At 40.1% G+C, this 243,793-nt stretch overlaps 5 protein-coding genes across 6 annotated transcripts; all 5 read left to right on the forward strand.

Moving 5' to 3' along the window:
- Nucleotides 1-73,551: 73,551 nt before the first annotated feature.
- snw1 (SNW domain containing 1) lies at nucleotides 73,552-87,905 on the forward strand. The gene is made up of 14 exons (XM_084431359.1): nucleotides 73,552-73,688; nucleotides 74,347-74,500; nucleotides 74,968-75,129; nucleotides 75,224-75,319; nucleotides 79,047-79,153; nucleotides 82,267-82,371; nucleotides 82,460-82,529; nucleotides 82,694-82,759; nucleotides 82,842-82,958; nucleotides 83,319-83,460; nucleotides 84,228-84,330; nucleotides 84,715-84,832; nucleotides 87,084-87,247; nucleotides 87,509-87,905. Exons 1-14 carry the CDS (start codon nucleotides 73,675-73,677, stop codon nucleotides 87,699-87,701), a joined length of 1,611 nt encoding a protein of 536 aa, XP_084287485.1. The 5' UTR covers nucleotides 73,552-73,674; the 3' UTR covers nucleotides 87,702-87,905.
- Nucleotides 87,906-105,512: 17,607 nt separating this feature from the next.
- On the forward strand, nucleotides 105,513-131,690 carry sptlc2b (serine palmitoyltransferase, long chain base subunit 2b). Its single transcript, XM_084431801.1, has 12 exons — nucleotides 105,513-105,746; nucleotides 111,465-111,659; nucleotides 112,241-112,395; nucleotides 115,136-115,284; nucleotides 116,161-116,285; nucleotides 119,330-119,423; nucleotides 119,751-119,856; nucleotides 120,257-120,476; nucleotides 120,568-120,694; nucleotides 125,442-125,577; nucleotides 126,059-126,188; nucleotides 131,270-131,690. Exons 1-12 carry the CDS (start codon nucleotides 105,600-105,602, stop codon nucleotides 131,384-131,386), a joined length of 1,701 nt encoding a protein of 566 aa, XP_084287927.1. The 5' UTR covers nucleotides 105,513-105,599; the 3' UTR covers nucleotides 131,387-131,690.
- Nucleotides 131,691-136,488: 4,798 nt separating this feature from the next.
- ism2b (isthmin 2b) lies at nucleotides 136,489-145,638 on the forward strand. Its single transcript, XM_084431320.1, has 6 exons — nucleotides 136,489-137,107; nucleotides 140,655-140,897; nucleotides 141,407-141,707; nucleotides 144,314-144,451; nucleotides 144,544-144,612; nucleotides 145,017-145,638. The coding sequence occupies exons 1-6, from the start codon at nucleotides 136,988-136,990 to the stop codon at nucleotides 145,532-145,534; spliced, it is 1,389 nt and encodes a 462-aa protein (XP_084287446.1). The 5' UTR covers nucleotides 136,489-136,987; the 3' UTR covers nucleotides 145,535-145,638.
- Nucleotides 145,639-152,139: 6,501 nt separating this feature from the next.
- On the forward strand, nucleotides 152,140-180,059 carry LOC311304757 (cholesterol 24-hydroxylase-like; the record flags this gene model as incomplete). Its single annotated transcript, XM_084431993.1, is given in 14 exon segments — nucleotides 152,140-152,147; nucleotides 157,255-157,341; nucleotides 157,421-157,559; nucleotides 157,649-157,762; nucleotides 157,854-157,933; nucleotides 157,935-158,002; nucleotides 165,230-165,301; nucleotides 165,376-165,448; nucleotides 165,534-165,618; nucleotides 168,947-169,057; nucleotides 178,568-178,584; nucleotides 178,586-178,654; nucleotides 178,757-178,823; nucleotides 178,908-180,059. Coding segments are annotated over 14 exon segments (1,131 nt in total). The 3' UTR covers nucleotides 179,049-180,059.
- A 1,284-nt stretch (nucleotides 180,060-181,343) lies between these two features.
- Nucleotides 181,344-243,196, forward strand: ccdc85cb (coiled-coil domain containing 85C, b). Of its 2 annotated transcripts, XM_084433092.1 has the most exons (7): nucleotides 181,344-182,621; nucleotides 214,592-214,671; nucleotides 223,837-223,875; nucleotides 233,916-234,017; nucleotides 237,589-237,681; nucleotides 239,192-239,290; nucleotides 241,734-242,863. In XM_084433092.1, exons 1-7 carry the CDS (start codon nucleotides 181,922-181,924, stop codon nucleotides 241,821-241,823), a joined length of 1,203 nt encoding a protein of 400 aa, XP_084289218.1. In that variant the 5' UTR covers nucleotides 181,344-181,921; the 3' UTR covers nucleotides 241,824-242,863. The 2 variants fall into 2 exon arrangements, with proteins under 2 accessions (XP_084289218.1, XP_084289219.1); XM_084433093.1 differs by lacking the exon at nucleotides 223,837-223,875 and having other exon boundaries at nucleotides 241,734-243,196.
- Nucleotides 243,197-243,793: the final 597 nt, after the last annotated feature.

Consider the following 243,793-nt stretch of genomic DNA (forward strand, 5'->3'; position numbering starts at 1 on the left):
TGATTACACAATTTTACAAGAAAAATTTATTTAAAAAAAATATTTAAAGGAACATTTAATGGCAAAATATATAGTAAATTGTTGATTTTGATATTTGGAATGGATGTTGGGTTAGTATGTTTCATTGACTTGACTTTTTATTGTTGTTGATTAAATGTAGTTTTGTATTTTTTACTTGTTGGGACCCCAGGAAGGGTAGCCACTGCCAAGGTAGTGGCTAATGGGGATCCAAATAAACAAATAAACTTAGATTTGTTGGAAAATACCATTTACAGCCAATACAGGCAATTTACTGAGGAAAGTTTTTTTTTGACAGTTATAGCACCACGTCTTGCCTGATCTCCACCACTTTTATTAAGTGTCCTCAAAGTGTGCCCATACATGTCTGTCAAATTCGTTGTAAATATCTCATTTTGTTTTGAAGTTTAGACACTTCTATTTATGAGAGCATAAAAATAATCCATGGGTGACAATGATTTGAATTTTGTATTTATTTATTTTTGTCAGTTCCTATCATAATTTTGACATTTGGGCGTTATTGTTTAGCTATTGACCTATGTTTTCAAATTTCCTGTGGTGTTTTTGTCTCGATCGGACTAATGGTTTCGAAGATAATCTCAAGTTTTTTAAGTGCTAAATGACAATGATACACAAACTACAAGGCGAAACCTGGCATGTTTGGTATCGTTGAACTCGGGAAGGATTCAGAATTTCAAAGGACCAACGGTTGGGTGCGTTTATAGCCATTTTCATGACTTTTTTTCCATGTTGTAGCGCCACCACTTGGCCAATCTTCGAGATTTTTTTCAAGTAACCTCAGAATGAGCTCATGAACATGTGTCTCGAGTTTAGCGAAAATATCTCTTTCCATTCACAAGTTATAATTGTTTTAGTAAAAGTGGCCCTGGTGCCATCAAACATTTTGGTTTCCCTTAGCGTCCGTGAATTTAAATTAATAATTTTTTTATGATTATTGATAATCACTGTCCAGAGAATCTTTCTGCACTGGTTTGGTTCCGGTCGGGCCAAAAACCTAGGACTAGTTCGCGAAAGTAGGTTTTTGGAAAAACCCCAAATACCCGAAAATGTTCCCGGGTGACGAGCAAATCCGAGGCATGCATCTTGTCCACCTCGAGCCAAGGATTCCAGCGATATAAGACACTTGAGCCTACGCCTCACGGTTGATGAGTTATGAGCCGTTTCGTACTTTTGACCGCTGTAGCGCTCCCGTCAGGCCGATCGGGGCGGGCCTTGGTGACGCTGTAGGCAGTGTGAGTACTATCAGCCTCCAAAGTTTCAAGTCTCTACGACTTACGGTTTGGTCTGCCCGATCAGTTTTATGTCTGAATGTTGCATCATGGGAAAATTAACAATAACAATAGGGTTTCAGCACTTCGTGCTTGAACCCCTAATAAAAATCAGTACAATTAAAGCTGCAAGCAGCATTTATCGGGGTTCAAGCAGTTAAGGCCTTTAAGCACAAAAGCATCAAAAGTTATTACGTTTTATTTAGCAAGCTTGTAACCACTGACATAATAGATGAAAAAGACTATTTCTCACAGGGATCACAGTGGTGTAAGGCACTTGAGTCTAGGTCAAACGGCCTAAGAGTAATGAGCGATTTGGTACTTTTGGTTGCTGTAGCGCCACCTATGGGCCAATCGGGGTCATACTCTGATAGGTTGTCCCCAAATTGAGGCCTACCATCTGGCCAGGTTTCACGTCTCTAGGCCTTACGGTTTGGCCTGCACGATGCGTTTTACGAATCCTTACAATTACAATAGGGTTTCAGCATTTCATGCTTGAACCCCTAATAAGAATGGAAGCTTTTTGCCATTTATAGCGCCACCTTTGGTCCGATCTGCATGAAACTCGACATGCTTCTTCACCATGTTATGACACATATGGTCATCAATTTTGGTGAAGTTCTGAGTTTTCATTTGGGATTTATAGGCTTTTGAGTGTATTTTGCCACGCCCCTTTTCTAAATGACCCTGTTACAGCCACCCAAATGCAAAAGTTCAACTTTTTTTCAATAATTATTGATCTAGAGAGTCCAGAGAATTGTCCTAGACTGGTCTGGTTTCGATCGGGCGAAAAACCAGGGACTAGTTCGCAAAAGTAGGTTTTGGACAAAATGCGACATAGCAGAATTTTTTTCCTGCCTAAATCGAATTTGGAGATAGCCATTTTGTCCGCCTTGAGCCAGGGATCACAGTTGTGTAAGGCACTTGAGTCTAGGTCAAACAGCGATTTTGTACTTTTGGTTGCTGTAGCGCCACCTCTAGGCCTTACGGTTTGGCCTGCACGATGCATTTTACGAATCCTTACAATTACAATAGGGTTTCAGCATTTCATGCTTGAACCCCTAATTACAATAGGTGTTCAGCACTTCGTGCTTGAACCCCTAAATAGAGAATCATGTCCAGAATGAGATGATAATATTACATGTGCAAATGAGTAATACAACTGCTTTGTGATATTTTATGTCACATTATGTTTATGAATTCCTAGAAAAAGTGTGTGTGTGTGTGTGTGTGTGTGTGCGTTTGTATTCAGGTATTCCCTACATTATGGGGACAAAATGTCCGTGTTTGTTTTATAAATCGTTTATAGGAACATTTCGGAAACCGTTGTACATTCACATTTAGGTTCATTCAACACACATCTTTATAAATGATGCCGCAAATTTTTTAACTTGTAAACATAAGTTTGTTCGGCTAAAAACCTGTACTGCCTGAAAATTGCCAGACATTCAGATGATTTATTTCTGTTTTGAGATAGCAAAAGCCATTTTTGTGTGCAATATGCATCGGATGGTCTGTGGGCAGTTCGTGACCATGAGGCGGAGATTAGCTTCGAGCACATTAAATGAGGGTCATGCAAGAACCCCCAAGGTCAAGATGCCCTTCTCAGCTCACAGCTCAGTTCTAATACAGAGACATGAACCAAATGAATTTCATTGGCAGCAGCTGTTGTTTATTTGAGTGTGATCTGCCTCCAAGTAATTGAAGGAAAAGCCTGTCGATGTTTGCTGAGAGCATTTTAATTAGCCGTCTCACTGCATCCAAATGAGCACTCGTGGAGTGATGAAGCAATTTTGAGTCAATTAGGAAATGAGTAATTTCTCCCTACAAGGGGTAAGCATTCGTCTCATTGGTAGCAGGTTCTTGGAGGGCTTGTTTTGTGAAGTGCTTGCTTTGTGTAGGAGTTTAGAGATTAGTGAAAAAAGGGAAATGGTCTCAGAGTAAAACACTTACAGCCCCCTGCATTATTTTTATTCCTCGCTGTCTCTACCACTCTGGCGCTCCTCCATCCTGCTGCCTGTAATTCCATTTTTGGCTTTGATAAGATTGGGATTATTGGGCTTCCTTCCTTTAAGAAATTGCTGTGTGATGAGATACCTGCAAAATGCCTCCCAGATGTTTACTGCTGACAGAGAGACAATGGGAGGGAATGGAAGCTGTCATTTGACCCAAGTAGGGCATCAGACTTCAGTCAGTGCTGCCATCTGCTGGTGTGTAAACATTGTCATAAGATTGATGAAAACATTTGCTAGTCTATATGCTAATCATTGTTGCAAATTAATTTCTTCATAGCATAATAGGTGCCTGGCAAATAAAGATATTTATCATGTATTGTAAGCAATTATTCATATGCTGAGCGCTTTAGTAAGTCAGGAATTGCTTCAAGCTTTTTAGTTGTTTTTACATTTTTTCAAGGTCATAGCACGTATGAAACATCTGGTAACACTTTATTTCCATAGTCCACTTTAGACATTCTACAATAACAATAAGTAACTTTAAAACTACATGTCAACTAGCAGTCATTAGAGTATTAGTAGACTGTCTGCTTAATATCTGCTAACTCTTTATCGTGATGCTCCCAACAGACATTTTACTATAAGTAACTTTGCAAGTACATGTCAACTTATTCTAACCCTAACCCTACCAGTCTATAATACTCAACTAACACTCTAATGAGAGTTAGTAGACATGTGCTTGTGCAACCATCTAAATAAAGTAAAACCATTTTACAAAACCTTGTTGGTACAAAGGAGAGAATGTTACTAGCTGTGACTGAAATTATTTTGCATTTGTTTTGAAGGTTAAAATAATTAATTAAATCGCATGATTTTATTTTTGTATTGAACACTTTAACACATTCAGTTTCTTTCTAAGCAAATACATTTAAGATCATATAAGACAATTACAAACAGGACATAAATAATACAGATGCATATATTACAAAAGAAATGCCAGTAAATTTACAAATCCAATCATTAATGTTTAGGGATAAAGATAACCAGCCCTGCTTCACAGTCCTACCAAAAATAGCTGATACAGAAGAACAGTATCTTGCAAACTGTTAGCTCACTTCAAGCCAATGCACTTTGGGCCATTTTAAGGACTGCCTCCATCGCAAAACCCTACCAGTGCACTGAAATGTTCACTCTAAAAAGTCCCACAATGCACCATGAAATGCACCATCATGTTCCCTACACATAGTGACACTCAATATATGTTTTCAAAAATTCAAACCATTATTTAATTATATTTCAGCATAAACATACATCGCTAGACAGGTAATGAACATAATAGCTCTTATTTTTTATGTTATTTTTTACGGCTGAAATGTTGCACGTATATGTAACAAGCAAAGTACTTATCATAATGTACTTTAAATAACATAAAAAAATTATATAATAAAGATATTAGTTCTGTTGTTGTTCATAAATGCATTGAATATGTTGCACAATGAGGATATTTTCATGTCGCCGGAAATAGAGTCATCATTGTCCCAATGTCTGAGCCCGGGTTCTCACTGTCCTTACCAGTGCCCGAATTAGTGTACGTGAAAAAGAGTCTGATTCACATACTGATTCAAATACTGTTTCACAACCTAGGAAGCTAAGGAGTTGATTGAGATGCACCCTTAATCTAGACAACCAAAAATGAAAACGTCTCAGGTTACGACTGTAACCTATGTTCCCTGAGAACAGGGAACGAGACACTACGTCAGAATGACGCTATGGGGGAACGCCTCAGGCGTGACAGGTGTCTGAAATAAATATCAACTCACGTCAATTATGTTGACCGGCGACAGCCCGTGAATCATCAGCTTGATTGATTAACGCGCAACCTGGATGTATAAAGGGAAGCCTTGCATACATGACAACATCCTATCGTCTGAAGGGACTGTTGCAGGCAGGCCCCGAGGCATGGCAGGAAGACGTAGTGTCTCGTTCCCTGTTCTCAGGGAACATAGGTTACAGTCGTAACCTGAGACGTTCCCTTTCGAAAGGGAACTCTACACTACGTCAGAATGACGCTATGGGGAACGATATACCAACGCCACCATGCTGAGGGGAGTGCATGCCCAAAGGCAGTGACAACTGTCCGAACCAGTAATTCAGAAAACACTGGAACCACTCACCCTTAGGTCACATCGGGCTGTCAGTGACAGCACTCCCTACCGGTCATCACCCAAGCTAATGAACCAAGAAACCGCCAGAACATAGTTAATGGGGGGTATATCTGGGCCAGCTCAAAGGCTTAGGACCACAGCTTCCAAAAGAAGGGGTCCCTTCTAGGGAGTGTGGCTAGGGGGCCCAAGGGACTCCCAGCCAGTCACTATTCAGGGGAGCGTGCCACCTGAAATACCACCAGGCAGGCCTGACCTGGTGTCACTACATAAGACACCAGAGTCTGGCCACTTCCTGTCTGTCTGAAGACAGAGCCTCTGGACACTTGCCTTAAGAAGGCATCCAACCCGAGGGACTGCAAAACAGGCAGTGAACCATTCAGCCCGGATCTCAGAGACGGGAAACCCTGGAGAGTATGACTCAGCATAGTGCTTTACAACCCTTGCCAGCGAGGGGAGTCTCTCTACTCGATCCATGGATCTACCCAGTGTTTGTGTTTCAAAACACTGAGGAGGCCTGTGAGGGCCTAAAGGGAGCTACCTCCAGGAAGGCCTGGAGGACCTCTAACCTGGCGACCACAACATGGGGGAGCTTGTATTCAACCACAATATGTGGGAGCTTACCTTCAGGAAGGCCGGTGAGGCCTCTGACCTGGCAACCACAACATGTGGGAGCTCATATTAGGAAGGCCGGTGAGGCCTCTAACCTGGTGACCACAGCATGTGGGAGCTCCTATCAGGAAGGCCGGTGAGGCCTCTAACCTGGCGACCACAACATGTGGGAGCTCATATCAGGAAGGCCGGTGAGGCCTCTAACCTGGTGACCACAGCATGTGGGAGCTCCTATCAGGAAGGCCGGTTAGGCCTCTAACCTGGCGACCACGTCATGTGGGAGCTCATATCAGGAAGGCCGGTGAGGCCTCTAACCTGGCGACCACAGGATGTGGGAGCTCACTTTCAGAAAGGGAATAAAGCGTACAGCGCACAACCCTTACCATAAAAAATGGAAATAGAAAGTACATGAAAGAAAGTGCATGTACTTAGCCATTCTGAACCCAAGAAGGCCTGATGAGGCCTCTAACCTGGCGACCACAGCATGTGGGAGCTCATACTCGGGAAGGCCGGTGAGGCCTGTAACACGGTGACCACAGTGTGTGGGAGCTCATCAGAATGTGGAAGTTAGCTAGAGAAAAACATCTGTCGTAATAAAGTGACGACAGGAAGTATCTAGAATGGGACCCGAAGAGAAAGACCAGGGTCTGAGCCACATAGGAAGGGACAGAAGCGATACGCGCATGACCCTTACCATAGAAAATGGATTTTAGAAAATACACAAGACATAAGTCATGTGACTTACCATAAGCATGGTATAAAAAAGGTACGGAACGTATGTACCAAAAAGGAATGAAGTAAAGGTTTGCTCGTACTTCATCACTCTAAAAACACAGTATGTGTGAGCCCACATTCGGGAAGGCCGGATGAGGCCTGTAACCTGACATGTAAAAGCTCAAAACCAGGAAGGCCTGGTGAGGCCTGTAACCAGGGAACCACCTTACGTGGGAACCTATAATCAGGAAAGCCAGAAGAAGCCTGCAACCTGATAGACACAATACGTGGGAGTTCTCATTCAGTAAGGCCTGGTGAGGCCTGCCACCTGACATGAAAGAACTCATAACCAGGAAGGCCGCAGAGGCCTAAAGCCTGGTGACCACTAATTGTGGAAGGTTAAAACTCAGGAAGGCCGGTGAGGCCTGTGACCTAATGACCACCGCACGTGGGAGCTCAAATTCAAGAAGGCCTGGTGAGGCCTATAACTTGATAATCACAGTAAGTGGAAGCTCACAGCATGTAGGAGCTCACATTCAGGAAGGCCGGCGAGGCCTGTAACCTGACATGTGAAGACTCCTAACCAAGAAGGCCTGGTGAGGCCTATAACCTGGCGACTACAGTATGTGGGAGCTCATATACAACCACAGTATGTGGGAGCTCATACTCAGAAAGGCCTGGTGAGGCCTCTGACCTGATAACCACAGAATGTAGGAGCTCACATTCAGGAAGGCCGGTGAGGCCTGAAACCTGACATGTGGAGGCTCTTAACCAAGAAGGCCTGGTAAGGCCTATAACCTGGCGACTATAGTATGTGGGCAACTACAGTATGTGGGAGCTCATATTCAACCACAGTATGTGGGAGCTCATACTCAGGAAGGCCTAGTGAGGCCTGTGACCTGACAACCACAGCATGTGGGAGCTCATATTCAACCAAAATATGTGGAAGCTCTCATTCAGGAAGGCCTGGTGAGGCCTCTGACCTGATAACCACAGAATGTGGGGGCTCATATTCAAGAAGGCCTGGTGAGGCCTAAAACTTGATAACCACAGAATGTGGGAGCTCATATTCAACCACAGTATGTGAGAGCTATACTCAGGAAGGCCTAGTGAGGCCTATGACCTGATAACCACAGTATGTGGGAGCTCATATTCAAGAAGGCCTGGTGAGGCCTAAAACTTGATAACCACAGAATGTGGGAGCTCATATTAAACCACAGTATGTGGGAGCTCATAATCAAGAAGGCCTGGTAAGGCCTATAACTTGATAACCACAGTAAGTGGAAGCTCACATTCAGGAAGGCCGGTGAGGCCCGAAACCTGACATGTGAAAACTCCTAACCAAGAAGGCCTGGTGAGGCCTATAACCTGGCGACTACAGTATGTGGGAGCTCATGTACAACCACAGTATGAGGGAGCTCACATTCAGGAAGGCCGGCGAGGCCCGAAACCTGACATGTGAAAAACTCCTAACCAAGAAGGCCTGGTGAGGCCTATAACCTGGCGACTACAGTATGTGGGAGCTCGTAACCAGGAAGGCCGGATGAGGCCTGTAACCTGATGACCACAGTATGTGGGAGCTCACATTCAGGAAGGCTGGGTGAGGCCTGCAACCTGACATGTAGAAGCCCATCACCAGGAAGGCCGGTGAGGCCTGTAACCTGGCGCCACAGTATGTGGGAGCTCATAACCAGGAAGGCCTGGCGAGGCCTGTAACGTGGCGACCACCGTGTATGGGAGCTCATATTCAGGAAGGCCTAGAAAGGCCTGTAACCTGATATCCCAGTATGTGGGAGCTCATAACCAGGAAGGCCGGATGAGGCCTGTAACCTGGCGACCACAGTATGTGGGAGCTCATAACCAGGAAGGCCTGATGAGGCCTGTAACCTGATTACCACAGTATGTGGGAGCTCACATTCAGGAAGGCCGGTGAGGCCTGTAACCTGACATGTGGAAGCTCATAACCAGGAAGGCCTGGTGAGGCCTATAACCTGGCAACTACAGTATGTGGGAGCTCATTTTCAAGAAGGCCTGGTGAGGCCTCTGACCTGATAACCACAGTATGTGGGAGCTCATATTCAACCACAGTATGTGGGAGCTCATACTCAGGAAGGCCTGGTGAGGCCTATGACCTGATAACCACAGTATGTGTGAGCTCATATTCAAGAAGGCTTGGTGAAGCCTATAACTTGATAACCACAGAATGTGGGAGCTCATATCACAGTATGTGGGAGCTCATATTCAAGAAGGCCTGGTGAGGCCTATAACTTGATAACCACAGAATGTGGGAGCTCATATTCAACCACAGTATGTGGGAGCTCATTTTCAGGAAGGCCTAGTGAGGCCTATGACCGGATAACCACATTATATGGGAGCTATATTCAAGAAGGCCTGGAGCGGCCTATAACTTGATAACCACAGTATGTGGGAGCTCATATTCAGGAAGGCCTAGTGAGGCCTATGACCTGATAACCATAATATGTGGGAGCTCATTTAACCATAGTATGTGGAAGCTCATATTCAGGAAGGCCTAGTGAGGCCTATAACCTGATAACCACATTACTCCTTGACAGTCAATTCCTGGGAGCTCACTGAAAAGAAACAGAAATATGTTAATTTCACATTTTACAAAAAGACCAGAATTACACCTGCTCTTTTTGTTCACTGCTCATTTTTCAATTAAAATGCAGCCAAAAACACTGGGTAACGCGATCTGGATGATGGGCTGAATTACTAAATATCTAACTTCTTAAAAGTCAGATAATATTCCATCATTTTAATTCATAGAATTAAATGCAGCCATACTCACCAGACAATACTGTTTTAACATTTATACGTTCTCGTAATCTACACACTGCCTCGGCAAGCGCGAGAAAAGAGCCGTTAAAAAATATTTGGCTTTCATCCCTCGAGAAGAAAGTCAACAGTTGCGAGGTTGAAACATCCGACAGCGCACGGATTTTTTCTTTCTCACGCGCGCCGAGATATTTCTTAATGAACACTGCCAGCACCCTCAGGAACTGACTGTGAACGCCTCGTACCCAAACAGTATTGTTTCACAGATCGCACGCACCACAGCTCAGATGCTGAACCCTCCTCCCTCGAGAAAAGGGTCCGCGAAAGCGGAGCATTTTTAAATAAAAAACGCTCACAGTTTGCACAAGAGGCTCTCTCGAGAGCCTCCCGCGCGCTTCAGCGATATTCTCAATTCAGACAAACAGTCCCTGAAGACGAAAAGATGTTGTCATGTATGCAAGGCTTCCCTTTATACATCCAGGTTGCGCGTTAATCAATCAAGCTGATGATTCACGGGCTGTCGCCGGTCAACATAATTGACGTGAGTTGATATTTATTTCAGACACCTGTCACGCCTGAGGCGTTCCCCCATAGCGTCATTCTGACGTAGTGTAGAGTTCCCTTTCGAAAGGGAACTAAAATCCTGACACTTGTAATCAAGACTCTTAATGCAAAATAGACAAACAACAAGGACTGGCAAACACAGCCCTATATCTGTGTGTAACATTTTTGAGACCTATTCCTGCTGTGTTTCTCTGCATGGCTTTAAAGGCCAGCTCTGGCCAGTTTATATACCCTTGTAAGCTTACAAGTCTCTCCTGACCTTGCTTTCCTCTCTTACGAGCCTAGCAGTTATTTGGATAAGGTGGGTGGTCACAGGATTGACTGAATTGACCTCCTTCCTTTCATGGTGGAAAACACACGGGCAGATCTTTAGTTGATTTTTTTTAATTTTTTAGCCTGAAGGTCCCTTCAGAGCCAGGTACACTCTCACTGGCCAGGTTACAGTCTCCTTGTTCACTCCATTTATCAGCATTCTCAGCAGCGGCCATTTGAATAGTTTGAACTGATGCCAGATACAGTCTTAATCACAGAGCACAAATTAATGGTTTTCATTTAATTAGCTGAAATTTTCATTTTAATGTCGAAACAGATTAATTAAGAGGGTTAAATACAAAACAAAATCAATAATATAAATGCCACATTCAAAAATGCATTCAATCATTTGAACTGTTTCTCTGGGATGTAATAAGGAATTCAACGTAGTAATAAGACTTAGCAAATATGCACATTTAAAATGCCTTCATCTAAGAAAACGGTTCTACCAGAAAGACTCGGAGGCTAAATGAAGTATCATAGCATAAATTTATTAACAGCCCAGCAAGTACTGTGTTATAAAGTTCTTTGGTGTAAGCCCCGTCCGTAGCTTGCAATCCAAGGGTGACGGAATCTGCATTTCCTGCCTGAAGACGAAGGCAGGGGCACAGCCGACCCCCGGGGATGTATGGGAAGGGACCATCCTGGTGGTGGGGAGGATGGAGGTGAATGTTGGCATCAGCATCTGCAAACTCAGACGTGTGTACCGATCTTTTATACTACGAGTATTAGAACACGATTGGTTAGATGAGAAGGTAAATAAATGACGTAACAATTGAGTCTTCCTGGCAGAACTTACGCTGAAGCTTTCATACCTAAAACACAGATGAATGATCCTGCACTCAGAGGTACATCCAAATTGCCAAATCCATTGATTGTGCATCCAAAAAAAAACAATAATTCCAATCGAATCAATTCCAATCATAATAAGAGACATTGCAACAGTTTAACTTGATTAAAACGCACAAGCATGATTTTGAGGAACACAACCTAAGCACAACATGCTAACCAAAAAAAAAAAAAAAACATATACCCGACTACTCACCTTCCTATGCCTACCTTTATCGTCCTCTTCCAGAGACTTGTTTCATCTGACCTGTTATCTTCATCGTGCTTGTCTTCAACCCTGCAAGTAGAAAGACTCGTCAGTTAAGTGTGACTGTCATTTGAACTGCTTATGCTATTTACTCACCTGTGTGAAGATCTTCCAGATCACCACCAAACCTTTAATAAAGATGTTTACCTCCGTGTCTTCTCTACTGTTGCATGACAGAAGACCAGACCACAACAAAAAACAACACTATGAGCCTTTTCCTCACTCTTAGCAATCCTGCGAATCAGTTCATATCCATTTTTCAGGATGGTCGTTCAATTGAGGATTACGTAAAATAATTTTTTGACCTCTCTAGCCTTTGGAGCTGATTAGACAACCATTTTTATCACCAGATACCGGCGTCAGCTACCACTTGTTCTCTTGAGAGTTATATTGATCATGTGCTGTGGCTAAGTGGTTCTTCCCTCACTGTTGGTGAGGTCAAAGAAGATGCCAGTTCCACTCAGTCGCTTTCTCTCCAGTCCAGTTCAACCATCCTGGCACCAGAGGTTTTTTCCAATCGCGCCAATACACACCACAGAACTCTCCCAAGTCCTTAGCCATCTTCACTCCTCACGCGAGCACGAGAGTCAAGAGTCCCTTCCTGCAATGAAGTCCGCATCAAAATGTCCTTTCCCAAGTCTAGGAAAGCTGTTTCAAACAGCACGGACCTGGCGACAAAGTTAGCGAACCCCTCCATCATTTCTGTTAGAGCAGCTCTTAGGAAGTTCTCCATTCCTCAGTCCTCACATCCAGAGTCCGCATCAGCCCCTGAGCACAGTCCAGAGTCTGTTCCTGTAAGATTTATCTCCGAGTCCAAACACATACAAGACTTTACAAAGAGTGACTGGCAGGGACTGACAATGTAATGATAAACAGTTGAGAACAATCAGGAATGATGTGACCGGGCAGTGAGTTCTGGGAAGTGTAGTCCATGAAGTGGTGCAAATGGACTTGGTAGGAGTGCCCTCTGGTGGAGATCAAGGGCACTCCAGCTGGTGGGTGTGACATAACCAATGAATGAATGAATAATGAATGTATCTGCACGCAAAACAAATGACCAATACGTTTGAAAGAAAATATTTAGGCTTTCTAGGGCTATTCAACATAAATAGTTATAAAACAATTATTTATTCATAAAATAATTATTTCAGACAATAATTCATAACCGCCAATTTTACAAAAGTGCAAAACTATTGGCAATTCTCACCTAACACTTTTGACTAAAATACATCACATCCGGTCAGGCAGTCGCATACGTTCTAGTCTTAAGGGTTAGTGCTGGTGTTTGTGTGCTGGTGCTTGTGCAAAAATTTCAATGCACCCATATGGTCGGCACTCCATGCAGCTTACATACTATTCTCTATTGGAAATAAAATAGTTCTGGTCTGTCGATTGTCAGAGATAATGAAAAGTGCCTTTAGTAATACCACCTGCAACCAACTAGCAAGTAGTACATGGAAAACAATGATTTGCACCTCTGGCATAATTTTTTTTTTATTATTATTTTTTTTTTATCCCTTTAATATGTCCCACATCAACTTCTTGTTTCAACAGTCAAGCCATTTCATGGTGTCTTATATTTCATAGGCTAATCAGTTTTCTTGGATATTTCTAGTCTTTTTCATCAGCCTGAAGCTAAAACGATAGAGGCTGTTAGCTTTGACCCAGTACCTTCCCCTCCTTCTCCTCCTTTTTCTCTTTTCTTATGGGACTTTACCTTAGCAGACCCACACCAAGCAGACATCTGACAGCTCTGATCCAGAATGAGAGTGAAACACCAAAGCTCCGCCCCTGGCTCAGGGAGAGAGTGTTTCTGCTGTATTACTGTGTGTATAGTTCTCCTCCTCATCTGTCCTTTAGATTTATGAAGTGCAAGGGCTGTGCTGTTAGCTCTCGGCAGACTCCCCGACGTGTGTTTAAACTAGATCATATCGGAGAAGCAGACACCACTAGAATACCAATGGATGTGGATGTAAAAGCAAAGACAAGGCATCAAAGGCACACTTGAATGTAGGCAGAGCTAAACATAAAACAGTACCAAAAAAAGATCACTTTTTAGTTTTGTGGACTATCATTCACTGACATCTAAAAAAAACGTCAGAGTATGTACGAGACTTCTGATTCATTAGCTGCTATGCAGGGCCGTCCCAAGAATGGTTTGCTATAAAGCAGCATAACAACCTGTTTTTGTACAGTTAAAATAACTTGCACATTCAAGTTACAAATGGCTGTGGCCACACTTACGTAAAATAAAAAGATACATCAATATGAATCTAGTTGTTTACATTTGTGAAGAAACCATGAGTAGTAATCGCAGCAATGGTGCTAGTGTGTTGTTGGTGGTTGTGAAGGCATTGCTATATAGGTTCTAAGGTGTTCCTGGGTGGTTGCTTACTTGTTAAAGTTAAAAGACCCCATTTTTTAGTCTTTATGATATTCTGGTCAGACCATATGGATTGGGTCCCTCCTTCAATGTAAGTATATAGGATTTTTAGCCTGTTTTATCCTCTGCCAGTTGAAAATATTATAGTCTAAGTTGAATTACTTGTGCATAATAGCACACCTCTCACCTCAAGCCATATTACTTGATGTACTGTATCACTCATGTCCATAGCCGACGTACCCAAAGCCGAATACCTTATACGGAAAGGCAGGAATGTTGACTTTCAAATAAATAAATAATGAATAAATAAGAAGAAAATGAGAAAAAATATTGGTTAGACCATTAGACAAGCACAAGGATAAAATTATATTTTAGTCAATGATCAAATTTACAGAGCAATGGTGAATCTGTGTGGACAATTTGACCAAACTTCATTAATTGAAGGTGTGATCTCAAGTTCAAATCCCACGTTGTTTCATTTTCTTGTCCGCATCTTAGTTCTGTCAGGACAACTACCGTCAAATATGATTGACAATTAGCCTACAGTTTGGATTGGCGGTATGGTTCAGTTCTGGGCGAGAACTCCCTGCGCATCCATGCAGCCTAGCATGGATAAGAGCAGGGAGAGCAGCAATAATCCCCCTAGGGGGAAACAGAACAGAACCAACATGAAAATTTGCAAATATATTTAATTCAAGATTTTAAGTACAGCATTATTCGATAATTATTCTGATTCAAGGGGAATCAGAATGTCAAATCCTGACTGGGCGAGAGGAGGAGCTGGGGATGGAGGAGGGTAATTAGCTCCTGAGAAACGCGATAGCTGCTGATAATACTGAAGGAGCTTATATATGTATACGGTGATAGGTGTCGTATTCCTATAGGTAGATGTGGATCAGCTGAGGGTCAGCTGATGCGAGCTTGACTAACGTGACCTGCCAGAACTAACGCTATGCTTGATTTCTGTCAGGACCACTACCGTCAAATATGATTGACAATTAGCCTACAGTTTGGATTGGCGGTATGGTTCAGTTCTGGGCGAGAACTCCCTGCGCATCCATGCAGCCTAGCATGGATAAGAGCAGGGAGAGCAGCAATAATCCCCCAAAACAAAACCATATGCCAATATCCCCCAAAACCAACTGACAGCGCAATCTGGATGCTTTTGAAGTTACCTGAGTGAGCCAAGGCAACAAGCATGTTGCCAATACCTGAAAAGCTTGACTAACAGCATGTTACTAACAATACCAGAAAGCCTTAAGCAAGTATGTTGCCCTTACCTAGATGGCCTAAACGAGTATGATGCCAATAGCCACATAAACATAGCAACAAGCATGTTGTCAATACCCGAAATGTTCAGCATTAAACATGCATATTGCAATGAATGACATACCACCTGAAATGAAGAAGTGAAAATTAGATATCAAAATGAATCAGCTGCTTGCTTGTTGTATATCCGCAGTCCAGTTCCAGTTTCTTTGAGTGACGCCTGTAAATGACGTCATAACCTTGTTATACTTGGTTGTAGTTTACTTCTGTAGAAAAGAGAAAAATATAAAAAATTATATATGTACTCACATTTTGTTATTATCATTTTTTTACACACTACCCCCACCATGACTGAGGCTGATAGAATGGTTACATCCTGATTTTAGCATCATATGTTGAGCACTATAGATCCAATCTAATTGGGGAAGCATCACACCAAGCTGGAGCAAGCAAGGACACATGGCAACAAGCATGTTGCTGTAGCCAATTTAACAATTGTATGGGATCTATTGGGGGAAGCTTACACCCCTAGCGGCAGCAAAATCTGATACAAGCATGTATGTTGTATAAACGCGGAAATATTGCTAAAACTAGTGTAGTTTGGCAGGGGAAGCATACACCCTACAGCAATAGCTCCGACTAGCGGCAACAAACTAATACAACAAGCATAGTGTGTAAATCACAGAACTATTGCTAAAACTAGTGTAGTTTAGCAGGGGAAGCATACACCCTAATAGCAATAGCTCCAACTAGCGACAAGAAAACTAATACAACTAGCATGTTTGTATAACCATAGGACTAGTATTAAAACTAGTGTAGTCCGAGAAGTCGGAGAAGCATACACCCCCTCTAGCTCTGAGTCAGATGCAGTGTGCACTGCGCAGCTAAGCAATGGCATACAGTGTGCTTCCTCATTAATGAACATGATTACTGCTCCCGTCCTACGGATTCCTTCGGCTGTGGAGGTGAAGATGACGACTCCCATGATTCCACACTCCTTCACTGGACCATCAAGCTACAATGTTGTTAGTGTTGAATACCAGACCTCTGCGGTGAATGTACTGTGAATTAAGCACAAGTATGTTACTGATATCTAGATAGCTTTAGCACTTTAACACATTATGTTGCAATAATCAGATAGAATAAAGCACAGGCATTTTTCTAATGCAACCAGATAGCATAAACAACGCTTGATTACTATAGCATGTTGCCGAGGACAGTATGCACAAGCTGAAGTAACAAACACATATTCGATAACATTGCTCTAGTAACCACCATACAGTACTGACAGCAATGCTGCTGAAATGACAGCATATTACTGATGCCTGAAAAAATTTTGCACAGCATGTGACAATGACACCAGGTATAAGCCTAAAACAAAGCCATGTTCCAAATAACGACTGGGCTAAATAACCTTAAAAATAAAATAACTGTTTCAATAGCAACTAACATCTTTTAAAGCAAGCAGTTTTTAATAGCCACTATATAGGCCTAGCCTTAGAACAAGCAGTGTTTCAATAATAGTGGGTAATAATAATTTGTACATATACACAGCTTAAATATACCACCATGTTGAATTTCAGCCTATAAAGATGCAAGCCCTTAAAAAAAAAAAACAATGCATTAAAATAGAAGCACTGTAAAATACAATACACTGTAGCTTTAAGAACGACGTGTTTCCAAGAACTAGATAGACCAAGCGTGACCGAAGTGACTCAACTGAAATGTGACTGTTTACTGTCTTTTATAAAGCTGTGCCACAGCAGAATATTTCCGTTTGCACCATGAATTGTTAATTCATATCAAACAGCTGCTTGAATCTGTGCTGCATAGCGTTAAAAGCACAGCGTGTGCAACGCGATCAGTTGCCAATGACAGCACATAGTAACGCACATAGCCATATGATCGCAAGAGCATTTTAATGAAAACGACTAAGTTAGAATAGCCCAAGCCACACGTATAGCATTAGCAACAAGCATGTTGCCAAAACCCTGATAGATTTTAGCAAAGAACATTAAAAAGGAACTTAGCTTAGCTTTGTGAAGACTTTCAGAGATGAATGGAGAATGAATCACGTCGAGTCCTGTGTCAATAATGCAGCGATGCGAGCAGCAATGCAGACTGAGGTCACTTCCAAATCAGGAAACTTATGATCAATGCGGCAAATCTCGTGTTCAAGTTTAAGATGAATCTGAGGTGAAATCCTTGTGGGGAACGAATTCTTCTTGCTAAATTCCCGATTGCACGATTCCTTGTCAGATGATGTTGTTTGCCTGCCGAATTTCGCCATTTAATTAGCTCCTGAGAAACGCGATAGCTGCTGATAATACTGAAGGAGCTTATATATGTATACGGTGATAGGTGTCGTATTCCTATAGGTAGATGTGGATCAGCTAAGGGTCAGCTGATGCGAGCTTGACTAACGTGACCTGCCAGAACTAACGCTATGCTTGATAAATCTTAAGAAGTGTTAGAATAGCATTAAACTAATATACTCAGGGAGGGACCGAGGAGAGCAAGCGGATCAGGAGAATGAGGTGGAGCCAGAAAACTGGGTTGATCCAGGGAACCGGACAGAGTCAGTGGTGGAGGCAGAGTCAGGAAGCCGTGTGGAACTGGCGGAAGAGGCGGATTCAGGGACCTGGGTGGAACCAGTGGAGATGAAGGAGCTTGGAGGCTGGACAGAACCAGTGGAGGAAGAAGGGCAACAGGTGGAAACCAGCGAGTCCAATAATACCGGTGAGAAGTCATGCCGGGATGGGAAAGACATGGTGACAGGCTTGGACTCTGGGATGAATATGGCTGCCGGTTCTAGCTCCAGGATGAACATCTCCACTGCCGGCTCTGGCTCTTAGTCTGTGGTGGGCGAGTGGCAGTCAAAGTCCTTCCACCTCACCCATGGTAAAAGAGGAACCACTCATAACGAGCACAAGCTCGACAAAATTAATAAATCTCCCACGAGGATCATCAGAATCTGACTCATTAAATGTTCATTCAGTCCTGTATTAAAAAAAAGGTAAGACTTTATTTCGATTGTCCACTTTAGACATTCTACTAACTATAAGTACCTTTACATGCCTACTACCAGTCAGAGTTAGTAGACTGTCTTCTTAATATCTCCTTACACTTTATTTTGATTCTCCCCAACAGACATTCTATAAACTAATTCTGTACTTCTGCAACTACATGTCAACAAACTCATTCTACTAGTCAAGTCAAGTCATTTTCATTTATATAGCGCTTTTAACAATGTAGATTGTCTCAAAGCAGCTTTACAGAGATAAATGTATAATTTAACGTAAGATTGTTTTGGCTTTATAGCGGTTCTTTAATAAAGTTATTTTCCAGCTAAAGTTAGTTTTGATTGATTCGCTTCCGTCGCAACGATCATTTGTTTTTAAATTAGGGCCGCCAAGACGACACCATTCTCTCTACACAGACTTTAAACGCGAACCTGTGAGAAACGCTGATGGCGTTCAGATGCGCATTAAGTCAAGTCAAGTCAAGTCAAGTATATTTGTATAGCGCTTTTCACAATACAGATTGTATCAAAGCAGCTTCACAGTATTAAATTAAAATAATACAACAAGGTTTGTTTCTAGTGGAATTTATTGATAAAATCAAATTAGATATCCAGAATTAAGAACGGGTTCTATAGTTATGTGCGTTTGAATATATGTGTGCAGGTTTGGAATTCCCTACAAACCAAACCTAAACAAATTACTGGTGTTTCCTTATAGTTTTGATTCAGAATTTTATTTTATTTTATCAATTCGGGGTAGATACGCAAATTGAGTTTTCCCGACGACGCGTTATCTGTAGAGTGGGAAAGGGATCCTCCATAGGGAGAGACTAGTTGGCACTTCAGCACTGCGTTGACACCGGGTCCAGGCGAAGGTCCTTCATCAGATCTGGAAACGGCCTGGATCCGGCAGGCTGCGGGAAAACCTTGGGATAAACAAAGACACTAAAATTAGCGTAGATGCCATTCTTCTCATGATGTAACAAGTACATCAGGATTTATGGGAAGTGTTCCCGGTTCCAGCTGACCTAATCTATGCAGCCTAATATTGAATTATAGAAGTCTATAATGTATTATGTGAACGCTATGTCAAAGAGATGTGTCTTTAATCTAGATTTGAACTGACAGAGTGTGTCTGCTTCCCGGACAATGGTAGGAAGGCTGTTCCAAAGTTTTGGTGCTAAATAGGAAAAGGATCTACCGCCAGCAGTTGATTTTGATATTCTAGGTATTGTCAACTGGCCGGAATTTTGAGATCGCAATAGACGTGAAGGAGTATAATGCGTTAAGAGCTCGCTCAAGTACTGCGGAGCTAAACCATTTAGTGCTTTGTAAGTAATCAGCAATATTTTAAAATTGATGCGATGTTTAATAGGGAGCCAATGCAGTTTTGACAGAACCGGGCTAATATGCTCATACTTCCTGGTTCTGGTAAGAACTCGAGCTGCTGCGTTTTGAACTAGCTGTAGTTTGTTTATTAAGCGTGCAGGGCAACCACCCAGTAGGGCATTACAATAATCTAGCCTTGAGGTCATGAACGCATGGACTAATTGTTCCGCATTTGTCAATGAGAGCATATGACGTAATTTAGATATATTTTTAAGATGGAAAAATGCGGTTTTACAGATACTAGACACGTGACTTTCAAATGAAAGATTGGTATCAAAGAGCACACCCAGGTTCCTAACCGACGACGAAGACTTAACAGAGCAGCCATCAAGTGTTAGACAGTATTCTAGGTTATTACGTGAGGAAGTTTTTTGTCCAATAATTAGAATCTCTGTTTTTTCAGAATTTAGAAGTAGGAAATTACGAGTCATCCAATTTTTCAATCAGCTATGCATTCTGTTAATTTTGTGAATTGATAAGTTTCGTTAGGTTTTGAAGAAATATAGAGCTGAGTATCGTCGGCATAACAGTGGAAGCTAATTCCATGTTTCCTAATGATATCTCCTAATGGTAGCATGTACAGAGTGAACAGCAGCGGTCCTAGTACTGAGCCCTGTGGTACGCCATACTGAACTTGTGATTGATAAGACATCTCTTCATTTACTGCTACAAACTGATAACGGTCAGATAAGTATGATTTAAACCATGCTAGTGCAATTCCACTAATGCCAACATAGTTTTCTAGTCTATTTAAAAGAATGTTGTGGTCAATGGTGTCAAACGCAGCACTAAGATCGAGTAACACTAATAGAGAGACACAACCACGATCGGATGATAAGAGCAAATCATTTGTTACTCTAACGAGAGCAGTCTCAGTACTATGGTATGGTCTAAATCCAGACTGAAAATCCTCGCAGATATCATTTCTTTCTAGAAAGGAACATAGTTGTGAAGATACTGCCTTTTCTAATATCTTTGACAGAAAAGGTAGATTCGAGATCGGCCTGTAATTGACTAATTCTGAAGGATCAAGTTGCATTTTTTTAACAAGCGGTTTAATCATAGCCAGCTTAAAGTTTTTTGGTACGTATCCTAGAGACAAAGAGGAATTAATGATATTAAGAAGAGGATCTATGACCTCTGGAAGCATCTCTTTCAGTAGCTTAGTCGGTATAGGGTCTAACATACATGTTGTAGATTTAGATGATTTAACGAGTTTAGTAAATTCTTCCTCTCCTATAGCAATGAATGAATCAAATTTTTCCTCAGGGAGACTACAATGCACTGCCTGATGCGATACTGTAGTAGACGGTTGCATAGTTATAATTTTATCCCTGATATTATCAATCTTATAAGTGAAGAAGTTCATAAAGTCATTACTGCTGTGCTGCTTGGAACCTTCTGTGTTTGAAGCTTTCTTTTTCGTTAGTTTAGCCACTGTTTCAAATAAATACCTAGGATTATGTTTATTTTCTTCTAATAGGTTTGAAAAATAAGCAGATCTAGCAGCTTTTAAAGCCTCTCTGTAAGCAATCGAGCTCTCTTTCCATGAAATGCGAAATACCTCTAATTTTGTTTTCTTCCAGTTGCGCTCCATTTTTCTGGCTGCTCTCTTAAGGGCCTGAGTGTGCTCGTTGTACCACGGCGTTGGATTATTTTCTTTAATCTTCTTTAAGCACAAAGGAGCAACTGTGTCTAAAGTGCTGGAAAAGAGAGAGTTAAAAGTTTCTGTTGCAATATCAAGTTTTTCTAAGCTATCCGGGATGCTAAAATGATGAAACTGATCAGGAAGATTATTAATAAAGCAATCTTTAGTAGCAGAAGTGATAGGTCTAACATATTTGAAACACGGAGTCGGCTTTGCAGCCTTGGCTAAATGTAATTTACACGAGACTAGATAATGATCTGAGATGTCATCACTCTGCTGCAGAATTTCAACGGCATCAACATCTATTCCATGTGATAATATTAGATCTAGAGTATGATTACGACGATGAGTAGGTCCTGACACGTGTTGTCTAACTCCAATTGAGTTTACAATGTCTTTAAATGCCAAACCCAATGCATCTTTTTCATTATCGATGTGTATATTAAAATCACCAACAATTAGTACTTTATCTGCAGCCAATACTAACTCTGATAGAAAGTCCGCAAATTCTTTGATAAAGTCTGTATGGTGCCCTGGTGGCCTGTATACAGTAGCCAGCACAAATCTCAAACGTGATTTATCATTTTTACTATATATTTTTACATTAAGCACTAACACTTCAAAAGAATTATATTCGAAACTTGATTTCTTAGTGGTTTTGAAAATATTACTATAAATTACAGCAACACCACCCCCTTTGCGTTTAAGACGAGGTTCATGTTTATAACAGTAATCTTGCGGGGTGGACTCATTTAAAGTAATGTAATCGCTTGGTTTTAGCCAGGTTTCTGTCAAACACAGCACATCTAGGTTATTATCTGAAATCATATCATTAACAATGAGTGCTTTTGAAGTAAGCGATCGAATATTCAGCAACCCAAGCTTTAGCATTTGCTCATCTGTATTATAGCTGTTTTTTATTTGTTGAACATCAATTAAATTTTTAACTTTTTAAATTTTTAGATAGGTTTAAACATTTTTTGGATTTCCAAAATCGGGGAACAGACACAGTCTCTATATGATGATAGCTAGGTGAAAGAGGCTCTATGTGATGGGATTTATCTGACCTGGGTGACGCGAGGCCGCTAGCAGACGGTTGGTTTAGCCAGTCTGTCTGCTTCCTGACCTGGTGCCCAATTTGTCATGTTTGAGCTCTAAGACTATGAGCCATATTACTAGAGAGAAGAGCAGCACCATCCCAGGAGGGATGAATACCATCTCTTTTCAACAGGTCAGGTTTGCCCCAAAAACTTTTCCAATTGTCTATGAATTCTATATTATTACACGGACACCACTCAGACAGCCAGCGATTCAGTGAACACAATCTACTAACTATCTCATCACTCCTGCGAACAGGAAGGGGGCCAGAGCAAATTACAGTGCCTGACATCGTACTTGCAAGTTCACACACCTCTTTAATATTAATTTTGGTGATCTCCGACTGGCGGAGTCGAACATCATTAGTGCCGACATGAATAATGATCTTAGAGAATTTACGATTAGCATTCGCCAGCACTTTTAAATTTGCTTTGATGTCAGGCGCTCTGGCTCCCGGCAAACATGTGACTATGGTCGCTGGTGTCTCTATTTTCACGTTCCGTGTGATCGAATCACCAATTACTAGGGCACAATCAACAGAATTCTCAGTGGGTGTTTCACTGAGCGGGGCAAATCGATTTGTTGTGGTAATCGGAACGGAAGAGTGTTTTTTTGATCCGCGACTAGAGCGATCCCTCACTGTCACCCATTTGCCCGGCTGCACAGGCTCTACTTCAGCTGGAACCGAATCATGTAAAGAGTTCACTATGCTAGGCGCATCCAAAATAGTATCTAAAGCTCTAGCACTCTTACTATCCTCAATTAAAGTTTGGATGCGTGTCTCTAATTCTGAAATCTTCTCTGTCAGCCTAACTGTCTCCTTACATTTATCACATATAAATCCTACATTGCCAACAGAGAAGTCTATGCTAAACATGTGACATGAAGTGCAGGTGACAATAACAGGACAAGACATTACTCACCATGTTTGTTGACTGATTATTACTTACCTGAGCTTTTATGAACTCAAAGGCGCGAGCGCGCGAGAGAAAAATAAATAAATGACGAGGATTTGCAGAACCTCCTCGAGTGCAGGGCAGAAGCAGCCTGTCCAGCGGCGGCGAAAGCGTGGCCGACGAGAGCTGATGTGGCCCGGCAGGCTTTAGACGGGAGGGCAGCCTTTGAACGCCATCCCGCAGAGGGCGGACAAAGGTGCGCTGTTACCGCCTCTTCCACTGGGGGGATAGACTTATATCCTTTCTCGGCGGCGCCGTCCACTTGGGAGAGCTTCGAGGAGACAGAGGAGCGAAGTCTCGCGGAGAATGGAGCATTCCACGATTTAGAGAGCTCAGCGTGGAGCTCTGGCAGGAAGGGTGCTGACCTAGAGGCGGGCGCTTGGCAGCGGCTAGGTAGAAAGCACCCGTCGAGCCTGTTGGGTGCGGGCTCCTCAGGCGGTGATCACTCGAGGCCGAGTTGGGCGACGGCCTTAGTGAGGAGGCGAAGAAGTTCCGCGTCCACGCTGGGCCGAGTCCGGCCGGACTCCTGGAGCGAAGCGGGGCCTGAACGGTTAGATCCAGACCAATCTTCGCTATCCGAAGCCAGGAGGGAACAGCTGTCACCGATGGCGTCTCCGTCCGCTTCATCCCCTGAGGCGGCGGCAGTGAGGGCGGCGGCCGGCAACTGCGCATCCGGGAGGGAGAGCGGAGAGGGAGATAGCGAGGCTCGAGGGAAAGGTTCCGGTGAGCACTTCAAGGCCATATCGGGCTCCGATGGTCTCTGGGAGCGGCGCTTCTTCTTGCGCGGCCCAGCAGAGACAGGCGGAGTTACAGCTTTGGCGTTGAACAAGTCAAGTCGAGCCCGCAGGGTCGACATTGTCAGTTCTTCGCAATGGATGCAGCCTCCCGAAGACAGAGCGAGGGCTGCGTCTTCTCGACTCAGGCAGAGAGCGCAGATCACGTGGCGGTCTCTGTCACTGAGTGGGGCTCTGCAAGAGCCACAGGAGTTGCAAGGCATTTTGCAACAAATGCCTCGCGCTCTTTTAGATCAAAGGCAGAAGCAAAAAAGGATATTGTCGCCGGATAGCGAAGGCAAGCACGGATGGCTGAAGGCGGCGAGAAACGACCGGCTTCCTCAGACGCTGTCCTCTGCTTGCTAGTCGCTTGTTTCGACGGCGGCGGCTTCTCTCAAAGATCCAGCTTCGCTGAAGAGATGAAAATCAGGTAAGCAGCCCCCGAGCCCGTCCTTTTATACGCTAAGCCACCCCCACTCTGGCGGGCTGTGACGCGTGAGGGCGCGACGTCACGCAGGGCTCAGTGGTAGGCTGCTGTAGTTGCCTCAGAGCAGCCAATGAGCACGCTAGTTAGCCCGCTCTAGGTCTGCTAGCTGCTGCAACGCGTTGACAATAAATACAAAATTAAGGATAATTTTTTGGCTTCATATCTCGCGAAAAGATGACTTTATCCGTAGCGTAAGCAACTTACGCAATACGAGAGAACCTCTCGTAAGAGAACAAGAACATACAAACTAAGAGTCCAAGGAACAGAAACTGAAACCTAAACCAAATGTGACTTATACAACATCATAGATGTTTTGTTGTTGTTGCTGTTGTTTTTCATTTTTTGAAATGTCTGTCACTGTTTTAAATCTTCCGAGCAATAGGATATCATGTTTCTCTGTCTCAAGCCCCTACTCCCCACCACTTGTATGCAACATTTATTTTACATACATTAGCTTTATTTTACAAAGTGCTTAATAAAAAATACATTGTAAGTTTGCTAAATGGTAACAACTATAATGTAAAAAGGGACTTTTCATGTATTTTTTTTTAAGTACAAAACTTTACAAAATGAATGTTAAAATTATAAGAAATAATATTTTTTTAAGAATTATGCAAGGCTTATCTGTTCAATTGAAACCTTGAAGGGGAAAAAAATGCTTTTTAAATTTAAATAGGCTTTTCATGTGGTTTTGAAGTGAAGATGTTAGCTGTATAGGTTTATCATGTTGATAATGAGGTATATGTTGCATAGTTAATTAGTCTAATAATCTGATGTTTAGTTAAAATAATATGTTTGTTACATCAATAAGATAGAATGAGCGCGGTTACTTTAAGGGTTGGGGAAACGGGAAGTGACGTGAGTGTTAGGGAGTTTTTTTGGGACTGTTCGGGAGATGTGAGACGTTCGAGAGTTCAATAAAAAATAACTAAAGAAAACTCCAGTACGAGTCGTATTTACAGACATAACAATTGGCGACGAGAATGGCAGATGACTGCCCCACGCTGTCGTTATCTCCCCCGAGCCCTTTTTTGCCCCATCCTGGCGAGCCTACGGTCCCATGGGAGCAATGGAAAACGTCCTTTGAAACTTACCTTTTAGCAATGGGTCTCGATGCTGTCCCGACGAAGCGGAAAATGGCCATACTCCTCCACTGTCTCGGAGCCGAAGGACAGCGTGTGTTTCGCACACTCGGAGATGCGGATGATTACGCTGCTGCGATCACACTGTTGGACCGACACTTTGAAAAAAAACAGAGTCTCCTGCTGAAACGGCTGCAGTTCCGACAGCGCAGACAGCGCGCTGGTGAGTCGACTGCTCAATATGTCGCTGACTTAAGGGGATTGGCAAAACCGTGCGGTTTTGGTGCTTTATCAGAGGAGATGATACGAGATCAATTAATTGAAAAAACAAACAATACACTCGTTCGGGAGCGGCTGCTATTGGAAGATGATGATCTCACTTTAGAGAAATCTGTAAATCTGGCCTCACAAATCGAGTCTGCTTCTCAGTGCGCTGCTAAATTAAACATGGCACACGACTCGAATGTAAGTGTGATACAAGAATGCACACAAGTTCACGGGGCAGAGGCAGATATATGTTTGAGTACAGACATACAATATGCATGCCCTCAAGGTCAGCTCCGATGTGGAAATTGTGGCTCCACTAGACACTCCTCACGTGCCCTAAACTGTCCGGCACGGGGACAAACATGCCGACGTTGTCTAAAGCTGAACCATTTTGCAAAATGGTGTCGGTCTGCTCCAGTTCAAGCACCTACACAACGAAACCTACGTGCTAATGCTACAAACCCTGCTATTATCCATTCAATCAACACCAATTCAGCAGGATTTTCTACATGCGCTGTTAATATAGCAGACTCTTGTATTCCCCTGCTACTGGACACAGGAGCTAAAGTCTCGCTACTCAATATGGCCACTTATGAACAGTTCCTGCCACACTTGCCCCTCCAGCCGCCCTCACTGAATTTGTTTGGATATGGAAGTTCCACAATCAACGTTATCGGTCTTATACATGCGCATGTCCTGTATGGCAATAAGACTTTGTCCAACTTTCCATTCCACATTACGCGCCATGGCAGCAATATCCTCGGACTGGACCTGTTTTCGAGTCTGGGTTTTTCTCTGCTGGATAACAAGGGGGCTCAAATTCTAACTGTGAGTTGTCCCTGGCAACTAGAATGGCCAACACTGTTTGAAGGCCTTGGGTGCTTAACTGCTTTCACTCACCAACCTCTCTTGGATCCCACGGTGAAACCAGTAATTCAGCCGCTTCGCCGCATTCCACTGGCTTTGCGTGAGGACGTTACAGCAGAACTTAAAAATCTGCAAGCAGAGGGCATCATTGAACCTGTCGACGCCTCCCCATGGGTGTCCAATCTGACGGTGGCTAAAAAAAAATCTGGCGGCCTGAGAGTTTGTGTGGACTTAAGAGCTGTCAATAAAGCAGTAATCCCAGATCGCTACCCTCTACCGACAATCGAGGAGTTGACCACACACTTTCACGGCTCGACTATTTTTTCCAAACTTGACTTACGCCAAGGTTATCTCCAGGTCCCCCTTCACCCAGACAGCAGAAATCTTACTGCTTTTGTTACGCATGTTGGTGTATTCCGTTATACGAGGATGCCTTTTGGACTCAGTTCGGCCCCTAGCTGTTTCCAGAAAGTCATGTCCACCATCCTGGCCAGTGTCCCTGGCATCGCCATCTACCTTGATGATATCATTGTCCATGCCCCAAATGCAGTGATTCATGAACAACGTTTAAAGGACACTTTTGCTGCCCTCAGCCAACATAATCTGACACTTAATGTGGAGAAATGCTTATTTGCAGTTCCAGAGGTTGATTTCGTTGGTTTTCATGTTTCGGCTGAGGGGCTTTCGCCATTGCACTCCAATATTGAGGCTATACATCGGGTGCCAGAGCCTTCATCTGCAGCGCAAGTCGCTTCGTTTCTGGGGATGACAACATACTATATGCGGTTCCTGCCTCAGTACTCCGCTATTACGCACCCTCTCCGCCAGTTGCTGAAAAAGGATGCCCCTTGGACCTGGTCTTCAGACTGTTCAGATGCTGTGCGCACACTCAAGGAACTGTTGACGAGCCCCCCTGTTTTAGCTCACTTCAGCCTCGACTGCCCCACACTGGTCACGTGTGATGCTTCAGCTAATGCCGCCGGCGCTGTTCTTTCACAACTCCAGAACGGCATTGAACGTCCTGTGGCTTTTGTGTCTCGGGCATTCAACCTGACAGAACAAAAGTACTCGGCTGGAGAAAGGGAGGCTCTGGCTTGTGTATGGGCCTGCGAGCGCTGGCACGCCTACCTTTATGGTCGAAAATTCACCCTTCGTACCGACCACCAAGCCCTCACTGCACTCATGTCTACTTCCGGTTCTGGTCACAAACCCCTGCGCATGTACCGCTGGACTGACCGACTTCAGCAGTACGACTTTACAATACAGTACACATCAGGGAGAGATAATGTAGTAGCCGATTTGCTGTCCCGTTCTGTGTCATCGCCCATTGCCTCCTGTCATGTGGTTGAGGACAAGGATCTTATTCAACTAGTGCATGCACCACTCATGGGTTTCGTGTCCTTGGAGGAACTCACAGAGGAGTCAGCTGCCGATTCCACTTTCTCTGCCATACGTGAGCATGTCCTAAATGGCTGGCCAGCCCAAGTCGCAACTGATCTCCAGCCATATGCCAGAGTGAAACATGAATTGTCTTGCTGGAATGATACCTGCATGGCCCGTGGACACTGTGTCATTATCCCTGCTAAGCTCAGAGGCCGTGTGCTGGCTATGGCGCACGAGGGCCATCTTGGCATAGTCAAATTGAAGCAGCGCTGTAGGGATCTCGTATGGTGGCCTGGGTTGGACAGACATTGAGCAGCTTGTACGGGACTGTACTCCATGTCTTGTAAGCGGGAAAACTGGCCCATCACCCCCGCCGCCACTGGGGTCTTTGCCTTGGCCTACCCAACCTTGGGATCACATTCAATTAGATATCTGTGGCGAACTACATGACGTGCCCCATCATTTGCGTTTCCTGATAGTAGCTTACGATCTACACTCTAAGTGGCCTGAGGTTGCACCTGTGGGCTCTGTCACATCCAGTTCCATTATTGATTTTCTGGAGTCTCTCTTTTCTCGTTGGGGCCTGCCAAGATCCTTGACGACAGACAATGGCCCTCAACTAGTGTCTGCTGAGTTTACCAGTTACATCCAAAGCAAAGGGATCAAACATATACGAACAGCTTACTATCATCCACAGTCAAATGGGGGCGTAGAGAGATTTAATCAGTCGCTGAAAAATGGTCTGAGAGCCCACTTAGCTGAAGGCTGCTCTTTCAACGAGGCTTTGTCTCAGACTCTTCTACATTACAGAGCAGCTCAACATGCCACCACTGGGGTGTCACCAGCAAAACTGATGCTGGGACGGGAGCTGGAGTTACCCTTACACAGACTACGCCCTCCTACTTCTTATGGTGGACACCCTGTGGTGGAAGCCAGGGTGCGCGGACACCAGCTCAAAGCACAGGGCAGATACAACGCCAGAAGAAGGGCCCGGATTCCAAGAATCTCCCCGCTGGACTGGGTGCGGGTTCGGCGGCCACACCGAAAAAACAAGCACACTTTCTGGTCGCAGCCACAGCAGATACAAAAGCAGCTAGGTCCCGTTACATTCAAGTTATCTGATGGTTCCCGTTGGCATGCCAGTCGGCTTAGGAAAGTGCTCTGTCCTCCTGGTGTGGATCACACCCGTGACGCTGCACTCCCTTGTTCTCTACTGAGTTCTTCGTGCCCTCTGCCCCCAGCACAACATCCGGTGGCTCTGCAAGCAACAACACTGCCTCCACCTGCAGCACTACCAGGCAGACCTACCAGACTGCACACTCGGCCTGCACGCTTTCAGGATTACTTGACATCTTTTCACACTTAGCTCACTGGGAGGGGAGGAGAAATGTTGCATAGTTAATTAGTCTAATAATCTGATGTTTAGTTAAAATAATATGTTTGTTACATCAATAAGATAGAATGAGCGCGGTTACTTTAAGGGTTGGGGAAACGGGAAGTGACGTGAGTGTTAGGGAGTTTTTTTGGGACTGTTCGGGAGATGTGAGACGTTCGAGAGTTCAATAAAAAATAACTAAAGAAAACTCCAGTACGAGTCGTATTTACAGACATAACAATATATATGATTTATCATGCTGGAAAACTCTGAGCACATGCAGGACTGAGTAAAATTGTTCCTAGACAGCAGGTATGGCCCACTTTTGTCCTAAGGCTTTGTTCTTCATTCATCTCTTTGCAATCTAAAGCCTGGGAGCATTTACCTGTGAATCGATGAAAAATTAATCAGAGTTGACATACAAGCAGCCTGTACAAAATGTGCTCACAAACTTTTAGACTAAAGGCAAAAAAAAAAAAAAAAAAACAGGAAGACACATCTGAGTTAAAGAACATCAGTAAAGATGTGAAAAGTTTTTTTAAATCAAACCTATAGCATAGTATTTTTTTCCTTTACTCATAAAGTATTTTTTTTTTTCTTTACTCTACTTTGATTGCTATAAATAAAACACATAATGGTTTTTCTGACATAGGAAACCAACAGGAAAGCAATGAGTAGGCCTAGCCAAAAAAATGAAAATTATATTATTACCTTTAGGACTTTCTTAATTCTGTGTATCAGTTACGGTTGTAACAAAGATACAAAAAAATGTCAGGATCTAATCGCAGAAGTTAGTTTTTATTAACAAGGACCTAAAAATAAAATAGCCTACTCAGACAGCTTATGATGTAAGGGATAATGTAGGGCGAGGCGGTTGTTATAGCGAATACAACCGAATGTATTCGCCATAACAACCACCTCGCCCTACATTATCCCACTTATTACATGGCTACCTACCAAATAAATCAATAATTTGACACAAAATATTGATTTAAAAAGGAGTTTATTGATTTAAAACCGATTGTATTGCTTCCGCAAAAGAAAATAGTCCGTTCCGTCTCTACGGTTAGAATCCTGCGTCCATAGCAACGCTCTGTTTTTCATGGCAACGGTGTGTTATACTTAGCAGCGATCTGTTATCAAGAAATAACAGACCGTATTCTACATTAGAATTCAACCAAGCCATGTAATAAAGCCATATAATAGATATGTGATGAACAGACCAAAATTTGAAATTGTCATGAGCTGTGATTGGTCCGTCCTTCAGAAAGACGTGGTGTATTGGTGCTTCCATAATCACGCCTGGAGACATTCCCATAGTGAGATACCTGTTCTTAGAGAACCTAACGCAAGTAACCTAACGTTTGTGTGTTATTTCTTCGTCTCAGCTACCTCCAGGTATTATCTCCTTTTTCCAGTCCTCCAGTGGTAATCTCCAAAGACCTGTAAAGGAAAAGTGTAAGACTGTCATGTAAACTATTCAACGACATTCATCTCAAAGTGTGCGTGTGGTGCAACTTACCTAGACTGTTTGCAATATCCTCCTCTGCTCTGTTGTCTGCAAAAGCCTTTACCCACCATGTGCATGTTGTGTTTACTATATATATATATATATATATATATATAGTCTGTTTCCTGACAAATAGTAGGTAGGCTTATGTGTATGTAAAGTGTTCTCTTACGAGAGGTCTCTCGTACTGCGTAAGAGTATCTTACGCTAGGGGAAAATCCTTTTTCCGTGAGATATTGAAGCCAAAAATTATCCTTAATTTTTTAATAATGCAAAACGCGTTGTGGCAGCATACAGACATAGGCGAGACAGCTCGCGCGCCTATTGGCTGCTCTGCGGCAACTGCAGCAGCCTATTGAGCGAGGCCTGGCGTGACGCCAGACCCAATGAGGGCGCTCCACGCCCGCTGCGTCACATCCCGCCGAAACGGGCGTGGCCTAGGCCTATAAATACAGCTCGCAGGCAGCTAATATCTGATTTTTCATCCTTCAAGCGAAGCACACGCATCGCTGGATCCGGAGAGAAGACGCGCCGTCTGAGAAAGCATCTTCAGCGGGACGAGTCTCTGAAGTCGCTGGCCGCGCCGCCTTCCTTGCCTTCCTGCTGCGCTATCCGGCGCTCATATCCTTTCCTCATATCCGCTAGTCCCGAGGTAAATACAGATCGTCAGCTCCAGTTTGTATCCAGCCTCCCATGGAAACTACAGATGCCCCAACACCCGTGCAGAGACGACTCGAAGCCCGTGAAGAGACGACTCGACGCCCGTGAAGAGTCGACTCGACGCCTGTGAAGAGACGACTCGACGCCTGTGAAGTGACGACTCGACGCCTGTGAAGAGACGACCGGACTAGCCGCGTCGAAACAGAGCGTATCCAGATGGATAGTTGACGCTATTGCGCTAGCGTACGCTTCCAAGGGTTGTCAGACGGGTGTACGCACCCGTTGGGTGTCAGAGCGCACTCCACGAGAAGCATGGCTTCATCGTGGGCTTGGTCAAGTGGGATTGCCTTGCAAGATATATGTATGGCGGCAGGCTGGGCCTCCCCGTCTACATTTATAAGGTTTTACAACCTAGAGGTTCCTGCCCTGCAGGCCAGGCTGCTGTCGGTCTAGATAACCAGTATTGTCTGTCCTGATGTTATCAGTTCAGAATGCTGTGTCTACTGAGCTCGGCTCAATCATCGACAGTGTAAAAAAAAAAAAAAAAAAACAGCAGCACAAAGATGTGTTTTGGCCAAACTGTGTAAGACCCACATTTCCCCATCAGTTCAGGCCGTACCCCGCCCTGTCTGTATGATGTAATTCGCGTCTAAGTGACGCTGTTATACGCGGAAGAGTGCGGCTTCGCCCCGACTCCCTGTGAGTTCCCTGGGTGATTGTGCACTATATGAACCCCGGGCTTTCGCCCTTGGGTCTTTGGTGTCAGATCTCAGCATGCACGGCGTCTTGCATTGGGTCCCGTAGCGTAAGATACTCTTACGCAGTACGAGAGACCTCTCGTAAGAGAACGTACTCGGTTACTAACATAACCTCGGTTCTCTCTAGTAGAGGGAACGAGTACTGCGTATCTTGCCGTGCATGCACACGCTCTGGTTGCTTCGATGATGAAAAACCAGATATTAGCTGCCTGCGAGCTGTATTTATAGGCCTAGGCCACGCCCGTTTCGGCGGGATGTGGCGCAGCGGGCGCAGAGCGCCCTCATTGGGTCTGGCGTCACGCCAGGCCTCGCTCGATAGGCTGCTGCAGTTGCCGCAGAGCAGCCAATAGGCGCGCGAGCTGTCTCGCCTATGTCTGTATGCTGCCGCAACGCGTTTTGCATTATTAAAAAATTAAGGATAATTTTTGGCTTCAATATCTCCTGGAAAAAGGATTTTCCCCTAGCGTAAGATACTCTTACGCAGTACTCGTTCCCTCTACTAGAGAGAACCGAGGTTACGTTAGTAACCGAGTACGTTTTCTAGAACCACACTTTACATATGAATTAGGACTGTCAATACAACGCGTTAACTCAACTATTTATGGGGAAATAATGTGTTAAAATGATTTAACGCACCCACCCCTCCTCAGACTTACGCAGGTCGTCTTACATTTCATAGCTAATTGGTGACGAACATAATTAGGGCAACAACTCACTGCGTGATAGAGCCTATAGAATGCAGTTAGAATGACCCTAAAATTCAAGATATGAGGGCAAAAATGCACTTGTATGAGTTTGTCTCATATTTCAGGCTGAAACTAGCAAAAAACACTTGCGTCGCGCCTGGTGCTGCATTACGCCAGGTGTATGATAGGGCCCAATGACTTACTCATAGACATTTACTGCCACCTACTGGCAGTTTTAGATTCTTATTTAGAGTATAATTTCATAAAAATAAATAAAAAAAAGGTCGGAAAGGTCCAAAGGTCAGATTTAACCAAGACATTTTTAGTAAATGTTCCTTACTTTATGCTCCTTAAAATGTCCCCGTTGCAAACTTGAATCACCCACATTTCTACTGTGCAGCATGTTGGATTACATTTACTACCAGCCCAGGTTCATCTTTAGACTTTTGCATTTTGTTTTGATCATGACATTTCATACATTCCATAAAGATTCAATTACCTAAATCCAATAAGCACCAGGTAGTCTTGTAAACTCTGAAAGACCATTCCCATTGAGGAGAAACTCTGTGAGTGTGGCCTTGCTGCTGAGGATGTGGTCTGGAGATGATTGGGTCTATTAAAAGTGTGCTTATCCCTGCCGAGGCTGTGTGATTGATCTTAGCTGACACGTCCTTTTACCCACTGTCACATTAATAACTTGGTGTCTCTCATGAGAATGACAGACTGCTCAGTCCTGGGAGAACACGCTGCAGGATGCTCAAGGTTAGAGCGCTCGCTCATCACAAATCAAGACCCCAAGTGTCGCTAAACACAGCAGAGCATGCAATTTTCCTTTCTCATTCAACAGAAACACTATGGTGGGTGATCTATTGAACACTGAGCAGTAAGCATTCATATTTTATTCATGTTGTTGGCTAAACTGCACCAGATAACTTTAAATAGATGTGTTTTTACTCCTGTTGATTGGTTTAGGCTCATGTATAAAGCTCCCTAAGGGTGACATTTTGCTGACTTGTCTGCTATAGGACACCCTGATAATTGATTTGTCCAGTTCTTGTCTTTGAGGACTGTTTCACGCCACATATATAAGGAGAACAAAAATGGTGCATATTTTCAGTTTAACAGCATTCACACTGTATGCGTAAGTGTGGTTTCACACAGCAGTAGCCTAGCACACTGAAAATGTGCTGTAAACTGATTTATCAACACAGTCTATTGCAATAGGCTTTAATACAGAAACATAAAATAGTGATGAGCTATTCACCCATTGTTTAAAAAGTGGGGCTTGATGCAAGTTCCACATGCAGTGACAGGCACATAGACAGCATTATCTATTTACTAGGTCTGAGTGAATCTCAACAATTAAGCAGTTGATGGGCACTGCATTCCATAATCTACATTAATCTACATTTAAATGTAAATGCGGTCCCCTCCTTGTGTACATTCGATTTCTTGATAATCAGATTTGTAATAGTTTTCAATGTCCTCCTCTGCTCTGTTGTCTGCAAAAGCCTTTACCCACCATGTGCATGTTTGTTCATCAATAAACCACACCCTTTATGTGTAAATTGGTTTGGCCAAGCCACTATATATGTTTCCTTGTGTCTCATTCAGTTAGGTCAGGTTGTTCAGTTCATATTCTGTTTTGTTGTATGCTGTTTTGAGTATAGTTATATTTTGTTGACCTCTTTTATAGGCCTAGTTGTTAACTTTTTGGTTTCTATTGTTTAGTATTTTTGGGGGTAAATAAAAAAAACGAAAACATTTTTCAACAAGAAACTCCTGTTTTCCTCATTGCTGGACTGTTTGGTCCGTGACAATCTTACATAAATGTTATGTGCTCCACAAACACCATTAAAGCAAAGAAAGGCAATAAAAAAAAATAAAACCATCTCGAGATTAAAGTCACTATAAAGCGAGATTAAACTCGTTAAATTTTGAGAAAAAAAGTCGAAATACAATCTTGAGAATAAACTCATTAAATATCGAGAATAAAGTCATTGTGTTTTGAGAAAAAAACTCGTTAAATTGAGAAAAAAGTCTAAATACAATCTTGAGAATAAACTCATTAAATTTCGAGAATAAAGTCATTGTGTTTCGAGAAAAAAAGTCGAAATGAAATGTAGAGAATAATATTTGATCAGTGTTCATAGCCTACTGATTGAGGACATGGCAGAGTTGGATCACTTAACGTTAGTCAAGCTATATTTTAGACTTTCTTTCAGTAACAAAGAATATAACATTCTTAGGTCTAGGTCGGCTAGGTCTTTTTAGAAGAAAAAATCAGTCCAGTTTGCGCGATGTACTCGCTTTTGTCCAACATGAAATTCATCGAGGTTTCGTGTTTTCCCAGGATACCATAAGAGGCATTATTAAACTTGTTGATCCTCAAGGTGTGGAATTTCGACGAAGGAGACACTAGAGAAGACGCCAGTACACTTGCGCTGGCCCAAATGCACTCTGGCATATGTACAGCTATGATAAATTAAAACCGTAAGGCATTGCCATTAATGGCTGTATAGATGGTTACAGTCGTTACATTCTGTGGATGGAGGCGTACACAACCAACAACGATTAATAATGCGTCTTATGGTATGTACCGCTCTTAGTCACAACACGAAGGCTGAGGTTCTTTTAACTGATGTTTAATGCTCTCTGGACTCAGACATCAACATCAACACCGTAGAACTGGGTAAAAAGGATGAATATACAACAAAAACATGTCATACAGTCAGTTACATGGAAAACACACATGACTTTAAACTCGTACATAAACAGAAAATACATACCACTTTTGCCTGCTTGTGAGCTAAGAGAGGGGGTTACATCTTGAAGCTTCTTGATTGCATGACTATGATCATAAAGAGAAATACTTTAAACCTTGCGATGATTACATCGTTTTATATGATCAGCAGAATTGCTCTGTAAAACTCCGACCACAGTTCTGACTTATTATTCCGTGGCAAAAACAGGAAGTGACATGCAAAGGCACGATGGGAACAAAATAAAATATACCCAAAAAACTCTTAGAAAGAATAATTATTGCTCAAATATACAACAGTTGAGTATATAAATCACAATAAGCATTATAAAATAGTCGAAATATAAAAATATACAGATTAAACTGATTAAAAGTTGCTGAAATAAATGAGTGTTGAAGTACACAAGCGCCATCTAGTGGAAATAAACAGTATAGACACCCAAAGCTTGTCACAGCAAACACACTCCCACCATCACACAATGTGTGATTCTTAATAGAAGTTCCGTAACTCAGCATGAACTTATAAACATTCAGAGGGTAAGTATTTGTACACGTTTAAACACTAATCAAAGCTAACCCTTTAATCAGCTTCAAGTAGTAACACTGTTTTGTGTATGGGTCTTTCTAAGTAGACTGACTTGTTTGTGCGTGCACCCTTGCTATCTAGTGTTGCATCACTAACCAGAAGTTTAAGTCTTCTCACCATTCCATCAGATCCAGGGAAGACTTCTACCACTTTAGCTAGCTTCCACTGATTTCGTGGAGCTAAGTCATCCTGAAGCAGAACAATATAATTTATCTTGGTGTTTCTCCTGCTCTTATTCCACTTACTTCTCTGTTGCAAACTCAACAGATATTCCTTCCTCCACCTAGTCCAAAACTCATTCGCCAGAAACTGAACTCTTTTCCATCTCTTCTGAAGATAAAGATCCTCCCTTACAAACTCTCCAGGAGGTGGTGCAATGATGGTGGACTTCATTGTTAGTATATGATTCCGTGTTAATGGTTCTGGTCCCACAGGATCATTGATGTGTTCTGAGGTCAATGGTCGACTATTCACGATCGCCATTACTTCAAACATGAATGTTCTTAAAGAAGAACTGTCTAGTCATGCTGCAGACTTGTCTAGGATGGACGTTAGTACACTCCTTACAGTCCGAATCTGTCTCTCCCAGACACCACCCATGTGACTGGAAGCAGGTGGGTTCATGACAAAGGTACAGCCTAACTCTTTCACATGTTCTTGATCCATTCCCTTCATCAACTTCAGGAACTCTCCCTTTGCCCCCATGAAGTTGGTACCTTGATCACTATGCAGTTGACTTACATTGCCACGTATAGCAATAAGACAACGCAGTGCATTAAGAAAGGCATCAGTGCTAAGATCATCCAGCACCTCAAGATGAACAGCTCGAGAACACATGCAGGTGAAAAGTAGTCCGTATCTCTTCAACTCTTTCCTTCCCTCTTTAACATAGAACGGACCGAAGCAGTCCATGCCACTACAGGTGAACGGAGGAGTAGCTTCCATTCTTTCTAGTGGCAGGTCAGCCATCCTTTGCTCCTGATTGCATTTCCTCAGCTTCCTACACTTAATGCATTTGTAGATGAGAGATGAAACTTCACTACTGCATCCCAGAATCCAAATACCATTGGAGCGGATTTCATTGATGGTCATGCCACGACCTTGATGTTGCACTTTTTCATGGAAGTGTTTTATGAGTAAACGAGATATATGATGCCCTTTAGGAAGAATGGCTGGATGCTTTACATGAGGGTGAAGTTCTGCCTGTGTCAATCGTCCTCCCACCCGTAGGACATCATGGTCGTCGATAAACGGACTTAACTTGTACAGCTTGTTGAACTGACATGAATTAACTTCCTTGCCTTGTCTTAGATGCTTGATTTCGTCACTAAACACTTCTTCTTGAACGATACGAATAATGAATTGTTCAGCATCCTTTCTTTCTTCAAGTGTTGTGAAATTGTTGGATCTTACCTACCAAACCTTTCGCACTCCTTGCACAACGTTTGAGACTCGCTATGGCTTTCACTGCCCTCTTCCAATCTGAAAACCTTTGCAGGCGATCTGACAGACACCACTCTTCTCTTGCCTTGGTCGTAAAAACTTATGCCCTTTTGAGCTCCGGATCTCCATCATTAATCTCTCCCACATTAATGTCTTCCTTAGGGAGTTCTCTTTGCCATAGGAAACTTGGACCAGTAAACCAGTTCGATCCCATGAGTTCCTTTACGGTGAGCCCACGAGAGGCGTGGTCAGCTGGATTTTGTTCTGAAGCCACATATCACCATTGACTAGTCTCAGTGCTTGTTCTGATTTTCTGAACTCGATTGGCTACAAATACATGGAAACGTCGTGCATCGTTGTTAATATAACCAAGGACAACCTTGGTGTCGGTCCAGTAGTATTCACGGATGTCATCCAATTCTAGTTATCTTTTTAGCAAATCACCAATTCTTGTGGCAACCACTGCAGCTGAGAGCTCTAGTCTGGGAATTGTTACCACCTTTGATGGAGCAACCCTAGCTTTACCCATAACGAGAGTGCAGTAGACTTCTCCAGACATGGTTACAGCTCTGAGGTATGAACATACTCCATAGCCTGACACACTGGCGTCTGAGAAATGGTGTAGCTCATATTGCTGAACATCCTTAAATGTTGATGGCACATAACAACGTGGTATCTTTACCAAAGACAGGTTATGGAGGTCTCGCAGCCAAGCTTCCCAATGCGGCTTGAGGTCATCAGGAAGTGGTTCGTCCCAGCCTATCTTATCTTGGCACATCCTTTGTAGGGTACTTTTCCCAACTAAAATGAAGGGAGCGACAAATCCAAGAGGATCAAAAATAGAAGCAACTGTAGACAACACTCCTCTTCTAGTAAAAGGATTTTCCTTTACTAGCACTCTGAAATGGAACTCGTCTGAAGCTACGCACCATTGGATTCCGAGCGCCCTCTCTACTTTAGGCTCTCCTAGAGACAAGTCAAAGTCAGTCGCCCCTTCAGTACATTCCTCCTTTGGAATTGTGGCGATCACAGTCTTGCTGTTGGTGATGAATTTGTGCAAGCGAAGCTTCCCGGTATTGCAGAGACCCCTGGCTTCCTTTACAAGCTGGATTGCCTCTGCTTCAGTGTCTACACTTGCTAAGCCATCGTCAACATAAAAATTACGTTGTATGAACTTCACTGTGGCTTGATTAAACTTGCCTTCACCTTGTACGGCAAGGTATTTGAGGCTGAAGTTTGCACATCCAGGCGAGGAGGCCGCTCCGAACAAATGGACCTTCATTCGAAAAACTGATAGTGGGGCTTTCATGTTTCCATCTTCCCACCATAGGAACCTGAGGTAGTCCCGATCCTTTGGAGCAACATGAAACTGGTGGAACATACGCTCCACATCACACATGATGGCTATTTGCCCTTTCCGGAAACGACACAAGACTCCAACAAGGGTATTTGTGAGGTCAGGCCCAGTCAGTAGATGCTCATTCAGAGAAGTATTCTGAAATCTTGCAGAGCAATCAAAGACGATGCGAATCTTGCCTGGCTTCTGCGGGTTATATACTCCATGGTGAGGTATATACCATGCTGGTTGATTACTTAACTCCATCTCTGGGACCTTTTCAGCATCGCCTCTTGCCATTATGTCCTTCATGAAAGCCAGGTAATCCTTTTGGTACTGCTCATCTCTCCTTAAACGCTTCTCTAGGGATCTGAGTCGATGCTCGGCACATGCTTTGTTGTTTGGCAAATCTGGCCTCTCACCCTTAAAAGGCAATGGCATCTCATAGTGTCCATCTTGCGTTTGCTTAATGCCTTCATTCAATTTAGCCAAAAACCTTAAGTCTTCTTGTGACGTTGAGACTTCCTCATTATCCCTTTCAACAAAGTCCGACTCAAAAACCTTCATTATCTCTGCTGGAGTGATCATCTCTTTTACCTTGTTCCTATGTACAAAGCAGACTTCAGACTTGAGTTTGTGAGATGGATCACCAGCTGGTAGAACTTGCTTCATAATAATCCTGTGACTCACACCGATTTCATCTTGATAACTGTCGTCATGGTTGTATCCAACGACACTCCAACCCAACACAGATCTTTGTGCAAATGGCTGATTCTCATTGCCACTGAGAACATCTCTGGGAAGTAAGGCTTGAGGACAGTTGTATCCTATTAACAAACCTACTTCACAGTCAAGTGCAGGAGCCATTACATCTGCCAGATGTTCTAGATAAGGCCAGTTCCTTGCGGTTTCACATGTGGGTATATGAGATCTATTTGCAGGTATATAGTAGAAGTTTTATTTTCACTTCGGACTGGAAGCCTCTTACTTGTAGTCCATTCAATTTGTGACTGGACACAACCTTTGTTTTGGATGTTATTGTAGAAATCTTGAGTTTGACAGGCTCTTTCCTGATATCAAGTGTCTCAGCTGTGTCCTTTAGAATGAAAGTAGTGTCGCTCTGAGTATCAAGCAAGGCATACACTAAAATCTCCTTCCTTGGTTCAGCTGTTGTTGAGACATAAACTGGAATGATCGATGAGGTATGAGTGCCATTCCTTTCTTGAACTACTCTGTTCGAAGTCACAGGCTTAGACTCTTGTACCTTATGTGATTCGGCTGTTCTATCTGCAGATCCGTGATTGACCTTGAACTGATCTTGACTGGTTTTAGATCTTTGTACTGGGGATTTATTTTTTACAGTTGCCTGTCTACTCTCTAATTTCCAAAATGGCCCTCTGGTCAAGACCTGGGCAAATGAGATTTGAAATGTTGACCTTGTGTTGAATGGTGTGTGCGTGTGTGTGCATGTGCATTCTTAAAATAAATGTTATTTATTTATATAAATGTTATTTATTACACTAGGTATATGGACTCCACTTTTATGTGCTGTTTGTCTAAACCAACATTGTAAAAAGTAAATCAGCCAAGTTTGTATGTTTGTTAAGTTTGCATTTATTAATTTGATCAGTTACATGCATTTTCGCACATAAACATTGAAATAAAATTGGTCACCTTTGTCTCTGATGACCTTGAACACTTCTACGTCTCTGTATATTCTTTTAATCAATGTGTCTTCCTCCGCCGACACAACAAAATCACACCACGTCATGCCACTTACCAACAGCTGCCCCTGAATTTGGTAGTAGTACGCATGTGATGTCTTCAGCTCCATTTTGCCTAAGGTCATTTTAACATAGGGACAGTCAACGTAGTTTTTAACATTTGGGCACTTGATTTCTAGAAGACCAAAAGGAGAGGGTTCTGTCGGGTCAAAAACTAGTCCATCCGGAGATGCTCCCAGCCAAGGCGTGTCTGGGTGGATTATAAATCCACACGGATAGTGGTTGACCCTCTTTATTTGAGTGTACTCCCATATGGCATCAGCCTCCAACTCCAGTCCTCTTCTCATGGCCTTTGTCTGATATGTTCCCTTCAGGATCCTATCAGCCAGACTGTCCTCACATTTGTTGCTGACAAAGCAGATCTCCCTGAAACGGGAGGCAGTGAGTCTTGGTCTCCACAACTGGTGCCATTCCTCGCAGGAGCTTTGGCTTCTTGTGGCACTTTCCAGTTTATTTGCCATGTCCCAAGTCACCTGTAGGCTCTGTAAGTGCCTGCGCTCTGCCTCAGTGGTGTTAGACATGTAGATTGAGGGCTGTAAGTGGTAATCTTGCAAGGGTAGGGATGGACGAGGTGGGGCAACGTGGAAGGATAGATCTCTATGTGCTGCTGCTGGCTGTTGGTAGGCAATCGGGCTTCCGGCTTGCACCATCCCAAGGGCAGAGTTGACCAATGGAACCTCACAGCTGATGTTCATGCTACACACCATTGGCGACTCCGCTCTGGAGAAGTCGGCATATGTCTCAGTCACCTTGGGATGGAGTAGTGTATAGTTTAGCAATACAACTCAACATCAACTAAGCACAATTTTAGTTCTATGCACACAGTGTCTGGCACATTTTGTACAGCTCCACACAACATTACATATGGTAAGACTGGTTAAATAAGAGGGTAAACTCACTCGAAGGACGGAAAGATCAGGTAGATCCCCACTGAGGCCTTTGTAAAGCGTGCTCCTGCGAAGTGAAGTGTAAAACATGTAGTCAATGAGACCAGAAACTTCTGAGAGAGACCAGTCTGGTTACTGATATTCTTCTAAATATCTTCCTTTCTGTTCAGCAGAACAAAGAAATTCATAAAGGATTGAAACAACATGAGGGTGAGTATATGATGACAGAATTTTCATTTTAAAGTGGATATCCCTTTAAGCACATCTCCAGTAAAACAACATAACAACTACAAAACAGTAATTAGTTATATGTTTTTGGTTGACTTACCAAAGTCCTAGGTTTGTGCCACTGCTGTTCTCCCTCAGTACAGCTTAGCACAGGGGGGACTACAGGCACCTTCAGCTGCGAGTAGTGGGCTGACTGGTACAAAAGAGCAACACAGTGGTTGCACAGCGCAGCTCCAGCAATGCAAGAACATTTATGGTGAATCAGCTGCACAGGCTTGCTGTCTTTAAGCACCACCTGCAATGTCAGAATGTCTTAGTAAGTCACAATTTATCATAGCCTGGTCAGTCATTCTTTTAGGATACTCATTGCTTACAGATTATTTTAAGATACAGTCTTGCATTGTGACTCATTTCTTTAGACCAGCAGACCACTCCTGATGTTGAATCCTCTGTCTAACATTTTGAAGTTAGGAGAGAAGACAATATTCTAAGCTATGCTTTGGATTAATGTGCTGAATATTATGCCATATCATTTTCCACTTGTATTTCAGTAGTAGTACCTTTCACTCCAGACTGTAGCTTAATTGAAGGATCAAAACAATGAGCAAGAAAACCTTCACCCAGTGGGGACTAGCTAGGTAAACTTACCTTTTGGTCTGCCTCGCTGCCTGCTGTGAGTGTGTTTGTTTGCTTCGATGCTGTAAGCTCCGTCTTAGCCTTATATTTCTTTGTTTTGAACCATCATTTTACTACCATTTCTAGTTGTTTATACTACTACATTTTACCCAACATCTCAGATTAACCTGACATCGCTAGCTTTTGTTATTAGTACTACTAGCACAAAACGCTAGTAATTCGCTAGCCTGTTAACGCGCCACCCATGCGCTCAGCTATTTTTATTTATTTATTTTTCTCTCGCGCGTCCGCGCCTTTGAGTTCATAAAAAGCTCAGGTGAGTAAGAATCAGTCAACAAACACGGTGAGTAATGTCTTGTCCTGTTATTGTCACCTGCACTTCATGTCACATGTTTAGTATAGCCTTCTCTGTCGACAATATAGGATTTTTATGTGATAAATGTAAGGAGACAGTTAGGCTGACAGAGAAGATTTCAGAATTAGAAACACGCATCCAAACTTTAATTGAGGATAGTAAGAGTGCTAGTGCTTTAGATGTTTTGGATGCGCATAGTATAGTGAACACTTTACATGGCGCGGTTCCGGCTGAAGTAGAGCCCGTGCAGCCGGGCAAATGGGTGACAGTGAGGGATCGCTCTAGTCGCGGATCTAAAAACCACTCTTCCGTTCCGATTACCATAACAAATCGATTTGCCCCGCTCAGTGAAACACCCACTGAGAATGATTGTGCCCTAGTTATTGGCGATTCTATCACACGGAACGTGAAAATAGAGACACCAACCACCATAGTCACATGTTTGCCGGGAGCCAGAGCGCCTGACATCAAAGCAAATTTAAAAGTGCTGGCTAATGCTAATCGTAAATTCTCTAAGATCATTATTCATGTCGGCACTAATGATGTTCGACTCCGCCAGTCGGAGATCACCAAAATTAATATTAAAGAGGTGTGTGAACTTGCAAGTACGATGTCAAGGACTGTAATTTGCTCTGGCCCCCTTCCTGTTCGCAGGAGTGATGAGATAGTTAGTAGATTGTGTTCGCTTAACGGTTGGCTGTCGAAGTGGTGTCCGCTTAATAATATAGAATTCATAGACAATTGGAAAAGTTTTTGGGGCAAACCTGACCTGTTGAAAAGAGATGGTATTCATCCCTCCTGGGATGGTGCTGCTCTTCTCTCTAGTAATATGGCTCATAGTCTTAGAGCTCAAACATGACAATCTGGGGCTCAGGTCAGGAAGCAGACAGACTGGCTAAACCGACCGTCTGCTAGCGGCCTCGCGTCACCAAGGTCAGATAAATCCTATCACATAGAGCCTCTTTCACCTAGCTATCATCATATAGAGACTGTGTCTGTTCCCCGAATTTGGAAATCCAAAAAACGTTTAAACCCATCTAAGGTTAAAAATTTAATTGATGTTCAACAAATAAAAAACAGCTATATTACAGATGAGCAAATGCTAAAGCTTGGGTTGCTGAATATTCGATCGCTTACTTCAAAAGCACTCGTTGTTAACGATATGATTTCAGATAATAACCTAGATGTGCTGTGTTTGACAGAAACCTGGCTAAAACCAAACGATTACATTACTTTAAATGAATCAACGCCGCAAGATTACTGTTATAAACATGAGCCTCGTCTGAAACGCAAAGGGGGTGGTGTTGCTGTAATTTATAGTAATAGTTTCAAAACCACTAAGAAATCAAGTTTTAAATATAATTCTTTTGAAGCATTGGTGCTTAATGTAAAAATATATAGTGTAAACGATAAATCACGTTTGAGATTTGTGCTGGCTACTGTATACAGGCCACCAGGGCACCATACAGACTTTATCAAAGAATTTGCGGACTTTCTATCAGAATTAATATTGACTGCAGATAAAGTACTAATTGTTGGTGATTTTAATATACACATCGATAATGAAAAAGATGCATTGGGATTGGCATTTAAAGACATTGTAAATTCAATCGGAGTTAGACAACACGTGTCAGGACCTACTCATCGTCGTAATCATACTCTAGATCTAATATTATCACACGGAATAGATGTGGATGCCGTTGAAATTCTGCAGCAGAGCGATGACATCTCAGATCATTACCTAGTCTCATGTAATTTGCATTTAGCCAAGGCTGCAAAGCCGACTCCGTGTTACAAATATGTGAGACCTATCACTTCTGCTACTAAAGATTGATTTATCAATAATCTTCCTGATCAGTTTCATCATCTCAGCATCTCAGATAGCTTAGAAGAACTAGATATTACAACAGAAACATTTAACTCTCTCTTTTCCAGCACTTTAGACACAGTTGCTCCGTTGCGCTTAAAGAAGATTAAAGAAAATAGTCCAACGCCGTGGTACAACGAGCACACTCGGGCCCTTAAGAGAGCAGCCAGAAAAATGGAGCGCAACTGGAAGAAAACAAAACTAGAGGTATTTCGGATTTCATGGAAAGAGAGCTCGATTGCTTACAGAGAGGCTTTAAAAGCTGCTAGATCTGCTTATTTTTCAACCCTATTAGAAGAAAATAAACATAATCCTAGGTATTTATTTGAAACGGTGGCTAAACTAACGAAAAATAAAGCTTCAAGCACCGAAGTTTCCAAGCAACACAGCAGTAATGACTTTATGAACTTCTTCACTTATAAGATTGATAATATCAGGGACAAAATTATAACTATGCAACCGTCTGCTACAGTATCGCATCAGGCAGTGCATTGTAGTCTCCCTGAGGAAAAATTTGATTCATTCGTTGCTATAGGAGAGGAAGAATTTACTAAACTCATTAAATCATCTAAATCTACAACATGTATGTTAGACCCTATACCAACTAAGCTACTGAAAGAAATACTTCCAGAGGTCACAGATCTTCTTCTTAATATCATTAATTCATCTTTGTCTCTAGGATACGTACCAAAAAACTTTAAGCTGGCTATGATTAAACCGCTTGTTAAAAAAACGCAACTTGATCCTACAGAATTAGTCAATTACAGGCCGATCTCGAATCTACCTTTTCTGTCAAAGATATTAGAAAAAGCAGTATCTTCACAACTGTGTTCCTTTCTTGAAAGAAATGATATCTGTGAGGATTTTCAGTCCGGATTTAGACCGTACCATAGTACCGAGACAGCTCTCGTTAGAGTCACAAATGATCTGCTCTTATCATCCGATCGTGGTTGTGTCTCACTATTAGTGTTACTCGATCTTAGTGCTGCATTTGACACCATTGACCACAACGTTCTTTTAAATAGATTAGAACATTATGTTGGCATTACGGGAAATGCACTAGCATGGTTTAAATCATACTTATCTGACCGTTATCAGTTTGTAGCAGTAAATGATGAGATGTCTCATCGATCACAAGTTCAGTATGGCGTACAACAAGGCTCAGTACTAGGACCGCTGCTGTTCACTCTGTACATGCTACCATTAGGAGATATCATTAGGAAACATGGCATTAGCTTTCACTGTTATGCTGACGATACTCAGCTCTATATTTCTTCAAAACCTAACGAAACTTATCAATTCACAAAATTAACGGAATGCATAGCGGATATAAAAAATTGGATGACTCGTAATTTCCTACTTCTAAATTCTGAAAAAACAGAGTTTCTAATTATTGGACAAAAAACTTCCTCACGTAATAACCTAGAATACTGTCTAACACTTGATGGCTGCTCTGTTAAGTCTTCGTCGTCAGTTAGGAACCTGGGTGTGCTCTTTGATACCAATCTTTCATTTGAAAGTCACGTGTCTAGTATCTGTAAAACCGCATTTTTCCATCTTAAAAATATATCTAAATTACGCCATATGCTCTCATTGACAAATGCGGAACAATTAGTTCATGCGTTCATGACCTCAAGGCTAGATTATTGTAATGCCCTACTGGGTGGTTGCCCTGCACGCTTAATAAACAAACTACAGCTAGTTCAAAACGCAGCAGCTCGAGTTCTTACCAGAACCAGGAAGTATGACCATATTAGCCCGGTTCTGTCAAAACTGCATTGGCTCCCTATTAAACATCGCATAAATTTTAAAATATTGCTGATCACTTACAAAGCACTAAATGGTTTAGCTCCGCAGTACTTGAGCGAGCTCTTAACGCATTATAGTCCGTCACGTCTATTGCGATCTCAAAATTCCGGCCAGTTACTAATACCTAGAATATCAAAATCGACTGCTGGCGGTAGATCCTTCTCCTATTTAGCACCAAAACTCTGGAACAGTCTTCCTACCATTGTCCGGGAAGCAGACACACTCTGTCAGTTCAAAGCTAGATTAAAGACACATCTCTTTGACCTAGCATTCACATAATACATTATAGACTTCTATAATTTAATGTTAGGCTGCATAGATTAGGTCAGCCGGAACCGGGAACACTTCCCATAAATCCTGATGTACTAGTTACATCATGAGAAGAATGGCATCTACGCTAATTTTAGTGTCTGTGTTTATCCCGAGGTTTTCCTGCAGCCTGCCGGATCCAGGCCGTATCCAGATCTGACGAAGGACCTTCGCCTGGGCAGATGACAACGCAGTGCTGAAGTGCCAACTAGTCTCTCCCTATGGAGGATCCCACTACCACTATACAGATAAGGCGTTGTCGGGAAAATCCGTTTCGCGTTCCTACCCCAAAGCAACAACATAAAATAAAATTCTTTATCAAAATCTATAAGGAAAGACAAGTACTTTGTTTAGGCTTGGCTTGTAGGGAATTCCAAACCTGCGTATATTCAAACGCACATAACTATAGAACCCATTCTAAATGCGCATGTGAACGCCATCAGCGTTTCTCACAGGTTCGCGTTTAAAGTCTGTGTAGAGGGAATGGTGTCGTCTTAGCGGCCCCTAATTTAATAACAAATGATCGTTGCGACGGAAGCAAATCAATCAAAACTAACTTTAGATGGAAAATAAATTAACTCTGCTATAAAGCCAAAACAATCTCTGTTACCTTAAATTATACGCTTATCTCTGTAAAGCTGCTTTGAAACAATCTACATTGTTAAAAGCGCTATATAAATGAAGATGACTTGACTTGACTTTTAATCTGCTTGCTCTTACATTAGTCACAATTTTCTAGTCACCATTGTCAATTCACTAAACTTTACTCAAGCTGATTCCCCACCTGCTAACATAATAACTAATGCAAGCAAAAACCCAGTGGGGACAAGCAATGCACAGTAAACCTGTAGCATCTAGCTGCTAACACTGCAAAAAATGCTTTTCTTACTTAGTATTTTTGTTTTGTTTCCAGTCCAAATATCTAAAAATTCTTAAATCAAGAAGCATTTAAGAAGTAAAATGACATAAGAAATTCTATTTTGTTTTAAGATAAAAAATAAAGTCATTTAAGTAATTTTTGCTTAAAACAAGAAAAAAAAAAACTTAATTCAAAAAAAAAAAAAAAAAACTTAATTCAAATGGAAAACAAGATTATTTTTCTTACCCCATTGGCAGATAATTTTGCTTGTTTTAAGCAAAAATTACTTAAATGACTTTCTTTTTTATCTTAAAACAAAATAGAATTTCTTATGTCATTTTAATTCTCTAGTAAATGCTTCTTGATTTAAGAATTTTTAGATATTTGGACTGGAAACAAAACAAAAATACTAATTAAGAAAGCATTTTTTGCAGTGAAGGTACAGTAAACATGTAGCACTACATGTAGCACTACATGTAAACATTGCTAATCCCCAGGAACATAAAAAACGCTGGGTTATTTGGCTGATAAGCAAACTCTTATCTCATCTCATCTTCTTACATTATCTTATCTTATCTTATCTTATCCATAACTAGCATCACCATACACTCAAGCTGTGAGGTTTCTCTTTTTTTGTCAGCGACCTGTAGCACATTGCCCTGACGATCACCTCTCCTGAATCCTGATCTTTTGTGGAAACTGACGGAAGGAGGAGTATATCATTTGTGTTGAATAACAACATTAGTATTTGATAACAAGCAAACATTTATATTAAACATTTATATACATTTATAGTCACAAACACTAGCTGGTACTTTTACTAGGTATACATTTACATTTAGCTGACGCTTTTATCCAAAGCGACTTACAATTGCTATATATGTCAGAGGTCGCACGCCTCTGGAGCAACTAGGGGTTAAGTGTCTTGCTCAGGGACACATTGATGTCTCACAGTGGATTCGAACCCGGGTCTCTCACACCAAAGGCATGTGTCTTATCCATTGCGCCACACCACCACCACACCCAGGTATAGTGTTAGGCAAGCGCTAACGTTAGAAGTTATCAGATACTTACCCTCATAGTTGTGAATGTACGAAGAAATGTACATTTTAAATCCCTTGTCCCTCTTACTTGTCGGGGTGTGGGACAGGGCACCAACGATCCTGTGGATGTCGCTGACGCTCACCGCCGGTAAATCCGAAAGACACCGGGAAAAGGAAGAACTGCTAGCGGCGGCTGCCATTTCTGTGGTAAAATTCTAGTAGTGAAATCGACAGGCTCATAACCTGAAACTGATATGCCAACTCTGACTGAAATCGAACGTTGGCTCCGCCCATTGTGCACAGAGCCTATAGACACCCAAAGCTTGTCACAGCAAACACATGGTATCCTAGGAAACCAGAAACCTCGATGATATCAGTAGGCAATAAACACTGATCGAATGCGTTATTCTCTACATTTCATTTCGACTTTATTCTCGAAATTTAATGAGTTTATTCTCACGATTATTTCGAGTTTTTTTTCTCGAAATTTAACGAGTTTTTTCTCGAAACACAACGACTTTATTCTCGAAATGTAATGAGTTTATTCTCAAGATTGTATTTCGACTTTTTTCTTGAAATTTAACGAGTTTTTTCTCGAAACACAACGACTTTATTCTCGAAATGTAATGAGTTTATTCTCAAGATTGTATTTTGACTTTTTTTCTCGATATTTAACGAGTTTAATCGCGCATTATAATGACTTTAATCTTGAGATGGTTTTATTTTTTTATTATTGCTTGGCCCTAATCCTCTTCTGTACCATTCACACCAAGGACGATAACTATAACAATAAAGATAAGGTTCTAAAAATCATTCTAAAATTAAAAGAATAGCAGGGTCCACACAATAACTGTCATTATGACGGCACAGAGAAAAAATAGCCTATCATTGGAATCACTTTCAGATATTTCCAGCTGATGAACAATAAAACAATGACAGCCAATCAGAATCCACCAGACTTTAAAGAGCTCAAGTATATAAATAGGCAGATGACATAACTGCCATGTGCTTGTAATAAACAGAATATTATCGTCCGCTGGTTTGGGCGCTAATATAGTTATCGATTTATAGTCATCTTATGTTCTTGGTGTGAACGGGCCTTTATTCAGTCAGACAGAAATTTTTGTCTCAGTGGCTGGTTCTTGGCCAGAATAAACTGCAAACTGGACCAGACTCTATGTGGATAATCAAAAGCATACTGGACATGCACCATAACTCCTAACAGTGTTAGGACATGTGCCAGTATGCAGGTCCCTCAAGATCTCTTACAATAGGTTTACATGCATTTCAAGGTAAAATAAAAAAATAAACTTTTATTTTCTCATAATATACATTGCAACATCACCTCTTTTAATACAGAGTCTGAAACTGTTTGATCAAGGATTCAGTCTCTCTAAACCTGCTCTGCACTGATTGGTCAGATGACCCAGTCTGTTGTAATTGGTCTACCCTTACGAAAAAGAAGTTTATTCAAGTGTTCTATTAGTATACTTCTTTTAAACTAAAAATAAGAAAGTATACTTTCAGTCTACTTTTTATATACTTCTCAGAAATATACTTTATGTACTTCTCAGAAATATACTTCAAATTGCACTTAAGTATACTTGACTTATACTGACAGAAACGTCTAAGTATATTTGGCCTATACTTGTTGATCGATATATACTTAAATGTATAATTAAGTATTCTAAGTATTCTTGGCTTGTACTTGTGTTTACTATTTTGATTGAGTAGCTTATTAAATACTTTTTTAAAAACATAATATTACATAACGTCTTATAAACTAACATGTTCAGCTTTATATAGTAACAAACTTTCGGGTGGAACAGCTTATAGAGCAAATAAAATAAGCATGGAAAATAAGTTTATTCAAGTGTTCTATTAGTATACTTCTTTTCAACTAAAAAGAAGAAAGCATACTTTCAGTCTACATTTTATATACTTCTCAAAAATATACTTAATTACACTTAAGTGTACTTGACTTATACTGAGAGAAAAGTCCAAGTATATTTGGCCTATACTTGTACTCAATCTTTTGATCGAGATATACTTAAAATTTTAATTATTCAAAGTATACTTGGCTTGCAGTTGTGTTAACTCTTTTGATCGAGTAGCCTATTAAATATACTTTTTTACTGGTATACGGTAGGGGGCGCTATGACAGTTCTAGTACAGAATCTCTGGATCAAAACACAGGAGAAGAAGAAGCTGAACCATGTGATAGAAGATTGCTCACTCAAATGTAAAATAATGTGATCATCAAACATTAAACAGCTTGTAAATCAAAACTGCTTAATGTTTCCAAATGAAATGAAGCGTAGGCCTAACCCATGAAGAGAAAACGACTGTGAAGCTTTGGGGGCGTTGGACTCGATCTACTCCACCTGTGTTTTGATCATCGTTCTGGATCTGATCAAGGCGTAGTCTTTGACAAAAATGTGATTTTTCTCAACTATTTTCTCAACATTTTAACAAAATGTTGCCTTTCTTTATGAAACTTACTGACATTCGAGTGTTGATAAAAAAAGATGCATGAAGCTAATAAAATGTTTTTAAAATTAGAGTTAAAGGTATTTTTCAAGTATAAAAAATAACATTTACATTTACTGTAGGCCTACTGCAACTGCAAAAATTGTATATAAATAGTAAACTATAAGTATAATGTTAAGTTCACTTAAAGAAAACGTGTAGAATAAAACTACTAAACTAGTAGTTTACTAAGAGTACACTAAAAGAGTAAAAATAATATATAAATGGTAAACTATAAGTATGATGTTAAGTTCACTTAAAGAAAACTACTAGTTTAGTAGTTTTATACTACAAGTTTTCTTTAAGTGAACTTAACATCATGCTTATAGTTTACCATTTATATATTATTTTTACTCTTTTAGTGTACTCTCAGTAAACTACTAGTTTAGTAGTTTTATACTACAAGTTTTCTTTAAGTGAACTTAACATCATACTTATAGTTTACCATTTTTATATTAGTTTTACTCTTTTAGTGTACTCTCAGTAAACTTGTAGTATAAAACTACTAAACTAGTAGTTTACTGAGAGTACACTAAAAGAGTAAAAATAATATATAAATGGTAAACTATAAGCATGATGTTAAGTTCACTTAAAGAAAACTTGTAGTATAAAACTACTAAACTAGTAGTTTACTGAGAGTACATTAAAAGAAAGCTTGTAGTATAAAACTACTAAACTAGTAGTTTACTGAGAGTATACTTCAAAGTTGCTACAAGTATTAAAATAGTAAACTACTAGTATACTCATAAGTTCACTTGCAGTACAAATGAGAAACATAATTATGAACTAGTTGTGCACTTAAAGTTTACTACTGTTACACTTATAGTACACTTAAACATATACTTTTATATACTTCAAGTGGGCCAATTTAGTCCCAAGCGGTATTAAAATAGTACACTTACAAGTTTACTACTAGTACATATTGACATTAGTATACTTACTACATAAAGTATACTTAAAAATATACTTGAACATTACTCAAGTATACTTCATAAAATGAACTTGAAGTATACTTTTTTTTCGTAAGGGTACAGCGTGTCCGAAACAAAATGGCCATTGCCATATCTGAACTTCAGCTCCGGATGCTTCCTCAGCACATGAACAGCAACAACGGCATCCTCATAATTTGGAAGTGCATGAAAAGTTGATTTCCTTTGCGGTTCAGAAAACAACGTCTTCTCAGCATGTTGAGAACACAAACCAAACTCTTCCAGGCCTCAGCTACAACAATAGTGTTTGAGGGTCAAACATTGTTCGCTGGCAGCCAGTGAAGACCATAGGCTGGCATTATGCAAATTTGTTAACCTACTTAGGTTTGCGGAGGAAGTTAGACTGGAATTACTGATGACACATTTCAGTTTAGTGGGTTCTGAAATAAGGGACAGGGTGAGAAGCATTAGCAATTAGTACATAAAAAAAAAACGTCGTTACTCTCTCTCAATGACCATACTTATCAGGTTCAGGCTAGTTTAATTTTGTCTGCCCACCTGTCAGGCTTTACTGTTGGATCTACGTATATCCATGGAACTGGGACAATGCTGAATGATGATGCAGAGGGATTGAATTTATAATATTTATCTTTACTATATTCTGTTAGTACAGTTGCGGTCTGTTCCAATACACTGTCTATGGTGTGCAATAAAAGCAACATTTTCAAATGAGGCAAATTGTTGGAAGAAGGAAGCTATCTGTCTAACTGAAGAACAGGGCTTTGTACTGAGGGCAGAATATGTGGATAGTTTTAAATGGAAACTGACATTTGGCATGGCTGGATGAGTCCCTTGTGGCCATTTTGCTGAGATAATGGTAACTGTCTTCTTTGGTTAAACTGCCCCATTGCTCAATGCTAACGCAGGGTGTAGGAGTCCAACACATCAGTATGCTAAGGCTTCACAGAGCTCGGCAGCCCTGTGAATTAACGCTCAATCTGTCATCTGCAACCAGTGGAATATCCGGGAAGACTAATGCAGATGGATGGGAAAGAGATATTAGCTGAGGAAGTGATGTATTACCACAACACTGCTTATGTCTCTAAACTGCTTTATATTCGTAGCTTTTCCTATAGGTGAAACAAAATACAACCTTTCATGAACCATAAATGCATTTAGCAATAACATGCTGCCATGCTGTCGCCAAGACCAGATTTTAGTATAATGTAGGGTGGCGGTAGACAGCATTTTAAGTGCTGGTCAGACACAGATAACCTGTTAGAGAGACATGGTGGGGACTTTTTGCAAGACACTTTTAGCTTTTCACCCCATTTTCCTCAAATAGAGCTATCCTACAATTAGCATACTATATGCTCCTTTGGATAAAACCTCTTCTAAACAAACCAGTTATAAGTAGGCCTACCCAGATTTTAAACTGAGAAAAACACAACAATGTGTTCAGTACAATATCAGTTATACATACAAGGCATATTTGTTAAATGAAAACTATGGAGGGAACAGAATTACATTTAAAACGGGCTTCTCGTGTAATTTGATAGACTTCTGGTTTATTTGATAGACATCCGAATACAGAAACAAATAATTTTGAGATTGCTACAGATACAAATATTGGCTCTGCTGCACAACCCTACTCTATGGTATTTTGAATCTATCCAATATTGGCGGTTACTAGCATAAGCAGTTTGCATCAAATGCCTTCATCAAAAACTATGAACAAAATCATGGAAGGAAAAAGACTTACACATGCAAGGCAGGTTCACATGCAACAAGGATAAACATGGATTAGAGTTTGATTCAATGCAGAAGTGTCAGGCCATGTGCCCCTCGTTTTTTTGTTGTTGTTTTTTCTGAGCCAAGTATTTTTTCAATGCAACTTCTGGTATAATATAAATATCATGATCATTTCGGAACACTGTTATATCTAATTTGGTCCATTCTAGTCACATGGATCATTTTCTTCAAACTAAAAATAATTTACCCACCCTCACTTGAATGACTTTTACCTGTGTGGAATATAAGAGGGGTTATTATCAAAATGTCAAGAATGCACCTTTGACATCAGTTAAAAAAATTATATGGGAGAGTTTTCTCCTTCCTTTTAAAATGGATAAATCAATATATTTAGCCATTCATATGGGAGAGTTTTCTCCTTCCTTTTAAAATGGATAAATCAATATATTTAGCTATGCATGATAACAGAGTTACATTTTATTTTCACATGTACGTCGTAACCCACCAGCTGAGAACCATTACATTCAGTTAGTAGTAACAAATGAGAAATACACGCTGATGCTGTTTTAAATGGAAAGTAATCACTGCCCTAAGCTTAAGCAAATTGTTTAGACTGGATTGATCAATAGTCTTTAAATTCTTTGCCTGAATAATTGGATCACCTTGGTCTTCTTACTTCTTGACTTTTTTTTCATGAATTCTCAATGACAGTGTCCCCACCCATAATAAGATATCACACTGATTTCACAGGCAGAAAGGGATGACTGACAGGAAGACGAACATGATGTGACAGATGTGATTGCTGAAGTTGATGGTGTGCTGATGTTATGAAAATCTGTTCTCTCAGTTGTATCTTACATCATACTCTTTGTTAGAAGATAATGTAATTTAGGAGAAACGTTGGGGTGGTGTAAAGGGCTACTGAACAAAGTTGTTTGGTATAATAAATGGCTATTATCTTCTTAATTTTGTCATTTCATCTTTATCAAACTGCTCAAGATGGCACAAATTTTTAGTTTGTCCGGATTTTTGTTTTTCTTCTACAATCAATTTCACCAGGGATAAACTGCTGAACATTCGTCAGTAAACACACCACCAAAATCTTCTACCATTTTTTTGATTATTCTGACGTCTTGCTGGTCATTGTAGTTGGAAGACGTGCAAGCATGGGAAGAGAGCCGGAATTTAGGTAGGGCAGATTCTGGGTCTCATCGCTAGTTTATGATAAAAAATGTTGTAAGATTTATATTTTAATCATTGATCACATGCAGACTGACACTTTTGGCAAAGGTCCTTGTGTTATTCAGCCTGAAGGTGGTGCTGTAATGTTGATTAGGCTGAAACTTGCTTTAAGCATACACGACACATGCATAGAAGTCTTTCTTAGCGTACACTTACACGACAACAATATGCTTAAAAAAGAGAAGTTTTTCCGCGTACAGACGACACCATTGTCATAACAATCCCCATTCACACGGATCCACAAAAAAACGACTAATTCTGCAGCCAGGCCATTAGATGGCGATGAAACACTAGACTGAACACGTAATACGCATGTGCATGAGGTCATCTTCTTCAGAGATTCGCGTTTTAGTTGTTTACACGGAGACCGGTTTCAAAAACTTGCACTTTGAAACCCGTTTTTAAAAGTTTGCATTTTCAGGCACCCAAAACGCCGTTGTAGTGTAAATGAACAGCCGAAACACATAAAAAGTTTTACGTTTTACATTTAACAGCCCCTTAAGAATTGCCTTAAAGGCCAACTGAAGTGCCTTGAAACGCACAGCATTATTCAATGTGTTGACGTAATTTCCACTGAAACAGGAAGACAAGGCAGGACATATCAAACAGCTCCTCCCCTTTTTAAAATAGCCAATAGCGTTTTGTTTATATCACAGCTCGGCCAGAGCCGTTGAGCTCGGTAAAGCTGCAGTTTCTCCTAATATCTAACCATTTCTCCTCCATATTGCTTTAAAATAGAATTCAAATGTGTAGAATTCAAATGGGTCAAATATGTTTTCTGGTATGCGCCGACTCACACATATGATCTGTGACACTGTGCTCTCGTGTCTCTGGACCGGAGCAGACTGTGTGGCTGTGGTGGTTCACGTGACATTAACGTTAAACCAGACTTCATTCGCCCTAATGTAAAGCATTTACACTATCTGAATTGTTCCCTATCCCCTATAGTGTGATAGTAATCAAATATAGTAAATGTGCAAACAAATTACCGGTTAGCCGCAGTTACAGCGTGCAGAGTGATGTCATCAAAATCATTGATCCATACTGGCGGAAGTGAGAGACTGTAAGTTTTGAATGTTTATATCTTCTAAATGCGAATTTTGTCATTGGTTTGGAGCACACTAGCTTATGGATAACAGTAAGGCTAACATATTCATACTAAAAGCCAAAAAACTTCCATTTTGATTTCAGTATTAATGTAGTATTTATTGCCTCCGAATGTTGTTTTACAATGTTAGAAAGTTGTTGAGGAATTCCGGTGAGGAAAAGAAACTCATTTCTATTCTCAGAATAAACATAAAACAAACACAAGAGAACTAGTCTATAAGCCTATTCACATTAGCACAGTTATTTAAACTAAAGGATTTATACTTTCATTAATTTACGCTACTCCAGAGAAAAAACATGCCAACTAGTTACTGACCTGATGCAGACACAAAACTGAAGCGGACTGATATCGTCTTGGTCTGGAGCGAGGTTTACGTGAAGGTAAAACTGTGAGTAAAACCATGGAGCACTGTAGAGCCTCCTGAAGCCATGCTTTAAATTTTAAAATACCCTGCTCACTTTACGACTTAAAGTACAGAAAATACGAAAAATATTATTTGCAGAATGCTAAACACATTTACAATTTATTATTGATTCAGGTAATATAGTCTATTTTTATTTTATATTATTTATTATTTTTTTTTTTTTTTTTTTTTTTTTGATGGGGCCTTACAGGTGAACCGTGGCCGGCTGTCCTCTGCACTTCAACAACTGTCTGGTTTGACTCAGCTACAAAATCAAACATCACAAGAATACAGAGGATGGTTTGGACTGCTGAGAGGATCACTGGTGCAATATAACGACACTCGGTTACTAACGTAACCTCGGTTCTCTCTAGAGAGGGAACGAGTGTTGCGTAAGTTTAGCTTACGCTACGGGAAAACTCCTTTTCTCGAGAATACTGAAGCAAAAAATTATCCTTAATTTTTAATAATTTAAAACGCATTTGCTGCAGCAGGCAGACATAGGCGAGGCAGCTCGCGCGCCCATTGGCTGCTCTCCAGCAACTGCTGCAACCTATCAGTGCGTCTGGCATAACTCCAGCGCCAATGGGAAGCCTTCCCTGCACTACGTCATGACCCGCCAGAATGGGTGTGGCCTCAGCCTATAAATACCCATCGCCCAGGTTGCACTATGATTTCAGTCGACTGGAAGCGAAACCATAATGCAGCACAAGCATGGCAGGTTATGCAACGCTCGTTCCCTCTCTAGAGAGAACCGAGGTTACGTTAGTAACCGAGTGTCGTTCTCTTACGAGAGTACTCTTGTGTTGCGTAAGTTTAGCTTACGCTACGGGAACCCCATGTAAAATGCCGTGCGTGCGAAATTCCAATACTAATGTCCCAAGGGCAGTATACCCGGGGCTCATGTAAAAATGGAATAGTGTATGGGGAGGGACGACTCGGTATATGAAGATAGGTGCTTTACACTTATATACAGTTAAGGCAATATATGAACCTTGAGACTGTATAGGCCCACAGGACACTGCAACATGTCAACGGTCTGAGCGAACTAGGTTGGTCAGGCGCGTTAATGTAGCATAATTAGACTGAGAACAGCCTAGCCTGTAAGGCAGGCACTTCTAGGTTATAGAACCTTACAAATGTGGACGGGGAGGCCCAGCCTGCCGCCATACAAATGTCTTGAAGTGAGACCACACTTGTCCAAGCCCACGACGAGGCCATGCCTCTAGTTGAGTGGGCCCTAACACCCAAAGGGCAATCCAAGCCCTTGGATGCATAAGCCGACGCAATCGCATCAACTATCCATCTGGACAGGGTCTGTTTCGAGATGGCTAGCCCTTTAACGCGGCCACCGAAGGAAACAAAAAGCTGCTCTGTATGCCTGAAGGCAGCAGAACGTTCCACATAAATCCTCAAAGCCCTTACTGGGCAGAGAAAATTAACCCCAACCTCGCTGTCGGACGCAGCACCTTTGGGACGTATCCATGTCTTGGTTTGAGGATGACCTTAGAGTCATTAGGCCCAAATTCCAGACACGTAGCGCTCACTGAGAGCGCGTGGAGGTCGCCCACCCATTTTACTAAGGCTAATGCCAGCAGAAAAACGGTTTTGAAGGAAAGGTATTTCAGCTCCACCGCATGTAATGGTTCAAATGGGCAGCCTTTCATGGCCTCTAAGACCGTAGAAAGGTCCCAAACTGGAACCGAAGGGGCCCGGGGAGGATTCATCCTCCTAGCTCCCCTGAGGAAACGGATTATGAGGTCATTCTTTCCCAGCGACTGGCCATTTACAGGCTTTGTAAATGCCGCTATGGCCGCCACGTACACCTTGAGCGTGGATGGGGTTCTCCCGCTGTCCAACAGCTCTTGCAAGAAAGAAAGCACCTCCGTTACCTCACACTCTAGCGGGTCCAATTCATGAGCTGAACACCACTCAGCGAACACTGACCATTTAGACGCGTAAGGGCCGTCTAGTAGACGGAGCTCTAGCCTGTGTGATTGTGTTCATAACTCCCTCCGGGAGGTGAAATGACAATAATTGATCGCCCACGCATGTAGGGCCCACAGTTCGGGGTAAGGGTGCCAAACTGTGCCCCCGGCCTGGGACAGTAGGTCCTTCCTCAGCGGAATCGGCCATGGAGCTGTGCTCTCCAGCTCCATCAACTCTGGGAACCACACTTGATTCTCCCAGAGCGGGGCTATCAGTATTATCGAGCATTTGCACTCCCTGATTCGCTTGATTACCTGTAGTAACAAGGCGACCGGGGGAAATGCGTAGAGAGGACGTCTGGGCCAGTCTAGGGCCAGCGCGTCCCTTTCTTTTGAAAAGAATATTGGGCAATGAGCGTTGGCCTGCGACGTGAACAGGTCTACCTCCGCTCTGCCGAAGATGTCCCAGATGTCTCGCACCACCAGGGGATGCAAGGACCATGCCCCTGTGGGAAGCTTGGCCCTGGACAGCATGTCTGGGCACACGTTCAGGATGCCCGGCACATGCGCCGCTCTCAGCGAACACAGATTGTGCTGAGCCCATAAATGGAGGTGTTTTGCTCTCGCAAGAAGGCTCTGGGACCTGAGACCGCCCTGGCGATTTAAATAAGACACCACTGACGTGTTGTCTGTTCTGACTAGAACGTGGTGGTTTTTCAGCACAGGGAGGAAAAACTGAAGGGCGTTCTCGACCGCTTTCATCTCTAGACAGTTTATGTGTAGACGCTTCTCTGCGTCTGACCACAGGGCCATTGACGGCCTCCCTTCATAAAGGGCGCCCCAACCCGTGTTGGAGGCATCTGTCGAGACTACTTTGATTTTCGAGGCTATGCCCAGGTTCACGCCAGACTGGTACCAGTCGGCCCTCGTCCATGGTTTTAGCGCTGCTGCGCATGTCTGATTCACCGTGAGACGAAGCGAACCTGATGTCCATGCTCGCGCTGGAACACGCCGCTTCAGCCATAGCTGAATACTATAGTATTGAATACTGAATACTGGGTCTGCATGTATAGCAGACCCAGCCACAGCACCGTCGAGGCTGAGGCCATAAGACCCATCATCCTCTGAAACACTCTGAGGGGAAGATACCTCCCTACTATGAATGTCGCTGCTAGGCGCTGGATTACTGCCGCGCGTTCCCGCGTTAGGCACGCCAGCATAGACCTGGAATCCAACTCTATCCCTAGAAAGGATGTTTCCTGACTGGGAGATAGATTGCTTTTGGCCCAGTTGACTCTGAGACCCAGCTGTCCCAGATGGTCCAGCAATAGCGCTCTGTGTAACACCAGTTCCTCTTTCGACTGCGCTAAAATCAGCCAGTCGTCCAGATAGTTCAGGATTCTCACGCCCCTTCGTCTGAGGGGCGCGAGCGCTGTGTCCATGCATTTCGTAAATGTACGAGGTGCTAAAGACAGACCGAACGGGAGGACGGTGTACTGATAAGCCTGGCCCTCGAAGGCGAATCTCAAGAATGGCCTGTGACGGGCTGCTATTTGAATCTGAAAGTAGGCGTCTTTCAGATCCACTGATATAAACCAGTCCCCCGGTCGAAATTCGAGCGAGGATTTGTCTGGTTGTGAGCATTTTGAACGAGCGTATCATAAGAGCATTGTTCAAACGCCTGAGATCTAGTATGGGGCGGAGCCCGCCGTCCTTCTTCGGTACTAAGAAGTAACGGCTGTAAAACCCCGACTCGCTCTCTGCCAAGGGGACGGTCTCTACCGCCCCTTTCCTTAGCAAATTCGCTATCTCGGTGCGAAGTAGGTGTGCAACTTCCTGATTCACCTAAGTTTCGACCCGGGCTGTGAAGCGAATTAAAGCGAATAGCCCCGTTTCACTATCTCTAGCACCCATTTTGAGACCCCTGGAATCGACTCCCACGCTTTCGCGTGAATGGCCAGGGGTAGAATGAAATCTGGGCTCCGGTCGCTGATACACAGGGACTCGGGGACCCGGCCATGATGACATACTTCGTTCACCAAGTTCATATTCAAAGGGGCGGTCGGCATTTCGTGCGGCGGCATAGTAGCTAACATCCCGGTCGTAGAGACAGGAGGATGTTGCGTTACAAGCGAGGCTGTGTGAGCTCGTGGCACGAGGCACGAGGTGCTTTTCAGAAAGTGTTTGTGTTGTGTGGCAGACACATGATTTACACCTGAAACACCGCCAGCGTGAGCTGGGTTCATACACTGGGGTATTATGTGTGTGCGTAACACAGATACAGTCGTGTTCATAGGTAGGGGTGAGCACTGTACAGTGGGCACATTTCCTACACTTAAAACATGAACGGCATGAGCCGGTTTGACTGATATTGACCCCGGGGTGGTGTGAGACACTGCGTGGGTAATGCCTATGTGTAGGGGTGAACACCGGGTAGTGGGCACTTTTTCTACACTTAGCAGTCGAGCGGCATGAGCCAGCTTTATTGTTTTTGATCCTGGATGAGTGTGACACACAGAGAGGGTAGTGTTTACGTGTAGGGGTGGGCACTGGGTAGTGGGCACATTTCCTACATTCCGAACACAATATGACCAGACATAATGCTCTTTTTGAGATTTATGTGGGTCGCCGTGAGAACGGCGTTTGTGTGCAGGCGAGCGAGTTGAGAAACCGACTCGTTGGCTGCTGAATACACTCTTCGAATCACCTCTGCTGAGAGGACTGAGAGAGCGGGTCGTGCCGATTTCGATGGCGGTCCGGCCGCAGCGGGACTTAGCCATCGGCGCCTTCCTAGGGGGGCTAGGAAGACTTAGGAGGCTCAAAGTTCGGCGCGAGCCTGGGCCTGGGACCCCGGGCGGGAGGCGGTCTGCGACGGCTAGAGAAGCGCGAGCGCTAACGTTCATCCCGAGCCTGGTAGGCGGCGGAGGCGGTGGGGGCGCTGGTTTCCGAGCGGGCGGCTGCTTCTTAGCGCGACTCGCTACAGAACTGGAGCGTCGTGGCAGGAAGTGTCTCATGGCCTGAGACGCCTTCTGCACCTCGGAAAAGCGCTCCGCGAAGCCCCTCACCGAGGGACCAAAGAGACCATTCGGTGACACGGGAGCGTCCAGAAAGGTGGCGTGGTCAGAGTCTGACATATCAGACAGCGTAAGCCACAGGTGACGTTCCGTGACGGTGAGGGAGAGTTGACTTGGAACGCCATCCCGCAGAGGGCGGACACAAGTGCGTAGCAACCGCTTCCTCGACTGGAGGAACGGAGAGATATCCTCTGTCCTTGGTGCCGTCAACTGCGGAGAGCGTCGAAGAAACATTGGATTTCAGCCTGGCCGAAAACGGAGCTCCCCACGACTTGGAGAGCTCGTCGTGCAGTTCAGGGAGGAAGGGAGCGGCCCTCAGAACAGGCGAAGAGCGGCGTCCTTGAAGAAAGCAGCCATCAAGCCTGTTGGGCGCGGGCTCCTGGGGCGCAGTCCAATCGAGGCCGAGCTCCTCCACGGCCTTCGTAAGGAGGCGGAGAAGCTCAGCATCGATGGAAGCCCTCACACTGGACTCCTGTGTCGACGGGGCGGGGTCCGGGACGGGAACAGCTGTCATCCTCCACAGGGACGTGCACAGGGGGGTTGCTCAGGTTGCCCGGGCAACTGCCCATATGCCCTTCTCGACTCACGTTGCCCTTCCGAGGGGGAAAATAAATAAATAAAGAATTTCACGTAGGCCTAGATAAAAAAAAAAAAAAATCGCAAAGCCTCATTCACTTTCATTCGGGCACCGAAAGTGAAAGTCAGTAGGAGAAGGGCTAACTCTGTTTACGTGGCTGCAGCGCTGCACGCGACCGGTGTAACACGCAATCATACTACAAATCATGCGTAGTTGCCCAGTTACCATAAGTACCATCAGAACTAAATACGAGCAAGAAGCACAACTGAATGTACGGGAAGCCAAAAGGTTAAAAAAGATTGTATTTTTTCCCGAAATTTAAGCTTTTTTTATTTTTTTTATTTTTTTATTAGAAGCGAGTTTTTCCCCATCTGTCAATTCAATCCAGATTATTTCTTTTCAAATTTAAAACAATAAAATAAAAAATAAAAACAATAAACAATATGAGGAACTCTTTTTCTCATGTGTATTTTGGACATTTAACATATTGTTAATACATTTTGTATACTGTTTACAAAGTTACAAACCTGTCATCTCGTTTTGCAATCTTTATAAATAATAATAAGACCATAATATGAGGCATTGAGTTTGGACATAAACACGGTCAGATAAGGCAATTTGTACGGGCAAAGGGGGGGGGGGTGGGGGGTGCTGCTGCTGCCCTTTTTCAGGTCAGAGCAACTGCCCCTCAAAATTCCTGTGCACGTCCCTGATCCTCCATGACACCCCCGTCCAACTCGTCAGGCACTGCTGCAGCGGGACGCTGACCGTCGGTGAAGGAGACGGGGGACTCTGAGAAAGAGGCTCGCGGGGACGCCACCGGCGAGGGCTCTTTCACGGAAGGTTCCGGTGGCCTCTGTGAGCGGCGCTTTTTACGGCGCGGCCCAACAGTAAGCTTCGGAGAGGCGGACTTGGTAGAGAAGGCCGCCTGTCGAGCCCGCAGGGTCGATAGAGGCAGCGCTTCACACTCGCGGCAGCCGCCGTCAGCGAGCGCGAGGTCCAAGTGGTACTGGCCCAGGCAGGAAACCCACAGCACGTGGCGGTCCCCATCACTGAGCGTGGCTCGGCATGAGCCGCAGGACATGGAAGGCATTTATAAATGCCGGCTCTTTTAGAGAAAGGAAGCAGTGAAAGGATATGAGCGCCGGATAGCGCAGCAGGTACGGCGAGTGAAGGCGGCGATAATCCAGCCGGCGTCCTCTGTCTCAAGCTCGTCCCGCTGAGTGCTGTTCGACGGCGCAGCTTCTTCTTCTCAGTAGATCCAGGGAAGAGAATCATTCGCTGAAAGGAGACGAAATCATAGTGCAAACTGGGCAATGGGTATTTATAGGCTTAGGCCACACCCATTCTGGCGGGTCATGACGTAGCGCAGGGAAGGCTTCCCATTGGTGCTGGAGTCATGCCAGACGCACTGATAGGTTGCAGCAGTTGCTGCAGAGCAGCCAATGGGCGCCGAGCTGCCTCGCCTATGTCTGCCTGCTGCAGCAAATGCGTTTTAAATAATTAAAAATTAAGGATAATTTTTTGCTTCAGTATTCTCGAGAAAAGGAGTTTTCCCATAGCGTAAGCTAAACTTACGCAACACGAGAGTACTCTCGTAAGAGAACTTATATTTATTTAACAATACCATACCTCTTCCTATTCCATTCCCTGTTAATTCTATTCAATTCTATTTCTATATAGCACACATGTACATTTATCATACACATAGGCCTATGTGTGTCTTATTCACATTTATCTTTATTTTTTATTTGACTACATGTGTACTGTTGTTGTCTCTGTACTGGAAGCTTCTGTCACCAAAAATTCCTTGTGTGAGCAAACATACCTGGTAATAAAGCTCTTTCTGATTCTGATATCATATTTGTGAGATTTAGTCAGATTAAACCGTTTTGAGGTTAATTTATCTAATATTTATTGTAAATCATGGTATTAATATTCAATAATTCTATGAGTTCAACATCTTTACTATTAATTAAAAAGCTAATTTAATGAAATCATTCCATTTGAATTTATCGTGTTGTAGTCGAGTCCCAAAATAGATAAATACCCCTGGATAAGATGCAGTAGGCATTTTTGAGGAAAAGTACTTCAAGTGTTGTTTCTATATGATTTTTAGGTGCTGAATCCATTTCTGCCATATAACAAGTTGTAAACATCACTGTTTTGGCATAAACAATAAAAACAAAATGGCTGCCAAAAAAAAAAAAAAAAAACGTTTTAATGCATTTATTGCAGTTTAAACATTAAACATTATAACTAAACTATGCATTCTCAGAATATTTAAACATGTAAACAATGAAAAAACAACATTTACATGAAAGGGACAGTTTTTAATGGCTGCTGGAATTATGCCAAGGTACCAAGGTACACTGGGAAGCATATATCAGTGGAAATATGCAATTATGCCCAGCCCGAAAGGGGGAACTTGGAATACACATGACCCCAGGGGGCTGCATATTGAGAATCACTGGGGTGTCCAGCCGCAGGTGGAATATTTCAAACCCAGGGGTGGCAAGGTGGCTTGCCGAGGGAAAGACACATGCTCAGAGAGGCTTACAGTGGACTACACACGTGGGGGTCGCCCAGAGGCCGTGTTAGGTGTCGCCCAGCCTGCAGCTCTACAGATGTCTGTTAGTGAGGCGCCATGCGCTAGAGCCCAAGAGGATGCCACACTCCGGGTGGAGTGGGCCGTCACACCAAGGGGGCATGGTCGACCTTGCTACTGGTAAGCCAAAGCAATGGCGTCCACTATCCAGTGAGACAACCTTTGCTTGGAGAGAGCCTTTCCCTTCAGCTTCCCACCATGACAGACAAAGAGCTGGTCTGAAGTCCTGAAACACTGCGTTCTGTCTACGTAAGCATGGAGGGTGCGTACTGGACAGAGCAGTGCCAAGGCTGGGTCTGCCTCCTCCGAGGGCAGCGCTTGCAGGTTCACCACCTGGTCTCGAAAGGGTGTGGTGGGAACCTTGGGCACATATCCAGGCCGGGGTCTCAGGATCACGTAAGAGTTAGCCGGTCCAAATTCCAGGCACGCTTCGTCAACCGAAAATGCCTGCAGGTCCCCTACCCTCTTGATGGAGGCCAATACAACCAGGAGCACTGTCTTCATTGACAGGAACTTAAGCTCCACTGATTGCAGAGGCTCAAAGGGAGCACTCTGCAGAGCAGTTAAAACCACTGAGAGGTCCCAAGAGGGAACGAGAGGAGGGCGAGGAGGATTCAGTCTCCTCGCTCCTCTCAGGAAACTGATGATCAGGTCGTGCTTTCCAATGGACTTACCATCAACTGCATCATGATGTGTGGCAATGGTGGCACCATACACTTTCAGGGTGGAGGGAGACAGCCTTCGCTCCAACCCTTCTTGCAGGAAGGAAAGCACGACACTGATCGGGCCTTTCGTGGGTTCTTGAAGTTTAGAAGAACACCAGTTGACGAAGAGGTTCCACTTCAACGCATAGGCATGTCTCGTGGACGATGCTCTAGCGGAAGTGATGGTAGCCACCACCGCTGGTGGTAGGGTACTCAAACCTGCCTCGTCCCATCCAGGAACCACACATGGAGATTTCAAAGATCGGGACGAGGGTGCCATAGGGTGCCCCGTCCCTGAGAAAGCAGGTTCTTTCTCAGAGGAATTGGCCAGGGAGGTGCTGTCGCGAGGAGTACTAGTTCTTGGAACCAGGTGCGGTTGTGCCAATACGGGGCAACCAAAATTACCTGCTCCTCGTCCTCCCTGATCTTGCGCAAAGTCTGCGCAAGAAGGCTCACTGGGGGAAACGCATACTTGCAGAGGCCCCGCGGCCAGCTGTGCGCCAGTGCATCCGTGCCGAGCGTGCCCTCGGTCAGAGAATAAAACAGGTCGCAGTGGGACGAGTCGTGGGAGGCAAACAGATCTACCTGTGCGTCCCCGAACTGATCCCAAATCAGCTGAACCGACTGGGGATGGAGTCTCCATTCTCCAGCGAGAGGCCGAAACCGAGACAGATCGGCTGCACGGTTCAGGTCTCCCGGGATATAAATGGCTCGAAGCGACCTCAGATGCTTCTGACTCCATATGAGGAGGTGGCGGGCGAGTTGCGACATACGACGGGAGCGCAGACCACCTTGTCGGTTGATGTACGCTACTGTGGCGGTATTGTCTGATCGGACTAATACGTGCTGACCCCTGAGCAACGCACAGAAGCGGTGCAGGGTAAGACGTACAGCCTGCAACTCGAGGCAATTGACATGTCAAAGGCGCTGGGGTCTTGTCCAGGAGCCCGCGGCAGCAGGTAGCCCGAAAGGGAGAACCGCGTACTGGCATGCCTGCCCCTCGAATTATATATATATATATATATATACTGGTATGCCTCATTTGCATATGTAAACATGACATTTCAGAAAACTTGTAATACAAAAAATGTCTGTCTCTATGTAAGTGAAAAACTGGAAAGGTTTTATGGTGATATCTATAACTTAAAAATGTTACCCTATCCACCTGTAGTGTTTCGGCTGTGAATAATGCACCTATTGTTTCAATAACAATTACAAGAAAATGGGACCCTTATTTCAATGTTATACGGTGGATCCTTATTCAGGAGACATTGAACTTTCTAAAAATGTGGTATAACAACTTTTCCTCAAAAATGCCTACAGGGTTACACAATCTTGAAGATTCGGAGTAAATATCTTTCAGATGAATCTCTTTTACTGGAAATTCGCCTTGACTGTCATCGTTATTCAATTATTAACTTATAAACTTATTATTTAGTATTTTATAGCCTAATAATGATATTTTAAATATATATAAATATTAAGAAGAATTATAGGTCTATCTATGATAACAGTCATTTATAATTCTGTAAATGTTTACCAGGGGGGCTTCTTACCATCTTAAGATGGCCTCCTAATACATATGTTAGCATATAAATATGTTACAATGTCGTTAATTCCGTATTATATAGGCCTACTCTTTAAATGCAGTTTTTCAATGAAGTAGCAGCCTACCCTTCTCTAGCCTGGTAATACCAAACTCTTCTACTTCGCTTTGCTTCGTAGACAGAGTCTGGAAGGGCGTAATTGAAAAATGTTTTCTTTCTCGCGGGGGGGCGCTTGTCTGAAGTTTAAAATAATTGGTTACCCGTGAGCCAATCACATAACCTTTGGTTATGGTGTGTGTTATGCGCATGCTCAGCCGCATCTGACTTCCACTGTAAACACATGTATGATGTGAAAACAAAACCATCGAGCGAAATACCGGAGTGAACATGGCTGTGAACGACTTTTGCAGATTATGTGAAGTAAATCTACGCATCCACGGTACAATCAGCGTCTACGTTACGGCTCTCAGCCCGCCCTCTGTTCGTTGATTGGCCCGGCTGTTTTGAGGCGGTCGCTATCTCAGACTGAGTACAGAAGCAAACTGAAATTGAGCGGAAGTACGAAGTCTGACGTAGTCAGGCTAACCCATAGACATAATAGGCTTGTTTGAGATGAGCAAAATCTGCGCAGAATCGATCACCGGTGATCACCGCGAGATGCATGCCGGTTAGAAATGTGTCCTAGTGCGGTCCGCCTTGCTCTGATGTCATGCTGACATATGTCAAAAATCTCTCGCGAGCGCAAGGCGCACGTGTCAGATTCTGCTGGGCGCAGTTGCTCTCCACCGACTGCGCTGATCAAAAGCATGATGGGAAACGACTTACTGACGACACAGCTTAATGCTCATTGGTTTAAACAACTGTGATGTATTGTTGTCTTTTAAAATGTTTGATTTTAAAACTCTAATATCATGTTTTATGTGTATAGCCTATGTTATGTGTGAATATTCCCAAACTATCTGACAGTGCGATCTCTTTAGGTTATGCAATTACATTTTTTATAAAAAAAAAATAATAAAATAAAAACACATGTCTGTATTAAAGAAACAAGTAATAAAAACTCAGTGAGTGTTTTAGCGCAATTTTCTCACGTCATGGGATCACAACACTCAAAATTCAATTTTTGAAGCATAAAGGAAAGTTTTTTGATCAAATCTTTTTTTCTAATATTATTGTAAATTTTAGAAGATATCGATTGCAATTTGTTTCAACTCGATAGCTATTATGGTTGCAGAGAAATTTGCAAAAAACGGAATTTTTTCTGGAATTTCCAGGAAATCCAAAATCTTTTCCTGGATTTTTTTTTGTGCGTTCCCGAGATTAGACCTTCCTTAACATAATGCCGAAAACCCGAAGTCTCTAGGTGGTCTGGTTGAGGAGTAGATAGAAGTGCAAGATTGGTGCGCACAGACAGAACGAACAGAAATCATGAGTTAACAATCGCAATTTTGTCCAGTGGAAAATTGCGCTAAAAAATATTGATAAACATGTATTTGGAATGGAATTAAATAACAAGTACTTTGGGTGTCTTGTTCATTTTATTTATTTTCATATAAGCAACGTACAGAACTTAAATTCCATCCAGTTTATTGGCAACACTGTGCACGAGCGTGAATCCCGCGATATCCATCTTTGATCTCACAGGTGTCAGATCCACTGCGTGAAGAGAGAACTGTCCGGCTTGCCTGCTCTTTTTTCACTCCTCCTCTCACTGCAGCCGCCTACTCTCGACTACATTTCAGGCGAGGCAAGGCGCATATCAAACAAGCCTAATAAATACTTTGGAACGTTGCTGCGGTACGTCAACGCGTCCGCCATTTTGCGGAGGGCAAGACTGCGCTGTAATCAAATGCAAGCAAACAGGTGAGCTGCGGTTTTTCTGGATAAAAACCAAAAAAAAATTACATTTATCAACCGATTGTGGTTTGTATGTGGTGTACAAAAAAGTTCCATCTCTATAGTTATTTAAAATCTCGATAGTTAGACTTATAAAATATTTTTTTAATAAGGAATGGCCAAAGCTTAGGCTTGTCATGTATTTGGCTTTTTATTCTTGGATAAGAATTGTGAACACCCCTATACGGAGATATAATTTAATTTTCACATTAAATTAAATAAAGTTTTCTTATTGTGGAAAAAGCATATTCTACGGAAGCCCTGAACCGCAACGTAAAAAAAAAAAAATTCTGAAAAAAAAAAAAGCTATAATTTCGAGATTAAAGTCGAAACGTTTCGAGATTAAAGTCGAAACGTTTCGAGATTAAAGTCGAACCGCAACGTAAAAAAAAAAAAAAAAATGCTATCATTTCGAGATTAAAGTCGAAATGTTTCGAGAATAAAGTCGAAATGTTTCGAGATTAAAGTCGAAACGTTTCGAGATTAAAGTCGAAACGTTTCGAGATTAAAGTCGAAATGTTTCGAGATTAAAGTCGTAATATTTTTAAAGGTGCTAATCTAACATGGCATTACCATTTGTTTTAGGACGTTACAAAATATACTGCGCCGGAATAGACTTTACAGGCGAAAACACTTTTCAGACTGGATGGAGGTAGCCAGCTTTATATCTGAGGAAATAACGGGATCCGGCCAAATGATTGGATACAGAATGATGCACCTAAAATGTATCCAGAACGGTGAAGAGGGAATCAGCGCGGATACTGTTAAGTGTTCTCGACCCAGATAGTGTTGCCTATTATAGACGAGCACGAAACCACGTCAAAAACACTGCCACATAAAGTTGCGATCAGATTGTGAACCTACTCCGGCGGAGTCTGTGCTCGTCTATTAGGCGACGCCATGATAATGCATGTTGGTAGATTGGCACCTCGAATTTTCTTTTTGTTGAAAGCCCAGATAAAAGTAAAAAGCTACTATTTTGTGTAGATCCATGTCCGAGGCAGTTCGACTTCACAAGTGCATTTATTTACACAGACACACACACACAAAATTCAGAATTGGAAACACGCCCTATGCACCAGTGGACGCGCGCCGTTATGAATGCACACACACGCAACTTCTATAACGCCCGTTTCACACATACTCCGTTTGCAGTGCATATGCGGTGCGTATTTTTTTTCGTACCCATGTTAACAGGTTAGAGCTTCCACACTGCACGCGGTTGCAGTCCGTCGATCCGTTCCAGTTGCGGTGCGTATACAGCAGTGCAGAGATCGTTTCCGCACCGAGTCTATTTTTGCTGTGCTGCAAACGCTGAATTAAAGTGACAGCGCATGTTTCATGGTCAAAATGAACACAGATTGACCTAAAAATGTAGTAATTTCACCATAAATGCGATTAATTAAATAAAATGTAGTAATCTTAACATAAATGTATTTAATTAAATACTATTTTCACTTTAAGACCGGGGTAAAGCTAGGAAAAATACAATTTACCTCAGGCGACATAATGAACGACACTCGTGGAGGTGGAAAAACAAATTCTTTGTGACATGCAAGATTTATTGTTTTAATTTAAATGCAAAAGAAAAGGCATGAGAGTCGGCTGTTTTTTATATAGCCTAAGTAGGCTACATGGTTAAATATTTGACCACTTGCTTGAGGAACTTAATATAAGTAGAAGTAATGCATTGAATAATAGCCTACGTTGATTAAATTGTGTTTAAATGTGCATACGTTAGAGTGTATGTGTACAAAGAGAATCGCAATGCTGAGACGTTAAGACCAGGGTAAATCAAGGGAAAACATATTTCAACAACGCAACATAATGAACAACACTCGTCTCATTCGTGGAGGTGGAAAAACAAGTTCTTTGTGACATGCAAGATTTATTGTATAAAGATTTAAATTATGCAAAAGAAAGAGTAGCCTATATGAGTCTGCTGTTTTTGTCAATTTTAAGTTTTAATTTATTAAAAATGTAGTCTATGCGATTTTAATATAAGTACATGGTTAAATATTTTGCCACTTGCTTGAGCAACTTAATATATAATTATATAGAAGTAATGCAATGAAGTTTGTTTAAATTGTGTTTAAACGTGAATACGTCTATTGAAGAGTATATGTGTACAAAGAGAATCGCAATGCTGACAAAAAAACATTTTTTTTTAATAAAATTTGCTGATAACTTATGGATTTGAAATACAATTTGTTTGTGGTACAGCCGGATCAGTTATGCACTGCAAACGCAGCTTATGTGAAAGCACTTCAGCGCATGCTGCTCCTGCACCGCATACGCACTGCAACACGCACCGCACACGCACTGCACACGGAGTATGTGTGAAACGTTTTTTTTTTTTTTTTTACGGATTTTTATTTTTTTTTTACGTAGGCCTACTAGAATTTTTATTTTTTTTTACTTTTTTTTTTACTTTTTTTTTTACGTTGCGTTTCAGGGCTTCCGTAATATTCTGTCATTGACCCGATTTTAGCAATAACAAAGATAACTGATGGATCCTTTATGGTAATACATATGATATGGTAGGCTACAACTACAGTGCAATGCAAATAGTAAATATAAGATAAAGTGAGAAGTAGGCTAATAGTAAATAGTTTAGTCAATAAAATAAACAAACAGTATACAGCAAATAAAATAGTAATGAAAAGTATAATTATATAATAGATCATAAGTACTATAATATAATAATAATAATAATAATATATTGATAATAGCATATAGTTTGTAGGCCTATAATAATAGCAATAGAATATGAAATATCAATTACAGAATATAGACAATAAAAAATAGGCTAATAAGTTAAATAGTTACTATGTATAGTACAATAATTTAACAGCACAACTATAATAGATTGATAATCGCAAGTGGTATATTATTATAATAACAATAATAAATAATGTAAATTTATATATTTTAAAATATTCTTACATAGGCTATATAAAATAAAATGATGCAGCCCTGTCTCTTTTTGTTAAATTTCAGTTTTTAAAAGGTATAAGAAGCTATACAAGTCAAGAAATAAAGTAAACGATTCAGTCAGACATACAGCAGGCTACAACGTTACAGTTAATAGCCTAAATATATAAAGTTATGAAACTTCACTTTGCCCTCAGCCAAAACGATTTGCCAAGGAACATATTATAGATTAATGAGACCAAAGATCGCCCGTTAGATATACACAAGACAAATTATTCTCATGTTTAACCACGACTAGACTAAGACATCAGATCCAGCGGCGAACGTCAGAAGACCTAGCCGAGGTAAGGCTGTTCTCGGCGGGGTAACGTTACATGAGCGCTGAGCGCCCGGTGATCGCTGGGTCTCACAACTCCGAAACCGCCAGATAACATTTTTAAATAGGCGCTATCTTTATAAATAAACCACAGATTTGAGCTTTAAACAACTACATTGTCGACTGAAAAACTCTTAAAACTACATTTCGTGACACAATAACAGTAGTATTTTAAAATTTCGCGGCCTTTCTCCTCTAAAAATAAAAATAGTAAATGAAATACAACCAGGAACAAATTTTTCAGTTTTGCTTGTGAAAGGTAATTCCCTGAGACCTGTTTTCAATTGTGTGGCGATTTGTAAAGCCCCAAGCAGCACACGAAATAAATAGGCATTTTTCTCAATTCTCGTTATGAGAGGTATGGGAAAGTTGCCCTCCGCACGAGTCCGCAGTATGGCGGCGCCTATGTATTTATTATGTCTATGGGCTAATGGTGCGTTCAAGTCATCTCGTATAGATCGTATTTACGAGTTGAACGCACTTGAACGCCACCACAATGTCGTAAATACCAGTGGGGAGCTCGGGATAAGAAGCTCCGATCTTTACGAGTTGGGGGCGTGTCAGTGATTAACATGGCGGAATACACAATACGTAAAGGTATTTAGCTGTGATATTGTCAGGCTTTTCTATTAACAGCTAATCGCCAACACAGAATATGATTGTATTATAATATAACAATGCAACATGTAACGATGTGTTGGCAGTGGCTTCATAAATTAATTCAAAACATAAAAATAAAAAGTACACCTGATGCACATTTCTTTGTTCTTCATTTTCTAGAACAAGAGTTTAAGAACCTTACTGTATTTTTGTGTAATTAATTAAGAGAAAGTACTCCGCCATTTTGCTCCGACGAAAGTGACTTGAACGCACATGCCGTTATAAGCATCTATGGTTATAAGCACGACTTCCCACCTCGTGCGTACGAACTTCCCAGGAGGACTTGAACGCACCATAACCCTTTCGTCTCCAAACATCGCGAGACGTTATCTCAGTGGCGTGACGTCAGAACGTGAGTACAGAAGCGGACAAGATGTCGCTGGCAAGGTAAGTAGCACTGGAGCTGTTTTTAAGGGTTTTTGTTTCCACTTTTTCATTAAAACTCAAGTTAAAGAGGTCTACGTGTTTTGTTTAGGTGCCCACGTGTGATGTTTGTTCATAATTTGCGTTCTTTATTAACTGAATTATGTTATTTGATGCGCTGAGGCCTGCGGTGTTGTACTCTTTGTATCACAGTGAGTGCTAAGAAGCTAATGCTACGACCACAGCAAAAGCAAAAAAAAAACCATTTCTAGCATAAATAAATAGCAAATTCGCGATTAATATGTGTTTTCTTATGTATATATAAAAGGCTCTAAATGCATTCGTCACATCTCCATTTTTTAAAGTTATAATTACCTCTTGTACCTTGTGCTGTTGAACTTTAATTTGAGTAATTGTAGTTTAATTTGACATACAATTTGTCTATGTTAAGGAAACATATGTTGTCGTCTTTTAAATCCAATTTATCTCTGTTTGACTTAGTGTTCACAGTTTCTATATCATACACCCACATACTATTACATCACCAGGTGATTCCTGTTAATAAGATGTAAACTTGCATCCATATACAGCTGTAATTGACATCCTATTAATAGGGATCACCTGGTGATTTAATAGTTTCTGTTAACCTCACTTGACAATTTTTTTTTTCTCCATCTTGTAGTTTTCTCCCTGCACCCACCCAACTGTCCCAGGACCAGCTGGAGGCGGAGGAGAGGTCTCGTGTTCAGAGGTCACAATCCACTGCTTTGGTCTCCACTCGCAGAGAACCTCCTCCCTACGGATTCAGGAAATCATGGGTGCCCCGAGTACTAGAGGTACTGCAATAAAAGATTATTTATGATTTGATTATTTATTATATATATGTATATGGGTGGGGGGGGGTCTAAATTAAGTGGTAATTTTCATATCGGTGCATCCCTAGTTTTTACAGAGTTTTATTTACACATTTTGGTTTCCAATACTTTGCACTTTAAAATAGACTTCTAAATGTCTGTTCAGTGGTCCCTATGCAACGCACTTCCTGTCACCTAGACACTCAAGTTAGCAAGACCGTGAGTATGGGTATTGGCATAGGCCCTATAATTATATAATACACTTTAAGTATTTGAACTTTTACCAGAGAGATGCTGCACAGATGCATGTTATTCACTCTAACCTCACTAGATTATGCTAGATCTAATGAGCCAAAATAACTGACAGTCTTTGCTTCGGGTTTTAGTTTCCTACACTGATTAAATCATACTGTAAATTGCTTTGGTAATCTTATGATATTATTTTACAGGATTTTGGAGATGGAGGAGCTTTTCCAGAGGTCCACGTGGCCCAGTATCCTCTGGAAATGGGTAGGAAGAAAAGGACGTCCAATGCTCTGGCAGTGCAGGTGGATGCAGAGGGCAAGATCAAATATGACGCCATTGCTAGGCAAGGTCAAAACAAAGACAAGGTGCCTCATCTTCTTGTGTTGTTGAATTGTTCATATATATTCAGTGAATCACACCTGGAGAGAACGTTTTCATAATTTTATTTGCTTGTTTCAGGTCGTGTTCAGCAAATACACAGACATGCTTCCTAAGGAAGTACTAAACGAAGATCATCCTGAGCTGCAGAAACCCGATGAAGAGGCTGTGAAAGAGGTGAGATATAACAGCCTCGTTTGACTGAGAACAGGTTTAAATGTAGATATTTACTACAGGCTGAAATAGGGCTGTCAAAATGGCTGAAAAACTACATTTTAATCTTTTACTTAAATATATTATCGAATTATATTAGAATTTTTAAAGGCATCATTTCAGTTAGGGGGAAAAGCTTTCGGCTTGTTTCCTGTGGCCTCGAGGACTTAATGAGAAAAATTGTATTGCACCAAATTTTATTTTTCAAAGCAATCAAATAGCATGACTGTCTGAATTTTTCGTTTAAATAGAAAGATCCGAAGTACTTTTGCTTTTAAATCATGAGATTCAGTGGAATGGGGGAAAAAAGTTTTTTAAAAGTTGAAGTGCAAGACACGAGTGCAGTTGTCAAAGATGTCTGTCTAGCGCTCAATGGAAAAGCAGCGCAGAAAATGCGTTCTTGGTTGCGGCTTTGACGTGCAGCAGTTCTCTGCATTGAGCTGCTCTATTTCTGCATTGTTTAGAATGACAATTTTTGGATGATCAATGTGGATTTTTATTTTTATTTCGAAGAATATTCAAAATGGGGTTTTGACAATAACAGCATTTCAGTAGTTATACCAATACCAGTGGAATTTCATAATCGTTAATATCAGTTTCGCTATCCCAGCGAAAAATGGAATTCTAACGATTACTGTATTCATTCCTTTGTTTAAATTATCAACATATTAATACTAATTAAGTTCTACATGTATTTTTTAAATAAGGTAAGCTTTGTACAAGTATTCTTTAGGGGTGACCCCGAATAGTCGAAGATTCGATGCTTCGATTGGAGGAGCCTGATTCGAGTACCGATCTCACGGTCGAATCTTCGCAGAGGTGTTATGAAACGAGGATCATGCCACTTTGGCTATATGAGGGCGCTCAATGTCTGATTTCACATAGAACTACCGGTTTTCTGTCAATACGTTAATATTCAGCCTATTATGATAATGCTGTATATAAAAATGTGCAAAGAAAGAAGCTTTTAATAAAAAAAAGTAACGTGCGTGAATAAATCCAAACACCCCGTGACAGATTTAAGTTTCACTTTCAATCCGTGACCGACAGAGGAGCGTCTTGGCGGCAAGGATTTAAATCTTTAACAATGTCTGGGATAAGAAAATCTAAAGTGTTGTACACCATCAGAAAGGATATTCTCCAAGGCTGGATTTAGCATCAGGAAAACCATGATCGCACTTCTGCCGGCCAGCGTTAACAAGTTGGTTTTCCACGGGACATTCTAAAATGCTTAACGTGAAAAAAGCTTTTAAAATGCTTAAAAGGCACTTTAACATGGCTTAAAGGGATAGTTCACTTTGAAATTAAATTTTGGTATGTTTTAGCTTACCTCAAGGGCATCCAAGATGTAGGTGTCTTTTTTTTTTCCGCAGTAGTTTCAATTTTGATATTTTTAGGTCAAACCGTTCTTGTCTGTCAGTCATTTAATGCAGGTCTATGGTCACTGTCTCAAAGAGCATGCACAGAGTCCAAATTAAAACGATTCCCCGTCGTCTAAGGCTACGTTCACACTGCAGGCTGAAACGACCCAATTCCGATTTTTTTGCCCCTATGCGACCTGTATCTGATCTTTTCATGACAGTCTGAACGACACAGATCCGATCTTTTCAAATGCGACCCAGGCCACTTGGGTATGTGGTCCCAAATCCGATACATATCCGATCTTTTGAAATGCGACTTCAGTCTGAACGGCCAGGTCGCATATATCCGACCCGCACGTCATTGATACAGTACGCGAAAAACTTCATAATTCTGCATTGAAGTAGGGCCTAGTCGTCGGTTTGAAAACGGACTGCATATTCGTCGAGCTGAGGTAAATCTGCCGAACGGGTCGACCTCGACGAGCCCGTTAATTAAAAAAAAAGAAAAAAAGCCCACGGCCATTATATATACGTTATGTTAACTTATTTGTGCTGAATCTGATATTAGATAGGTCAGCGTCAGCGGCTGCTGTCTGGCTCTTGTGTAACGGTCGCTGCGCGCGCTCATGTGTGTGTGTGTGTGTGTGTGTGTGTGAGAGAGAATCACAGTTAGTTAAAGTTTAGTTACAGTACTTCCGCAAACAACAAGTGATGTCGTTGACCGTTGAGTACTCTTCTGCGCATGCGGGTCACTTCTGGGTCATTTCACGTTCACACAGGAGATCACAAAAGGTCGCATTTAATTGGAAATGTGAACGGCCTTACAAAAAAATCGAATTTTTTCAAAAAATCGGAATTGAGCATTAAGCCCTGCAGTGTGAACGTAGCCTAAATTAAACAATTCCCCATCGTAAGTACACATTGATGGCCTAAGACACGAAACGAGCGGTTTGTGTGAGAAAATGAACAGTATTTATATCGTTTTTACCTCTTATACACAGCCACGTCCAAGTGATCTGATCTGACGTGTACGCAGACTGGTGCATAGATATATACACTAGATGTCGCCTTGTCTACGGCAGTTCATTGGAACGAATGTCTTTAAGGCGACATCTAGTGTATATATCTTTGCACCAGTCTGCGTACACGTCAGATCAGATCACTTGGACGTGGCTGTGTATAAGATTTGTTAAAACTGTTGTTTTAATTTGGACTCTGTGCATGCTCTTTGAGACAGTGACCATAGACCTGCATTATATGACTGACAGACAAGAACGGTTTGACCTAAAAATATCAAAATTGAAACTACTGCGGAAAAAAAGACACCTACATCTTGGATGCCCTTGAGGTAAGCTAAAACATACCAAAATTTAATTTCAAAGTGAACTATCCCTTTAATGCATGTACACAGTAGCCTACACACTTTATTAAGAAACCATATATGTGCAGATAAGCAGATGAACCCAGAATATGAACGCAATGCGTTCCTCCTATAGTAAAGCGTTTTCTTTACATAATTTGATATTTTAATTTAACTATTTTAGGAGATTAAGTCGTTAAAAGTTTTTCACGTTAAGTGTTTTAGAATGTATTTTATCTGTGCGCACAAAAGACTCCAACGGACACAGACAGAGTGAAAGACTGGATTTTTTTCTCTCGATCAGGTAGTCAGGTCTGTTGTGATTTGATTCTGATTTATTTCGTTTTGTAATTTTAAAGGTATATTCTGTTCTAATTTAATTTAGTAAATTGTTTATTTTTTCGGTGCATCGATGTTGTGCTGTACTTAGAACCTGCTCGCACAGGTAATTTAGCCGATTTAATTTGATTTGCATGTGAAATGCAAATCCTGTCTGCAGTGTGGCCTTTCTGGAGTTATTTGTTATTTCTTAGTTTTATTGATCCAAAATGTTTTTATACATTTTCTACTATATCTTTGTGTGATTTTCTGTACATCGCGGCTTTGAAATGTTAAAGCCCCGCCCCCAGCCCCACTCCCATACACATGATTCGACTATTAGTCGACTATAGGCAAGACTTGACGATTCTGATTCGACTATGAAAATCCATAGTCGGGGACACCCCTAATATTTTTTTAAGTAAACGGATGACAGAGCAGGTTTATTAAGCTTCATTTACACAGCAATGTGTAATGTATAGATGCTGGTCCATAATCACTAACTTCAAGTGGGTTTTTGTTGGTGGTGTTAAAATGACATGAACAATGTTGGTACTGTTGTTGTTTTTAATCAAACAATAATCCTCATGATTTTGAATAATTATGAAGCCAAGCCAGCATGAATTAACGTTCCAGTTTCCTCCTCCTGTAGATTACAGAAAAGACCCGAGCAGCTCTGGATAAACAGGTCTCACAGAAAATTGCAGCGGCCATGCCTGTACGTGCTGCAGACAAACAGGCCCCAGCACAGTATATTCGGTAAGACAAGTTCCACTGACAAATGCTCTTAAACCTAGAGTTTAAATAAATGTTCTGGGTTCACTACAAGTTGAGCTATATCGACAGTAGGATGTTGATGACCAGAAAATTATTTAAACTTGTGCCTTGGTTAAAATTAGGGATGTGCACGAATATTTGAATTTTCGAATATTCGATCTGTAATTATTATTCGAAAAATAAAATACTATTCGAATTTTATCGAATTTATGAAGCCGTAAATACTTTGCAGGTCGTAAATGCAGTGAATCCCTGATAAATCCCAAGCACTAACTCGCAGTTATAATTAAATGCACTGGGTGGCACTGTGGCGCATGTTTAACAAGTTGTTTGTATTTTATCATAATGTCGTCGTCTGCCTCGCGAAGTTTGGAATTACTAGTCGAAAATGAGGTTACTAAATGATTTTACAAAATGGAATTACTTTTGATCAAATTAATTTATTAATCTGGAGTTATAATATCATCACCACAATGAGAAATCACATGAAATCCAAACAGCAGCAGTCGACTGAGGAAAGACAGCTGTCTATCACTGCATCACGACTGCAGGTAAGCGCAGCTGTAGTGCGAGTGATCCGAGATGATAACTTATCTAATAGTAAAATGATATTGAGGTATATTCTTCCTTTAAGTTTTCTTTGAGAGAGAGGTTTAAGAACAGAAAACGCAAGGTGCTGTTAGAAACTTAGAACTAGAACACCGTTATCTTTGTTTCTCTGAAACGTCTGTCAGCGCAGCGCGTTTTCTCACTCGAGCATAAATTGCTCGCGGCGTCCCTCCATGTGGATATTATTGTTTTTCTCAACATAAACGTGAAACAATATAAACACGATAATAATATGCTGACTCGAGTGTATGTGTACGTTCTGTAACTTACGATAACTGGCGCAATCTGCTACTCTGCTTTATTAGGCGTTTTTTTCCGTTCGCGCTGCTTGAGCATATATCCTTTTGTTCTTATATTTTTTTGTTTACACATAGGCCTACTGTTTAATGTTTTCAATTAAAAGAAAACTTTAACACATGTTGTAAGCTTGTTGTGTATATTGCCTAATCATAAGCTTCTTCAGAAAAGCTTCTGACAAAACATAAAAAAAAATTACGTATTTTTCGTTAAACGTCATTTAAATAAACGAATATTCGAATATTCGAATTTTATGAGCCCGAATATTCGAATGCAATATTTTTGAAAAATGCCCATCCCTAGTTAAAATCAAGTAAAGCAAGCCAGTGTTGAAAGGTGTAATGTGCAGCTTGAATTTTTGTTCTAGCACAAGCATGAATTGTTCAGTAAAAAACCTATATTGTTTAAAGCCCATGTTGCAGGTTAGAGTACCCAGTAAGCCAATGTATAGAAAAATAATGTAGGAACTAGATTTAAATATAAACATATACTTATAAAACGCTATTTAGGCTTCTGGGGTCGTTTTTGTGAGAAATTTTTACTTCCGCATTTGAAAATCGCTTAAACCGCCGAACCTGAAGTGACGTAACATGAGGTAGAGCGGTCAAAGTAAATCAACTAGCGAATAGGAAAGCAATGGATGACAGCTCGGAAAGGGAATTGTAGCCTAAATGTTTACTCGTATGATATATATATAATTCATTTATAATTGATATATATGATGATATCATATAATTATGAAGCCAAGTGAGCAGGACAGGCCAGGGTTAGACAGAACAACGGTGAGTTGTGGTGTGAGGAGAACAGGGCGAGAGAACAGTGTCAGCTTATAGATGTATTCACGTTAGCCGACGATATGTATAACACTATGCTCAGATCACAATACTGTACAGATTATTATCATCATGTATCAGGCAATAGCAAAGCTAGTACTTAGACCCTTACCTGCATGTGTTGTGTGTGTCAGCCATTAGGAGACAGTTTCCAGAGGAAGAGGGACTTTATAAAGGCTTTGAATTGACCCATTTGGTGACGATGAATAAAATAAATGATCACAATCACAACTGTCTTACTGTATAAAAACTGTATATGTAGAAACAGCCAACACAAACATTAAAGTCGGTTTGTACAGATTGAAAATGAATTATAGAACATAATATATTATATTTATAATAATAATAATAATAAGTGTCGGCTGCAGACTAATAACAAACACATAAATGCATTACATTACATTACAAGTTTATGTAGGATATGTTAATGAATTAAATTAAGACAAGGCACATTTTGTAAAACAGATGTACAATATGTGATCTCTGACGGATCCGTGAGCGTCATGTTTCCCGCTGGCGGCCGAACCACATGCTGATGGCGGACCGTCACCGGGCGACCCGATGAAGGAGCTGGGACAGTGTGCACATATCGCCGGGATTATAATTATTCGGTCCACACTACCGCGTTTTTCAAAGCAGAAGCATAAGTGAAGTCCCGTCTCTTACCCGGCACAAAACGCACACTGGCAAGGAAGATTGCACCGTCCTTTTTCTTATTCGGAAACCTGTGGACTCGATGTCCTGACCATAATTCACAATCATTTACCACGACGATGATTCATTGAAATACAATAAGCACAGAAAACACACTGAATCATGACCGCTCCAACTGAATACCAACCTATCTCTGCACTGAGCGCGAACGCAGAGCCAAACGACTACCTCATGTGACGTCATATGACGCGATGGTGAAAAAAAGCGCTTTTTCAACACGGTCAAGGAAATGGTCACGTTTTCTATTAAATTTGTGCCCTTATGTCTTGCAAAACAATTTTTAATCCTGCATTTACTTTTCATATGGTATTTTCATACAAGGTTATATTAATAATAAAAAATAAAAAAAACCTGCAACATGGGCTTTAAGCATTAAAGCTGTCTAAATCATCTGTTATGAGGTGGGAGTAGTTGCCCCTTGGTGCTTCCATTTTTAACTGCATTACTGTAACGATTTTTGCTTTATAAACACTTCTTTTGTTATCGACGTTATGCCACAGATTGAACCTGAAAAAATCCTTTAACGTCAGTCTGAGAGTTTCTGTGCGATTGTTTGCACTGCAAGATGTTGACAGCATTCTGTAATTGAGTTTGTGTTCGAGTTCACAAAAGTTCCATAAATTGTTCATATATTTCTTAAAGGTACACACCCTCCCAGCAAGGACTCGCGTTTAACTCTGGAGCAAAACAGAGGGTCATCCGTATGGTGGAAATGCAGAAAGATCCAATGGAACCACCACGATTCAAGTATGTGACCTTAATCTGAGATTTAAGTGAAATTGAATGTGGTGTGTGGGAAAAGCACAAGAAACTCAATGTTTGTGTTTTCTTACAGAATCAATAAGAAAATTCCTCGTGGACCTCCATCCCCTCCTGCTCCAGTCATGCACTCTCCAAGCAGAAAGGTAGGAGTCTGGTTTCCACCAACTATCGAGCCCAACATTGTTAGTCATCTGCTTTGTTTACACTCAGAATCCACAGAAACCTGTCTGGAGGAAACATTTCTGAGAACATCTCAACTAAACTCAAAGCATCTCTTGTTTTTTCCTCTTTTTTTTTTTTTTTGTAGATGACAGTGAAAGAACAGCAGGAGTGGAAGATTCCACCCTGTATTTCCAACTGGAAGAACGCAAAGGTAATGCTGAGCCTCCATCAATTATTCAGCTGTTTATTGATGTTTTAAAATATTGACTGGATACAACCGTGTTGCTTCTCAGGGTTACACCATTCCTCTGGACAAGCGTTTGGCTGCTGACGGACGAGGCCTGCAGACCGTCCACATCAATGAGAACTTTGCCAAGCTGGCTGAGGCTTTGTACATTGCAGACAGAAAGGTAGACTGCTTATTCCTGCATCCCTTAACACTCTGAATCCCACATTGCTAAGTTTTCTGACTTTTAAGAAGTAAAGAAACCTTCAGCACTATATCAACATTACAGGGCAGTTTCTCAGACCAAAATCATGTGTGAAGCACTATCTGGGAGTAACACTATCTGATGATGACATCTGAAAAAACAAAAACCTTGGCTCCTCTGATCAATTTGGAGAGCATTTATAGATCTAGCTTTATTTTGGTTGGGAATGCTTGCTTTTTACAATGCAATCAAATCCCTATAAAATTAAGTTCTGTCTAGGGCTGGTAAATATTTTGACTTATTTTTATGCTGATGTTGTTGGTTGTGTGATGTGTACAGGCCAGAGAGGCTGTGGAGATGAGAGCTCAAGTGGAAAAGAAGATGGCCCAGAAAGAAAAAGAAAAGAAAGAAGAGAAGCTGAGAGAGTTGGCTAAGATGGCCAGAGACAGGAGAGCTGGAATCAAAGCCCACGGTGACAAAGGTACAAAGAGACGGACACACTCCATCATTAATATAGCGTTTTTAACAATATGGATTGTTTCAAAGCAGCTTTACAGTGAAACTAGGAAATTAAAGAAACACAGATGGTTTTGGCTTTACAGCAGCTCTAGAATAAAGTTATTGTCCAGCTAAAGTTAGTTTTGATTGATTCACTTCAGTTGCAAAGATCATTAGTTATTAACTTAGGGGCCGCTAACATGACACCGTTCTAACAGAAAACCCTTAAAGCGCTCCGACCCGCTCATCCGCACAACAACAGTGCCTGGGCCTCGAGAACGCAAACCTTGAAATAGGTTCCACGGTGCAAGTTTTGAAATTACTTTAAAAACCTTATCTCCGTCTAAACTTAAAAACCGTGAATCTGTGAAAACGCTGACGGCGTGCACATGCATATTATGTGTTTAGTCTATAGGTATGTGCATTTTAATATATATGTGCGCAGGTGCATAGTCTTTCTTTACAAATGTATTACACTTATACGTGTTGTCATACGCATATGCTGTATATGTGGTATTTTCCTAAAACATTTGATATTTGACTAACAATCACTGTTTGAAATTCTGCCTACACTTTTTTTTTTTTTTTTCTTCTTTTTTTTTTTTTTTATGTTTAAAGTTATTTATTTTAAATGTTTTCCAATTCACGAATTGAAAAGGGAGACGATTTGGACTTGGCCCTTATTTTCGGTCATCAGAGTGCTGTCGCTATTGGTGAGATCACAATCTAATGTCTTTGATTTTCTCTCAGGTGGTGAAGACACAGAAGTCAGGGAGCGTGAAGAGATCCGTCACGAGAGGAGGAAAGATAGGCAGCACGACAGGAACATCTCCAGAGCTGCCCCTGATAAGAGGTACATGCATTTTTTACACACTTGCCCTGAATCATTCATGGGCTGGTAGAACTGATGCACACATCCCATTTTATGGGTTATTTTCTGTCCTCTGATCTCACACAAGTCCCACCGGTGTTCATTTTTACATCAGACACCTTTTAGTGAAACAAACTTGACTCATCCCATATTCAGACTAATTTTGTTGTACTTGTTAAAATGGATTTAATCTGTAGTTGTAATAGCTTGAATTATTCATGCTTTTTCCTCAAAAGATGTTCGTGTGAGAATTCCCTGAACTCCCAGTTTGAGACTCATGTAATGTAGCGTGATGACCCTGATGGCTCTTTGTATGAGGTGTTAATGTGGGTTTAGCTGATGTCAGTGTAATTTTGGTCTGTCCAGGTCAAAGCTTCAAAGAGATCAGGACAGGGACATCAGTGAGCTCATTGCCCTGGGACAACCGAACCCCCGTACCTCCAGTGAGGCTCAGTATGACCAGAGACTCTTCAATCAGAGCAAGGTAATCAACCCTCAGGCTTTGCTGATCTCAAATTGGTCACCGTGCTGATTTTAGTTCATCAGTGTGATGGTAAGGTGTGCAATTAAACACATGAAATCAAGCGTTTAAGACAAAGACAATCCATAATCCTTGAGCTCCTTTATCTGCCTCTGTGATTTTTCTGTTGATGAATCATAGACCTTGTTTTGCAGGGAACATGTTAATATGTAAATATTATACATGTTAATAAGAAACGACTGAAGACTCATCGTTTTTGTCAACACTTGACCCATTAATACTAACACTTAGTATTCTATATATCTCTTTAAAAAAGAAAACCTTTCTACATGTACTGTGCTAGACTAACTGCAGACCTGCCAACCTGTACGCATTTTGCGTAGCGGATACACATTTTGACTTCAAAGTACGCTGGTACGATTTGTTACTCTAAACTACGCAAAAACCTGGTGACGCCTCTGCACGCGCAGTCCTCAAATCAAGCAACAGCAAAAGAAGAAGAGTTCGGCCAATCATAGCGCTGGATTCATTCCCCAAATAGCAAGCGGGGATGATTGACAGATACGTAAGACCTATCATTAAAAAGAGACTGAAAATCGACACCAATAAAGAATCCCGCTCGATCCGCCTTCCACTCCCGCGGCCGCCGTCTGACTGATTTCATAAACGAGGACAGTACAGTCGTCAATGTACATCTGACTCCTGAAGGTAAACGGGCTGGGCTGGGCTCGATATGGAAAGTTGAAATATTGTACTGAGTAAACCTAATCGATGATCACACGGATTGCATGGATTATTTAAAATACTCCGTTCTTCATGGTCACTCAGAAAAGAGGAAGCCATCATTCAGCCATGCAAATAATAAAATGCTCAAGAAATGCTGAACAATAAATCTTAATAAACTTGAAATCGCTATGGCTTAGTGATTATGAAAGTGATGTGATTTGTGGATTAAGTGCGAGTCTGGAGAAACAAGCGTTTATTAATTAATTTTCAGTGCTAAGAAACGTAGCCTTCATGTGTTACGTTATTGTGTTAATAATAAAAGTACCTAATTATGTTACATATTTATTTTGTATGAAAACTAGCGCGTTAGTTATGGATTAAAAAGTACGCTACCGTTGTATCAGTGCTGCGCGAGCTCTCTCTCACAAACACGGACGCGCGCACAAAGAGAGAGAAGGTAATTGTAAAATTAAATTTGACGGGCTAAGTTTAAATTTTGTTATTGCTTGTTTTTGTTTTTTTTTTGTTTTTTTTCTGTCAAAATGCCAGAAAGCATTTTGTATTATCCTTTTTTTTTTATTATTATTCGTTAAATGACGAACGTTTTACTGTTAACAGCCCTTATATGTCGGATTCGTCTAACTTACCGGTATACTTGATATTATTTTTAGAATAAGTGATTCGTTATGCTATTATTGGACACCTGTCTAATCATTGTCAACTGTTTTCTATAAATATGTTTGTATTGGCTAACATTCAGCTAATGCGTTTCCTGTTTAAAATGCGCAATGTTCAAATGCAAAGACAGCACGTCACAAATAGAAGCCCTTTTCCCTGTGGTATTATCATATTTGGATATGGGAATAATACATTAAGTAGTCTATCTTAATTGTACTTTATTTTTTTTATTTTTTTACAGTTTTATAGGGGTTTCTTAATTTTAGACTAGTTGACCAGCACACATTTTATGCAATGCAATATAATGCATGTGTCGTCGTCGTCGTAGTAAGTCCCCCCCCCCCCCCCCCCCCCCCCCGTCGGTACGCAAAAAATAATTTCAAGGTTGGCAGGTATGTAACTGGGACTGGTCACAGCACTTGCTTATTGTTGGTTTGATTGCTTCTTCTATTCTTTTTTTTATTTGTAAGTCGTTTTGGATAAGTGTCTGCTAAATAATTAAATCTAAATGTAATAGCAAAGCCTGTTTTACATCATCCAATCTAATATTGTCTGTACATCATTCCACACCAAGTTTTTTTTTTTGGTTTCGCACAGAAATACAGCTTCATGCAAACGAATGCTCTCAATGGTCAAAAAGGGGAATTCAATTCAAATCGTGGTCATTGGTAATCAAATCGTGATTTTTCAGAACGTGGGAAATTACTGGCAATCTCTAGTGCATAATTTTTTTTTTTTGTTTAATATATTTTGACTATAAAATGTTTTTAAAAGATCAATACAAATGACTGTAAGATGCACTTTTTGTAGCTGTGAGGTATAAATCTCACTGTTTGCTTGTGTTTTTCAGGGGATGGACAGTGGTTTTGCCGGTGGAGAAGATGAGATGTATAATGTGTATGATCAGCCCTTCAGAAGTGGCAGAGACATGGCACAGAATATCTACAGGCCCGGTAAGAATGCGGATAAGGACGTGTATGGAGACGACCTGGACACACTCATGCAGAGCAGCAGGTATGGAGATACCTGGACTCAATATTTGCAGGCATTTTAACTACAGAAAAACACATCTAATTTTTTTTTATTTATTTTTTTATATAAACTAAATTAAAATACAAAGGTGATCATTACAAGTACAATTTAATCAACTTGCTTTAGGCCCTGCTGAATATGGTTAGAATCACAACAGATGCACATTGGTCTTTTTGACACGTTTGTTTATTGTATTATAGCTTCCTGGCTCACGCACTTGAACGATTCCCCTTCTCTCTCCAGGTTTGTTCCTGATCGGGAGTTCTCAGGTGCGGACCACGGCCCCCGCCGCGATGGGCCGGTGCAGTTTGAGGAGGATCCTTTCGGTCTGGATAAGTTCTTGGAGGAAGCCAAGCAGCACGGAGGCTCCAAGAGGGCGTCCACTAGTGGCCGCTCAAAGGACTACGACCACGAGAAGAAACGCAGGAAGGAGTGAGATGCAGGGTCAAATCCTTCTCTCCCTGTTTTTATAGCTGTAAAGTGAATGATGAACTATTAGTAATATGGTGTTTCATCTTTTTTTTTCTTTTTTTTTATCATCTAGATGTTTTCTCCAGTCATGTTTCTTGAGCTCAAAAGTGTGAACTTAAAACTGTTGTACTGCAAAGCCATTCTAATAAATGTCTTGTAGAGGAATTCATTGAATGTGAAAGATTTTTTTGTGAAATTTGTCTAAAGTAATCTCTGAACAGTGTTCCAACTACTTTTGGTGCCAGATGAAATTAATTTTAAATGACTCTCTCCATTAGTCTTATAGATCCAGTGTATCTGCTGAAACAAACATGAGCTCTCCTTGAGTTTAAGGGGGAAGATTAGTATTGTTTAGTTAGTTCGAGAGCTTTATAAAGAATGCATCTTACATTTTATGCAAACATAATCTGTAAGTTGGTCCTCTATTAATAATGGGTAGAATAATTCTTTAAATGGCATTTTCCCTAGGATTGTTTTAAATGGAGAAAATTCTTAATGTTTTAAAGGATATAATGCTTTTCCTGATTTTAAGGAAAGAGTAAATGTGTCAGACTTGGACTTGATATTTAAAAATGTCAGTATCAGTTGCATTTTACAGCAAATATTCATTGTTCCATTCTGTTACTTACCATCACGCATAATATTTAGGAAAAAAAGAGCAGATGGCCAAGTAATGACAGTGAATAAATGTCATGATGTTATAATTTTTAATAGGTTTACATCATAATCATAGAGTAGCTTCATGTGATAGTGAGGTTAATCGACTCTTATAGTTAGAAATACTTCTTTTCTCCAAAAATGTCGAAATGTCATTGCATTTTATATCAAAACTCACATGATGATTGATGAAGATATATATTTTTTTAATTCTAAGATGTATTCATTTATAAATAATAATAAAGCAAGTAAATAATTTAAGAATTAAAAGGGATTTAAGGGAATAAGAGTGGTAAAAGAGGTTCTAGGTATAATTGTAGTTCAATTTATATATAAATCAATTTAAACTATTTGCAAGTAATATTTAATTTTAAAATGTGCACACGTTCACTCTTATTCATTCGTATGTCTGATATGTTGAAAAAACGCAAATGTTTCTTGTCTTGTCACATTCATTTATGAATTACATGAATCGTGATCACATATTTTCAATTCAAAACTGCAAAATTTCACAGCTTTGTTTATTCTACACTAAAATGACAAGATAAGACAAATAAAATTAGAAAATATAAAATATTTTTAATTCATAAGTGTTTTAACAGAGTTTGAAAAAGAGCCCCTATTACATCTGAAACTGCATTATTTAGATTTATGATACCGCATGATTTCCTTATAGGCTGTAATTATCTGCCATAAAGGTGATAAAATGCCAGGGTTGAAGAGCTGATGTAGCCAAGCTAACTCAAATATGTCTTTCTAAAAAAATCATAATTTCTCTGGCCATATTGCTGTCCAATGTATAGTTTCTAAAGTGATTTAGGTTTCCTAATTGAAACATTCTACGCTTGGAGTTGTATGATGTATTTTGTTCCTACATTTTATTTATTTCTTGAAAAATGCACCCAATTTGCATAATGATTAAATGTCCTCAATAATTTAAAGGGCCAATAAATAACAACAAAATCTCTGCTCCAGAAAACGGTTTAGGGATTTATGTGTAACTTAAAACAATGTTAGTCCCATTTATCTATTGTATCACTGGAATGTATCACTAGATGTATCACTGGAAACTTAGCAGCCACCAGATCCACAGTTTAGCTAATTTACAGTTTTATTGCATATAATTTTGAATGTCTATGGAAGTTGGGGTGGATGGAATGATCAGGCCTAAACATGTAAGAGTTACGGTCTTATGGTCTCCTATACTCACATAATAACCTCTCCCATCTAAGTATGACCTGAACCATTTTAGGACTATCCCAGAAAGCCCCACCCAGTTTTCCAGCCTGTCAAGAAGTATGTTATGATCGACAGTGTCAAATGAAGCACTGAGGTCGAGTAGCACCAGCACTGATAATTTGCCTGAATCAGTATTTAAGCGAATATCGTTTATTATGAGCGCTGTCTCTGTGCTGTGATGCGGTCGGAAACCAGACTGAAAATCGTCAAAGTATCCATTCGAGTTTAAGAATTTGTTCAGCTGATTGAAGACAACTTTTTCAATGATCTTGCCTATGAAAGGAAGATTTGAGATCGGTCTATAGTTGCTTAATATGGTCTTATCCAGATTGCTCTTTTTCAGGAGGGGCTTGACAACTGCAGTTTTCAGGGAGTTTGGAAAACTCCCAGAGTGAAGTGAGGCATTTACCACTACTAGAAGATCTGCTTCTAAACTGTTTAACACACTTTTGAAAAAGATGTGGGAAGTGTGTCAAGAGCACAGGTTGATGTTTTAAGGTGCTGTACGGTTTCTTACAAAATTTTGCCATCAATTTCTTTGAAATCAGACATAGTAACTACTTTCTCAGGTGGTCTGATCTGTCTGACCCCAGTGCAACTCAAGGATGTGCTGATCACCTTTCTGATATTATTGATTTTCTCAGAGAAGAAAGAAGCAAACTCACTGCACTTGTTGTCTGAGAGCATTTCACTGGGAATCTGGCTTGGAGGGTTTGTCAGTCTCTCTACAGTAGCAAAAAGAGTGCGTGTGTTGTTTAAATTGCAGTTTATAATATTTGAGAAGAAAGTCTGTCTAGCTTTGCCTAGTTCCATATTGAAAGCATGAAGGCTGTCTTTGTAGATGTTATAATGGACTACAAGTTTTGTCTTCCGCCACATGCGCTCTGCTTTTCTGCCTTGTCTTTTCATATTTTGCACTGCTGTTGAGTTTCTCCAAGGTGCTTTTTGTCTGCCACTCTTCTTCCTGACTTTCACAGGAGCAATATCATCAATTACACTTTTAACTTTTGAGTTAAAAGAATCAAGGAGAAAATCAACAGAATCTGCAGATATGCTTGGTGTTAAGGATATAGCCTTCATAAATAGTACACTAGTGTTCTCATTTAAGCATCTCTTCTTGACAGACAAAGATCTAGCTTCAGTGGCAGGAGAGATCAATATATCAAAGAAAATACAGAAATGATCAGACAGTGCTACATCCTTAATAACAATCGATGAAATGTTTAGGCCCTTACTGATAAATAAATCCAGAGTGTGTCCACGATTGTGTGTGGGTCCATGTACATGCTGAGTCAGATCAAACGTTTTTAAAACAGTTTTGATTTCTTTTGCCATATTGGTTTCTGCATTATCTATGTGAATGTTAAAATCTCCAGCAATGGCAAAACAGTCAAACTCTGAGGTAATTGTTGATAACAGTTCTATAAAGTGCTCAGCAAAGGCTGGAGAGTATTTTGGAGGCCTGTAAATAATGATGAGTAAAATGCGTGGAGCACCTTTTAACACAATACCCAGATATTCGAAAGACGATTAATTCCCAAATGATATTTGCTTACATTGATAGATATCTTTAAAAAGAGCAGCTAGACCCCCTCCTCTCTTAACAGCTCTGCAGACACTCATAAAAGTAAAGTTAGGAGGGGCTGCTTCATTGAGGACTGTTGCACTGCAGCTGCCTTCTAGCCAGGTTTCATTTAGAAGCATAAAATCCAGGTTGTTTCCGGTTATTTAAGTGATTTATTTTTAAGTGAGCGGATGTTTAAAAGTGCTAACTTAACAGTCTTACTTTTTGTCCCAGTAGCAGTCTTAGTTTGACGTGTAATAGGCACCAGATTAGTTTGGTTTGCTGTACGGCTATTGAAGGCCTTAGACTTTCTATCTTGTAATAGAACAGCAATAGAGAAAGATACAGGCACACTGGGTTTGTTCAGAACATAAGTAACTTTGTTTCAAGAACTGCAATCCTTTGTAAAAGTCTGTGGCAGTTAGTGCAGCAAGTAGATTATTGTCCCAGAAGAGGCATTTTCTCTCTTATCCTTATGAATGTAGGCAGTTGTGTTTTCCTTTCCCCGGAATGTAAGCTGGTCGGGTAAAAGAATTCTGCGTTTTTGTAGTAATCCAAACTTTGTCGTTTGAGCACTGTGCTGATTTGCTGAAGTTAAAATTAGGTGATAAAAGGAGATAAAATATAAAAATATAGAAGATAAAATATAAAAGCGATAGAGCAAAGCTCATTCAAAGCAGTAAGCAAGAGCGTCCGAACAGTAGCTGAGCAGGAAGTGTACCGCATTATCAGTAGTATAATCAGTGTACCGCATATAAAGCATTATCAGTTATTGAGAGCTCAGTTTAAACGTACAATATGTACGCTACGCTAGGGGTCGCTAACCTCTTACAATAACAAAGGCGTAGTTTGATGATGCAACATTTGCTAAGAATTATGGATCTTGTCGTCAACGTCAAGCCGACTGATCTAATAATGTTTATGGATGAGTAAATACATCTTTGTTTTTATCATGACTGTGATATGAAGCAGGTTGGGATTGCTAAGAGACAGCTATCAGCTCCACACGCGACGTGAGTCCCGCGGATATAAAAGGAATATGGACATTTCATTCTACCGAACTACACGCAAGTGCAGAATTACTACTCACAGGTCAGTTTATTAGACAAATTAAACTTGTGACTAAACTTGTGATTAAACGCCATTGACGGCGACAAAACGGAAATAAAGAAACGGGACGTGTCTTCGAATTAAATTACAAATTTCTCCTGGTTTGAAAGTTGTTGGAAACAGTCGGGATAATGTAAGTACACAACTAAAAAATATATAGAACATAGATAGTTATTTTTGCTATTTTTAAAGTACCATATATAAATTCCACTTATATATGGAATTTCTAAATGGGTAACGTTACTGTGACGGCCCGAGTGGTGGCCGCACAAGAGCGGTAATGTGGATGTACACACACGCACACACGCTAACATGCATACATTTACACGAAGGATATACATTCAAGAATAATCTTTATTTAAACTTATTTTGTAATTCATATTAATTTGTTTCAGTATAATGGATCACAAAAACCACACAAAACAAACAATATTAATTACTTCTTTATTGTTAGGTTTTCATATGTTTACATTTACAGCACATTTCTTTATACATTGTTACTGATTTGAAGTGCACACAAATTAGTTACGTTGTATATGTTACAGCTCCGCCCCCTGTAGGATGTGAGGAAAGGCTGCAAGGAAAAGACGCGAGGACGGAGGGATCGAATGAAAGCTTTTTTTATACATTGGAATCCTTGATCACTTGAGCGTCACTTCATCGCGTCATCAGCAGCGCTCAGAGGATCTGCCCTTATGTTGTTGAAATTTGTTTATTTAAGAAATTCATAATAAAAAATAATAAAGATACCCTGTTGAAATATGTGAGGTGTGTGGTTTATATAAACTGCAAAAGTAAAGTATAAATCAAAATTATTGTGGCCGATGTGAAGGGGGAGGAGAATTTATACGTGCGTCACGTTTAGTCGATAAAAACTCTTCCGCATAGGATCCACCTGTGTATCCTCGCTCATGACTCCTCAGGAAGCCTCCTCACTCCTCAGCTGTGTCCCAAAGTGAAGGCTGCGTCCTTTGAAGGCCGGATGGCCGCATTTGAAGGCCGATTGCGTCACCGCGGCGCAACGAAGGACGTCCCAATTCAAAGGCTGCATCCTTGGAAGGTCGCATTTGAAGGCCGATTGCGTCACCGCGGCTCGATGAAGGCTGTCCCAATTCAATTCTCCATCCTTCGAAGGCCGTATTCGAAGGCCGGTTGCGTCATCGCGCCGCGACGAAGGCTTCCCTGATTCAAAAGCGACGCCAAATGCACCCTTCGTTTCCCCGTGAAAAGAAGGATACATAAATGGACACTTAGCGGCCTATTCTACCCCATAAGTCATTGCGCGCCGTTGAAGACAGCATTTATTTATTTATTTTTAAAGGCGGCCGAGACTAGAGATCGGTGGTGGACCGCAAATTCACATTTAAATGTAAGTAGCCTATTATGTTTTCATTTACTCAAATAGCTAGCGAAACCAGAGTTAAATTTTCTTATAAACTTCTTCTTAACTCCTTCGTCACCATTGCGTGGCTTCATTTATCAGGTAGTTTTAGGCAAAACTTGTGGTAATAACGTTATTAGTTTAACGACCTATTTGTAATATTTTCACTTGTGTATTATAAGAAATAGGCTATCACTCACCCAATAAAGCCCAAAACAATAAGAAAAGCAGTAGATAAGGCAATGGGGTTTCACTTTTATGTGTTTTTGTAGCTGTCATGCAAGGTATGTGGTTTTAACCAAATTTTAGTATACAGAAATATGATTTCTTAAGTATTTTGTATGCATGTCTTGATGTGTCATATTTTGCAGTGTTAACAATGCACTTAAGATTGCTCCTCTGTGTTAAGTACCCTTTTCTGCTTTTTTGGACAATTCAGGAAAAAATGGGTCTATATATATATATATATATATATATATATATATATATATACAGTGCTATGCATAAGTTTAGGCAACCATGCTAAAGTTGACTAAAAAGAGGAATAAAAAATCATATTTTGCAAATTTAACTTAATGCCTTATTTTAAAAAATTAGGAAAAATCCAACCTTTAAGGACACCAATTTTCTTTGTGAATGAATAATGTATCGTAAATAAATAAATGTTCTTCCTTAAAAAACAGGGTGCATAAGTTTGGGCACCACTATGTTAAATTCCCATAGAGGCAGGCAGATTTTTATTTTTAAGTATTTTTTTTTTTTTTTTTTTAGGATACTATGCATCCTGATAAAGTTCCCTTGGCCTTTGGAATTAAAATAGCCCCACATCATCACATAGCCTTCACCATACCTAGAGATTGGCATGGAGTACTTTCCATAAGATCATCTCTCAATGCAAATCAAACTAGCTATTAGGCTAACTGAAATAAAATCATGCCAATCTCTAGGTATAGTGAAGGCTATGTGATGATGTGGGGCTATTTTAATTCCAAAGGCCAAGGGAACTTTATCAGGATGCATAGTATCCTAAAAAAAAAAAAAAAAAAATACTTAAAAATAAAAATCTGCCTGCCTCTATGGGAATTTAACATAGTGGTGCCCAAACTTATGCACCCTGTTTTTTAAGGAAGAACATTTATTTATTTACGATACATTATTCATTCACAAAGAAAATTGGTGTCCTTAAAGGTTGGATTTTTCCTAATTTTTTAAAATAAGGCATTAAGTTAAATTTGCAAAATATGATTTTTTATTCCTCTTTTTAGTCAACTTTAGCATGGTTGCCTAAACTTATGCATAGCACTGTATATATACACTCACCTAAAGGATTATTAGGAACACCTGTTCAATTTCTCATTAATGCAATTATCTAATCAACCAATCACATGGCAGTTGCTTCAATGCATTTAGGGGTGTGGTCCTGGTCAAGACAATCTCCTGAACTCCAAACTGAATGTCAGAATGGGAAAGAAAGGTGATTTAAGCAATTTTGAGCGTGACATGGTTGTTGGTGCCAGACGGGCCGGTCTGAGTATTTCACAATCTGCTCAGTTACTGGGATTTTCACGCACAACCATTTCTAGGGTTTACAAAGAATGGTGTGAAAAGGGAAAAACATCCAGTATGCGGCAGTCCTGTGGGCGAAAATGCCTTGTTGATGCTAGAGGTCAGAGGAGAATGGGCCGACTGATTCAAGCTGATAGAAGAGTAACTTTGACTGAAATAACCACTCGTTACAACCGAGGTATGCAGCAAAGCATTTGTGAAGCCACAACACGCACAACCTTGAGGCGGATGGGCTACAACAGCAGAAGACCCCACCGGGTACCACTCATCTCCACTACAAATAGGAAAAAGAGGCTACAATTTGCACAAGCTCACCAAAATTGGACAGTTGAAGACTGGAAAAATGTTGCCTGGTCTGATGAGTCTCGATTTCTGTTGAGACATTCAGATGGTAGAGTCAGAATTTGGCGTAAACAGAATGAGAACATGGATCCATCATGCCTTGTTACCACTGTGCAGGCTGGTGGTGGTGGTGTAATGGTGTGGGGGATGTTTTCTTGGCACACTTTAGGCCCCTTAGTGCCAATTGGGCATCGTTTAAATGCCACGGCCTACCTGAGCATTGTTTCTGACCATGTCCATCCCTTTATGACCACCATGTACCCATCCTCTGATGGCTACTTCCAGCAGGATAATGCACCATGTCACAAAGCTCGAATCATTTCAAATTGGTTTCTTGAACATGACAATGAGTTCACTGTACTAAAATCACCCCCACAGTCACCAGATCTCAACCCAATAGAGCATCTTTGGGATGTGGTGGAACGGGAGCTTCGTGCCCTGGATGTGCATCCCACAAATCTCCATCAACTGCAAGATGCTATCCTATCAATATGGGCCAACATTTCTAAAGAATGCTTTCAGCACCTTGTTGAATCAATGCCACGTAGAATTAAGGCAGTTCTGAAGGCGAAAGGGGGTCAAACACAGTATTAGTATGGTGTTCCTAATAATCCTTTAGGTGAGTGTATATATATATAAAGAAAAGTAATACACACATCTTTGCTGAAATGTATTGTCCTGTTGTTGTTAACAAGCCATGGTTCATTTGCTCTGCCTTTAGGACTGCAAGTGTCCTGGGACAGGAGAGGGTGTGAGTGGGAAACCCACTGCTGAAGCTTGGCCCTGGTTTGTCCTCATGGATGAGGTGTTGGGACAGATGCATTGCACCAACCCCCCTGTCCTCATCGCTTCAATCCCTGAGGACACACCAGGGCCGAGTTCAGCAGTGGGTGCCCACGGTGAGGAGGAGCCAGGGGCAGCAGCACCAGCACAAAGGCGGCGAGACAGGACGAGTTTTTGGACTTGATCAGAGAAGAAATGCAACTACAGAGGGAGGCAGAGGCGAGGAGTGCACAGGAAAGAAGGGAGAGGATGGACAGGCTGTTTTCTCTTCTTGAGAGAATGATTGAAAAATATATATTTTTTCTACATATTCTTGTTTAACTTTTTTCACTTTTATTTTTTAAAAGAAAAATTATGTAAATTTATTTTTATGCAACTTTAATTGTGTAAATAAAAGAGAATGAATTGTTCTGGACATTGTTTATTTTTGTAATGACAGTAATACTTTCTGCATGAAACAAATTCTATACCTTTTTGTTTTTTCAAATAAAAGTACTTTTTCCAACTATTTACAAAATACGTTAAACATATCAAAATCAACATAAACATTTAATTTTACAATACATAAAATAAGAAAAAAATGATGTAGACTCTATTGAGCTGAGCTGCTGGACCGGGATGGGCTGCCCCTGGTAATGCCTCCTGCTGGTGGGACATCATCTGGGATGGTCTCCAGAGTGTTAAAGTGCATATTTCCACTATCCACTAAGCTGTCTACCAACAGGTTTGCAGGGCTGATTCAATCGACGGCTTTCTGAAAAAAGTACTTTTAATAACTACTGCATTTATATTAGGCTACTACTGCATTACTGCGTAGGCTAGGCTATGTTGCATTTTACTTCTGTATATTTTCAATATACAGTAATATCTGGTTGTTACATTATATACTTTTGTGTAGTGTAATGTAATCATATTGTGATGTGAGGGAAAAAAGTACTTCAGGTTACTTCACATTTGTAAGTGAATACTTAACGAAATATGCAGTTCCGAAAATTAAAGTAGCAAAATGTAGGCTTATTGTCACAATAATAACAAATTGTTGCTAACTACAGCAGCGTCCCATTTCAAAGGGCGCATCTGAAGCGTTCGGACCGGTCTAGCCTACGGAGGATTGTTCTTGTCGCCTGGCAACCGTGACAGCTGCAGATGACGAGCGCTAGAAATACTGGACTTTTTATATTAAATTGGGTTTTGTATTCAAACAGGGCTAAACCGAAAATACATGATCCGGCAGCGCCGGTGCACACCATGACCTCCAGTAAAATATAAAACATAAAAATGACAATAGTCAATTCTGGCTCCATAGCTGTTTACTCAGTTATAAAAATGAATGATCAGGAAAGCAGCTGTCCTCTCGCACCGTTGCTTGGCGCCAGGAGCGGTGATCGGGAACACCTGGTTGCACAATTAGGAAATCCTAGGAAGGCTACATGGTGCGTCCTTCAGAGGACGCATAGGCTGCATCCTTGAAGTCTGCGTCCTTCGAAGGATGCAGCCTTCAACATTGGGACACAGCTCTCGATCCTCGACTCCTCGCGGTGCAATTAGAGAATTGAGATGTCCTTCAAGATGGCTGAGCTCGATCGGTTTCCGGGTCATAGGATGGAGGGCGGAGGAGAGAGGAGACGAGTGCTGCGTTTTGTGCTGCGTTCCAGTCCACTTTTAGACACACACTTGCGAACTTCCCTAAGCACTTCCCCTTGGGGGAATCCCTGCCGCCATTTTGAAGTGCGTTCCACTTCGTGAAGTGGACGAGGGAAGTTTATATGGACAGACCCTCGTTCCCTCGATTTTGACCGAGGGAGCGAGTCTGCTTCAAATGTACACTACTTCAGGCACCTTTATGTCCCACAATGCAGTACGATTGTGACGTCACCACATATCTCATCTAATCACCACCACAACAGACAACTCTATGATATATTAATTATATATTTTTTTTGTTTAAAACAACCCAAACACACATAAACATTTGGATGCTGCATTAAACAAATTCTTAAAGGAAAAAAAAATGTAAATAATAAATCAACTCCACAGCTGATTCCAAGTGATCAAGGGCTTAGGACGTTCCAGTTCAGCCCATTGCAGTTTCCGCCAGTAGTGGGCACTCGCAATGACGTACATCCGAGTGAACGAGACGGAGGGAAGTTTGCGAGTGAAGGGCATGACAGTTTTGGACTGGAACGCAGCACCAGTCCACTGTTAGACACGCACTTGCGAACTTCCCCTTGGGGGAATCCCCGCCGCCATTTTGAAGTGCGTTCCACTTCGTGAAGTGAACGAGGGAAGTTTATATGGACAGACCCTCGTTCCCCTCGATTTTGACCGAGGGAGCGAGTCTGCTTCAAATGTACACTTCAGGCACCTATATGTCCCACAATGCAGTACGATTGTGACGTCACTACATAGCTCGTCTAATCACCACCACACAGACAACTCTATGATATATTAATTATATATTTTTTAATTTAAAACAACCCAAACACACCTATAAACATTCGGATGCTGCATTAAACAAATTATTAAAGGGAAAAAAATGTAAGTAATACATCAACTCCACAGCTGATTCCAAGTGATCAAGGGCTTTGGACGTTCCAGTTCAGACCATTGCAGTTTCCGCCAGTAGTGGGCACTTGCAATGACGTACATCCGAGTGAACGAGACGGAGGGAAGTTAGCAAGTGAAGGGCATGACAATTTTGGACTGGAACGCAGCCGAGGAGGGATATTGAGAAGCACCCTATGGCTCTGGGTCCGCTGCAGCCGCATCCTGGCGTGACCGGGCGTGACGAAGATTAGAGTCTAAGCACATTCTCTGGTCTAAGCATTATGGGTACCGCCCGAACATACCATTTGCTGGAGTTGCCCGGGGGAGGAAGAAACGTGTCTTTTATTAATTGATTATTAAGTTGTACATTTATGATATTTGATTACATTTTGCTTTCTTTATCTTTATTCATTATGTATCTCTGTTTAATTAGATTTTGATTTATTTAAGGTTATATGTTGAATGTAAAGTTGAATTGTTTCCCCTCTTAATTTGTAATGGGCCCATCCTTTCCTTTATAAGCTGTTGCTTTGTTCATTTGAGCAGGTCAGTTTTAGTTTGTTTGTTTGGTTGGTTGGTTTTTGTCTAACTGTTTGATCTCATTTTTTTTATATATATACTTTTGTTGTAAGAAATTTATGAGTTTGGGTTTTCTTGGGTTCAAATAAAGACCCATTTTTTGTGCAAAGCTTGTGTTCCTTATTCTTGGCTTCTTGGTCCCACACAGGTACCTTTAACCCAATTTAGCATGAAATATTTTACTTTGCTTAATTTTCCTTGTGTGTTTTATTTCTGCTGTATTTCTTTTTATTGCTCATTAGGATCCAGTGAAAAACAGATGCATGCTTTATGCATCAGTGTAGTATCTATACGTCTTTTTTTAATATCCTTTCTCATTTTGTTTCTCATTTCGATTCCAGCATTGTCCAAGTGTTCAGGTGTATTTAATTCTTCAGGACAGGCAGATAATGAGTCCTCTCTTTTCTGTTGTTTTCATTTCTAAATGCATGGAGCAAGAAAAATGAGTTTCTCATTGATGACAGCCTAAGGAAATTGGTTCTTTTGCGAGCTTTTGTATGGTTTGAAGAACAAACAACCAGCACATTGTTTTGTGTCATAATGGAAACTTTGGCAAGGAACAAAAGCTAAGATTGATAGGTTCTTATCTGCTGTCCATGGAGGAACAACCAGCAATATTCCAGGCTGGTTGTTTCAGTCGATTGGGGAAAAAGCTTTTTGTTCTTTTGGAGCGGAGACAAAAACAACTTTTAAATAGCGTTCAGCTGCTCGTCTGAAGCTCCAGAGCGCTTCAGAAAAGAAACTAATGGTTGTGTCAGTCAAACAGATGCCTCTTTTATATTAACCAGTAAATAGCCATGTACTGTATGTTTGTTAATAAGACTTTACTGACTGTTTATTGGTGATTCTATGTGCACTTTTGGCCCTGGAAAAACATTCAAATCCATCCAATAATTGAACCGTTAAATGATGACCTTTCAAAATTTGAGAAATAATTTTACTGTAAAGCTATTTTGAAACAATGTCCATCCTGAAAAGCGCTTGAGCCCTTAATCCCCAATCATTTTGTGGAAATACCTGTGGTGTAAATATAATTTGAGGCAAAATCTTACAATGGCTAATTTGAAACGTAGTATTTTATACAGTTAATGATAATCACACACTTTTTGCATAATTTGACAAAATTACAGCTTGATTTGAAATGACAATACAAATATTGTGGGGGCTGTAGTGGAAATTACGTCACAACTCAGGGACTTTGATGTAAAGATTGATATATAATTTTCATAATAAATATTAAATAAGAAAAAAAATCACTCTTTGTTTAGGTTATTATAATGTAATAATAATCATTTTATTACAATTATTTTATGGTTTTAGCACAAAGGTAAAACAAATACATAAAAAGACATCTGAAAAATAGCAAAAATAAATTATGAAGGCATGGTGAAAGTTTTAATGACCATTATATAAAGAAAACAAAATCTGTTTAATCACCAACATAAAACATAAAAGTGCTCAAAGTAGATGTGACACCCTTGTATGAGAGCATTGTTTGTGACATTATATAGTATAAACAGCATAAATCTGCTAAAATTACATATTGATGGCTACCAGCAATATTGTGGCAAATTCAGAATGAAGGACAGTGTAACATTTGTCACAATATTGTTTTAGTGGTTCTATTCAGTACCCTATCCCTCTCTCTCAGAAAAAAACAAAACAAAACAAAACATGGACACTTGTAGAAATGAATGTACCACAAAGAATTATTGCAGTATATTTTATTTCAATCTTAGCTGTAAATCAGAGCCTGTTCTCGTTTTGTCTTGCAAAAACACTGGGAAAGATGGAACCATTAATCTCTGCATTGATAAAGAAGGAAATCCAGTCTGCAAATGGACTGATATGAACAAGATCAGTTGGCAGACCTGCTTTTATTGTTCGCTTATTGCATCATTTTTCATGCTGTTGTCTATCTGTGTGTGGGGTTTTCAGCCATGATGAATGTAATGCTGTATGAAAACATGCTTTCACAGAAATTGATGTACACAGAGCTCTTTCCTCGAAAGTAGGATGTGGGTGGCCCAAATATTCTCATTAGGAACTCTTGCAAAAACAAGGAAACAATTACATATGCAACTTATTTAAAACCTCCACTAAGGGTGCTCCAATTGATCAGGCACCAATCGTTATCGGCCGATAATAGCTTTGCATAGTTTGATCGGTGGTCTCTATAAATGCCGATCAGAAGAGCCGATCAGATGACGCAAAACTTGCGAGACAATTTTTCTATGCACAGGCAAAATTGCTTCATTACATTCACCAGTCTGGCAGTTCTACCAGGTGTCCAAAAAGGACAATAAATTTGCAACGTCTTTTCTCAAGTGACTGGTGAGCATAAACATTTGGGAAATAGTTGCATGTGTATCTGTCTTAAAGTGACAGCAGCCTAATATTCCATCTGCCATTAATGTTAATCAAACAAGAAAAGACAAAGAGAAGACTCATTACTCTACATTGAAGACTATGCATGCAGTGTTGTTTTGCATTTGATTACTTTCTGTTGATAAAGACTTCTGTTTTTTTTTTTTGTTCTGTATTATAATTATTTCACAGGAATGCTATATCTGTTAAAATCTAAGCTGTTATCTCTAAGAGAGGAAATGGCATATGTTGCTTGTCAATAAATGAAGAGTTGTCAATTGATGATACTTTCTCATTGCTTAATTTGTTTAATACATTGTTGTTTAGAATAGTATTATTTATTTTGGTGATCGTATCGGCCAAAACTGCTTCCAGTGTTCGTAATCAGCCCCAAAAATCCTGATCGGAGCACCCTTACTCCTAATTCAACACACAATATTTAGTCTACTATTTATCAAAGTTTTTCTGGAAATTGATGCTATGGATAGAAGATAAATAGTACATTAATTTATCACTCCATAAAATTCAATTTTCATATGCACATTTTTATAAATGTACATGGGGAATTGTGTAGATTAAAAACAGTAGCGGGCTTAAAATTGATCCCTGGGGAATACCCCAATTTAGAGGTGATTTGAGGATTTGTGCCTTTGAAAATAAACAAACCCTTTATCCGTCTGTCATTCAGATCGAATGAGAGTTGATGAGAAGACATTACGGGCCCATGAATCTTTAAAACAAAAGGAAATGCTATACAAGTACAAACTATACAAAGGACTAAATGCAGACTTAAGGCTAATCTATACTTGAAAGTATACATATAACTGTAGCTAAGGGGCAATGCTATTTATTAGAGTATAGGATGTAGATTTGTATATACAGTATATGGATAGGGTTTTTTGATGATTGGGGTGAAGTAGTAGTTCTGTCAGAGCAGTGCTGAAGGCAAATATATCTGTTAATCAAGAGGGAAATTAAATAACAGACACACAAAGGGGGTGGATGTGCAGTCTGGTTGACTAAGATGATTTAATATATTTTTAATTCAGCAAAACAGGATGGGTGAGTATAGCAAACATAAAAAGAGGAAGATCTAGATAATAGGATGAAGCTAACTGAATTTTATATTGAGAGTGAAAGTGAAGAAATTACATCTCATCACAGTTAGAAGAAAATTAGTTTAAAAAGGTGTGTTTGTCAGAAGGCAGGGAAGGGCATTTTTTTTATTGTATTTTTATGTCTCTATCAATTTTTGAGTTTGGATTATTAGTCAGGCTACACAGGAGGTTTAATTGGAATTATTGGAAGAAATTGAACACCATCACACAAAAGTTATAGACAAAATTAGATAATTACATCCTTAATGTTGACTTATTAAGCCTGTGAGAAACTCTGATGTACTAATAAAGACTATTAAAGTGAACCATGCAATTTTTTATGTTAAAATACTTCCCCATCCTAGCTTAATCTGCAGTAACAATGATCATAAGTCAGTAAGTCATTTAGGTTTATTTCTGTTAAATGTGTAAACAACAATGATTACATTACATAATAATAAAAATACTGTAAATGCTGAATAACTCAGAAGAACAGACAGAGCATGCTCAAGTTGCATGCAAGAGTCAAAAGCTGAGGTTTATTATAAGGATTAACTATTGTATATAGTACAAAAATGAAATAATTATAGGCCTACGTAATGAGATTGAGGGAGAGATTTTCACTCTACATGTTGAGTGCTGCGGTACACACTAAACTAAACCTACAGGCCATAACCCGGCACAATAGCAATGTCGAATTCTTCGTGATGAAAACCAACGCAGAGGATACTTATTTTCCTCGGCTCAAGTAAATGCATGATGTTCCTCAGAGCATTTCCTTCTCTTTATTACCTAGCTTTTAAATTAGAACTTATTAAGTTAAAGTGGTTCAAATGTTGAATTATATATCTTACTAAGATGTGATTTTATAGTTCATAATCTTTATTGCGTTTTAGTCTGGGACTATTGGCTTAAACCTTGTATGTGAAACTGGCTATCTAAACCAACATTTGGTGCCAAAAGCTAATCCGAGGAGATCTATAATACATGGAGAAAGCTGTTAGCTTTGCCATTCATCTTCAATGGCAGTGTGTGGCGTAAGTATGTGATTTGAAATCTGGCACTGAAGACAGAGATGTTTATAAGCCATGTTCTTATCTGAGGTGTAAATGTGATTATGACTCAACAGTCTAGAGCCACGGGAAATTGTGTCATAGTAATGATGATTGGTTGATGGCATCATGAGAATGTGAAAAGTCTCAAGTCCTTCACCTTCAACTATGAGCTCTATTACTTTGCTTGAAAAAAAAAAAAAAACCCGAGAGTGTAGTTATGTCCTCCACCAGTAGGGGCTAAAAGGGCAATGCAAACCAAGAGCTACTGAGTTACAGCATGGCAATTTTTTATATGCATTCGTGTTTATGTTGTGCTGGCTATTATTGGCAGTAATCTTGGATTTATACTGATACCTTGTGTGGATGCAGAATCATGCAATAGTTTTTTCTTCTGCATGCCATTGTAGAAATGGCAAATTTGCAGTGAGCCATTATTAATACATTCTCTGAGCGAAAGTAATAATGGGATACCAAAATAAAGAAAGTAATATTCAGCTGGACATGTGATCTTTACATTGCAGCCCCCATGAGGAAAAGTCCCCATGAAGTTAGCTTTTACTAAATAATTCAGTAAATGCTAACTTGCTCAATGATACCACAATGCTTTGATAGCATTAGCATACGCATACCATAGACATTTCTGAATGAGTTAACATAGCTACCTGTTCTCAAACCAAGCTCATGCTCTTGTCACCATGCGGTGACACCCCCCAAAAACCCAACAGAACAGAAACTCTAATATTAGCTAAACATTAAACACTACTTAAATGCCCACTTCACATTAATCTTGCAAAAAAAAGTGACATTTTAAAATGTTCTCTCCCTTTAGAGTGTTATGCTAGGAAATATAAATACCAGCCCAGTTTTACTTCAATTTAAGTATCATAAAACTCAAAACAATAAAACAATTCTGATTACTTAAAATGTGTTTTGTGAATTCAAACGAAAAAGAAAGTTCTATATACTCATAAAAGTTCATTTGATTGAACTCATTTGTTTAATTTAAGTTTACCCTACTCAGATCAATTAATTATTTTGAGCATTACGTTTACAGTGCATCTTTCAAAACGTACTTTGTACCTCATTTATGAAAAGTGCCTAGAGGTGCTGAAACTCTTAAAATCTAACTCTTTTTTTTTTTAAGACATGAGCTTATTTTAATCATATACAAGAAATTTTAAGTTTCATGGTCTTTTTCACAAAACATATCTCAATAATGCTTACACCCAGTTAGATATTTAACGTAACGTTAAGCCTATTATGTCAGAGTTTCCATTACTCTCTAGAGCTTATCTCGTATCCAATAAAAAACGCGTAATGTGTGACGTAAGACAGAAGGTTGGTTGGTTCACGCCCCCAATGACTTCAGTCGGATAATAAATATTCATTAACAAACCACCACGCCCACAAAATGTTCCTCAACCCCATTGGCTGTGAGTGTGTGTGGAGGGCGAGGTCTTTCCAGTAATCTAGAAGTGGGCGTGTCTTTGTCATTCGACGGTTTGGAGGATACGGGAACTCCAGTGAGAGATTAAACAAGTGAAGCAGGAGACCACGCATACATCCCCGGCCTGCCATGACGCAAAACTCCGCTAGTAAGCTTCTAAATGGAGATACCGTTCACCGGACGAAACAAGACAAGAAAGAGAGCGGAAATGGGTTCGTGAAGAGCCATTGCGTGTTCCAGCAGCAGCAGAAGAGATACCGCCGCCCGGCGGAGAAGGTGAGGCCGCCTCCTGCCATACACACACCCGGAAACACGCTCCAGTGTACTGTACACACACAGCAGCTGCCACTGCTGTTTACTATGGTTACACTTACAGTAGATAAATACATTCTGTTTCATATAGAAATTATAGTGAGTTAACGTTACGGGTTTTGTTATAGGGACGGAACGTTGATCGTGTTTATTTTCGTGTGTGGGTGTTTGGGTGTGTGATCTCATTAAAGTCTATCATGGTTTCAGGAGTTTTCTTCAGTTCAAACAGTTAACCAGCCGAAATGAAAATAACTAGAATCTTCTTTACACGCCTATATATAATCAGATTTTTGTTTGTTTTTCACTCAACAGCTATTCAAATATGGGTAACACTTTACAATAAGGTCCATTAGTTAACCTTAGTTAACATGAACTAAGAATGAACAATACTTCTTCAGCATTTATTAATCTTAGTTAATATTAATTTCAACATTTACTAATACATTATTAAAATCAAAGGTTGTATTTGTTAACATTAGTTATTGCACTGTGAACTAACATGAACAAACAATGTAACAGCTGTATTTTTATTAACTACCACTAACAAAGATTAATAAATACTGTAACAAATGTATAATTTGCTCATTGTTCGTTCATGTTAGTTAATAGCCTACATTAACTAATGTTAACTAATGAACCTTGTTATAAAGTGTTACCAAAATATGATAATAAAAATATGAATATGATGACATTGCAATTTCAGTTCAGAGATCATGATTCACAAAAATATCATAATTTAAGATAGCTATGTCTTGTTTGCAATCACTTTTGACTCAAGAATTATAGTTATTATAACATACCCTGAATTTGTGACAACATGCCCAGGTCTCATAAAAAAAAAAAAAATGTTTGAAAAGTTGAGACTAAATTTTAGAGATGCACCGATACAAATTTTTCCCCCAAATCCCCCAATTAATGCTAGAAACTATACAAGGATCCATCTCATGTGGTACAACTATAATATTAGAGGTTAAAATTAACAACAGAGCCCAAACTGTTACATTCTGCTATTCATTTTCTGATATAATAATTACACAAAAATAAAAAAAGTTAACTGTTTGCACACAACTCTGCACATAAGGTAGTTTTCCTAAACGTTTGTCTTCATGACAAATTTATTCAAACATACACATACAGCTGTTTTATTGATGTCTTTCCGCAGTTGAAACACTGATTGTGCGATTACATGAGACATTACACATTTCAGTAAGTTGTACTGTATCTTTTAACATACCTTCTGATGTTCATTCATGCCATAACAACTTGTATTAAAGTAGAATAGGGCTGGGCGATAAAACGATAACGATATGTTTCGCGATAGACACGTAATCAATATCAATAAAAAATGCATTCGATAAAACGTTTGATGTTTTTTTTTTTTCTACGGAAGAAACCAGAGGTTGCGAAGCAAGTTTGGTTGCATGAACAAAGGCAGTAAAGCACTCACTCTCTGGTAACCTAGCAACGTAGGTGGTGACACGCTAACAACCAGTCATGTACAGTATGGTTGCGCCCAGAGCCGTTGAAAAACGTATTTAATCATATTTAACGGCTCTGGTTGCGCCATATCGTTGTCTCGTGTTGAATTCTTAAGTAACAGAACCGGCGTGGAGTGATAAGTGGAAAATGAGTGCCGCAGCGAGCAAGGAAATTGTTGATAAAACAGGAAAAGTCAGGTCGGTTTCTCTATGTTTATATTTAACACTTTGCACTATTTTATTACACCTTATTAAGCATTTCTTACGTATTCTTTATTTTTGCAACTTAATGTTAAGAGATAATTGTTAAGGTTTCATTGTGATTTTAGACTTATGTTTACATTTTAATTATTTAAGTGTTTTCCATGGTTGTGTTGACATTTCTGCCTTTATAACTGAGGGGATTATAATCAGAGGAAGGTTAAGTTTAAAATAAAAATGTTTAAATGTATTATATTTGTCTCCTGGTCCTTATTTTAATTAGGTCCTAAAAAATATCAATAATTATCGATATCGACCGATATGAAACACTTATATCGTGATACAGTTTTCAGCCATATCGCCCAGCCCTAGAATAGATGTTAAGTCACATTAAGAGCATCAAAACACCCTTTATTGTTTGACTTTTGTGATAAAATGGACAGAATTTGAAAGCTGAGACGTTTCTTATCACAAGTAACAAAGCACAAAGCTCCTTGTGATTATTGGATGGGAGGCGCAGCAGACTACAAATAATGTTTGGTGTAGGGAAAACCACAGATCTGGCTTGAACCACAAGTGAATCATAGGGTCAAATAGAGTCTGCTTTAACGTTGTTATTTATTAACTGTTAATGTGTTATTGTCACGTAGGCAGCCCAAAATTCAACATGAGACATTTTCTTCACACACAGTATGAGTTGCAGTCTGACAGTTGCAGTAAACAATCAGCCAATGAGTGAAAATAATTGTTTTTATCGGCCAATACCGATCGTGCATCCTTTTGAAATTTACTCAGTATAGCAAATTTTGTATATAGCCTAACCTAAAGTGCCTTATTGCTTTTTCTTAACAGCTAGGATTCTATATCATAAAAAATATTAATATTTTTAAGCAAAATGTTTAAGTGCCATTCTTCTGCTAGAATAAACTGTCCTTTCCCTGACCTGTAAACTGAGATTAGTGGTTGTTCTCTATTGGTCTTGAGCACATAATATGTTGAACTGCTGTTTCTTGTCATAGCTGCTACTTTATTGTGAATTTTAACGCAGTCTGAGCTCCATATTAACCAGTCAGCATCAAGAACTGCCCGTTTTATAAAATAAATAGTTAGTTAATGTGCATTAAAGTAGTTGAACGTGTACTGAAACTTGGCTTTAATATATCTTCAAGTATTTCACATTTAAATGTACATGACCTAAACATTATATAAGGTTTGTTAATGACTTGGTTATTATGAAGTTATTATATACTGCCTACTTTTAATGCTCAACATGAAAAGCCCATTAATGTTATTTTAAAGCCCATTAAAGCAGCCCATTAAATTGTGATGAGTGGTTAAGAGATGGATAGATTGAGTTGTTTGGGGTTAGTGTTCACTAGCGTTTGCTTGTCTCTGTTTTGCATTGACACAAGCTTGGAAAATAACAGTGTAGTGTTTTGTCATGTAACTGGAGAGAGCAGCACTTTGTTCTTTGCAACCTGAGAATGTTTGCCCAGAGCACATGGGAGCAACAATTTTTCCATGAAAATGAGCGTGTTGTCAAGCTAGTTTTTCTCTTGTTGGGTCATTGAAATGACCTTTCAGGTGTGCTGTCAAGCATTGTTTTTTATTTTATTTTATTTTATTTTATTTTATTTTATTTTTAAGCTAAATGCAAATGCACACGCACACACCATAAGTAGGTCTGGTCAGTATATTGATTATTAATATATATATATATATATATATATATATATATATATATATATATATATATAATATTTAATCAATTTAATTAAAATTTCAGTTCCAAAAATTATGTTAATGTTAGATTCCTTTCTGTGAATCAGTTGCATAAACATAGCCATTATGTTAAGACTGTGTCTTAAGTACTAGTATGACCAACTAGCAGTTAGTCAAGGGGCAGTCGGACTTACTTTTTAGTATCAAATTATAGCCTACCAATCTAAGTTTTTATGTAACTGACTTAAAGGGAAAATGTCTCTTCAGAAATTTTGAAGATAATGCAGGTCTATGGTCACCACCTCAAAGAGCATGCACAGAGAAGTCCAAATTAAACAATTCCCCATCGTAAGTACACATTGATGGCCTAAGACACGAAACGAGCGGTTTGTGTGAGAAAACGAACAGTATTTATATCGTTTTTACCTCTTGTAAATCTCTGTGTAAACAATGAGTGACGTACACGCGCGAGAGATCACTTCCGGCGCTTTCCGGCGCTTGCGCAGACTAAGCCAGAACGTGCGCACACGTCACACACCAGGAAGCGTGCGCGCCCTCAGATCACTTGGACGTGGTTGTGTACAAGAGGTAAAAACTATATAAATACTGTTCGTTTTCTCACACAAACCGCTCGTTTCGTGTCTTAGGTCATCAATGTGTACTTACAATGGGGAATTGTTTAATTTGGACTTCTCTGTGCATGCTCTTTGAGGACCATAGACCTGCATTATATGACTGACAGACAAGAACGGTTTGACCTAAAAATATCAAAATTGAAACTACTGCGGAAACAAAGACACCTACATCTTGGATGCCCTTGAGGTAAGCTAAAACATACCAAAATTTAATTTCAAAGTGAACTATCCCTTTAACAAGTAGAACGATTCGTTGGACCATTTTTCCTGACGGCACGACCACAGCGTTGCCCAACATCACATTAACAAAAAAATGTTAGCTAACCGCTGGAATCCTCCTCACACAATGGACAGACGAATATGCATAGTGTCTCTGTTGGACATTATATCGATGGAACTCTCGTATGCATGGATCCAATGTCAAGACTGTGAATTTATGGCATGCTGCTTTTGATATTGTGTAAACTTTTTTTAACATCTCTGTATTTTTTTATTATTTTTTTTTGTCTACATTGTGTTTTACATTTTATTTTTATATTCTTGAAGTCTACCAGGGGTGGGATGGGTTCCAGATTTGTATAGTTGCTTTTGCTTTGTATTTTTGTGTTTTTTTACTTTAAAAAAGAAAACTCAATAAACAGTTGTTTAAAAAATAAATCCATAAATGTACGGATAAATGTAATAAATATCATTAAAATATATCGTCCAGCCCTACTAAGTAGTTTCAGTAGTTTGAGGTAACATTACTTACCCATATTTAAAGAATGTCTTTGTCTGGCTTGTTTCAGGGAGCAACAGTTTTGATAACTGACTGACTGGCTGGGTAAATATAAGACTTCCCCATATTTAGCAATGTAGGTTTTCCCCACAAAGCCTTTCATGCTCAGCGCTTCCACAAACTGTGTTAACCCTGTGACGTGCTTCAGCTTTACGCAAGAAGGCTGATTCAGGATGTGGAACAGTGGGATCAAGCCATTCCTTACCGGAAGGACAGGTTTTAGAGTAGGGTGGCCGTGACTTGATCACATGCTGTGAGCAGTTTCAGTCCAAACTGGATTTCACATTTTCCATGGAGAATGTGAGTGAGTGATTCAACTGTTATTTAGTTATGCAATGGACTTCTTGCAATTACTTCTGCGTTCTACTTATTACATCTCAGAGTTTCCGGTAACAGTGTTCAGCGCACCTACATACATGAGAACACAGATTACTACTACGTTTATTTATGACTGTCAATTTATTAAAACAATTAATCATGTTCACTGCGTTAACATGAATTATCTTGACTTGATCCTTCTGAAATGCTCCTATAAATATATATTTTTCTTTCAACTGTGCATTCTGAATAATAAATAAATATATTTCCCCACTAACCTGCAGCAGTCTAGTGCTCGTCTTCTCATTAACAGTGTTTTTCTCTTACTGATCATATTTCATACCTGTTGAGTTCACATTTTTAAATGAATTTGCACACAGCGCTACTGCGGACAAGATTACAGCGGACAAAATAATCTTCTTTTTTATCAGATTAGCTGTACATTAATTTTTTTTATGCTGTTGATTGTGTGCTGTGGTTTTAATTATGTGGCACACTTTGTAATTAGTTGTTGTATGTTTAGATATCCTTTTTTTTTCTCTCCCAACAGAACCATCATGCTTCATGCGCTTCACCGCTTTACAACAAGCCGTTTGCAGAGTCGTTTGAGGAGACGCCACTACTGGTGGCTGTCCTCACTTACGTGGGCTATGGCATCCTTACCATTTTTGGCTATCTGCGAGATTTCCTGAGGGACTGGAAGTTTGAGAAGTGTCATCTGGCCAGAGAGAGAGAACAGCAGAAGGTAGAGTTAAAAGATCATGATTTGTTTGTGGTGCTTTCCTTATTACCAAAAATGTATTTAGTTTTGCGCTGAATAAGCCATTTCACATAACAGATGTTAAATAAAGTTAAGACAAAATAACAACTGAATTTACACAAAATTCCCTGTTCAAAAGTTTACATGATTTTTGTCACCTGAATGTTCAACGACTGTTTTTATGTTTTGTGATAGCTTCTCATGAGTCCCTTTTTTGTCCCGATCAGTTAAACTGTCCACTGTTCTTCAGAAAAATCCTCCAGGTCCTGCACATTTGTCTGTTTTTCAGCACCAGTTTCCAGCAGTGATTGAATTATTATGAGATCAGTCTTTTCACACTGAGGACAATTGAGGGACTCTATTACAAAAGCTGTAAATATTGATGTTCAAGAAGGCATTTGTCTTTTGGGAAACATGCAGCTAACTTATGTAGCTTATGAAGAGCACTGCTAAACAAAAAATAAGAACTTGTGGTCAAAATAAGAACATTTACCTCAATCACCTCAAGTTCAAATGTTTACAACCCTAGCTCTTGTTATATTTTTCTTTTGATGTTGTGTTCCCAGGATTTTGTTCCACTGTACCAGGACTTTGAGAACTTCTACACCAGGAATCTGTACATGAGGATCAGAGATAACTGGAACAGGCCCATATGCAGCGTCCCTGGAGCCAAGATGGACCTGGTGGAGCAGGTCACACCTGACTACAACTGGACCTTTGAGTGAGTGTTAAATTGTGCTTACGCCAGGACATGATCCAGTCTACCAGATCCCGTCAGAAGACATCTGTTTGTCTGAAATCTAAAACTTATCAACAGGGTTTTGTCTGATACCCTAAACCAGTTAAACACAAGTTTGTGATTTCCAAACTAGTCAGCACGAAGTGATGGTAAATATAAGCAGAGTTTACTGAAGGATCTTAGTTGCGTCTTTCTTCGTCTGACCACTATAAATGTGACAAGTATTATTTTAGCAAACCAAAGGCAATGGAAAATGACTGCTTCACAACATCATGCTGTGACGTTAAAACCTTGACAGGGCTCGACAATAAGGACTGCCCGATGGCCCGGGGCCAGCGTGAAAGACACACGGGCCAGTTGACGGAACTTGCCTGATCGGGCCAGTGCTGCATCTTCACAGAAGTTGATAATTTGCTCATTTTTAAGCTTTGCCCATTTAAATATTCAAGCGAACGTAGAAACAAAAGTACCTGCGTCTCTCAGTTTAGTACTCGTGGGCTTGTCATAAGTTTTGTGTACGCAGCAACACGCATCCAGAGCGCACAAATACTTTCACGTCTTTCTGAGCTTGCACAGACATGTACACACAGAATTGTAAAATTGCCCGTCTTGTCGAGTATCATCGTAAACATAGTCGGTTATGTCTTAGGTGAACCTAAACATGTGAGATAAGATGCATGTGTGTCAACATATTGTATCCATGTGGCTCTTAAAGTGACAGCAGCCTAATATTCCTGCTGCTGACTGTTATTATATGTTAATCAAACAAAAGACAGAAAAAAAGCACTCACTGCTCTTGACTGAATAACTGTGATAAGGGTTTATTTATGCAGTGATATTTTATAGTTTATTATTTCTGTACCTGAAAATCTAGTTTAGACCTACATTAAAAACCTGAAAAGAACTGTTTATCTCATTGGTATATGTTTGTTCTGTTGTATTTATTTGTGCTATTGCTCATAATGTTCTTATTTTATTACTGACTGTCTTTAACATTATTTAAAATGTATATTTCAGGGATGCAAACAGCGCGCTTTTCGGCGCCTCCCGCTTTTTTCACGTCAGTTTGGGTGACAAAGTCATCTGAAGTCATTCCATAGCTTAATGTGAGGGACAGAAGTGTATTTACATCATTAAAGTATACGGAAACTCGTTTTCCCTCCTCTGCGTCTGTCAATCATTCTCAATTCAGTATTCAAACAGCGCGCGCGCCTCTTCCGGTTGGATGCACGTTAAAACTCTCTCCAATATGATATATTCACATTATAATGCATGATCTGTAGATAAAAGGCTGTGGATTTGCATAAAATGACTTTATTTTGTTGGAGTTTGTTGCTGTTTTTAAACAACTCACTACCGTGTGCTTTAGACTACCGTTAGATCACACACATCACAAGGACTATGATCGGCATCAAAGGCACAATAACTGGAATTTAAAACTGAAACAAATGACCAATAAACTGTTGGACAGATATACACTAGGATTTGTGCGCTCGACATTTCTTCGCTTTGTGCCGTGAACTTTTAAATGCGCACTTGTGCAGCGCAGCGCTGAACACTGTGACTCCATGTTGCTTTGAATACATCATTCTGCACCCGCGATGCGCATACGCGCTTTGTGCGCTCTGTTTTGAAGCGTTTCATATTATCATGGTTTTGCGCATTGAAAGATTATTAAAAGCCTATATTTTTTTATACCTAGCCTGCTCAATACATTTAAAATAAGCATAATTTAATTGTAGATTATTTCTGTGTAGTGTAGGCTATATAAATATTTACACTTCTGAATTCTTGACATTAATATCTAAATATAAAATTGTGAAATGTATGATTGCCTAATTGAATTTTATAAGAGTACTACTAATAGTAATTTGTTTTTATTAACATGTTTAGATTTTATAAAATTACTGTGCAGAATTTTTCAAGAATTACTTTTTGCTGCTGATTTATACACTCATTAAGTTTAATAAAAATACATAATACATTTATGTAATATTTAAAGGTGTTAACTGTAATTTTACACTGCAAAATAATAACTTAAAAAGGATTAAATTCATCACAATTATGTAAGTATCTGGAAATTTGCCGTGGGGCGAGGGCTTCGATAACCTCTCTCTTTTTTGACCATACATGTGTTTGCATTCCTGATATTTAAGCTAGTAGTTTTTGGTGTCATAACCTTATTTATTAAGATTACATGGATCAAAAACAACTAAAACAATAACTAGGCCTACTTTATTTAATTTAATTATTTATTACTTTTTTTTTTTTGATGGGGCCAATTTTGGCAGAGCAAGTAAATATTTGGGCCACTTGAGATGGAGACCTTTTGCTTATTACTTTTTAAGGGACCACAGAGCACAACATAAGATTACTGGAACAGTAATAGAAAATTATATAAAATGTTTCAAATGAGTATATATATGTGGAAAGTAATAAAGCTTAAAAGACAAAACGGCAAGAATGGATATGTTTGTCGTCTTCGCTTTATTTTTCACGAAGCATTATTTTGCTTCGCTTCAGCTATGATAATAAGAAATCCACATTTGGGGGCGGAGCAATGAAGGGAGGGGTGTGTTTGATTGGGTTGGTTTCAAATATCAACAGTGTTTCTCAGAAATCGCTTACTGCACCTTTAAAGGTGACGTCTGTCATTGTTATTAGTATTAGAATTAATAAGCATTTTTCAGATGCTCAGATTATTCCATGCTCTTTCCTGCAGACACACAGGGAAGGTTCTGAAGGATGTTATTAATATGGGCTCGTATAACTACCTGGGCTTTGCTGAGAACTCCGGCACATGCGCTGACGCTGCCTCTGAGTGCACTGTGAAATATGGCGCGGGGGTGAGCAGCACCAGGCAGGAGATGGGTAATAAATCTCTCTCTATCTTTACAGCCGTTACTTCTCTGGTTTAATAGGGGACAAATAATGGTCTGACACTTTTGCTGTAGGTTTTAAATGACCATATACTTGGTCCTCTTATAATATTAATCAAGACTTTGTTCAAAATTTTACGTTATCATGATAATTTTCTACCCTCTCACTGACCCTTAGAATACTTATTCATATATTCAGTTTCTGTTAGACACATTTATCCCACGGAATGAGGATATGCTTTTATGGTGAAATGGTGGATAAGAAATGTGCAGCACTATGAAAGACTCCTATTTCTTATCAGACCTTTATCATTGTGTCCTTGCAACATGTTTGGAGGTAGAGTGCTAAGAAGCTGATTTTCATTCCTTTTTTTAAACGTTGAGACTTAAAAAAACATTTAACAAATACTTAAAGGGATAGTTCACCCAAAAATGAAAATTCTGTTCATTTACGATCATTTACTCACCCACAAGTTGTTCCAAACTTGTATGAGTTTCTTTCTTCTGCTGAACACAAAACAATATATTTTGAAGAATGACGGTAAACTAACAGTTGACGGTAGCCATTGACTTCCATAGTGTATTTTTCCCATACTATTGAAGTCCATGGAGCCCATAAACTGTTTGGTTCATTTTTAGGTGAACAGTCTCTTTAACTTCACAATTACTCGAAATGCTCATTCGTAGTCAAAACTGTGCTAATTCATGAACAAGTTTATGAAACATTTATGAAAAGTTTTACATTTATCATATATGGCCTGTGAACTGGGGAGTTTTAAGTTGTAAATATTGGAGTATGATGCCTGCACAGTGGATCTATAGTAGTTTATTTGTGTTGCATCATTGAGATATTTGTTGTATCTTGTAGGAAATCTTGACAAGCACGAGGAGCTGGAGAAGCTGGTGGCCAGGTTTTTAGGGGTGGAGTCATCCATGGTGTTTGGAATGGGCTTTGCTACAAACTCCATGAATATTCCTGCGCTGATGGGAAAAGTAAGGGTATTACTATAAGCTCAAACATTAAATCAAATGGAATGCTACGAATTTCCTTTTCACTTCAAAACAAAGCAGGGTGGGAAGGAACATTGGGGTTTGGCCGTTCTGTTTTTGTTCTTTTATTGAAATACTCCCAAAGGCCATATCTGTTCCTTGACAGATTTCTTTGGCTCACACTGGTATTTTGTCACGTAACATGTTCTTGAAAGCCTTTATACTTTAGAATGTATACACACATTCCTGGTTTCATTCACAAAAGATTTGATTAACATTCCAACTTGTCCTGCCAAATACAAAATGAAACAACATTTTTCCCCTGCCTGGAAATCCTGTTAAATCAGGAAAAAGTAGTCATTGATTTTGAATGTAGGATACAAAATGTAGTATAAAGAAAAAAACACAATCATTATAATGTTAAATAAATTCCCATTGGACTAAACGTAAGGCAATATAAACAAGAGCTTGATGAACTTGAAAACATTCTGTTATTTTCAGAACGCAAAACTTCCATAAGGGACATTTATTGTAACTGAGTTGCAAAATTCTTTCTGAAAGTTTGCAATTTCTTGTTATAAACCTGAGTACATTGACACATGACTTTCCATGTCAGTGACGCTTAATCTGTGTTCAGAAACTTGACTCATTTTGTCATTGTAAAGTAATGAGGAAGTACAGATACCATTAATCCTAAACACCAGAAGATCAAATACAATTAAAGTAGGGCTGTAATCTCCCAGTCGATTAGTCGATTATTTGGTCGATACGTTCTGGCTCGACCAAAATTCTGATTGGTCGATTTTTTGCCGCGTTCATTTAATCAGTTTTGCCGCGTTCATTTCATCAGGTGGAAAGCACTAATTGCTAATGGGGGTGTTTTCAGATTACCGCTGTTTCACAGGTAACAGTCTGTCTTCAGAACACCCCCCTTGTTTTCACTTCTTTTGGATTAGCCCAACCCACTGGAGAATAGAGACAGATTGAAGAAAGTAGACTACTAGAAGATTTGCTGAATATTATTACTTGATCTGGTTTGTTTAATAAATATAATTTTTTTATTAAAGTGGACCTGCCTTTTGTGTTTAAGAGTAAAAGCTTTAAGTTAATAGTCTATTCGTGTCTCAGCCGCGAAGCTGAGCTCCTATGTTCGCAAGCTGCACAGAGCGGCTGAAATTATAGTGTCTGTCAGTTATTATAATACATATGACAAAAACAATTGTCTAAATTATGTTACATATTCCTCAAAAGTTCTTGTCATGAGATCACTAGTTGACAACATGGTACTATTTTTGGAAATCATAGGCTATGATATTGCGCAGGTGCACGTGATGCAACGCTGTCAGAGCCGACAGACTCGTGTGTCAGACTCATTTCAGTGCAAAATAATTACGTCAAAAACGATTTAATACTGCAAATAGCCTACTAGTTTTTTATGTTTATTTATAATTCATTTAGGCGGACAACAAGGCGCACAGTACGCAGCTAATTAATTTAAAGCTTTTTTTTTTCCATTTTTAGTCGAAAATTTCAGGACTTTAGTCGACCAAGATTTTCTTTGGTTGATTACAGCCCTAAATTAAAGGTACAACTTTTGGCCCTTTAGCTGTTAAAAAACAAAACTGCATGCATTTTGCGTAAGAACATTGTTTTGGTTGTGCTTTGGCTCTGCGTGACTCTGCAGATGAATATGGTTCTTTCTCATAATTAAAAAAGAGAGAGATTATCCTACTGCTCATAAAACATTCACTACTAGGGTTAAGAGGTATAACCAGTTTGATGAAAAATATCTCAAGCTGACTTTACTGCAGCTATACCCATTTATAGACATATTACTTCCTTGAAAATAAATTCCAGCACAGCTTTACAACAACAATAATGAAATGACCCTTCGTACTAGATAATGCTTAACTGTGAACTCTGTTAGAGAGTAAAATATGACAATGTATCTGTTCAATAAAATACCTTGCTCACCTGTTGAGTAATAGCGTTCACGGGCGAGTGACACATGTACGCAATTTCCCAAGAAATCCATCCCGCCCAGTCTAAAATATAAACACTTTTAATAGGCATACCATAGTGAATCAGGGTATTTTAAAAACACATTTTGGAAGAAGGATTGATGATTATTGACTCGATATTTAAAGGTATAGCGGAGGATTTTCCCGAATTTTAGAAAAGAACCGCCCTGTCCACTTTTTGAAAAAATGCACATGCGTAACACTCTACCTGCTCCCGAGAGGGAACGCCTATTAAACGTGTGCACGAGAGAGCATGCACGAGCCTAATTCTCCTCGTGCATGCTCTGTTTACAAGTTGCTGTTGGCATGGCTCATACAAGCCTACTTTCCTTTACCTGTCGAGTAGAAACTTCGCGACTGAGGCATCAGTGGGAAGCCCAACCTGTGCTTTTAGCGCATGCCAGCGTGTGAAATATTCTCCCAAAAACACTCTGGTCTTGTTTCTTTCTTCAGAGGCCTTTCTCTTCTTGTCATACAATTCGTAGACATTTTTTCTCTTGCGACCCTCAGACATTTAGAAAAAACCCGGTGAGAACGGCAAGCTTCAATGAATGGCTGAAACCGTAACGTTAGCTCACCACACACATACACCCGAAAGTGCGCATGCGCAGAAAGCGAAAACTACCTAGGGACGAGCACGTACGACGCCCTTACGTAAACATATCACCAGAATGATTGACAACTAGGAGGACCAATAGTCTTGATGATCCACCCGGAAAAAGAAAATCCTCTGCAATACCTTTAAATTTTGAACAAAAAAAGTTCAATAGTGCACCTTTAAGTTGTCAAACCTTGTGCTGTTACTGGTTATGTGTAGCACCTGCAACTCTGCATATCCTTCTGAAGAATCCCAGTTCACTGATCATTTGAGTAAAAAAAGGGTGAAACATTTTTATTTATCTCCTCAACTCAGCACTGGGGACTTCAGCCAACCATTTTAGTGTTATTTAATGTGCATTCTTGCTTTTCATTAAAATTAATGTGTGTGTGTGTGTGTGTGTGTGTGTGTGTGTGTGTGTGTGTTAGGGCTGTCTGGTCTTAAGTGATGAGCTCAATCATACATCTCTGGTTCTGGGTGCCCGACTCTCTGGCTCTACCATCCGTGTATTCAAACACAACAGTAAGTTCATGCAAATTTTTTGCCCACACTGAAAGTAAAAGCAAAACAATCAGAGCCAAATTGGATTATATTTGATGTTATACAGGATTGTGGACCAATGTGAGTTCACAGTCGGCTGTGCTACTCCCTCATTACTGAACACTTTTGTTTGTGGAATAAATTAATCATAGGTGATAAATGTACAGGTGAATAGGCATTTTGCCAGTGTAAATGAAAATAATGCAATAAAATTATGCCTTGCTTTGTTTTGTAAGCTGCTCGCTAAGAACAGCATCTGCAAGTTGAGAAGCCTGGTCATAAAAAAAAAAATGTAACCATTATTTTCAGATATGCAAAGTCTGGAGAAGTTGCTTCGGGATGCTATCGTGCACGGCCAACCTCGAACCCACCGGCCCTGGAAGAAGATCCTCATCCTCGTTGAGGGAATTTACAGGTACAGTAGACGTCTTTTCCACCCGTCTTTTCAGACTTGAGCAGTAACCTGATGTGATTTGTGCAAAAGCATATGCAAAGGAAGGCTAGTTTGCATACTTTTTCTGGTTAAGAGGAAGGCCATTTCATTATTTTTGGCAAGCAATAATAATAATGATATCATATTTACCACATGTACATTCATTGTAATGCCAGAGGAGGATAGGATAGAACAATGTTAAAATAAAGCTGAAATGTAAATTTAAGTTACTGTTTTATGTAATCTTGTTGTTGAAAAATATTGTTTACTTCCTGGCTATCAGTTCAAAAGCACAACATCATAAAGACTCTATTTTCACATATTGCAATATCTAGTCCTCTATGGGTATGCATTAATGTTACACCTGCGTTCCTTTTTTTAGCATGGAGGGCTCAATAGTACGACTTCCTGAGGTCATTGCTCTAAAGAAAAAGTACAAAGCTTACCTGTACCTGGATGAGGCGCACAGTATCGGGGCACTAGGACCAAGAGGCAGAGGTGTGGTGGACTACTTTGGCCTGGATCCATCTGACGTTGACATCATGATGGGCACTTTCACCAAGAGCTTTGGTGCTGCTGGAGGATACATCGGAGGAAAGAAGGTTTGTCGACAGTTTAGCTGTCAATCCAAATTCCAGAGTTTATAAATGGTGTAGTGAATAATTCTCTCTCTTTTTATTTGTTTGTTTATAGGAGCTGATCGATTACCTCCGGTTACACTCTCACAGTGCAGTTTATGCTACCTCAATGTCCCCACCAGTCACCCAGCAGATTATTACTTCTATGAAGTGCATTATGGGAGAGGATGGCGCCACATTAGGTGAGTTTAGAATTTTATTCAAGATCAGTTCTAATAAATATTACTGGGTGGAATAATCTTTGTGTGGGTTTTATTCAAAATATTATTTGTAAGGTAATACCTAATATAGTAGTAATAGTGTAATTGTACATTTAAAGTCTTTAATGTCAAAAAGAGCCAGTAGATGGCAGCATTAACTCAGTATACTGTTGAAAAATTAAATCCAATTATGTAACCCAGTTCAAAAAGTTTAATTTGGATCAGAATAATCTAGATGTGGAAATCCCATGTTTTGCAATCCAGGATCAGGTCAAATCCATCTTACTTTTGTGCTGTTTTTTCAAAGCAAAACCACTTTTTCAGATTACCAAATCTGGATTTACCCGTGCTCTAAATATGGTTACATTACACAATGTAGGCTGCTAGCTATGTAAAGAACTATAAGTGTTTTATTTGAAGAGAAAGAAAACAACAGAAACCAACAAACATCTCCCTCCTTTTCAAATTCTAGTCAGACCCCTACAGAGGCACTAAAGGGACATGGTGATGGGGAAAAATATTTGAATGCTTTTGCATTTTTTGGCAAAAAGTTTTGCATTCTTCCAAGAAACTTTGCACTCATTGGCAAAGAACAAACGTATTGAGAGTGAATGCAACATTTCTTGAGAGAGTGCAAAAGCTTTAAAATGAATTTTTCCTCTCATCTCATTTTTTTTTTTCTCCCATTACCATGTCCCTTTAGCCCCTCATGTGACCCACAATTAAAAACAAAGATATACCTACTATCTTTATTGTCCATTGTTTAGGATCACAGAAGATGGTTTGTTTTGTAATATACACAAAAACACACAAGAAAGTACAGAGGTGAACAGCATGTGAGCCAAAGTACATCATGCAACGATGTTTGTTATAATAATAATAACTTAATTTATATAGCACTTTTAAGTGTTTCACAAAAGGCAAAAAAACAGGAAGAGCATAACAAAATATAAAACCAAGAACATAATTAATGCATAATAAATAAATAAAAATAAAATAAAAAACCCACAAGAATCTAAATACTTCACAGTAGTAAAAGCACATTTATACAAATACGTTTTCTAAAAGAGACTTTGAAAACAGACAAAGTAGATCTAATGGATTAGTAGATCTAATCTGCATTGGCAAGCTATTCCATAACATTGGTACCCTGGAAATCCAGAGTTCTCGCGAGAGCACAAGTTGAATTTGCTCAGCGAGTTTACTCTGGCGTCGAGTAATGATGCTCATTAAATATGCCCTTGTATCCGAGCTGCACCAATCACATCGGGTTATCTGATATAGGTGGGCCAGAGGCGAGCTAAACAGATGACGACAGCGCTGTGACGTCGAAGTCATTAGTAAACGGTGCAAGATGGCTATGGATGAATACCAGTTGTTTGAAACGGCTTTGGCCGCTAAAATGAACGAGTTAGACTTGGCTTTTTATCTAAAAGAGGAACAGAAGACGGCGCTCGAATCATTCCTTTGCAAGAAGGGCGTTTTTGCTGTTTTGCCGACCGGATACGGCAAGAGTCTAATCTACCAGTTAGCTCCACTGGTAGCTAAGCTTATGGGGCTTGTTGTGATTGGTCGTAGTGTTATCCAATTGAACTTAAATATTTCTTAACTAATAAAAACAAGATTGAACAATCGTATATGATATTCAAAATTTTAAATAGAGTCAGTGGCATCTGAAATCAAGCTTGCGTAGCTATTAGCAGGAATTATTTGCGTCAATTTACTTGAATTCCTAGAACTTCATGAAAATTTCCAGTGTTGAAAAGTGCTAATTATCTGCAGTCACTCAATCTTTTTGAGTTTGTTTAGGAAAGGTAAACTCGATGACGCAGCGATTGGTTACACATGCTAACTTCATCTCTGCTGACAGTTTGAGGCAGCAAACTCAGTTTCACCCCTGATTGATTCAGCAGGGCGTTCGTTTGGAAAACCACATCTATACCCCAAACACACACACACACACACACCATGTCTGGAAACTCTTCAAGCCCTTTTGAGGCTTTAACGTGAGAGAAAGAGGGGCGAGCTTTCCTCTTCGTGGGATAATGGATGCTGATGGACCTTGAAGACTTAGTGAGTTCCTTCAGCGCTAGGGCAGTATAGTTCTTGAATGTGTTGGAGGGGACTTTATGGTGTATGTGAAGAGAAGGATTTCTGAGGTTCTCAGCAAAGAACCTTGAAGAAACCTCTCGTCTCCAGCTGATTTCTGTAGCTCAACTTGTAGAGCACTAGGAACACCAAAGTCATGGATAATATTACACATATTGATAAAATGTACAGTTTGACACACATTAAGAGTAGTGAGTATTGAACTCACACACACTACAAACCGTGGACACACACACACACCCAGAGCAGTGGGCAGCCATAGGAAATTTCGCTGTGGCGCCCAGGGAGCGATTGGGGGTTCGGTGCCTCGTTCAAGGGCACCTCAGTAATTTCCTGGCGGTATTGAGAATCGAACCCACAACCTTTGAGTTACCAGTCTGATTCTCTAACCATTAGGCTACGACTGCCTAATACATTAATCGCTCATAGAAAGTGAGCAAAGAGCGCTAACTTTATATCACTGAAGCTGTCAATCATTTCAGTTCAGCGTGAGCACTTGTGTGAAAACTCCTGTTATTAATGAAGTTTATGAAACCGCATAATTAATTTCTTATTTACAACATTTCTATACTTTGTTGGTTATACTGAGAGGTGTCGAGAGAAAGTGTAGAACTCGTGCTGAACAAAGATGTCCTCTGTGGATGCGCGGTGATATGATGAACAGGTTTGCCATGTCTGATAGTTATACATTTTGTATTTTAGCATAACAGGAACTAGGACTGCACAATTAATCGGAAAAATTCCCTCGATTACCTAAGCATGAAAAGTGTTGATCACAGCATAATATTAATTTTACCCCCGCTGCATCAAAGGACATAAACTTAAAATGCCGTTTTAAGCGGATTTCTTCTGCGCAGTGACTCATTTAAGCACTTCTGATTGACCATTGCGTTCATGCGCTCAACAGGCATGTCTGTGATTGGCTACAATTCTCAACACTTCAAAAACGCATTGTAAGTTTATGTCCTTTGATGCAGCGGGGGTAAAATTAATGCTTGAAAAAGGGTGTGTGTAATTTACATTGTAGAACAAAGCGTCAAAATATCGTCAAGTTATGTTTACCACAGGCATAAAGCCACATGAATTTACACATGAATCGAAAACCCCCGTAATAAAATCCCATAGGGAAATCTCGAAGGATCCAGTGGTGAATTAGTCTTCCGGGTTCTGACATTATTCCTGCCGCTTTCTATTACCCAGCACTCGTGCCGAGAAGAGATGTTGTTGCGGATCATATGAATTTTTTGATTAAAGATTACAAGGACATGTTTTGTTTGTTTTTTTTGTTTTTTTTAATAATAGTGTCATTTTATATATAATAAATACTGCAACATTCCATAAAAAAGGAAATGTTACCAGCATTTCCATCTAGCATTTTGAGCGCTGTTGAACGGATTTTTAAACACCTCTGATTGGCCATTGTGTTCACGCGCTCAACATATATGTCTATGATTGGCCATTGCTGGTATTGTCACATTTTTAAATTTCAGTACTGACTTGGAACCGAAGTCTGTACTTTTTGATCTTCTACTGGAAGATTGGCACTTAATTAATTTACTAATAAAATACCTGTTGAATACAACAGATGTTCCATTACGGTTTTAGAACAAGACTAAGTATTTCAAAAATTTACGAGCAACAGTAAAACCCTGGATCAGCATATTTTGTTGATCCTGGAACAACATTCCTGTCTGAAGTTCTAACCTTAACGCTAACCCTAAACCTAACTCTACCCATAACTTATCCCTAAAATCAGAGTGAAATGATAGGTGATCAACACTGATGTAGAAGCACCTAACCCTGGTTGTAAGACATAAATTGTAAACTTGTCCCTCAAATCTGATTGGTTGATTGGAATGTTGTTCCAGGATCAACAAAGATGTTGATCCAGAAACATGTTGCACTTGGTGAAATCATCATGTTCAGTCATTTCCTCGTAGTTGCTGTGGGTTGAGTTTTTCAATTTTCTCTTCAAGCCTCTACCAATATTCTCAGTCCTGAATATTGTGAGAGAGCTTTCCTTTCTCAGGAGCCCCTCACTATGAATGGAATGTCAAACAAGTGAAAACTAATACAGGAGAGTATATCTCTACCTCTCCCCAGAGGATCATTCTGCAGTGCTCAAAGTGGATTTGAATTCCTTTGGCTTCAGATAAAACGGCCTCCCCATTTTCATTTGCCATGTGCTGGTATGGAACTTGGGGGGAGGTAGCATGTTTGCAATTTAGCTTTTTGTCATTCCTGTTGTTGGATATGAATAATGTATGAACGACGCAATAAAAATGACAAAAACTCTGCTTTGATAATTCTTTTTCACCACGTGAAAGTTGTAAGTCTGAGCACTTACAAATGTAACCACACACCTCTCTCTCCCTTAACAACCCGCACAATTTGAGCTATAATTCATGTTAAAAAATCCTACTCATCCTCATCCTACAAAAAGTGTGGGATGAGTTACACGCTAATATTTACTACTTATGATATGAATTATGAGCAATAGTTAGCACTAAACCAAGCAAGCACCATTAATTACAATAAAAAGCAAGAACACAATGTCTTGGAAAGGGTCAGAAGCTGGTTTTCAGTGATGATAATGAATTGTATTTTCTCTTTTATGCAGGTCAGGAAAGACTCTGTCAGCTGTCAGAAAACACAACCTACTTTCGCAGGAGATTACATGAGATGGGTTTTATCATCTATGGGAACAATGACTCCCCTGTTGTACCCTTGATGCTTTACATGCCAGCTAAAATCGGGTCAGTGTCACTTTTTGTTCAACTGAATCATGGCTATTGTATTTGATAAGATGCTAGCTAGAGGATTAAACCCGATTATTTTTAATGATTTTTAAAGAATAATTTCTACTTGATTCCATCTTTGCAGGAAGCAATTATATGTTTTGTGTGGATGTGTGTGTGTACCTGGTATTCCCTACATTTTGAGGACCAAATATCCCCACAAGGATAGTAATACCAGTTATTTTTGACCTTGTGGGGACATTTTTTTTGGTTTCCCACATGAAAATCAGTTTATAAATCATAAAAAATTTCTTTTTGAAAATGTAAAAATGCAGAAAGTTTTTGTGATGGGTAGGTTTAGGGTTAGTGTTAGTTTTGGGTGAAAGGATATAGTTCTTACAGTACAAAAACCATTATGTCTATGGAAAGTCCCCATTAAAAAACATGGAAACGTGTGTGTGTGTATTTAATGAATAAATTTTGTGTGTTTGCTGTTTAGAGCATTTGGGCGGGAGATGCTGAAGAGGAACATTGGGACAGTGGTGGTTGGGTTTCCCGCCACACCCATCATTGAATCCCGTGCACGTTTCTGTGTTTCTGCCGCCCACACGAGAGAAATGCTTGACACAGTGAGTATCACATGAACACTAATGAAATAATAATTGCAAAAGTAATGACAAAAAAAGTATTTTTGTTTTTCCATTTTGATTTCCCGATGGTGTCCCGAGATGTTCTTGATAGGTTTTATTAGATTCATGCATCAATCTGTTTATGTATTAGGCATATGGAGAGAAGAAAACATGCAAATGATGAATAAAAATACCTGTCTTGTTGGCTTTCTTTTTAAAGGGTTAGTTCACCCAAAAATGAAAATTCTGTCAGTAATTACTCACCCTCATGTTGTTCCAACCATGTAAGTCTTTCGTTCATCTTCGGAACACAAATTAAGATATTTTTGATGAAATCTGACAGAATTTTGACTCCTCCATAGGCTTCCAGTGTGACCGAAACTCACCGGCCCAGAATAGTTATTAAAACATCGTTAAAATAGTCCAAGTAACTACAGTGGCACTACATTAAGTTTATCATGCGAAGACAATACTTTTTGTGCGGAAAAACAACAAAAATAACGACTTTATCCAACTATTAGTGTTCCTCAATGTGGGCCTCTGACGAGAGTTCACGGGAGCGCCAGGACGCATGCGCGAGAACTGAGCTTAAATACTCCCAAGGAGTGAGCAGTCAGTAACAAGTAGTAGTAGAAGAAGAACGCCGTAAGCTCAGTTCTCGCGCATGCGTCCTGGCGCTCCCGTGAACTCTCGTCAGAGGCCCACATTGAGGAACACTAATAGTTGGATAAAGTCGTTATTTTTGTTGTTTTTCCGCACAAAAAGTATTGTCGTCGTATGATAAACTTAATGTAGTGCCACTGTAGTTACTTGGACTATTTTAACGATGTTTTAATAACTATTCTGGGCCGGTGAGTTTCGGTCACACTGGAAGCCTATGGAGGAGTCAAAATTCTGTCAGATTTCATCAAAAATATCTTAATTTGTGTTCCGAAGATGAACGAAAGACTTACATGGTTGGAACAACATGAGGGTGAGTAATTACTGACAGAATTTTCATTTTTGGGTGAACTAACCCTTTAACTTACAAACTAGTTCTTAAAGGGTTAGTTCACCCAAAAATGAAAATTCTGTCAGTAATTACTCACCCTCATGTTGTTCCAACCCCGTAAGACCTTCGTTCATCTTCGGAACACAAATTAAGATATTTTTGATTAAATCTGAGAGCTGGATCACTCCTCCATAGGCTTCTAAGACATTATAACATGCTGGCCCAGAAAATGTATTAAAGACATCGTTAATATAGTCCAAGTGACTACAGTGGCTCAATCTTAAGTTTATCAAGCGACGAGAATACTTTTTGTGCGCAAAAATAAATAAAAATAACGACTTTATTCCACTTTTCATTTCCTTCTCTCTGGGCCTCGAGTTATTTCACGTAGTGTTTTAGCGCAGCGCGTCTGTGTTGCACGTTCCACGCATCACACACATGACCAGCGTCGGCCAATAGTGAGCCTGCGTGTGACGTGCAACACAGACGCACTGCGCTAAAACACTACGTGAAATAACTCGAGGCCCAGAGAGAAGGAAATGAAAAGTGGAATAAAGTCGTTATTTTTGGGGGGTTTTTGCGCACAAAAAGTATTCTCGTCGCTTTATAAACTTAAGATTGAGCCACTGGAGTCACTTGGACTATATTAAAGCTGCAGTCGGCAAGTCTGGCAGATTGAGTGGACTTAGCCAAAATTTTGAATGTTTACAACTCTCATGCCCCTCCCCCACTACCAACGAGCACCCGCCCATCGTCAGTGCGTGTGTACCTGATTTTCTGTGAACGCGCGTCTCTTCAGCATTGATCAACACCATGGACTCGGAGGTAGGCTGCCCTGGCTAATCTATCCATAGATAGCAATAACCGAGGAATTGGAAGCTTGTTAGTAGATTTTCTCTCCGCCATCACGCTTCGTACAATCTTCAGGCGAACTTCAGGCGTGTCGTGTGCATCTGCGCGAGGGAGAGGGAATCTGACGCGTGTGCACGACCTGTGATTGACAGTCAGATCTCACACCCCCCTGCGCTGATTGGACCCGATGAGACGGGAGCGGTGGGTTTTTGCAAAACAAATAACATGCTCCAGGTGGAGTTAGAAGCTCGGGTTTTTTTCTAAAACCACCTTATTTATGTTGTTCTGTCGGATTATAGTGTCAATTTCACTGAATTTGATCAAAAAAATGTTGCCGACGGCAGCTTTAACGATGTCTTTAATACATTTTCTGGGCCAGCAAGTTATAATGTCTTAGAAGCCTATGGAGGAGTGATCCAGCTCTCAGATTTAATAAAAAATATCTTAATTTGTGTTCCGAAGATGAACGAAGGTCTTACGGGGTTGGAACAACATCAGGGTGAGTAATTACTGACAGAATTTTCATTTTTGGGTGAACTAACCCTTTAACTTTACCTATTGGCTCTCATAAACTGTTCATTTTGATAGCAAATAATTTTGATTCAGTTTTAGTTTGACTAAAATGCCATTTAGTTTGTCATATTTTAGTCATGTCATGTCAGAAAGACTAAAAATCAAAAGATTGTGTCGACTAAAATCTAAGTCAGTAAAAGAGAAACAAAAATAAGAACAAATAAATACAATAGAACAGAGATACAAATGAAATAAACAGTGCTTTAAGTTTGTCAGGTAAGTCTGTCAGTAGTATTCAGGTAAGAAATAACACCTACGGAAATTGAATAAAGTGATCAAATGTAAAATAACAGAGCATAGTCTTCATTGTATTTATCCTTATTAAAGCTACTAAAGTTACTCAGTCAAGATCAGTGAGTGATTTTCTCTTTTTTCTGTTTGTTTGTCATAACATTAAGGGCTCATACAGCAACAGGTTTATTAGGCTACTGTCAGTTTAAAGGGATAGTTCACCCAAAAATTAAAATCAGCCCATGAGTTACTCACCCTGAAGTCATCCTAGGTGTATATGACATTCTTCTTTCAGATGAATACAATCATAGTTATATAAAAAAAAAATCCTGGCTCTTCCAAGTTTCATAATGGCAGTGAAAGGCTGTATGTCTTTGGAAGTCCACCAAAGCACATCTATTCATGATTAAAGTAATCCACGCAGCTCTGGGGGGTTAATTAAGGTCTTCTGAAGTGAAGCGATGCGTTTGTGTAAGAAAAATAACCATATTTAAAACTATCGACTAAAATAACTAGCGATTTATGCCAAAAGAGTTACCCTTGACCTTGATGCACAACGTAATGATGGCAATTGGCACCTCTCGCGGTTCAAACAAACAGGGCTAGGCAGACTGATCTCATGAAATGGCGTATGTATGACACGCCAATTCGTATTTCCATTTTTGGCGTGCTATCAACACGCATAATCGCTTTTCAGCGTGTTTATCAACGCCGTTGACTTAACGTTACATTACTCTCTATATAAATATATATGACTTACCCCAACCCCGTCCCTAAACCTACCCGTCACTGGGGTTAATACCATTTATGAGTCTTCCCCTACCATCCTAGTAAAAAAATATCGCTCCCCAGATGTAGATTTACATTTTGCTTCGTTTCGATCGGACATTTAACGGCGTAGACATACACGCGGAATCACTCGGACATTTAACAGCGTAGACATACACGCGGAAGATGACGGCGTGGACATACACGCGGATAGCTCAAAATGCGTATAGATAACACGCCACTTGACTTGAAAGTGGCGTGTATGTTTACGCAAAGTCATGATGTCATGTTGGGCTAGGCAACCGCATTCGTCATAACATTGTGCGTCAATTCCTTTAAATGTCCTGGGCCATCGTACAGTTCTTTATTGTATTGTAACTTTCTTTGTTTTCCCAGAGATTTCCGCTCCTCACGGTTTACAAATGGTCTTGTTTTCCTTGAAATCAAATGTGAAAATGTATCCATATGTCTGTTTCTCTTTCTCACAGATGTTGACATTTTTAAACATTTTCTAAGACATGCAGCAAGTATATGTTTACCCCGACGGGTAGATCAGTCACCATTCAAATGTGCGCATCTAACCTCCCTACCACACAAAGGTGCTGTTTACACCTGGTCACATAAATGTGTTTTTGCAAAACGGCTATAAATCCGATCTTCAATTCCCGCGCTATATGCAGATTTAATGGAGTGCACGTCACCGAAAGCAACAGATATGAGCTGCATTTTATTGATCATCAGTTAAATTTTCTAAATCAAAGCCCGCAATAAGAGAAGCGCCAACAGCCCTGGTAAGATCATTTCGTTTCTTTACTTTTAAAGATAATGATTGTGTGTTAAGCATCTGCGAATTACTTTCACTTTGATTTGCGATAGTTTGCACGTTTGCTAAATGAATAGATGCTCAGCTGCTCACCTGCTGTGATGCGTGTTGCAGTAGCGTCGTCATATCTGGCTATAACATGATATATAGCCTATAACAAGCTCTCACGCATTTATTTTTTATCATTTTTGGGAGGAGTAAAATTTACATATGTGGTTTCAACAACCAGATGCGTTTACACTTGTCCAGTTTCGTCTGGAATGTGGCCCAGACCATCTCCTGAAGTGGTTTGAGCGATCGGATTCAAATCCGTCTCGAATGCATTTCGGAGGGCATTTACACCTGGTCTTTTCACGATCGGATAGAAAACGCATGAAGTGACCAGGTTGTAAACAGCCCCAAAGAGATTCACTGTGATTGAATCTCTTCCCAAATTCCGTTTTGTTCCTATTCATTGACAAAAAGGTCAATAGATTTTAGTTTTTTTGTCATCAAAAACTGGTTTTTATTTAGTTATCATCTCGGGGAAAATCGTCAGGGAAAAAATTACGTTGACGAAAACTATGATGGAAATCATCCGTCAACGAAATCAACACCTTTTATGTTAGATCTGTCCTTACTCAACCCCACTGCTAATGTTTTCAAAGCACACGAAGCGGCAGAGACCGCAAATCATTCATCTATGAAACTCTGACTCACCTCACAGTCCACCAGAGTACATAAACATTAAAGGAATAATTCACCCCATAAATAAACATTGTCACCATTTAGCAAACCCAACCCACCCTACCAAACATTTATTCAAGTGTTAATAACTCCAGTGTCTCTTCTTTACTCTTTCAGGCTTTAAATGCCATCAGTGAAGTTGGGGATCTTCTCCAGCTGAAATACTCAAGAAAAAACAGGCCCGGGAGTGAAGGATCTGACTGTTTTTCGTATCTAGAGAGCCACCAGGACTAGCACTTTCTCACGATAGTCTTTCTTCCACCCCAGAGCCACATGTTTTTCCTGTTTGTCTGTTTCGTGTCTTAACTTATTTGGCATTTTCATGTTCATTTCAGTGGATACTCATTGAAGCCCACTACTTGACCAAATTTCAAGTCTTACCTCTGGGTTCAGTAACCAATATTCATTTCAACGTGCAATATCAACTTAATAGAGACTTCACGTCTCTGTTCAGCATAAGAAATGACCCAGGATAAAAGGGAATGTGCATTGGCATGTTGTTCAACCTTCTACATTGTATAAAAACACACGAGAGTACACAAAATCATTTTCTGATATTTTATAGTTTATTTATATTTTATTTTATAGTTTTTGTCTTGTTTTCCATTTAAAATATCTAAAACAAGATGAATTTACTCAGAGTTAGATTTTTTTTTTTTTTTTTTTTTTACTCCATTTGCAAATAATGCTTTGTTAATAAATATTAAGTAAAAATCTTTTACTTAATATTTATTAAGAAAATAAACAAAATTGTGCTTTAAACAAGAAAAAAAACAATATGCCAATGGGGAAATTTAACTATAATGAGATTTTGATTTAGCTAGAAAACAAGACAGAAATCCTGATTATGAAAATGATTTTTGCAGTGTACAGAAAAACAATGACCCACACACCCCCACAGAAATCTTTTAATGAGAAATAAGCTTGATATATACACTTCTGAGGGAGAGAATTTATTATAGCTAAACTTATAGCTTAAGTAAATAAGAAGATGACTTTTCATATCCATATAAATATATCCATAAATATATTAACACATTTATTAATACATTGCAGTGTATCTGCATTTAACATACTAGCTTTGGTCTTTTAGGTCTCCAAATCTTAATCTTTTTCAAAATGCACATTTCATTGCATTGAGTTAGCGATGTCTTAATGAACTTGTACAGAGGAATACTAACATTCTCTGTTGAGTTTAATCAAAGCTTTCTATTATGGAAAACTGATGTTTTATCTTAATTTGAATTGTGGTACTTTCTACAAATAAGGTACAGTTTGGTGTCCCTCATCTGTATCCTCCTCCTTATTTGCTCTCTAGTTTTGATTTAGCCAAAACAGGGGAACAAAATATTACAACATGGACACGATTTTGTGAAACGAGGGAACAAATTATTATATTGTGCACACGATTTAGTAAAACCAGACAACGAGTAATTCTATTGTGTGCATGATTTACTGGGAATGAAAATGTGCTGACGTATTAGTAACGAATTGTTAATTCGTAAATGTGTATGTGTGTGTGTGTATATATATATATATATATATATATATTGCTAGAAAATAACAATCACACAAATTGGGATATTAAACTGTATTTAGACATGTTCCACATTTTGGTAATAGGCTTAAAAACTGCAAACTGCCTTTTACTCACCATCTGTAAAAAGTTTTTTTCCTTTGCTCATTTTTATATATTGGTTTTAGAGTTTCAGGCCACTATTTGCACTCTATTTGTGGAAAGTGCCTTTATGTCTGTCCTGAAGATCTGTTACGGTTTGCATTTCTCGTGATTACCGCTTTGATATCTTAGCCAGGGCATTTCAAAAAAGAAATCTTCTTTGAGCCAACAGAATTAGGCTGACATTGTTCATTCAACATTGCATTATGTCTGCTGTTAACAGACAGCAGTGAAAAGATGTTCATGTTGCTATTTTAACATTGAGTTAAGATAATCTATTTTATATAATCTATTATTTAAACCTGTCTTGTGTTCTAACAAAAGTTCTAAATACGGGTCACTGATATATGATGAGCATTGTCAAGTCTGTAATGTATGTATGATGATTTGGTTTATGAACGCCTGTCGGATGTATATATATATATATTTTTTTTTTTTTTACACATTGTTTTTTCCCTATTCCCTTTTTGTGTTCTGAAGTTTTATTCTTAATCGGAAAGGCAGCTCTAAATATGTCTGACTGCAGATGTATGTAAGTGGGACGCTATGACCTCAGAGCTACTGATGACTGTTAAGAGATGCAGATATGACGTTGGCATATGCACTATAAGCAGCCTCTATAAATGAAAGTAATGCCACTGAATTGCATTCAGCTGTGAAATCAAAGGGCATTCCACAGTTTTTTCCCAGTTTGTTTGTTTCTTATCCATTCTGAGTTGGAATATGAGTTTTCCAATATTTATCAAATATACATGCTATCATTGTCAGACTCGTCCATGTAAAAAAAACTGCCATTTGTTTAAAGTGACTGTCTATTTGTTTCTGAAGATAATTAAAAAACATATGTATATATATATATATATAGTGTATGTATATAGTGTGTTTTTGTTTTTGTTTTTTTTTAAATCCAGAGTAATTATCAGATCTCAGAATTAGCAGTTAATTAACAGTGACCATTAACTTCTATTATATGGGGGGGGGGGGGTTCTACTATGGAAGTCAATGGTTACTGTCAACTGTCTGGTGGAACAATGAATCAACCATAAATATGTAACGTAATACACATTTTTCATATTTATGGCAGTTACACTTTATTTTGATGGTCCACTTTAGACAATACTAACTGTAAGTATCTTTGGACTATATGTCAGCTAACTCAGAGTAGAATAAGTTGACATGTTCCTGCAGTTACTTATAGTCAGTAGAATGTCTGTTGGTGGAGCATCAAAATAAAGAGTTAGCAGATATTCAGCAGACAGTCTACTAATACTCTAAAGACAGTTAGTTGACAATAACGTGTAGTTGCAAAGACAAAGTTACTTACAGTTAGTTGAATGTCTAAATGACTGGTGTATCAACCGCACTGCACTCGAGAGCTACTGCTCACCAGATCTGGAGTATCTCATGTTGAAATGCAGAGCGTTTTATCTACTGCTGGAGTTCTCTGTTGTCGTCATTGTAGCTGTTTACATTCCACCACAAGCCAATGCTAAGCAGGCGCTAGCACCGCTATATTCAGTCATTAGTAAGCGTCAGGATGATCACCCGAACAGAGCCTTCATAATAGCAGGAGATTTTAATCATACTGATAGAATTTCTGGAGCACTTTCCTTAGATCAGCCTGTGCAGTGTCCCACCAGAGACTCCAATATTTTAGACCATATGTACACCAACATTAAAGACTCACACAGAGCTTTCCCTAATAGACCCTCTCAGACAGTCTGATCACATCACACGAGATCCACTATGAAACTGTTAAGACCTGGCCAGAAGATGCCATGGCACAACGACAGGACTGTTTTGATCGCATAAACTGTGAGCTGTTTGGAGAAGCAGCAACCCAAGGAACAGAGCCAGACTTGGAGGAACACACAGCCACATTAACAGCTGTGTAGGAAATGTAACAGTGGAGAAGACAATAAAGAGGTATGCTAATCAGAAACAGTGGATGAACAAAGAGGTAAAAAAACAACCTCTAAGAGTACGCAATGATGCGTTTAAATTGGGTGACCCTATAGAAGGGCATTAAAAAGCAAAAGCCAGCTATAGACAACGTGTCGAGGCCCACTTCGATAGTTCTGTGTGGCAAAGAATCAGAGCTCTTGCAGATTACAAGAGTGCACCTGCTCTCCTCCACAAGACAATCGCCTCTCTGAACGACTATCGACCAGTGGCACTCACTCCAGTAGTGATGAAGTGTTTTGAGAGACTTGTACTCTTGCACATCAAAGACACATACCTGCCTCACTTGACTCAGATCAGTTTGCATTTAAAGCGAACAGGTCCACAGAGGACGCTATATCCCTGGCTCTCCACACGGCTCTGAATCATCTAGAGAGACACAACACGTATGTAAGGATGCTGTTCGCAGGCTATAGCTCGGCGTTTAATACTGTCAATCCCTGCAAACTGACCATAAAACTCCACCCGCTAGGCCTGAGCCCACTGTTCTGCATTAAGATTCAAGATTTCCTGACAGAGCACTCACAGGTAGTGAGACTGGGGCCCTATTAATCCTCCACTAGCACTGGCACACCACAGGGGTACGTGCTGAGTCCCATCCTGTAGTCCCTTAACACCAATACCATAGTGAAGTTTGCAGATAATACAACTGTATTGGGGCTGATTACGGAAAATGACGAAACAGCTTAGAGAGGAGGCACAGAATTTGGCAGATTGGTGTTTAAAGAACAATCTCCGAACATTGGAAAGCCCAAGGAGCTCATTCCTGACTTTCGGAGATCCCAGGACGGGAATTAGCATCCGTTTCCTGGGTGTTTACATTACAGAGGACCTTACCTGGACCACAAATGCCACTGCACAAGTAGGCACAGCAGCGGTGGCCGCTCTAAATCAATCTGAGAAAAACATACAATGTAACTAATCACTCACATTTTCTGCTAATGTTTACATACAGATTATTGCACATGACAGTGAACATTATTTACAATTTATGAACATACGTATGTGCAATACTGTATTGCTAAGGTACTGCCTCTTGAACTATATCACTTTATAAAAATATACTGCTGCTGCATCAATGTTTATACTGTTTACTGTCATAATATACTGTTTATACTGTTTTACTCTGAACATTGTTAAACAATTACGCACATACATGTCAAACTGATGTTGTTTTAAAGTACTCTTGCACTACCTCACTTTATAACACTATACTGTGTGGCTGCACTACTGTTTATTGGTATTCTACTTGTTATTTATTATTATTATTTACTGTTTCAGTCATCTTTTAGAGCTGCTAACCCCATTGTTGTGTACTACTGTGCATACAATGACAATAAAGGCTTTTATTCTTCTTAAAGTGGACCTTTTTTTTTTTTTTTTACATTTCTTTAAATTTAATTTCATTCAAATTCTACTTTCTTAGATTAAAAGCCAATGTTGATGGACCCCATTGACTTCCATGGTATTTTTGGAGGGCCCATCAACTGTTTGAACATTCTTCAAAATATATTTTGTGTTCAGCAGAAGAAAGAAATTCATAGCTGAATTTTTGGGTGAACTATCCTGAAGGGAAATCAATCTTCATACTCGCACACACCTTGCAGATACATGAGCATCACTGGTTCTGTCACATGCGAGGAAATGATTCTCCTCCCATGCTGAGATTGCTGACCCCTCTGGAGATCATCGGACCGTCCTGCGACTGTGCCACTGCTGCGTGCGCACTCAGCTTTACAGCTCAACTCAATACCCTTCTCTTTTGGCACTTGATACCATTTACCGTAGTAATGTGTCAGCAATGACTCTGACATCTTGTATAATAAGAGAAGACAAAGTTTTGTAATAGTTGAATAAGGATGCACTGGTGCGGACTGAAGAGAGGGAGACCTGCTGTCGCTACTTAAACTGAGAGACGATCAGTCTATATGGGCAGACAACAGTGCAACAAGACGTTTCGAGTCACATTAATGTATTTTTGAAGGAATGAACAGGCGAGGGTTATCTGTCTGACTCTGAATATATAAAATGTGCATACCTGTGCGAGTTTTAATGAAGTTTGGATGAAGATGACGAACAGCGCATTGAAGAAGATATTTGCCAGGAGGGAAACGCGCAGAGCTTCCTAGGCAACGACTGCACGTTTAAGACTTTATTTTAACGGTATTTAGTGGACAGATACGCAACTGTGCAAAATGCTAAGAGTGCGTAAAAGTTTCTGGGTGCTTTTAAGTGTGCTTCTGGCTGTCTGGATAGAAGGAGCGAGCAGCTTCCCTGTGAGACACCAGAGATCCAGACACGGCAGCTCCGGAGAGGTGAGTACAAGTGGAGCTAAAAGCACTCATCTCGTTTTAGGATTCTTCTTCAATGTCACAGGGGTTGATTTTAACAACAACAACAACAACAACAACAACAACAACAACAATCGTGCCTTTATCATTTATCTTTGCCGTTTTAAATTTTATATGTACATTTTATTGTTTTACCGTGTAAGACTTCGATTTCAGTCTTACAAAATCTCCAGATTAAATCCATTAGAAAATATGTTTAAAATAATCTAAACAAAGAAACGTGCCCTTGGTTATCAGAGAGATAATAATTTTAGTAAAGAGCAGGCTAGCCTACTTGAAATGAAAAATTAGACGTGATGTGTTACGAAAAAGAAAAATCTATTACTTGTTAATAGAATATAATTTCCAAACAAGCTGTACTTTCAGAATGTGTGGAAATTTTATTTTTGTGTGTTTGTATTTGATAAGCATATAGCTATTGCAAAAAGGTCTAATTTGTTAACATTAGTTAACGTAGGCTATATTAACTAACGTGAACTAACAATGAGCAATATATTTGTTGCAGTATTTATTAATCTTTGTTAATGCTAGTTTGTTAATGCCAGCTGTTCATGATAGTTCACAGTGCATTAACTAATGTTCATAAATACAACATTTGATTTTAATAATGTATTGGTAAACATTGTAACTAACATTAACTAAGATTAATAAATGCTGTAGAAGTATTGTTAATTCTTAGTTCATGTTAACTAACTAATGTTAACGAATGAAACCTTATTGTAAAGTGTTACCAAATTAACCATAGCATGACAAATAAGTCTAGCCATTTTATTCCAACTACTCATTTACAAACTTCTCATTTACGAACATTTGTTGATTCAGAAAAAAATAAAAATAATAATAATAATAATCCAGAATTGTCCTATGATCCATGTACATCCACAGTTGGACATTGTTAGCAGATAAATTATCTAATGATTGTGAAAAGTGTGTTTTAAGAGAGTTACACAGAGACAAAACTGCCTATAGTTGAAGAAACTGTTATGCACCATGAAACATAAAGTCATTTTTAAACCCAAACAGTGCAAGTTATATTAATTTCAAGTCACCAAATGGTCAATTCTGTTTTTTGTTTAATTGAATATTGCGATATTTATTATATAAATGTAATAAATCATTGTTTATTAAAATTCCTGTGCCCTCATAATAATCTTTAATCAAAATAACTTCCCCTCCCTCTTGCAATTGCATCTCTTCTCTGATGACGGGACATGTCACTCATATAAGATGTACCAACAGCAAACGACGATCCAACTATCCAATCATTTCCCAATGGACAAAATCAAGTCCCGCCTTACATATTTTCCAGTTCAAGAAGCTGTTTCACTCAGATATATATATTTCACATGAGGGAAGAAAAGACTACGGCAACTTCCGTTACATGCCGACTTCAAGCATTAATAATGTATAATAATGCACTTTGTTCATCTTCAGATAAATTACAACAGTATTACAGTTAATACTGATAATAGTAGTGATAGTGGCACTTAAAAAAAAATGATATCCTGATATCTCTACATGCACCCAGTTTTCAGTACACATTTTTTTACTCTACCACAACATGGTAAAATGGTTGTCCATTTAAAATGATCACCATGTGCCTTTTTAATAATCTGTTTATATGATTGAGTGATCATTTGCCATTGGTCATTGTGTAAATGTGGCAGATATCTTGAATATCTTGATTGGAGGAATTGTCTTGACTCTTAACCACCCCACAGGTGAGAGTTGCATTTTAATACAAATACAAAGTGACTATATCTTGAGGTCTGGCAAAAACAAAACAAAAGTTTCTTACTCATCAAGAGCAGTGCAACATGTTTTTTTTTTCTTGTTTTTTTCTGTTATAGACCAATATATTCAACACCACCCTTTTTTTTATTATGTCACCATGCAAAGGGTGCCAGAATAGAGAGAGGTCCCATACAGTAGAGCAGTACAATAGTGAGGCCTTACATAATACTGTTTAAAAAACAAGTTTCATTCTCACACAGGGTCATAGTTCAGCTCCTAAATTGTTTTTTTTTAGCCCCTCTTCTGTGTTAATGTGGAATTTCCTGCATTCTGGTCTCCTTGATCTTGTGTGTGTGCACATGGGGGCCATGTCTAACCTCTCCAAGAAAGGTCCTGCTACTCAGTTTTGTATTGCTAAATGTCTCTTTTGTTTTTACATGTGGGGCAGGGGTCGTCAAAGGGAAAGGGAATGGGGGGTCTTAGTTTATTGTTTTTCTTCACTGGTTTGGAAATGGCGTGGTCCTGGGACTTTGATATTGGAGGTCACATAAATCTATGCTGCACTGCCGACTGCTTTCCCAATGCCCCAACATAAAGTGTGTGAGCTGATCGTGTCCATGTGTCTCACCATAGAGCTCAATAGAGGCTGTGTGTGTATTGCATGGTCTTTTGCTAGCGCATAAGGCTTTGTTTCGGGGTCTGGAATTCATGCCATATGTTCATGATGGTGAGAAAGCCCACTGGCAGCACAGGCCACATTCCACCATCGACTTTACAATGAATTAACAATACAGAGAAAGACAAGAGATGGCCCCAGGCAGACTAAGGATGTAAGGAGAGATTTGGTTTCCATTCTGAACACTTGAACACTCTGAAATTAAACGCTGAGTAACAGCGACTACTCTTTCACCTGGCCCCTCTTGTTGAGACTTCCAGGAAGAAAAGACCAGATAACATTGAGAATAAGTCTTACATAGAAGATCAAATGCCACTGAGTATCCAAAAATTTGACTTTAGACACCTCTGATTCACTATTACATTCATGCTCAGAACTGATGTTACCAGTTTGTTAAAACGCTCAACCACTTAAAAAACATGGCAGCATTTAGCATAGCATGGAATAGGCCTAAATGTAATTGTAAATTGTCAATTATTTCAAATAGCGTGAGATTCACCACAATGGCCAAAGACGCAATCACACAGTGATCATAACAGCTTCCTACAGGCGTCCAAAATCCCCAATATCGCACATTGCTCACTGATAATGAACCTTTAAAACCAAATCAGCACCTCTCTAACTCCCATCCGTGAGCAAAGCATGAGTTTGATGGCGCTTAATAACAGACAGTTAGTTAAGGGACACCTGGTTCTTGTAATAAAGTAAAAGGAAGTGAAAGGTATATATCAGAAGTTACTTCATTGTTAGGCTCTCTAATCAGTAGACACTGGTTCTGAGAAAGGTTTACAGTTCCCCCAACGAGAACCGGCCAAGAACATCAGCACCATCACAGTGATAATTGGGTACAAGTTGACTCATTATAAGCTTTGTATTAGGGAACGTGATCCTTTTTGCTTGAGAGTTATACCTCTAATGGAAAGTTGCAAAGTCTAATGCAAAGTCATTGTCAACTCACCATATGCAAGACTTCTCTGAGGAAATATCTTAATAGTGACTAAAATGTATTTTTCAAGTGAAGGTCACTTAAGATGTTCCGAAATGCTGAAATGCAGGTGCAGTTAGCACTTATTGTTGCATGTTATGTTTGTTTTTCATCAGACACATCCACAGACATCTTTGAGAGACATTAGCAACGACCATAATCTCCTGCACCAGCAGAACCAGGTCCAGAGTGATTTGGCAGACTCATATCCCCACCAACACAGGTGGCTCCAGCATCGCTCTACAGGTGTCCTGCCACAGCCTGAGCCTGAGGAAGAATCAAAACCCTTTGTTCTAGACCTCAAAAACTTTCCAGACCTGGCAAATGCTGACATTGGCTCCCAAAACCCCAACATTCAGGTGAGAGCATGCAAGAGTTAGTAGTCATCTCTGTGAAATGCTTTCTGTTAGTGAGTCCCTCTTCCAAAACTTTTGGTGACTGAGCAGGGCAAGTCAAAAATGCAGGGCCGGATATAATAATCCATTACAGGGTTTCTCCTCTCTGAGGCTAATGTCTAATCCTGTCTAATCCAAAGTGGATTCATCAGCATCCATAGTGAGTCATCCCTCCTCATAGGATGTAATTAAGTGTAATAAGTAATCTCATCTTGAGATGAGGAGGAAGTAATTCTGCTTGATTTGATATTGAGCCTGAGCTCAAATCAAGAGACTCGATTGGTGAGTCACTGCTGAAACTAACTGCCACTGACTGTTCTCCAGACTAGAAGCAAGGCATTCCTCATGCAGAATGATTTGTCTTTGTTGCCTTTATTAGCTGTGTGTTTAAGTTCTTAAGATAACACCCAATTTTCAATCAAATTTTGATTCAGTGCTTTGAATCCCTGCATACTTTGCATCTTTGGTTGTAGGTGACCATTGAGGTGTTGGATGACCCCCCTATGGAAGTGGAGAGGGATCTGGTTAAAGAATGGAGCAATGACTGGCCCACATCTTCTCCCTCCTCTACTGTAGAATGGCTTGGTGGAAAGAAGCTTTTCTGGCCTTTATTTTGGGGCTACACGGATGCAGATTCAGGGGACGATGGTATTGGCCAAGCAGTGGAGGAAGAGGACGACTACGCACTGGAGTATGACAGTGGGGAACCCCTCCCTAGTGGTCTGGGCAAGACAGATGGCAATTGGGAAAGCCCATGGACTCAAAGCCATTATGGTGAGTGCTCTCTTGTATATTAGCTGTTTCTACACACAGTTCTCGAGCCTTTAGAAGTAAGACTGTTTGAACTAAGTGAAGTTCCTAAATGTAATTTTGGGAGGAGTGAACCCATCTAATCTTTCAATTAACTGCCGGAGCATATAAGCAGCCGCTCACCTTGCTCTGGCATCAGCTGTTTTGGCATCCCTCCACCTCCCCAAACTCCACCAACATAATTTAGACATCTTGCAACTAGACTCATCTTCCAAGCATTAGTAGTCCCACTGGGGGGTATATCTAAGCTTGAGTTGAAGCTGCTTCCTCAAGCCCCTCTACTGCGGACAGCAAGCCAAATGTGTTTATTAAAAGCTTAAAAAAATTATATGGGCAAATTAACTTGTGAAAAGAGTATTTTCTGGAGTATAAAAGAGTATAAAACTGGAATGGAGAAAAAAAAAACAGCTGTTTTTGAGCAAGACCAGATTTTGCACAATCAGAACTTTAAGCAGATAAAGATGGAGGAACGGGAGAATTTAAGAAAGCTGGATTGCCAGCAGTCAGATAAAAGGTGATTTGAAGAGTAGTTGAAGGGAAAGAGAGATGTAGAGATTGGGGAGGGAGGGAGGGTAGAGCAAGCTGGTAAGGAGTGTTTCACAGCATTAATTCGGACTAAACTTTCAGCCAGTGACGGGGTATTTGTGAGTGTCGGACCTTTGAAGTAGACACTGGTCCCACTCTGTGGAGAAGACCGCTGTTTGAAGACGAGCCCGATCCGCTCACTAATGGCAGCATGAGTGCGTTCTCTTGGACAAATAAGTCCATGCTTTTGTTCAATTAGAGTGCAGATCGGGAACACAGAGTGAGAGGGGTCATCTGTTTACTTTTTATGTCCCGCGGGTTGGGCCCCAGACCCTGCACCCCCTCCACCCCCGTCCAGTCCAGAGCGGCTGGGTCTTTTAAGCCTGTTCAAGAATCCTAGGCTTTGCAAGGCCATGCATAACATCACGCCTCTGTTGCTTTTTTGTTTTTCTCTCTAGGACATGTCTGTTTCGTGGTGGGAATTGTGCACTTTGCGCTGTAGCTGTGCAGTCTTGTTTCATTGGAGACAAGGATGAAATGGGACAGGGATTTAATTTGAGGGGTCAAGGAAAGACATTATGATTGAGATTAAGGATGGCCTCAATCTAGACCAGATTCTCATAAAACATTCAGATCAGTGTGATGGGGCAGAAATGATATTCACGGATAAGAAAGAACATTTCTAGTCTAATATAACAGGAGAAAGCTATCTGTTAGAAGTTGCTTAGCTGCTACAACTGAGCTAGAAGAACATGGAAAAACATGGACAAAATATATTTGTCTACTCAAGAACTGAATAGTGGACCCTTTTAAAGTTCTTTCTGCCAAAGGAATCACTTTGGGGTCCTAAACAGACTCAGATATAGATATAATAGCCTGTTCAAAATGTTCTTGACTCCAGCAAGGGGTAACTGCTAATGCTAACCATCCTAATCTTGACCCTCTGGATGTAGTGGCTGTTTCTGCTTTGATTAACCTCTGATATAAGGCTAACCCTGTGGCTGTTGTAGGTTTCGTAGTTTGGCACTTCTACAAAGCCAGCTAGAATAGTCGCTGAGCCTACGCCTCCTTTTCATCATTCCCTAGTCAGTCTGTAATCAGGGTGCCATCACTGTGTGTGCAATATCATTGGCACCCCACCCAAATTCAAGTTAAATATTTAAACAAGCTAGTCTCTAATCTATACTCTTTATTACAGAAGAAGGAAGAATACATCTGTTGTCCTTGTTTAATTCATTATCTGCAGTCTGCTTTTGGTAAAGAGAGTTTTGAGATCTCCCCCAAAGCTAAAAGCTAATCAACTATTTGAGGCCTGTTTTCCTTTTTTTGGAGGCTATATTAGGCTTACTTACTCAGCTTACCGGTGTTTGTCCGTGGAAAAGTTGCCATCATGGTGTTCGAGTTTTGTTGTTGGTGTTTTCCAGGGCGCTCCTGTGCTAAGGTGTTCTTAGGGTGGTATCTTTAAGCTCAAAGGTGGTTCTTTTAGTGGTTGTTTTGTATTATCGTAGAACTGGACATTTCTGACATATAAACTTACTTGGACACAGTCACGTCTGATATTAATTTACTCTAAATTGTAATGTAGGCACATTAATTTTCTGTAAAGCTGCTTTGAAATTATATGTATTGTAAAAAGCACTATACAGTGCTGAATTTAATTAGTGTGTTGCTATGCATTTGCTGGGATTATTGATAAGACATTGCTGGAGTGATTGCTAGGCCACTTCTAACTGCTAAGTGATCTATTTGACTATATTTACACATTGCATTAGCATCAGTTTTTTGTTGATCGGATCACTGAAGCCCCATATGGAGGTAGTCAGAAACTAAATAAGCGGGGTTGTCTTGACAACACAAGTGGTCACAGGCATTGCATAGGAAATGCATGTTAATGTCAGGTGGAAATGGTAATGGTAATTGTTATGAATTGATCACTGAACAGTACTTAAGGTTAGGGGTTTTGTTCAGAACCTTTATAAGCAATAGGGATGCTTGTCTTAGTAACCACACATAAATGTTTAAACTCATTAGTCTTTTCCTCTTAGAAGAAGCAGAGGAAGAGTGGAGCGCATGGAGTCCCTGTAGTGTCACTTGTGGCCATGGCAATCAGACCCGCTCACGCTCATGTGGAGATTTCTGCACATCCACTGAGTCCCGGAGCTGTGACCTTGTCCCATGCCCAGGTTACTTCAGCACTCAAAAATGTGTCTGTTTTTATTTTTTAATTCAAACCCATTTTTATGTAATTTAATGTTAATGCTGATTTGTTTTTCAGATGATTGGAACAGTGTGGCTCATGTCTTTCCATTCGAGATGGAGAATGGTACAGAACCCTTTGGCACTGGTAAATGCTTTAAGTTTATACCTTCATCAGGCATATACAACATACTGTTCAAGCTCAATCACATTTAAAATTATATAATCTTGACCAATCACTGCGAAGATCCCTTAATTACCAATCACACTCAATGACTGAATACATCATTAACTCCACATCATCATATACAAAAGTTACATCATATAACATTGTACATTGTTATTATATTATAACGTTGTACATTATATAACATCAAAAATTGTACATTATATAACCGAGAATAAAAACAAAAAACTATTGCATCACATTAAATAATACTTTATCATTCATGCCCATAGCTGAAAAGGGCATGAACTACTGTTAGACAAATGGCACTATGCTATAGATGATTTGACTAATGTGTAATCTTTTTGGGTTTGGCTGTTTTGCAGATGTTGACAGCTGTGAGAAGTGGTTAAATTGCAAGAGTGAGTTTCTTCAGCGTTACCTGCAGCAGGTATTGACTGAATTACCCAGCTGCCCGTGCACCTATCCTTCAGAAGCCTCCAACAATATAGTCAGTCTGCTGGATGCAGAGCATGACCGAACCTTCCAATGGAGGGATGCTAGCGGCCCACAAGAACGATTGGACATCTACAAGCCCTCGGCACAGTCCTGCCTACGTTCCAGCCTATCTAAAGATGGCACCACTCTGGCTGCCCAGCATTGTTGCTATGATGATAACAAGCATCTAATTACAAGGGGCAAGGGGGCAGGAACCCCCAACCTAATAAGCACAGAGTTCTCTCCAGAGCTGTATTTCAAGGTGGATGTAATGCCTTGGATACTGTGCAAAGGAGACTGGAGTAGGTTTCATGCAGTCCGCCCACCCAATAATGGCCTGCATTGCACGGAGAACCCCCAACAGGACATTTTCATGAATGAATTGGAGGAGGCCAGAGAATATTAAATCACCAAATTACTATCCGTCCTCTGACTCACCGTCCTGCTGTGGTGCTTAACCCTATTAAAATAAATAAATTAATAAAAAACCCGGCCAGCCGCATAAGTGTGCAGTATAGAGCCAGTCTTGTGTTGTGGAACGCATTGCCGTAACTGTGTTCGCAAAGCCTCTAGCTTTTCTTATGTTTGGAATATTGTGGAAAATGAATGGAATGATTAATACAGCATTTTTTGTACAACAGTTGTTGCTGCTGCTGCAATCACATACAGTGGGGTACAAACGTCTGACAATGCTAGTGAAAAATATTTGTTTTTGTGGTGTTTTTTATAATTTAATACAGCTTTATTACGAATTATATTATCAGAACAATACCATGAATTTCAGAATTTATTAGTATTTTGGTGTGTCCCTTTTGTTTGAACGACAGCAGAACTCAAGCTGTGCAAAACCTGATGATCATGTGATCCGGCATGATTTGAGAACGTTCCAAAGAGCATGTGCTTCAGTCTGTACATGTCCTTTGTACAAAAGAGTTGCTCATGTGGTCAATGTCATTTGGTTATTTGGTTACCCTAGAAATAGTATAGAATCCAATTATTCATCCTAATTCATATGTAAAATTATTATTTGTTTTAACATGAACATATAATCCTAATAGATTTTGAATCCCATATATTCAGTGTGGCCTCAGACCTTTGGACCCCACTGTTTTTACGTCAATATAAGTGCCATCCAATGTAAAATCTGGGTCCTGATGCAAAATGAGTTAAGAACCTCTGCTCTAGACTTATGGGTGAATGGGCACAATTTCACTGCCAACTCAGGGGAAATCTTTCCATAACAATCAGTGTTCATTTAGTTCTTTACTGTAATAGTGTCAGAATTTCAGAAAAGGGAATGAGCCGGCAAATGTAAAGAGAATATTATAATGTGATACTTTTAATATGATGCTTATGTAACGTGTTGCTGTTGTTTTTGGAAACTATTGCAGGGGAACTACTTAATACTTCCTGAAATATTATTCTTAAGAGTATGCAGACTGAATATGCACATGCTACGGCTGGCACTTTATTTAACATTTATTGAAATGTATATTTGCGTAATGTTATCCGTGTTTCTGGTGTTGCTATTGTGAAGAGATTGCTTCCTGGTCATTGTTACATTAATGGCAAGAATAGTAGCCTATTTCTGTGTTGGCATGTGTTGTACAGTATTTATTGTATTTTTATCGCACATTTGCTGACGCTTTGAACTGATCATTCATTTAGGTGGTACACTAGCCAGAATCCTCCAAGACAAACTGACCTAAAAAGGGAAATCATGTTCTCAAACACCTCTTTAAAGACAATTAAAACAAGTCGATGTTCGCTGTTCATTATCATGTGTACTTGCAAGTTGCAAATTCTATTAAAAAAATACAAAGATGAGTTTGAAAAAACTCTTGCTTGTTTCTTTGAATAAAATGCATGCGTCAATATTCATTTAGGTTTGGATTATGAATGAATCTTCACATCTGGACTAACTTATGCTAAGCACTAACACTCTGTGGAGAACTTTTTGGCACTACCAAACAAATACCTGTCAACCATTTATCTGAAGAACCATCAACAATAGATCAGTTAGAGACTCAGGGCTCATGTTTTTGATTACTCTATTTTTCCATTTGCTTTTAACTAGACACATCCAGCAAATGGAAACTCATCTTCCCGGGGCTATCTGCTTTCCCCCCCTTGAAATCTGTTTTCAGTTAGAAGATCCAAGTTGTTATATGAGTGATGAGCGGGGTTGTGTGCCATTCAGAGTTGAACTGAGAATTACTGAATTTGAATTGGATTTACAATGTAGAATTTGAATTTGAATTTGACAACATAAATACATATGCAGCAGATGTAAATAATCAACCGTGTCGTCACATCCAGTGTTTGGGGTAACACATTACAAGTAAAGTAAGTTACGTAATCAGATTACTTAGTAAAGTAACTAATAAAGTAATGGCAAAAACAATTCTGAGTTACTTTTTCAAAAAAGTACCTCAAGTTACTTTGTTTTCCAGTTTATTGACTGACAGCTCTCCTTTCCTCCTGTTGAGAAATCGTGAATAATGCAGAGGCGTTGTGCGCTGTGATGGTTATTGTAGTTCTATCTAGACTAAATGTGAGCACACATTTACTCATCTCACACAAAAACAGATTAAGTATTCCTCAAAATGAATAAAAACATGAAATGCAAACTCAGAGTATTACACAACCATGCAATAATTAAATATGTTAAATTACACAAATATACTTCTTGTAGTTAATCTCACTTTATTAACTTTGCTGCTGATCCAATTTAACAGTACCAATAAGCAGATATAACTTTAGATAAGCATCACATTTGTTTCATTTTTTATTTTATTTTTATTGCTGAATTAAGAGTGTTGAACTTTCTTTTTCTGCATCCCATTCTTCGGCAATCCAGAAGGTTTGTTTTAGCTACTGTACAAGCGTGAATTTGCATTTCCTTTCGCATTTGCACTTACATTTGCCAAAAATATAACTTTTTTGTTTTTAAAAATAAACAAGCAACCCCAGCCCAGTTGAGAAAGAGTAATGCAAAAGTAACATAATGTATTACTTTACATAAAAAGTAACTAAGCAACGAAAATAGTTACTTTTTTAGTGAGTTACACAAGTGTGGGGGAAAGTTTCTTTTAAAAGTACAGCCCTTGCTCTCTGGTTGATTGATAGATAGATAGATAGATAGATAGATAGATAGATAGATAGATAGATAGATAGATAGATAGATAGATAGATAGATAGATAGATAGATAGATAGATAGAGGCTTTTTTGCATGCTGTCAATATGTTCTTAGGCAGGGATTAGGGGGTCAAAGAGCAAGGTAACAAAAATCCATAGGATTAAGATTGCAGAGAAATCTCAAGGATCTTGTTCTTCAATACAGATCTTAGAAATCCATTGACTTATCCAATCATTTGCAAATGGGTCACCATAAGATATAATACCGGAGGTCTGCTACAACATTACTTGGGCCTTAAGATGTTGTCTGTCGGAAAAGGTCTGTAAAAGTTCCTGTTATTTCAGGTTGAAAAGATAAAATAATGTACATAAATGTCCATTTTTCGAAAGGCTACTCTCAAAATCCACCAGTATTTTACCAGTACCAGTATTACTAGTGTGAAAAATGCTGGCATAATGCAACACAATGACAAAGTAACAAATGGTTGATCCACATCAGAAGTGTGGGCTCAGGCACCCTGCCAGCACTGATGTCTGCAGTGCTGTTTGCTCTCTCAGGGCCACAGGGATCTAAAACACACTCTGTGTGTGTGTCTGTGGAGCCCCTTCAGTACTCCTGTGCAGTCTGCCACCCACCGAGACCACAGATGGAAGTGATACAAGCCACACATGCTATAAACCCGATTATAGCATTCAACCGCCTTTTTTTCAGCTTTCTTTTCAATTAACTGGCTGTTTGAAGACTGAGAACTGTGGTGATTCTTTCTAGCACAGACAGAGGATGTGTTCAACTCATTGGAGGATATCCCCTGACACCAAAAATTTAAAAACCAGTTCATTAGATCTTTCATTTCATACCAGTACATTATAGTCATTTGATTCTGATATTTGCTGCTGCAGATATGTAAAATTGATTTAAATGACTAATGGCTTTAGGTCAAAAATCTCATTACACAAATGTTTTCTTGAGCAGTGGTTTTGAAATCTGGTTTCAAACACCTAGCTCATAACTTAGCTAGGTTTTGATCCTATAAAGCCTACTGTCTTATTTGATACACAAATGATGGTCTCTAAATTATCAACATGATCAAAACATTTCTGAAAAAGCTGTTAGCTACCCAATCTACCAGAAGCCTTCTGACGTCGGATTGACAGTTTATCATTTTTAACAGGTACAAAGCCTTTTAGTACGCCTTCAGGTTGTGGTACATTTTATAATATAGCTTTTGTTAGTATAGCCTATATTTCAAGATGAACACTTACTGGACTGGACTGGACTGGACTGAACCTATGTAGGTTTACTTGAGCCATACGTATCCATGCGTTATTTTTTAGTCAAGTCAAGTACTAAACATAACATATCACTTTGAGCTTTTTGAGGAAAGTTTATTTGTACATTATCTGTTTATAATCTGTCAATAAAAACTACAGAGCTCTGATCATAAATATATGCATTTGAATATCATCTTACATAGCCTATTATCGGGATATATGGTGATATTTATTTGCATTTTATGTTAGTGTTCTGGCTCATTGATTTACATTTCCAGCCATCAGAATTTCATCTTTTTGGCCTTAAAAATATCAGCAACAATTGCATATTTTTGCTCAGTTTGGGTCTTTAAATAACATTTAAGATGTTTTTACCCTCGCTTCAACCTTACATTGTGTATGTGCGTGTATGTGCGTGTGTGTGTGTGTGTGTAAGAAGCTGAGCAGACATTGTTTTTCCTCTTGAATGTAGGAATGGAACGTCTATATACTGTCTATGGAATATGGAAGAAGGCTAGTACTGCCCTCTATGGTCCACAACCGTTCAGAACAAGTTCCAGAGACCCGGAAACATAGTTGCCAAGTCCGCTTATAATACGCGACTATATACGCGACTACTTTTTTTTGCAAGTCGCGTTAAAACAGCAGGGGTTGCGGGCATAGGTTGCGGGTTGCATTTTTTTGGGCTTATTAAAAAAAATATGGTTGCTTGTTTCATTGACACTGTCTGCTCACAGCTATAGCCAATCAGTGCAATCATATAAGTGCTGTGGCGTAATTCGTCAAAACATTCCGCCGAATCCGCCCCCTTATCCCCCTCATTGGAGAAAAATCCCGTTCAACGTGCAGGCGCGCGCGACGCTGTAATCCAAGCTATGATAGACGTAAATACACATATTTCAATTTCTACAAACAATGCCTCCAACGAAGTGGTCCAAGTATGGCAAAAAGTACAACAAAGACTTGGAAAAGGATATAAACCACTTAAAGACTGGATAGGTCAAGTGGTTGGCATGGGCGGATCTACAGGGGGGCAAGGGGGGGCAGGTGCCCCCCCACTCTAGAGCCTTGCCCCCCCAGCTGCCCCCCTAACTTTGATGATCCAAAAACAACCCGCCACTATGTCCACAAGCTTCTCAAAACAGTGAACTAAACAATACATTTACCAAAAGTGAACAATTTAATTTTTAATTTTAAATGTATTATTAGCCCATCCCCCCTGCCCCTCAAATACTGCGTCCCTGATTCAAACGTGCAGAGCGGCGTTCGCTCAGTCCGGCTCACACACAGCGAGTCTGCTGCGGTGCGGTGGTCCTGCAACCCGACTGGAGAGACTGAGCTGCCCCAGAGCCTCTGAAGGTGAAGTGAGTTTCCCCAGGTGTAGTTTAAACACACGTTTAACTTAAAGTTAAATTTGTAATGATTGTATTGTATGCTAAAGACGATTCAGCATCAGCAAAAACAGCGAGTCTATTACGTTAGCCAAAATCAGCGCTCAAATCGCTCCCTCGTGATTTGTAAGAGCACTCTTCCCTTTGATTAGCCTAATTTGGATTTTAGTAAAGACAAGAACAGCTTAATAAAAAATAAAAAAATATTGTTTGTATCCATAACGTTTACTGATGGTCGCCGTTGCGCCGACGTACGTTACGTTACAACACACAATACAGTGCCAGTTAGGAGATCGATCATTTGATTAGCTAAGCAGTCCTATTTAATCCAATTCCTCTCAGATATCACAGCAATGAAACCAGGTTACAACTGGGGAAATAACAAATACAATAGGATTAAGTATGGGCGTTAATAGTTGGGAGAAAATATGATGCGTAATTTGATTAGGTCTGCATTTGGTCTTAAAGAGGCAGCGGTCTAATAATCCTGCTGACGATTGCTCCATTAATGTGAATCAAACAACAAAAGGCAAAGAGAAAATCAGTCGCAGCTCTTGAATGATATAAGCTTTAATCTTTAATGATAAACTATGCAGTGTTATTTTAAATCTGACTTTATTAGATGTCTTTTTAGCCCATATTACTCCTGGACAGTAATCAGTAGACATTACTGAAATTAAAGCACTGGATATATAATTTGTATATTTGTATATTTGTTTAATTGTATACTTTTTTTTGTTTGACCATGTGTTTGTACTTTAATTTTGGTGTCCTATGTCTTCTGAATATAAAACACAAAAGCCTGCACCCTTCTGCATAACATAGGCCTACATGTTTTATTTGTTTTGTTAAAGCATTGCTTTTTCTTTTGCTATAGATATTTATTTGTGCATATATATTAAGCAATATTAATTGTGTTCTAAATTATATTTTTTTCCCTTTTTTTTTTATATAACAAAAAGAACTGATAAGAAAACCGTTAAAGTACCGGATCGATAAGGAGTATTGGTAAGAGTAGTAATAGGGCCGAACGATACCCATCCCTATTGGCAGCAACGAATTAAAAGTTATGGCCAATTTAACTGTGATTAAATTCAGTATATACGTCTGCCATATGTTGCCACCCCTCAAAAATTCCTGCCCCCCTCTCGCCACCCCATAAATATTTTTCTAGATCCGCCCCTGGTGGTTGGTGATCAGAGTAAAGCGATGTGCAGGTAAGTTACTGTAAAACAGATCCGTGCTCACCATGGAGACCTCCAACATTTAAGCACAGAAAAAGGGGTGTTCGGTTCCGGTTTTTTTGGAGTCGACTCCGACTCCCGACTCCTAATTTTGGAGTCGGTGGAATCGACTCCTCGACTCCATTTACTTTGAATTAAAATAGGGTCAGGATTCAGAAGGTGCGTCTCAATAATGCTTCCTCGTTTCCTCACTTCTCGCTCGTATGTCCTACGACCCTGAAACCGATCGAGCTCCGCTCTCATGTAGGACATCTAAATTCTTTAATTCCACCGGGAGGAGGGCGAGGAACGAGGAGCCTTCCTGAGGAGTCAAGAGCGAGGATACAAATGTTTCCTATACTAAAATGTTTAATCAACTAAACCTTATAAATCCCCCTCCTTTTCACATCGCAGCTTCTTCAAATCATATTTAAGTGTGCAATATGTTAGTATTAATCATTAAACTTGTAAAAGCAGACTTGTTTTAGACAGTGTATTTATCTATTTATTTTGTATATTATTTTATATAATTTTAATGTAGTGAAGCTATGAACTTTAACTTAAGCATGTTTAACTTTATTTTTTAACTTTTTTTGTTTAACATTGAAAAATATTAGTTATATTATAACCAATAATAACTGTTGTTTAATAATAGTTTTTAATGCACTTGTCATTTAATAATAGAAAATGAACTTCATATAGAGTGAGTACATGCCATTTCACTAATGTTAATGTTCCATCCTCGCATCCTAAGGGGATGGAGGTAAGAGGAAAGGAAACAAGGATGCATATATAAGAATTGACAAGCACACAAAGCATTACATAGTTTTTGTTATACACTTAATTTACTCCCTTCAGTTTTCAGAAGTACAACACTAAACACTATACTCTTATTTACACAGCACTTGTCTTTTAATGTCTTATTTAGGGGTAACCTACATGATTACATACATTACCTGGAAATTATAGATATCAAAGCTCTTCTGTAGAAAACGTCTAATTTTGTATACAAATAAGTAAAGGTCATTATTAAAATGTTTAATATTGAAAAATTAATCAACACAGACAAGAAACAAAAATCACCTCTAAGAATGCCTATATGAAATAAAAAAGTATATTTAATGACTGATTGCAACACATTACCAGTTTTATTGCCGTTTTTGCATTTCATAAACACAGCGTTGCTTTAGTTTTGTCTTCGGTCTGGTTGAAATATTTCCACACGGTTGAGGTCGGGGTTGCCATTATAAGTTAACGTTACTGGATTCAAAAACAGTCATCACTCAACAGTATCACTCAATCAACCACCACTTACCAATTATGGGCATGTCCCACTCTCACCCTGAGGACTGGTACATGATTGGTTCGTAAAACCTACTGCAGTGTTTTGTGCCAATCACAACCAATTGACTGTATTGAACCACATCATGATTGATTGAGCCGCAAAACAGACCCAACAGAAAAAAACTATCTATACATTATTGTTCTTTGTTTTCCTGGCATTACTTATTTTTTCCTCTCATTTCTTTATCTTTTTGTTTTAATTTCCGTATCTTTACATTCATTATAATCTTTTCGTTATAATGAACTGTTGCTGTGTTGAACTTGAAAAAAACACATTTGACACTGGGAGTCGATTCCTGACCTGGAGTCGATTCCGACACTAGGGCTAGTGAGAGTCGAGGAATCGACTCTTTTGGAGTCGACTCCCCATCTCTACACAAGTTTTTTTTTTTTTTTTTTTTTATTCTTTTTTTTCCTAATCCGTTTATCCTTTTCTAATAAAGGAGTGGTTTCAGTTTAATATGTTGCAGGCTCATGTATTGGTAATACATGATAATGCTGAAACTAAATAATCTAATAATATTGGGCTTGTTTTGGGTTTGTTTTTGAAGCTCCAGTTGCTTATTTGTCTCGCGAGAGTTGGCAACTCTGCCCGGAAATTAAATCATTTGTAGGTAAGGCCAGCCTTATTAGACATTCTCTGGTAAGGCCGTCTATGGGTAAGGCAGACGCACATTATACACTGAGCTACTGTACTGAACCATCATGATCTCAGAATGGGTCTCCTTTATGATGTTTTACCTGCTCGCTGCTGTTTTCAGTGCATTTATTGCATATTGTCTGTATGTAAGACATGTTCATCAGAAATATGATCATACACCTGGACCTCCAAGAGATAAGTAAGAAACTTTATGAATGTGTTCTCTATATAAATGTGTTTGATACAACTATATAACGGTATTGCAGTAAGTCAGTATTTGTCAGTATATGATCAAAGCTGAGATAAATTAACATGAAAACTGATATTCTGACAGTTTTCTGCTGGGGCATATACCATCTTTCAGAAGAGCAATGAAATCGAAAAGTCTTGTGCACGACCTTTTTCTTCAATGGTAAGAACAAAACTTGTATAAACACAGATTATTTGCAAATTTTTGCCAGAGTAATATCTTGCTGTTTTGACCTTGCATCTACAAAACCTGTCAATTGACATAGGTAGTGACATTGCATCTCTCTCTCTCTCTCTCTCTCTCTCTCTCTCTCTCTCTCTCTCTCTCTGTGTGTGTGTGTGTGATTTGTTTAATATTTGTACTCTAAAAAGTCAAATGATTTAATGTAATTTAATATATTTTTTCAGAAGAAAACTTCTGAACGTTATTGAAATATAGAGAAATATTAAGCCATCTTCTAGCATGTAAGCTTCTGAGAAACTGCTGGAAAATAATAGCCTACAGTTTTATGCTTTCCACTTCAAAAATATACATTTACTGAACTATAATAAAAACACAGCTGTTTCACTGAATAGCAGGCATTTCCTCACTTCAGCTAAATAAATAGATATATGGATATAGTGTTTATTAATCCTCTAGGGGAAATTTGGTAAAGCGTTCTTCTCGCCAATGTGACCATGTTCTTGTTTTTAAGGGGAGAGAAATATGGCCCTGTCTACAGGATGTACAGTTTTCATTATGTCATGATCATGGTTTATTGTCCTGAGGCTACAAAGGTAAATATTTAATCTTTTATTTCTTTATTAAAAAAGAAAAGAAAAAATTGTATCAGAAGCCACAAAATCTAATAATAAAAAAGAAATTCTGCCCTGTTATTGTATAGTCCGCCATAGTTGATACGGTGGAGCAGAATGGCGTCTAAGCGATTGTGGTGTTCTGTTCTTGGGTGTAATAACGAACGCAGCAGTCATTTTGATGTTCCTAAATCCAAACCGCTGAAGTTGCTGAGTTTTGTTTTCAAAGGGAATATTCCCCACGATCAACATCAATGCTTTCATGTTTGCGCGAATCATTTCACCAGACTGCTTTATAAACGAGAACATTGAAAAAGGTATTAGCTCCTGTCTGAGTATGTGTTGTTTATGTGCCTAATGACTGTCATAGTCTCACAGACTGGTTATTTTTTAAACAGATCAGTAAAATTTTAGTGCTTCAGCCCTGACAGTTGTAGCTAACACTGCATAGATAACGTTACGCATCACGGACAAGCCTACATTTACCGGGAAAAAGTTTTTCATGACCATTAGCTGTAACATCAATCTGTCAATGAACTAACGTATACATCAGTAAACACATAGCATTCGTATCTCACTACTCTACCCTGCCAGTACATACAAAGATAGATCAAAGTGACATTACGTTAACCAACCATTCAGAAACGTCATGTTCGAGCCTTAATTGTCGAACTTCTTCGGGGCCGTCATCTTGCTCCGGGTCCATCTCCGGTTCAAATTGATACGGTTGCACAAATGTGTCCTCAGAGACTCCCGCTGCCATTCTTTCTCCAAAATATACCCTCAACTGTTGTCAAGGCAACACTCCATGTGTGGTTGTTTCAAAACGCCCCACAGAACAGGGGCGGGGTGAGCAAAGCTCATTATCATTTAAAGACACATGCACTTAAAACGGCGTGCTGAAAACAGAGCTGTTTTTGATTAGGTAAAATGAGTGTTTTCTTACAATACTAATGAGAATTTTTAATTAAAGTATATTACAAACTTTTCATTTAGACCCTAAAGAATCATATTAACTTGTACAAAAATGGCATTATATGACCCCTTTAAAATCATCTACAGTAGTGGCAAAAAGTGATGTCCGGAGGGGATGTTTGTTTTTAATGACAATACAAGTTTGATAAAACCATCTAAATATGAGGGGATTTAAATATGAGGGAAGATCAAAATGCTATATTCAGTTATTCATATATTGTTGTTTTTCTTGTTATTGCATGTGTTTATAATTTCTTTGTATGACAGCTTGGACAAAATTATGGCTGCACAATTTGGCATGTTTCATTGCACAATATGTTTACAAAATCTTTAACAATTTGTAGTAATTTTTGAACAAAGGGTGAAGAATTTTCCTCGGCCGAACATCACTTTTGGCTAACACTGTATATGCTTTCCCTGGTAAAAAAAAAAAAAAAAAAAAAGCTAAGTATACTTGCAGACAGACTAATTCAGTATATTTCTAGTGTGTTAATGATTAATTAACTTGAATGTGCTATTATTTCGGAACAACTCATTTTGTATTAAGTATATTTTAGTTGTAATTAAATTGTAGTAAAGCATAACTTTTTAGTGTACTTTTGTGTGCTAAATTGGAACAACTTCAAGTATTCTTAGTATACTTTAAATATATGCCTGTGTAGGGACTAATTACATGCTTGATGCGTGATATTAAAGTGTGCTTTATATGTGTTACAATTATAAATTCATTACGAGTGTCTTCGAAACATACAAGCAATATACCATAAATGTGTCATATTTGAGTAAAAAGTATATGCTCAGTAATACCTTTGACTTATTCCAAAGGTATTCAAAGAACTCACACTTTAAAGCTGCAGGTTTGCGGTTTTGAGGGGAGGTGGAGTAGACTGTAGACTATTTTTACATTTTGTATTTATTATTATTTGTTATATGTTGAATGTATGTATGTTTTAAAAAATATGTATTGAATAAATTTTGCATTCTCAAAGTCTAGTGTGACTGCGGCTTAATTCATATTCGAATTTGAATATTTTATGGGATTTGCTTTGCCAGTGGTGACTTTACAGTTGAATAAGTCACATGACTCAATCTTCTCAGGTTCCTGGGGAACGGGCTAATTACGGCTGCGGACCATGACACCTGGTACAGGCAGCGTCGCATCATGGATCCTGCCTTTAGCAGCTTGTGAGTCAAATACAGACAATCTCTGATATACTGAAATGTGATACAGATGCACCTCAGCTGATGCGGTCTCATTCGTCAGATACTTACGAGGCTCGATGGGCACTTTTAACGAGATATCGGAACGCCTAATGGAAAAGCTGGAGGAAATGGCTGAGACAAAAACACCTGCCGTCATGCACGACCTGGTCAACTGTGTCACACTCGATGTCATTTGCAAGGTTTCACTTTCCTTTCTGCTAATCCGAGGGAAAGCCTAATACAAGGAAAGCTGTTGATCAATACTTAGTAGTCATGTTTTCATCCACAGGTGGCTTTCGGTGTTGATTTTAATTTCTTGATGCAAACTGACAGTCCCTTCCAGAATGCAGTAGAGCTGTGTTTAAAAGGCATGGTGTTGGATCTCAGAGACCCATTTTTTAGAGTAAGAATCTAACCAAATTGCTTGTGTCACCCTTAAGTAGTATGGTTAATGTAATATAATCTGTTTTTATTTTTTAAATGTGGGACCTCAGCTTTTTCCCAAGAATTGGAAGATTATACAGCAAGTTAAAGATGCAGCTGAACTCCTGCGAAAAACAGGACAAAAATGGATACAAAACAGCAGTAGAAAATGGAGAAGATGTACCCCAAGACATTCTCACACAAATCCTCAGAACGGCAGGTATGTGGGTCTCAAGTGTATTTTCCTTCTTCCATTTGTTGTACAGGTAACTTTTAAATGGGCTGCATATTATAAAAATTTTAATTAATTATTTAAAAAATCATACCATACCACGGTTAAACCTAACAAGTGTGAAAATTTGATAAGTAATTTAACATTTGAACAATTAAAAAAAAAAAAAGTTCAAATACAACACCAAAAAGTGAAAAAATGCAAACAAAAGGGACAGAATACAGGAACCAGACACATTTTAAAAAGTTAAACTGTATTTGTACATTTTAAACCTACTAAATCTGTAAAAATTGGTAAATGATTTACCATTAGAGCAGTTCAAGTTCAAATACAAGTTGGCCAAAGATCACAGAAAGGACACATTTAAAAAAAAAAAAAAGTTAAAACTGCATGTACCGGTACTTTAACTTGACACATTGTCTTAAAAACGTAGCTTTCATGGTGCAAGATGCAACTTAACGACTAAAGATGTCCATGTCCATCTAAAATGTTTACATAGATCAACACGGGCCGGAGTGGGGGCCATTTTCAGCACGGGATTTCAAGTTTTTTGTTTCAACAAAAATATACAGATGAATAACAATTAGCATACTAAACTTTCAAACATTCTACAATCAAACTAAAAATAAAATAAAATACTGCACATAAAAAAATTCTGCACATACAAATTAAAAATTAAAATAAATTAAAATGAATATCATACAGATAAATCCCATCACATAGAGCCTCTTTCACCTAGATATCATCATATAGAGACTGTGTCTGTTCCCGAATTTGGAAATCCAAAAAACGTCCAAACCCATCTAAGGTTAAAAATTTAATTGATGTTCAACAAATAAAAAACAGATATAATACAGATGATCAAATGCTAAAGCTTGGGTTGCTGAATATTCGATCGCTTGCCTCACTCCAAAAGCACTCATTGTTAATGATATGATTTCAGATAATAACCTAGATGTGCTGTGTTTGACAGAAACCTGGCTAAAACCAAACGATTACATTACTTTAAATGAGTCCACCCCGCAAGATTACTGTTATAAACATGAACCTCGTCTGAAACGCAAAGGAGGAGGTGTTGCTGTAATTTATAGTAATATTTTCAAAACCACTAAGAAATCTAGTTTTAAATATACTTCTTTTGAAGTGTTGGTGCTTAATGTAAAAATATATAGTGCAAACGATAAATCACGTTTGAGATTTGTGCTGGCTACTGTATACAGGCCACCAGGGCACCATAAAGATTTTATCAAAGAATTTGCGGACTTTCTATCAGAATTAATATTGACTGCAGATAAAGTAGTAATTGTTGGTGATTTTAATATACACATAGATAATGAAAAAGATGCATTGGGATTGGCATTTAAAGACATTGTAAACTCAATTGGAGTTAGACAACACGTGTCAGGACCTGCTCATTGTCGTAATCATACTCTAGATCTAATATTATCACATGGAATAGATGTTGATGCCGTTGAAATTCTGCAGCAGAGCGATGACATCTCAGATCATTATCTAGTCTCATGTAAATTACATTTAGCCAAGGCTGCAAAGCCGACTCCGTGTTATAAATATGTTACACCTATCACTTCTGCCACTAAAGATTGCTTTATCAATAATCTACCTAATCAGTTTCATCATCTCAGCATCCCAGATAGCTTAGAAGAACTTGATACTGCAACAGAAACTTTTAACTCTCTCTTTTCCAGCACTTTAGACACAGTTGCTCCGTTGCGCTTAAAGAAGATTAAAGAAAATAGTCCAACGCTGTGGTACAATGAGCACACTCAGGCACTTAAGAGAGCAGCCAGAAAAATGGAGCCCAACTGGAAGAAAACTAAATTAGAGGTATTTCGGATTTCATGGAAGGAGAGCTCGATTACTTACAGAGAGGCTTTAAAAGCTACTAGATCTGCTTATTTTTCAACCCTATTAGAAGAAAATAAACATAATCCTAGGTATTTATTTGAAACAGTGGCTAAACTAACTAAAAAGAAAGCTTCAAGCCCAGAAGTTTCCAAGCAACACAGCAGTAATGACTTTATGAACTTCTTCACTTATAAAACTGATAATATCAGGGACAAAATTATAACTATGCAATCGTCTACTACAGTATCGCATCAGGCAGTGCATTTTAGTCTCCCTGAGGAAAAATTTGATTCATTTATTGCTATAGGAGAGGAAGAATTTTGCAAACTCGTTAATTCATCTAAATCTACAACATGTATGTTAGACCCTATACCGACTAAGCTACTGAAAGAGATGCTCCCAGAGGTCATAGATCCTCTTCTTACTATCATTAATTCGTCTTTGTCTCTAGGATACGTACCAAAAACCTTTAAGCTGGCTATGATTAAACCGCTTGTTAAAAAACCGCAACTTGATCCTACAGAATTAGTCAATTACAGACCGATCTCGAATCTGCCTTTTCTGTCAAAGATATTAGAAAAAACAGTATCCTCACAACTGTGTTCCTTTCTTGAAAGAAATGATATCTGCGAGGATTTCCAGTCAGGATTTAGACTTGAACATTATGTTGGCATTAGTGGAATTGCATTAGCATGGTTTAAATCATACTTATCTGACCGTTATCAGTTTGTCGCATTTTGCGTAGCGGATCCGCATTTTGACTTCAAAGTACGCTGGTACGATTTGTCACTCTAACCTACGCAAAAACCTGGTGACGCCTCTGTGCACGCGCTGTCCTCAAATCAAGCTACAGCAAAAGAAGAAGAGTTCGACCAATCATAGCGCTGGGTTCATTCCCCAAACAGCAAGCGGGGATGATTGACAGATGCGTGAGGACTATCATTAAAAAGAGACTGAAAATCGACACCAATAAAGATTCCCGCTCGATCCCCACTCCCGCGGCCCGCCGTCTGACTGATTTCATAAGCGAGGACAGTACAGTACGGTACTTCTGACTCCTGAAGGTAAACGGCCTGGGGTCGATGTGGAAAGTTGATTGTTGAGTTAACTTAATCTTATGGATTCGATGATCACACAGATCGCATGGATTATCTTAAAATACTCCGTTAAGTTATTCATGGTCACTCAGAAAAGAGGAAGACATCATTCAGTCATGCAAATAATAAAATGCTCAAGTAATGCTGAACTAAAAATCTTGAAATCGCTATGGCTTAGTGATTTATGAAAGTGCTGTGATTTGTGGATTAGCCTAGCCTACTGCGCGAGTCTGGAGAAACAGGCGTTTATTTATTCATTCACTAAAGTCAAGTCAAGTCAAGTCAAGTATATTTGTATTAAATTAAAATAATACAACAAGGTTTGTTTCTAGTGGAATTTATTGATTGATAAAATCAGATTAAATATCCCCAGAATATCCCCAACTGAGCAAGCCAAAGGCAACAGTGGCAAGGAACCGAAAAACTCCATCAAATGACCTAATGGTGTCCTAAAACTCCATCAGGTGACCCAATGGAGAAAAAAAAACCTTGGGAGAACCCAGGCTCAGTCGGGGGCCAGTTCTCCTCTGGCGTTTATTAACTAGAGGCCGGATTGTAATTTGAACTGTAAGATTAAAAATATTATATGAATGCCTGGCTGAAGAGATGCGACTTTAATCTAGTTTTAAACTGGGAGAGCGAGTCTGAGCAACGAACACTATCAGGAAGGCTATTCCAGAGTTTTGGAGCTAAATGTGAAAATGCTCTCCCTCCTTTGGTGGTTCTGGATATCCTAGGTATGACCAAAAGCCTTGAATTAAGTGATCTTAAAGAGCGCGATGGATTATAGGGCGATAGAAGATCCGTTAAATGGAGCTAAGCCGTTTAGGGCTTTATAAGTCAGTAGCAATACCTTGTAATTAATACGGAACTTTATAGGTAACCAATGCAGTGATGATAAAATCGGTGTTATATGATCATATTTTCTTGATCTAGTAAGAACTCTAGCGGCGGCATTCTGGACTAACTGTAGCTTGTTTATTGAGGATGCAGGACAACCAGCTAATAAAGCATTACAGTAATCTAGTCTCGAGGTCATGAATGCATGAACTAACTTTTCTGCATCAGAAACTGATAGCATATTACATAGCTTAGCAATGTTTCTAAGGTGGAAAAAGGCGGTTTTTGTAACATATGAAATATGATTTTCGAAAGACAGGTTGCAATCGAGTATAACACCCAGGTCTTTTACTGTAGAGGATAAAGTAACAGGACATTCTACTATATTAAAGTTGTATTGCGAGAGGTTTTGCGGGTGGTTTTTTGAACCGATAAGTAGTACCTCTGTTTTGTCTGGATTTAATAAAAGAAAATTACGCGTCATCCAATCTTTTATATCGTTAACACACTCTGTCAATTTGGATAATTTAGCGTTTTCATCTGGCCGTGACGAAATATATATTTGAGTGTCATCAGCATAACAATGGAAACTAATTCCATGTTTCCTTATAATATTTCCAAGTGGCATCATATATACTGAGAATAATAGAGGGCCTAACACAGATCCCTGCGGCACTCCATAGTTTACTGGAGTTATGATCGATTTTTCTCCATTTAAATAGACAAAATGGTAGCGGTCAGATAAGTATGATCTGAACCAGCTTAATGCTTGTCCTTGAACTCCAGTATAATTTTGTAGTCGATCTAAGAGTATTGTGTGATCTATAGTATCGAACGCAGCACTAAGATCAAGTAAAACTAGTATTGAGATACAGCCTTGGTCAGAAGCTAAAAGTAAATCATTTGTGATTTCACACACAGAGAGAAGATCATTGTAAAATGACAATTGACGGGCTAAGTTTAAATTTTGTTCTTGCTTGTTTTGTTTTTTTGTCAAAAAGCATTTTGTATTATCCATCCCTGCTTTTAAAATTCGTTAAATGACGGACATTTTACTGTTAACACAGCCCTCATTATATGTCGGATTCGGAACTTATACTTTTATATTATTTTTAGAATAAGTGATTCGTTATATTATTGGACTCCTGTCTATTCATTGTGAACTGTTTTCTATAAATATGTTTGTATTGGCTAACATTTATTCAGCTAATGCGTGTCCTGTTTAAAATGTGCAATGTTCAAATGCAAAGACAGCACGTCACAAATAGAAGCCCTTTTCCCTGTGGTATTTAGTATCATATTTGAATATAGGAAAATAAATTAATTAGCCTATCTTAATTGTACACAATGTTCCTATGTTTTTATCTTTTTTTTATATATCTTTTTTTTAATGTATTCTAGGGGTTTCTTAATTTTAGACTAGATGACCAGCACACATTATATGCAATGCAATTATATAATGCATGTGTGTCGTCGTCCAAACCGCCCATTAGAACTGTCAGTTCAAAGCTAGAATAAAGACACATCTCTTTGACCTAGAATTCACATAATACATTATAGACTTCTATAATTCAATGTTAGGCTGCATAGATTAGGTCAGCCGGAACCGGGAACACTTCCCATAAATCCTGATGTACTCGTTACATCATAAGAAGAATGGCATCTACGCTAATTTTGGTGTCTTTGTTTATCCCGAGGTTTTCCCCCAGCCTGCCGTATCCAGATCTGACGAAGGACCTTCGCCTGGACCCGATGACAACGCAGTGCTGAAGTGCCAACTAGTCTCTCCCTATGGAGGATCCCTTTACTACTCCAGATAAAGCGTTGTTGGGAAAATTCGTTTCGCGTACCTACCCCGAAGTGACAAAATAAAATTCTGTATCAAAATTTATAAGGAAAGACCAGTACTTTGTTTAGGCTTGGTTTGTAGGGAATTACAAACCTGCGCACATATATTCAAACGCACATAACTATAGAACCAATTCTTAATGCGCATGTGAACGCCATCAGCGTTTATTACAGGTTCGCATTTAAAGTCTGTGTAGAGAGAATGGTGTCGTCTTAGCGGCCCTTAATTTAATAACAAATGAACGTTGCGACGGAAGCGAATCAATCAAAACTAACTTTAGCTGGAAAATAACTTTATTAAAGAACCGCTATAAAGCCAAAACAATCTCTGTTACCTTAAATTATACGCTTATCTCTGTAAAGGTGCTTTGAAACAACCTACATTGTTAAAAGCGCTCTATAAATGAAGATGACTTGGCTTGACTTGACTTGACTACAGCAGTATACACCAGTGGCGGCTGGTCTATTATGGGCGCTGGGGCGCCGCCCCTCCTCCTACCAAGTTTTAAAAAAATAAAAAATAAAACCCCCTTTTTAAGTTTGACAAAAACATGACTTTCTTCTGTACATGTGTACGTGTTTTACACACTAGAAGGAGGGGGAGGGGCGTGGGGGTCTTTTTGTCTGCCAGCTTCATCGTGTGCCGTGTAGTTTTATGCTCGGGGCACCGAGAAAGGGCGCATATCTGATATGCTATAAAACGTCACTAAATATGATCAATTCAACCAATCAGTGACGCGCAGAAATAATTCTCTGATGGGCGCTTTGCCTCTGCGCCCATCAGAGAATAACATGGACTTTTACTCTACTTGGTGTGGTCACGTGGCAGTGAGATTCGGCGGGCGGAGCCAGTCTTTCTTTACAAGTTGACAATGGCGGCGCGGGCGACATCACGAGAAAGAGACCGTGCAATCTCTTCTTCAAACTCCGTTTGAAAGAAGACCACTGGCTGAAAAACAAAAAATAAAAGAAATGGGACCGGACCAGCCACAAATTAACATCAGACAGCAGGTGAAAGACAAGGAAGCGTCTTATACCAGAGGCTTTTCGCGGACATAGTACACTAGGAAGCCGTGGCTAACCGGCTGCGGAGTAGCTAACGCGCTGTTTTGCTTCCCTTGTTTGCTTTTTAAAACTGCAGCGACCGATCGAGCCTGGTGTGAATATTGACTCTGAGCACTCACTGTAATTCATGCAAATTACAGCAATTTGAAGTTCACCTTGTATGACTTGGTTTCCAATGAATCTCAAATTGGCACATCTTTCTGTCTTTGAAAGAACGATATTTGAAATCTATAAGGACATTCTAAATTCATACTTTAATAATTACATTAGATGCTATTTGTTTTTGAGCTGTTACTTTGGTGTTAATGTAATAAATAAACAGCAGCAACTGTTTAATTGTTCAAATAAAAATTTTAAAACCACATTGTCCCTCAGCCCCCCCTACTTTTTCCATCACCAGCCGCCACTGGTATACACACCTGTTTGTTCTTCGATTTTGCCTGAAGTATATCATGGAATTAATTTCATTTCCATTAATAACTTTCCATTTTTGCTGCAGAGGAGGAAAATGTTACTAACACTAAAGATGATGAGCTGATGTTGGACAATTTCGTGACTTTCTTCATTGCTGGTGAGTTACAGCTTTGTTTGATTTTTGCTCATAAAAACCCCTGCCAATATAAACAGTTCTTGATTCTTTTGCAGGGCAAGAGACAACAGCAAATCAGCTCTCGTTTGCAATCATGGAATTAGGGAGACATCCTGAGCTATATAAACGGTAAACGATAAAATATGAAAATATGGACCTATTCCACATTGACTTGTATTACAATGCTTTAGTTTGAATTTCTTTTCATTCCCAGGGCTAAAGCAGAAGTGGATGAAGTTCTTGGGACAAAGAGAGACATTTCATATGAAGACCTTGGAAAATTCACTTTCTTGTCTCAGGTTGGTCTACAGCTGGGATGCCCAATCCTGTTCCCTTTCAAAAGCTACAATCGATGCTGCGCTGCTTAGCGCATTGGGAATGTCTTTAATCGTGACCAGCTGTGAATATTGTGTGTAACACGTCAATAGAATTGACCCGGAGGTAATATACCCTCGGTCAATGACGTCATCGGCACGCACCCTATAAATAGGCCCTATACCCTATAGGCACCCTATAAAAACCCGAGGCTATAAATAGATGAGCCACAGGTGCATCATCAGGTCTTTTGTCTTCAGAGGCCATTCTGTGCATGTGTGCATTGTGAGGAGTTAGTTTCCAACTGGCAGTGTGCAGAAATTCTCATTTTCTCTGAACGTCTATAAAAGAGTTTATACAAGTAAAAAATGAGTCAACAAAAGAGTAAGCGTTGTGTCCCTCCATGTTCTCATCCTATGTCAGACTTGGATACACATGTTTGGGGGAGGAGCATGCGGCTTTGGTTTTGGAGAATGGCGAGTGCGAGCATTGTGAACTATTTACTGTTAAGATGCTGCATGCTCGCCTGAATTATTTCCAAACCGCACCCACATTACCATCGTGGGGCTCCCGCATGGATCTGAATGATGAGCAAGAGACGGATCCTTCCCTATCGCTGGCTGTATCACCAGATCCAGACGTCCCCTCTCGTGATCCCGAAGCACGCTCCGGTGCTTCTTCGGTTCACGAGGGGATGACAATATATCTCTAGGGTCTGTGGACTTCGAGCAGCCTACCTCTGAGCGTTCCTCTCGCGAAAGTAAATCTGTCGAAGAATTGCTCGAGGTGGTTACTCGTGCGGTGGCCAGGTTACAGCTTGACTGGCCACGCGAACAAGAGACCCCCCAAACATAGTAAGCTAGAGGATAGGTTTCTGTCCAGTGTTCTCTGAGCTTCGTCGAGCCACAGATCTGTCTCTCCGTGCGACCAAGCAAATGGCCCGTCCCATTGGCCGTTCAATGTCGGCTTTGGTCAACACGGAGAGGCACCTGTGGCTTAATCTGACAGGAATTAAAGAGAAAGATCGTGTGTTTCTGTTAGATTCCCCTGTTTCAGCCTCTGGCCTGTTTGGCGACTCCATCAATGCTGTCGTCACCAGGTTCAGGGAGGTTAAGAAGCACGAAGAAGCATTCGTTCAGTTCCTTCCTTGCCGCACTCAAGGGGAGGGGCCATCGGCCACCGAACCTCTCCCCGGTCCTTCAAAAGCTAGGAGGTGAAAAAGCAGAGCGTGACGAGCCGTGCTCCCCCTCATAAGGATTGGGGACAGGCTCGTCGTGCTCAGCAACCTCCCAAGCCAGACCTCAGGACTACTATTAATAGAGAGAGGAAGTCCTGATGGTCTGGCGCCCAGTCTGGTGGGGATAGCCCCCTGCGGACGGGGCGCGTACAAAAACTACAAGAGCTACAAACTCTTCTGAGCTAAGAGGCCATAGAACATGTTCCTCTTTCAGAGAGAGAGTCGGGCTATTACAGCAGATACTTCCTGGTTCCCAAGAAGGATGGGGGGGTGTGTCTAATCTTAGATCTTCGAGGCTAAAACCGTACAGTCAAAACGCTAAAGTTCAAGATGCTAACTGTCAAGACAGTCGTGTCGCAAATTCAACATCACGATTGGTTCGTCACGGTCGGTCTGAAGGATGTATATTTTCACATAGAAATATTGCCACAACTAAGGAAGTTCCTGAGGTTCGCTTTCGGGGGCGAAGCGTACCAAATTTGGGTTCTTCCATTCGGTCTAGCCTTGTCACCCCGCACATACACAAAATGCATGGATGCAGCACTGGCTCCATTACGACTCCAGGGCATTCGCATTTTGAATTACATCGACGATTGGTTAATACTAGCACAATCGCAAGAGATGGCGCTTCAACACAGAGACATCGTGTTAGCTCATCTAGTTTCTCTAGTGTTGAGACTCAACGCCAAGAAAAGCGTTCTTTCTCCTGCCCAGAGAACGATCTCGGGATAATTTGGGATTCGATCACGATGCGGGCACAACTGTCTCCCACTCGAATTGAGACCATTCGGCATACCATGAGCAAAGTCAGGCTAGGCCAAGATCGCACTGTTTGTCAGTACCAAAAAATGCTAGGTTTCATGGCTTCAGCATCCAGGGTGATTCCTCTGGGGCTGTTGCACATGAGACCGTTTTAGTTGTGGCTAAAAGCCAGGGGATTTCATCCAAGGGCTAATCCTCAAAGGCAATTAAAAGTGACGCACCGCTGGCTTCATACACTATCTCTGTGGCTCAGACCCCGGTTCCTCGCCTTGGGTCCCACTCTAGGGACGCCTTGTCGTCGCAAACTGTTTACAACAGACGCCTCCCTGATGGGCTGGGGAGCGGTCTTAAGTGGTCGTCCAGCTCAAGGGGAATGGGAGGGTCATCAGCTTGATTGGCACATCAACTGCCTCCAGCTGATGGCTGTATTTCTGGCCCTGAAATACTTTCTCCCTCAGTTGAGGGGCTGTCATGTCCTAGTGCGGGTGGACAACACACCGGCAGTCTCTTACATAAATCATCAGGGAGGTCTGCGCTCACGCAATCTGAACAGTTCCTGTCACTCAGGGCAGTGTTCATTCCAGGACATCACAGCGGATTTACTGTCCAGACAGAAACTACCGATGGGGGAATGGAAACTCCACCCAGAAGTAGTGAAACAGATTTGGACCAGATTTTACGAAGCGGAGGTGGATCTCTACGCCTCCCATCAGACAGCACAATGTCCCCTGTACTTCTCTCTGAGTCACACAGCCCCCCTTGGTCTGGCCCAAAATGTGCCTGAATGTGTTTCCTCCTGTTTCTCTGCTCCCAGGAGTTCTAGCCAGAGTTCGCCAACAAGGGTCTTGCCTCTTACTGATAGCGCCGTGTTGGCCGAACAGATTATGGTTCTCGGAGATAATATCTCTCCTTGACGGCTCGATTCCGGAGAGGAGGGACCTTCTGTCTCAGGTGGAGGGCGCGATTATTCCATCCCAGGCCCGACCTGTGGAACCTTTATGTTTGGCCTCTGATGGGTACCAATTGAGAGACACTGGGCTTTCGCCTGACGTTATTGAGACCATTCTAAGTGCTAGGGCTTCCTCCACTAGAAAGAGTTATGCCAGCAAATGGGGTGTATTTGAAAGGTGGTGTGTTGTACATAATGCAGATCTGGTCAACTGCCAGATTGCTTCAGTTCTGGACTTTATTATCAACTTATTGAACTGTTGAAATTATCAACAGGCACATGCAACAAACACAAATGTACAAACACAAATGCTTCTATATCCATTTCTCTGAATGGTCTTTGTATTGTTGACTCAATGTATTAGGTCTTGAAGGAAACACTGCGACTGTACCCCACTGCTCCAGGAACCAATCGCTGGTTGCATGAGGACATGGTTATAAATGGGCTGAAAGTCCCAGGCGGCTGCTCTATTGCTGTGAGTATTGCCAGATTCCCAGTAATGCTGGTCTGTTCACTCTGTGGTCAGTGTGGTACCTGGCTGGGGAAGCTATTTCTAGCTACACAAGTACAGCTACTGTCTACTTGAATGGAGATAGAAAGAAATCTTCAACATTGTTTGGAAATATTACATTTTAGTTAAAGTCCCCCGGTAGTCAATAATTGTATCCCTTAAAACTCATCTTTGATCACCAAAATTACGAATGTAAATGTTTTTTCCTTGAAAAAAATGTCTTCATGCCTTACAACAGCTTGAATGTAACTCTACACCCTTGACTCATTTAGTATACACGGTTCTATCATCATCATCTTCATCTTCTTCCGCTTATCCGGGGCTGGGTCGTGGGTAGGGCTGGGTATCGTTCAAAAAAATTCTATACCAATACCTTGATTTCGATACCGGTTCCTGAACAATACTTTTTTCGATACCAATTTTATGGAATACATTTTAACAAGATTACATAACACATTACCTCAGAAAAACTTTGGTTTTATTTTTTCAGTTTGACTCATGCTCCTTAGCCAGTGCACAAAGGAACAATTTTTTTTAATAAAGAGCTCATGCTCACCAAAGCTGAATTTGTTTGATCAAAAATACAGTAACACTTGTAACATTGTGAAATAGTATTACAATTTAAAATCTTATTTGAATATATTTCACAATTTAATTTATTCCTATGACGTCAAGGCTGAATTTTCAAAATCATTACTTCAGTGTCACATGATCCTTCAGAAATATGAAAACAGTTTGCTGCTTAATATTTTGGAAACTGATACATTTTTTCATGATTCTTTGATGAATAAAAATTTCATAAGAACAGCATTTATTTGAAACAGAAATCTTTTGTAACATTACACATGTTTTAAGGTCATTTTTGATCACTTTAATGCATCCTTACAGAAAAAAAATTCTGACTAACCAACACATTTTTGAACGGCAGTGTACATTCAGTAGGTCATTATTGCAATATAAACACTGTCAGAGTGAACAACAAGGTATCTCTTCATTTACCAGTCGAAGACGGAGCAACTTTCTGCTCTTATGTTTACTCCGTGCAGTCACTTCATCATATCTGTCGTGGTACCGGTCTTTGCAGCAATTATTTTACCGCAAATACTGCATCGCGCGCTGTTGGCATCGAGCCTGGAGAAATGTAGCCACACTTTTGATCGACTTTTCCACATCTTTAAAAGCTGCTCGCGTCTCATATGAGTATGTGCGTGGACAGTTTGTGTGCGCGCGCGCGTCTCATATGAGTATGTTTTAGGTGTGTCGTTGTGCATTTCATATGTATTTGTTTGAGCACTGACGTTGACTAGTTGACTAAATCTGGTACCGAACAAGTCACTTTTCTCATTTAGAGGCAATTCGGTCGGTGCCTAAAAAGTATCGAACTCAGTACCCAGCCCTAGTCGTGGGGGCAGCAGTCTAAGCAGAGATGCCCAGACTTCCCTCTCCCCAGACACTTCCTCCAGCTCTTCCGGGGGGACACCGAGGCCTTCCCAGGCCAGCCGGGAGACGTAATCCCTCCAGCGTGTTCTAGGTCTTCCCCAGGGTTTCCTGCTGGTGGGACATGCCCGGAACACCTTCCCGGGAAGGCCTCCAGGAGGCATCCGGAACAGATTCGGGAGCCAGCTCTGCTGGCCCCTCTCAATGTGGAGAAGCAGCGGCTCTACTCTGAGCTCCTCCCGAGTGGCCGAGCTCCTCACCCTATCTCTAAGGGATTGGCCGGCCACCCTGCGGAGAAAGCTCATTTCGGCCGCCTGTATCCGGGATCTTGTCCTTTCGGTCATGACCCACAGCTCATGACCATAGGTGAGAGTAGGAACGTAGATTGACCAGCCTTGCAGCTCAGCTCTTTCTTCACCACGGCAGACCAGTACATCGACTGCATTACTGCAGAAGCTGCACCGATTCGTCTGTCAATCTCCCAGTCCATCCTTCCCTCACTCGTGAACAAGACCCCAAGATACTTCTGCCACCCTTTTCCGACTGAGAACCATGGCCTTGGATTTGGAGGTGCTGATTCTCATCCCAGCTGCTTCACACTCGGCTTCAAACCATCCCAGTGCATGTTGAAGGTCCTGGTTTGATGAGGCCAACAAGACAACATCATCCGCAAAAAGCAGAGACGAAATCGTGTGGTCCCTAAACCTTACACCCTCCGACCCCTGGCTGCGCCTAGAAGTTCTGTCCATAAAAATTAAACACCCTCTGGTCCCCCTTCTTAAAAAGAGAGACCACAACCTTGGTCTGCCAGCCCAAAGGTACTGTCCCCGACCGCCACGTTGTTGCAGAAGCGTGTCAGCCAAGACAGCCCCACAACATCCAGAGACTTGAGGTACTCAGGGCGGATCTCATCCACCCCCGGTGCCTTGCCACTGAGGAGCTTCTTGACTACCTTGGTGTCTTCAGCTTGGGTGATGGACGAGTCCACCTCCGAGCCCTCAGCCTCTGCTTCCTCAATGGAAGACGTGTCGGTGGGATTGAGGAGATCCTCGAAGTATTCCTTCCACCGTCCGACGACATCCCTAGTTGAGGTCAACAGCTGCCCACCTCCACTGTAAACAGTGTTGGTAGGGCACTGCTTCCCCCTCCTGAGGCGCCGGACGGTTTGCCAGAATCTCTTCGAGGCCAACCGGTAGTCCTTATCCATGGCCTCACCGAACTCATCCCAGGGCCGAAGGTTTTTTTTTTTTTTTTTTTTTGCCTCCACAACCACCCGGGGTGCAGTCTGCTTGGCCTTCCGGTACCCGTCAGCTGCCTCAGGAGTCCCACAAGCCAGCCAGGCCTGATAGGACTCCTTCTTCAGCTTGACGGCATCCCTTACTTCCGGTGTCCACCACCGGGTTCGGGGATTGCCGCCTCGACAGGCATCGGCGACCTTACAGCCACAGCTCCGAGCGGCCATGTCGACAATGGAGGTGGAGAACATGGTCCACTCGGACTCAGTATCTCCAGACTCCCTCAGGATCCGGTCGAAGCTCCGCCGGAGGTGGAAGTTGAAGATCTCTCGTTCCCAACAGACCCTCACAGTACGTTTGGTTCTGCCGAGTCTGTCCAGCTTCCTCCCCCGCCATCGGATCCAACTCGCCACCAGGTAGTGATCAGTTGACTGCTCCGCCCCTCTCTTCACCTGAGTGTCCAAGACATACGGCCAGAGGTCGGATGAAACGACCACAAAGTCAATTATCGTCCTCCAGCCTAGGGTGTCCTGGTGCCACGTGCACTGATGGACACCCTTATGCTTGAACATGGTGTTCGTTATGGACAAGCTGTAACTAGCACAGAAGTCCAATAACAGAACACCGCTCGGGTTCAGATTAGGGGGGCCGTTCCTCCCAATCACAGCCCTCCAGGTGTCACTGTTGCTGGCCACGTGGGCGTTGAAGTCCCCCAGTAGAACGACAGAGTCCCCAGTCGGACCCGTAGCCGCACACGACAGTGAGAGACCTATCCCTGACCCGAAGGCGCAGGGAAAAGCGACCCTCTCGTTCACCGGGGTGAACTCCAACATATGGCGACTGAGCTGGGGGGCTATAAGCAAACCCACACCAGCCCACCGCCTCTCACCACGGGCAACTCCAGAGTGGTAAAGAGTCCATCCTCTCTCAAGGAGTGTGGTTCCAGAGCCCAAGCCGTGCGTGCAGGTGATCCCGACTATCTCTAGTCGGTACCTCTCAACCTCACGCACAATCTCAGGCTCCTTCCCCACCAGCGAGGTGACGTTCCACATCCCTAGAGCTAGTTTCCGTGTCCAGGGATCGGGTTGTCGAGGCCCCGCCTTCGACTGCCGCCCGATCCACTTTGCACCGGCCTCTTACGGTCCATCCTGCAGGTGGTGAGCCCACGGGAGGGCGGCCCCACGGGGGGAGGCCCGGCCGCCAGGCGCTTGCATACGAGCCCCAACCCCGGGCCTGGCTCCAGGGTGGGGCCCCGGCTGCGCCATGCCGGGCAACGTCACAGTCCTCGTTTTTAATACTATCATAAAGGGTTTATGAACCGCTCTTAGTCTGACCCGTCACCTAGGACCTGACCCTACCAGGAGCATATAGCCCCGGACAACATAGCTCCTAGGATCATTCGGGTACTCAAACCCCTCCACCACGGTAAGGTGGCAGTTCAAGGAGGGGATTCTGTGAATAGGTGGTTCTTTGAATATGCAAATTAGCCCTGCTCCACTCACTCACACCAGCTCAAAGATCCACTTGTTGACGATCACACGTTGATCTGATTGGTTACAAGGTAGTTTGTGACGTCAGAAACACCAGCGATTTCAAACTGTGCTTTTGAGACTGTCTTTGGTTCACTGCAGTTTTAACCCTCTGAGGTTGGCAAACGCGCCCCCGCGTTTTGCTGGATTTTCTTCACATTGTAGAACTATAAACTTAAATTACTCCGTCATTTATGGTCATACAGAAAAAAGAAATATAAAAAAAGAATCTGTGATATTTCTACTTTTGTATGTGTCCACTTACAATCAAATCAAAACATTGTGCTTTTGTAAAATAAAGAAAATAAACAGAAAATAAACAGTTCTGCCTCTCCGTCGCGGTGAACTTTTTTTTCTTAAGCACGTCTATAAACTAAAACAAAACTCAGCGAATACTTGTCACACATTTATGAGCCATATACCTTTATAAACATTTAAGTGTGTACTTTTAAATGATCGGATTCAAACTGAAAACAAATATTCTCTGTTTAAGTAATTTGTATAAAACCAACAAGATGTCCAGCTTCTCACGAGCTTGCTAATTATTTTTAATTTGAACACGCCCACTCGCGCAAAAGATATTCACATGCAAATCTCCACATGGAACGCGATCGCGCTCATTACCTCAAAAACAAAACACCAAAACACTTCACAAGTCTCTGCTTTTCGTCGAGTTTGAAAGGCGCACCGTGAGCTTACATTGGATTTAGGCTACCTCAGAAGAAGAAGAACGCGATTTGAAGACAAGAAAGATGTAAGGTAAGAAATTCTTACATATTAGTTTGTTATTGTTGCATAAATTTCACATTGCAGTTGAACTGTTGCTAGATATATGGTGAATATCGTAATATTTAGACCCGTGTTTACTGTTACTGTGTTTGTGGATATCTGCTCAAACGTAGATATGTATATGGTAACCATAATGTTTTATATTTGAGCGCGATCGCGTTTGAATGTATCATATTTTATACATTCGAAAAGCAAAACGCACCAAACTGCTTCATGTTTTTACTATTATCTCATTTCATATCATCATAACGAATGGAAACATTTGAAGTAACATGATAATCAATATATTTTTCTCTAGCTTAGTTGTTACTGAAATATTTTGGAAGAGTTATAGGCTGCTATGGTTATTGTTATTATTATTTTATGCAGCACTGCGCATAGCCTATGCCTACAAGGCACAACAAACCTGGTGTTCATTGTATTATATATTGTTGGAAACATTTGTGTGTGTGTGTGTGTGTGTGTGTGTGTGTGTGTATTCTGTGAATTTTAAAAAGCAATTTTAACCAGAAAAATCTAAAATGTATTCCCAAAATCGTGCAGGCCTTTCTCTTGATGTCAGTATGTTCACTTTTTTTTTTTAGGGCCCAGATGCCACTCCTGCTGACTTCAACATTCACATGAGTCTCTGTACATGAACCTGGTAAAGTGAAAATCAAACACCTTGGAAATGAAAGGTATGTACAATGTTTTTAGGAATGGCACAAAGGTCTCTGTCTTTGGATCATTGGTTTCAATGAGTGCTTTTTTGTCATTTGTTGTGTATGTTTGGATTATGTTGTGTTGTAAATAAATCAAACAATCTAAAAGCCATTCTTTTTTAAATCTCCTCATTCTTTGTGCAAGGTTGCTCAGAATGATAGGGCCTGATAGCTCCTAATAGGGCCGTTAGGGGAGGGTCTTTGTCTTTCTCAGGTGTGAAAAGCTTACATATTAATGAGCTCCCGCATAAAGCTTTTTCACACAAAACACGTCGTAAAAATTTTAAATCAATATATTGTCTTATCTGAATGAGCAGTCAGGGTGATTTTCACATCGTTTTAGAGCAAATATTCTAGGCTACGTCATACAATTTTCAGAAGTCTTGTGAAGAAATAATCAGTATGGGTTTCATGACCTTATTTCAGTGAGAATTTTTTTTTGTATTTTCACAAACCACGCATAAATGTCATTATCTCAAAACTACAAACTTTTACACACATGCTGCTGATATATTATTGTAGCAGAGTTTGTGCTGAATACAGTGTAATTAGACTTTAGCCATGAAAATGTCACAAGTAACAGAAATAAGCACAAATGTCAGAGCATGTCAGAACACCTCCAGGGCCCAGAAAACAGCTCAGACCCCAGAGGGTTAAGGAGAAAATACTCAGCAATGGTGTTGACTTGTGAATTTACACATGGCTTGTCTTAAATCATATTAAAAACACCATATAGACATATAAACAACATTAAAAGCTTGATTTTGACCACAGGGGGTCTTAAAAGGGTTAGTTCACCCTCATTTACTCACACGTGTGTTGTTCTAATGCCATATGCCCTTCTTTCTCTTTCGGACCACAAAAGGAGAATTTGTAAAAAAGTCCCACTCACGTTCATCCATATAATGGCATTGAATAGCGACCAGCATCAAGTTTTTTTTTAAAGACGCAGAAGTATCACAGAATGATCCCATGCGGCATGTGTCATAAATGCCAAGTGTTCTGGGCATACAGTATACAATAGGGTTTGGCAAAAAAAAACTAAATTGTATTTATTATTCTCCAAAAATCCTGCCATTGGTCTTCTGTGCACGGCTGCACGATGTGCGCGTTTACCCCAACTTGCCCAGAAACAGCACACAATGGGCCCTATTTTAACGATCTGAAACGCAAGTATCAAACGCAAAACGCAAGTAACTTTTTGGGCGGATCTCGGGTGCTGTTGCTATTATACTGGCAGGATAAATGACTCAAATCTACGCAAATCTAAAATGGGTTGGTCTGAAGTAGCTACATTACTCATAGGTGTGGTTTGGGCGTAACATGAAATAAACCAATCAGAGCATCATCTCTGTTACGATATTATGTGACACCAAGCTGTGCGACTTTGGTGTTTCTAGTTTCTTTTGTATTGTTTCTGCCGTTGTCTGTTTTTTTTTTTACTTTTGCTCTCGCAGGCGATGTGCTGATCGGTCGCCTGCTTGGCTGTCAATCATCTGAGAGGAGGGTTCTGGCGTGCTGACGTCTGCAAGTGAGATCCAGTCATATGGTTACCGGAAACCCGGGAACTATAAAAGGAGTCATTAACGCACTAGACGGCGGCGGCCTTTTTGTTTTGTGAACTTGACTTTGTGTGCTTAGTATATTTTCTTCTGTTAAGCTTGATTTTGGTTTTTGCTTGTTTTCAATTTTTGAGAATTTATCAAGCTCTGTTAATGTGTTTAAAGTTGGTCATGTGAGATCTCGTTGTGTTGCCGTCCTATTCTTTTTATCTAATAAAAATGTTTGAGAGCGGTAACGCTGTGTTTTGGGAATGATAAAGGAAAAGGGACAGGTAAGAGATGTCACGTGACGTACATCGCACTTAGGTTTATTTTCTTAGGTTTAGATACACTAGGTTAAGAGGGCAAGTGCCATTCGTTGTATTTTTGTTTGGTAGTTAGAGTAGGGAAGTATACGACGTCTCGGACGTCGAAGACCTTTCCTTTCTACATTTTTCTTTCGCGTTAGTTAGGTTAGTTTAAAACGGCGTAGAAAGATTCTTTTGTTTTATTCTTTTCTTTGAGTTGGCACTGTCCAGTTATTCCCTTTTCCCCTTCCAGGTCTGGGATAATATAATTTGCTGGTTTGTTTGATTTATTTCTGATTGTAAACAACTTTAATTTTTTTTTTTTTTTTTTATCTATCTATATATATGTTTATATATAGATATATTCTTTTGACCAGTTGCACATAATAAATGTGTTCAAACGCTCTGCTGCTTCCTGATATCACTCATTTCCCAGTGTTTCCATAGTAAAGATTGTTGACGGGTGACATAATGTTCCCCTTCTACCCTCCTAGACTTTTAAAACCATGAAGGGTCGTAACAATCTCACATTCCCTTTAAGAGCAGGCGCGCTTGTTCCATGGCGAATTGCTGTTATAACGGCGGATTTGCCAGGCGCATGCCAGGAGCGGTTCACAGCCGAGGAGACAGACGTTCTTGTCAAGGCCGTAAAAGACAGAGAAGTGACATTATATGGGGATGGGAGAAACCCAACCAAATAAGCTTAGGTTAAACAGGCATATAATAATTTTGGTAAATGTGTAAGCTAGATTTATGCCTATTTTCTCACATCTTCATGGACACCACAATGATTTCCCTCATGTGGAATATTTTTCCTTGTAATTATGTATGGTTTGCAAAAATTGCAACTGCTGCGTCTATGTGTAGATGAGAGAAGCAAAGTGTATGCGCATTGTGCACACGCTATATTATGGCCAAGCATGTGCCCTTAAAATAGCATCTGAACGCGCCACTGAAAACGCACCACTGACTTTAGACTAGGTTTTTCCTGGTCTGTGGTGGAATTGTTTCCTGGAACTGCAAAATAGCACCAGGGAATGTTTGCGCCGGAACACGCCTCCTATTTTTCGCTGAACCGCCCCCGGGAGCGCAAGTTCATTCCCTAATTTACCGACGTGTGTCTGTCGAGGGAAAAGTCTGCTGTGCGTCGGGTGCAAAATAGGAATGATACATGCGTCGTTGTACAAAGTCAATTGCGCTGGGTGCAAGATAGGGCCCAAGTTGTGAGAAATCAAGACTAGGAAAAATGCGAAATGAAATACAATCCATGTACCTTCTTCTCTGAGGTGAATATTTCCGTTATGTTCGTCGCAACAAGTAGTTATCACATTCACATGTTCACATTCACATCTGTCAACTGTCCTTCTGACTGTCATCAACTCATTGTAGAAAGTACACTGATACTTTTATTGAGATTTCTAGGCGTTGTTTTTCATACTGCATTTTTATCCATCTTGATTTCTCACAACTTGTGTGCTTTTTCTAGGCGAGTCAGAGTGAACTGTGGCGCTAATAGAGTCTCATAAACATGCAGTCGTGCACAGAGGTCAGGATTTTCTTTAAATAATACATACAATTTTGGTTGGATTTTTACCAAACCTTATCATAAACCCTTCAGAACACGTGGGATATACTACATGGGATCATTCTGTAATATTTTCACGTCTTTTTAAAAAAAGCTTGATGCTGGTCGCTTTTCACTGCCATTATGTGGATGATGCAGAGCAGGACTTTTTTTCTTAAATTTCTCCTTTTGTGGTCTGAAAAAGAAAGAACAACATACAGCATTAGAACAACACCAGGGTGAGTATATTATGACTTAATTCTATTTTAATAATTCCAATAAGTTTGAACAATGGCATTATTAATTTTACTTGTTTAATTGTATTTGAATACATGACTATTTTGAACCATTTTGACCTTTTTCCATACAGTTCAGTTCTTATGTCTCAAAGACTGGAAAAGTTTTTCAAAGATCCGTTGAAGTTTGATCCTGAGAGATTTGATGTGAATGCCCCCAAGTAAGTCATTATGAGGACAAGCTGTAAATGAGTTTTATGAGGATGTTATAAACATTATAGCATGAAATCTGCTGATATCAAATTGTGTTCTATGTCTGAAAGGCCTTGTTACTGCTACTACCCATTTGCACTTGGTCCACGAACCTGTCTAGGGCAGGTCTTCTCACAGGTAACAAACACACATTTGCGCAATTTGTTTTCCAAGTGCCAAATTTGCTGTGATCATAACAACTTGGTGTATTTCTACATTCAGATGGAGGCTAAAGTTGTGCTTGCCAAACTGCTTCAGAGATTTGAGTTCAGTCTGGTTCCTGGACAGTCTTTCAGCATTAAAGACACTGGAACTCTACGGCCCATGAGTGGAGTGATCTGCAACATTAAACCATGCTCATAGGACATGTTTATGGCACTTGTTTTGTCAACTCTTGTGTACTTGTGTCTACTTGGCAAACATGGTCTTGTATTATTCAAACATTAACCTAAGCACAGAAGTTGTAACAGGCTATTCATCTATGATACTTTATCCGCACTTTTAATTGATTTGGTTTTATATAATCTCGTAATACATTATGTGGATTATATACAGTGCTGGGTAGCAACTGATTACATGTAATCTGGATTATGTATTCAGATTCCAAAATGAAGTAGGCTACTTGTAATTGGATTATTTTACTTTTTAAAATACTCATAATCAGACTAGTTACTTTTCTATTGATTTTATGATTCATTATTACATATTTGTAACACAATGGCAGTAAATTATTCATAATTTATTGATTCTTGCTAATTATTTTTATCTTTTAAATTTTAATTAAATATATATATTTATACTAGATTAACAACAGATTTGCATGTTCTCGGTTCTTTGATCAAATTGAATTGTCACATGACTTGCAGGTAAATGCGATATTTCAGTCTTTTTAGTGTTTTATTTTGAATGCTTTAATTTTTCCTTCAGAAACCTAATTTTGGGAAACCCTGATGTAATGTAATGTTTAATGCACTTCATTTTGTTAATAACAAACTTTCTGTTTGTATTTTTATATCAATATGGTACAAGATTATCATATTCAAATCAATGTGATAAATGAGTTGGGTCAAAAGTAATCTAAAAGTTTCAAAAAGTAGTTTGATTACATTACCTAAAATGTGTAATGCTATATATTTGTAGATGTCATGTAATTTGTAATCAGTAACAGATTTGTAAATAATCGACCCAGCACTGATTATATAAATATGAACATTTTATAAACACAATAGGAACTAATGAAACCACTGGTGAAAATGCTTGTTTTGCTCATTTAATACTTTTTTAATTAAAAATTATATTATCAGCAAAATCGTAAAACATATTATCAGATTTTAAAAATGTCTCTTTACATACTATATTTTCCTACCACTTTGCCAAACAGATGAATAAAAAACATAAAAGCTGATTTACGTGGGGTTCTTTTTCTTTTGAAAAACAGTATTTCTTATTTGTATTATGTGAAACTGTAACACTTGTTCTTTAAGCACGACAATCATGTAATATGAATGACACGAAAAATCATCGCCTTTCCAGGCCCCAGCGAGGATCGAACTCGCGACCCCTGGTTTACAAGACCAGTGCTCTAACCACTGAGCTATGGAGCCAGCTGTGGTAATGAAGTGGAAAAAACTCCATTTGATCATAATTTGATCTATTTGATCATTTTTTAGCTAAATGATGTGCCAAAATATAACTTTACCACATTTGCCAATTTACCACCTTTTTATAGAAAAGTTACGAATTAAATGAGATTGAGATTAATTATTAAGGTATAGGCTACAAGTTTTTTTTTTTTTTTTTTTTTTTAAGAGTAAGAATAAAGAGGAAAAAATGTGTGTGACTTACCAACCGACCAAAAAACTTTTTACGGATTGTTCGTCGATGGTTTCGTGGCCTGTAACAGCCTGTATATAGTACCCGGATGGAAATATAATGTTTGGCCACTAGAGGGAGAAATTCACCAACAAAACTCTCCACAATTACTTCTGCAGTATATATTAACCATTCTCAATTTAGTCATTCATTGAAGTGAATGCTAGATGTGCCAACACTAATAGGCCTAATAATAAATATTTGCTGAATAGATGGTGTGATAAGGTAGGAAAACATATTTTGTGAGAAAAGTTGTGCAGTTTGACCCAAACAGAAATGTGAATAATAGCCTAGATAAAAAATCACAAATGTCCTAAAATAAAGATCTGATAACCAAGTGGATCTGATTTTATGTGATACCAGTTTGTTTTTTTTGTTTTTTTTGTAGTGTGTGTGATTGTAATGCCATATTTCTACACCTGACAGACACTTTTATCCAAATCACATTTAAGTATACATTTTTATCGGTTTGTTTGTTCAATTTACATTTTAGAGGAAAAGTAAGTCATATTTGACTTTCTTTGAATGATAAATAGGCTATCTCTGGCAGCCACGAGACATCTGCTAACTAAATATAAAATGGTATTTAAATTGAGTGGTTTGAAAGTAATGACGCGGTCTATCGACGTTCCATCATTTATTCTTTCCCTTTACTTATACCTAATAAATAGAATAATAATCACGCTTGTGTTTCTTTATAAGGGGTTGGGAAATGTAGGCTCTGTCTCTTTAAGAGGGCAGATCCTGCTTTTTGCCTCTCATCCCTGAACCTGCTCCGACCCGCTCGGATCATTTCTTCACACACCAGTTCAGAGGAAGAGCAGAACCCGAGAGAGACCCTGAACATCGACACACACGAGGAGCTAAACTACAAACCCATTCTGATCTGAGCTCTGAAGCTTCCGATCCATCTGAATGTGAATGCAGGCATGTTTTTTTTAAATGAAGGCTGTGTTTATAGTTATTATTATTTTTCTTAATATTGTTCTTGAAACCTCTAAGATCTTTCGTGCCTAAAGGATTTTTTTTTTTTTTTTGAGAAAAAACGCGTTTCATTTAAAACGATGCCGGTGGATTCATATATCGTGCACATTTTAGGATATTTAAAAACATGCATGATTACAAAGTTAGTGGTGAGTGAGGCGTTAATAAAGGTATAGTTTGAAAATACATTTCTCTGGAATACAAATCAGTTTATGCACAGTCTTGCAATTTTTCAAAGGGATTCCCGTGAACATTAGGCTATATGAATCCTTTTGGTTTTTAATGCGTTTTTACATTGTGCTTTTCTGGTGGGATTGAAACAGCATTATGTTAGATCTATGTTGAATATTTCACTCTGAGACTGTTTCTCTGTAAGAGTCATGATGGCAAAACACTGTCCTAACGATGACCTGAGTAAGATCTCTGATGATGAACTGATCCGATGGAGCAAAGAGGACTTGATTAAGAGACTGAGAAGGGTTGATGGCGAGAAGATGAGCCTGATGCTGGAACATGGGAACATGATGAAGGACATCAACCGCAGACTGCAGGTGCACCTCCATGAAATCCGTAATCTGAAGGATATCAACCAGAAACTGCAAGACGATAACCAGGAGCTCAGGGAACTCTGCTGCTTTCTCGACGACGATCGGCAGAAAGGTAAGAAGCTGTCTCGGGAATGGCAGAGGTTTGGCAGGTATACGGCGAGCTCCGTGTGGAAGGAGATGAGCACCTATCAGCAGAAACTCAAGGACCTGGAGGTCAACCAGGAGAACATTCTTCGGGAGAATGCAGAACTAAAGGAAATCATTCTCATGTTGGATGAAGACAGGAATGGAGCGGGATCAAGGAGTTCTATTGACAGCCAGTCCAGTCTGAGCAACCTAAATGGAGGTTCGGGAACGGTCAGAGATGTTGGTGACGGGAGCAGTACCTCCAGCGGTGGAAGTGCTGGAAGCCCTGACCATCATCTTAATCATATACACAAGACTGTAGAAACCAAGGTTGGCACCATAAGACGATCGATGGATGATATCTCCGCTCCACATCATCACAGGAGCATCCCCAACGGACTCAATGGTGAGTAAACGTCTTTGCCACTGTTACTGTTTAAACACCACAATGAAATTTTTGTGAGTTTGAGTTTTGTGTCTTTCAGTGCATATCTTTTAGCTTTGAGGCCATACATATATTCGTACTCTCTTAATAAGTACACATTTAAGTCTTTAGGACCGTGCACACTGAGTCCTACATTTTCGAATAAATTTTTTCATATTCGCCATCCTAAAAATTTGTCAAGGACAGAAACCTTGCACACTGAGTCCGATGCGTATTAATTAGGCTAATCCGTTGCCAAAACATTGGCAAAACAATAGAAAATGGAGTCTTCAAGCAGTGAGGATGATTTTGTTGTCTTCTCTCTTCTTAAAAAGAGAAAAATAAAGAGGAAATATTAGGTCCATCATCCAATGCTGAGATTGCTTAGAGAGGAAGGAGAGTTCCACTTCCTCATCAAGGAAGGAGCTGCGGGATTATCCCGAGCGATTCAAAGTTGACTTTTACGTTGCGAAAATTTCGGACTCAGTGTGCAAGGACCTTTTGTCTTCCAGAAAAACAAACCAACAATTCTGATGTCTTGCACTAGTGGGTGTGTCCATTTTTTTTCTTCAATCAAATTCTGTCTAGAACAAGAATGTCCCACTTATTTAATAAAGAGCTGGAGGGCTCATGACGTCACTGCGCCACCATATTGGGATTCCCACACATGCTACTATCTTAATTAGCAAACATCTGATTTAAATGTGTGAACATTACCCAACCGGTTTTCTATATGATGTTTCAGTGGAATGCCCCTCCCCCTAAATTATAAATGCCACATGCATCTGATTGTCAATTGCAAGCAATAAATCATGGCTCATGACTGCAGCATAAATGAAAAATATTTCCTGTCAACTTACTGTTTCAATTTGAAATATGTAAACAGGGGAGAAAACTGCATTTCATGTGGGGTTTTAACTGTATTGCTCATTAATCTGAGGTATGAAGTTTGATTAGGCTTGATTTCAAAGAGCTATTTAACTAATACTAGCATTAGCATTATTGGAATCAATCATTTCCTGACGCTTTAGTTTTAAGTTCTGTAAGTAATATGAAACTAGAGGAGCAAACTTGCAAAATAGCTTGGGTGAACTAATGTGAACGATTATATTACTAGTATGTAGTACTTAACAGTTAACTGTAAGCTAGTGTTTAGATCTCACACTATTACTGAAGATGTAACTAATTACCCCTGTGGTAATTACTTGAATCACCTCATATCGATAAAACAACAGTATCACATGTGAGTGTGGCCTTGAGTGAAGGTCTGGTGTTAATTGCTTTTACAGTAGGTCGGGTGTATGGATTTTGGATTTGCTGATGGTCTTTGTTTTCTCATGTTGTGAAAGGGATTACAAAAATAAATCAATGTGATCACCACCCTAAACACCCACATGAGCTGACTGTTTGATAGCTGTAATGAAATGGCGTGTTAAGCCTGGCTTTAGTTGCACTCCCAACAATGCCATGATTTCAGATGACAAGACAGTATTGTGCTTTTGAAGCGACATCTGAAAATGCTTCCTGCTGAGTTGGCTACTGTAGCTTTTGACTTTTGAGTCTGCGTTTAACATAAATGCCAATTGACAATGTTTAGAAAGCTTGTAATGTGTGAGCATAGATTGACCAAATATGATGTTGACCTCTGATACATTTAAAACATCAGTGTTTGACAATGTATAATTTTTCGGTCTCACTTCTGCTGTCTTATGCTTATGAAGCCTCTCAAGTCATATTTCACCCCAAATCAAAATGAATAAATTATATTGTGCTTAAAAAAAATTATGCCTATTTTTAGGACCATTGAGTTTTTTTTATTGTGGCAATTAAGCACAAATATCATTACCATATTAATAAAAATCGTATTCTCATTACTGAAATGCAAAAACGATAATATTTTATTTAAAGGGGCTATATGTAGAATTCAGAAACCCTAGTTATTAGCGACACCGGTGGCCGTTAAGTGAACTGCGTCCACACTGCTGAGAGCGACGTTTAGATGAATATGTAAATATGTGCTGCACGCTTTTCTCTCAATAACAAAATAAACACAACAAAAATGACAGCGATGAAAAAACAGCAGTTAAGAAAGCATCTGATTATTGCGATGTGGATGTTTGCACAAGGTCTATCATTCACCGGCATCATGTCGACAGATGAGGTAATTAAAATTACACAGTTATGATAGTTTGATTATAATTAGAGATTATAGACCTGACTCTTTGAGACTATAGTTTGAATCAATCCCTTTTCTTTGCATGACACATTGACGTCACTGTACAGAATAGCTCTTTCTGTATTATCCTGAACATTGTATAAGCAAAGGTTAGCAAAAATGTAAATGAAAGGAATTTTCATGTGTCATTGAACGGAAGAGAGGATTTCTGGAGTGTGTGTAAAAGTCACATCCTTTGAATTATCTCGGCAAAAATGACCCGAATCCTTCACAGAAAAATCAGTCTACAGACTTTCATAGAAAACTAAGTCAGGGAAGGTCTTTTATTTTAAGTTTCGTTACGAGCTGTTCACACATTTTTGTCATTACAATGTAACTGTGCAAAAGTCTTTTATCAGATTCACCCATTTCCACCCTGATAAACTCTCCATGGCTTGTGCGTAACATGGTGGTCTACTTTGATTTTAAAGAGGCCTGTCGCTATGCCATCTTTTCCAATCGATGAAATCAATTTTATCATGGTTAAGCCCCTGGAGGTCAATGTGTGTGGCCTGGATTCAATGTGTGGCGCAGTGTCATTTAATATGATGTCAGGTAGAGTGCATACAGTATATGTTCGGACGGAGTGTGTATCTTGATTCCACAGGGATCCTCAGACTCGCTAACAGCCGTAGGAAGGTGATAAATGTGTGAAGTGGGACCTGTGGAAGTATTTGCCAGAGATATTGGCTAGTGTAAGGAAAATAGAGAGTGGATGGATTTGAGAGTGTGTGTGTGTGTGTGTGTGTGTGTGTGTATTAGGTCCCCTGCTCTCTTTCCTCCTTAAGGGGTCTCATCAATCAGTCGAGCCTTTGGCCGTCCCAATGCACAGATGGTGCTGCGGTGATCTTCAGAGACAGGTTCATATTTCATTGCAGTGTTCGATCCCAAGCTGTGTTGCACAACTGCTCACAACTCTATGGTTTCAAGAGTTGAAGCTTTCACACACACAGGAAGGAGTGCTACATTGCTAGCATATTCTAACACTGGTTTCTGTGGGCAACATTTTTGCAATTCAGATTTCGAAAGTAAATCAAGATCCTGTGAATCACTGTCTAACAAGTGTCCTGATGATTGTCATGCATGTAAAGCATGTTAATGGATGTTAAAGCATGTTTACTTTACCTATAATTGTATAGGCATACTTGGTTATTGTGTTTTTTAATTTTTTTATTTTTTTTTTATTGTAAATTATCTATTTCAGGTAATTTACAATGCAAAAAATTCAGTTATTAGAAGCAGAGGGGAAAACTTTGGCTATATATGTTGATAAGGGCATGAAGCAAGAAGACAGACATATAAAATGGCAATGTGATGATAAACAGAAGTTTATGATCTGGTATTATCAGACCAGTGAGGGGTCCATTTGTTATTACACTTTGGTGAGGTAAATGTTGTGAGTTACTGAGTAACTTCTGAATGGATGTGGTAATCTGGATATCATTGACTTATGCAGAGGTTCTCAAAGCTAAGTGCTGCATGTCATTTGAAATGACCCTGCTGCAGAAACTCAACCAGTGTCAGAAAAGTGTCAAAAGTATCTTGCTCAGTATCCCTATACTAACATGTAGTAATATTGGTCTCAAATCAGATTTCAGTAAAAAGTCATTCGATGCATCCCTATTAAAAAGTGCCACATTTTTAAAAGGTGTTTATTTCATCTCATCAATCCCCCATAAAATAATCTCTTGACAGCCCGCACAGTCTTTTTCACTTATGTTGCTGTTGCATTAAGATAGCTTATGAGGTCTTTTTCACCTTGTATCAATGTTAAATCACTGAACCCAGTTTAAGAATGAGGGCAGTGACCCAATGAGGGTTAAAGTGAACCTGTGAAACTAGCTTAGCCAGGTCTTCACAACTCAATCATTTGCCAAGCCCGCAGATTGCATCTTGGTGTGGTGACCCTGCATAACATTCCTGGAATTTGAGTCTGTAAACTTTTATCAAATGGTGACCAGATAATTTTCATCTTTGAATTGTTTTTCTATTATTTTAAAGCAGGTGTATCCAATCCTGTTCATGGGGGGCCACATTCCTGCAGAATTTAGCTTTAACCCTAATTAAACACTCTTGAACCAGCTAATCAAAGTCTTCAGGATCACTAGAAACTTCCAGCCTGGTTTGTTTGAGCTAAACTCTGCAGGAAGGTGGATCTCCAGGAGCAGGATTGGACACTCTAAAGCAGGGGTGGGCAACTTCGGTCCTGGAGGGCCACTGTCCTACAGAGTTTAGCTTCAACCCTAATCAAACACACCTGAACAAGCTAATCAAGGTCCTCAGGATTACTAGAAAATTACAGGCAGGTGATTTTTTCAGGGTTGGAGCTAAACTCTGTAGGACAGTGGCCCTCCAGGACCGAAGTTGCCCACCCCTGCTCTAAAGGATTTATAAAATGTAAATAGTATGTTTCCCTGTAACTTGGCAGTGTTCTTTATCCAGGCTTGTTTCTTTTCTTAATTATATTCTAGGAGTTTAAAGGGTGTGCCACTCAGCTGGCCAGCGTCAGAAGTGTTGCTCTTTAAAAACTCGCTTTTCCAGTATTCGCAAGACAGATAAATCACAACATGGTATTCTTAACCCTAAAACAGGCAACGTGACTCACGAGTCACATAGTTTTTATTGTCTTTTTTGGGGCATAAGAATGATTTTGTCTTTTTTTTTCACTTTTATCATTTATCACAGCCTGGTCTGTCTTGAGTATGCTGGTCACATGATTTGCTTCAAGTTTTTTTGTGATAAATTAGTCAGCCTGACCTAAATCCAACATGGCTACCGGTGGTGCAGGACATTCAGATTTTGAGGGAAGTAAATATATATTAAACTTACTTTTCTTCTGGAAAAATAACAACAATACTGCTAACATTAATTGTGAACATTGTCTTAAGGTGCTGAAGAAGAACATTTATTAATATGTTGTTCATGTTGTTATTTAGCACGTTTTGAAATATATGTGACTCCTGAGTCACGTTGCCTGTTTAGGGTATAAAAAAGGGATTAACCCTACTTTTGACCATCTTTGTATTTTGAGTTTTTAATTCACTATATAACAATTAAATCCTAATCTAGTCATGACAAATTATATATCGTTGGAAAGGTCTAAGACTCCTAAATAGATATTTTAGCACTGTTTTTTTGTTACAAATTATGTAGGAACAGTAATAGATGAATTTATGACAAGAGTGCACCTCAAAAAAGTCGACACAAACGCTTTTAATAATTGAAACTTTGGTTTTCATGCTAAAAATTCATAATAAAACATATAATCTAGTATTTGTCAATAAAAAAATGATAAAATAATATTATCCTCTAAAAAGTATAATATATATATATATTATCCTCTAAAATATAATATTATCTTTTTATCACCTTTTTTATTACATCACATATTTTAGTAGTTATCATAAGTTAGGTATCATTTGAAAGCTTACAAACTCAGAATTCATCCTGTGAAAACCGTTTTGAAATTGGACGTTGCGTTACCATAGAAACGGTAGTTTAAATTATTTTCTCTGGCTCCACCCCTTTTGGGCGTAATCATGTTTCATAATTTATGATCAAAACCTTTTCTAATCTTGACAAAATATTGAATTACAACCATTTAAGTTTGAATAGTGCATTTTAATGTCCATTCTCAAAAAGGGGGTGACAGTTAAGAGGTTAAAGTACCATTTTTATGGTAAGGCAAGGTCCGATTTCAAAACAGTTTTCACAGGCTGAATCTTGAGTTTGTAAGCTTTCGAATGATATATAATTTGTCAACAAATTAGATCAGACGAAGTATAGGATATAATTGTTTTAAACATGCAGTGGCAACCCATACACAAAATAAATATATTTTCTGGATATGTTTTGGAATATATGCAAATATTTGAAATTGGCCCAATAAATATATTTCATACTTATATTTCATATATTTTTGTTATATTTCAGAATATATTTCAATGTATTTTTTTCTGTACGGGTCCCCAAAAGTGTCAAAAATATATGTGGCATATATTCCAAATACATTGAAATATATTCTGAAATATAACAAAAATATATGAAATATAAGTATGAAATATATTTATTGGGCCAATTTCAAATATTTGCATATATTCCAAAACATATCCAGAAAATATATTTCAAATATAATTATTTTGTGTATGGGAAGTGGGCCAGTAACAGTTAACAGATTAATGACTTGGTCCTTTTTTTATACCCTAATCAGGCAACGTGACTTGGGAGTCACAACTCATAAAATCCAAAATATATCAAATATTTCAAAAATTCTTTTGGATATGTTTTACTTAAGTCCAGATGATATAAAAAAATTATATGAAATGATTTTTTGCTTATCATTTTCTACTCTTGCCTGTTTAAGGGTTAAACAAAACTTCTTATCTGTGCTGTCACAGCATGTAGGACAGTTACTAAATCCATGGCAGAATTAAAGGGAAAACCAATGCAGCAAGAGTTTATTTTTTTACTTTGTTTGTGGCTCTGCAATAGTGGAAGGTCTTTCTTGGTCGTTTGGTCTAGGAGTGCAGGCATGAGATGGCCCACGCAGGCTCTTTCAGCTGGCTTTATTCAGACAGAAAGGCTGCCTTTCACAAATTCCCACATTCCTTATTAAACAAAACTTTCTCAACAACCTGAATAAAGAGACATAAGTGAGACTCATACAGTGAACCTCACATAATTAGACGACAAGAATTGAGATGGAGAATTTCCACTTATATATTAGTGTATAGTTTAAATAACCTTTGGTCTTAGAAAATGGTTAAGTAAAATGTCTGTAGATGTTCTGTGTGAAACTCTTGAGCTGGACAGCTGTTGGCACTGTTGCTTTTAAGTAGCTTCTCTTTTTTGTATTACTGGCAGCTTTAATTAACCACAGCTATTGTACATTTATAAACATACAGATAGACATCTTTTGATGTTGCATCACAACTTGCGCTGTATTTGGAGCATTTTGTGTCATTACCATTGTGGTTTTTTTATGGGATACTCCTTAATTTATCAACTGGGGTCATATGGCTTTCTGTTATATTTACTTTGTGTGGTTTTTGAAGCTTCAACTTTGGGCGATCCTTACACTTGCATTATATGGACTCACAGAGATGAATTGTTTTTCTTAACTTTTTCAAAACTCATCTAGGGACCCCTAAGAACATGTCCTAAGCTACTGTCCCTATGTGTCTGAACATGGGCCAGTTGAACCCCAAATCAGCCTAATTATTCTTATTCAGGGCTTCCTGAAGACCAGTTAATCAACTTCCAGTCAGGCTACTCACACTAGTCGATTAAAAGTTTTGCACATTACCAACTCCACAAGTCAGTGTTTATAACTAGAGCTTGTTGAGCAATTTCATGGGCTTGTAGCATCCATCTACAGTAGGTCCAGGTGGGAATCCATTGATTGTCTGTTTATTTATTGCTGCCTAATGAAATGCAGCGTAATGAGGTTGTTAATGAAGACACCAGGTGGCACATTGGCAGGGCACTAGCTGCTCCAAAGCACACATTCAGCAATCCAATTCTGTTGACGCAAACGGTGACCTTCATTTCGTGTCAGGCAAAAGTTAACCAAAGTGTCCCCAATGTCATCAGAGGCCAATTTGGATGGAGCTCTTCCTGTGAGCGTCAGCCGTTTCTGCAATCTGCCAGGAGAATAGCGTATTCTCTAAGCAAATTCACAGAGTGTGTCTCTGTCTTTCACCTCTGACATTTTGTCCTAGTGTCCCAGATGTCATTGTGATGACTTTGTCCAATTTGTGGGATGCACCTGCTGGACTTTCTTTATTAATCTGTATTATTTTGTTGATAGATTTTTGCCTTCATTCATCCTCATTGTGTTCTTTTTGGGATTCATGAAATCGGTCATAAAGTGTCTTGCGTTCAACTTCATTCATTCCTCCCACGTTGATAATTCCCACGACATATATCACCTAAATATAAAGCAGGGACATGGTGATGGGGGAAAAAAATAGATGGGAGGAAAATTTATATTTCAATGCTTTTGCATTCTCTCAATATTTTTGTGAGGGAAATAATTAAAGATGCACTGATATATCGGCCAATATTCGGTATCGGCTGGTAAAAGCAATTATTTTCACTATAAGCCATTGGCCGATTTTTTTAAAAAACAGCCGATGATCAGGGCCGATTATATCTTGTCAATCAAAAGGTAGTGAAAACATGACAAACAAGTCAACAACAACCTCAGTTCAAGCTGCAGCGTGGAGCGTGAGGCATCTATTCCACTTTAATACAAGTTACAGCACGAAAAAAACATGCATGAACATCAGAAGGTATGCATGCACATATGAAGGTATGCACATACAACTAACTGAAATGTATCATGTTATGTATTGCTCAATCAACCGCAGAAACACGCCAATAAAACAGCCTGTGAACAATGTCACTTAAAATTGCATTTACCGCTGGAAAGTTATCCAGTGTTCACAGTTTGTTAGTAAGCAATAAAAACACTTGAGAGGAGCTTTTTTTTACTGTTAGTTATATATGTATGCTTCCATAAATTTCTCATGAAGACAAGTGTTTATGAAAACTACCTTATGTGCAAGTGAGTATACAAACATATAATATATAACAAAGTATAATAAATGTGAAAATAAATAGCATTTGAATATAATACTGGGATCTGTTATTGATTTTAACCTCCAATATTATAGTATAGGTAGTACCAAATGAGAGGGTTCCCTAAATAGTTTGTAGCATTAGTTGGTAGAAATTTTTGTTCCTTAAGAAAATCAAACTATCGGTATCAGTATCGGCAGATATCATTCTGAATAATCAGCTATTGGAATCGGCAGAGAAATTTTGTATCGGTGCATCTTTATAAATATGAGGTAAATGGAAAAAACTAAATTTCAGCGCTTTTACAAGTGAACGCAAGGTTTCTAAGGGAAACGCAACAATGCTGCGAAGGAACGCAGAGTTTCTCAGGGAAACACTATAATTTTGTTAAAGAACACCCGAGTTTCTTGGGGAACACAATGCTTTTGCGAGAGTGCAAATGTTTTGTGGGAGAGTTTCTCTGGGGAAAGCAATGCTTCTACAAAAGAATACAAAAGCAAAGAAATACAATATTTCTTACCATTTCAAATTTTTCACTTCTCAAATCATTATGTCCCCTTAGATGCTCCGTACCAAAAATCCCAAACTGGATCTTCATATTTCTTCTTGCTTTTGGAAGAATTGAGGGTCTGCCTCTCCATGTTCTGAGCTTATGTTTTCTGCCTAAAGAAGTGGGCCATCTGTCCATTGCTTTTGTCTAAAAAAAACATGTTGAGGCCTTCCAAAACTGTTGAATGGTCCTCTGGAAGCATGAACGCACTAGACATGTCTGCAGGCAAGAGGGAAACCTGCTGAGCTGGGGAAAAATGCCCATCCTGTAAACCTTTAGTCCTGGGCGGGGGATTTACACCTTTTCTATTACACCATTTGAGCAGGACTGTCTAACCCTGTTGGTGTCTCAGTTCTCATGTGAGAACAGGATTGGAGGGGTGTGTGTCTTCACTGGAACAACCGTGACCTTATTTTACCCAATCATGGGATGAAGGACTTTTGAATATATTGGAAATTTGCAACGTTTCTGCAGAATTGTGCAACCACTGAATTATTGAAAATTAATGGCCACCTTGTGGTGGCAAATGTGGTCATGCAGCATTTTTTTAGGTTTTCATCTCAAAAATATTTCCTTACCTCATTGATTAAGCAGCCTGCTTAGAAACAGCCCATGCCACTGTTAGTAGTTTGGAAAATCTCTAAATAGCTTGTCATCAAATTTTCTTGACCACTGTTTTGTCTTTTTTTTTTTGGTTCTTTTGCTCTGGCGTTTGCTGTATTCAGTCTCCAGCAGTCTAAAGGGCTAAACTAAAAGCCAAGTGGTTTTACAAAAGTGTAGGATTCGTGAAATGACAGCATCTCTGAATGATTATGCCTTTAAGCTAGCTTACAATGTTTGCTTCAGCTCTTAGGTGAGCTATTCTCTCTAGAGACTGATATGATATGTACGCATTAAAGGTATGATTTACCCATGCAGCATCATTCCAGGTGCATTGCACAGGAGCTTGGAGACAGACACACCTTTAAAAAAATAGTCAATAAAGAGCAGATAAATGAATCCATCCTGTTTTGTCTTGCAGGGAACATCCATACCAGCTTAGGTGAGGATGTTTATTATCAACTATTAACTCAAAAATTTGATTCTGTCCTGTTTGCAAAAAGGTTCAGTTAAATCACTGAAAAGAATGATTCAATTCACATGTATTCTGCAGTTCACATGAAGTGAACCGACCAGTTTCTGTCAGCAAATGACCCTCCCAATTGGAAATTATTTTAATTTTAGGTTACACTTTATTTTGATAGTTCACTTTAGACATTCTACTAAAAATAAGTAACTTTGCAGCTACATGTGAACTAACTCTCATTAGAGTATTAGTAGATCACAAAAATTGATCAAGGATCACAAAAATGTTTCTTGAGCAGCAAATCATCATATTAGACTGACTTCTGAAGGATCATGTGACACTGAAGAATGGAGTAATGATGCTGAAAATACAGCTTTACCATCACAGGAATAAATTACATTTGACTTAACAAAAGTCGAGGAAAAAAGTGAGGAAACCTGTTGCCTAAATAAACTTCATAAGTGGGTTTCATCACTTTTTTAAGTTGTCAACTGATCACTTTTTACAGTGTATTTGTATATTATACATATACTGCTGGATCTTTAATGTTGTGGGCCTATTTTTTAGCTGGAGGTCCTGGACTTCTTGTTCAGATACATGCTATCATGTATTCTAGCAAATACCAACAGATAAAAAATCAAAACCTGACCGCCTCTGCTGGAAATCATATAATTGGATTGGTTGGATCTTCCATCAGGACAATTATCCAAAACAAAAAATTGGTCACTGAGCACAAAATGGTGGTTTTGCCATGACTATCTCAATCACCCTGACCTGAAACCAATAGAAAAGGAGTGAGGAGAACTGACGAGAAGAAGCGCCAACATTAAAGATCTGGAGAGATTCTGTATTAAGGAATGGTCTCTGATCTCTTGTCAGGTGTTCTCCAAACTCAAGAAGACTCAGAGTGAAGTTATTTTTGATAAAAGGTCAAAAGGATTAACAATTCCGATTTATTTTCACAGGCTTCTTTTTTTACATTTACCAAGGGTGGCTATAATTCTGACCACGACTGTATAGTTACAAAGTTACTTATAGCAGTGGTTGTTAATCCCGGTCCTGGCGCCCTTTGTTCCCTTGCTCCCTAATGCTGTTAGCAGTGCCCTTTGAACTTGAAAAATCTGCAATAAAGCTCTAGATGCATTTGTGGAATGAAGTTAAACAGTCCTGCATCAGTTAAAGACACACCCTTCATTCAGCTCATAGTTTTAAATCAGCAATCTAACCTCTCCTCCATCACAAACTGTTCTCTACTCAAAATTCAAGCAAGAGTGAAGGGAATGTTTTCTTATGAGTAGAGGGATTCACAAGGGCGTAAAAGATGAAAGTTGCTCTTCACGGGGGTTGGGGTGCTTTTTGTGGCAAGCTCAAGATTAAGTCTCAGAATCCGTAAATTTTGCAGTGCAAGCAAGACTGTTAAGTCTCTTGTTGCTAGGATACCATTTTTTGTGTTTTTGGAGTGTGCACTATCCTCTCCCACGGTATTGTCACTTTGCTATTTTTTAACTTCAAAGGAGGTCAAGGCTTGTTTCAGACCCTCGTTTATGAATAAGCTTGAGCAATGAATAGAACAACAGTTGCCGCTCAAACGAAAGTACATCTCTTGCTAGAAACAAGCCTAGGATGGATATATAGCAACACTGCAACAGATTTGTCTGTTCACAGAAAATGTCCTTACGCCTGGGACTCTGTCCCTGCTGTTCTAAATTCTAGGAATGAGGTGGTTACATAACCCACACTAATTGGGAAAACTCGTGAATTTGGTGGAAGATATCACCACTGGTTGAGCTCAGTTTTTTCTCCACCACAGATGTGTCAGTCAGGGCTCTGCAAAAACTGCACTGAAGCCGTTTCCATCAGATGAAGTCAGAGCTTGCCTGAGGTCTCCGCATTGCGGTTTCATCTCTGGCTCCACTAGCGCGTCTTATAGCTATCCAGTGGGACCAGTGAACGCTTGGTGGTCCGAGATTAAAAAGGACACCGGCACAGGGGTAGGTACTAAGATGGCAAGATGTGTTGGAATGCAACTTAATATGAACTTTTTGCAGGACCTGCCAGAAAATCTTAAGTCCTGGATCTGGTGGAGGGATAAGCCAATGCCTTAAAATTAACACCTCCAATTACTCACTAGGCCCCAGAGGGATGGAGACTGCAGAAACAGAAGTCATACTACGGCACGCACATGCACTTTTATGTTACGATAGACCCTCATGGAAAGACTGAGAGGGATGCTGACATGGCTTGAAGTAATGTTTTTCCCGGGTCAGTTGCATAATATGTGGGAAGATAATAACAAGGAAACCTGACCATAAAGCATAAACATAGGCACCGTTAAAAATGCCCATGCTAAGGTCATAGATTTTTGATTGTTTTGGACTATAGACTTGAATCCAGCATTGTAGACATAAGAGTTTATGACTTCTAACTCTTTGAGAAGATTGTGATTGTGTAAAATTCAGACACATCCTCTAAATTAAACTGAATTGACATAGGCAAGCATGAGAATTAACACAAGAAAATGGACTTGTAGTTTAGGAAGGCTAGTCTACATATGATTAAAACATAAATGTAATGGGTGATTTCTTGATGTAGCAAGGTTTGTTGATAAGGGAAGAAGGAGGCGGCGAATCTTTCCACACTTTAATAATAAAACAAATACAAAACGAAAGTAAAAGCGGCAGCCCTTCATGGACAGCTGCTGCACAGACATAAACAAAACATAACGTAAAATAGTCCAGGCCTGGTCCTCTCTCATCCTTCACTGTCGTCATTCCTCCTTTTAAGCTTTGCACCGTTCTCACGGCCCTCGGCCCGCCCTGCTTGCCACACTTGAATGTAGAGTTCATAATTCATAATAATTTCATAATTTCAAAAAGGGTGGTTGTTTACAAGTGTGGTTGTTCATACTGTATGTGGTATGTTAAGCATCCATTTTTTGGTAATTCTGAGATTTATCATCATTGGCCAGCAGTAGCGGGCAGTGCATTTCACACCTAGGCCTTCAGTCCTACCTGAATTAATCCACCTATTAATACCATCATTATGACGCCACGGCTATAGAAACCATCAATATTATACTGCAACGCAGTATAACAGGGCTTTGCATCACATACAGGTATCTTATTCAGCGAGAATGAATGCCATTATTAAAGCAGGAAACCCAATTAACACAATTCAATACAGTCCACCCCATGTTTTCCGTGCATTTTTGTAGTAAGCTACCTTTTGAGTTCTCCGACCACGGAAAGCCCGGGGAATACAGATTTGAAATTAAGGCAAATTGTGTGTTTTTGTGCACATTCTACAGAAAAGAAAACGCAAAAGCATAACTGGTTCTTGAAAAAGCTAACCAACTGTTTTGAACAATCAAAAGTATGACAAATTTCTTTCAGTTGAAAGTCTATGGTTCAAAGATAATACAGTGTTTTTCATTAAAAATTATTTAAACCCACATTTATTTATTTTAGAAATGCACTTTTAATAGTATGAATGTTTGAAAGAAAGGAAATTTTGATCATAAATTTACAAGAAAAATTAAAAATCATATTCAGCACGGAAAAAGCGGAGACAAAAAAAAACATTATACTCACCAAACCTACTGATTATTTTTACCTCCATTCTTCCCTCAAGAAGACTTCAATTACTCTGTTGTACAGGTTATCTGTGCATTTCAGTTCCAACAATAAGTCCTTTTCTATCACCATGGAAGATAATGCTGAAAGTCGAGTCTGTTCAGTCGTATTTCTGGCATAAGTTTTAATTCGCTTTAGGGCTGAGAGTGTCTGCTCGACAGAAGCAGTGGACACAGGGACAGTCCCATGCTCTCACCCAGTTTTTTTTTGAAGGAAATCAATGAGATCAGCAGGACTTTTGCCTTCAAAATCAGTCGTGGCATACATTACAGTCAGTTCTGTTTTTTTCCCGGACAGATAGAATAGTCCATGGCTCTGCGTTAAGCTGGAGAAGACTGAATGCGGGAATTTTTTCCGGTATGCTTGAAACTGCTGGGGGTCGAGGAGGGAGAGAAACATTAATTTGTGAATTGAAAAAACAGTTATTAAATCTAGAGGAATATATTTTAGTTTATGAATGAGAATGACACATTACACTATATTCTACAACAACAACAGCTCATCATTACGCCATCAATTAAATTATTGTATCACGTTCTGGTTTTTAAACCTCAGTGGAACAAGTCCATATATAATGTGATGAACAACACCTGTGTGAACTTGAGGGGAACTGAATTCATACATCCACTATTAATCATTTTGACACCAGTGGGTTGAAAGTCTTTGCAGTGGCTCAGAAGATTGTTCTGGAAAAAAGGTCTGACATCATTTGTTTGACACTTGCTGTGATAATTAGTGATCTAGAAGTGTGACTAGTACACACTTGTTCATTTGTACACCTTCCTCCTTTATGATTTTCTAATGAGTGGCAAGTTCTGCTCTCAGTAGTATTGTTCCTCTACAGAATGTGAATTATTCACTTTTCTTCTTTTACTATTCATATGTGGAAGGTTTTTTTTTTTCATACTTTCTCTCACCACACAGCCAAGTGGTGTCAGATAAGCAGTAGAACTTGAATATTCCCCAGTTGCCTTGTTAAATTTTGTGAAACAGTCCACTGCAAGCACCATATATTGAGAATGTTGCACAAAAATAGGCACTTATAACTGTTATATAAACCTACGGTAGACACCAAAATGTTCTGAAGTGTATTTAAAAACAAGAATTTAAAGGACATATTTGGACATGCTCACACATGTTATTCTTGCACCTTGAAGTCAAATTCCTGGGAGTCATTGAGAAGTCAATTTAGTCCTTTATTCAAATTTATTTGTCTTATGTTTCTCTTTTTCCCTGAGATTATAGGCGTGTGTTTAGGCTGAGAATGGAAGAAAGTCTCGTTGTCAGTCTAAGCAGGGACTCGAAAGGACTAATGAAACCTTGTCTAAAACTGGATGATGTCAATTAATTATCATAAAATCAATTCTTTTGGATCTATTTTCATGTATATAAAAGGGGAACCCTTTATATAAAGAGCACTACAGAGGACTTTAAATTTGCCAAGTTGTTTTTTTGAAACTGAAGATTTAATGGTTTATGTTTATTCACACTTGAGTGAGGTGGAGATTATCACAGTGCTTCACATGATCATCTTCTGTTTTTTGAACTGGACATAACAAAAATGCTGTCTGACCTAACATGAAGAAAAAAAATTGCCAAAGAAAAAGTACACCAAAAAATAATATAATAATGTCTATATAATAAGACAAATAATGTCTTTCAAAATCATATGCTGTAAAAAAAAAAATCTTTTTTTTTTTCGTGAAACACAAAAGAAGGATAAAAGTTTCTGAAGCCATAAAATAATTTTGCAAGGAACATTTATTTTCATATTACTTAACTGGTGATGGAAGACGTTAGCTACGGTTACATGGACAATTGAAATCATCTCGATTGATGAATCCAAACAGTGTTTACATAAACACTAAATAATGTGATGGGGTTGATGTGTGCGTTTATTTGTGATAAGCTTACTTTACTTCAGTAAGCGGATTTAATATTTTTTCATGCGCTCGTCAAATATACAGAGTTTCCAGCTGTTGCTGCAGACTAACCATCATCCTGCCATCGCTTCTTTTCTTTGTTTTGAACAGCAGACTTAATATTATCTATTTCGGGGCCTGATTAGGAGACGACGAGCACATGAAGCTTTGTGCCGTGCTACTTATATTAAACATAGAGTAAAAACGCCCCTTCCCGCGCCCAAAACTAGGTGTCTGTAGAGGAGAGTCTGAAGGGACGACATTGTCCTGCAGCACTTCACAAACGATGAGTGGAATGAGAATGACACAACAGTCATTTATTGCACTATATTCTACAACAACAACAGCTCATCATTACGCCATCTTTACGTCATTGCACATGCAGAGAACTTTACAGTTTTGATTTTCAATCTGATCAAGTGTTTACATGTACTATTGAACGGATTAGAAAAGGTTTAAACCACCCCTTTCAATCGGATTTGGCCAATTCATTCCGATATACGTGGTTACATGTGACTTTTTTTATTCTGACTGTGCTAGTCCGATTACAAATGGATTATTAGGGTCCATGTTAATGAAGCTATTGACAACAATTGTGCTAATCTACCAAATAAAATTTGTGCTTTTATTGTGTTTATCTTCCAGTAAATATCTCATGACCGCTGTCACCCTAAACTCTTGAGATCATGGCTCACGGCTCATATGGAGTCTGTGGGACTTTTTGACTTGCTACATCGCATCCACATTTTAAAATACTTAGTTTTTTTTTTTTTTTTTTTTTAAACCTCTGCAATGTTAGTGGTCCATGTGGAGGGAAAGTAATCTGTACTTGGCCAGAAACAACACAGATAATTCAAGTTCATGTCTTCCTAGATAAACACATTGGCGTCTTGGGTTACATAAGGGTTCCTCTTGCCAGTGTTGAGATTACACCCTTTACCCGGCTTAGAGAATGCATTGAACTTCTGAGGCTTATGGTGTCAGCGTTAGTTAGAAGTATGTGGCATCCGCTAGAATTGGACCGCAGGCGCTCTTCCAGCCACCCACCAGCAAACAAACAGCTCAGACACTCCAGTCTGCCCTGTGTGTGTGTGTGTGTGTGTGTGTGTGTGTGTGTGTCTGCTCTCAAGAGAATCAAAAGTGGATGGCAAGTCTACACGTGATTTATATGTGAACGTAGTGGATAAGCAGGTAATTAGTTTGAATGTACTTTTTTCATAATTACCATGTTCAACGAAAGACATGTCTTCATGGCCACACCTTATGTGGTGTTAGAACTAATGGTAGTGTCTAGTGACTAATTTGCTATGTGTCATTCTGGCCGATTCATCAACAGTTATTTTGCTATTTTGAGATTATCGATCACATCACATTCTGAAATTCATGTGAAGTTGTCCATTAATTACCTAGACTTTGGGGGCCCACCATAATCTAACCTGTGCTGCCACAGTTTCATAATGAACTGAAAATATATTTAAAAAAAAAACTTCTCATAATAATATAAATGTCTCTAAGGTTGTTTTGCACCATTGCTTTGGCAAAGTATCTGTCAAATGAAATTAAAACAAAAGTGTGATATGACTTTGTGCCCATGCCAAATCACAAAAGACTAATTTAATTAAATAAGTATATACTACTACTACTACTACTACTACTACTAATAATAATAATAATAATGAATAGTATTATATTCTTATTGTTAGGCTTCTTAAAACACCAGTGTGAATGTAATGTAAGTCAATATAGACTGAGACACTATATCACAACTAAAAAGACCCCAGACCCCCCTAGAGGGACCAATGACCACCCACCTAGTCTCCCAAAATCCTGAGGGAAATACTGGTATGGTAGTAACAATAATTGGATTGGATTATGTATCTAAGGTAGCTTTTACTAATGTATGAAGACTGTTCGGCTACCGATGTTGTAGTCATACACTTGTTTCATGTAAACTGAATGGAAAGGAATCTCTTTGCCCTTGTTGATCTTGGCATCTGGTTGTAAATAAAATATTATTGGACATTTGTAGTAGCTGTGATGTGCTCAGCTGCATCTCTGAAGGCCATCTGATGTTGTGATGCGTCTTCTGTCCCCCAAGGAAATGTGTTTGATCCTGCTGTGGTCTCGTGTGACCAGCATTTACATGGTTATGTAGCTTGTAGACCTGAGGGATTATGGGATAAGGGTCTTATTTTGTTGTCGTAAGTCAATTTGATTGTGGAAGTTCAAGAAATAATTAAAGTATGTGGAATTTTATCAAACATACCTGAAATAACTCGTCAGCTCATCAGTTGAGGATCCAGTGACCTGCATTGGATACGTTTAAAGTGGAGACATCCTAAATCCAAACTGTTTGGGGGCCTTCAGGAACGGAGTTGAGAAGTACTGTTGCTTTTCAATCGGGTGAGAAAAAAAAAAACTATCAAATCAAACAAGCCCAACTCTGGTGTCAAACAGTAAAAGGAAACCAGTTTCTGCAAGTTATAAAAAAAAATGCTCACTTCTCTAACAGCTGCCTTTCTTGTCCAGCTGCAGTTTGGTGGGATGGCCTGATCTTTGGTAGTTTCTTCTTGGTTGCACCATGTTTTTCATAGTTGACTTCACATTGCTTCAAGAACAGATCTAAGCTTTACCAATCTTTGTGTAATCTTCTCCAGCTTTGGTCCTCCGCCCAACAGGCAGTTCCTTCAACGCATGGGAATAAGAACAAGGGGTTATTCAAGCACTGTATAATTTAAAAGGTCTGGGAGCTCAAGCTTATAATTGAAATTAGTGTATGAGTTTGAATACTTGGCCTCACACGTCTTAAAGGTGAAGTGGTAAGTGGATTATTTCTGCATCATTTGTGGCATTAAATGGAATCGCTAAAATAACGACTTTTCAAACTTCACCCATCTGTCATTGGCCTCACAAACAGACGCTGGTCTGGACAATCAAGTTTTTTTAAAAGACAATAAACATTTTAAAATATTCTTCTGTAGAGCTGCTTTGCAGCAGAAATTGAAGTCATTTCTTAATTGATGAATTTTGCAACAGTTATTTTCCTGTTTATTTCTGTGAAGCTGCTTTAAAACCATCTGTATTGTTTAAATCGCTATACAAATAAATGTGACGAATTTAATTGAAAATGGTCAGGAAAAAGTATTTCAGTGTCCAAAATTTTACAAACGTTACCTTAAAACACAGGACATAATAAATATCAAAACCCTCCCTAGTTTCCTAACAGAGTAAACAAACAGTACTCAGCACTTGTCTCCCTGAGGAGGCGACTAGGCTCTGAGCAAATGGCTTAATTTGTAGTTGTGTGCTCAAGTGAGGATCAAGGTCACTGTTGCAGTCAATGATTAAAGACAACGCTCCCAGCAGCAGGTAAAGATTGAAGCGTACTGTAACATTGTAGCTGGTTATTCAGTCACTTTACTTTGGTTCAAATGGATAGTTCAGCCAAAAATAAAAATCCTGTCGTCATTTACACTCATGTCATTCTGAATCTGCATGACTTACTACTTCTGTGGAACACAAAATGTTTTGGGTCAGTGGGGTCCAGGATTTTTTTTATTTTTTATTTTTTAAGACTTTCATTGTATGACTTTAATGGCAGTCTAGCTGTTCATTACCACTCTCTCCACCGGTGAGACTTTGTCTGCACTACTGTATTGTTTACGTTGTGTTGTGTAGCCCTAGATCTTCCAGTTTCTCTTTTTAAATTGACGAATACAGAGTACTGCCACCTGCTGGTATGGATAGTTATTTCCTCTCAAGCAGGAACGTGCCAGTTGGCCGTTGGCTATAGGGTGGAGTAGTGTGTAGACCATTGGCTTTGCAGTGTGTTCAAGTGCAACTTTCAGGCCCAGACGCAGGCGACTTGAGGCGACACCACAGTCTACTGTCGTCACCTCCAATTCTTTAATGTTGGATTAGTGTTTCTGGCCCTTATGGAACTTTTCCTCCATTTTATCATCCGTCAGGTGAAATTGTAAAATGTGGAAAAAAAAGCCACTCTTAACAAGCCACAGAAGTATTGTACATGTTACTGTTCAAACAATTTTTCTGCAAATCCCCAACAGAGCAATACTAATAGTGAAGCATGCCTTAGCAAACACCACTAATACGCATAATGGATCCCAGTCTAGAACCTCAACATGAACTCACTATCCAAACATGACTTCTCTCTCTCTATCCATTTCTGTCTTTCTGTAACATTCTTTGTTTTCCCTTATCCTCTGTTCTTATTTCCCCTATCCTGCTGTGAGACAAAAATCTTGTGCAGGCTTTTAAACAAGATTGGTTCTCGCTTTCTTTTTAACCAAGTTTGAATTCTAAATGCAGACAAACATTTAAGTTTTTTTTTTTTCAGAGTTAATTTAAGTTTATAGACGGCCAATAGCTTTTTTTCCCTCTCTTTAAGTTTCATTGTCTGCCGTGCTGTAGTTTTCTAACAGAATGAGGTCAGACTGTAAGGAATTAATTATTTTAGGGACTGTTGTTTCTGCTTGGACTGCCACATCTTGCAGCAATTGATCCAGCAACTTCTTGCACACACCCATTTTAAAGCTTTCGCTTTGAGTTTTTTCCTCAAATTTTTTTCCCTTTCTGTTTCTCTTCTTCAAGACTCACTTGAAGAGCCATTCACAAACACACACACACAGTTTTGATTTGTATTTAAAACACATGCAGTATTGGCAGCGCCCACAGTGTGTTGCAACAGATGTTCAAAGGAAACTGAACGACAGCATTCCTGTAGGCTCATCAGCGTGTTTCCAAGAAGTCTGAATTCATCTCAATTCTCTCGGAACAAACCCTGCTGCATTTGTGGGATTTGGTTGCGACTGCTGTTGAAAGGGAGTGCTTGTGGTGTCATGAAGACAGCTTTACGTTTGCTGTGGCCTATCCTGAAGATTCCCGCGTGAGCCTTGTGCCGCAGTGTTTGGAAGTGGGTCATGGCATTGCTGATGCGATTGGAAGCGACAAAGCGAGAGGGCCAGACTCAGTCCCCCACCCCCACACGCTCATCCACGTCGTGCCGCCACACACAAACATCCATGTCAGTTCACTGAACTAACATGGGCAAATAGCTGATCAGCGTGTTAGATTTATTTGGTTTTTAGCCCCCAATGTCTCCTTCCAGGCAGCTAACCCTAACCTCAACCTTAAACCTACCCATCCCCTCGCTGCCTGGAAGGCGCCGTTGGGGGCTAAAAACACCAAACACCATTTATTTGATTATGATATGCAGAGTTGTCTCTCAATACATTTGGAGCTGAATTTTTGAAGTCTGTGATATAGTAAACCAAACTACAAGAAATGGCGTACATTATGTGCAATTTTTTTTTACCATATAAACTGCAAAAATAAACAATACTGACATGCACACCAAACAATACAAACACAAAAATAAAACAACTATTTTGAAGATTTGGAAGCAGCAGAATAGTTCAGTCAACTTTTAGTCAAAATAGTCAGATTGTATAATATAAAGCAGTGATTCTCAAATGGGGGTACGCGTACCCCTAGGGGTACGTTGCGGTACTGTAGGGGGTACGTGAGATTTATAATAAATAAATAAATAAATAAAATTAATTAATTTTAATTAATTTAAAATATATACAAAATCATCCATGATTATGAAAAATAAGTTTAATAAAATGTTTATGTAAACCACATTTTTATAAAAAAAAATTATATTTAAAATGTGATTGTAAACTAACATTACCTAAATCAGAGAAGAAGAATTTGAATCACGCCGAGCGGGAAGCCAGTTGCTTAAACAAACATAAATGAAATCCTGGTTAAAACGTAGCAATACTACAGCGAAGAACGGGGAGGATGAAGAAAAAAAGAAAGCCAAAGTGGAGCCAACAAAATACCGTCAATATCAGGAGGGGTATGTTTTGATGGGATTCACGGCAACAAACGGCAACCCTCCCCAGGCATTGTGTTTTTTCTGTGGGGAGAAACTAGCAAACAGCTCAATGAAACCGGCGCACCTCCAGAGACATCTCAGCACCAAACATCAGTGTCATGTTGGAAAGCCACCAGAATTTTTCAAGAGAAAACTTGCTGAGTTTAGATCATCGCAGGAAACAATGCGAAAAGTCTCCACAACATCAGCCAAAGCACTACAGGCGTCATATGCGGGTTCACTGCTCGTAGCTAAAGCAAAAAAGCCGTTCACGATCGCTGAGGACCTGTTACTCCCAGCCGCTGTTGTATTAACTGAGACAATGCTGGACAAAAATGCCGCGGATAAATTAAAAACGGTGCCTTTGTCTAATGACACCGTTTCCCGCAGAATAGAAAGAATGGGAGCAGATATTGTTGAACAAGTTGTGGGAAAACTTGGCGAAGCATTTTCAATCCAGCTTGATGAGTCGACCGATGTCAGTGGCAAGGCACAGCTCATTGCGTTTGTGAGGTATGTGGATATCGACGACATTTATGAAAATGTACTTTTCTGCAAAAGCTTAGAGGGAAAAACAACAGGAGAGGACCTTTTTAATGTTGTGGATAATTTCTTCATTGAAAACGAGCTGGACTGGAGAAACTGCAAGAGTGTATGCACTGACGGAGCCGCGTCAATCACAGGCCGTATTAAAGGGCTCATGGCGCGTATTAGAAGTAAACATCCAGAAGTGCAGTGGAATCACTGTGTAATACACAGGGAAGCACTTGCATCCAAAAATATAAGTCCTATGTTGCATGACGTTTTGAATGACAGCATTAAAGTGATTAACTTTATAAAGTCAAGGCCACTCAATGCACGACTGTTTCACCGCCTTTGTGAGGACATAGGAGCTGAACACACACAACTGCTGCTACATACAGAAGTGCGCTGGCTATCTCGAGGGAGGATACTGAACAGGCTGTTGGAACTACGGGCGGAGGTGCACACCTTTTTGTCAGAGCAAAGATCTCCATATGCCACCCTGTTTGAAGATAAAGATTGGCTTGCAAAGCTGTGCTATCTGGCAGATATATTCAGCAAATTGAATGAGCTGAATGTGTGTCTGCAGGGCAAGGACACCCACGTTCTGAACCTGTATGACAAGGTGGGTGGTTTTCTGAAGAAAGCAGAGTTGTGGAAACGGGCATGTGTACAGGGGGATCTCACCTGCTTTTCTCAGGTGGATGCTTTCCTCTCCAGGGAAGATGTGGAGAGAGCACCAGTGAAGTCCATCATAGAAGAACATTTGGCCAACCTGATTGTGAGTTTTAACTTTGTCAGAAGAAAGCAGAAACAAGCTCCCTCTCTGTCACCAGGAAAAACTCTTGGATGTGTCATCTGACTATGGCCTACGGATGAAATATGAAAACTCCACTGTAACGCAGTTTTGGGTGTGTGTAAAAAAGGAATACCCTGAGTTGGGAGAAAAAGCTTTGCAGCAGCTACTGCCCTTTGGATCCACGTATTTGTGTGAGGCCTCATTTTCTGCAATGACTGTTATCAAAACAAAGCAGAGAAACAGACTGGGCCTGGAAAAGAGTCTGATCACTGCTGTGTCCTCCCTGCCACCGAGGATGACAAAGATCCTCAGTGAAGCACAAGCACATGTTTCGCACTAAGCACATGCATTAGATAAGTGCTTTGTTTGTTGTTATTACAAGTGTTTTTGAGCTAAAATGTTATACACAACATATATATATACACACTGTATATATATATTATTTATATAGGTTTCTTTTATCAAACATGCTTGGGGCCAGGTACTTAAACTGCATGATCGGTTATCGGTAATGATACATTGTTTATTATTGCCAATGTTTATTTTTGCAAATGTTTTTCATTTACATTGTTTAATAAATCTCATAATGATGGCATATAGTAGTCATAGCTTTTATTTCTATATCAAGTGATTGGGGCTGGTCAGGGGGTACTTGGCTGAGAAAAAAAATTGATAGGGGGTACGTCATTGAAAAAAGATTGAGAAGCACTGATATAAAGTATATATGGAAATACTTGCGCAACTTTGAATTTGTTACATTTACAGATAAGTACACCTTAATTTGCAACACGGAAGCTATTTGATGAGAAGATGTGCGAGACTTCCAATTAATTCGCCTCTATAGGTAAATAACTAGAATAACAGTGCATAAATGGTCAAACATTTTGTGCTACAAACCAGTGTGTGATTTTGATTATGATAATTAAAACAATATGATAACAAATGTCAGTTTGCAAAATTAAGCAGCATAACAGACTTTTTGTGTACATAACTGGAAGCAAATGACACGGGAAGCCTTGCACATTCAAGCAACAAATGGCTGTGCTCCTCTTATGTTAAAAATAAGTTGGATATATAACAGTAAAATTTAATTTACAGACTGGCATATGAACTATTAAAGTCGGCATGAAATCAAATTTGCCAAATCTTCTTTTTATATGTAATATTGTAGTGTTTATTATAAATGATTTATCTGTGCACTTAATTATTTTTTCAAAATTCATGTACCCTTATAATCTTTAATCAAATACATTACCCTTCCCTCCCCCCTCGAAACGACCTCTCTTCTCTTTTGGTCACGTGCCATGGCGAAAGGGTGCGGCCAGAGCCGATGAGGGTGCGGCTATCGGTGTTTGTCTCGTTTCGCGGGAGGCTCATATAAATATGGTCTGATTCCTGCCTGAAAATTTAGCTGCTTGTCTTCGTTCTCGTCGCTGGGCTCCTCAATAAAAAATCCTTCATGTGAGGGTAACGGTGGGGGAGTCCGGTGGAGAGAAATCCTCCACAACTGAATGTAAACTGACATTCAAATCTGCCTCCATTTTGTTTGCAACGCCCAACCTCCAACGATCCAATCAATTCCCGATGGACGAAATCAAGCCCCGCCCTACATTTTTTTCTAATTTCAGAAGCCGTTTCACTCGGATATACATCACAACAAGGAAAAATGACAATCTCAACTTCCGTTTCATGCCGACTTTAAACACTGCAATTAATCCTAAAATTAATTGTTTATTTAAAATAAGTAAAAAAAATTAAAATAATTAGGCTATTAGCTCTTTAAACACAAATTTCTGCAGAGAAAGTGGTTGCTAGCAAGCTGCAAGTTCAAACTAGACGGGCATTTAAGGGATATGGTACAGTTATACCACTTAATACACGGTATTTCACCACATAAATAATAATAAGAGATATATAAGAGATATTGATTTGAGATTAAACTAAATCATACCTGTTTGTTATCTTATAATCTGTTATAGTGTACAAGCACAAAACAATCGTCTCAAAATGGCATTAGCTGCGTTTGTATGAAACGAAAGAGTGAGTTCACGATACCCAGATGACATAATTAAATAACTGTACACAAAATATTGATTTGAGTTTTAATATTTTATAGCTCACCAAAGGCAAAACTTCCACAAGGAAAAATGTTTCCTAGCAAGCATAAAGCGCCGACTTCAGTAACCCGGATGATCCAGTGTTATCGGTTTTTACCTTTACAGGTTGTTATTGGGGGAATAACATACCGCTAGATGGTGTGATTGACCAATCAGAATCAAGTATTCCACCGAGCCGTGTAATAAATTATATATAAAATGCAACCTGCCAAAGTGGCTAGTAGGAGTGACTGCGTTACACACCACTGCAGAAATCCACCCGCACTAGTGTTAATGTCAAGCCCTGAATTTAATGTACTTAACCGCACTGCGAGTATAATAGTTTTGAATATGAAATACTGAATAATACATGCACTGGTTGTTATCTTGAATCAGGCCCAGAGGGATTTGTGAAGAGTTGTTTAAATGTTCGTTGTCTTTTGAGCTGAATCTTATAGCAAAAGGTCAGTTATGTTGTCCTCAAACTAGGGGTGTCCATGGTTAACCGATTAACCGTTAAAAATTGCGTAACCGAGTGAAACATTTGCTCGGTTAAGTGGCGTCAATGGCGTGCACTGAATTTAGTTGTAATACATTTTTGCACCACCAGAGACCGCTAGACCAGTTTTCTAATATGAAGCGGGCAAAGAAAGCGCGCGTCCGAGAGTGAAGGCTGTGCGCAGTGTTGCCAACTTAGCGCCTTTGTCGCTATTTTTAGCGACTTTTCAGACCCCTTTAGCGACATTTTTTCAAAAAAGCGACTAGCGACAAATCTAGCTACTTTTTGGACAAACCTCAGTAACCTCCAAATGTTGCCAGCACAGTCCTGCGAGCGCGAGGTTTGCGTTCTCCTTGCCGTCACACACCTCTCTATGCGTCTACCCTGTTCAGTGAATGGCTGAGAGAGGAGCAGCAGCAGCACGGAACAGACGTGAATGAGCAGTGTTGTTTCCACGGACGGACTTATCACTTATCTTTTGTTTTATATTTAAATAATTTAGTTTGACCATTTTATTTTATTACTTGTGCTTATCACTTGTAATACTCACTATCACAGTGCTTTAGTTCACCCAGTTCCCGAACTCTCTCAATTCAGATAATTTTACACATATAAAAAAAAATGTCATTCAACAGCTACTCGTTCTATTGTCTGACAAAAAAAAAATATATATATATAGTAAATTAGAACAGCTTTATTGGACATTCGGCTATATTATATTATATTATATTATATTATATTATATTATATTATATTATATTATGTTATATTAAATGTGAGCATGATTTTAACGAGAAAAAAACATTAGGCAGGCAGAATGCAAGTACGCCGCGATGACGTCATGAATATGCTAATTTACGTATGACATCATCTAGCGACATTTAGCGACTTTTAGGGGAGGCGTTAGCTACTTTCCTTTGAAAATAGTTGGCAACACTGGCTGTGCGAGAGTGAAGGCTGTGCGCGAGCCAGAAACAAACATAGTATCCGCGCCACTGATGGCAGCACAATAATATCTGTCTGCAGAGCCACAGCTTTACCCCAGCAGTTTTACCTCGAGCATGCGCAATTTCATCACAACAGTTTTACCCGCAGAGTCCGTTTACCGTTACATTAACCCATACAATTTGTATTATGCATTTCCTAAACATGTACTTGCTAATCAAACACTTTATCTGAACAAACTATTAATCTATAAAACACAATCGGTCTTCCGACCTTTTACTATTGTGTTGATATGCGCGAGGGAGAGAGAGCAATACAGCGCTCGTGTTGTTTGAAGGCGGTGAGAGTGCGCGCGCGCGGCCGGGGCTCTCTCACTGTTTGTTCTTATGCTCCCTGTCCACTGATCTAAATAATTAGTTGTTACGACGACTTATTTGTTCCCTCGTTTTAATAAATCGTGGACACGTTGAACAAATTCCCTCCCTCATTTTGATTTAACGAATTGTACGTGGCCAAAAACAGTTTGATAATTAATTAGTGAATGCTAAAGACCGATTTTTTGTGAATTGGTGAATATTCAGGTGAATTATTTCGTGGCCACGAATGAATAATAATTATTAAACTGTTTTTCTTACCTGTGAAGATAGCTCTTCAGTGAAGGCCGACTATATTCTCGTACAGCTTTTTATTCCTTTTTTTGGTGTGTGTGTGTGAACGGGTGAATATTCAGGTGAATTGTTTCGTGGCCACGAATTAATAATACCTCAGCACGTTTTACAAGACCCTTCTCGATCGCAGCGACAACGAGCACTTTGATCACTTGATTTAAAAAACAAAACATTTCAGCGCTAGATCGCCTAAAAAAAAAAAAAAACGAAATGAATGCTCTGCTAGTTAACTGGAGATGTTTTGTTTATTTGTATTGGTATTCCTGCCGCGAGATGTTTCAAAAGTGGTGGGGACAATACAATATCGACCTTAGAAAATAGTGGTGGGGATATGTCTCACCCGCAAATTACGCCTATCTCGGGGTTGCGGCGCGCACATATGGTTAACCGAGTATTAACCGCTAAGGGCCTCGGTTAACGGTTAATGAAAAACTTGAAAACGTGCAGCCCTACCTCAAACCAATAGCTCTGATGAGGCTGAGTATGAAAACTGGATGTTTATAACTGCTTTTGGGTATAGTGGAGTCATATTTTGGTAATACTTTAGTTTAAGGTCCAATTCTCACTATTAACTAGTTGTTTACTCGCATGCATATTACTAGGATATTGTCTGTTTATTAGTAGTTACAAAGCAGATATTAATGCCTTATTCTACATGACCATATTCTACATCCCTTAATCCTACCCAATACCTAAACTACCATTCTAACTATTAATATGCATTAAATTAGTAGTTTATTGAGGCAAAAGACACAGTTAATAGTTAGTAAATAGTGCGAATTGGACCCTAAAACTAAAGTGTGACCCATATTTCTAATAGCTGGTTCTGGTGGAATGGTGTTTGGTAGTGGATGAATCTTTTCACTAGGACGCTGGTCCAGAGATTTTGTGGATCGGAGTTGATTCTTAATCGGCTTGGCCCGTGCCCATAGTTCAGTCAGCCAGATGAAGTTAGATTAGAGTGTCACAAGGGAATTGCAGCCATCCAGCACTGCCTCGCTGTCCACCGCTGAGGGCTTTACTCAGACATGCCAGTGGGTTTAGCTTTTAGGCTAATAACTAATGCCACCCATCTTATACACCCTGCCAACACAGTTGGTATATAAAATGACTCTTTTATAACAGAGGAAATATTATTGTGTGGCATTCATTTTTGATATTTGCACAAAAACTGAACAGAAGCACATTAATTAAATGATTAAAATCAGCACATAAACACTTTTTGTCTTTTCTTCCTCAAAAGGGAACTTTTGGCTGTTACAATTTCCCAGTTTCCCAGCTAACTGTCAGCACATGTATTTCATTCCTTGGATAGCCAAATGAAACAAACTGCACGCCTTAAACAGTTTTTAAAAAGTTAGTTAAAGTATGTGCTTTATTTCTACTCACAATAGTAATTGGTGAACTGCAGAAGGTCGGAAAGTACGGTCTTTGCTCAGTTGGTCAATAAGACCAAATGTTAAATTGCAGCGTAATATATTTTACAAACAGGAAATATGTTATGGGAGTGTAAAGTCACATTTAGTTAGTGGGTCCCCTCATCTGAGGGGTCGGACAATGCTCCTAGTTGTTCCCATTAATTAGTTCAAATGGTTGTTTTCAATGAATCTATTCAAAACTATAATTTAACGATTTGTTTGCTTCATGACTCAAAAATGTTTCCCGAAGTCACTGTGTTTTCCACTTAAAGTCCCCCTGTAGTCAATAAGTTTATCCCTCAAAACTCATCTTTGATCACCAAAATGACATGTAAAAAAATGCCTTATTCATGCCTTAAAATAGCTTGAATGTAACTCTACACACTTGCCTCATTTAGTATACTCGGTTCTATGAATATGCAAATTAGCTCTGCCTCCACTCACTCACACCAGCTCAGAGATCCACTCGTTGACGATCACGCGTTGATCTGATTGGTTACAAGGTAGTTTGTGATGTCAGAAACACCAGCGATTTCAAACCGTGCTTTTGAGACTGTCTTTAGTTCACTGCAGTTTTAAGGAGAAAATACTCAGCAATGGTGTTGACTTGTGAATTTATTCATGGTTTGTTTTAAAGCATATTAAAAACACCACACAGACATATAAACAACATTAAAAACTTGATTTTCACCACAGGGGGACTTCAAATTTTTTTGTTAAAAATATAATCCGGAAGTGGTCAAAAGTGGACAAGCTCAAAACGTTTTAGACCCTGTTTACACCTGTATTTAGCATTGTCCACTTGTGATCCGATCGACCAAAACGCAAATCTTAATGCCAGGTATAAACAGTGGCTTGACATGTGATACCCTTTATAGGCATTGGGACATTAATAGTTACAGATTTCTTTGCAAAGTTCACTGCTGTACCATCTACAGCAGTTTAGAGTAGCAGCTGTAGACTGCGGTAAAATAATTCTCTCATGACAGAGAGTGTTTGGCATGGTAATGGATATGACAAAGGTGATATGTTTGGTCTTGGTGTAATAGATCTGCTATGGTGCTGCTGTTATTGCTGCTGCTGCAGAGCATACAAACACAACACTCTGCTGTTGTCAAGTAAGACATGCTGCTGCTACTGTGCAATAACATACATGATTTACCTTTAGCAGATATATACAAGTGGAGCTGGGGAGGGTGGAGGGTTTCTGAAAGTGCGCTGCAACTGCTACAGCAAATGCTGACCAAGTATTTGAAGGTTAAGCAGCGAGTTCATTGGCTACTGATACAGCAGGAACCAATCAGCTGTGCCCTATAGAGAATGATGTGACTGCAAGCAGATTGAGTTAAGGATCTATCAGCCTGCGCCATCTAGACTTTCATGACAGATCTTTGTCATTCACTTAATCTAAACCCTGTAACCTGTGATCTTATAATTCAGTATTGCATTGCATTATTCCTTTTCTTGTTTGTTTTTTGTCTTGCATGTTACGAGGTCTGTGATGTGGTGTATAATTTTCCATGCAGTCATAGCCAGAACCATGATGCCAGCCCAGAAATTGAAAGTAGTATTAGTCATGTTACTGGCTCTGTACAGACCACATCAAACCATGCATGACGCTTTTGGTCATTTTAATTCTTTGACACTGTGTACAGAGAAAACATAAATAATCTCAACTGTGTTACCAGAAGGAAGGCTAATTTTAGGCTTAAAGCACTGTGGGATTAAATTAAAAACACATATGCATGAGAAATTAAAGCTGCAGTAACTTTTTTGGGTTAAAAATTATCCAAATTAATTTTTTGAGCTGGTACATAACCAGCCAGTGTATAAAACTATCTGCTTGCCTTATCTAGATTCAAAACGGTAAGCTTGTTACCGTTAATGTTTTTAATTCCAGTGGTACTGGTGGATTTCCGTGGGAAATTCGAGCATGTCTTTGCGTCATTACGTCACATCTGTGCACATAAAGAAGGAGTCTCGGCTGGTAGGCTATATTGCGTGTGAGGATGTTGGAGGTGGAGATTTATAGCCTTTTCTCACAGCACTTGATAAAATTAAACTTATCAGTTTGATGGTGGATCCAGAAAGGTTCAAACGACAATCACCAGTGACAATTGGAGATTCACCCGTTGTAAAATGCACTATGGAGTGGCTACAGAAAAAAAGAGACTGCAGCCGGGCCCATGCGAAAACAAGGATAAATATCGGAAAGGCATTAAATGTAGTCACGCAATGCTGAAGTTGTTAACATTAACAATTTGAGAACAAGTATAATTTGCACAATTTAACATGATATGATAAGCGAACGTCAGATTTAATCAGCGTGATTTACTGCAATGCTTTTTTTCCCTTAGTTGGTTAGAACAAAAGTGGATGTTACTTGTTCAGATGACATTTTCCGGTGAAAACTCTTATGCTGGTCATACTTCCAAAAAGTAGAATCTGTGATTGCGTATGACAGTATCCACACCAGCGACTGACAGCCGCACATTCTCCTCAAAACATTGGATTCATCCGCGCTATGTCGTGCCGAGGCACAACCCACGTAAAGTTGATAATTCCACGAATAACTGCAATTGCAGATTTCAAACAAAGAGGAAAAACTATGGACTGCAGCTTTAAGTAGGCTGAATCAATTCAAAACAAATCCCAAAATAGATCACAGGGTGAATTCTCAAGTCTTTAATTAAATTGAAGTTTCACCGCAGTTTGAAAAATATCAAAGGTATGTGATTTTGGGCTTCAAAATGCTTCACCTGATGTGCTAATTAGTGTTTGTGACTTTGATTCAACAAATATTTTGATCACAGTACCAAAAAAGACTTGTTCATTGATTCATTTAGCGACACTTTCTTTCATTGTTGAATGCGATTGACACTTATGCTGATCTGAAGAAATTAGCAATTGTTGGTCAGCAGGTTGTCTTGTAGAATGTGTTTGTTCAGGAGGTCCAACCTGAAATGTTCCTTTACAGTAAGTTCACAGCAAAAATTGGTTCTCATAAATGATTCTCAGTTCACAACAGAAAAGCCACAAGTTACACTACTAATACTGTGTTGTTGTTTTTTTTTCTTACTTTACATTAGATTGCATTCGATTTTAAATGTTCTCCCTTTTCTATTTTGTCTTACAGATGCATCTTCAAACTACATTCGCCAGCTGGAAACCAAGGTCCGGATTTTAGAGGACAATAACAACAAACTTCTGTCACAAGTAAGGACTGTGTTAACAACATGCTTTCTTTCTATAGCACTTGCATATATGAGTAACTAGACCTAGATTTGCCATCAGGTGCCAACCTTAGTGGTGGCAGTTTGGGGTTATGAAAGAGGCAGCCAATCTTTAATTCATGGTGGGTCAAACTGTTAAATTGGCACACAGCATCCCCTCTGGCATGAAGAAGGAGCGGCTTACCGTCACGCTGGGATTGTGTGGGCATCTCTGAGCGTCTTTGGCCTCAATTTAACCTCTCTCGTGGAGAATGAGTGGGTTTTACCAACCGAAAGAGCATTTAAAGTTCACCTATGTATCCTGAGGGTACCACAATCAACCTGCTTATCACCAAAAGTCAGAAATGTATTTCCCCTCTATAGTACAGACATCTACAACAAAACGCTTACCGTGAACCCATCCAGCAGAGGAGCATTACAGCCCACTCTCCTCTGCACTTGAATAGGATTTCAATAGTTCTTTCACCTCAAGCTTGTGTAGGTAGGAATAAAACGTGCATATTTAGAGAAGTGAGGGGCAATTACATTTTCATGGGTTCACAGAGGTACTTTTTAAAAGCTGGTAAAGGGATAGTTCACCCAGAAATCTAAAAGTGAACTGTACTTTGATGACTGTACAGGGCTGTTACTACTGTAACAATTGTTTTGATTATCAATTAATCTGTTTAATATTTCTTCAATTAATCAGATACAAGATTTACTGTATTTAATTGTTGTAAATCCTACCTAATGTACTCCTCTTAAGCAATGACCAAAAAAGATATATTGAAGTAGCGTATGCAGGGTTTAAAATTAACTTTTTCACCCTCCGGCCAATTTGGCTACAAAATTTTTAAGTGACCGGCCATTCAGAACTTCTACGAGCCAAAAAAGAAGAAATGAACCAAGTTAACTACGTCACAGCTTTTATATATACTGTAAATTTTATATATAAAATTTGGATTTCATATTTCTTGGATAGGATAATCCTCTCATCCAGCCATCTCCTCCTTTCCTCATTCATTCTCATCCTTTTCACCAAAAATGTGTTTTATGTGGACAGATCAATCAAGTGAGTAAACATAGTAACACACCAAATTGGCTAGTGATTTGACAGCGTTACCCGCCACACTTGATTTTTTACCCGGGTTGGCGGTATGGAATATATTATGTCGACCAAAAACATTTTAAAATATAAACATTACATTATAAATCAAAAATCAACTATTTGTTTACAGATACAATATATACACTAGTTAAGTCAAGTCAAATCACCTTCATTTATATAACACTTTTAACAATATGGATTGTTTCAAAGCAGCTTTACAGTGATAATAGGAAATTAAAGTAACAGAGATTGTTTTGGCTTTATAGCTGTCACAAGTTGGGCTCGAACTCGGGTCTCAGGTGTGGAGAATGAGTATTCTACCACTTAGCCACAGAGGAGGTAATGTTGGACCCAAACGAAACACTCAAGGCAAAACTCCAGGCAAAGTAGATTTATAAAAAAAAAAAAAAAGGTACTTTGCAAGTCCAAAAAATCCAACAAAAGTTCTTCTCACAAAGAGGTATTACAAACAGATAATCCAAAATAAAAGATAACAGGAGAGAAATAAAATAACTCCATGAGGGGAGAAAAAAAAACAATCAAATAACTCAGAATAGACAAACAACAGGAGGCAGGATGCTGACAGGACCCCCTCCTCTAGGAACGGCTCCTGACGTTCCTTCCAGAACACCCTGGCCTACCGGTGCAAAACTCTCGAATCAAACTTGGATCCAGAATGTCCTTGGCTGGAACCCAGGAGCGCTCCTCTGGCCCATAGCCCTCCCAGTCCACCAGATACTGCAGAGAGTTCTGGACCCTCCGGGAGTCCAGTATCCGGCGCACTGTGTAGGCTGGCTGGCCGTCAATGATCCTGGGAGGTGGAGGGGGTCTGCGTGGGGGGGCAAAAGGATAAGACAAGACAGGTTTTAGTAACGAAACATGAAAAGTGGGGTTAATTCTAAGGGAGCGAGGGAGGAACAAACGATAAGAAACAGGGTTAACTTTCCTTGCTATGCGAAAAGTGCCAATGTATTTCTGGGAAAGCTTCTTGGATTCAACCCGGAGGGGCAGGTTCTTGGTGGCCAACCAAACTCTTTGACCAGCTCGGAAATTAGGGGCCATCCGGCGGCGGCGATTAGCCTGGCTTTGGTATCTCTGGGAGGTCCGAAGGAGGGTAAGTCTGGCCTTCTTCCATGTCCGCCTACAGCGTAGGACAAAGCGCTGGGCCGAGGGAACACCAACTTGCACCTCTTCCTCTGGAAATAATGGAGGGGTGTATCCAAACTGGCATTCGAAAGGGGACAATCCGGTGGCCGAGGACTGGAGGGTGTTATGGGCATATTCAGCCCAAACGATATAGGTGGCCCAAGACGTGGGATTACTGGCCGCCATACAGCGCAAGGTGGTTTCCAGATCCTGATTAATTCTTTCCGTCTGGCCATTAGACTCTGGATGGAACCCAGATAATAGGCTGGCAGTGGCCCCAATAAGCCTGCAGAAGGCCCCCCAGAACCGGGACGAGAATTGGGGACCTCGGTCGGAGACGATGTCCAGGGGAATCCCAAATATCCGGAAGACATGGTTCATGAGGAGCTCAGCAGTCTCCTTGGCTGAAGGCAGCTTGGGGAGGGGAATAAACCGAGCGGCCTTAGAGAACCGGTCTACAACCACTAGAATGACTGTGTTGCCCTGGGAAGGAGGAAGTCCTGTAACAAAGTCCAGAGAAAGGTGTGACCACGGCCTGCGAGGAACAGGTAAGGGATGGAGCAGTCCCTGGGGTCGCTGACGTGTAGACTTTCCCTGGTTGCACACAGGGCAGGCTTCAACATAGACCTGAACATCCTTCTTGATGGACGGCCACCAAAACCGCCGCTGGAGGAAGTCCAGTGTGCGAGCACTACCTGGATGGCATGTCAAGGGCGACTCATGACCCCACTGCAAGACCCGGGCTCGAACAGAGAGAGGAACGTACAGGCGTCCGGCGGTACCACCGCCTGGGTCGGGCTCAAGGACAAGGGCTTCTCGAACCACTCTTTCTAGTTCCCACTGAAGAGGTGCGACGATCCTAGAACTCGGAATAATTGATGCCAAGGGCTTCTCTTGTATTTCGGGAGAGTAGGCTCGAGATAGGGCATCTGGCTTGACATTCTTGGTGCCGGGTCTGTAAGACAGGAGAAACTGGAATCGATTAAAAAACAGGGACCATCGCGCTTGCCGAGGGTTCAACCGCTTAGCCTGCTGGAGATATTCCAGGTTCTTGTGGTCTGTGAGAACCTGGAAAGGATGCTGAGCCCCCTCAAGCCAGTGGTGCCACTCTTCCAAGGCCAGTTTTACCGCAAGCAACTCTCGATCCCCCACGTGGTAGTTGCGCTCAGCGTCAGACAGGCGGCAAGACATGAAGGCACAAGGGTGTAATTTTCCATCCTCACCCCTCTGTGACAGGACGGCTCCCACCCCCACCTCAGAGGCGTCCACCTCCACCACGAAAGGTCTTTCTGGGTCAGGGATAACCAGGATCGGAGCGGAAGTGAAGCGGCGCTTGAGATCCTCAAAGGCCCCTGCTGCCTCCGGACCCCAGTGAATCTTGGTCCCTCCTCCCTTGGTAAGCGCCGTCAAGGGGGCTACCACAGAGCTGAAATTCTTAATGAACTTTCTATAAAAGTTAGAAAAGCCAATGAAACGTTGAACCTCCTTGACTGTGGCAGGGGTGGGCCAATTGTGGACTGCTTTGACTTTCTTGGGGTCCATCTCCAGGTGGCCAGGAGTGACGATAAACCCGAGAAACTGAGTCTGGGAAACATGAAATTCACACTTCTCAGGTTTTACGTAGAGATGGTTGTCAAGGAGTCTCTGGAGAACCCTGCTAACATGCCCCACAAGCTCCTTCAGTGACCTTGAGAAGATGAGGATACCGTCCAGGTATACGAAGACAAACAGATTAAGCATGTCCCGGAGAACATCATTAATCAGGGCCTGGAATACTGCGGGGGCATTTGTGAGCCCGAACGGCATTACCAGATATTCATAGTGACCCATGGGGGTGTTGAAGGCCGTCTTCCATTCGTCTCCTTGCCGGATCCGCACAAGATGGTAAGTATTGCGGAGATCCAGTTTAGTAAAAATGGAAGCCCCTTGAAGCAACTCAAAAGCAGTGGCCATGAGGGGAAGGGGATATCGATTCCGAACCGTGATCTTGTTGAGACCCCGGTTATCAATACAAGGCCTAAGACCCCCGTCTTTCTTTTCTACAAAAAAGAAGCCCGCCCCAGCTGGGGAAGTAGAGGCACGGATGATGCCGGCTGCCAAGGACTCCTTAATGTAGGTATCCATAGCTGAGTGTTCAGGGGAGGATAAGGAGAAGACCCGACCCCTAGGAGGGCAGGAACCAGGAAGTAGATCAATAGCACAGTCGTAAGTGCGGTGAGGTGGTAAGGAAGTAGCCCGGGACTTGCTGAACACTGCCTTGAACCGATGGTAAACACTTCAAGAAACAAACTCTTGAAACTCGGTACTAGGAGCTGAGGGACTCTGAAGCATGCAGGTGAGTTGACAAGTGGAACCCCAGCTTAGAATGGTTCCAGTAGGCCAGTCGATCTGGGGATTATGTCTGCACAGCCAAGGGTGACCCAGGATAATAGGATACTCGGGGGAGTCAATGAGATAGAAGGTCTCCTCCTGCTGGTGTTGAAAGATGGTAAGTCACAGGGACTGAGTGGCCTCTGTAACATTGCCTGGTTCCAGAGGTCTGCCATCCAAGGCTGTAACTGCCTGGGGTTGAGGAAGTAGTTGGATAGGGATCTTAAGTTCCTTAGCCAAGGTTAGATCCAGGAAATCACCTGCGGAGCCAGAATCAATCATAGCCTGGACCTGATGCTGGTGGCCCTCCCAGGACAGAGTGGCTGGAATAGCTAGGACAGCGTTAGTAGGAGGAGCTCTAATTTTCCCCATCACAGCCCTCCTGTAGCCGGGCGGGGACAGGCGTTTCCCGAAAGCTCGGGGCAGGTGGAGCGGAAGTGGCCGGCAACCCCACAGTAGAGGCATCGACGCTCCCTCATGCGACGTTCCCTTTCGTTGGGAGAAAGCCTGGAACGGCCTAACTGCATATCCTCTGGGGAATCCTGGAGTTGTTCAGGGGGCGGGGAAACTCTGAACGAAGGAACACCAACTGGAGAAACAGAGCTGCTCAGAGGAACTTGGGAGTGAGAGACCTGGCGGCGAGCCGCTCTCCGCTCTCTAAGACGATTGTCCAGGCAGATGGCCAATGCTATGAGGGACTCAAGATCCGAAGCTGGTTCTCGGGTGGCTAACTCATCTTGAAGGGGCTCAGACAACCCTCCCTGAAAACAGACCCTCAGTGCTTCATCATTCCATCCACTCCTTGCTGCTATGGTCCGAAATTCAATGGTAAAATCTGCCGTGCTGCGGGAACCCTGACGGAGAGAGAGTAGGGGCTTGGAAGCTTCCCGACCACTGACAGGATGATCAAACACCCGCTTGAACTCATTCACAAATTCCAAGTAGGAGTCACAACAAGCATCCTGGGATTGCCACACCACGGAGGCCCAGGAGAGCGCCTTGTCCGAAAGAAGGGTAATGATGTAAGCAATCTTGGAATGGTCTGTGGGAAAACTTGAGGGTTGAAGCTCGAAGACGAGGGAGCACTGGGTGAGGAAACCCTGGCAGGAACTTGGATCTCCAGCAAAGGGCTTGGGAGGTGGTAGTCGGGGCTCTGCTACTGGAGAAGTCCTGTCGCCACTCGGGGGTGATCCAGAGGAAGGTGAAGGAACAGGGAGGCGTTCAAAGAGCTGGCAGATGGAACTCATCATATCAGCCAGGAGTTGAGAATGACTGGCCATCAGCTCTTCTTGACGGCTGAGAACAGCTTCATGGTGCTGGAAAGATGCCTCATGTTGAGCGATCACCGCCAACAGGTCCTTGGAACCGAGCGTTTCTGAGTCCATGTCTGACTCGGTTTTTCTGTCACAAGTTGGGCTCGAACTCAGGTCTCAGGTGTGGAGAATGAGTGTTCTACCACTTAGCCACAGAGGAGGTAATGTTGGACCCAAACGAAACACTCAAAGCAAAACTCCAGGCAAAGTAGATTTATTAAAAAAAAGGTACTTTGCAAGTCCAAAAAATCCAACAAAAGTTCTTCTCACAAAGAAAAGGTATTACAAACAGATAATCCAAAATAAAAGATAACAGGAGAGAAATAAAATAACTCCACGAGGGGAGAAAAAAAACAATCAAATAACTCAGAATAGCTTACTAGGGATAGCTTAGATGATTTGGAAGGACTCAAGAGACACAGCAAGGAGACACATAGCCAGGACTCAAAAACCGAGTGAGGAACAAGGGGAAAAAACACAGCTTAAATACTCTAGGGGAAACAAGGCACAGGTGACCTGGATAACGCTAACAAGGAAGAATTAAAGCAGAGGGGAACACTGGTGACCTCTAGAGGCACGGAGACAAACAACAGGAGGCAGGATGCTGACAACAGCAGCTCTAGAATAAAGTTATTGTACAGCTAAAGTTAGTTTTGATTGATTCACTTCTGTTGCAAAGATCATTAGTTATTAACTTAGGGGCCGCTAACACGACACCGTTCTAACAGAAAACCCTCAACGCGCTCCGGCCCGCTCATCCGCACAACAACGGTGCCTGGTGTCTCGAGAACGCAAAACTTGAAATAGGTTCCAAGGTGCATTTTTTTTTTAAACGTTATCATCTCCGCTACACTACTGGGCAAAGGTTTGAAATAATGTTTTTGTTTTATGTTTTTGAAAGAAGTCTCTTATGCTCAACAAGGCTGCATGTATTTGATTAATAATTCAGTAAGAAAAAAACAGTAATATTGTGAAATATTACCATTTCAAATAATTTTCTATTTTCAAATATTTTAAGTTCATTCATTCTCGTGAAGTTCATTTTCAGCATCAATTCTCCAGTCTTCAGTGTCACATGATCCTTCAGAAATCATTCTAATATGCTGATTTGCTGCATCACAGGAATAAATTACATGGTTATTTTAAATTGTAATAATATTTTACAGTATTACTATTTTTACTATTTTTGACTAAATAAATTCAGCCTTGGTGAGAATAATGGACTTCTTTTAAAAAATATTTAAAAAAATCTTAATTTTTCCAAACTTTAGAATGGTACACTGTATACTGAAATTTATTTTTGGTTTGAATATAAGGGATTCTATTATAATGCCATGTAAGTGTATCATTGTGGGATTACAATTAAATAATTTACATTTTAAAACTTTTTTTTTTTTGTTCAATGAACTAATATTTTATTTAAAATATATATTTTAGTCAAAATAATTGATGTTCCTTTTCTCTGATGCTGTCTGCCGACATCCACTCAAATAGGCCTATGGCATATGTTGCTAGAGATCAGGTTTGACATTGAAATCAGAACATCAATGCGGCCAGTGTCAGTTGTATGGCTTCAGAAAGCTTAGAATATGGTGCACAAGCCAATGCCATATCAGTCCTTTCACCTTTAATATGTACAGTAAAAGAGCAGCCAGTCCTTTCTTTAGCATTTCTTTTTTGTGTTCCACGGATGAAAGAAAGTCATATACTAGGAATGACACGGTGGTGTATCTCTGGGTGAATTATTCCTTCAGTCTCCAGTGAGAATAAAAACACTGTGTGGGCACTGGAAATACTGACTACAAAGCAGTTCTCATGAAGCCCTTTGTAGGTAGAATTCATCACAGTATTCATAGAAACAAAGCCGAGAGTGTTGGCATGGCCAAGGGCTTGAAGAGAAAGAGTCCATGGATCTGCAATAATTCTCTCTTTTAATCACATATCCTCATTACGTTTTCATCGCCAGCCCCGCTCTGTCTCGCAGTGGATGTGGGTGTATCAGACAGTGGTACGCTTAAAATGTTGTGCCATTTCGAGTCAAAGCTATTTGAGTCTCTATCTCTGAACATGTGGAACATAGGGCTTTGAATGTCTGAAAGCATTTTATCCCCAGGATGGAAAGCACTTTGTAAGAGTATGATTAAAATGCAAGAGAGTTACTTTCTCCCTCCGGTCAAATGAGAGAAAACGGTTTTCGTCTCATCGGTGCGGTCCTCTGAGAATGAGTGCATTCACTTGAAGCATGATTAATTCAGAGGAGAGCTCAATCCTTCAGAGAACACTGTCCTGAGCGCACATGAACCGAGCTGAACTCGTGATTTCCCAGGATACCTACACTAAGCTTTTCCTAAAAGCCATTTCAGCTGTTGCGATAGATGACACTTTTGGTTTGTGACTTACTTGTGACCCTGAGATTGAAAGGTCTGTTGTCATGGAAAGGCCCTATAAGTCTTTGTTTTGCTGACAAATGTCACATTCATGTCATGGTAGAAACTGGTCACCAGTGTTAGGGAAAGTTATTTTTAAAAAGAATGCATTACAATATTGCGTTACTCCCTAAAGAGTAAGTAATTGCTTTACCTTGTTGCTTTTTATGGGAAGTTATATGTTGCTTTTGCGTTACTTTTTTTCACCTGGACTGGGTTTATTTGTTGTATTTTTTTAATAAATAAATCTATTTTTGGCAAATGTTAGGGCCCCTTCACTCCAAAAGTGAAATGAATGAATGAAATGCAAATTCACTTCTGTATAGTAGAGGCGCAGCTCAAACAAACCTTTCAGATGTGCTGGAGAAGAAAGTTCAACACTCTTACTTCAGCAATAAAAACAAAAAAATTAAACACAAATGTGATGTTTATTTAAAGTCATTTTTGCTTATTAGTACGGTTAAATTGGATGATCAAAGGTCAGCTGCAAAGACATTGGTTAATAAAGTGAGATTAAATACATTAAGTATATTTGTGTGATTTAAAGTCCCCCTGTGGTGTAAATCAAGTTTTTAATGTTGTTTAAATGTCTATGTGGTGTTTTAATGTGCTTTAAGACAAACCATGTTCAAATTCATAAGTCAACACCCGGTATATTTTTCTGTTGATATGAGGAATCATGTGAGCAGCAACAGAACACAAAACACAAAAATGTGAAGTCTGAAGCCTAACTGTTTGAATAGGCAATCTGATGATTATAATGTATTTGTTTAATTGGTTTGTGAAATGTCTCTTGTGTTCTCCAGCCCTGTAGCCGTTATAGCTTATCAAAGCTGTCCATGAAGGTAACTTTACCACACTTTTGCTCAGTGGTGATGGAGCTGTATATCCTCCTAGCTCTCTTCTTGCTTGTTTCTTATCTTTGTATTCACGTTCTCTAACTTAAAAAGCTGGTGTGTAAAATGGCATGCTAGTCTAAGTGCTTGTGCTAACATGCTGGGCTGATGGCGCATGAGCTCATATGCTTGTCCCTCTTTCTGATCTTATCATTTGTTCAAGCAACACAGGTAGTGCAGCATCAATTTTTCATGTCTGACAAACTGATGGATGTAAAGATGAGTATGAACATATTGAAATTTTTTATAAATGCCCCCTTATCTGTCTTGGCCATCGTCCCAAATCTTTTCTAAGAAGATGCACCATTCTTTTTTTGGTTTCAGCACTGTCTGTCAAGTTTGAATCCAGTTGAGTTGCATTAAATTATATTTGACTGTCCAGTAAAATACGGACGTGCTTATGTTCAAAACTCTCTAGTTTTTGGGTAGTCTGACTGAATGAAGAAACCCTATAATTACAGTCCATCAGATTTTGGACAAAGCAGTTTGCGATATTAAAGCAATTTGTTACACAAAGCAGTGTTTTGATGGGAATTAACTTTTGTCCCTGAATCACTACTGCTAAAATATTAAAGCTAAATTAAAAAAACAAAGTCTAGACAGTAATTGACTAGTCTGTTGCTGAGTGACGGGGTGATCCTACTCATCTCTAGTTTAACGATAATTAAATATGTAAAAAGTCTTGTCAAATAAGAAAGAATGCAAAGTGTGTCTGTCTAGTCAGGAATAACGTACTCGGTTACTAACGTAACCTCGGTTCTCTCTAGTAGAGGGAACGAGTACTGCGTCTTAGCTAAGACGCTGCGGGAAAAGTCTCTTTTCACGAATATTGAAGCAAAAAATTATCCTTAATTTTAATATTTGTAAAACGCATTTGCAGCAGTATACAGCCACAGGCAAGACGGCTCGCTTGCTCATTGGCTGCTCTACGGCAAATGCATAAGCCTATCGAGCGCAGGCTGATGCAACATCAGGCCAATGAGGCCACTTCCCGCCGACACGGGCGTGGCCTCGCCCTATAAAGGTAGCTCGAAAAGGCTGACTCACTTGATTTATTTCATCGAAGAAGCGAACCAGAGTGAATCGTACGCACGGCAAGGAACGCAGTACTCGTTCCCTCTACTAGAGAGAACCGAGGTTACGTTAGTAACCGAGTACGTTCTCTTACGAGAGTTCTCTCGTACTGCGTCTTAGCTAAGACGCTGCGGGAACCCAATGTAAGACGCCGTGCGTGCAGGGATTAACAACCATAAACCTGGAGGCGAAGCCCAGGATTTACAGTGCACAATCACCAGAGGGACTCACAGAGAGTCCTAGAACAGGAGGAGGAACTCTCCGTCCCGATATATAGCAGCGTCCGCAGACGCAATATTATGACATCACTTAGACAAGGCAAACCTTGACTAATGTGGGAATATGGGTCTTATGTAATACTGCCCGTAAGATAGTTAGCAACGCACTGCGCTTGCATTCTCAGTGTTCAAGTCAGACTACTGATCAGTTACACCGACAACAGCTTAGCCTGTAAGGCGGGAACCTCAAGGTTATAAAACCTGATAAATGTAGACGGCGAGGCCCAACCTGCCGCCATACATATATCCTGTAAGGATATCCCACTTGACCAGGCCCACGACGAGGCAACGCCTCTCGTGGAGTGCGCTCTGACACCCAGTGGGCACTGAAGACCCCTGGAAGTGTAAGCTAACGCTATGGCGTCAACTATCCATCTGGATAGGCTTTGTTTCGAAACAGCCATTCCCTTGGAACGTCCACTGAACGAGACAAACAGTTGCTCAGTCTGTCTGAAGACAGCAGAGCGAGACACATAGGCTCTTAAAGCCCTGACAGGGCAAAGAGAGCTCAAGTCTCCTTCCTCTTCTAACACCGGCAGGGCAGACAGGGATATAACCTGAGCCCGAAACGGTGTGTTGAGGGATTTCGGCACATAACCGTGCCTAGGTTTGAGTATGACTCTCGAGTCACTAGGCCCAAACTCCAAACACGACGGGCTCACAGAGAGCGCGTGCAGGTCACCTATGCGCTTCACTGAAGCAAGAGCCAGCAAGAACACTGTCTTAAATGACAGATGTCTGAGGCTAATCGTCTGGATGGGCTCGAAAGGGGAACCTTTCATGGCCTCCCGAACCGTAGAGAGGTCCCATACAGGGACCGATGGGGGTCTGGGAGGGTTCAGTCTCCTAGCTCCCCTGAGGAAGCGGATGACCAAATCATTCCTTCCTATCGACTGACCGAGCGTTGTTTCAGCGAACGCTGCGATAGCCGCCACATATACTTTGAGCGTGGAGGGGGCTATGCCCTTATCCAACAGCTCTTGAAGGAAGGAGAGAACCTCCGTCACCTCACAGTCGAGGGGTGAACATCCCCGAGCTATACACCAGCTGGAGAATACCGACCACTTTGAGGCATAGAGCCGTCGAGTCGACGGTGCTCTAGCCTGAGTGATAGTATTTAGCACTCCTACTGAAAGATCAGCGGGTAACCGTTGAGAGCCCACACGTGTAGGGACCACAACTCCGGTTGAGGGTGCCAAATCGAGCCCCTGGCCTGCGAGAGAAGGTCCCTTCTCAATGGCACCGGCCATGGGGCAGTGTCTGCTAACTGCATCAGCTCTGGAAGCTAAGGTTGGTTCCTCCAGAGTGGTGCTACAAGCAGCACTGAGCATTTTGTTTCCCTCACCCGTTCTATCACCTCTGGAAGGAGGGAGACGGGGGGAAAAGCACAGAGCGGGCAGCGCGGCCACCTCTGGGACAGTGCGCTTTCGTTCTTGGAAAGGAACGCGGGGCAGTGAGCGTTTTCGCTGAACGCGAAGAGGTCCACTTCCGCTCTGCCAAATCTCTCCCACAGCAGCTGGACTGTTTGTGGGTGTAGAGACCATTCGCCCGCGGGAATGTTGTTCCTGGACAGTCTGTCTGGACCCAGAATCTGTAGCCCAGGCACATGAGCTGCTTTCAGCGAGCGCAAGTTGTGCTGAGCCCACACCAGGAGGCGTTCCGCCAACCTGTACAGATCTCGGGATCTGAGACCGCCCTGGCGATTTATGTAGGACACCACAGACATGTTGTCCGAACGGACTAAGACGTGATGGTCCTTGATATGGGGACGAAAACGCATCAGCGCTTTTTCCACTGCCAGCATTTCCAGACAGTTGATATGTCGGAGCTTTTCTCGTTCTAACCACAGGCCACATAACGGTCTGCCCTCGAGCAGCGCTCCCCATCCCGAGGTGGAGGCGTCCGTCGACACCACTCTCACTCTCGAGGAAGTCCCCAGGCTTGCACCTGATTGGTACCAGCCGTTCGCTGTCCAAGGTTCTAGAGCTGTAACACAGCTCTGGTTGACCTTGAGGCGCAGCCGACCGGAAGTCCACGCTCTGCGCGGTACCCGCGCTTTCAGCCAGAACTGCAAGGGGCGCATGCGGAGCAGGCCCAGCTGAAGAACTGGTGATGCTGAGGCCATGAGACCTAGCATCTTCTGAAACGCCTTGAGCGGGAAGGACGCGCCGCAGCGGAGAGATCTCGCTGCGCGCTGAATGCCGAGCGCGCGCTGTGACGACAGCCGCGCCGTCATAGACTGTGAGTCCAGAACTATACCCAAAAACGAAATCGTTTGACTGGGGTTCAGTGAACTCTTCGTCCAGTTGACTCTGAGACCAAGTTTCTCGAGGTGATCGAGTAACATGGTCCTGTGTTCCACGAGCTCTGATCGTGATTGAGCCAGAATCAGCCAGTCGTCCAAATAGTTCAGCACTCGCATGCCTCTGAGTCTGAGAGGAGCAAGCGCTGTGTCCATGCACTTCGTAAATGTGCGAGGTGCCAGGGACAGGCCGAATGGCAGGACTGTATACTGGTATGTCTGGCCCTCGAAGGCGAATCTCAAGTATTGCCTGTGACGTGACGCTATCTGTATTTGAAAATACGCGTCCTTCAGATCTATTGACATGAACCAGTCTCCTCTGCGAATATGTGCGAGGATTTTCCTGGTCGTAAGCATTCTGAAACTGCGTTTCACTAATGCTTTGTTCAGCTGTCTCAGATCCAGTATGGGTCTGAAGCCCCCGTCTTTCTTGGGCACCAGAAAGTATCTGCTGTACAGCCCCCGTTCGCTTTGAGCTTGAGATACAGGCTCTACAGCCCCTTTGCTCATCAGTTTTAAAATTTCGGCTCGAAGTAGGTGTGCTACTTCCGAATTCACCGTAGTTTCGACACGCACCGTAAAGCGGGGAGGGCGTCGATAAAACTGTAGCGAGTAGCCTCTCTTTATAATGCCTAGCACCCATCCCGAAACCCCTGGAAGCGCTGCCCATGCATCTGCATGAATGGCTAAGGGTTGGATGCGAAGCACACTCTGTTGACTGGGCAACGAGAGCGCTTCGGTGTGCTGTAACATAGGCGTTATGTCTGTGACATTCGAGGCGGGGGGCGCACTGATCACAGCGGGCAGAACGCTCGTCCTCGACCCCGCTACGGCGCTTAGCCGAGTGAGGGAGGGCTGAGCGAGTCCCGTGGGACTCGTACCGTCTGTGAGTAAGTGTGGACTGGAAGCGTGCAGATTTACTGCTTTTGGCGCGTTGTCTGTCTGAGCAGAACGAACGTGCACGGGTTTCGTTTTTACAGAAACCGCAAGACGTGTGTGACATAGTGTTTGTGGGCACTGAGGAGTGGGCACGTTTACTATGTAGTGCGCGCGATCGACCTGAGTCGATTTTATGGGCGCGAGTCCTGTGTGAAGGGCTGTGCTTGTGTGTACGGATGGGCACTGAATAGTGGGCATCAGCACTACATTTATAGCACCATCGGCCGTGGCCAGGACACCAGAAAATACACTCTTTTCGGGATATATCTGGGTAGCCGTAAAAACGTCTTTTGTGTGCAGGCAAGCGGGCAACTGTACAGGCTTGCGCGTTGCATAGGACGCTGAGACAGTCGCAATTCCTGGGACTGAAACAGCGGCGCGCTTGGGTGGGAGCCCGGCCGCAGCGGGACTCGTACACCGGCGCTTTCCTAGGCGTGCTAGGATGTGTTCGGAGCTTCCGGTTTCACCACAATCCTCTGCCGTGGTCCACGCGGCGCGGGGCGACGGCTGGTAGAGCGAGAGCGGGGTCTCGAGCTGCGTTGCTGTCGTGATGACGCAGCAGGAGGAGGGGGCTGTGGCTGAGAGCTCAGCTGGGTCGGTTTAGCACGACTCGCTGCAGAACTGGAGCGCTTCGGCAGGAAGTGCTTAAAGGCTTGCGACGCTTTCTGGTCCTCGGCGAATCTCTCTATAAACTCGTTGACAGAGGATCCAAAGAGGCCAGCGGGATTCAGCGGGGCGTCGAGGAACGCGGTGCGTTCAGACTCGGCCATGTCTGAAAACGTCAGCCAGAGATGTCTCTCAGCCACAGTGGCGGAAGCCATAACTCGTCCCATAGCCTGAGCGGCAGACTTAGTAGCGCGAAGGGTGAGATCCGAAGCGCTCCTTAAATCCGCGAGGCAGATTGCATCAGGTCCCATCTCGTCCAGTTTACGGAGGAGATCACCCTGGAAAATCTGCAGCGTGGCCATGGTGTGTAGTGCAGACGCAGCCTGCCCAGCAGCGGAAAAGATTCGCGCGAGCAGCGATGACGTCATGCGGCAGGCTTTGGATGGCAACACTGGTTTCGTCCGCCGTCCAGCAGAGGGCGGGCAAAGGTGCTGAATATCCAGCGTGAGCACTCGCATCAGCTCCTTCTCGATGTTAGCTCGTCTGTTAGGCTTACGAGCAGCAAGTGCGAGATCCTCGGAGCTCGTCCAATCACCGCTGCCCGAAGCTAACAGAGAGCATGTGTCCTCATCCCCCGACGCGGCTCTGAAATCGACTTCCTCTGATGAAGCGGCGGCAGACGGCGGGCGCTGAGCATCAGGAAGTGATTCAGGCGAGGCCGGTGAAGCAGGCGGGCGCACCGGCGAGCTCGGTCGGGTTGTAGAGGGTTCCGGGATCCGCTGAGAGCGGCGCTTTTTACGGCGCGGCAACGCGGCAGGGAGTGCAGGCTCGGAGAATACCGCCAGGCGAGTCCTCAGAGTCACCATAGGCATCAGCTCGCAGTGAGGGCAGCCGCCGTCAGCGAGCGCGAGCGCTGCATGGTCTTCACCCAGACAGGAGACACAGATCACATGACGGTCTCCCTCGCTGAGTGGGGCTCGGCACGAGCCGCAGGAGGGCATCTTTAAAAAGACGCAAGCTCTTTTACGAGTGTGTGTCGCGGGGCGAACACACACACACACACAAGAACAGTGGAAAAGGATATGTGCGCCGGAAAGCGCAGCAGGTACGGCAGTGGAAGGCGGCGAAGGCCAGCAGCTTCAGATGGCTCGTCCCGCTGAGGTGCTTACACTCAAACGACGCTTGCTTCTTATCGAGATCCAACGATTTGTGAGCTTCGCTGAAGAGATGAAAAATCAAGTGAGTCAGCCTTTTCGAGCTACCTTTATAGGGCGAGGCCACGCCCGTGTCGGCGGGAAGTGGCCTCATTGGCCTGATGTTGCATCAGCCTGCACTCGATAGGCTTATGCATTTGCCGTAGAGCAGCCAATGAGCAAGCGAGCCGTTTTGCCTGTGGCTGTATACTGCTGCAAATGCGTTTTACAAATATTAAAATTAAGGATAATTTTTTGCTTCAATATTCGTGAAAAGAGACTTTTCCCGCAGCGTCTTAGCTAACCCCCAATTTCCACCAGATGCGGAACGGCTGCGGAACGGCTCCGCTGCGTGACAGCTCCGTGTTCCGTCGTCCGTCAATACCCACCAGGTCCGTATTTGTTGCGGAACGGCTGCGGTCATGACTGACAGCTGAAGTCACAAGGACCCACGAGATCTCGCAAATTCACGTATGATCGCGCGATATAAGTGCTGAATTGCTGCGGAGCTCTCCGGCATCCGGCAAAAATAGAAGCTCTGCGTATCTGCTCCGGAGGGCTGCGGATCGCCGGAGTCGGAACGCAGCTGTACCGCATTCAGTGGAAATACACTCATTGACTTTAATGGAAACCTATTGACTCCGCCGACGTGCCGGAGCCGTAACGCAGCCGGTGGAAATTGGGGGTTAGACGCAGTACGAGAGAACTCTCGTAAGAGAACTACTCTTTTGTAGTCAGATGTTTCATTAATTATGTGATGTTGACTCTGATGTTGTCAGAGCAACAATACATTCAGGTGAGGAATTTTGCCCCTTCGAACAGGTTGCATTCCGGCAGTGCAGGTATTTCATAGGGTGAACCTATTTCTATTGACACGGTTGACGCGCAATAACGTCAGTCTACAGGAATTCTGACACTCCCTCAGTGCATTCAGGCTCATTTCAACAATAAACACAAGGTGTTCATATAATGCTTCTCAGAATTTTGGATACCATTGTATATAATTCCATCTTATAAATCAAATTGAACCATACAGTTTGTATAACAAACTTACATTTTACCAATTCTTACCTTCTTCAGTAGATAACTAAGCACAAACACACCCTGTTTTTATGCCCTCTGTAAGTTGGGCATAATTTTCCTTTTCTTTCTCAGGAAAAAGACATCTCTCTTAGCAACTTTAGAAGAAGCTGTATTTCAAACTGGATAATTTCTCAACAAACAGTCATAACTGTAGACTGAAGACGGTATGAATATCCTGAACGAGGATAGAAAACTCTCCAATTATAATTATTTAAATTATTTTCTATATGTAAAATTCAGAAACCCTTGTTTTTAGCGATACCGGTGGCCATTAAGTGAACTGCAGTCAGCAACTTACTGCTCGTTCTCACGCTCATGCACACGTAACACACAAGAGACTCAATGTGATTCAAAGCCTCGATATACTCATATACTTCTTTTTCGTTCTTCACTTTTACTTCAGAGTTTAAAAATTAGTTGGAAATACCTTTGCAGCGATATACTGTTAACGAAAATCCAGACGTCTTCCACACTGCTGAGAGCGACGTTTAGATGAATATGTAAATATGTGCTGCATGCTTTCCTCTCAATAATAAAATAAACACAACAAAAATTAAAGCGGTAAGAAAGTGGTAGTTAAGAAACCATCTGATCACAGAGATATGGATGTTTGCACAAGCTTTGCAATCCACCGGCATCATGTCGACAGATGAGATGATTCAAATTACACAGTTATGATAGTTTGATTATAATTAGAGACTATACAGATCTTGCTCTGTGAGACTATAGTTTGAATCAATACCTTTTCTTTGCATGACACATTGACATTACAGTACAGATTAGCTCTTTCGACATTATCCTGAACATTGTATAAGCATTCGTTTCATGTGTCATTGAACGGAAGAGAGGATTTCTGGAGCGCTTGTAAACGTCACATCCTTTTGATTTTCTCAGCAAAAATGACCCATCCTTCACATAAAAATCAGTCTACAGGCTTTCATAGACAACCTAGGAAGTCGGAGAAGGTTTTGTTTTTTAAGTTTCGTTACACACAGCGATTAATACATGAAAATTCTTACATATAGCCTCTTTAAGTGGATCTGTAATGTGAGCATCATAGCAAAGTATTAATACATTACTGTAATAAGTTACTAAACACACGTTATTATAGGCCAGGTAAAAAAAAAATATATATATATATATATATATTTTTTTTTTTGCCAAGTTTGATCAGCATTCTTCATCAAATTCTACACAAACCGCATACAAACAAATTTGTACTTGTTTATACAAGTACATCAGTTCTGCATGAAGGTGTCCTAAATACCATGAATGGTTAGTGGGCGAGACAGTATGTTTAGTTTACAGGCAAATGTGAAGTTCACATCTTCCTTGCAGCCACTGAAAACACAGTTTCTCTTCTGAAAGAGAGTGACAGAGTTATTTATAGGTCTTCTTACAGTAATCACATGCATTCAGAGGACATGAAAGCAAGACATTGAAAATGTCATAAGGATCACTGGTGATTAGAGATGATGCCAGCTGGAGCCTGTGGGTGTCTCTATTACAGCAGCTTTACAAGAATACCTACAGGAAGCTGTGTGTGAGTTTGTTCTGATCGAGGGTAGTAATGCTACGTTTCATTCAGATCAGAAACACAGAATTCCATACTTCATACTACTTCATACAACAACTTCATACTTGGGAAAGTGCAAAAGAACGCAACTTTGAAGTCAGGTTTCCTATTTTGAAACTCTGAATCTGATTTTGACGAGATGCAGGAATGTGATTTCACACAAACATGTCTATTGAGCTCACTACCCAGTGAGCATGTGCACAATTAATGATAAAAATTCACTTTTAATCAAATAAAATGCATTAGTAAACAAAGTTCCTACATTACATCATAATAAAATGCATCAAATGATCTTCTCTGTTGTTAACACAAGCAAAACAAAGAGCTTACTAAAGCTTTTCTTTTGCTAACATGGCTTTGTTGACATTCAAACACTTGCAACACTAAAGATAGCATAAATATGTTGTACATAAATACATCATCTCCTGAGCATCAAGCAATGAAAACACTGTAATGGATGAAAGGTGAAGAAGATTCAAATTAAACACATTTGACTTTGAATACAATAGACCTTTGAATAGACCTTTTAAGGCTAGTCATTTCACTCGGCGCCCATCTTGGAAACCCCTTTGGTAGCTGTTTTCTTTGTATGCAATAGATGTACAGCTTATTTGTTTGAATGGGAAAAGACCAAAATCTCTAAATCTTTTTTTCAAGGATATGTTTCAATAACATTTCCAAGCTAGCCCACCTACCCAAGATATAGTCAAGAGTAAATAAACAGATGATTTTTAACAATTCTTTTTTAAATGAAGCAGAGATTCCCGCTTTCTCTCAATAATTTTTCTACAAGTGACCTGTCTCCTCTTTCCTCATACAGGCTGTGACTTAAAAAACTATATTTCTCCCACTTTTTAACTTTCCACTATTATTTTCCTTGATAACAGTGAAGTATGTTTTGTTTGATGGAATGTTTAATATGCCCTCTTTCCATCCAGTGTAATCCAGGAGACCTGCGTGTCCTGCGTAAAGGCACGACCCTGTACCGCTCGGAGTCGCAGCTGTCCTCGCTCCCCCAGAGGCACGAGGCTCTGCTGAATGTGAGTGATCCTCTCCAACCCACTGCACAGAAAGCATCTAAGTTAACTGCTGTTACCATATTTTCCAGAATACAAGTCAAGTTTTTTTATCAAAATCTCTAAAACTACATCAATGTGCGGCGACTTATATTTCAAAGCAACTTATATAATGCAATTGACATCAACCAAGCAAACCTGCGCAAAACTCACATTTGGATTAGTGCCAAATGAGAGGTACATGAGTTTATTTGTAGCTCAGTTCCCACATGCCTGTAGTTTCTGTTTTGCTTTAAATAAAGTCATTTAGGCTTGGCTTTTATAACAAGTGTTGTTCATTATAAATGCCACTAATATTTATGTTTGTTTTAGACTTCTATTTTTCATTCCTGTTCTATTTTCACTTCTTTCAATTTTAAGGATTTGTTGTGGCGTGAGGGGAACTAAAATATATGTTTATAGTGTTTATGTTTGTAAATGTTTTTTTGTTTTGTTTTTTACTGGTATTTTACATTCTTTTTGAATGTAATAATAACATGTGACTAATACACCGATGCGAGTTATCTGCGTGTGTATTTCCTCTCAACAATGCAGTTTTTAGGTGTGACTTATTTTCTGGAAAATATGGTATTATGAATAAAAAAAGTGATAAAAATGACAATTAATCAAGTCAGTCTAAATGTGTGCATACATTTAAAAGTAGCACAGCTGAAATAGAAGAACATGTCCTGAGTGACTTTATTCGATTCTGAACAAACAATTAAATTACTGTGGATTGTAGGCGAGGGATGGGATTATGTTCAATGATATGAAATAAAACGAACTTTTTGTCATTTCAGTTTAATTATGTACTGGTCTACAGCAAAAATGTCTTCAAATAACCTACTTTTGGGGGCTTTTCTCAGTAAATATTGAAGTTTAAATCAGCATGTATTTAATTATGCAATTAATTCGATTTAAATTTGTAATCAATTGGCGCTGGCAGCCCAAAAAAATTGATCAAACCAGATATCATAGAACATGCAGAGATTTTTATAACAAGAAAGTTCAGCTTAATCAGTTTGGCACGATTCTTTGGGGAAAAAGGAGATCCTTGGTACGTCAAAACTTTCATCTGTTGTACTTCGCTTTAGGCTTTTCCTGTATGGAACCGGAGGCCCTTTTCATATCTTTGAAAACTTTTTTTTCTTTAATTGGCGCCTGGAAAATTAGCAGAACCATATGCTGAAAAATCTGATGAATAAAAGGAAATGCTAATGAGCCTTTAGCCAGTGCACAGGAAGTCTCGCCGGTGTGTTTTATGTGGGAGGCTTGCTTGAAAATCTCCATTGTCAGCTGAAATTATTTATAACGTTAATGTAGAGCTTGAATTGAATTTCTTTAAATTGTTTTGACTCAGCATCTCCACTGAGAAAACAGGTTAAGCTCCCATTTAATTCCATTTGACCTTTCACGTTTTATAGATTGTTGGTGTCACATTCAATCAATGTGTGGTTTGAACAAAAGCATCTCACAATACCATCGCACCGCATTGTTTTGTGTGTAGCGCTAGATTATCTGATGGTTAATCAGGTATATGATAATTAAAGGCAGCTAATCTCAGCTAATTTAATTTAATTACTTTGAATCACAGATTTAATGATTATGTTCACATTTTATTTGAAAATAATACCATGAAATAATGAGTTTACTGGAGTATTAGCTAATGTTTTAAAGTGTTGTGAGTTCCTTTAGAGACATATGTTTTTTTTGTGTTTGAGAGACTGTTTGCAATACTACATATTGCATGAAGTGCATTGTAGTATGTTGATGTTGTGAATATTGTTGATTAATCTCATGCAAAAAGGATGTGGCTGAGTGAGCTAGTTAACCTGTTAGCAAAGCAATATTACAGTCTTTTAGCTCATCATACAATTATTTTTAAAGGATTTTTCTTATCATTCTAAAACCATTGTTAGTGCATTGTTCTTCCAAGGTAATTTTTCACTTGTCATATTTTCATCAACATTATGGTACTAGTTAAATTATAAGTATGATGCGTCAACTGATAAAAGTTTCAACTGATTTTCAGTTTAAATTTTGTTGACAAGATTAACCATGGTTTCCATCCAGTTGTGTATTTAAGTAATGCACAACTTTGGACTATTGCATAAAGCATTTGCGAACAAAGCAGCGTTTCTATTCCATGCGTTCAAGAAAACAAAATCGTCACTTCCTGGGAAATTGGCGCAAAATATCTTTTTATCTCTTATCTCTAATTAGAGTGAGAATGACTATATTCAACCATTTGAAAATAGTTTTCTGGTGTTTCCATGGAAACAATCTCATATTATGAAGAGTTCCTTCCAGAAGCGTTTGATTTATAAGCTCTCTCATGAAACACGTAGCGAAGTGTATTAGATACTTATTAGATCATCATTAACACGGCACACAGCACAACACATAAGCACTTTTCCCCCATCATTTTCTGTTCAAGAACGTTTTTAAATGAGCTGTTTTGTGGCCATCGTCAGTATGAATGTATGCGGATCATGTCCGGCTCTCTTCATGCAGTATGAATGATTAAACACAACCAGGGGCTTTTTGTCCTCCACAGCTGTCTGGGCTGTGTGTGCAATGTTGAGCTAAGATGAATGTTTTAGATGGAATGTAGTTTTCATTATGAATGATCCTCATATCTCTGAGTTGAGACGGTTAATTAACAATGATGTATTAGTCAATATATCACCAATGAGAACAGAACCATGGTGCATATATGCATGGTAGATCCAAAAAGATCTACCAGCTTAGCCTCGTATCGAAATAGTCTGAGGTAGTCTACTCGGTCTACTGAGCTGTTATCTTCGCTCCTGTGTACTTGAATGGCGAAGCATCAGATTCTACAAAACTGTTGGTTACGCTTTACCTCTCTCTTGTTTAGCTGGTAAACCACTTAAACCAAACTTGACCCACTAATGACCAGCTCTAAACCAAGTACCGTGTTTCAGTAGTTTAGCTGATTTTTCCAGCAGTCCAGGCAGCAACATACAGTACTGTCGGCCCAGATCCGGCCCACATCTGGGCCGTCTGGATTCCACGTGTACCAGATGTGGGCCGGATCTGGGCCGACACTATGTTGCTGTCTGGGAGGATGCTTTTATATTTTTTATGTTGTGCCCTTATCTTTTACAACAAGGGCGTAGATTTGGTTTGAAAGGTAGTTACAAAAAGGCAGGAGTCAACCCTGAAATTATAATTGTATTTATAACAAACCAGCAATTAAAGCAATGAGTCACAGGACTTGAATCATATTCAACAAGTTGGTGTTAAAGAAGTATAAAGAAAATAAATAATATCGTGCTGGTCTAACTAGTGAACCAATGTAGTCATGCTGTTCTCAAGAATTATAATATAATAATAATATAATTGTTTGTAACAATGTAAGTGTTTATTGTAAATTTTGAGCAATTGTATTCATTGCTTTAAAAAAATCATACTGGCCACAAGTTGTACACCATGATGCCATAAAAATATGATGTACCATGGGAAAACCATGGTCCTTTAACCATAATGTTGTCCAGGAGCAACTGACCACCCCATGCATTCTCCACTCCAGGGAACTGGACGACTACAGACCAGTGAATCTTCTCCCTCCACTGGGTTTATCTCATCTGTACAGAAACCTGAAGCTGTGGTTCATGCAATGAAGGTACATACATTACCACACTCACACACATTATCTAATAGCATTTATATATATATATATATATATATATATATATTTATATATATATATACATTATATACTTACACTCACCGGCCACTTTATTAGGTACACCTGTTCAACTGCTTGTTAACGCAAACATCTAATCAGCCAATCACATGGTAGCAAATCAATGTATTTAGGCATGTAGATGATCAAGACGATCTGCTGAAGATTAATATGAGCATCAGAATGGGAAAGAAAGGTGATTTAAGTGACTATGAACATGCGTGGTTGTTAGTGCCAGACGGGCTGGTCTGAGTATTTCAGAAACTGCTGATCTACTTGTATTTTCACACACAACCATCTCTAGGGTTTACAGAGAATGGCCTGAAAAAGAGAAAATATCCAGTGGGTGAAAATGCCTTGTTGATGCCAGAGGCCAGATTGGTTCGAGCTGATTGAAAGGCAACAATAACTCAAATAACCACTGGTTACAACCGAGGTCTGCAGATCGAGAGCATCTCTGAACACACATTGAAGCGGAAGAGCTACAGCAACAGAAACACACCGGTGACCCTCCTGTCAGATAAGAACAGAAACTGAGGCTATAATTCACACAGGATCACCAAAATTAGACAATAGAAGATTGAAAACATGTTGCCTGGTCTGATGAGTCTCAATTTCTGCTGTGACATTCAGATGATCGGGTCAGAATTTGGCGTAAACAACATGAAATCATGGATCCATCCTGCCTTGTATCAGCGGTTCAGGCTGCTGGTGCTGTAATGATGTGGAGGAGATTTTCTTGACACACTTTGTCTCTCTTAGTACCAACTGATCATCGTTTAAACGCCACAGTCTACCTGAGTATTGTTGCTGACCATCTCCATCCCTTTATGAACACAGTGTACCATCTTCTGATAGATACTTCCAGCAGGATAACACGCATGTCACAAAGCTCAAATACTCTCAAACTGGTTTCTTGAACATGACAATAAGTTCATATATACTCAAATGGCCTCGACAGTCACCAGATCTCAATCAAATAGAGCTCCTTTGGGATGTGGCGGAACCGGAGATTTGCACGTGTGATGCTTTCATATCAATATGGAACAAAATATTTGAGGAATGTTTGCAGCACCTTGTTGAATCTGTGCCAAGAAGAATTAAGGCAGTTCTGAAGGCAATATAAACAATCAACACATCAAATATGATAAACAGAACCTCAAAAACATGAGAACCAATGAAGTTTGTCTTCTAAAGAACGAAAGTCTTAATGGTTTGTACCGAGTAAATGTACGAATTTTTATTTTTAGATAAAATGTCATTTTTTCTAATTTAATACTTTTTTCAGTTATTAAATGTATTTTCAACATAATATTTTGAGAGAAATGTTAAAATAAAATGTTTGCTTTAGTATTTGTCCCTCTTTTGCAGGAAATGACATCAACAGTTGTACAGTATGTGACTATATGAGTTGGTTTAAAAAATGCTCTTGACCATGTATTAACAGGTTCTGGAGGTTCATGATAATCTGGACAAGAAGCTTCCAGAAGAAAGTGAGGAAGACCTGAATGAGAACGAGAAAGCCATAGTGCGAGAGATGTGCAACGTGAGTGTTTATCTTGATTTTTGTCTGTGATAAGACCCATTCACACGAAGCACGATAACTTTAACGACAATGATAAAAATATAGTTCTAAAAAACGTTTAAAATATAAAAGAATAGCGGAGTCCACACAACTATAATGATAACATCACAGAGAAACGATTTCGTTTTTCCAGCTGATGAATGATATAATAAACATTGACAGCCAATCAGAATCCATCCGGCTTTAAAGAGCTCGAGCATTTAAAGCGACAGACGATAAAACTGCAGGAGGGTTAGAATAAATAGAACGATATCGTCCGCTGTTGTAGACACTAATATAGTTATCTTTATAGTTATCGTTCTTGGTGTGAATGGGCCTTTAGCTCTCTCAGGCGCTCTGAAACATAAGTAATCCAAGTACTTCAATGACTTCATTCATTCAGTTGACTTTTTGTTAAGTCTGCATGATTATTGCATAATTTAAATGTTTAAAGAAAAATGGAAGAGAAAAATGTATTACACCAATTCAGCCCATCAATTTTACTTAAAATCACTCAATTTGTACTTTTTAAGCACATTTTACTTAAAATCCACGGACATGTCCAGTTAATTTCTACTGAATGTTCTGTAAAGCTTCCCTTCACAAGGAAGTGTTACCAAGTGGGTGCAGCTTTTGGAAGGGTTAGTTAATGGACAGGTTGATACTCAGAGCTCTTGATAGCTTGAGCCAATAGTTTGATCTGTTTGTTGGGCCCCTCTGTGGAATGTGGGAATGAAGGAATCCAGCTCGGATATCTGGCTCACAATAACACCTCTGTGCTTCTCAGTTGGAGACGCATGGCCTTTAATCCCATTGCCAACACTGTTCATAAGAGTTCTGGATGGATTGATGTTTGGGCTTGTTTTTGCTTTCTTTCTGTGGGTGGTAATTGTGTTAAATATGCTAGACTAATAGCAGTGACTTTTGTGAATAAGGCGCTATATATATATATATATATATATATATAAAATTAGGATGCACACTATAGGTGTTTCTCAATGTCAAGGATACTTCCTTGGCAGGACTGGTCCTTCCAAGTCACTTCCTTCAGAGGCTAGGCGAGGCTCCTCTTTAGCATTCGGAGAACACGTAAATGGAACAGGTTAGCAAGTGCACGTCAGTGCGTCATTACGTCAGTGAAAATGAAAAACAGAGCGTTGCTATGGACGCAGTTCTGTTCACTCAGGCAATATAATCGTTTTTAAATCAATAAACTCCTTTTTAATCATATTGATTATTTGACTGTTAAGTGTGTTTAAACAGTGCGGGTCAATTTGACCCATAACATAATGGATGTAATTATTTTTTTAAACAAATGTTTGGTAACGTAAATATATTTACATTTGAAAGCATATTGATCCGTTAACGCTCCGACTACGTTAACGTCCAACATTTTGAATTTTTTGAACAAGATAGCAAAGCTGCGCGCATAGGATTGTGGGTGATTTGAGAGCGCGAAGAGCGCGAAGGCTACACATATGCATCCTTTCCTGTATATGGGATATTTTTCGAACGAAGGACTCAGTCCTTGGTGGAAATTCCGAGGATCCTCGACATTGGAACAGTCCTTCGACGGATGTCGATGACGTAGCATCCTCGAAATTCTGGCTTCCGAGGATCCTTCCTTGACATTGAGAAACGCCTAGTATCTGTGTCACATGGCCAATATTACTATTTTTTTATTTAAACGGTCGATGTTAATTTAATTGTGCTTGCTCATTTTCCCTTAATTTTACTTTTCTGTTTTTAGTATGTATCCTCAAAACGGTACGTTTACACAACAACGATGTACTAAAAACAGAAATGTTTTTCTATTGCATTTTGCGTATAGACGACCATGTTGTCAAAACGATCCCCGTTCACACGGATCCGACGACTAAAAATGACTAAAAACGCTGTATTATTCATGCCTGGCCAGTAGTTGGCGATGTCACTTTATAAAGAAACACTACACGCCTATAGACTGAACACGCATATACGCATAATACGCATGCGCATGACGTCACCGGTTTACATTTTCAGGCCCCCAAAACGCCGTTGTCGTGTAAATGAACGTCCAAAACGCATAAAAAATGATCCAGTTTTAGTTGAAAATGCCCCCTTAGATTATCTTTTCCGTCACCTAATACTCACTTTAAAACACATATAACACTGTTTACTGTAATCTTTAAATTCAAATCTCAGAATGAAAATCCGTCTTTCACTGTACCATTGTGATGCATAAATTTAGTTTATTTAGACAAAATGTTATTGAATATCCACTGTTTCGGTAAAAACAGTAGTTAGTGCATCCCTAATTATAGGCTACAAATTATATATGAGCCTAATTTACATAGAAAGGACTGAAGAATGATAAGGTGTTTTAAGAGGCAGGTTGTGGACTGCCATACAGCAGCTGTTTTGTGACTGGCCTCTTTGTGTTCAGGTGGTGTGGCGAAAGCTGGGCGACGCAGCAGGATCAAAGCCGTCCGTACGACAGCAGCTCTCTGGGAATCAGTTCAAAGGTCCTCTATAGCAGCTCTAGCACACGAGGAACGTTCCTCCTCCTGTCCATCCAACATGAAACTCCAGCAGGGCCAAACTGAGAAACTGCTCACAGGAACAACGGGCAACACGAACACTCCCGTCCACAACCATCTTCCATGTCAAGTCATTTGGAGTCGAACTTGCCATTGACATTGGATCACTCCACACCAGTTTTCAGATAGTAGCCATGTTTTGTATTCAGTGAATCAGTGAACATTCAAAGCAATAATCCACATTTAAATAACAGTGTTTGACTATTAATTATCATTTCTTTATTTCCGTGATGGATCTTGTTTGACTGTATGGCCTTGGCCCAAATGACACATCCTCTATGAGCCAACAGTCATTGGCAGTTACCCAACAGTCAATGCGGTCAAATGTAGACTCCACAAAGGACGGTGTAATTTGGGACAAGGCCCATGAAGTGTTTATGACTGGCAGCTAGTCATGTTTGGTCAGTTTGCCTCATCTGTATTTTTTTTACAGTTTTTTTCTTTTCTTTTTCTTTTACATAACAGTGATGTCAGAAAACTCCTTATTGTGTCCTTCTAGACAAAGTTGGGTCCATCAAACTTTCAGAGCAAAGTGGGCGAGACACCAGATAAGACTCACTCACTCGACTCTGAAAGACAATGTAAGATATGTACATAAGCTTTAAATCACTTTATTATTATGTTGTCTTTTTACTTTTTCTAGTGGCTGTTTTTAACTCAACAGCGAATGGTGTTTCTTAACAGCGCAACACTTTTTAGACAGTGCAACTGAGACACAATAGCAGCACAATACATGCTAAATATGATTTTTCCCTGTTCCTGTATTTAAAAAAAAGTTGTCGGTTCACAACTGAAATTCATTGGTTTTATATGTTTAAGATGTCAAATTTTAAAACGGTATACTGTGCATTCTTGACAATCACGTCTCTCAGGTCTGGGGAAATTACAAGTGTAAATCATGTGTCTGAAACAATGTATTTGTCCTTTTTTCCAGCCTTTCTATTTAAGTACATGATTACAGTTGGTTGAGAATGACACTCCAGTCCATTTTTATTGATCCATAAACAGTCAAGACTAATATATTGACAGAAATCATTGTCCTAACCTAATGTTTAAAGATCTAAGCTGTCCGGTTCAACCTTAACCTTATTAACCTTAAAATCTAAGACTTCTTAAGGCCTTTTCATGTGATGCAGGTCAAGGCATAACGCATCACCAGTGTTGGGGGTAGTAACGCATTACAAGTAACGCGAGTTACATAATCAGATTGTTGGAGCTGCGCCCTCTATTGTACAGAAGTGAATTTGCATTTTCTTCAGCCTGAGGCTTATTCATTTCACTTCTGGTATGAAGGGACCTTAACATTGCCAAAAATAGAAACTTTGTTATTAAAAAACAAACAAGCAAGCACAACCCAGGTGAGAAAAAGTAATGCAATTACTTTCAATTCATTTTCCTAAAAAGTAACTAATTTACAATTAACACTACTTTTTAAAAGTAACTTTCCCCAACACTGCACACCATACATGCCACGCACTGCTTTGACCTCCACATGAATGCATGGCACATAAGGGTAAACGGTTTAAACTGAAGGAGGTATATGTCTTAAAAAAGTCAGAATTGAATACTTCATCCCAGGAAAGAAACTGCACTCATCAAGCATTTTCATCTTCAAGGTATTTAGGCAGTTGTTGCAGGGAGATTCTCTGTCCCTGTCAGTATTATTGACAGTTATTTTGGATGAAAAATTATCCTCATGCAATCAGAACGCCCACCATTCACAAACTTATTCATGTTTCCCACCCTTTGCTTGTTGGATTATTCAGTATCATGGCTAATTTGATAATGTTTTCAGTTATTAATGTGTAGTGTAGCACTTTCAGCACTATATAACACATTTTATGTTTAAATTCCACACATTTACCCTCAAAAGTCTGCAGGGCCTGCTATTCGGCAGAGAACAAGC

This window comes from Rutilus rutilus (assembly GCF_951802725.1).
Source record: "Rutilus rutilus genome assembly, chromosome: 15".
In the NCBI taxonomy this organism is placed as follows: domain Eukaryota; kingdom Metazoa; phylum Chordata; class Actinopteri; order Cypriniformes; family Leuciscidae; genus Rutilus; species Rutilus rutilus.

Bases quoted from the DNA above. Each gene is read 5' to 3' on its own strand.
- ism2b (XM_084431320.1), top strand. From the start codon at position 136,988: ATGCTAAGAGTGCGTAAAAGTTTCTGGGTGCTTTTAAGTGTGCTTCTG. The intron at 144,452-144,543 runs GTTACTTCAGCA...TTTGTTTTTCAG, and splicing joins TGACCTTGTCCCATGCCCAG to ATGATTGGAACAGTGTGGCT. The intron at 144,613-145,016 runs GTAAATGCTTTA...GCTGTTTTGCAG, and splicing joins TACAGAACCCTTTGGCACTG to ATGTTGACAGCTGTGAGAAG.
- sptlc2b (XM_084431801.1), top strand. From the start codon at position 105,600: ATGACGCAAAACTCCGCTAGTAAGCTTCTAAATGGAGATACCGTTCAC. The intron at 105,747-111,464 runs GTGAGGCCGCCT...CTCTCCCAACAG, and splicing joins ACCGCCGCCCGGCGGAGAAG to AACCATCATGCTTCATGCGC. The intron at 112,396-115,135 runs GTGAGTGTTAAA...TCTTTCCTGCAG, and splicing joins GACTACAACTGGACCTTTGA to ACACACAGGGAAGGTTCTGA.
- ccdc85cb (XM_084433092.1), top strand. From the start codon at position 181,922: ATGATGGCAAAACACTGTCCTAACGATGACCTGAGTAAGATCTCTGAT. The intron at 234,018-237,588 runs GTGAGTGATCCT...TCTCCACTCCAG, and splicing joins GGCACGAGGCTCTGCTGAAT to GGAACTGGACGACTACAGAC. The intron at 237,682-239,191 runs GTACATACATTA...ATGTATTAACAG, and splicing joins CTGTGGTTCATGCAATGAAG to GTTCTGGAGGTTCATGATAA.
- snw1 (XM_084431359.1), top strand. The intron at 75,320-79,046 runs GTGAGATATAAC...CTCCTCCTGTAG, and splicing joins ATGAAGAGGCTGTGAAAGAG to ATTACAGAAAAGACCCGAGC. The intron at 82,959-83,318 runs GTAGACTGCTTA...TGATGTGTACAG, and splicing joins TGTACATTGCAGACAGAAAG to GCCAGAGAGGCTGTGGAGAT.